This window comes from Mesoplodon densirostris, chromosome 17 (assembly GCF_025265405.1).
Source record: "Mesoplodon densirostris isolate mMesDen1 chromosome 17, mMesDen1 primary haplotype, whole genome shotgun sequence".
Classification (NCBI taxonomy): domain Eukaryota; kingdom Metazoa; phylum Chordata; class Mammalia; order Artiodactyla; family Ziphiidae; genus Mesoplodon; species Mesoplodon densirostris.
Genome location: NC_082677.1, coordinates 25,514,558 through 25,802,915, shown reverse-complemented (window position 1 = coordinate 25,802,915; position 288,358 = coordinate 25,514,558). Strand labels below are relative to the sequence as shown.

The 288,358-nt window shown below is 39.6% G+C and overlaps 4 protein-coding genes and 2 non-coding genes across 10 annotated transcripts; 3 read left to right on the top strand and 3 right to left on the bottom strand.

Annotated features, from left to right (window-relative positions):
* Nucleotides 1-43,343: 43,343 nt before the first annotated feature.
* Nucleotides 43,344-70,491, top strand: CNMD (chondromodulin). The gene is made up of 7 exons (XM_060080200.1): nucleotides 43,344-43,415; nucleotides 43,835-43,975; nucleotides 49,354-49,494; nucleotides 57,297-57,410; nucleotides 61,281-61,434; nucleotides 65,508-65,677; nucleotides 70,276-70,491. Exons 1-7 carry the CDS (start codon nucleotides 43,344-43,346, stop codon nucleotides 70,489-70,491), a joined length of 1,008 nt encoding a protein of 335 aa, XP_059936183.1.
* Nucleotides 70,492-85,833: 15,342 nt separating this feature from the next.
* SUGT1 (SGT1 homolog, MIS12 kinetochore complex assembly cochaperone) lies at nucleotides 85,834-129,851 on the bottom strand. Its single transcript, XM_060079588.1, has 13 exons — nucleotides 129,729-129,851; nucleotides 129,578-129,635; nucleotides 122,651-122,741; nucleotides 121,690-121,759; nucleotides 120,936-121,006; nucleotides 119,772-119,825; nucleotides 119,370-119,386; nucleotides 117,964-117,998; nucleotides 116,217-116,313; nucleotides 115,316-115,423; nucleotides 99,481-99,571; nucleotides 95,197-95,378; nucleotides 85,834-85,956 (listed from the first exon to the last, which is right to left on the bottom strand). Exons 1-13 carry the CDS (start codon nucleotides 129,764-129,766, stop codon nucleotides 85,855-85,857), a joined length of 1,014 nt encoding a protein of 337 aa, XP_059935571.1. The 5' UTR covers nucleotides 129,767-129,851; the 3' UTR covers nucleotides 85,834-85,854.
* Nucleotides 129,852-141,616: 11,765 nt separating this feature from the next.
* On the bottom strand, nucleotides 141,617-247,913 carry ELF1 (E74 like ETS transcription factor 1). 4 transcript variants are annotated; one of them, XM_060079747.1, is made up of 9 exons: nucleotides 247,108-247,913; nucleotides 195,588-195,886; nucleotides 173,456-173,636; nucleotides 161,027-161,134; nucleotides 159,307-159,474; nucleotides 153,533-153,616; nucleotides 152,607-152,799; nucleotides 150,962-151,405; nucleotides 141,617-143,511 (listed from the first exon to the last, which is right to left on the bottom strand). In XM_060079747.1, the coding sequence occupies exons 2-9, from the start codon at nucleotides 195,657-195,659 to the stop codon at nucleotides 142,917-142,919; spliced, it is 1,845 nt and encodes a 614-aa protein (XP_059935730.1). In that variant the 5' UTR covers nucleotides 195,660-195,886; nucleotides 247,108-247,913; the 3' UTR covers nucleotides 141,617-142,916. The 4 variants fall into 4 exon arrangements, with proteins under 4 accessions (XP_059935730.1, XP_059935729.1, XP_059935732.1 ...); XM_060079746.1 differs by lacking the exon at nucleotides 247,108-247,913 and adding an exon at nucleotides 218,820-218,916; XM_060079749.1 differs by lacking the exon at nucleotides 247,108-247,913 and adding an exon at nucleotides 218,820-218,916 and having other exon boundaries at nucleotides 159,307-159,402.
* On the top strand, nucleotides 229,042-229,115 carry TRNAK-CUU (transfer RNA lysine (anticodon CUU)). The gene has a single exon. It is a non-coding gene; the product is annotated as a tRNA-Lys (tRNA).
* TRNAE-UUC (transfer RNA glutamic acid (anticodon UUC)) lies at nucleotides 247,006-247,077 on the bottom strand. Its single transcript has one exon. It is a non-coding gene; the product is annotated as a tRNA-Glu (tRNA).
* WBP4 (WW domain binding protein 4) lies at nucleotides 247,463-288,123 on the top strand. Of its 2 annotated transcripts, none has more exons than XM_060079752.1 (10): nucleotides 247,463-247,916; nucleotides 248,904-248,976; nucleotides 251,390-251,452; nucleotides 251,542-251,665; nucleotides 255,622-255,789; nucleotides 256,860-256,906; nucleotides 257,378-257,453; nucleotides 259,435-259,640; nucleotides 263,264-263,427; nucleotides 285,600-288,121. In XM_060079752.1, coding segments are annotated over exons 1-10 (1,134 nt in total). In that variant the 5' UTR covers nucleotides 247,463-247,914; the 3' UTR covers nucleotides 285,811-288,121. The 2 variants fall into 2 exon arrangements, with proteins under 2 accessions (XP_059935735.1, XP_059935734.1); XM_060079751.1 differs by lacking the exon at nucleotides 247,463-247,916 and adding an exon at nucleotides 248,161-248,484 and having other exon boundaries at nucleotides 285,600-288,123.
* Nucleotides 288,124-288,358: the final 235 nt, after the last annotated feature.

Genomic DNA, 288,358 nt, shown 5'->3' with positions numbered 1-288,358 from the left:
AATCCAAGGCAGCCTTTTGGATAGGGAAGAATAGGATCTCTGTAAGCGCCGCCAAAACTTCATGGGAAATTTTATCAGACAAGAAGGAGCCAAGACCAGGGTACTAGGAGGGGTCTGCCTTGGTCTGGGGTGAACTCAGTGGCAGGGTAGGAAGGGGGCAGTTCCTGAGCAGTGTGGCTCTGTGCTGAGACAGCAGATGCACTGGCATGAGCGCCTGCATCACACCCCCTGGGAACGGGTTGTGTGACAAGAGAGAATCAGCAAGACTCATCTGGAGAGGTGCTGAGCTGACCACATCAGCCCAGAACAAGAACCTTATTTATAGGCATGTATGTCCAACAGCATGAGCAATAGAAACTCAGCTGTGGAGGCTTATCTTGCCAGCAGTGAATCTGAATCAGAAAAAAAAAAAAAAAAAAGAAGGATTCTGGAAAGAGCTGCAGTTACCAAAGTTAGGTCAAGCCAGGATGGAGGCATGTGGACTCCAAGAACATGAGAACTGAAATACTGCCTGCCATATCAGTAAACAAAGTGTGTTGCAGCCATCCAGCCACCACATTACAGCCTCCCGGATGGTGAGCCCTGAAGGAACTCAGGATGGAGACAAATGGGCTGCCCACTGCCAAGCCCATCTAGCAGTCAGCCACTACCATCACCCACAGCGGTGCACCCTGAGGAAACTCAGGATGAGAAAACACAGGATGCTGGGCCCAGAGAGCCGAGGTGCGTATCAAAGGAATGATTTCAGTGAGCCCACACTCTTGCATCTTCCCATACATAGAAAAGCGTTAATTCCTTAACTTGAGATATCTGGTTTTCCTTTATTAACAGTAATCTTTTGATGTTCCGACCACCTGGTTTTGTTGCAAAAACTCCCCTATATCCTGGCTCCCCCACCTCCCTCTTTGGAACAGTTTCTCAGCTTCACCTGAGATGCTGTGTCCCAGGTTTAAGTCCTCAGATTTGGCCACTGAATAAAAACATCAATCTCAACCTTTAGGTTGTGCTTTTTTTTTTTCAGTTGACAAACAGATGGAGAGCAACTGATGATCCAGCTACCAGAAACAGGTTAGAAACCAGGGTGAGTATGGATGAAGCTGGGTATGTATGCCAGCCCTAAGGCTAGATTGGGCTATGGCGTGTGGCTGCAGGTATCTGTCTTTGTGTTGTTTCAGCCTAAAATTCCCTTGCATAGCTTCTGACACATCATAATAACAGCAAACACCTTATTTGTGAGTTCCTACTACGTGCCAGCCACCGTGCCAAGAACTTTGCACACATAATCCTGATTTATCTTCACTGAAGTCCTGTGAGGAAAGTACAGTTATTATTCCCATTTTAGAGGTAAGAAAACTGAGGGACTCAGAACCTTATTTGAGGGGATAGACTTAGTAAATGTCAAAGCTGCAGTTCAAGCTCAAAACCTTGAATCTGGAGCCTTGAGCCTAATCACTAGGCCGTGATGTTTCAAAGTTTACTGACTTGACTTTAACTGGAAAAGGAAAGATGTAAAAGCAGGGAGGTAAACTGCCAGAGCCCCATTTTGCAAAATTCACACTTATTGTGTTCAGCTTGGACCTGGGCAGTGGACAGAGGGAAGCAACAGGAATGACACTGTCAATCAAGACCATGGTATACCCCACCCCCAGCATTCCAGAAATGACCGTCTGTAACCACAGCGACCTGGGCTGGGGGTGGGGATTGCAGGCGTTGCATGCCTCCTGAGAAAAAGGAATTCTTCTCAGGTAGGAGAAGGTGCCGTTGCCATGGCAACCACAGAAAATTGGTCCAATCCTAGAGCAGTAGCTGGAGTTTTCAGAAAAAATTAAATTAAATTAAAAAGAATGAGAGTGTCGCTCGGCCACAGAAGTCACCCACAAAGGGACAGTGTCTCTGTCAGGCTCGAAGTCTAAACAGATGAACCGCAGATGCCTGGAGTCCAAAGAGGGGCCCTGCAGGGGTGAAGCTCCCTTTCATACCCGAGGGTCCCGCGGCGGGGCCTCAGCGTGGATTTGCCAGGGAGCAGCCAGGATAAACACAGCACATTTCTCCGACGAGGACCACATTCCAGCCGTGGGCCTCCCGCAGCAGCCGGCAGTCGGCTTCTCACAAAGCTGGCTTTTTCCCTGCCGGTCAACCCTCATTTCCCCAACCCAGCGAAGCCCTGGCAGCCCTGGATGCTTCCCTCCTCAGCCTCCCTCAGTTCTTCCTTGCAGCTCAGAATCGTTCGTTCCTAAAAGTCTCCAGTTGAAACAGAAACCAGTTGTAATTCCTCTCAAATGATGGTTCCCTCCTTAAGGCCCAACATGGGAAATCCTGATGCCACTACCCAGTCCTCCAATGGTACCTGATCATCACCCCCACTCCCACCGCCAGGCACATACAGCACAGTATACACACGGGGAAGGGGGCTCTCAAGTCCTACAATCAGGACACCCACTGCAGGAACTTGACCCACTGCTGCTACCATGCTACTCCAGGACATAGCCACCACCCAGAAATTGTTAAACCAGGTGCTGCTTTAACATCCTTTACCCATGCAGTGCAAAAGTACTCAATGACTAGACTGCAAAAAAACAACAGCAACAAACGGAAACCAACCCAAATCCTAAAGCTTCCTGTACCTCAGAAGGGGTCCAAAAGAGTGATGCCATCTAGTTAGAACCTGTTGACAATAGGTTGCATCATCCTTTATTTTTATATTTCTATTTCAGCTCGTGCAGAAATTGTTGAAGCATTAAGCAGAATTTTAAATAGGTGAAAGAAAACTGTGTATTCCATTTTTGGATCCCAATGGGGTAAATTATTTTCATTTGTCTCCACTCAACTGCTGTTGCCTTTTTATCTTTCCAGAGAACTTTGACTATTGTATCTCGTCTGAAGTTTAAGCACATAAGAAGAGTAGAATCGGCATTATTACCCGCATTCCATAAAAGAAGCCCAGATGATATAATCAAGGTCAGGGGCTCAGCTGTTCTCTCAAGGTCAGGACCAGAGCACAATCTTAGTGAGTCTAGGGCTCTATCCAACTTTCCATAATATCCTTTGTATCAGCAAGGTTCACGTCCTGAGTTGAACCGAAGCCGGAGTGAATTAGGGAGATAGATAGGTTTCCTTTCATAACCAGTAACAATGATTGCCTCGTGGAAGGGGAACTGGGTGGCTGGAGCCTGGGGTGAAGGGGAGACTTTCTTTTCACTGCCTTTGAATTGTGTACCATATGCAGGAACCAACTCTTCAGAAAATAACTAATATTTAATTTTAAATGTTAGCTTAAATGTAATTTAAAGTTTAAATGTAATTTTAAAACTTCCTTTTATAAAGCAATTTTATCCTGCCCGTAAATTAATGGAGTTGAAACACACATTGTGAATATTGTGATGCTTAAGTCTGCTTAGAGCCTGCCTGGAAGGGCCCACAGCCAAGTTCAAAGGAAGTAGACTGGGACGGGAGAGCTGGGACCCAGAGTGACCCCTCTACATCCTAAAAGGTGCATAATTCAGTGGAAATAAAATAGCCAGCTCTCGATTATCTGTGTTAGTGCAGGAAAGTCCTGGGGTAGGTAGTTTGAATGCAAGTGCAGATTAAAAGTTATATTTAATTTATATTCAGCATTGGGATGTCTCTGTACACATTGGAATATGGATCTGTTTCATGCCATGAACTTACAACACTGCAAACTAAAAAAAGAAAACCATAACACTGAAATATTGGGACACTGTCCATATTTTCCCTTTGAATTCATCAGAATGCTTCTGGCTACAAGAAACAAAAATCCTGACAGAAGCTGACTTAAACAATGAGGACATTTACTGTCTCACAAAACAGAGAGACCACAGGTCAGGGTCTCAGGTTTTGTTGAAGTAGCAGCTCGGCGGTGTCATCAAGGTCCAACCTTTGCTCTGCTGTTCTCAGTGTCAGCTTCCTCCTCAAGCTCATAGCAACAAGATGTCAGGACTTCCAGGTGTCTTCTCCAGACATGTGACAAGGTCAAGGGGGAAAAGTGGAAGCATTTTTCTGGAGAACAAGGAAACCTCTTCCAGAATGTCCCCACCCCTACACCACCCCCAGACATCACTGCCAGCCTCATTTCATCATGTGTCATTCCAGAGCCAGTCACTAGCAGGGGAATAGGGTCATTGTGATGGGCTTAGACTAATCAAAGGGAGAAGAACGGATGCTGGTTTGTCAAATACAACATCCACTGCATATACCGTCATTCCCCCAAGAAGCCCCTTCCTTTGTGAGAGACATCACAGGGGCATAGGCTGAGGTTTTTGAGTAACACTGAGCATCAGTTCACATAGAGATGCCTCCCTCCTACTTCCGTCTGAGACAGGCTGGGACCTGGGACCTGGCACCTTTTGCTGCAATGTTTGCACTTGGACACACATCTCCTTGAGCAACAAAATACAAAGAAACTATAAGGGACTAAAAATGCACAGTTGGGGCAAATTATGGACAAAAAGATACAAAAAGACACAACTGCCACTTCTGAAGAGCAGGGAGCAAAAGCAGGGTGCTGTGCATGCCCCATGCACATACCACCCCCAAAGGGGTGGGCAAAACACTTAAGCCACCCCTCTCACGTGACCCTGGAGTTGCCCCTATCCTCACCCCATGTAAGGGGCCAGCTCGCCACCCCCCACCCCCGGAGTGAGCGAGGGAGCAGGGAACCTGTTACTTGTTCTCACTCCCTCCTGCTGCCGCAGGGGCCCCAATAAAGCCTTGCCTGAATTTCTTGTCTGGTCTCTGATCAATTTCTATTGATTAAGGAGGCCAAGAACTTCCTTAATTGGCAACACTTCCTTTTGGATTTACTCCTGGAGGAATGGTGAGAAGCTAACTGTATATTTTAGTTTCAGCTTCTACCTGTGTGCTATATGTGATAGAAATCAGTATAAGCAAAGATAATGCTCACATCACTAAAAGAAAATTTAGACTGAGTAAGTGGGAATTCAGTAAGCCACTAAAAGCAAGATTCACCATGAGGGAACACAGAAAGCAGCTGGCCAATGTTCAAGGTGAATGTGTCCATTAAGATGGGTATCATGTCCATTATTGTCATTTCCAGAAATCTACCTGAGCCAAAGGTATTTTTCAAGGCTAATGCAATATGTCAGATGAAGTGTGCAGCATACAGGTGTCAGGGAAGAGACTCGTTGACTCGAAAGTTTATTGTACAGAGGTCTCACCCTTGGCTACTGCACCCTCCCCAGCAGTTCAGAAGTGGACATTTGGGGAGTGCTCTAATTAAAGGCAAATGATCCCATGGGAGAAGGGCTGGATTGATGGCACTAGCTTGCTGAGATAATAACCACCTCTGCTGCACAAAGCCCCAGTTGGAGGTTGAAGAGAATTGCCTACAAGCAATTTACAAGGAGCAGCTAAGAAATAAAACACAGTGTCAGATGGGCCTTTGAAAACCAGTGTGGGAATCTGTTCCTTTTTTTTTTTTTCTGGAAAGAAACAGAAGGTACAGACACTGGCTACATTTATTTTTGGAGCAGGGAGAAGGGGAAAAAAGAGGAATATATAGAAGAAAGATGTAGCCATAAGGATTGATCTGATTCAACCCTGGAGAAAAATATCCATCTCAGCGTGTCAGGGTTAAGAAGGGCCACATGCTCATGACTTTGCCATCAGAACTACGTAGCTTGGTCTTGCTTTTTAACAGCAGAAAGAGCAAGAATGCTGCGATGGGACAATTCTGGAATCAAAAACTGAAAAATACAAATGCCGATTCATCTTACCTCTTACGCAGCCGCACTGTGTTCCGGAGCAGCACTTGTCAAGATTTAATGTTGCGTGAATCACCTGGGGACCTTGTTCACATGCAGATTCTGACTCAGAAGATGTGGGGTGAGACCCAGGATTCTGCATTTTTAACAGGTTCCCAGGTGATGCTGATGCTGCCAGTCCAGGACCACATTTTGGGTAGCCAGGTTCTAAAGTATCTATGATAGAGTGTAAGGTTTACTGAGTTAACAGTAGGTGTGGTTTTAATGTGGTTTTAAGATATATAAATGTTAAGACAGGAAGGAAGCTTTAAAGAAGGCAGATGAGATGGCTAAGTATCCAGAGTCTATAAATAACTCCTACAGCTCAACAACAACAAAAATAAACAATTTTTAAATGGGTGGAGGGGCTTCCCTGGTGGCGTAGTGGTTGAGAGTCCGCCTGCCGATTCAGGGAACGCGGGTTCATGCCCCGGTCCAGGAGGATCCCGCGTGCCGCGGAGCAGCTGGGCCCGTGAGCCATGGCCGCTGAGCCTGTGCATCCGGAGCCTGTGCTCCGGATGTGCACAGCAACGGGAGAGGCCACAACAGTGAGAGGCCGGCGTACCGCAAAAAAAAAAAAAAAAAAAAAAAGGCGAAATTTGAACACACATTTCTCCAAAAAAGATATATAGATGGCCAGTAAGCTCATGAAAACATGTTGAACATCACTAATCATTAGGAAAATGCAAATCAAAACCACAGTGAGACACCGCTTCACATGTGTTAGGATGGATGTTATCCAAAAAACAGAAAACAAATACTGACAAGGATGTGGAGAAATTGGAACTCTTGGCACTCTTGGCTGTCAGGAATGTAAAATGGTGCAGCCTCTATGGAAAACATATGGCAATTCCTCAAAAAATTAAACACAGAGAGAGGATTCTGGGAAGATGGAGAGTTAAGATGTAGATAGACAGATAGATAGATAGATGGCTATCTGAATCATTTTGCTGTACACTTGAAACTAACACAACATTATAAATTAACTATACTTCTATAAAGATAAATAAAATAATAAGCACCAGGAATTTCTCTTCAGCTAGAGAGCAATTGCACTGGCAGAAGCTATCTGATGTAACTCTTTTGTAACTCTGGTGTCTATTGAAGGCTTGCAACTTCCAGGGGCAGATTTGGATGGTAAATTGCAGTTAATTTCAGTCAATTTCAGCCTTTAGCAGTAGTAGCAGCTACCTATCCTCCAACCCCACCCATGCGGCAGGCAGCTGTGCATGTGTTCCTGAAGTAGCTTAAACACAGCTTTCTGGAGCCAGAGTGAGCTAAAAGGACCCTGTCCTCCAAATATCAGGGATCTGTGCTCTGATCAGGAATTGCTGCTTCTGATCACAGAGGTGCAGGTAAAGAGACAGGCAGCCATTGTTGTTGTACCTCCCCTGCACCATTGTTGCAAGCCTCGCCCCCCCATTAAAGTGAACAGGGAATTTAAAAGGCAAGGCTCTTTCCCCCACCTTCTTCGTTTTTCTCTTTTTCCCTGTTTGGGAGCCAGCCATTAAAGACTAGGATGTTCAAAAACAACTGCATACGTGGGGAAAATTAGAAAGTAACTACACATGCCCAGGGAAAGGCTCTGAAAAGACCTAAGAAGGCTTTTAGTTTACACCTCACGCTAATTCGCCCCACAGAGGCAACCTGCAATAATAAAAAGGAATTTAAAAAAAAAAACCTGGAAAAGGGGGAGAATTTGATTTCTAGAGTTACCACATTATTAGATTCAAACGTCCAGTTTTCAAAAACATCACAATGCATGCAAAGAAACACAAATATATGGCCCGTTCAGAGGGGAAAAAAAATCAACAGAAATTGTTTTTCAAACAGACCTGATGACAAATCTACTAAACAAAGATGTTAAAAGAATGTATTTAAAATGCTCAAAGGGGGCTTCCCTGGTGGCGCAGTGGTTGAGAGTCCTCCTGCCAATGCAGGGGACACAGGTTCGTGCCCTGGTCCGGGAGGATCCCACATGCGGCAGAGCGGCTGGGCCCGTGTGCCATGGCCACTGAGACTGCGCATCCAGAGCCTGTGCTCCGCAACGGGAAAGGCCACAACAGTGAGAGGCCCACATACCGCAAAAAAAAAAAAAAAAAATGCTCAGAGAACGAAAGGAGGATATTAAGAAAGTCAAGAAAATGATGTCCAAATAAAATGGAAATATCAAAAAAATAGAAAACCTAAAAAGAAACCAAAAAGAAATCCTGAAGTTGAATAATACAGTAACTAAAATGAAAAATTCACTAGAGGTATTCAAAGGCAGATTTAAGCAGGGAGAAGAAAGAATCAGCAAACTTAAGATAGGACATGAGGCTGAGAAGCATGAAGAAAAAAAAGACTAAAGAAAAGTGAACAGAGCCTAAGGGACCTGTGGAATGTCAGCAAGCAGATCAATATACACATTGTAGGAGTTCCAGAAGGAAGAAGAGAAAGAGGCAGAGAAAATACATCAAGAAATAATGACTGATAACTTCCCAAATTTGATGAAAGACAGATAAGCAAAATGTGGTACCTACTTACAGTGGAATATTGTTCAGCCTTAAAAAGAAGGAAAGTCTGCAATATGTTACAACATGGATGAAGCTTGAGGACATTATGCTAAGTGAAATAAGCCAATCACAAAAAGACAAATAGAGCATGATTCCAATTACATGAGGTGCATAGAGTAGTCAAATGCATAGAGAGAGAAAGTAACATGGTAGTTTCCAGGGGCTAGAGGGATGGGGAATGGGGAGTTCATGTTTAACGGGTACAGAGTTTCAGTTTGGGAAGATGGAGGAGTTCTGGAGATGGATGATAATAATAGTTGCAAAACAGTGTGAATATACTTAACGCCACTGCAACTGAAAGTCGTTAAAATGGTAAGTTTTAGGCTGTATATATTTTACCACAGGAAGAAAAAGTCAGCCACCTTAACTCCCTGGTTTCATATATGAAGAAGGTAAGACAAAAGATTATTGTAAATGACGAAGCAGAGAGGCACAGCTGGCTGGCGATGGAACCAGATGGAACCCTGAGACCTAACTCCCAACTCCACGGTCTGACCTTAGAACTCTGACACTGTGCTGACCTGATATGATGCACAGATGCAAAACTGTGTAGTGAGGAGAGAAAAGGAAACCTAGATTCTAACCATAATTCTCCCACTGTTGGCTGCGATGCTTTAGACAGATGAATCCTTGACTTTCCTGGGAAAGTCCTCTTCTCAGTAAAATGTAGAGACTGATGACATTCTCATCAGTAAAATGAAGAGAATGTCTCCCAAAATATTTTGCTTAGGGTACTGGTTTCAAGAGATATCTGTAAGGGGAAAAATATGGTTTTGTAGTCAAATATTTGGGAAATTCTGCAGACTGAATCTCTCTCGGATAGTCACAAAGTATATTAGCATGTTAAAGGCTCTGGAAAGTTCTGTAGTAAAGAAATCTGTTCATTTTTTCTTTACCCAGCAATTTTACTTGGGGCTCCCAAAGCAGATGCTGAGACAAGGATTTGAGTGCAAGTAGCTGATTTGGGAAGAGAAGGGAAAAAAGCTAAGGAAATTGAGAAGCAAGACAGGGAAGGGAAGACATCCTTGAAGGATGCATTATTAAGCCAGCTACCACTGAGGGCAACTGGACCTCGGTCCCACTGGGGAAACTGAAGGAGTCAGTGTAGAGCACATGCCTCAGTTATCCCACCCAAGGGGCGAAATTGCTGGGGTGTTTATACACCAACTCTCTCCAGTTATAGCTTAAGGATTGCTTGGGGTCAGTGTCAAGTTCTTGGTACCCCTGGCCGGTTATGTAAGAACAGACCAGCCCTCCATGTAAGGACAGACCAGCCCTCCGTGACTTCAGGAAGGGCCTTCGACAATGAGATACAAACAGAGGCTGCTGGAAGTCAGTCTCTTGTGCTGAAGGGGGGCACCAGCAGCTTCTACTACATCCAGCATTTCCCAAATGTACTTGACCATAGAACGCTTCCTCCCTTATATTTCTGAGCACCTAAAACAATCCTGCAGAACTTTGGGAAACTAGATAATCTCTACGGTCCCATCTGGTTCTAATGTTCTAACATACTCTGATTTTAAGTTACTTAAAAATAATTACGGGACTTCCCTGGCCGTCCAGTGGTTAGGACTCTGCTCTTGCACGGCAGGGGGCTGAGGTTCAATCCCTGGTCAGGAAACTAAGATCCCGCAAGCCGTGCTGTGTGGCCAAAACAAAAACAAAAACAAAAACAAAAACGCAATGCCTGTTCATCGCTGCAGTACCATCTAGTCCTAAGCCTTGACCCTCCTCTCATGTGCTAGGCAAGGCTGGCCCCCTGCAAGGGTGTGACGGACTCCATCCAGGCTTGGCAGGTGAGAAATCTCAGGACAGGCTCTGAGCGCCTATCCCTGTCATCCCTGGGATGCCTGGGTGTCTGTTTCTCAGGCTTTCCTCCCAGAGGTAACTCAAGAAAGCAGGCAATCTCATTTTTCATGGAGAGATTTCATCTAGGTTCCCAAGTCTGCATATTTGATTTTTTTTTTCCAGTAGCAAACCGACCACCTGAAGTATTTGCTTGTGTTCACAAAGAGAACTCTTATCTGAGCCTGTGGAAAATCTGACGTCAGAGATCAGTCATTGAAGACTAATATCATAACTGTTTGTGTCAAAGAAAAGAAAGAAGGACAAATACTTAATGAAGAAATGTGGTCAACCCCTCCAGACAAACAGACTGTCTCCAAAGAAGCACCCTGATGAACAATCAGCCCAACCAACACCACTGTCAGTGTTCAGCCTCACAGCCAGGCAGCTCGAAGCCTTGCTTTGGGTGGAAAAAAATTACACTGACCTTGGTTCAAGCCTCCTAACTCCCTTTAGCTGACAAGTCTTAAAAAGAAATCAAGAACAAGAAAGAATTAGAGGTTTGCCGATTTTTTCTTCACATTCAGAGGCTTTCCTGCTCCTAGGATTCATCTTGAAGTTCTGTTTTCTCCCTGCACAAACATATCAATAATTGTCCAATGATACACACACCTGAAATGTATTTACAGAATGTGAGTATAAATTATCCGCCAAATCATATTAACACTGTGGATACATTTAAGGATGTTCGCATGAGACAATTAACAGGCATATTTCTAAATACCAAATGCCAATGTGCAATCAATTCAGTCGGTTCAGCCAAGAGCCTGGTGCTATGCTGAGGGGCTGAGGAGAGAGTAGATCAGAGGCTTTGGAACTGCTGTTTCTGTAGCAAAATAGGGTCAGATATCGGCCATTTAATGTGCTTCAAATTCATACAAAAAATGAATGAGGAGTAACCAGGAAGATGTCCTAAGGAAGTAGAGTTTCTGCCTTTTGTAAAAAAAAAATAAATAAATAAAATCAAATATTACACAAATATTGAAGAAAGAAAAAGTCCTCCATAGTCTTATCCTCCAAAGATAATTCAGGTTGCCAGTAGCTTAGGATCAATACATTCTAGACTTTGCCTATGCTCTTATCTCTCGTTTGTTTTTTGGGTTTTTTTTGCGGTACGCGGGCCTCTCACTGTTGTGGCCTCTCCCGTTGCGGAGCACAGGCTCCGGACGCACAGGCTCAACATCCATGGCTCATGGGCCCAGCCGCTCTGCGGCATGTAGGATCTTCCCGGACCAGGGCACGAACCCGTGTCCCCTGCATTGGCAGGCGGACTCTCAACCACTGTGCCACCAGGGAAGCCCTTATCTCTCTTTCTATTCTCTACGAAAATTTGTTTTTATAACTCATCTTGTTTTGCAACGTGTTTTTCTTTTACTTAACCATACATCTTAAACATTTTTCTGTTCTATATCAATCTCATTTTTTTTCAAACTGTGCATAGTATTCGGTTGTGAGGAGGTGTCAATTTATTTCACTCTCCCCTACAAACGGCCATTTAGCTTGTTTCCCCTTCTTGACAGTTGCAGTGAACATCCTTGAACTTAGATCTTTGAATCCTAATGTCTTTTTCTAGTTTACAATCCTAAAAGTGGAATTGCTAGATCAAAAGATACATTTTATGTCTAACAAACATTGTCAGATTCGAGGAAATCAATTTTAAGTTGCCCTTGAGGATCAGGAGGAAAAGGGGAATGGGATTTTCACACTGAGGTCAGCGTAGAGAAAAGAGGTATAGCTGTAAGCGGGAACAGCAAGCTGACTCCTGTGGCCTGCAATTTAGGGCAGAGGCTGATAAGACCAAAAATGTAGTTTGGGGGCTGATTGTGTATGGAAGGCCTGGGCAGTGACAGCTCCTACTGCACTGCATTTCCATTCCTGCCTTGTTTCCTCAAACTCACACCCACCACCACAGCTCACACCCACTGAGCTGTGATCACACAGAGGACAGTGGACGTGGAGAGGTGTGATGGTTAATTTTATGTGTCAGCTTGCTGGCTAAGGGATGTCCAGACGGCTGGTAAAAACATTACTTCTGGGTGTGTCTGTGTGGGTGTCTCCAGAAGAGATTTGCATTTGAATTGGTAGATGGATCACCATCCCCAGTGCAGGTGGGCATCGCATTGTCCAATCTGCTGACCGCTTCAGTAGAACAACAACAAAAAAATAATGGAGGAAGGGAGAATTTGCTCTCCATGCTTGAGCTGAGATATCCATCTTCTTTTGCCTTTGGGTGTCAGACATTATTAGCTCTCCTGGTTCACTGGGTATTCAAACTCAGGCTGGAATTCTCAAGCTTGCAGACTCGAACTTAAACCATTGATTTTCTTGGTGCTCCAACTTGCAGAAAGCAGATTGTAGGAATTCTCAGCCTTTATAATCCCATGAGCCAATTCCTATAAGTCTCCTCTTACCTCTACCTGTATCTCTAGCTATACCTTTATCATATTGGTTCTGTTCCTCTGGAGAACCCTGACGAACACAGGAGGTGTAGGCAAGGGTGAAGGGTTAACAGAGATGGATAGAAGCTTACCTAGCCCCCTCCTTTTGCTTGGGGGCTGTGTGAAGGGTCTTCCCTTAAATGTGAAGGTAGAGAAGGTATTGAGAGGAAAGAAAATGCCCTCAGATGCAGAGAATTTGAGAGACAAAGAGTAAGTGATGATATGGATTCTTTGGGGACACATGGTCTCTGAGCAGAGGGACATTGAAGAGGGGGTGCGTGCAGAACACCACCTTTACTATGGAACCTGAGCCCTGAGTATACAAAGGCTTCCAAAGGGCATGTGGGCACAGGTGGTTCAGAGGGAATTAAGTTCCATGTCTTCCATTTCCATGCAAACTCTTGCCTAGAACTAGTCTGCCTGAGATTGTATCTGTGGCCAAATATCCTGGAGGTTTTCCTTCCCCACCTCTCCTTTCCTAAGTGCCCATCTCCCATTTTTAGCTATTATTTTGTTGCTGTTAACCACTCCCTAAGTGCATGTATTTTCTATGTTGGGGTGTGATTTTGCGCAGAGGAGAGTCTTGCAAGATTGCCATAGGGAGAACGAGAAAAGGATATGCTTTTAAATGTCAAGAAACCAGGAAGAGGTTTTCTGACATCCTGGGTGTGGTGAAAAATAGCCAGATCAAGATTTTACTACACTCCATCTGATCAGTGTATCAGAAGGGATTCCAGCACACAATGGGCTGTATTCTGTGATCCATGGGAAGTTGTCAAAAATGATTTTTTAAATGAATTGCTTAGGCTACCTTGTGCCTTGAGAAAAATGGCCCTGTATTCAGAAAAACCTCATTTTTTAAAGAGGCAATTTCAGTACCTAAATATCTGAACGTAGTTAAATATTTATAGATTCACAACGTTAAATAGTCATGTTCCCTCTGGTAAGCAGATGACTCCTATCCTCCGTCATAGCCTCACGGATTCATGTATCTCTCATTACCTGCTTCTTTAGCTATTCTTTTTAGCCCTTTCAAGTCATCTAATTGCTCCAGCAACCAGGACATTTTTCTCACTCCTGTTCATTAAAAGGCTTGGCTTCCAGTGCTCCACGCTTAGAGCCCAAATCAAAGCTACAATGAGGTATCACCTCACACCAGTCAGAATGGCCATCATCAAAAAGTCTACAAACAATAAATGCTGGAGAGGGTGTGGAGAAAAGGGAACCCTCCTGCACTGTTGGTGGGAATGTAAATTGGTGCAGCCACTATGGAAAACAGTACTGAGGTTTTTTAAGAAACTAAAAATAGAGTTACTATGTGATCCAGAAATCCCACTCCTGGGCATATACCCAGAGAAAACCATAATTCGAAAAGGTACATGCACCCCCATGTTCATTGCAGCACTATTTACAATAGCCAAGACATGGAAGCAACCTAAACATCCATCGACAGAGGAATGGATAAAGAATGTGGTACATATATACACTGGAATATTACTCAGCCATAAAAAAGAATGAAATAATGCCATTTGCAGCAACATGGATGGACCTAGAGATTATAATACTCAGTGAAGTAAGTCGGACAGAGAAAGACTAATATCATATGATACCACTCACATGTGGAATCTAATTTTAAACAATGATATAAATGAACTTATTTACAAAACAGAAACAGACTCACAGATTTTGAAAACAAGCTTATGTTTACCAAAGGGGAAAGGTGTGGAGGGGAGGGATAAATCAGGAGCTTGGTATTAACATACACACACTAATATATAGAAAATTGATAACTAACAAGGACCTACTGTATAGCACAGGGAACTCTACTCAATATTCTGTAATAACCTATATGGGAAAAGAATCCGAAAAACAATGAATATATGTGTATGTATAACTGAATCACTTTGCTGTACACCTGAAACTAATACAACACTGTAAATCAACTATACTCCAATAAATTTTTTAAAAAAACTTCCAATCCTCCATGCCTAGGGCCAGAATTAATCCAGAACTAGAGCCTTCTCTTTAGCTTGGTCCTTTGCCCACCCCACTCCCTGCTTTCACCGTTGCCATCACCACCAGGAACTCCAGCTTCATCTCCCACCTCAGCTCTCTGCTACCCATTCCTTCTGAAGCTCCTACACGCCTCTCCATCTGAAAAAGAAAGGGACAGGCTTCCCTGTGGGTTTGCTTCGGCCACAGAAACCAGAGGACACAATTAGGGACTCTGAGGATTGTCCTATAAGTCTTGCAGTTTGGGTCAAAAGTAATAGGATTGAGGGCCTCCCTGGTGGCGCAAGTGGTTGAGAGTCCGCCTGCCGATGCAGGGGATACGGGTTCGTGCCCCGGTCTGGGAGGATCCCATATGCCGCGGAGCGGCTGGGCCCGTGAGCCATGGCCGCTGAGCCTGCGCGTCCGGAGCCTGCGCGTCCGGAGCCTGTGCTCCGCAACGGGGGAGGCCACAACAGTGAGAGGCCCGCATACCGCAAAAAAAAAAAAAAAAAGTAATAGGATTGAGATTTGGCATCCACTTAATCACCTTAGATGATCATGTATGACCCCGATGAGTCCCCTCCGCACACCTTCATCCTTCTCATTACTCATTCTCCCATCCTTTTTTTAAAGTTATCTCCCAGGGAGAAACAAGATGAGAGGCAACGAGGGTCTGCCCAACACACAGAGGTGCTGAGTCCAAGCCCTGAAGTCCCTGAAACTACTCTAGTTCTTTCAACTTCTTCTTCCATTCTGCAAACCCATGTCCTTCCCATAGGTCCCCTTTTTGACTAAGCTGGGTTGAGCTGGATTTCTGTTCATACCGGGCATGCTATAATAATCAATGAACAGGTGTGCAGTGTACAAACTTCTATTCTTGGGAACTATATTCAATAAACCATAGTGGAAACCATAATGGAAAAGAATGTAAATATATGTATAACTGAATCACTTTGCTGTACAGCAAAAATTAACACAACATTGTAAATCAACTATACTTCAATAAAAAAGAAATTTCTATTCCTTTATAAGTGCACTGGTAGAAGAGCTAAGGGGTCTCAGTTTTGTTTCCCCACAAAACACTACGGTGCCTCTGAGATGCACTACACGCCAGGAATGCACAGATGGATAAGACACTCACACACCAGAATCTGCAGACATTTTTTGAGGGCCTGGTGGAAGTCACCGGCCTCAGGAGCTTGCTCTCCAAAGAGGGCACTCACCGCAAATTATGACATGTGTAATAAAAGAGGAACAAAAGACTTGCCATGCTGATTCAAAATGGGAAAATTGACATCCCACTGTGGGGACAGGAAAGGCTTGGAGAAGGAGAAGCTATTTTAGCCGGGCCCTCAAGGATAGCTAGGAGGTTCCAGCAGGTGAAGACCATGAGAAAAAGCATTCCAGCTGGAGGATTCGGAGAAGCAACTAAGTGTAGGGCAAGTTTCCAGAACAGCGAGTACCCAATCTGGCTGAAATGTTGGGAGTGTGAATGTGAGCTGTGAAATACCAATAAAACGCAGGAAAGGGAAGATATGGTATGGGGGCCTGCCTCTCATCAGGCCAAGAGTGTTCTCTTCATTTACTAGACAATTTAATAGATGTCACAAATTGCTTCTGAACCAAGAAATAACGTGATCTGAGCCACACTTTAAGAAGATTAATTGGGCAGCATTATGGGGGATGATTTTAAAGGCAGAGAGCATGGGGGCAGGGAAACTAGTAAGAAAGCAGATGCAATCATCTTAGGCAGGAGATAATGAGGAACTGAACTGGGGTGGTAGAGATGGGAAGGGAGGAATTGATGGATGGGAGAGGAACCGTAGAGGGAGAAAACTGACAGCATTTGACAACTCTGAGTAGGAAATCCTTCACAAATGTGTGCATCATTTTTATTTGGTGTTACTTAGGGTAGTCAAGATTTGCAGACCATCTGTCATTGATGCTAAGAAGAAAGTCGGATTTTTTTTTTTTTTTTTTTTTTTTTTTTTGCGGTACGCGGGCCTCTCACTGTTGTGGCCTCTCACTGTTATGGCCTCTCCCGTTGCGGAGCTCAGGCTCCAGACGCGCAGGCTCAGCGGCCATGGTGCACGGGCCCAGCCGCTCTGCGGCATGTAGGATCTTCCGGGACTGGGGCACGAACCCGCGTCCCCTGCATCGGCAGGCGGACTCTCAACCACTGCGCCACCAGGGAAGCCCGAAAGTCGGATTTTATCCCCACTTAAAGCTAGTGTCGGAAATCAGGAGACCGCAAGCTCAAAGGATTGTGCAGAAGGAGAATGTGGCAGAGGACCAGTCGCCTACTTAGTGCAATGCCTGGACAACATCGGGCTCCTCTACCCACAATGCCTCTCTAAATGGAATACCTCACTAGGTACCAGAGCCATCACAGCAGTCATGAGCTGTCCAGGAGTCCACTAGGGCTGCGTTGCACTCGGACACAAGCCAGCTTCAGAGCCCCACCTGGGAGCAGACCCAGGACTCTAGACAGGGACAACGTATAAGCCCTAGGGGACAGGAAGCAGGGCTGCCTGTTTGTCACCCGCTTCCCCATCACCCAGCACAGAGCCTGGCATGTAGCAGATGCGTAGTCAATGGATAAAGGAATGATCCAGTAACTGAATGAATGAAGGATTTCTAGAGTGTCCAAACATCCTATGGAGGCCTTAACAGCTGCCACCCCTCTCCCTCCACCAGCATGGTAGCAGCCCCCTGCTCCTCTCTGAAGCTCCCCAGAAAAGCTGAGCTCTCTGTGGCTTCAGCCACAGCCTGAGAGGTGGCAGAGTGTGACCCCCAGCTCCAGGGGACAGGAGAGGCAGGTGGCAGGTGAGCGGCCAGGAGACGAGGACCTGATAGAGACCCATCCAACACTCCACTAATTGGGAAGGTCATAACGCTGGTTCTCTCAGGAGTAGACAGAGGAAGGGAACACATTAAATAATCATTTTTTAATTTCAGTCCGTAAAGCATTGAGAAATAGCAACAGCTTGAATCACTCTCACAACCAAATAATATCCCAGGCGCCTACCACGCTGCCTGCCAGTGTCTCAACACTTGTTTCCTTCCTTGTCATCTCTCTGTTGCTTCAAGCCACGATCTGATGAATCCCTGTGCCAGGAAAAAACAAAATTTATTAAAATTATGCTGCCAAACTGTTGTAATTTTACTTGGTCTTGCTTTCAGCTGTTTAAAAGAAAAATGTTCCCTCCCCAACCCGAGAGCTTTAAGCTTAGAAACAACACCTGCCTCGGGTCCTTCTGCTTCTTTCTTGACAAACAGAAGTGCCTCCTATATATTGTCGTCTACAAAGGTCCAGAGAGAGAAATCTTTTGTCATTCCCCCATCCTCTGCCCACATGAGGGTTGTCATTACCATACGTATGAGGCATTTTGAGATTGAGAAATTCCAGTGATCATAATTTTGCCACATATATCCCAGGGGAGTGTGTGTGTGTGTGTGTGTATATAAATATAAATATATAAATTTTTATGTGTGCATATACACAAGCAAAAAGCCCAAAAGCCTTGACCTCTATTGGGTTGTGGCCATATCAATGACCTTTGTCCTGCAGATGAACTGAATGGAAGAAATTCTGGAACAACCAAGGTGATCCCACTCGATCCTGGACAGTGGAAGGTATGGGGCCTGCCAGTCCCCTTCAGGTGAGAGGGGGCCATTATCAAGGGGTGATGGGTGTCCTCCTTGGGGATTATGTGGCCACTGGTGAGCTTCCGACTTCATGACCAATGAAACTAAAACTACCCAAAGGTAGGATCAGCCTCAAGAATGAGCTGGGGGGGGGGGCTTCCTGGTGGCGCAGTGGTTAAGAATCCGCCTGCCAGTGCAGGGGACTTGGGTTCGAGCCCTGGTCCAGGAAGATCCCACATGCCGCAGAGCAACTAAGCCCGTGTGCCACAACTACTGAGCCTGCACTTTAGAGCCCGCAAGCCACAACTACTGAGCCCACGTGCCACAACTACTGAAGCCCACACACCTAGAGCCCGTGCTCCATAAAAAAGAAGCCGACGCAATGAGAAGCCCGTGCACCGCAACGAAGAGTAGCCCCCACCCCAGCCCGGCTCGTCTCAACAATAGAAAGCCCGCGTGCAGCAATGAAGAGCCAACGCAGCCATAAATAAATAAATAAATAAAATTTATAAGAAAAGAATGAGCTGGTGAAAGCACCTCTGGAAAATCACGGCAGCTGATGCTGGGGAAAGAAGCAAAAAGTTTGGGGACCTGGCAAAAGCAGTCCCAGCCAAACTAGTTGGTGGCAGAATTTCTGTGGAGTTAAGAAATCAGCCGTCTGTGATCACATTCATCTCCTCAACTCATGTGTTTCTGTGTTGTTTGGTTGGGATTTGTTTTTCCATGCATTTCCTAATAAGATTCCTTTGGGGAAAGTCCAGCCTCGCTTCAGTTGAATGAAGGGATGAAAGGAGGCAGACAGCTGGACCAAGTCACCAGTAGACATCAGGCTGCTCCCCAGCCACTCGGAGGAGTGGTGGCCCTGGCAGCAGCTCAGCTGGAAGCAGTGCGGTGGGTAGGAGAGAAAAGTGAACCACAGGAGCTGGAGGTTAGAGCCCTGTGCCCCTGGGTTACTCCCTCTCACCTCCTTAGCTCCTTGAGTCTCTAACCTTCGTTGTCTGCCCTGAAGAATGTGGGCTGGGGACTGAGGAGGGAGAATAGTGTTCTGAGCACAGCTGCGCATTCAGACAGATGGGGATCAAGGACTCAGCTCTGTCACACTAGGCTGAGTCACCTTGGAAATGATACTAAATATCTCCAAGCCTCAATTTTTTCATTTGCTAAAAAGGAATAACAGTAGTTATTCAATCATTGCTGGAATTAAATGAGATAAAAATATACATAAAAGTTTTCATTGCTCAGTCAGCCCATCACCTCCCACCTCCTGTGGGAAAAGCCCTCCTCCTCCTTCCGGAACTACCCTTCCCCCACACCTCCGCTTCGGCATCCACATGGGAGTCATTACCTTTTTACATGACCTTAACCACAGTGATTGACCAAAAGGTAATCCCTCTTCCAAGTTATGCCAGGAACAGTAGACACCCCATAACTACAGTCATCGGTCCAGGGATGGGCATGTATCTTAAGCAAGTCCCCGGGACTCTTCAAAAGGAAGAGAGGGGGCAGATGTTGAAGTCCCCGGCTCCAGTCACCCCACCCTTCAGTGGTCTGGCTACATGCTAATTTGAATTATGTTCGTGTCACATGCAACCTAAAGAATCCTGTATAGGCCAGGAGTGGAGTGTTCAAAGTGAAAAATCCTAAAATGTGAACAGGTTGAGTTGAAGGCAGTATGGTGGTTTTAACACGTTTGCAAATTCTTTTATTTATTTATTTATTTATTTAACATCTTTATTGGAGTATAATTGCTTTACAGTGGTGTGTTAGTTTCTACTTTATAACAAAGTGAATCAGTTATACATATACGTATATCCCCATATCTCTTCCCTCTTGCGTCTGCCTCACTCCCACCCTCCCTATCCCACCCCTCCAGGTGGTCATAAAGCACCGAGCTGATCTCCCTGTGCTATGTGGCTGCTTCCCACTAGCTATCTATTTTACATTTGGTAGTGTATATATGTCCATGCCACTCCCTCACTTTGTCACAGCTTACCCTTCCCCCTCTCCATATCCTCAAGTCCATTCTCTAGTAAGTCTGTGTCTTTATTCCCGTCTTGCCCCTAGGTTCTTCATGACATTTTTTTTCTTCGATTCCATATATATGTGTTAGCATGGAGAACAGTATGGAGGTTCGTTAAAAAACTAAAAATAGAACTACCATACAACCCAGCAATCCCACTACTGGGCATATACCCTGAGAAAACCATAATTCAAAAAGAGTCATGTACCACAATGTTCATTGCAGCTCTATTTAGCCAGGACATGGAAGCAACCTAAGTGTCCATCAACAGATGAATGGATAAAGAAGATGTGGCACATATATACAATGGAATATTACTCAGCCATAAAAAGAAACAAAATTGAGTTATTTATAGTGAGGTGGATGGACCTAGAGTCTGTCATACAGAGTGAAGTAAGTCAGAAAGAGAAAAACAAATACCGTTTGCAAATTCTTGACACGCCTTCCATCAAGAGGAGAAATCTGGGGCTTCCCTGGTGGTGCAGTGGTTGAGAATCTGCCTACTAATGCAGGGGACACGGGTTCGAGCCCTGGTCTGGGAGGATCCCACATGCCACGGAGCAACTAGGCCCGTGAGACACAACTACTGAGCCTGCACGTCTGGAGCCTGTGCTCCGCAACAAGAGAGGCCGCGATAGTGAGAGGTCCGCTCACCGCGATGAAGAGTGGCCCCTGCTTGCCACAACTGGAGAAAGCCCTCACACAGAAATGAAGACCCAACACAGCAAAAATAAATAAATAAGTTAATAAACTCCTACCCCCAACATCTTCTTTAAAAAATAAAAAAAAAAAAAAGAGGAGAAACCTGTCTCCTGGACAAGACTTAGTGACTGCCTCAATGAACAGAATGTGGTGGGAATGACAGTGTAGGATTTCTGAGCATAGGAGGAAAAGAGCCACAGGGCTTCTGCCAGTTTCTCTTGAGACACTCGCCCTGGGAGCCTTCAGTTGCCATATAAGAGATTTAGATCCCTGAGAGCGCCATACAGAGAGACCACAAGGAGAGAGAGTTGCGTGGGGAGCCCTTTAGGGGATAAAGATGACTTTGAGAGGAGCCCAGCCCCAGCCACTATCTGAGACCATGAGCCGGAAGTGCCTCACTGAGCCCAGTCAACCCCCAGAATCAGGAGGAAAAAAAAAGGGGGGGGGATTGTTATTGTTTTAACCACTGTTTGGGGGTGGTTTGTTGCCCAGCAACAGGCAACCGGAACAACAAAGGGAAGGTAGTCAGGATCCCTTCATTCTCTTTGGTAAGAATCAGTTAAGCTGTTTGTTCATCAATTACCTGCGGTGTCTGGGGACTCAGCCCACTGAGACTAGAGCCTTGGGAACTTGGGTAAGTTGAGAAAAAGTAAATGTTCATGTTGCCTGTAAATTACAGGACCATAAGAAGCTATATCAGGAGCTGATGAAAAGGAATGGACATCACAAAAGATGTGGAATTGTGGAATTTGGAAATGACTTTTGAACATTTCTAAAGGCTGAGGAGGTAAGTCTGTTTGTGGTTTTGCACAAGAAAATTGCATTTTTGGAAAGATCTCAGACGGAGAGAGAGAGAGAGAGAGTATGTGTGTGTATGCGTACTCACGCATGTGTACACACATACCCAGGTACTGAATAGCCAACGGTATGGACTGTAATGGATCTATTTTTCCCTTGACCCAGCACTCCTCCCTTCTTTTGAGAACAACCCTCTCTCCCTCTTCCATTAGAAGGACCATCCCTCCCCCTCCTCCTTCACTACAAGGTCTGAAGCCACCATTGCCGTCTTCTTACAACACCCACTATTACCATTGATCAGGAGGTAAAAACCTGACCCAAGCCAGCCATCCCGGGCCCTTCCCCAGCATTGTTCACACTTGAACTGGGATGGGAATAGTAGGGTTGGAGGGAGAGACCCCTCCTTTCTAAACTTGGATCTGTTGAGACGTAAGACCAAGTCTGACAGTCGAAATGGTTCTAGCCTCGTGAAGAATCACATCAACCCAGAAAAAATAATGAATGAGAGACCAGGGAAGCCTGTACAGTGCTTCAGTCCCTACCTTTTCCACCATTTATTGGTATCAGCCAAAAATTCTTGGCCAAACTGCTTGATTCTATCATCCTCAACCGACAGAATTTTTAACGCAATACTAGGTACATAGAAAGGGGTCAATTAGCTGTTTTCTACTGCTGTGCTTCTAGCAAGAAGGAGAGAAGTCAAGTGCGCATGAGAAAATCGCCAAAAGCCACACTCCACTGGGGCTCACTGAGCCACCAAGTCAGCTCACCTCATCACCCTGCTGGGAGCCCTTAAAATGTAGGAACGCCCAGATCCCACCCCAGGCCTCCACATGGGAACCTTGAGATGGGGCCTGGGTGCTGGGATATTGTTAAAATTCCCTCGGTGGACTTCTGATGACATAAACACAGGTGTTTATCTCCACTTCCTCCTAAAGCCTGATAAAATGACAGCAAAAGAGTTAAAGAGGGACTTCCTTGGTGGCGCAGTGGTTAAGAATCACCTGCCAATGCAGGGGACACAGGTTTGATCCCTGGTCTGGGAAGATCCCACATACCGCGGAGCAACTAAGCCCATGCGCCACAACTACTGTGTCTGCGCTCTAGAGCCCGCGAGCCACAACTACCGAGCCCGTGTGCCTAGAGCCTGTGCTCCACAAGAGAAGCCTCTGCAATGAGAAGCTGTGCACCTCAAAGAAGAGTAGCCCCGCTTGCCGCAACTAGAGAAAGCCCGCGCGCAGCAACAAAGACCCAATGCAGCCAAAAATAAATAAATAAAATTATACTACAAAAAAAAAAAGAAGTAAACAGCTAAAAACATACAAAAAAATTCAGGAGAAGAGCCAACAGCAGATGAGAAATGTCAATAACATTCTGTAACATGGAAACTACATGGAGAGTCAAAAAAGATAGCTGAGTCTAAGCGCCTGCTGGGAAGGCAATCAGAGGCAAGCCTATTGTACCCCAGGACCCCAGGAAGACTCAGGAGTTGGTAATATTATGTACCCCTGAAGGCAGAGGTACAAAATAAGGTTGCAGAGAAGAGGATGACTGATGGGAAGTCTATGTAAGAAGCAGTTCATGCCCCGGGTTCCTGCCCCATCCATGCAGCCAGGCAACAGCTCTTCCCCCACCAGGGAGGATAACCAAGACAGCGGTGGGAGTCTGCGGCTTAAGCACAGGTGAGGGCAAGATGAGATGCATCTAAAAGAGGAAAATTGAAGAAGATACTGCAAGCTGTGTGGACAGAACCTCCTGCCCCTTCCCTTCTTGCTCCCCAAATGCTGGAACTAAATTGAAATTCTCAAGACAAGAGTATACAGAGGATTCCTCTCCAAGAAAACTGATGGGCCCAAGGGAAAGACTCCCTCCCAGATAAAGACATCTGGGTGTCCCAGCATAAAGCCAAGTGTCCCCGTCCATCTTCCACACCAGCCCATAGTCCTGCTCATGCACACGGAGCTCCCATTCCGCTTCTCAAGACCTCACACTTAAGTGGCAATGACAGCCAAGGATCCCAGACAAGTGAGGAAAACCACTACAGGAAAAGAGAGTCTAAAACCAATACACAGGACAAAGAAACCAGGAAGAAATAAAGACGATGCAGGGAGTAGAAGAAAAATTCCTTAAAAACTGTAATTCAAAAATTCAAATAAATAAATAAATATTTTTTTAAACTGTAATTCATATCCTCTTAGATATAAAGGAAGGTATTACATCAATGAAACTAGACTAAAATACTATTTTTAAGCATCATTTGAGAAGAAGACATATGACAGCAGAATAAAAGAAGTGGAAGATAAAGATGTGAAAAATTCACAGAAATTAGAATTTCTTAATGGGAAATTTTTTTAAATGAATGATCATTCAAAAGATATTCAAAAATGTGAAGACGTAGGGAAAGAAATTAACTTCCAAAAAGGACAAGAAAAATTCTTAGAACTAAAGGATACACATTTCCCTTTTACGATGCTGTAGGTGGCAGAAAGTCCAATCTCAAAACCCAAAAAACACTGGGTGACTGTTCATCATATCTTTACACTGCTTACATTCACAGGGAATACAGGGAATAATAAAATAACAGTATTTACCAAGGGCTTGCTCTATGCCAGGTACTTGTTGTGTTTCCTATTCCCTATATCTCATTTAATCTTCATGGCAATCCTATGAAGTAGGCACTGTTATCTTTCCCACTCGCAGATGAAAAAATTAAGACTCAAAGAAGTAACTGTGGGACCTGTGACTCAACCCAAGATGGTCTGTCCTCCCAACCGTTACGTTCTTCTGCATCTTGTCTGTTAATGCCAACTGTGTATATGTACGCACACACACACACAGAGATCTTTTTTTCCCCAACTTTTAGTGGGTTTTATTATTGTGTTTAAGATTTCCATTCCCCCCAACTCCATGCCACTGTTCCCAGATTCTTTTTTTTTAATTGAAGTATAGTTAATTTGCAATGTTGTGTTAGTTTCAAGTGTACAGCAAAGTGATTCAGTTACACATATCTATCTATCTATCCTTCTATCTATTCTTTTTCAGATTCTTTTCCATTATAGGTTATTACAAGACATTGAGTATAGCTCCCCATCCCATATAGTAGGTCCTTGTTGCTTACCTATTTTATATACAGTAGTGCGTATCTGTTAATCCCAGCACACACACAGATCTTTACCTGTGCCATCCCTTGCTCCCACTACTTGGGTAGCTGCTAACAAGTCTTATTATTTGCTTTTATGGTGGTTATTTTACTTTTCAGAAAGATTTAGTCCTTTGTGCTACTTCACATTCTCAAGTTTTAACTAAATTGGTCATTTTCTGCTTTTCATTTGGGAGAAATGTGAAAAATAGATCAGTCCTTGGGTCTGTTACATCAGCTCATTTGGCCTTTTAACCTCCCAGTTGGTCCTTGGAAGTCAAAATCCCCTAGAAAAGAAAAATCTTTTTTGTCCTGTTTGATGAAGTGGGGACCTGCCAAGGAAGGACTTTGCAAGGACGGAGAAAAGTACGAATGCTTGTCCCTCGCATTCTCTGTGAAATGCAAAGACCAGCTTGGCAGCCAGTATTGATAGATCTTGGGAGAGGAGCAAGACCGCCTTTCACCAAGGAATGTTTTTTTAATAAATTTATTTATTTATTATTATTTATTTATTTTGTCTGCCTTGGGTCTTCATTGCTGAGCGCAGGCTCTCTCCAGCTGCGGCAAGAGGGGGCCATTCCTCGCCGCGGTGCACAGGCCTCCCATTGCAGTGGTCAGTCCCGCTGTGGAGCACGGGCTCTAGGCACACGGGCTTCAGTAGTTGTGGCACGGGGAACTTAGTTGCTCCGCGGCATGTGGGATCCTCCCGGACCGGGGCTCGAACCCGTGTCCCCTGCATTGGCAGATGGACTCTTAACCACTGTGCCACCAGGGAAGCCCCCAAGGAACGTTTTATTTGAAATTGCAAAGATAATGTCAACTGTGTCTGTCTTTGTACTTTATTCTAAAGGAAGAGTATATCTTCAGCTGGGCCAAGCCAACCCTCTCTGGATAAAGGCAATGCCAGAAAGTTTCAAGACATGTTGGCTACTATGGAACACTATTATACACCAGCACTGAAAAGCATGGAAAAAACTCATAAAATGCCTCAAAGGCTACATTGTTACTGCACAGCAAGAAGAGGACCTTCTTCAAAAATGCACGTTTATGCAATTGCTTAAGTTCTGCCTGTCCATCGAGGTGGTCTGAATGTGCCTGTTTCCATAGTGTCTCTAATACCCCCCTCCTGCTCCGCAAAGATTCTGCATAAGCAGTGCCCAACTGCTAGCAGAGATCATCTCTTCCAATTCTCAAAGGGTGAAAAGAGCAATGAGGAAATTAGGGTTGGCTGCAGGCCAATATGTGCCAGCTGTATATTGCTGAAGCAGACAATAGAGAGATTAGAAAACAGGGTTTATATCTACCAAAAGGAGAAAAGGCGGGTACAATGATGGGCCAGCTTTCAAGAGGAGGTTGTCCTGTGAAGTACTGGAAACAACTTTTTGGTAACATGAGAACATTATTTTCTTAAGCCACCAAGTTACAATTATGCTGTTGACTACTTAAGGGATTATTAGAGTCTTGGAAATCACCTGTATATCAAACTAAACAAATGGCAACATTCAACAAGGACCAGCAATCATTCAATCATCCCCAAATGGACAACACTCAAGGCATTTCACTTGAATATTTTAAATTAATTTTTCTAAATTGCTAAAAAAGTATTTTGCCATTTACCCAGGTTTTCACGTTATTTCATTTTGAACTTTAAGAAAACTTTATGGAGTGGACAGGCCTGCTATTACTCTCCCCATTTTACAAAGAAGGAAACCAAGGCTGAGGAAAGTTAAGAGATTGGCTCAAGGTCCCACAATTAGTAAGAATAGTGGCCAAATTAGTACAGTACTTTAGAAGACACAAAGCACTTTCAAGTACATCATATTCCATGGAACACTCCTAACAGTCCTGTGAGATTAATGTTACTGATAGGTTCATTTCTCAGAGATAAACTGAAGCTCTGAGGGGTGAGAAGGTTTTCACAGTTGCTAACATTGGTCCATATGAGACCCACATCTCAAATTCCAAATCTCACCCTCTTTCCACTTGAGTTCAAACCCAGCTCTATCAAGTACAAATCCACTGCACTTTCTTCTAAGCCATCTGCCCTTGAAGAAGATGGAGAAATCAATCTGCTTCCTCTTTAACTGGCGATTGTTGAGCCAGATGTTTTGAGAGGTTTAGCATCCTTGGGTTCTATGTTGACTCTTTCAGCTCAGCTCAGGGGATATTGGAGCAATAGTCTAACCAGCAGTCAAGTTAAACTGATTTACAAATGGAAGATGCCTGGGAAACTGTAGAAGTCTTAACATGCCCTTATGGAGCACAATATTTGGCATTTTAGATCCAGCTAAGAACATCCATGGCTTAAGAACAGCTAAGTGTGTCTTGGAATGCCACCACTAAGACCTGAACCAGACCAACATACTCGAAATGAAAAGGACTAAGTAAGGTAGTTTCAAACAACACGGTACTCAAGCGGCCATCTACAAAGCGCCCAGCTGTCCTGTGTACCCTAGACACTCCTTCTTTAGAGTAATCTAAACTGGGGTCCAGTGTGGGAGACAGTGTATCTACAAACAAAGCCCAGAAGTTATTAGTCTTAACTTGGCATTCTGTCACTTTCCTTATTTTCTCATTCAAAGTTAACCTTATTTTGACATTGATTTTGGTGTCTAATTTCATTTTTCAAGCAAAATTTAAAGACTGTCATTTCCACACACATGCACCCCATGAGAAACAACTCTGGTGACAACTTTTTTAATTAAAGTTCCTCATGACCAAACAATAGCACTTCATTCATCTGAATTGAAAGACCAGGTTGTCAGAAAATCTGTAAGCTGTTTCCACAAAAATCCCCAAGTGCTATGAATAGCGCCTCTGTCCAGCTCCCTTCATAGATCTGGCTGGCTTCAGCACAAAACTTGGCTCAGTGAGTTTCATAAAACCAGTCTTGAGGTGCCATACATAACCAGGGGGTTTTGTGTTGACTCTGAAAAGACCATGTATTTACCATGTATTTAATCTTTTCATGGAACATGCTCATTCGCTCAGTTTCCACATTCCTGAAATATTATGTTTCTTGGGTGCTCAAGGTCCGCTTTGAGACATCAAATTAGCTGATTGCTTTTTAAGTTTTGTACAAAATATTAATAACTACTCTCCTTTCAACATTCTTACTTTCCTAAACAACGTGAAGGCTGGGTGAGAAGAGAAAAACTTAATACTGGGATGAAAAAGTCCCAAGTCTTTCTGTTTTCGTTTATGGAATTCTTGTGTAACTATGTAAAGAATCTTTGAATTCAATGCCGAATCTCAATGTCAATGGAAATCTTGGTCCCAAGAGAATTGCTAGGGATTTAAAACAGGAAATAGCTCACATGACATGTGTAGCTGGCATAAGTCTGAGAAGCCAGCTTATTAGGGAAGCTACTCTTTGAATTGCAGCATGAAAGGCTGATCTTGTGGCTGCAGACAGTATCTCGACTCAGGGAAGGTAGAGCAGGTGCCTATGGTGATTCTCAGATTTTGCATTTGATTTTTTTTTTTTTTTTTTTTTTTTTGCAATTAAATGAGAAGTTAGGAGCCTCTTGATTGCTCACGTTTGTTTTCGGTGCAGCTGCTCCTAGGAGAAGCGGGATCTTCGCCATCTGTGAATCAGCAGTGACTCCCAACTTTACGTCGTAGCATATGTTAGCAGCAGTTTTCTGTTGCTCTTGCACTTGATATGTTCCTTGAAATCCCTACTTAAAACTCACTTCTCCTGTGCTTCCGTGTGTGTAAGCCCACCAGCTTGCTCCTGGGTCACTATCGTGTGTCTCCATTTAATTTATCACCTATTACACTCCTGTTCCTCTCCATGCTCTCAACAACCTTCAGGGATAGGTCGTTTTTTTTAATTTATGTTATTGAAGTATAGTTATTTACAACGTTGTGTTAATTTCTGCTGCACGGCAAAGTGATTCAGTTTTACATATATGTACCTTCTTTTTCATATTCTCTTCCATTATGGTTTATCACAGGATTTTTTTTCTTTCTTTTAAATTTATTTATTTATTTTTGGCTGCGTCGGGTCTTTGTTGCTGCATGCAGGCTTTCTCTAGTTGTGGCGAGTGGGGGTTACTCTTTGTTGCAGTGCGTGGTCTTCTCATTAAGGTGACTTCTCTTGTTGCGGAGCACGGGCTCTAGGCATGCGGGCTTCAGTAGTTGTGGCTCGCAGGCTCTAGAGCGCAGGCTCAGTAGTTGTGGCGCACGGGCTTGGTTGCTCCGCGGCAACCTGATCTTCCCAGACTAGGGCTCGAACCCGTGTTCCCTGCATTAGCAGGCGGATTCTTAACCACTGCGCCACCAGGGAAGCCCCCATCACAGGATATTGAATATAGTTCCCTGTGCTATCCAGTAGGACCTTGTTATTTATACATCTTATATAGACCAGTTTGCATCTGCTAACCCCAAACTCCCAATGCATCCTTCCCCCACCTCTCCTCACCCTTGGCAACCACAAGTCTTTTCTCTGTGAGTCTGTTTCTGTTTCATAGATAGGTTCATTTGTGTCATATTTTAGATTCCACATATAAGTGATATCATATGGCATTTGTCTTTCTCTGTCTGATTTACTTCACTTAGTATGATAATCTCTAGGTCCAACCATGTTGCTGTAAATGGCATTATTTCATTCCTTTTTATGGCTTAGTAGTATTCCATTGTATATATATATACCACATCTTCTTTATCTATTCATCTTTTGATGGATATTTAGGTTGTTTCTATGTTTTAGCTATTGTGAATAGTGCTGCTGTGAACATAGGGGTGCATGTATCTTTTTGAGTTAGAGTATTGTCAGGGTATATGCCCAGGAGTGGGATTGCTGGATCGTATGGCAACTCTACTTTTAGTTTTTTGAGGAACCTCCATACTGTTATCCATAGTGGCTGCACCAATTTACACTCCTTCAGGGATAAGTTTTGATGTCCCAGTTGTACAGATGAGCAAAGGGAGGTTCAGAGAGATCAAAGTAATTCAGCCACAGTCACAAAGCTTGTTGCTGGGAGAACTGGGATTTGCTCCCAGGGCTACCTGACCATAGAGCCTGGCCTAGCCATTCCCAGTGTCCTGCTCGTTAGTGATGCACCATGTCTGCCTGGAGCAGGAGAAGGTCTATGAACAGCGAAGAACCTTGGCCACATGTGTATAAACATAACACGGATGATAGGTGAGGCTCATAGATTCAGCGAGACTTTGAGATCATCTCGTTCAAACTTCTACCCCAATCAACAATCCCTCCACAGCAGTCCAGTTTCCCAGCCTGTACTTGAGTTGTTTTTAAATGAAAAAAAAAAAAAAAAAAAAAAAGATGGTAAATGGCCATGGCTATGATCACATTTACGTGTAAATATTCTTCCAGTGTTTGCGTTTCTGCAGCAACGTTCTATTTGGGAACAATTGTGCAAACAGCCACGATCAGTTTGGATCAGTGTATTCCCACCAGCAGAGCCAGGCCCACAGGAGAGACTCCGTAGTAAGGTATATTCAGGAATTGCAGTTCTTGTTGCTGTTTATATGCCTTCCTGGGACTGACAGTCTCAAAAGTGGTTCCCCAAAGGGCGGAACAGCATCCTTTTGAAACTGCACAAACAACATGAAAAACAGCACACAAATGCCAAAAGCAGAGGAATCTCTTACAATTCCACTGGCTGAATTAATCATCTGTTTTCATTCTCCTTGCTTCCTGCTAGTCCTTGCCACATGTAAACATGATTTTTAGGGTTGTAATGAGGTACACATGCAATTCGCTATTCCACTTTGTGTGCATAACATTATATCATAAGCATTTTCTGTTGCTACACAGTCTGCCTGATTCTAAGTTTTAGTGACTGCATGATAACCCATCAAATTGACACAACATAATTTACTTAACAACTCTTCAGTTGTTTCTAGTTGTTCATTATAAATTACTCCACAATGATCATCTTCATTTTTATTGACTTGTTATTGACTTTTATTGACTTTTCCTTCTTTTGGATTCGTTCCTTGGCGCCAAAAATTGGTATACTCTTTAAAGAATAAAGTTGATGCAAGTGGATTCTGTGTTGAATTTTATGACATACAACAGATCCAAGTCCTTAGTAAAATTCACATCAGGTGTGGTTGTTCATCCACATATTACTTAGTATTTAGGTGTCTAATCACTTCGTGTCATAAATTAATATAATTCTGCTCTCAATGAGCTTATTTTCCAAAAGAAAGTAAAAAGGCAGGTTTTTTAAAAAAGAGTTAAGCAATTTTCAACTCTTCCCCCCAAAGAAAGTTTTTTAATTTTTGTTATCTTTCCTTTTTTAAGTCAGCCACATCTACCTTTTATAGTCTTCAAGCACAGGTTTTTAAGAAGGAGGATGAGGTCACTGGATTTGTTATTCAGGCAGATCACTTTGTTCCCAACATGGGAGGTGGCCTGGACAGGGTAGAGGAGTAGCAGGGGTCCAGTTAGGAGACCCCAGCAATAGTCCTAGCAGGACAGGGTGAGGCTCTGAGGTATGTAGGACAGATGTGATGGGGATGGTCAGAAGGGACCAACACAGGTGACAGAATGGTCAGAGCTTGGGCTTCCCTGGTGGCGCAGTGGTTAATAATCCACCTGCCAGTGCAGGGGACATGGGTTCGAGCCCTGGTCCAGGAAGATCCCACATGCTGCAGAGTAACTAAACTCATGTGCCACAACTAGTGAGCCTGCTCTCTAGAGTCTGAGTCACAGCTACTGAGCCCACATGCTGCAACTACTAAAGCCCGTGTGCTTAGAGCCCGTGATCCACAACAAGAGATGCCACAACAATGAGAAGCCCACGCACCACAACAAAGAGTAGCCCCCGCTCACTACAACTATAGAAAGCCTGCTCACAACAATGAAGACCCAACGCAGCCAAAAATATAAATAAATAAATAAAATTTATTAAAAAAAAAAAGAATGGTCAGAGCTTGAAGGTCAATCAGGTATGCAGGTTAGGCAAGTGAACTTGTTTGCCAGGTTTTGGGAGATTTTCAGGAGAATGATCCTGCCTCAGGCTTAAGTGTAGGAAAGACAGACACCTGCTAATTCAGAGTCCTTTAAGGTACCCCAAATCTGAGCTCACCTGCCCAAAATGCTGCCATAGGAGGGTCATTCATTTAAGTTGACATCCTCTCCATCAGCCTCCAGTTATGAGGCGACCTGCTCTTGAATGAATGACACATTATGACATCATCCACAATGTGGTACTGGGGAAGGGACACTGGGCTAGGGAGTCAGAGAACTGAGTCCTAGTCTTTGCTGCATGGCCACAGGGAGTCACTTGATCCTGCTAAGCCTCAGTTTATTTGTCTTTAAAATGGGGATAATAATGACTGCGCTGCCTCTTTCACAAGTTGTGTTTGAGTATCATGTGAGCTCACGTATGTGAACTGTCTGTAAACTCTGACGTACGACACAGATGTTGGAGGGGTGAGAGGGCAGGAAGGGGAGGCAGGAAGCTGATCATGTCACCAGCTGTTGCTGAATGGTGGAGAACAGAGCCTTAAATGAGTGGGACACAGGACAGGTAAATGTTGATGAGTGTACCTGAAGGGTTGTCTTAATCTGTTCAAGCTGTCATAACAAAATACCATAGACTGGGTGGCTTAAACAACAGACACTTATTTCTCATATTTCTGGAGGCTGGGAAGTCCTAGATCAAGTTGTTGGCAGATTCTGTACCTGGTGAGGACCCTCTTACTGCCTTGCAGATGACTGTGTGCTCACAAGGTGGAGAGAGTGAGCTCTGATGTCTCCTCCTCTTCTTATAAAGGCACTAATCCCATCACGGGACCCGAGCACCCAGAATAAGGGGATGCTTGAGGATGGTGAGTAAGCTGTGAATCCTGGCTCTGTCCCTTTCTAGAACTGGACAACGTGGATGGGTTACTAACTTTGCCACACCTCAACGGCCTCCTCTAAAATGAAGACTTAATTGTTCATCCACCAAATATTTTACTGAGTTGCTACTGTATGCCAGGAACGGTTGTAGGTGCTGGGGATAAAAAGGTACACAAGACAGGCCAAGTCCCTGCCATTGTGAAGCATATATCCCCAAGGGATTGTAACAGTGTCCCATGGGGTTGCTCTGAAGAGTCCGTGGTATAAGCTGCATGGCACGGTGATCGTGCAGAATAAGTGCTCTAGAATTGTTAGCTGCTATTATCATCTGTTTCACCATTTCTCCTCAGGTTGGTCCTGTTAAGATGCTATATGAATAGAACAAATGAATAGAAATCAGGGGCATCAACCCAGAGGTCCATTCATACGTCGCATCTGTTTGCATTTGCTGCCATGGATAGAACTTCCAGGGTCACCTCCACACTGCTCATTTCACTGGGTAGCCAATATCTGTGCCATTTAACCATTCTCTGGGCTCCCTTCTCCAATGAATCCAGAAGGGCATTGCTTATTTAGGAAATGACATGTTCCGAGTTATTAATACATTCCAAATATTAAAATTTCAGTCGAAGCACTGGGAAAATCATGGCAGGCTCATAATTTAGGGAGGCCAGGTGGCTAATGAATGCTTGGTGCCCAGGAATATCTCAATTCCTCTACCCCTCTCTCCCAATTAACAAAAGCGCTGATGATCTCAGGGCTGTTTCTGGCCAGCTGGGATAAATTAGCCCACTGGCAGCTGCCCAAATGATGTATTTTAAGGGCACAGGCCATGTGGCTCTCTATTGAAAAGCAGTTGGGGTCACCATGTTTGCATATGGATTAACTTGCTGTGCAGGGATCCTACCCACTTACTGCGCCTGCTGTGGGTTGACACGCAGTAGCTATTCAACAAGGATGCAGAAGAGGCAGACCTAATGGTCCTTCAGGATGCCCCCATCTTCATTTCTCTCTATTCCCATTTTTATTACTTTCAGCAAAGAGAATTCAATTGGCTTTCCCTATCTATTTTCACAGTCCCTTTTCTTAGAAGGAATTTCCCACAATTGATGGAAAAACATATCTGGATGAGTATGGCTGGAGGACCATAAAGATCCACATGAATGGGACTTGAAAGTTACCAGCTTGGCCCATTTTCCTTAGTGATTCCAAGGCAAGGTGTGTTGAAGTTATAGTCATTTTAAATAAACTGTTGGGCTTTCCTGGTGGCGAAGTGGTTAGGAGTCATGGATTTGACCCCTGGTCTGGGAAGATCCCTCATGCCGCGGAGCAACTAAACCCATGCACCACAACTACTGAGCCTGCGTGCTACAACTACTGAAGCCCGTGCACCTAGAGCCTGTGCTCCACAACAAGAGAAGCCACCGCAATGAGAGGACCACGCACCTCAACAAAGAGTGACCCCCACTCGCTGCAACTGGAGAGGGCCCACCCGCAGCAACGAGGACCCAACGCAGCCAAAAGTCAATCAATCAATCAATCAATCAATCAATTTTTAAAGAAATAAATAAACTGTTAATTGGATGAGCTGTTCTCTGAGGGAAACCCAGGGCAAATCACAGTGAATGGGCTCAGGTGGTAATTGCTGTGTTGTGAAGAGTCTAGATGTTCCTGAGTATTCTGTCTCCGTTCCCCTGAGCAATTATGTGCAACACAGAGGAGATGACTGGCTTACTCCCTCTTCAACGTCAACAAACATCTACCAATGACCTACCATGTTCAACACACACCACTAAACATTGGAAGGGTCCAAAGTTATACAAGACAGTCCCCAGCAACACAAGGTCATACAGTTTAGATGCCAATTGCTCTGCTATCCTTATGACCCTTGATCATACGTCCTGGATTTACTAGGTTAGTTTTTTTTTTCTTGCCCCCCCCAAACAGGCTAGTTTTAATACTTCATTTTCTATGTCATTATCCCTATAACTCACTGAAGTACTCCAATAATCAGCATCCAAACTGCACTTCCCAGACCACCTCTCCTATCTGGAAGGAAAGAAAAAATCCTGTCAAACCATGAGTTCTGGTTTTTAGCTAAAAAGGATGGTCACTTAACACACGAGTAGCTCCTACCATAAGGTGAGTGACCATTCATAATTCTACAAAGGCAATTAACAAGGAGCGTAAGCCTTTCCAGCAAGGTTTCCTAAACTATGACTTGTCTTCCATGGCCCTTGTGCTGCTTCTCTTTTCATTGATTAATTAACTATGCATCTATCCAATGAATGACAGTAAATAAGACACAGTCCTGACCTCCCAGAAACTTACACCACAGTCTGGCGGGGAAAACAGACAAATAACTAGGCAAAGGGGCAACTGGAGAAATGGCTGGAGCCTCGTATGTTCTTTGAAGGAAGATGGACTTGACTCTGGGCACTGAGAGCCACTGTGGGGTCTTAAGCAGAGGTGGGAGGGGATGGGAGTTGCACTTTAGAAAAGTTGATCTCACTACAGTGCAAAGGGGTTGAAGGGGGCAAGCCTGAAGGGAGGCAGGCAGACACAGAGGACCTTCTCATAATATCCCAGGGATTACGGCCACATAAAGCTCCATCAAGGGGGATTTCAGTTCTTGAGAGTGGAAAGGTGAGATGGAGCCAACGAGCCAAGAAATAGCCACCTAGAGGGGTGCAGTGGCAGACTACAGCTCCAATTACGTATACAGACTCTGCATCACTACGTTCCGCACGCTTTCTATACACTCTGGTATTTAGAGGAGGAGAAGGAGGCAGCTCAGGGATGAGTAGTGAAAAATCATCTGGAAATTAACCTATCTATGTGGACTGACAAAAATTTTAAAGGCTCAAAATTGGCTAAGCTAAAGGGAAGAAGACCTGCTTTGATGACCCCAAAAGGCAGATAATAAACTAACCCTTGGTATGTAGCATTGGAATGCACCCTTTTTTTTTTTCTGGAGTGTATCTGCCATCAGTGCAATGGCTTTTTATTTTGTCAGTATAAAAATGTTCCCTGCACTAACTCCAAACTGGCTGCACAGCAGGAAGTGAGAAAGGAAATGCAAACAGAACCCATGAGCTAGCTCATAAGCATGGGGATATAGGGACTGGAACGATACACCAAGATTTAACTGCCTACGACGGCCATACATCAACACCCTCTCAGTCCCCCTAGTCGTGGACATCGATGTTGCCACGGGAAAGTTATAGAGAGGTGCCAGCTGCCTGAGTAGAGTAAGTGTGTGTTAGTGACACCATAGAATTCCTTTTTTCCCAGTTTTATTGGGAAATAATTTACTTATATCAATGTGTAAGTTTAAGGTGAACAGAATGGTGGTTCGATTTACATATATTGTGAAATGACTACCATAGTAGGTTCAGCCAACGTCCATCTTCTGATATGGCTGCAATAAAAAGAAAAGAAAAGTAGGAAAAGAGTTTTCTTCTTGTGATGAGAATTCTTAGGCTACACTCTCTTAACAACTTTCCTATATATATATACATATATATCACATAGCAGTGTTAACTATAGCCATCATATTGTAAATACATTACCTCCCTAGTATTTATTTGTCTTCTAACTGGACGTTTGTACTTTTTGACCACCTTCCTCCAATTGCCCCTCCTCCCACGCCCTGCCTCTAGTAACCACAGATCTGATTTCTTTTTCTGTGAGTTTTCTGATTTCATTTTGTTTTTCTTTTAGATTCCACATGTAAGTGAGATCATATTTGTCTTTCTCTCTTGACTTGCTTCACTTAGCATGATGCCTTCAAGGTTGATTCACATTGTCAAAAATAGAATTTCCCATTTTTTATGGCTGAATAATAGTCCATTGTATATACATATCTCATCTTCTTTATCAATTCACCCACTGATGGACACTTAGGATGTTTCCATATCTTGGTTGTAAATAGTGCTACAGTGAACATGGGAGTGAGGATATCTTTTTGAGTTAATGTTTTTGTTTTCTTTTGGAATCCTCTCTTTTTTTTTTTTTTTTTTTTTTTTTTTTTGCGGTATGCAGGCCTCTCACTGCTGTGGCCTCTCCCATTGCGGAGCATAGGCTCCGGACGCGCAGGCTCAGCAGCCATGGCTCACGGGCCCAGCCGCTCCGTGGCATGTGGGTTCCTCCCAGACCGGGGCACGAACCCACGTCCCCTGCATCGGCAGGCGGACTCTCAAGCACTGTTGCCACCAGGGAAACCCCCGAATCCCCTCTTTTACCCACTTGTCCACCGTTTCCTCACCTAAATGCCAGAGTATACAGGAAGCAGTAGTGATAGAGAACCTGTATAAAAGTAGCTACAACAATAATGCTAATATTGGAGCTCTACGCTGTTCCTCCATCCCTCTCCTGGAAAAGGGAGGTACTCCATGCATTCCCTGGAGACCAGAAGCTGTTTCTGGTTCTCCACAGTCCATTCCAGGACTGGGTCTCACCACCCTCTTGAAACAGAGTTCTTCTTCTGACGTTCATGCATCCATTCACTCCATCTTTTTCTTTTTCGCACCATATTATTCACTCCCTCACCTCTGGCCAAGGAGTTCCATGCAGAACATTCTCCCTCTTTCCTTAACAATTTCTGCAACTCTCTTATAGTTTTTCTTTCCATCACATCCTTATCTCCCCTCCTTCAACTTCAAAATCACCCTGACCTCAATATCCTCAACTCCTAGAGGCATCATCTCCAATCCCCTCTGTCCCTAAGTCCACACTTTAGACCACGTTTTTATGCAGAACCAAACCACCTCTAAGATCTCAAATTCTGTGTTCTCCCTCTCTGATTACAACCTACATAGCTTTTTCCTCTCCCACCCCATCAGGTCACCACCATCACACCAATCCTTCTCCAAGTTCATCAGCACCTCCCAACTTCAAGGACCTCCCTTTCCAGCCCAGACCCTAGAATCACTAGACCCTGACCTTCTGCCCTTCCCAAGACCATCTTCAATACCCAGTTGTGATGGTTAATTTTTTCAGCTTTATTGAGGTATAATTGACATATAAAATTGTAAGATATTTAAAGTGTTACATTGTGGTGATTTGATAACATATACATTGTGAAAGAATTTCTCCCCATCTACTTTATTAACATGTTGTGATGGTTATGTGTCAACTTCACTGGACTAAAGGATGCTCAGATGGCTGGTAAAACATATCTAGGTATCTGTGAGGCATTTCCAGAAAAGACTAGCATTTGAATCAGTAGACTCAGTAAACAAAATCTGCCCTTACCAATATGGGTGGGCATCTTCCAGTCAGTTGAGGGTCTGAATAGAACAAAAGGGTGAATTCACTCTCTCTGCTTGAGCTGGGGCACCCATCTCCTGCCCTCAGACATCTGTACTCATTCTCTGGTCTTCAGGACTCTAACTGGGAATTAACAGCACCTGCTTTCCAGGGCCTCCAGTTTTTAGATGGAAGATCATGGGACTTCCCAGACTCCATAATCATGTGAACCAATCCCCTGTAATAAATACCTTTCTATTTACCCATATACACCCTATTGGTTCTGTGTCTCTGGAGAACCCTGACCAATATACCCATCACTCCCAACATCAGCCAGTGCCCTCTACCCTGCTCCTAGTTTGTTCTGAGCTGATGGGGTCCTGGCACCTTTCTGTTCTCCAGCTCCAAATGGTCACAACTTCTGTAAACTCCATATTGTGTTTCTCATACAACTGCTATCAACTTCTCCCACACTTCAGAAGCCCTGCTCGGTCTCCCAGCCTCTCTGTCTCAGCAGATGGCCCTCTCTGTCTCTTACCTGACACTATCAAGTACAAGTTCTCTGCCTGAATTTTTATAGCTCTTACACTTAACGTGTCCAAAATTCAGCCAGTGCTCCCTCCACCTACCCAGTTATTTGTGCTCCAAATGTAGGGGTCATCTTGACATCTGCCTCTGCCCCATACCTCACACTCAATCAAGCTTCAGAGCTTGTTGATTCTTCTTCCAAAAGAAATCTCCAATCCATTCATTCCTTCCCATACCCATCGTTTGTGATTCTCCTGGTCCTAACCACCATCATCTCTCTCGCTTGGACTGCTAAGGAACCTCCTAAAATATCTACCCCTTTCCTCTTGCCCCCTTCCAATTTAGTCATTCTAGCCCATGGAGGTCAAAATGATGTTTCTATTATTTTATTTTATTTCATTTCATTTCATTTTTTGCAAGTAGTATTGTTTTATTTCTATGACTATCTGTAAGGAAAAACATAGACTTATAGAAGGTCACAAATTGAGACGCCTTTTAGACTTTTCTTTCATCTTAAAGATGAGAAAAAAGAGCACCAAAGAAGTGAAAAACCTTACCCAAGGTCACACAGCAAGTATATGACAAGTGTAGGAAAGAAAAGAGGGTTTTCAATTCCAAGTATAGCACTGTTCTACAGTCTGGTAAAGTATTTCCCTATATATAGCCAAAGATCTAGGCTACCGGGAAAAGGTGTCTGAAAAAATATAAAATCATTATAATAGAAAATATTCAGGTAAAAAAATTATCATGAGTTTGTGTGGGTTGTAATAAAAATGATGTCTTTAAAATGCAAACCTGAGTGTGCCATTCCACTGTTTCAAACCCCTTAGGACCTCCCAATCCCAAGAGAAAAAAATTCAAAACCCTTAACATGGCTTTGTCTGCTGAGATCACTGCCTCTCTCTGTAGCCTCATCTCCTGCCATTCTTTCACTCATTCTCTACAATCCAGCCTCTCTTTTTTCAAATGCCAAGTTCTTTACCACCTCAAGGCCTTTGAACCCACTGTCTCTCCACACTTCCCACATCCCTACATCCATCTCCACCTGGAAAATCCTTACTCTTCTTTCAGTCCTCAGCTTAAATGTCACTTCCTCAGGGGCTCCTTCCTCCCCTGACCAATGTAGAGTAGACGTTATCTCGGGGTACCTGTACTTTTCCCTCTTATTGTTTCTCACAAAGGCAGGGACACCTTTATTTTGCGATTACCTGGCTAATGACTCTCTTTCCCACTCCACTATAAACAACTCAAGAGCAGGGACCATGTCTCATTTGCTCATTGCTGTGTCCCCAGACCTGGCACAGTGCCTGGCACAAGGGCAGAGTCGGGTCCTGACCCCCAGGAAATGAGCCCGTGGATTAGGTACAGCAGGGGGATGAGCAGAGGGAAGCAACCCTGTGAAGTGAGGATCCCTTTATCCCCTTCACCCCGGACCTCCCGCCATGCTCTCACCTCTACTATCTTTTCATCACTCTTAACGGTCATTGTATAAACGTATAACCTTAAAATGGTTGAAACTATACCACTTTGGGAGAATGTGCTCAGAGGATGTAAGTGGTCTCCCTGCCCAGCCCTCACCGCCATCCCTCGAGCCCCAGTCAGCTACTTTCTGTGTTGTACCTGAAACAGGCATCCTTGGCTGTATGAATGAGGCAGCGTCCTGTGTCCCCAGCCCCACTCCTCGCCCTCTCCTCAGCATCCATATCCCCAAAGCATCCGTATCGTCACTTACTCCCCCAGACCCTCTCTCCTCCTCAGAGTTAATCTTCCCGCTTGCTTTGGCTCCCTCCCCTCCTTTCCCACCCCGCTTCAGCCGCCAAACATCTTTCCAGCCTGGGTGGGTTGTGGAGAACTTCCTTGATCCTCCAACTCCCTTGATCCTCCAACTCCCTTGATCTGTCCTCCTGATTTTCTTCTCCCCTGAAAGCCAAAGTTCTCGAAAGCATTGCCTCCATGTGCAGCATTCCCTTCCTCCCCACCCACTCACTGCTATTTATTGTTTTATTCACTCATTTTTTTGAATAGTTAATACATGTTCACAGTCAGAATTCAGAACGTTCCAAAAGGTACACAGTGAAGCACCTTCCTCCCCTTGGTGTCCCCAAGCCCCACGGTTCTCCTCAGAGGCAAACCCTGCTGTCAACATCCTGTGTGTCTTTCCAGAGAGCATATGCATATACGTATTCTTGTGTTTTTTTTTTGTTTGTTTGTTTTTTTTTTTTTTGGTCGCACCGCACAGCTTGTGGGATCTTAGTTCCCTGACCAGGGATCGCGAACCGGCCCTCGGCAGTGAAAATGCAGAGTCCTAACCACTGGACCGCCAGGGAATTCCCTTGTTTGTATCTTTTATACAAATGGAGGCATTTATGAACATTTTCTACCCTTTCCTTTTTTCACTTAAAGTATCTTAGGTGATGTTCTTAGATCAGTATATTCAAAGCTGCTTCATCCTTTTAAATGCCTGCCAAGATCCCTCTGTGAGGCTGTACCATAAATTCTCTGCTGTGGACACTGAAAACGTTTCTAGTCCTTTGTTCTAACGAACATGCTACAGGGAGAATCCTTGCATGTAGAGGACTTTTCCAGCCTTGTGAGCGCATCTGTGGGATAAATCCACAGAAATGAAATTATGCTTTGCATTTTGGAATTACATTTTCTCCATAAAAGTTGTACCAATTCACCCATCCAGAGCAACAAGACCTCGTTTCGCCTCATACTCTCTAACAGATTGTTTTAACAAGGGTTTTTATTTTTGCCAGTCTGATAGGTGAAAAAGAATACTTTTCATTTGCATGCCTTTTTATAATGCAGTCAAGCATTTTTCTTTTGTTGAAGAGCCATTTGAATTTCCCCTTCTGTGGAGCCTCTGTTCCTATTCTTTTATTTTTTGGTGGTCTTTTTATGATTCCGAGGAGTTCTCTATTTAAGAAAACGAGCTCCTTGTCTGTGGTATGAGTTGTAAATATTTTTAGTCACTCTATGATGCTTTGCAGCATGTCTTCTGTGACCAATAAATAAAACAACTGGAACTGCCGTCTCTTTGGTTCCTGTGCCCTTCTAACTGGGAAATCCAATGGCCTTTCTGTGTATTCCTTCCTGCTTCCGTGATTTCAGCATCTGACTCTGCGGACCCATCCTTCCCGAACTCTCCTTTCCTTCCTGCGTCACTACTTTATCCTGGATCTTCTCCCAATTTTCTAACTGTGACTACTCTTATTCCTTCTGGAATTCCCATTACAAGTGCCCTTGGGAGAGGAGGTCTTGAACTCTGCAGCAGTGCCCTGGGGCTGAGCCTCTGCAGACTGTAAGGGGGGTTTTCAGCCCCTTACATCTAGTGGGAGGTGCAGCCAGTTGTGCCTTGTCTGAATCCAAGGCAGGTTTGGGATGTTCCCGGGCTCTTCTTTTCCATTCCCCACAGCCAGCTCAACAAGTCTGAAATTAGTCTTACCATATCCACTCTCTCACAACTGCATCTCCCCACTTCCTCATTTCTCTTGGGTTCCCACCACCCTCCCAGTCTCCCTAGGCCTGAAGCCTCAGTCTCCCCAGCCCAGCACCAGCAGAGACCTACAGACTCTTCTGTGCAAGTCTTTTCCATTCCTCCGCTCCTTCCCAGCTCCGCTGTCATCATACTTATCCCCACGTGCCCCCTCTCATCAGCATCCCCTCAAGATCCAACACTTCCTCCTACCGCAGTACTGTCCACCCAACCTCCCGCTGCTCAGGAAACCGCAGGCCCTCCCCTGCACCGTCCCCTACCGCGCTCACTCCCCAGCAAAGGACTCTGCACCAAGCTAGAACCCAATTCATGAAGCCTGGATCCAAACGAGGTACCACGTAGTCCTAGTACTGGCAGATGGCATTTCCAAAAGTGAAAAAACTCTCTCCTGCTCTGCTTTAAAAATATATACTATATACTATATCTATCTGTCTATCTCTCTGTATATAGAGTATAAAATACATACTATATATGTACATATATACTTAGCTATTCCTTTGGACATATCAGTGTTTTTGGTGTATGTGTGTTGCCATTGTTTTTGTCTCTTTGTTTAACTTAGTCAATCAACCAGAATGTACTCTTATTCTGGTCTCACCAGCTCCTTCCCTCCAGCCCCTTTGCTTGGCTTTCAGTTTTGCTGCAGCTGTACCCTCCTGTTAAGACTCCTAGAGAAACCAGTGACAAGGGCCCATCTCTAAGACGCTGATCCACGCTCCTGTCCCAGGGTCATCCAGCAGCGCCAGGCCAGCATAAACCCTGGCAAACTTTGGCCCGTGTCCCCGATTCCACCTTCACGGCCCTGCTCTCCTCTGCGTCCTGTTCCACCAGCACCACCGTCCAACACACACATCCAAGGACACTGCAGGAAATGGGCCTCCAGCCAAGCATCCCGGCAGAGCCCTCTGACATCCTAAGAGATCCTTGCATGGTGGAAAAAGTGCCCGCGATTTAGCATTTCTTGGGGTCAGCATCGCTAGTCTATTCACTCAGCACCACCCACCATGACACACTCAGGTTTACCGGGATGTTTGGGGCGGGGGTGGGGGGTGGGGGGTGGAGTGGTGGGGGCAGTAGACGGGAGAGAGCGAGAAGAGGGGCATCTGGAAGGCAGGATGAGCTCACTGCTGCTCCAGGCGGGAGAAGGAAGGGAGGAGAAAGGTGAGGCGCTGGGAGGGGTGGGGAGCGCTGGGCTGGCCCAGGCGGGACGGGGCACGGTGCGCGCACGCGCGTGCGCCGCGTTGAAGTGCCCGGCACGTCGGGGCAGCAGGACAGAGCCCAGGGCGCGCGCGGAGCCTCCCAGTGTCCCGCTCCTGTGGCCGCAGCCATGACGGAGAACTCGGACAAAGTGCCCATCGCCCTGGTGGGACCCGACGAGGTTGAGTTTTGTAGCCCCCCGGTGAGTACCGCCTGGGAGCCCCAGACACGCGGGGCCCGTATCCCCTGTCCCGGGTCAGCGATTTGTGTCACCGAATTTGGGAGCTGGGAACAAATGTGGGCGCCCAAATGTGGACTTGGGGTGGCGCCCCACGCGTGTGCGTGTGCAAGGGGCCTGGCATCCCCAGTCTGGTGTGAAGGGGAGGGTGGATAGGGAGGAAAGAGGGGGCGTCGGGTGGCAGGCGGAGAGAGACCCGCGGGGCGATGGCCCTGCACCGCGAAGTTTGTTCAGCGCACATCCACTCCCGAGGGCCAGGGACCCGCGGACGCAAGCGCGGCGAAAGGGGGCGCCCGGAGGAGCCCGGGACGAGCTGTCCGACACCCACGATGCGCCGGGTCGCTGCGCGCGGACATGACAGCCCCTCTCCCGCCGGCCCGCAGGCGTACGCCACGGTGACCGTGAAGCCCACCAGCCCCGCGCGGTTGCTCCAGGTCGGAGCCGTGGTCCTCATTGCGGGGGCGGCGCTGCTGCTCTTCGGGGCCATCGGGGCCTTCTACTTCTGGAAGGGGAGCGACAGTCACGTAAGTCCGGAGGGCGGCTGCCGGCTTGCGGGCACGAGTCAGGGTGCGCGAGGCCGGGAGGGGCGCGGGGCCTGGGGGCGCGCGGGATGGCGGGGTCCTCTCTGTCACTCGCGTGTCCCCTCCTAGGTGGCGCCAGAGCGGCCCCCTCGCCCCAGCTGATGCTTTCCCCTCGGGGCGTCCCGGGTACCTTCCCCCTTCTTCCAACCAACTCCACGATGCGGCTTCCCACTCACGGGCAACTTTGCGGAAAAGCCAGTCAGGGCTTTACGGGAAGATGTTAAAGACAGAGTAGCGGGGAAATGCAGTGGACGGTCCCAAGAAAGCTCTTTTTGGCCCATCCCAGCCTGGCGTCTCCGCTAAGCAGTTGAGTGACCATGGGTAAGGCACATCCCCTCTGGCCTCGCTTTACTCATCCTTAGGAAAGAAATGGAACTAAGCCCTCTCCCAGCTGAGAAAGGCTGTGAATTTAAGAATCTGGGACAAAGACAGTGGAGGACATTCAGACCCAATAAGGGGACGAATTTGACCTCTCAGTAGCGCTGTCTCTCTCTCTCCCTCCCTCCCTCCCTTCCTCCCTCTCCCTTCTGTCTTCTCTCTCTCTCTCTCTCTCTCTCTCTCTCTCTCCCTCTCTCTCTCCCCATCTTTTAATGCCCCCTTCTCTCATGCAGTAAGGGAGAAAAAAAAAAATCTAACTTCCTTAAAGATGGCAAATGTCTTTAAAAATCATTTCTAGCCTGGTCACATGTGATTCAATGGTAAATGTTTTACTAACTGCTGTCCTACTTTCTTTGTATGCAACTATTTATTTTAAAGCTCAGTTGGCTCTCAAGGAATATAAAAAGTGTTTCTGACCCAACTAAGCAAAATACCCGTGTTTTTGTTAAATACTCTGAATTTTGTTCACCTATGTAAAGGGAGGCATTTTTATCTTGATGACCATTGCCAGGCTTGGTGTAAGTATTTCAACTAATGGAAAAGAATTCCATCTCCAGGGTGCACACAAAGGGCTGTTTCTTAGTCACTACCCTCAGAGGATCTGTGACTGCTGTTTCCCGTTTCTCTCCCACCATGAAATTCAAAGCATGAATGAATCCCAGTACATAGAGAAAATGGTGCTGAAAGCAATTCAGCCATTTTACACATCACATCTTCTGCAGTCACTGCATAATTTGTATTTTTAACTCAAATGCCTAACGTAGATAAGCATGCCATTTAGCACTGAGTCTGTTTTAGAGACTATATCAAATTTACAAGCATCGATTTGTAAGATCAGAATTGCACAGTATTTTGTGTATATTTGAAAAGTGTCTTAATCTATTTGTATATTTTAAATATAGAAGCTGGGCAAGATGCTCACATTTGAAAGCATATCTGAACATGAGAACAATGTCAGTATCTCCAACTCCATTAATAGCAGGGTTTAGATTGTCACCCCTTGGGAAATTGTACCATCTTCGAATGTAAATGCTATCTTTTAGATGACAAAACTTCAATGGTATAGGTCCTTTGGGTACAAAAATAGCTTTGCTTTTTTTGGGGGGGCGGGTAAAGATTTTGGTCCTGATATGTATTAAAATGAACACCACTTTGCATTTAATTATTCAAGGCAAACACAGCTAACTGACAAGCTTTTAGAAAGAGAGATTGAAGGATCACCCTGAATGAGCAGGGCCTCCTTTTATCATAACTTGTACTTTACTGCAAGATGGTTGGTTGCCTGGTTCAAGAGAGCAGTATTAAATTCTAAAAATACAGAGGAATAGTGAATCACATTTTATTGCCAACAATCAAAGTTATCCCTGTCTCTTATAGAGGCAGGAAAGTGAAGAAAATCGTGGTAGGTTTTTTTTTTTTTTAACTCCCAAAATATTCCATGCTGATCCATATTACTTAAGTCTGAAAAACAAATCACAAAATACTAAATAGAGTAAATTTGGCACCATCTATGCATAGCACAGGCACAGGTCTGCTTTCCCTGAATACAAATGTAAATGGCCCAAACAAAACATAATCAAGTCTCTGTCAAACAGAAAGACATCCCCAACCAAATGGACTACCCACTCTTTGGGGATTATCCATGCTTCTGTTCCTCTATATTGGTTTATAGAGGAGAACCAGCAGTAATTTACCTCCTATGCCTTTCATATGGGTAAATCCCCTTAGGACAGGTTTACTGGAAATCGGCTAGAGAACTCTGAAGCATTGGAGTGCTAATAATCAGGGGACAAGTGACTGGGCTCAAATATTGAGACCATGCTTCATCCACATTATTGTAAATGGAACAAGGCATTGAAATATGGGAAACTCCCACCAATATGAGATAACTGACAACCCTACCCCGTGAGATGAGGGGAAGAGATCTTTGCTTGGGGCCTTTATTCTCAGCCTGATTTTTCAAGACATTGTCCCAAACATGATATAATTATCTTATGAACCCAGGCTTTATTAGAAACTCATTAGCAAATCTCCTTGGCTGTAAAAGGCACCATATTGAGCAGACTATTGTCACATAATAAACTTCCTTTGTGCTTGGATATAAATAGCCTTAGGTGCTAACAGCTCCATCAGTTTAGAGCAGATAATGTGATTACTGCTCCACCAACCGAGCCACTTTCTGAGCTCAGGGCCCAGTACTTTGGAAATAACTTCCGACTTTTTACCACCCCCCAACCCAAGGCACTTCAGGAGGGCACAAACCTCCATGGCTGCCCCATGCAGACAGTGTACTGCTTATGAAAGCCGGGCTGCAGCTACATTACAAAGGATGCCTCGTTAGGGAGCTTTTCCTGGCGGGGAGGTGGCGAAGGGTGGTAGAGGAAAGTGAAATTAGGATAAAAGCCACAGTTCTAGTGTTGCGATCTTGCCTCCTTCAGACCCGCTAAGAATTTGCAAACAGTTACTTAAATTTAGGACTGCTTGAGTAGTAAAAAGCTTATGTGAAATGCTTTAAAAAAAAAAAAAAAAAAAAAAGAGCCTCTTATCTCCTGAGTGAAGGAAGGACACTCGTGCCAGCAGAAACTCACATGCGCGTTGTCTGCCATGTGCCCTTTGACAGCCAAAATTAGTTCACGTGAATAGTGGCTGCTCAGAGAGCGCAGGAGCAGAACAGAGCCTGCTTTCTGAGCTTTACCTTCAGAAAGCCCTGGCTCAGCCAAAGAAAACAGGTTTCCCCAAATTGGCTGATGGTGAGGACCGCCTGAGGTGCAAAGTGAAAACAGATTGGTGGGTTCTGCTCCCGCTTCCCCTAAAGCAGAACCCCTAGAAGTGGTTCCTTTTTTTTTTTTTTTTTTTTAATTTTTTTTTTTTTGCGGTACGCGGGCCTCTCACTGTTGTGGCCCCTCCCGTTGCTCAGCGGCCATGGCTCACGGGCCCAGCCGCTCTGCGGCATGTGGGATCTTCCCGGACCGGGGCATGAACCTGTGTCCCCTGCATCGGCAGGCGGACTCTCAACCACTGCACCACCAGGGAAGCCCCTAGAAGTGGTTCTTATGATCAGGTGAGCCGTGGAGACAGTGTCCTGCAGGAATCGAAGTTCATCCGAATGAGGGAAGGAGGGGCACTGAGAATGTGGCTGAACTGCATGCCGGCATTTTCTCTTCCACCGACCGAGGGCTGTTACCTAAAAGGGTACATGCTAGCAAAGCCGTTTCTACGTCTCTGCTGATAAACTAAAATAGCACTCTGTGGGTCTTGCAATAATGAGTTTTCTACAAGTAATGATCCAATAACAACAGATACTTTTCCCAGGGTTTGTCCATGCTGCAGTCAGCCATTCGTCATAATGAGGGAAAAAATCAGACTTGAATTGAATCTGAGCTCTTTGCAGTTCTGACTTACTGACCTGACACTAAGTAGCAGGTGTCTTTCATCAGTTCCCATTCCTTCCCCTTTAAAGATTTTATAGCTTATATATCATAGAAGAGATATATTATAGATCATATATAAGATATATATATATATATATCTTGAAGAAAAAGGAAGAAAAGAGAAGAAAAGGAACCCACCTACTACCCCATGACACAGAGAATGTTCTAGAACAGCAGCATACTGAACAGGAGCAGCGTGTGAATTACTTTTTAAACTATTGTCCTTACCAGATGTCTAAACTAAGAGAGCCCTTTGGATCATCTAATTTAATGGTACACTATAAAAAAAATTTCTAATGGCAGAATTTTAAACAAGATGTTACTCAGAAATCCAACACGTAGGGCTCCCCTGGTGGCACAGTGGTTGAGAGTCCGCCTGCCGATGCAAGGGACACGGGTTTGTGCCCCGGTCCGGGAAGATCCCACATGCCGCGGAGCGGCTGGGCCCGTGAGCCATGGCTGCTGAGCCTGCGCGTCCGGAGCCTGTGCTCCACAACGGGAGAGGCCACAACAGTGAGAAGCCCGCACACTGCGATGAAGAGTGGCCCCCACTTGCCACAACCAGAGAAAGCCCTCACACAGAAACGAAGACCCAACACAGCAAAAAGAAATAAATAAAGTAATAAACTCCTACCCCCAACATCAAAAAAGAAAAATCACCTCTGAGGTCCCACTTCGTTGTTTTACACTCAAGGCAACTCCCAAGACCCAGGGATAAGGGGTGTGGCCACCTGTTTTTCTGATTCCTGGGCCAGTGCTCTTGGACAGTGCCAAGCCTCCCTCCCTTCTCCCCACACGTCTCATAGCATAATGCCTTATGACGCCATGTCTGTCCCATAGAGTCATTAAAATGAGTACCTCTTATTTTGAGCTGAAACAGATGTGCACATTGACCTTGCTCTCTGTAAATGCTACTCCGTCTCAGGCATATCCTAGTCCTGTCTGCAGTTCTTACTGTATACCACACTCCACGCCAAATCTTGACTGAAGGACTTAAAAAAAATACCTTCAAAGTGAGGTGCCACTGCAGATTTGTTCAGGTAACAGCCCAGTTAACCCTCTGCTTCCTCAATTTCCATTTATCCATCAACGGGTCTTAACTCTGGCTGCATAGTAGAATTGACCTTCAGAAAAAGAAAGATCTGTGCTCACACCCCATCCCCACAGGCTCTGATTTGATCAGTCCAGTGGGGGGAACCTAAGCATGGTAGCTGGAGATTCTATTAAGATGCTTCTACATGCAGCCAGGATTGCAAATCACTGAGCTATTTGATTTAGTATCAGAGACTATCAAAAGCTTTACTTTTAAGATAGTTTTTAAGAAATCATGTATTAAGTGATTGGTCTATGAATAAAGTCCTCACAGATAACTAAGATAATCATCCTTACTATTAAGGATGATTCAGTGTATCTCTGAGAAATAGGAAAGCTACTTTATATACTGCAGATCTAAAGATAAGCCCTGAATTGCTCTAAAAGGGAGGCATCACTAACTCTGATGTTCTCTTCCAGATTTACAATGTCCATTATACCATGAGTATCAATGGGAAATTACAAGATGGGTCAATGGAAATAGATGCTGGGAACAACTTGGAGACCTTTAAAATGGGAAGTGGAGCTGAAGAAGCGATTGAAGTTAATGATTTCCAGAATGTAAGTATATTTCATACATTTATGGAGTTTAACCAGGCAAGCCTGGGAGACTTCTCATTCAGGGAGAAGGAGCGCCTCTCACACACATCCAAATGGGAACTGTTCTTTTTGGCAGCCATGGTACGGCTAACCCACCTGCACCGTGCAGCATATTCTCTCTGAGAGAGGACCACTCTGTGTCCTTTACATTTTCAAATTGAAAAAGCAACACCTTAGCATTGAAAAAAAAACAAGTTCTTAGAACTATACAAAGTCTTGGCAGAGGGACTTCCCTGGTGGCGCAGTGGTTAAGAATGCGCCTGCCGATGCAGGGGACATGAGTTCAAGCCCTGCTCTGGGAAGATCCCACATGCCATGGAGCAACTAAGCCTGTGTGCCACAACTACTGAGCCTGTGCTCTAGAGCCCATGAGCCACAGCTACTGAGCCTTCACACCTAGAGCCCATGCTCTGCAACAAGAGAAGCCACTGCAATGAGAAACCACCACAATGAGAAGCCCAAGCACCACAACAAAAAGTAACCCCTGCTCGCCGCAACTAGAGAAAGCCCATGCGCAGCAACAAAGACCCAACGCGGCCAAAAATTAATTAATTATTAATTTTAAAAAAAACTTTAAAAAAATGTTTTGGCAGAAAGACTTGGGAGAGGTATTTCTTTCCAAGCAGCTTTCTTAACACAGTGAATAAAATGCTCAGGTTCCTCTAGAACATTGCAAGTTCTGAAAGTGGCACTTGTCAAGAGGAGGGAAACTTTAATGACCTAATAATCTCATCAAAAACAGGTGGGATCTATTTATACATGTTTCTCAATTCTTCAGATTTCCCGTTTAATCCAGGAAATGAGCATGGAGAAATTCCCCTGGTGTATCATCTGCTTTCTGACTATGGCCTATTACAGATGAAACCTTCGAGTCTCCTTTGAAAAGGGCACACATGTTTGTTTTCAAAAATTCAATTTACAGGCAGTTGGAGATGTTAAGCCATGCATTGATGCTTCAGTGGACATCTGCGAACCAAAGTGTCATTGCAGGCCTCCTCTCTGGATGGGCACCATAAATATCTTACTCTCTTTCATGTTCTGAGATGAGAAAGAGGCATCACTGTTTGTGCTCTCCTGTTAAATCTGTAGATGGAGTCGGTGAGACTTCATGAAAAAAGGCTCTTGAAAATAATGTCTCTTCTGATAGTTTACTGGCCTGCAAACATCTCATCGACCTGACTTCCTCTGACTGATGAGAAAAACTAGAGATGCTTTTCATTCGAATGAAAGAACTCCCCTTGTTGATACCCAAACACTTCACAAGCCCTTTTGAATAAAAAACAGATGCTAACCTCAGAGCCCGGCTGATGTTACATATTATTTGATGATGACAAGGACTAGCTGTGTTCAGTGTGGGCTCTGCCCGGGGACCAAGCTCTGCAGCCCCATGTGTGTGTGGCTGCATTTCACTTAGTCATAGCTTTGCAGATGGTTCTGGTCAAGGCACAGGGATAATTTCTCTGGACCTATTAAAGGCTTTTACTGCAAGACCGAGGACAAGGTAAAAGGCATGTTTTTCTTGGCACTGCTCAATATAAAATTATAAAATGTGACTCCCACACATGCTTTATTCATCCAACCCAGAACAAAATTGAATACCTAGGATGTGCCATAATATCAAGATATGCAAAGGTAGCTATGCAGTTAAATAAGAAAAGATCCATCTCTCTCAAGATGTGCATGTATCAGGAATATCCTTTTGAAATAGTTAATCCTGGGCTTCCCTGGTGGCGCAGTGGTTAAGAATCCGCCTGCCAATGCAGGGGACACGGGTTCGAGCCCTGGTCTGAGAAGATCCCACATGCCACAGAGCAGCTAAGCCTGAGAGCCACAACTACTGAGCCCACGAGCCACAACTACTGAAGCCCGCACACCTGGAGCCCATGCTCCGCATCAAGTTGCCGCAATGAGAAGCCTGTGCACCGCAACAAAGTGTAGCCCCCACTCACCGCAACTAGAGAAAGCCCATGCACAACAAGGAAGATGCAATGCAGCCAAAAATAAATAAATTGATTTAAAAAAATTTTAATCCCAAACCTATATTTCTGTTTTATAATCCTTTGGTTCTAATGATGGTATTGATTGTGTTTTGTTCTCAGAGGCCAATGGGGCCACACATATTTTATAAACGGATCAATCCTCTTTGATAGCTTCCACATTTCTCTAAGTCAGAACTGGTGAGTAGAACATCTTTTTTTTTTTTTTTTTTTTTTTTTTCTTTTTGCGGTATGCGGGCCTCTCACTGTTGTGGCCTCTCCCGTTGCGGAGCACAGGCTCCGGATGCGCAGGCCCAGCGGCCATGGCTCACGGGCCCAGCCGCTCCGCGGCATATGGGATCCTCCCAGACCGGGGCACGAACCCGTATCCCCTGCATCGGCAGGCGGACTCTTAACCACTGTGCCACCAGGGAGGCCCTAGAACATCTTTTTGATGGATAGAACCTGTTATGGGTTTAAATAAGCCCGGACTTTTGAAAACCCATGAATCAGCCACTATGGTACCTGCAGTATTACTTTCTCCTGTATTACAAACTGTCCGTCAAATTCAGGAAACGTTATTGGAGCCCACTGTGTGCAAGGGATGGTGCAAAGCATGGAGGATGCAAAGATGACTGACACTTGTCCCCTCCCTCAAGGACCTTACAGTCCGGGTCCAGGAGGCAGACATCCACACAGAAGTGGCTTCAGGTCAGGCTGGGAAACACGCTGAACAGAAACGTGGAGCCATCGAGGAGGAGGAGGCCATCGCTATCAGTTAGGGGATGGAGCAGGTTTTACAGAGGTGGCAATGAAGCTGAATCCAGTCTCTGAAAATCCCAACACTGAATTAATTTTTGGAGACAGAGTTTTGGGTGAAGCAGAAAAGGATAGCTTTATTACTTTGCCAGGCAAAGGGGGACAGAGTGCACTCCTGCCTTGAAAAACTACGTGTCCCAACTTGGAGAGGGTAGGGAGACGTTTTACAGTAATGGTTCAAAGAGGGCGTGATCAGCTTGTGGACATTCTTCTGATGGGTTGGTGGTGAGCTAAGTGAGAGTCAGCATCACCAACCTTCCAGTTCCAACTGGTCTGGGGTCCACATGCTTGTGGGCAGCACACAGTTAACTTCTCCCACCTGGAGGGGTTTCAGTATCTGCAAAACAGCTCAAAGATATTGTTGTTTGTATCCCTTGATGGGGAACCAGGACCCTGCCCCAAGCCTGCACTATTGTTTCTTGACTGTTCCTCCCTGGTCTCTGCATCCCTTCCCTTCCTTAATTAGCAACTGTTTGAACCTGCCCATTGGAACTCAGGGAAGATCCTGGAGGCTGAATGATGCCTATTCCTGTAACCAAAGAAATAGGGGACACAGAAAGGCTTTTGTGCCCAGGAGCCCCACAGGGTCCTGCTCATTATCAGCAACAGTTGAATCAGGTCTGGAAGAATGGAAGAAGAATTTTGACCGGCAGAGAAGCTGGGGCAGGGCTTTCCAGGCCCAGGGAAGACTATGCAATACCCGTGCTCAGGTCTGCTCCCAAGTTCTAAGTAGCCCGGGAGGTGGCCAAGATGAGAAAATGGAGTTGCAGGTGGGGCCAGAGTAGGAAAGTTTCTGAATTGTAAGTGAACAGCCTTCCCCGCTAACCCCACCAAGACTGTAGTAGAGCCAATGGAAAAAAGAGCCCCCTGAGAGGGAATTAGCACTGAACAAAGGGCTCCAGGCTCTACACTGTTAGAGAAAAAGTTGTTCAGGACACTTGTTAAAGAAGGTGAGGCGGACTTCATTCAAGGCAGGCTACTAGAGTGGGGTTTTGTAGTAGGAGAGACAGAGTGGGCTCAGCCCCGAATACAATAAGGAAAAGTGGGGATTTATAGCCAAGGAGCAGGGTGGAGGTGTTGGTGGATGGAAAATTACTAAGAGGTTCTTTGCTAAACTGACCTAACAGGATTTTTGCTGCAGGCAGGTCAAGGAGATCAGATATCCAGGTTGATCAGACCAAGGCTGACTCAGCAGGATTCTTGCTAAAACTGGAATAAACGGGCCAAGACAGAGCCCAAGGTTGGGACCTAGTAAACAGAGGACCCAGAGGAGCCTGACTAGAGTTAGGTCAGGAGAGTCTTTGTCAATACGCTGTGGAACACAGAAGCTAAGTTTGTTGATAATGTATGAGTTACTTTCTAGAAAGTTACACCCTCAATAGCATGAGTGATATTGGTTTAAGCCAACCCTCTCAGACCTAATGACCCATTTATATAACAAAAATCCTGGTTAGAAATTAAGATAGAATATATTGATATATACAGATTTTCACTATACAATGCTTTTGACTGTGTATATGTGAAATTTTTAATTTAAAAAGCTGGGAAAAGGGAAAAAAGTGGGGGGGGGGGAAGGATAGCACAACCTACCTGGTAGGTAAGTAAGTTATTGATTTCAAGAATCAATATGGCCCCCAGCTATAACATAAAGAAAAAATAAATTGAAAGTAATTTATAATAAAATTTGGACTTGAGCTTGATGTACTAGAAAACATCATAAAAGTCATATACTTGGGTCACTGTCTGTGCCACAGCCTAAAATGCAGATTGACCTAAGTGTGTGTTGACAAATTAAATACCAGGTAATTTTCTCAAACAGTAAATGAAAGTAACATCTTCTCTCCATTTGCACAATAATTGCAGTCCTAGGAAATTTGTTGTGCATTAAGACTATACCAAACATCACTCTTTTATATGTAAAACGGTGTTATGTTCTAGGCACAGATGTTTACAATCAGGTTTTTCACCCAGGGCTCTGGGTGGTTCGTTCTTCAGGGCCCCCACGAGCTGCTTGGGATCCGACACCCCTGGGCCCCACCCAACAAAAGCCCAGAGAGCCCCCAGTTTTTGTGACAATAAAAAACTCCCTCAAAAGTTTCTAAATGGCCCCCTGGGGAAAGGACCCCTTGCCCTCCTTGGAAACTTCTGGTTTAAGCCACAGAAATAAACGAGATCCCCTAGAAAGAAAAAAATTGTGCAGCTAACATGAGATTAGCCGACTCGATAAAAGGATGTTAGATCATTGGGATCCTCACTCATTACCTTTTTAGCAAACTTCTTCATTATCACCAGCTTCTAAGGTCTTGTTTGTTTGCAAAAACAGGATATTTTCTTGACTTTCCCTTCCCTCTGTTTAATCTCTTAACATGTCTGGCTGCTTGATATGGATTTGTAGCTAGACAGGGTGGTTAATAAGTGTGAACTCCTTCCCACAGGGCCCATCCCTATGGGGTTTCGGTTTTCTGTGCAGCCTGTAGACTGTCAGAACTAACTCAATACATACTACACTCACATTCAGGGCTGTGAATCCTTCCAGAGCGTCAGTTCTCTCCCTGGGGATATGGTAATAGCTCTATGATGTTTCCTCCCTGGCATCTCAGATTCAGAGGCTATGAGAGTTTGAAGTTAAAAGAACATATCACATAGAGGGGCAGTAATCCCCCTCCCCTGCCTTCTGTTTTTCAAACCATATGCCCTAGGTTTATAAGTAGAATAAGAACAGCAGACCTTCCAGAAATAGCACGGTGGAGAGCAGTGGTTCACCAAGTGTGTTCGTTAGGCCACCAGCAGCAGCAGCACCTGAGCGCTTGTTAGAAATACACAGTTTAGCCCCCACTCCAGACCTCCTGAATCAGAAACTCTCAGGGAGGGGACCAACACAGTATTTTATTTAACAAGTCCTCCAGGTGATTGGAATACAAGGGACAGTTTGTGAACCACTAGTACAGAAGACACTTGGGTCCAGAGGCTGTGTCGTAGTCCCTTGAGGCTGCTATAACAAATTGCCATAGACTGAGTGACTCTTAAACAACAGAAATTTGTTTCTCATAGTTCTGGAGGCTGGAAAGTCCAAGCTTAAGGTGCCAGCAGGTTGCATGTCTAGTGAGGGTCTTTCTTTCTGGCTCACAGACAGCTGTCTTCTCACTGTGTCCTCACATGGCAGAAGGGGGAAGGAGCTCTCTGGGAAAAGGGCACTAATCCCATTCAGGAGGGCTCCACCCTCATGACCTCATCACTTCCCAAAGGCTCACTTCTGGGTACCATCACATGGGGGGTTAGGTTTCAACATAGGAATGTGGGGGGACACAGACATTCAGTGCATAGCAGGCTGTTTCAGTTATTTTAAAACTTTGTTACCCCGAACAAGTTTCTTTCTCCCTAAACTGGTGGTCCTCAGCTCCCGCTGTACATTATAAACACATGGGGAGCTTTTAAGCATGCCAGTGTCTGGGCACAGCCCCAGGCCAATTAAATGGGAATCTCTGAGGAGAGGCCCAGGCCTCTGTGTTTTTAAAATCTCTCCAGGTGATTTTGGTTCAGAGTCAAGACCCTCTGCAGTAAGCCTGGAGTCCATCCTCTGTAAAGGGAGGTCGGGGGTGGGGGGGTCATGCCGCCACCTCTCTCTGGGTGAGAGGTGACACTGGGAGGAATAAGTGAAATCTGTTACATGTGTATGTGGCCAATCAGGCCGCAAGGCAGAAAACGAGAAGCTTCAGGAAGAAGGAGCCTTTCCTTCTCTTCTCCAGTCTGTCACCCACCCCGTTTTGCAGGGCTCCTGGCTCTGAGATTCCATATGGTGTAACCGTCCGTGAATATCCTCAGGCATGAATGACGTTTGACTTCGTTCTTCATTTAAGAGGACTGACTCCTGAGCCAGGCCCCTAGGTTTATAAAGGCTTTTCTTCTTCCCGCTCCTTGGTGTTGACGTTAGAACAAGTTCTGTATCTTCCTGACATTTGTCTCAGTTCAACAGAAGATTGATCAGTTGAGATGTTCAGATTTGTGTTGGTATCTACATTATTATGGCATAAAATTTGTAGGTCTTTAATACCACTTTTGGCCACTCACTAGTCATGAAATTAACCAGCAGAGTGAAAGTAAACACTCTTGGGTCAGAACATACCGTTATGCCTGATGCGCTCCGCGGGCGGAGTCAGTGCCCAGCTGTCAGCCAAGACTGGAGCCTTGCGGCTGAGGTTTCCCTTGAGGCTGTTCCCTAGGCAGAGGAGGAGACACTGTTTATATCTCACAGGGGACAAAAACAAAACGTCCAAGTCCTTGGATAAGGTCTAGGAGCAAAATTCATTTCCCAGTGTTATAGAAAGCTACTATTTACTCTGGGCTCAGCAACTTAGGAAAAATCCGAACTGATGGAATTAATTAACTGGACCAACATCTTTTGAGAACCTTTGTGGGAGCACCAAACAAACAAAAACAAAGGAAACATTCAGATCTATCTCAAGCTTAGAGCTGAGTAGGGAGGTGACATACTCAAGGAACAAGGGCCCTGAGAACTAAGTGCCAAATGAGGGATGGAGATGGGGGGGCTTTCAGGGAGTCAGAGAGAGGGAAGCCCACTTAGCCTGGGACGGTCAGAGAAAGCTGCATAGGAAAGATGCATTTCATCTGAGCTTGGGGGTTGGCTGGAGCAATTAACAGCTCTATCTCAGCTTGATGGCAGCCCCTGGCAGGGGCCTCCCCATCACACGGTCTAAAGCACCATCCCCTGTCACTCCTATCTCTGCACTCTGCTTTGTTTTTCTCCATAGCACTTAACGCCACCTGACTTTAATCTGTTTATTTTTGGTAAATAACACTAAAAGGTAAGCTCCATGGGGGCAGAGACTCCATCTGTTTTGTTCATCCCTGTACCCAGGACCTGGAGTGGTGCCTAGCTCGCAGTAGACGCTCAATACACTGAATAAATGAACGGATGGATAGATGGATGGATAAACTTTTGTTTCCTAGGGCATCACAGGAATCCGTTTTGCTGGAGGGGAGAAGTGCTACATCAAAGCACAGGTGAAGGCTCGAGTTCCTGAGGTGGGCACCGTGACCAAGCAGAGCATCTCCTCTGAACTGGTGGGTACCAGCCTGCACCACACAGCAAGGGCTTTGGGCAGACATTGAAGGTACAACCCTTTCTGTCTCTAGTTCCTGGAGAGGTTCATGACCAGAACATAAGCTCTCTTTCTTCTCTGCCAAAGGAACTTAATTATTTTGGTCCTACTCATTGGTTCCAAGTGATCATTCTTACATGATGTAGTATAACTGGAGGTTTTGGAAAACCAGATTTTAAAGTACATAAAGGGGATTGGTCATGACATGGCCCTTATTTGCCTGATGTTAGGGAACTATCTGATCAGTGATTACGACAACCTAAAAGGGACTTCCCTGGTTGGTGCAGTGGTTTAGAATCTGCCTTCCAATGCAGGGGATGCAGGTTTGATCCCTGGTCAGGGAACTAGATCATGCATGCCACAACTAAGAGTTCACATGCCACAACTAAGCAGCCCACCTGCTGCGACTAAGACCCAGCGCAACCAAAAAAAAAATTTTTTTTAATGACAACTTAAAGGACTTCATGGACTTCCCTGGTGGCTCAGTGGCTGGGAATCCGACTGCCAATGCAGGGGACACGGGTTTGAACCCGGGTCAGGGAGGATCCCACATGCCACGGAGCAACTAAGTCTGTGAGCCACAGCAGCTGAGCCTGCGCTCTGGAGCCCGCGAGCCACAACTACTGAGCCCATGTGCCACAACTGCTGAGGCCCGCGCGCCAAGAGCCCGCGCTCCACAACAAGAGAAGCCATTGCAATGAGAAGCCCGCACACTGCAACAAAGAGTAGCCCCCGCTTGCCACAACTAGAGAAAGCCCATGCGCAGCAACAAAGACCCAACGCAGGCATAAATAAGTAAATAAATAATTTAAAAAAAATAATAAAGGACCTCACGTGTTAGGATCTTTTCATTAAAGGGGCCTCAGGAGCCTCAAGCCTCACTCCAGCCTCAGCACCACTCAGCAGGAAGATTTCCTCCTGAAAATTCACCACAGCTGATCCCTCAGCCTCTGCTGGAAAGCAGCAACAGGGCGCTCCTTCCCTGTGTGTCAGGCAACTTGGTGAGAGGTAGTTCTAACTATTTTGCCCTAGGTTGAGCTGAGTGACTCCCTCTGCAATTTCTTCTCACTGGTTCAAGTTCAGCCCAAGGAGGCTACTCAACATATACCGAATTCCTTTCCTATGTGTCAGGCTTGTGAGGTGCTTTAAACATAGTTCATCCATTTATTACTAATAGCTTGCCTTTGAGCTTGGTTTTATAAAAATTTATGTTAAGAATTGCACACAGAGTTCTAAAGATACATTTAATACCTTACACTTATTTGGTGCTTTAGGGCTTACGAAGTAGCCGCATTCGTTTTCATCTTCCATTTGAGTTGTGGCAGGGTAGGGTGGGGAAAAAATGGACTTTGGAAAAAGTGGGTTCAAATCCCAGCTCTGACACTTGCTATGGATGTGGCTTCAACTCTTTGAGCCTCAGATTTGTCACCTACAAACTACAGTGTGCACCCTGTCCCCATGGCCCTGAACTCGATAGATAATGAGTAGACGGCTGCTGCTTTAATTCTTAATTTTATTACGATCACCTTTGATCTTTCCAGTATCCCCGAGAGGGAGATATATCAGGCATCAGCTCCCTCAGGGCAGCTGAGGAAAAATAAGAATAAGCAAAAGTGCCTGGAAACTGCCCAATTGTTTGCTCTCCTAGGAGCAGCCCCAGGTGTCTCAAAACAAGAGCTAAAACCAACCCGTGAGTTTTTTTTTTTTTTTTTTTTTGCAGTACGCGGGCCTCTCACTGTTGTGGCCTCTCCCGGTGCGGAGCACAGGCTCCGGACGCACAGGCTCAGTGGCCGTGGCTCACGGGCCCAGCCGCTCCGCGGCACGTGGGATCTTCCCGGACCAGGGCACGAACCCCTGTCCCCTGCATCGGCAGGCGGACTCTCAACCACTGTGCCACCAGGGAAGCCCAACCCACGAGTTTTTCAAGTTGGCTCTCATGTCCTCAGTATCTCCTCTACTCCCAGTTTCCCCACCATTCATCCTGTGAGATGGGTTCCGGCCCTTCATCCCTCTCGTGATTCTTCTCTGATCATGATCTGGTTTGTTCCCCATGGGCTGCGCCCTTCAGAACACAAGTGTGGACCCACTAGCACAGAGTCTAAAAATGAGACGGAGGCGCCTGTGTTCTGACCTTGAACATCCCTTACTGCGTTACCTTTTTTTATATGGTCCTACCCCTCAGTTTCTGTTATGAAGCCTTTAGTGAACTAATAACTCTTGACATTTCCCCCATGAGTGGATATAAAGAACCAACTTCTCAACCATAGCCGACAAAGATCTATCATAAGTTTGCAGTACATTTTCTGATTTTTTTTAAAAACAAGGTGGTTTTTTATTCTGATTTTTTTTTTTTTTTTTTTTTTTTGGCTGCATTGTGTCTTCGTTGCTGCGCACAGGCTTTCTCTAGTTGCAGCGAGCAGGGGCTACTCTTTGTTATGGTGCATGGGCTTCTCACTGCAGTGGCTTCTCTTGTTGCGGAGCGTGGGTTCTAGGTACGCAGGCTTCAGTAGTTGTGGCTCATGTGCTCAGTAGTTGTGGTGCACGGGCTTAGCTGCTCCGCGGCCTGTGGGATCTTCACGGACCAGGGCTCGAACCCGTGTCACCTGCATTGGCAGGCGGATTCTTAACCACTGCACCACCAGGGAAGCCCAGTTTTGTATAACTTTTAAAAGCTCCTATACCCAAAGAACATTGATTTCCTGAACGGAGCCATTTAATTTAAGGTAAATGACTGGATTACCTGAGTGTTATCTACCTCCAATAACTTTAACTTGTTTTAAGGCAGCCAGAAGCCTGAGGGAGAAAGCATAAATGAAGTGCTGCTTTTAGCTAAAAAATAAGAAAACATTTTAATTTCCCCAACCTACAACCTATTGTAAACTAATAAATACATGAAAGGAGCAACCTGGCAAAATAAATTTGTCTCCTAGGTTATCAAACTATTCTCAGCATCTCGCTGTAGAAGAAAGCTCAGCATTTAGCTTTGAAATCTCAGTGGTGTGCTTGATGCCAAAACATCTGAAATATGTTTTGTTATAGCTGGGAAATGTAGAAATTGTTTATGTTAAATACTACTTTGAACTGAAGACATTAAAGAACCAATTGCTGGCTTTTTCCATTGTGGTTTGGAAGTGGCAGAACCAGCCCCCAAAGGACTTTCACTTCACACGAAGGGCTCCTCTATCCTTTATCAGATTCCAGAGTCCATTCAGTTGCTTTTCCTCTAAAACATCTTTGATCAAAACCATCAGATTAACCTAAATCTCAAAGTTGACATCAAGTAATTTTCACTTCCACTCAGGACGCTCATATTCACACATTCTAGTTATCCAAAGGCAGGATGGCATGAGGGGTGTGGAATATTGTGAAAAAAGCTACAGAGAGAAGAGATTAGAACTCCAGAGTGTGTGTGTGTGTGTGTGTGTGTGTGTGTGTGTGTGTATGTGTGTGCGCGCACGTGTGCGAACGTGAATGCGCACACATATACACAGAGAATTCTCATTAAGTTTTCTTTTAAATTTTATTGAAGTATAGTTGATTTACGTTTTGTTAACTTCTGCTTACAGCAAAGTGACTTTGTTGTACAGATATATATTCTTTTTCATATTCTTTTCCATTGTGGTTTATCACAGTATATTGAATATAGTTCCCTGTGCTATACGGTAGGACCCTGTTGTTTATCCATCCTATATATACTAGTTTGCATCTGCTAATCCCAAACTCATTAAGTTTTTATAGGGCGAAATAATCTTTTACCAACACATGAATCTTAATATGCAGCATGCTCCACTGCCCTCTTTGTTCAGTGCATTTCATTTTCACTTACTTACAGGAAGGCAAGATCATGCCTGTTAAATATGAAGAAAATTCTCTCATCTGGGTGGCTGTAGACCAGCCCGTGAAGGACAACAGCTTCTTGAGTTCTAAAATCTTAGAACTCTGTGGCGACCTTCCTATTTTCTGGCTTAAACCAACCTATCCAAAAGGTAACATTTTAAATTCTTTTGACACTGCTTGGAGTTCTCCCTGCCCTGGTGAGGTTCCTGTGAGCCCCTGCACAGGCCCAAGCATGTGACAAGGAAGATGAATCCAGGTGCGCATCACAGTGTCACAGTAATTGGCATGAGAGCTCAAAGGGAAGGGAAAGGACAGCCATGAATGTCACAGAGCAGGGCCGGAGCAGTGGGGTAACAGGAAGCAGGTGGGCCCAGAACACCTCTGCCTTACCTGCGGGTTTTATTTATGACACTCCCACTGCTTCCGCTCTGCCCCTAATCTCTGTTGTTTGCACTTCGCAATTTTACATGTTTTTATTCCTAGAGCAGAGAATCAGGGGTCTAAGAAGCTGTTATACCTCCGAATCCTTATTATGGTCAAACCTTGAATTATGGGGCAGCCAAAAGCAGCTGTGGGCATAGGCTGAGATTCCTTAAGTTCAAGGCTCGAGGGTCCACTTCCAAGTCTGGGGAAAATAAATGAAGGGCCCCTGGGGTTCAGAGCTAGGTTGGAGCACCCTCTGGCCTGTTTCCGGGTGGAGAAGGCCAGCTGATGAGCTCTGCAGGCCAGGCTCTTTTCCCGGATTTTGTGTCTCCAGGGCTGCTCTCTTGATTTCCATCCCAGTCACTCCACTGGCCTCCCAAAGTCCTGCTTTGTAGGTCTGGCTCAAGCTGGGGGAAAAGGCCCCTCTCCTAGCGCAGCCTAGATAGGCTACGTTCTCAGAAAGATTATGTTGAACTCAAAGAGAGAGCAGCGTGGAAATAAAGAAAACACAGGAACTAAAACCACCAGACTTAGGAGAAGGGATGAGCAGTTACTATTTAACGGGTGCAGGTTTCAGTTTTGCAAGAAGAAAAATGTTCGGGAGATAGATGGTGATGATGTTTGCAGAGCCATGTGCCTGTACTTAATGCCACTTAACTGGACACTTAAAAATGGTTAGGATGGTAAGTTTTATATATATTTCACCACAGTTGGAAAAAACAGACACTTCCCTGGCCATCCAGTGCTTAAGACTCTGAGCTTCCAATGCAGGGAGCGTGGGTTCGATCCCTGGTCGGGGAACTGAGATCCCACATGCCGCGCACGGTGCGGCCAAAAATTTAAAACACACACACACACACACTCCAGCCTTCTGATTCTGCCATGGCTAACTTATTCCTACAGTTCACAAGTCTTATTCAGTTCCAAAGCTTGGATAAGACGGTTACTTTTTAGCCCAGGCAAAGCAAATAGGATGCAATTTATAAGCTGCTGGCAGTGGCTGACTGGAAGAGTGGGTTGAGAATTCCAAGGCTACACGCAGGCTCAGTGAGAAGGAATCCTCTGAGCGGTGTCGGCCACAACCCGAGGGGCTGCCAAATGGACCATCGCTTTTGCCATCGTAGGTCTTGCCCCAGAGGGTGGTCGCAACTCAACTCTCTGGCCATTTACAAGTTCTGGCTCTCAGTTCCCCACTTGCCTCCGCGTGGAACGGGCCTTCTTGCCTTCCACCACCCAGGAACTCCTTCTCCGACACCTTGTCACCTTTTTCAGTCAAGGACAAAAGTCTCTGACTCTGCTACATGTAGACCTCTCTCTGATCACTTTCTGTTTGAGGACATGCTTCTTACCCAGAGAGTTCATTCATGTATTCATTCATTCATTCAACAAACATTTATTGACACGTTTACTTGTCAATAAATGCCATTTACTTGTTCTAGGCACCTGGAATGTGCTGATGAACAGAAGAGACAAGAATCCATGCCCCCCAGGAGTTTTACATTGTAGCTAAAGGGAGACCGTACATAAACACTAAACTAAAATAAGAAAATCGTATGGTGTGATCCAAGGTGCTATGGAAAAAGAGCAGGGCAAGAGGTCTGGGGGTGGGGTTGGGAAGACAGTGCTCTTGGCAGTGCTGGGATGACCAATAAAATGAGAACCGTCACCCTCTGGGAAGGAGCTTGTTTCCTACATCCAAGATGTGACTTGGTCCCTCACAGCTAACAGCATGACCAAACCTTTTTTTTTTTTTTTGCTGCACGGTGCAGCATGCAGGATCTTAGTTCCCCAACCAGGGATCAAACCTGTGCCCCCTGCATTGGGAGCACAGAGTCTTAACTACTTGGACTGCCAGGGAAATCCCATGAGCACATCTTAAGTATTCAATTATGTATCATTAAGTATTAATTACACATCTTAAGTATTCAGTCATCACACCATCCATCCAAGAATTACACACATTACATACAACACCAGAAAAGTAGAAGCCACCTAAATGCCCCCAGATTTGAAAAGGATTAACTAAGTGTTGGTGTAGTCATAGGACGGAATATCATAGACATTAAAAGTGAGGGGATTTTTTTTCCAGTCTCATCAATGCAGTCATATTTTACAATAAAGTCAACAAAATGAAACCCTCCCTGAGGATGCCTGGCTCCCCGCCACCTAATTCTAATAAAAGCCTCCCAGCTCCAGGGTCGAGCAACCCCTGCCCTTGGATCTTTACGCTGGCAGGTCGTCAGTGTCATGTAGCTGTATCATCAGAGACCCTGGGAAAGACGCTGTACAAGGTCAGAGGAAAACGGGGAGGGGGGTGGGAGCTGAGGTCTGCTGAGCTCAGGCTGTGTACCAGGCACCGTACTCTGCTAGAGCTTTACATCTTGTCCTCACTTAATCTTTGCCAACAACTGTCCAGCTAACTAGTAATATTCCCATTTTATAGATGGATAAACTAAGGTTCTGAGATTGAATTACTCTCCTGAGGTCATTGTTAGTTAAAACAAGTGGAGTTGCTAAAAAAAAAAAAAAAAAAGAGTGAAGTTGAGGTTAGAATCCAGGTTTCCCTGATACCTCTCCAGCCCTGCCACAGAAACCAAGAAGCTATCCGGGGAAGCTATCCACGGCTGGACGCACATGCATGCCCTCACAGATAACATAGCATCATATCATCACCATCACCTAACGTTTGAGGGCTTATTATATGCCAAACACTATGCTAAAACCCTTAGAAACAAATTCTCATGAACTCTATTACTATCCTCTGAATTAGATACTATTATTATCCCCATTTTCCTGAAGAAGAAACTGAGACTCAGATGCCAAAGCCACCCTGTGTGGTCCTCTCTCCATTCTTGTTACTCAGCAGCCATCAGTCCTGCTGCAGGACCCCTGAGGCATTGTGGAGAATGAGGGCAGTGGGCTAGAAGCCAGAGAAGTTCATGTTCGACCCTCTTCTCTGCCACCCCTTCTGTGGTCTCGGCCAAGTCACTTGGTCTTTCCAAGCCTTGTTGCCCTTTTGTATAAAAGTATCTGCTTATTCTATCCCAAATGATTTTTAAAAGAATCAACCAAGACAATAGTAAATCCCCTGAAAACTGTAAAGCTTTATACATATATAGTAAATTCATGAGGAATGTAAAGGGCTGCAAGTAACAGAATAGCAGACCAACAGTGGTTTCAACAAATACGGGTTGACTTCTTTCATACAGCCAGAAGTCTGGAGGTAGGTTTCTGGCACTAGCATCAACTCTCTTTCTAGCTTACCATCTGCTATCTGAGGCATGCTGGCTTGTCATCCTTGTGCCTATCACTTCTGGTCACATAACCCAGATGTCACATCTACATTCAAGGAAGACGGACGAGATGGAGGAAGCTGTATCTGTCCCCTTTTACCAAGAAAGCAAAAAGCTTTCCCAGAAACTGCACTAGCGTATTCTGCTTATGTGTCATCTGGCCATTCCTAATTGCAAGGGAGGCTAGGGAAATAAGTGCTATTTTACTTTCTCAGCCCCTAAGTAGAGGCAGGCAAAGAAAAAGGGAACTGAGAATGGATTTTGTCAGTTATCTTACAACACCAGCCTCAGTTAGTATTATAAACCAAATTCTGATTATCTGATGTTTAACTACTAACCCAAGACTGTGAAACATGCTTTATTCTTATGAAAATCATTACTACAAATTTAAATAGGATCTGGTCGCATGTGTTTTAATATCCTTTTCTTATGTTTTTCACCCTGATAAACACAGAATTTCAAATAAAGGAATTAACTTACAGCAAGTTTTTTTTTTTTTTTGGCAGAAATCCAGAGAGAAAGAAGAGAATTGGTAAGAAAAATTGTTACAACGATGACCACAAGAAGATTACACAGTGGTCCACGGGGCAACCCAGGGCCTGGAAGACCAAATAACGAAACCAGACCCAGTGTTCAAGAAGATTCAGAGCCCTTCAATCCAGACAACCCTTACCACGTGTGTACTGGTGTTTGTATGACAGGTTCAGATGACTGCACTAAACCCAGCACTGAAGCGGTGATATTTCTGCTTGAGATTTCAAATAAGCATCTAGTGTTCAACTGAGACTTTTACCCAATTATTTTAAAAAATACATCTTAATTTCTTTGTTGCAGGGTTTATAAATGAGGGTAACAACTCTTCAGCATTGCTTCTGTAGTGTAAAATCCTGATCGGTTGTACTCCTTGTTCAAAGTTGTTTTCTGTGCTCTCCTTTTATGAGTCATAGGCAAATTTATAAAGACAAATTCATATCAGGAATTTGATTATTTAAAAATATTTCCAAGAGTGTGCCCTGCAGGCAACACACAGGATGAAAGTATTCTCTTTCCCCCTTTATATCCACTTTATTCATCCATTCAACAGACATTCTTTGAGAACCTGCTCTTTTCCAGGCCCTGTGCACACAGACAGGAGTAACTTCTGCCCTTGAGGGCACTCAGTCCATTCGGGAGACAGACTCACATATGGGGATCAAACACTTTAGACAGAAACCTCGAGAACTGGTGTTTGTAAGGATGACACCAACATGCTAAAAACTTCTCAAATCTTCAATGAAATGTAGTTTTACCATTACTATACTTTGCAGGGAGTGAAAATAGAAAAATAAGTACTTATGTGTAGCTAGTGTTTTAATTGAAAAAATAATACATGCATGTATTTTTTTTTAAAACAGTATAAAAATGTATACAATGAAAAGTGAGTTTCCCTTCTACCACAGACACCCTCCCCTGAGCAACCTGTTAACAATGGCTATTTGCCCAGTCCCTTTGTATAAGTGTACACACACACACACATTTTTAACACAAAAAAGCATACACAACTTCCACTTTGCTGTCTTTTCAGTTACAATACAGTATTTTGGAAATTTTTTTGTATCTCCTAAATGGATCCACCTCATTCATTTTTTTTTTTTTTTTTTTTTTTTTTGTGGTACGCGGGCCTCTCACTGTTGTGGCCTCTCCCGTTGCGGAGCACAGGCTCCGGACGCGCAGGCTCAGCGGCCATGGCTCACGGGCCCAGCAACTCCGCAGCATTGGGATCTTCCCGGACCGGGGCATGAACCCGTGTCCCCTGCATCGGCAGGCGGACTCTCAACCACTGCGCCACCAGGGAAGCCCCACCTCATTCATTTTAATGGCACCATTATATTCCATTGTGTGGATAAATGTACAGAAATTGAACTAGTTCAGCTTTGGTGGACATGTAAATTATTTTCCTCGAATACCGTTTTTTTTTAACTTTTTATATTTTATTTATCTATTTATTTATTTCTCTGCATTGGGTCTTCATTGCTGCACGGGGGCTTTCTCTAGTTGTGGTGAGCGGCGGCTACTCTTTGTTCTGGTGCACGGCCTTCTCACTGCAGTGGCTTCTCTTGTTGTGGAGCATGGGCTCTAGGCGTGCAGGCTTCAGTAGCTGTGGCACTCAGGCTCAGTAGTTGTGGCACACCGGCTTAGTTGCTCCGTGGCATGTGGGATCTTCCCACACCAGGGCTCGAACCCATGTCCCCTGCATTGGCAGGCGGATTCTTAACCACTGTGCCACCAGAGAAGTCCCTCCTCAAATACTGTTAATAAGATACACGTTGTACATGCTTCATAGGGTATGGGAAGGAGTAAATGAGGTAATGCAGGTGAAGCTCTTAGCACAGTGCTGGCGCATAGTAAGCACTACCTTACTCCATGTTAGCTATTAGTCTATACTCTTGTACACTGTAGGAGTATATCTTTAACACAAACACTGACACATGGGTCTGCTGGGTCAAAGAATTTTACATTTTAATGGAGGACACTAAATTGTCTTCCGGGGAATTACAGCAGCTACATGTCTTCAAATGGTAATGAAAGGCCTAATTTATTATCAAACTTTTAAAAAGTCTTGGGTGTAAAACTGTATCTCCTGGTTATCTTTATCTTGCCAGTCTCTAATTATGTGTAGGATTTAGTATCTTTTCATACACAGAGAAGTCATTTGTACATTTTCTTTCCTCTTGTTTCATGTGTTGCAAATATATTTTCTAGTTTACCATTTTAGACTAATATATTTTAGAAAGATTTAGAGCAAAAAAGTATTTTTTTAAGTAACCCAAGGCTTACCAGAAAATTCAAGACACCACAGTACTTCATTCCCTAAAGCTCAAAGAATAATAAAGAAATAAAATCTGGGACTTCCCTGGTGGCACAGTGGTTAAGAATCCCGCTGCCAATGCAGGGGACATGGGTAATCCATCCCTGGTCCAGGAAGATCCCACATGCTGTGCAGCAGCAATTAAGCCCGTGCGCCACAACTACTGAGCCTGCACTCTAGAGCTCTCAAGCCACAACTACTGAGCCCGCGTGTTGCAACTACTGAGGCCCGTGTGCCTAGAGCCCGTGCTCCTCAACAAGAGAAGCCACTGCAATGAGCAGCCCGTGCACCGCAACGAAGAGGGGCCCCCGCCCACCCCAACTAAAGAAAGCCCGTGCGCAACAACGAAGACCCAACACAGACAAACAAACAAACAAACAAAAAACAAAAACTGAATAGGCAGACAGAAAACTTAATATAGTTTATTCTCTAGGTAGCTGGCCTAGCTGCACCTGGTTCTAGGGATGAGGGCATCAGCCCCTCCACAGAAGGGCAGGATGTGACTTTGCTCTGCTTTCAGGCTTGAGTGATCCATATTCTTGAAAAAATTCCACTGGTAACAGTTTTTTCCTTTATTACGTGTTGAGCTTTAAGCAGGAACACCTTCCCTGTGATCTCCGTCCTTCACATATCCCTTTGAGGCAATATCTCAGGGCAAGAACCTGAGATTTCTGCCAACTTTTTAATCCTAACAAACTTTTGTTGAACCCTCAGGTGAGGAAATGCCTCAACCAACAGGCCTTTTGACTACTCCTGCCCTGGAAGAGTCAGCAACAATTAATTAATGAGGCAGTTTTAAATTTTGCTGTCCCAGATGAACCTATTTCAAGAGATAAGAGGGGGAAAATGTCTAAAGGGGACATTCTAAAGGGGAGAGTCTAAAGAATTTTTTTTTAAATGGTGTTAAGAGAGTAAGACAAATACTTTGATGACAAAATCTGAACATAGGCTGTGTCAGATGGTGTTAATGAATTGTTAGTTTGTGAGGTGTGATAATGGCAGTCTGGTGCAGGAAAATACTATCTTATTTTGGAAAGACATTCTAATGTATTTATGGGTGAAATGTCACAATGCCCTCAAGTCTCTTTAAATTTACTGCAGAATTTAAAATACTTAAAAAAAATCAAATTTGACAAAAGGTTGGCAATTGTCAAATCTTGATGTTCGGTACACAATTTTCTCCACTTTCCAATACGTTGGAAATTTCTCATAATAGAAAGCACCCCGTCACACACACACAGCAAAAAAAGTTGAATAAAGACTTTTTTTTTAAGTATACCAGAGGGCTTCCCTGGTGGCACAGTGGTTGAGAGTCCGCCTGCCGATGCAGGGGACACGGGTTTGTGTCCCGGTCCGGGAAGATCCCACATGCCGTGGCGCGGCTGGGCCCGTGAGCCATGGCCACTGGGTCTGCGCGTCCAGAGCCTGCGCTCCACCACGGGAGAGGCCACAACGGTGAGAGGCCCGCATACCGCAAAAAAAAAAAAGAAAAAAAAAAAGTATACCAGAAAGGTAATAGGGTTGCTTAAGTTCACTTAGCTCAAGCCTAACCTTTGTTGGTGCTGCATCTCCCCAAGTTATTCTTCCAGGAAAGAGCCTTAAATTGAACGAAGAATTTACATGAATGATAAGGGCTTTTTGCCAGTGTAATTCAATGCCACATTAAAGAGGATATAGACTCTTTACCCCTAGAAATCCATGAAAAGGAAAACCAGATATTACATAACTTGGCAGGGGCAGGTTTCTTCCAGTTCTGTGATCTCTCCAGCAGTGAAAATAGGGTTTTGTAGGTGACTTTTACTTCGATATGAGTTTGTATTTATGTAACTATAATGATGGCACGTAGAAACTAGAAGATAAAGTTTAAGGTCTTGAATCTTTACACGGTATGGTGCCTTTTTCTGAGTGTTACAGACCCTTATGTTGACATGAAGGCAGAAGCTAAGTGACTTGGCAGTGTTCTCAGCCAGTGCAAGTGGAAGAGCAATCTGTTGTTAGCCTGGATCAGTGAGTTTCAAAATGTGCTCCCCAGAGCCCTGGAAGCCATTACTACAAGAAGGCACCAGGGTGCCGTAGCAGTGGCCGAAATGCTACTTTTGAATCACGCTCCGTTTTCCTATTTAAAACAAATTGAGTCACTAGTGAGTGGTAACCATGGCTCACTTAAGGCATGGAGAAACTTCACCAAAACGTTCAAAAAACAACAAAACTAAACCTTCCTGCCAGTGACAGATTAGGTAGGATGGAAGTTCCCTGATGTTTGAAGGATTTCTGAATTATAAGGTTTAAAGATTGAAAACTCCTTACAGAAAATAATGCTGATTTCTGGTAGCAGTGAGACATTCAGGACCTTATTTTAAAATAACGTGGATGCTATAAACTTCTCATTATGAAGGAAACACAAATAATTCTCTTTTATTTCACAGCAGCAGGAAGGAGAAGGCATGACATTCGACCCTAGATTGGATCATGAAGGAATCTGCTGTATAGAATGCAGGCGGAGCTACACCCACTGCCAGAAGATCTGTGAACCACTGGGGGGCTATTATCCATGGCCTTATAATTACCAGGGTTGCCGTTCAGCCTGTAGAGTTGTCATGCCATGTAGCTGGTGGGTGGCCCGCATCTTGGGCATTGTGTGAAATCACTTCATATACCAGGTGCTGTAAAGAATTAACTCCAGAAACAACCAAAGTTTGAGGCATCTTGATGCTGAAGGGACCACGAAGTATTTTATATTCCAACTGAGCAATGTTATTCCAGACACTTAACAGAATATTTTTGAACTGCTTTACAGAACTTTATCCAGAATTGCAAATGTACTGAAAGGGTAGTTTAAGTCTAAAATATCATCATAATCCTTTTATTACTTGCTATTTTTTGCTTTTCTTTGCCAGTAAGGCCTGCTTTTAAGACTTCCTTACCAAGCTATTTTGAAATAATCATGAAACATTATTTACAATTTGTCAAAGATCTCAACTGTACACTTGAGTTCCTTTTAAATCGTCACTAAAACAATTAAGTCGTCTTCTGTTGTTATTTGTACATAATTCCTCAGTTGTTCTTAACCTTTATTGTTCTTTCCCAGTCTTCCAAATGTGCCCCCAGAGTTCCTAGATAACAACATAGACAGAAAAGGGAAAACAAGACATATAATGGCATCTGAGAGTGAACATTATAAGGCAGCTCATAGGAAATTCTTTATCTATACTATGTGCTGGCATGTGATTAACAGGTGGCTGCCCTGTTAAGAGTCACCCCCAAGAAAAGAGAATTAGCAAGCATTAGGATAAAGAAGGAAAATGTAGGAGAAGGTAAATCAGACTTGTGGGGAAGGACTTCCATTGACATTCTGAAAACCAGGTCTTCACACCCTTTCAGTCTGCTTTCAGTAAGTGGTCATTGGGCACGAAGCAGCATATTCTACCTATGCAGTACAAATCAGGCTGCTGATTACCAATTACCAATAAGTTACTCTCCTAGTAACAGGGCTGGCAGTGCGGCTTGACAGACACGGCTGAGGAGGAATGGCTTATTTATCTATAATGACATAAAGAATCTCAGGAACAAGGACTGTCTTTAAAAATTGAAATATTAGATCAGGAAGATAAGCAGGTATTTCGTGTTTTTGACATTTTAGTTTTGACGCTCATAGTTTAAGAGATTAAGAACTTTCTTAAGGAAAATAAAAGTTTTCCAAAACAACACAAAGATTCAGAGATGAAAGGTCTTGATACCATGACAGTCCCATAGTCTATATACACCATGCTACTGCATATCTAGTGTTGCCAATTTACACGTGTAAAGTCATACAGAATTTTTTAAACTTGGTTATCAGATGAACACTCATATACCTGCACTTAATGGAGTGTACAGCAAGCTAGTCTTTGGAGAAAAAAGGGATGAAGGAAAGATACACACTGAATTATATGTAATGATCACACTGCTCAGGCAGCAGCAACTTCCTACAGTTACAAATTTTACACGTTGAGTTTTCAAAATGGTTGTCACTCTACTAACTAAGCAAACAAGTGCCAATGGTTCTGTACACCATCTCCCACCTCACCACCCAGCAAACTGTATCTACTTGGTTCTGGAAATAAAAGGAAAAAAAAGATTGAGTCAGTGATCCCACCCCACAAGAGCCTGCAGTCTAATGAGAGAACAGATAATTGGGATTCGGTACAGCAAAGGCCTTGATGAAGATGGGAGCACTGGGCTTCTTGGAGAAAGAATGCTTTCAATGGGCACTCAAGGATGAGCAGGAGTGAGCCGGCTGGTGAAAGCAAGGGCATTCCAGGCAGAGGGAATAGGTCAGGTAGAGGTGAGGTTGTACAGTACAAGCAGGGAAACAGAGCATTCAGGCTGGGGTAGGCAATATCAAGATGGAAACGCAGGACTTGCCTGGTGGTCCAGTGGCTAAGAATCCTCGCTTCCACTGCAGGGGGCATAGGTTCGATTCCTGGTTGGGAAGATCCCGCATGCCACAAGGTGTGGCCAAAAAAAAAAAAAAAAGATGGAAATGTAGGCAGGAGCTGTATCTTACTCATATTGCATGTTAATTCAATTTATTTGGGGATAAGGAATAGGAAACCAATGAAAGGTTTCCAGCAAGGAGGAGGCTGTTAAGTTTCCATTTTAGCTGGATCCCCTTGGTAGCTTTCCATGTGAGAACTGAAGAGGTGCCAGACTTAGCAAGGAGGAGAGCATGTCATAGGGAAGGAAGGCTGCCTCTTGAAAAGGTGTTTCCTTTTCAAAGCACCACAATTAAATGAAATGCAGGAGGTGTGTTTACTTAATTTACTTAACAGAGAATGGAATTATGCTGTGTTATGAAAAGTCACTCAATACCCAAGGAAGTCAACTTAACATGAAAGGAAATGGATGCTTTAAGGGCAGAGGGGAAACTCAAGGTTGGATTAAGCACAGGAATGACAGAAGAGACTCAAATTGTGTTCAATGAAGAAAACTAAAGGTCTACTTTGAAAGAGAAGAATCAAGTGTACAAAGGAAGAATGTACTACACGGAAGAGAGGACACTGCTGAACACAAAACTTTCTGCAAATTGGTACCAATCCTTCAATAACCTCTAACCAGGCCAGTCCAAAAGCTGCAAATGCTGCCCAGTTTGCTGTGCTGAATCTTGACTTGTCCTTTAATTAATTCTCAGTGGTGATATAAACCAATCCTCATGGACATCACAGGTTCATTTTCAAGGTCCTAAGGTCCTAGTTTGACTCAGTAGCCTTGAATGTGATAGATGGTGCTGTGTCAGCACAGAGAGAAAATGAAGAAATGGTATTGCTGGGCTTCAGTAAGTGTTCTGTGTTACATTAACATATCCCATGGAACAAACTTCCATTGCAATGTTAAAAACTTGTTTAACTTCATCCTCATACCTCCTTCCCACCATCACCTCAAATAACTGTTGACACTAAAAAAGTAAATATATTCAGAATAATCACTTAACCCACTCAACAGTTGCTCTTACACCAGATTTTATTACACTCCAAAATACAAGCTACATTTTTACAAAGTAGAAATTCCTTGTGTGAGTGGAATAATTTTTATTTCTGTACAAGCTGAATATGCTAATTTGCTTTATGAACATTTATTCTATAGAAGTGTCACATTTCTTTTTAAGTTAACGGATTTATTGAGGGGGAAGGAGGGAGCTGACAAAAATCTACATGCACAGAATAGTCCTAGTAGCGTATGCAGACAGAAAGGTGCAAATTTGAGAGTCAATGATGCAAACTTTAGCAAAAACAGTTTACAGGCAGAGTGAGTTTTGGTGTTTATAAAATAAAGCTGAATTCCTTTTAAGGGCTTTGGTACATATATGCATGCTCATATTTTATATGCATATAAAGGTTTCACTTTGAAAAGCCCAGTATGTCACAATCAAATTTACAAAACTAAGTTAGCGTTGACTGACCTTTAACAATAAAGGGACTCAACCACAGGTTTTATTTAAACTGCCTACACTCAAAAGTAATCAATTTACATACAATTTTTGGGTACTTACTGTGTAAAGGTAAGTACATCTATATATACATTTATGCGTGTATAACCTAACCTAGCAAATATCTGCTAAGGTGTTTGGTTTACTGAACCTTTACCATGTCTTAATATTTTTTAAATCAAATACACAGGCGTCAGTCTTTATTAGGGTCTATGTTATCACCACAGTGTGATAAAAATAAGTAATGGGACTGGAAACAGTACACCTACAAAGCTATAAATAAATCACTAGGTTAAAACACCAAATTATTAAAATCCATTTTAAGTTCCTTTAAACAAGTGAGCTTACTAGTAACTTTACAGATATGTCATATTCCTGTTCTCTTTGTGCCTGTTCCTTTACAAATATTCTCTTCATATCAAATTTCTGTAATTGAATCAATCTTTTTTTCATCTGTAACATGGCTACAAAAATTTTAATAGCAATGAGATAGTTTGGAAGAAATAATCTCTATACACTTTTTCTTAAAACTAGCATTGTTTTTGCAAATTTACTTGCAATACATTTTTTTTCAAAACATGATTTCTTTAGCTTCCTGTTCTTCAGCCTTTCAAAGGTGTGATTATTTAATTACTAAAAATTTTCAACTATCTATATTCCATTAACCTAGACTATTATCCATCTTTCTATAATGAATTTACTTTATACTGACATAGTCAAAGACCTGGAATAACCTTACCAAGCATAAATTTTCTCTTAGCAGGACATTAGCTGCAGGACACTAGCTGTCTATTTTACATTTGGTAGTGTTTATATGTCCACGCCACTCTCCCACTTCATCCCAGTTTACCCTTCCCCCTCCCCACGTCCCCAAAGCCATTCTCTATGTCTGCATCTTTATTCCTGTCGTGCCCCCTAGGTTTTTCAGAACCGTTTTTTTTTTTTAGATTCCATATATATGTGTTAACATATGGTATTTTTCTTTTTCTGACTTACTTCACTCTGTATGACAGACTCCAGGTCCATCCACCTCACTACAAATAACTCAATTTTGTTTCTTTTTATGGCTGAGTAATATTCCATTGTATATATGTGCCACATCTTCCTTTATCCATTCATCTAGGACATTATGCTTTTAAAGGCAAGTGGTTTCTTTTCAATTAAAACCCTATTCCTGCCTATTAGTTACTAAGGTAACTATACAACTACATAGTGAAAAAGATCTCCACTCCAGAAAGATCTCCCTAACATTCTACTCTACTTAATCCACCAGCACCACCATAATTTTTAAATCACTTAGCACCTAGGTGTAATCAGGCAACATCTGAGAATATTCCAGTCACTAAAGAAATAGTGCCTTATTATCCATCAATCAGTACTATCATATTCCATATATACTCCATGAATATTGACTATTCTAATATTCTCTGCTCAGTTTTAGTAATATCTCAGCAATGATAAATTAGCATCTTGTCCAAATAGTCTCAATTTGTTTCACTTTAACTGAAAAAGATTTCCCTTCATCATGTGGTGTACCATTGTGGTTATATGGATTCAATGACTTGTATCATAATGACCCTAAGGTTCTGATGACAGAGGAACAAAAATAATCCTTAAGCATCTCTCCTCTGCCTTTACATCTATGTAAGAGGGAAACAAATTCTTCCAAAGAACAAGATCTCAAGTAGCTTTTTACTTTTTTCTAAAATTTTTCAGAAATAAGACATCAGAGATGATTAGTACTAATAACCTTTTTAATTCTCTCACCTTTACTCCGCAAAATCATTTTTTTAAGGGCAAGGTCCCAGGTCACATACTTCAAAGTCACCAGGTCATGATAAACAGAGATTTACTGGGCCCTATCACAAACTTACTGATTCAAAATCTCAGGAAGGAAACAGAGAAAGCCTACATTTTAAAAAAACAAGCTTCCCAGGTGAGGGTCACTCACCCTCAAGCTTGAGAACCACTATCTTACACAGAATATCTTCCCAATGCTGGAATTTTTAGTTGCCTGATATTTGGGACAACTGTCAGAAGATCAGTACAAGACTGGGGTAAATAATTTAAGTTTTATCCAAGTTAAATTCTGATTCTATCAGCAACTAACTATCTGTGTGAGTTAAAGAACTCTTATGAAGAAAAAAGTGTATGAGAGTGCTCTGGGAAAAAATGCATTTGTAAAACCAGACAGTACTTAAGATTCATTCCAGCTCTAAAATTCTGATTTTATTTTTGTTTTGTCTCATGTTGACAAGGAATGGAATGCAAATACATGTTTAAGGGAGTACAGGTACCAAAGTGACTTCTAGCCTTGGCAGACGGCCCATAAAAACATGCCTGCTGATCTGACTTTGACAATTCTATTAAACATAAAATCCTATGCCACACTCATTAAGTCCCTGTTCACAACCAATCATTCTAATTAATCCAATTTTGTCTCAGCATCTAGTATGCTACAACCATACTTATATTCCAGAACAGGAAACAGCTTTGCTAAACACAGATTACACTAAAATGTGACATTATCTGTAATTTACTGTGTTAAAAGAACAGAAATAAATATTTCAATGAAGTACTGAAGCTGAGGCCTTCGCATATACCCACTGAGTCAAATACCATGACTCAAATTCATTCACGTCAATACCATCAGGTGTTCAGAGCAAAACTCCACTGCAATCCCTGCTAGATCTATAAACTAAATTTGATTCGACTGTATATACACTTGATAAAAATCAGAACATTTTTAAAACGGATAACCCGTAAAATTTTGACAGCACCGAGGACAACAGGATTCCACATTAAGCTGGGGCGAGCCCTGGCACTGGCTACCATCACGTCACCTCTACCACCTGCAAGGCCCCACGTGACCGAGGTCCCCACTGCCTCCACTCACTCAGTCCCGACCCTCACCAACTCGGCCCCAGCCCCACAGCCTCCTTAGCTCCCGCGCACACCGAGGCCTGGCCTGGCACGTCTGCTGCTCCTTCTGCTGGCGGTGCTCCTTCTCAGGAATCTCCACCATTCCCTCCGCTTCCTTCGCGTCTGTACTGAGTTCTAGTGGGCTCCCTGAGTTCTCAATTGGTCTCCTATCTCAAATTTCAACCACCTACGGGCCTCTTCGCACATTCTGCTTATCTCTCCCGTTAAGTTAGGCTTCATAAATGCAGGGCATCTGTTCACCGGTGTATCCCTAGTGTCCAGAACAGTGTCTAGCACATACCTTGCACTCAACGTTGATGAATGAATGAATGGGTATGATGACATGAACATATATTTGTCACTTATCTATATTATTCTATGTATTTTTCTATTACCAATATTAAAGTGAAAACCCAATCCAAGAAAAAAAGTATATGGCTTTTGAAAGACGGCAAAGGTATTAATATTGTTAAAAAAATAAAGTACGTAACCCTCACCGAAGAGGTTCATGTAGTATTCAGTAGCTCAAAATCTCTTTGGGGGTTTTCCAGAAAAAAAATGTACTAGTAAGCAGTCCAAATTTTTGCCTCCAGAAGTTGGTATGCTTATAAATGAAACTGCTCGACTCACTCTTAGTTTCCAGACCTGTGCATATGCCCAAAGCAATTCCGGGGTTTGTAAAACTCTGGCCTCCTTTACCCAAGTTCCTTGGGCTCAAAATTTCTTCTCAAAGGATGACTAACCTAATTGGAAAGTAAATTTCAGTCCTTTCTTTAAGGAAACACATATATTTTGGTTTTAAAACAATCAGGGGGGAATAAAAGGAATGTGAAAATTAAATGGCAACACAAAAAAATACGTATCACATGGCTTTTGATTAGTTATATAATTGCTATTCCCTCTAGTGATGTAGATAACTGAATAACAAATTAGATTTAGCTCTCATGACCAGGGGTTAAATATCTATTTTAAAATTACTATTCTATCTATATTGATGAATAAATAATTTCAAGGGCACATATTATAAACAAAGTACAGTTTTTAAAACTAATTCTTTAGTGTGCAACAAGAGTTTCAATACTTGAATATCTACTACGTGAAAGGCACTGTGCTCGGCATCAAAGATCCAAAAATAAGTAAATAACAACGTAATGAAGCAGGACACGCAGGGTAAAACAGACACCATGCAACTAACACAAAAATCGGTGAAATTCTGAGCTGTGCCTTAACAGATGCATCAACAAGGCACCTCCACCACAACACAGCTGGAGTGGCAGTGAATTCCTGTGGAAGGGATGGAAGGGGGGATTTAACAAGAGTATTCTGAGGACACTTAAAAGAATGAAGAGAAGAAAATAAGGGCATTCCTCTGTGCAGCGTTAAGACCACCTACCAAATTCTGAAAGCTTATTCTCTATGCGCCAGGTACTGCAGGTACAAAGTTCAAAGCCAGCCCCCTCGACCCTCCCCAAAGCAGCTCAGTCACGAGGGAAGAAATGAGTCAACTGTAGTGACTTGATAATGAACAGATCAAACTCTCAAACATGCTCACAGGACACTGTGGTTTTGGTTTGATTCTATCAAAGGATCTAACGGGTGCCTCAACCATAAGCAAATAACCCAATGCAACTGCTACAAAGCCAGTCATTGACAGAGTAACACAAGATTAAACAGCTTTCCTGGAGGTGGCATATGAACTTAGTTTTGACACATCAACAGGAAATTGAAGCTTTCCAGGTCGGATGGAAGAAGGAATAAAAATACACGGGATATTCAGACAGAGCAGAGGTCTGCAAACTAAAAAGAAGAACATGCAATAGAGACTTTATGTGCCACACAAAGCCTAAAATATTCACTATATGGCCCTTTACGTAAAAAGTATGCAAACCCCTAAACAGACTATTCCTGTGTGCCTGGAGCTTAGGTACACAGTGAAGCAGTGACAGATACAGCTAAAAAAATGGCTGAGGCTGCCCTTGAATAGCAGCTAAGTCAGATTTGTTACCTTCCTTTTAGGAATTCTACTACTCAACAGCACTGAGAAAAAAAATCAAGGACTTTATACTTAAGTGACAATTATTGGTCACATACTTTTGAGTCAGGACTTAGTTAAGTCCTCACAGTCCTGACAGGTAATTATCATCTAGTGTTAGAGATGAGAAAAATAGTCCAGAAAGGTTAAGTCACTTGTCCTCAAAACACACCATTATTAACATATCAAAACTGGGATTTTAAGATTCCAAATTCATGTGTTAGTGTCCTTTCTGCTATGAGACCATTACCTCTGTGGTAGTCGAAATAAATTGATCATTTTGCAACTAATAAATAGCAAAATAGTAAGTAATTCCAAGGAAATACATTCAATTTCTTAACATATTTCACAGGCACTAAGCTAGCTAACTTAGGAAAGTGTTCATTTGTAGTCAGTTAGGTCACAGAAAAGGTCAATGTTAGAGTACAAATGAGTGACAAAAAGTGGTAGTTGGGAGAGAAGACCCCCGAACTTGAGTCTATAGTACTAGCGTCTATATACAAAGGACTGCACATACTTTTTGCTCCCCACTGATTGTTTGAGGGGCAGGGAGCAGGGTAGAAAGGGAATAGACTGATGAACTCTTGTAAAAAAAACAACTATCAGTTTCTCTACACAGATGGAAGTAACAGGACAGAATCTGTGGTTTGCAAGTGGCATAATTTTGCGACTTGTTTTTATAAGCCCTAATAGTTTTACTGTCTTGAATTTAAATTAAAATGGAATTAAAATCAAAGAACTTCTGAAAGGAAGTCCCTTAACATTCTACATATAGTTTGTGTGTTCTGGCACCACTATACTTTATGATTCCTTTTATTTAAATTAATTAACTTATTTTATGCCTGCGTTAGGCCTTCATTGCTGCTCGCGGGCTTTCTCTAGCTGCAGCGAGTGGGGGCTACTCTTCGCTGCTGTGCACGGGCTTCAGTAGTTGTGGCACACGGGCTCTAGAGCACAGGCTCAGTAGTTGTGGCGCACGGGCTTAGTTGCTCCGTGGCATGTGGGATCTTCCCGGACCAGAGCTCGAACCCGTGTCCCCTGCATTGGCAGGTGGATTCTTAACCACTGTGCCACCAGGGAAGTTCCTACTTTATGATTCTTTTTAAAGTATTGCTGACAATACTTGCATATTTAAGCTCTGCTTAGGTAAGTTAAAATAACTACTCATTCAAAATAAAAGCTTTTCTGCAAACTTTCATGCTCTCACTATAATTTTTTTTAAATTATACTAATGATTTTTAAGCAGCTGATATACTTTCCTCAGACAGAATCCTGAATCTTGAAGGATTGAACTTAGAAAAAAAAAGGCTTACTACAGTATTTCAACCTCACAGCCTAAATGCATATACATTAAGCACTGCTCTCTGCACTTTACATGTACAGGTACATGTAACTCTATTCAAAAACTTTGGAGCCAGATGTGTTTCTGAATTCAGGATTTTGAATTTTAGAATGCAGTGCAGATATACTATGAATTTTTTAATAACCTCAGCAGGATCTGTGGTAGCACTGTTATTAAACAAATTAATATTTCTGCAGCAAAATATATGACTACTCAAATTGCAAGTTTAGGACAGGTTTTTGTTTTTTTTTTACCACTGAGTCACACACACACACACACACACACACATCTAGTTTTTAGAGCCCTCTGGATTAGGATAAATAATTGTAGAATTGTATTAACACATTCAACTCATATACGCCAATGAGGTGGGTATATTAGCCCAATTTAGATAGGAAAACTGAGGCACAGAGACATTAACTACCTGCCCACTGTCACACAGCTAGTAAGCAGTGTAGCCAGGACTAATCTCAAGCAGGCTGTCTTCAGAGTCCAGCATTTAACTACTATGGAATATTGCCTTTTAATGCACTTAACAGAGCATCAAGCACACAGTATGTGTAACAGTTTACTATTATTTAGAGCTTTTGTAGTTGCACTGTAGAGCATGGTTTTTAAAAGCCCATATACAAGCACTGAAGATTATCTTCCTTACTCCTTTTTGATAAGTAAAAATTGCTTTTGGGCCAACAGTACTGTTTCTGAAACATCTTTTGTATAACTGAATCCTATAAGAGAAAATAAAGTCAACGAGCTATGTATGAGAGTCTCAATGCAAAAATAAGAATTAAAAAATCAAATTTGAAGGCACAGCAAAGGTAATATTTAGAAGACTCCACACAAGGCAAAATTCAGTATATAAAATGTTAACATGATTGGAACAAAGGGACTAAACCTGAATCATTCCTACTTTATTGAAGAAATCAGTGATACACTGATCCTAACACACATATCTAGATAGGAAAAAAAAAAAACCCTTGAAACAATTTTAGTATTTGAACAAGGAAAACTAGTGTGAGAGCTCCCAAGTTTAAAGAACAAGAATTTGATCAGGATGATGTGCCAGTCTTCTTTCACCTGTAACAGTTCTAAGCGTATCTTGTTTCTCTGTAACTATCTGCATTTGAGAAAAACAAAATCTTCAACACAAGTCAAGACTACTTGCTTGTATTACCTTTACAAGAGACAAGAGATTTGGACTCCTAATAAGCTTTCCTACTTATGAAACTGATGATAATATTCTGATCTTTAAGAAATGTACTTCCCAGCTCATGTACAAGAATTTAAAAATTCAACTTGCACATCTTCTGCTTCATTGTGAGACAGCTGATTAATTAATAAAAATCACTCGTCCACCCAATTCATTCCGTTGTTAAAAGCATGGGAACTGAATTCTCACAGGCCTCGGTTCAAATCCCAGGTCCATCACTTATCAGTGGACTGAACTAGGCAAAGAACTGAACTTGGGCCTCATTTTTCTGATCTGGAATGACAGGATGCTATCATTACCTCACAAGGCTGTTACAAACGAGGCAGTACAGATAAAGCACACCTGGTCCATTAAAAGCACTAGTACAGAATAGTTATCACTGTTATTGCCTGCGTGGGCTAGCAATGTGTATGAGTTTAGCTGATTTGGGGTATAAGTTTACTGAGGTAGGAAGAGAGGCTAAGAGTTAAATTAATTTCAGAAGCAAATCACAAATGTGGCACCAAATAGTAACACTTTTGAGTAAAGCAGTATCTCCAACTTACCCACAAGTACCCAATGTTTCCAAAATAAAATCTCTTGATATGTGTAAAATGGTTTTACAATAGAATACGCATAGCTGGAGACAAAATAAACCAGATTAATGTTGACGATCCCCCTTATTTAAAACTACACATGACTCTTCCTGGCACAGAAACCATTATTTTGTCCTTTTAGCTTTTATTATTTCCTCTCCTTGGTTCCTCCAAGGCAGAGATAACAGATATCCGTATTCTGTTATGGATGCTAAAATATGGGGCTAAAATAGCAGGTAAGAGTGCAAAGGTAAACTTCTTTACAGCTAGCTGGTTACACAACAAAAAGTGGCTCTAGTAACAAACACCACGTAACACCCAGAAAAGTTCTACCTATTTTTGGAAAAATCAGTAATAGCTACAAGTCAGAGACATGCACACTAACCTAGACAAGGAAGATCCCAATAAAAGTAAAGTGCACTAAGCAGATCAGATGGTCAATTAATAGGCAATACTGCTCTGGGTCAGTGATGTATTTCTCAGATCAATGACCTGATCTGATATGTAGATAATTGGGGAAGGAGAAAAGGTAAAATGGGAAAGGATAGCCAAAACACATTTCAGTAGTGAACTAAATTAAAATATCTTCTAAACTATTCATAATAGCATAGTGACATAGCTTCATTTTATTTATTTTTAATTTATTTATTTATTTATTTATTTATTTATGGCTGTGCTGGGTCTTTGCTGCTGCGTGCAGGCTTTCTCTATTTGTGGTGAGCAGGGGCTACTCTTCATTGCGGTGCGCAGGCTTCGCATTGTGGTGGCTTCTCTTGTTGCAGAGCATGGGCTCTAGGTGTGCGGGCCTCAGCAGTTGTGGCTCGCGGGCTCTAAGCACAGGCTCAGTAGTTGTGGTGCAAGGGCTTAGTTGCTCTGCGGCATGTGGGATCCTCCCGGACCAGGGCTCAAACCCGTGTCCCCTGCATTGGCAGGCGGATTCTTAACCACTGCGCCACGAGGGAAGCCCATAGCTTCATTTTAAATGTTTATTTGAAATTTATCTAAAAAATTTATCTAGGACAGGTCAATTATTTTCTTCCTGTCCTATATAGTTAGCCTGCTAAGAAAATAAAAGTTTTCCCAGACTCAAAGAGACAATAACAATTCAATGTTCTACAGTTAGTGAATATCTCAAATCAAAGGAATGGAAATGCTAGGGGTGGGGATGGGGTGCAGGACAACTGTAGTTATTAGTGCAACCATCCTTTTCTTCCATTCCATATAAAGATAGAAAAAAATGTATTCCAAGACTGAACCTCAAAAAGGAAAATAAATACTAAGAGAAAAATGTACATTCTAAAGAAACAAAAAGGTAACTAGAGCACAAAGAGAACCAAGATTTGAGAACTGAAAATGGGAGTCTAGGGAGTTCCCTGGTGGCCTAGTGGTTAGGATTCTGGGCTTTCACTGCCATGACCCGGGTTCAATCCCTCGTGGGGGAACTGAGATCCTGAAAGCCATGTGGGAGAAGGGGGGAAGGGGGGAGGGAGGAAGGAAATGGGAGTCTAGATAGAAAGTGGGACCAATTAATAGCCAAGCTGAGATAGCAGAGAATAAAGATAAAGGCTCAAAATCAAGTTTTTTAACTTTCTGGAGTCTTTCAATTTTTCATTGTCTAGAATGGTGAAAGAGAAGCAGTACTTTAGAGTGGTACTTTAGGGCAAGCAGTCTAACCTACTTCTCAAAATTCCCTTCTTTACCCATAAACCTATTGTATTTAGACAAGTTAACATTGTAATATAACACAGTCAGGTATATTAGGAACTCCATTTGGCTCAGCAAAATCCTGAATCGGACATCCTTAAGCAAATCTAGCCAACAGATAAACACACTTTAGACAGTGTATCCTTGAAAATAAAAGCAAAACTAGTACTAGAACCTTTTTAAAAAAACCCAACTTCTATCATAATAGTGTCATTCCTAAGAAAGAAAAAAGTTGCTTTTAAGAGGCAAAAATGCTTCCTTATTTAGAATCATGGACTTTTAATTAAACTTTAAGACCCTATGGATTTGCAGATAAAGGAACTAATAAAACATAGGAAGGCTGTAAACCTGCTAAAGATTTTAAAGCTAGTGGGTGGCAGAGACTTGCTAGAGCCAGGAGTCTTGTCTCTGGGGTATGCCCCTGACTTACCATCTCTGTAGCAAGAGCCTTCCTACCCCTGGGAACTACTGGTACAGAGAAAACTTAACATAATCACTGTCTTGTTTCCTAAGGAGAAAATTTTAGACATTCATACATGCAAGAACTTAATTTTGCCTTTTCCTTCAGTGCTCAAGATCAAAAAAAGTAGCCTGTAACTCTAAGTGAGCAGAAGGACAAGTGAAGACCCCGACATGCATAAACAAGCAGTAACAGCAAGTCTGGGCATGGTCTGGTATCACCCCACCACTTCTTCCTTATGAACTCCCCTGCACGTGTCAAATGAGTAGAAGGAAGAGGCTGAACGCCCACTCTTTTTGGAGATGGCGGCTAATTTGCCCCCCTTTACCCTATCCTCAGCCATGAGGGTATAGAGTGCTTCCTTGCCACAAAATGTTAGTGAGACCTAACAGACACCACCCTCTATGGTTCCGAAATTACAATGAGAAAAGGAATCAGACCTACAGGTCATCCATGGCCTTTGCTTTGTAACAGCTTAGACTGTCAACAGTTTTAATCACAGAACATTTAATCACAGATAGATACTTTTTCTATCTCAAAGATGTATTTGTAATAAGTTCACCATTCAACCATTCATAATTCCTTCCTGAATGTTAATTTTCTCTCTCTGCTAGATTTGAAGTCAACGATCATGTCTTTTAGTTTTTGTATTCTCATGGTATCTATTTATTCTATAAACAGAATAGATACTAAATGTATACATATTACTCTCTCAGTAGCTGCCCTAAACCACCAAAAGCAAAGTAATCATGGGGCTATAAGAAGAGAGATTTTCTAATAAAGAAAAAAAGAAGAAAAAACAAACAAACCAAACCACCAGTCTTGTAATTTCAGGAATCCTGCTGTGGCAAAAGCAGCAAGAAGTGGAGCTGGGCTCTCCTAAATTACTGTTTGACCCCGCTTCACAGATTAGCCTTCAGTACAGTTAAATTTGCAGCATGATAAACTCAGGTGTCAATGTTTTGTACAGGAATTTGAAGGGTAAGGACCAAAATTCTCAGTGCAATTACAAATACTTCCCATAAAAAGAATCAAATGGGAATCCCGTGATAAATAATTTCTCAAAGTTTTCATTAAAAACTTAAGAAAAAGGTAAATAAATCAAACTTCTTCATAGAAAAATTGTATTTACAACTCCATTCAAAAGCAGTTTTTAAAAGCAAACAATTTAACACTGAAATTGAGAAATCTATGCTCACCCAAAGTTGCCACGTCTAATAAATTATTAGCAGAATACTGCATCAAAAATAAGGCAATAACCCAAGATATCCCATTAGCAATTTCTCCACTCCCACAACTAGGTAGAATTAATCTATCTAGTAGCAAATGATACTTCATTCCGTTTCAGCATATCTGAAGTCTGTAAGGACAAAAGTGATAAAACATGATCTTCAGGGCCTCCCTGGTGGCGCAGTGGTTGGGAGTCCGCCTGCCGATGCAGGGGATGCGGGTTCGTGCCCCGGTCTGGGAGGATCCCATATGCCGCGGAGCGGCTGGGCCCGTGAGCCATGGCCGCTGGGCCTGCGCGTCCGGGGCCTGTGCTCCGCAACGGGAGAGGCCACAACAGTGAGAGGCCCGCATACCGCAAAAAGAAAAAAAAAAAAAAAACCATGATCTTCATTCTTCATTAGACTCTTAGAACACTTGAAGGAAAATAATTTCTAAAGCACAAAGAGGTAAAGAGGTATAATCCTTTAAAAAGATGTACTCAGTGTTCAAAATTCATGAATGCAGTATAAATACACAATGGGTGTTAGCTGAATATATGCAATACAGTGATAGCAAATTAATTTATTTAGTACTTTTTCCATTCCATATCATCAGGAGGATTGATTTCAACTTTCCTTTTACCTACATCAGACCAGTTGGTACTCAAAACTGTACCACCAGACTCCATCTGCAATAAAAAATAAAAATAGATTAATTATTGGCCCATAAAATCAAAACAGAATATTTCTCTAAAAACATTCCAAGCATAGAGTCCCAAATATAAGCTATGTTTGGCTCAATATACACAAGACGATATTTAACCTTAGGCTTTCCAGATAAGTTACCATATCGTGTAAAAATCTGAAAAGGAAACTCTAGTTAGGTAGGAGGACCATGTCCACATACACTGCCATATAAAGCACCATGTCTCCCTGCTAATCAGCATAGTGGTTTATGTGGAAAAACTACCTTGAGATGAAAATATTGGGTTGGCCAAAAAGTTCCTTCAGTTTTAAAGTAAAAATAAAAGACACATTTTTCATTTTCACCAAGAACTTTATTGAACAACGTATTCACCATTTTGTTCCCCTACCTTCTGCCATTTTTCAGGCAACCTCATAATTCCATCTTCCCAAAACTTATCTTTTTGAGCAAATAACTGTCCCAGGTGCCTTTTGCAGTCTTCCAGGGAACTGAAATTTTTCCATTAAGAGAATTTTGTAAAGACCGAAATACATGGAAATCCAAAGGTACAAAATCTGGTGAATACAGTGGATGAATGAGAACTTCTCAGCCAAGTTGTAATTGTTCTTGCCTCGTCATCAAAGAAACATGTGGTCTGGTGTTATCCTGATGGAAGATTATGCGTTTTCTGTTGACTAATTCTGAACGCTTTTCATTAAGTGCTGCTTTCAGTTGGTCTAACTGGGAGCAGTACTTGTTGGAATTAATTGTTTGCTTTTCCAAAAGTAGCTCATAATAGAGGACTCCCTTCCAATCTCACCATATACACAACATCACCTTCTTTGGATGAAGACTGGCCTTTGGTGTGGTTGGTAGCGGTTCATTTCGCTTGCCCCATGATCCCTTCTGTTCCACAATATTGTACAGCATCCACTTTTCATTGCCCGTCACAATTTGTTTTAAAAATGGAATGTTTTCATTACGTTTAAGTAGAGAATCACATGAGGAAATACAGTCAAGAAGGTTTTTTCACTTAACTTATGTGGAACCCAAACATCAACGCGATTAACATAACCAAGCTGGTGCAAATGATTTTCAACACTTGATTTAGATATTTTGAGTATGTCAGCTATCTCCCGCATGGTATAACATTGATTGTTCTCAATTAATGTCTTGACTGCTATCAACTTCAGCTGGCCTACCCAACCATGAAGCATCGTCCAGTGAGAAATCTCCAGTACAAAACTTCACAAACCACTTTTGATCAGTCACAGCACCTTCTCCATACACTGCACAAATCTGTTTTTGCGTTTCAGTTGCGTTTTTACCTTTCTTGAAATAATAAAGCATAATATGCAGAAAATGTTGTTTTCCTTCCATCTTCAATATTGAAATGGCTACACAAAAATTCACTAATTTTGGTAAGTTTTTTAAAAATGCACCCTGATATGACAGCTGTCACAATACAATCTAACAAAATTGTTTCGAATGAAGTTAAAGACAACTAAGCACTGCTAGAGCCATCTTACTGGGAAAACCGAACGAACTTTTTGGCCAACCCAATGAAATGGGCTCCCAAAGAAAACGATAATGTAATCTCTTTTACTGAGCACAGTAAAGACTTTGCAAAGTAAACTCTTTCTAGTTGGACAGAACTTTAAGAACCCCTTCTTAATGTTCTCTCTATGTCAAATATACACAAGTGTATGCTGGAATTATTATTATTATTATTATTATTATTATTATTATTTTTGCGGTACGCGGGCCTCTCACTGCTGTGGCCTCTCCCGTTGCGGAGCACAGGCTCCGGACGCGCAGGCTCAGCAGCCATGGCTCACGGGCCCAGCCGCTCTGCGGCATGTGGGATCTTCCTGGACCGGGGCATGAACCCGTGTCCCCTGCACGGGCAGACAGACTCCCAACCACTGCGCCACCAGGGAAGCCCTGGAATTATTTTTAAATCAAGGTACATCCACACACAGACACATAAAGTTAGTGTCTCAGTAAAGCACTGGTCATCTATTTACTACCCACTGAACATAACACCTACCAACAAACCTAGCATATTCATAAATACATTTAAAAAATAAGGCTGTAACTGTTAATGCAATAAAAATTCACTGATTTGGATCACAGCAAAGAACAGAAAATTGTTAAAATCTAAACATTTAAAAATAATCAGCTATATTACTGGTGAATGTATACAGTTACGTATGCTACCATTACACTGGAGCCTCAAAATAATCCCAATGCCCCACACTCTCTACCAATCTCCTTTCCATGGGTTCCTTTGCACGGGATGCTCTTCTCTGTCCCGGTTCTTTTTATGTCTTTAGTTATCCTCCAAACATGACATGTCACCATCTCTCTGTGGCCTTCTTTGACCCTAGTCAGGACTCTAGCTACTCTTTTAGGACTTGTCTATGACACTGCACTGATAAAATTTTACGAATCTGCCTTCTCATACCTGCTTCCCACCCGTGGCTCCAAACTAAAGCTGAGAGTTTCTAAAAGGAAAGAAACATATTTTACCAATACTTATATCCTAGATCTAAGTGCAGTGGCCTGGCACACAGTAGGCTGCAAATAAAATACTTAATAAAATGGGACAAGTTTATATAATAACTACTCCTAAGAGAACTAAAGGAAGCAGATTTAATTTATAATCTGATCATATTTGCTGATGACATTTATTTTCCCCTTTCTTCTTATGGACTGCAGTGCAACTGAGCACTTCCCTGACTGTTCTGTATATGTTGGTCTTTTTGCCCAATCAGACAAAGAGATCAGAGATAAGATAGAGTCTGTTTCTTTGTACAGGCAGACCTCGTTTTATTGTGCTTCACTTTACTGCACTTTGCAGATCTTGCATTTTTTACAAATTGAAGATTTGTGGCAACCCTGCATCAAGTGAATCTACTGACGTCATTCTTCCAACAGCATGTGCTCACTTCATGTCTGTCACATTTTGATAACTCTCTTATATTTCAAACTTTTTCACTGTTATTATCTTTGTTATGGGGATGTGTGATCAGTGATCTTTGATGTTACTACTGCAAAAAACTATGACTTGCTGAAGACTCAGATGATAAAGTTAGCATATTTTAGCAATAAAGAATTTTTAAATTAAGGTACATGCATTATTTTTTAGACATAATGTTATTACACACTCAGTAGACTACAGCATAGTGTAAACATAACTTTCATATGTACTGAGAAACCAAAAAAGTGTGACTCACTTTATTGCAAAATTTGCTTTATGATGGTGGTCTAGAACTGAACCCACAGTTCTCCAAGGTATGCCTGTATTCCCCCACAAAGACAGAAGCAAGCCCTTGGTATGTTCCAGGTCAATGCTGCCAAACAGATGGCTTATTTTATGCATACGTATGGTTCAGTTACACTTAGCAAAGTTTCTGTATGAAAATGGACACAGATTCTATAATATAACTTTGAAATCTCACACACTATTTTGTCCAGTAAGTTCTTTAAAAGTCAACACTGAAACTGATTTCAGGGAATTCCCTGGCGGTCCAGTGGTTAGGACTCCACGTATCCACTGCAAGGGGCACACATTCAATCCCTGGTGGGGGAACTAAGAGCCTGCAAGCTGTACAGAGCGGCAAAACAAACTAACAAAACCCTGATTTCTCCTTTTGGAGGCATTAAGTGAGTGTACTTTTTCCTAGCCTTCCCACTAAGTACAACTAAAAACCTTGTATGTTATATAAATAACAAATATAAGACAACTCTAAAAGATGAAAAGAAGACAAATCAGCTAGGGACCTTGGGACCCAAGGAACAACACGGTGGTGAGTTCTTTGGGTTTTCTTTTTGCCTTATTTTTTTCCGAGAGCTGGAACTGAAGAAGCTGGAAATGCCAAAGGGTGCAAACAAAAAAAGCCCCAACAAAAGCCTGATTTCTCTAGCCAATGGACAAAGACAAACAGAAAGACAGAAAACTTTTAGACAATAATCACTCTAGCTAAACACCACAGTAATAAGCTGTGGTCCCGTCCCCACCCAGGCCAGTGAAGGCTGAATGAAGAGCCTAGACTTCCACCCATGCTATGCTATCACAAACCGGCCTCCTCTGTTGCCTGTGGTGTCAGTGGAAACCACGTGGGGAGCTAGAACTCCTACTTATTCCCAGCAGTAACAAGGAGATGCCCTGGGGTGTCAATGGAGGTAGAGTGGGGTACCTGGATTTCTACCTCCACCTGGCAATAGTGAGGTAGTGACTTCCCTTCCTTTGCCAGAGGGGTTGTCAGAGAAAGCCACCTAAGACAGATGGTTTAAATAAGATCCAGAGTCTCGTAACATGCAAATGTCCAGATTTCAACTGAATATCACGTGGCACTGGTGAAAAACACCAAGAACCAGGAAGATTTCAGATTACATGTTTAAAAAGAGAGGACAATCAATAGATGCTAACACAGAGATGAAAGAGATGTTAAAATTATCTGACACATTTTTAAAGCAGTCAGGGTAAAAATGCTTCAACAAGAATTATGAACTAGCTTGAAACAAATGAAAAAAATAGAAAACCTCAGTAAAGAAACAGAAGACATAAAGAAGAACCAAATGAAAGTTTTGTAATTGAAAAATACAATTGAAATAAAAAGGTCAGTGAACGGGCTCAAGAGCAGAATACAGAGAATAGAGCAAAGAATCAGTGAACTGGAAAACAGAACAATATAAATCACCCAATCTGAATGACAGAGACAAAACAGAGACAAAATGAACAGTCTCAGGAATGTGTAGTACTATAACAAAATATCCAGTACCTGTGTCATCGGGTTCCAGGAAGAAGAAAACAAAGAAGGTAGGTCTGAAAAAGTATTCAATGGTATAATGAATGAAAAGATCCCAAATTTGGCAAAAGACATAAACCTACAGACACAAGAAACTGAGCAAATCCCAGCCAGTATAAACCCAAAGAAATCCTTGTCAATAGAGAGAATCTGTTATGGACAGATCTACCCTGAAAGAATGCCCAAAGGAAGTTCTCCAAACAGAAGGAGGGACTTCCCTGGTGGTCCAGTGGTTAAGAATTCGCCTTCCAGTGCAGGGAACATGGGTTCAGTCCCTGGTCAGGGAACTAAGCCTGTGTGCCTCAACTACTGAGCATGTGGAGCACAACTAGAGAGCCAGCATGCCTCAACTACAGAGCCCACACGCCACAACTACTGAGCCTGAGCACCACAACTAGAGAGAAGCCCACGTGCTGCAATGAGGAGCTCACAAGCCACAGCGGAGGATCCTGCATGCTGCTGCAACTAAGACCTGATGCAGCCAAAAATAAAATGAATAAATATTTTTTTAAGAAATGAGAGGAGACAATGTGTTCAGGAGTTTAAAAAGAAAAAAGAAAAGAAACAAAAAATGGAAACCTGAAAGTCAGAAACGAAGAAAGAAAGGTCACAATATAGGTAAATGCAATAGAGTTTGCTTTTCCTCTTAAGTTTTCTAAATTATTATACTGCATGATATGGTTTCTAAACATATATAGAAGAAATATTTAAGAAAATTATAAATGAGAAAAAGTAAAAGGACATAAAGGGAGGTAAGGTTTCTATACGTCATTCAGTGTCAAAAAAAATAACACCAGTAGACTATGATAAACTAAGTATAATATAGCTAATATAAAATCTAGAGCAACCAAAGATACACTACAAAACACTATAGATAAATCAAGATGAAATTCTAAAAAATGTTCAAGTACCCATTAGGAAGGCAGGAAAAACAAAAACAAGATACAGAACAAACAGAAAACTTACATGGTAGACATAAGTAAGTCCAATAATTACATTAAATGTTAAGTGCTCCAAATGCATCAATTAAAAGAGATTGGCAGAATAAATTTAAAAAAAACATGACCCAACATGCTGTCTAAAAGAAATTCACTTTAAATATGACTTAGAAATCTGAAAAAGAATGAATATATATATGTATAACTGAATCACTTTGCTGTACACCTGAAACTAACACAACACTGTAAATCAACTATACTCCAATAAAATTTTTAAAATAAAATAAAAAATTTTTAAAAAATGACTTAGGCAGGTTGAAAGTAAAAGGATGCAACAAGATATATCATGCAAAAATTAACCAAAAGACATAAGAATCAGCTATATTAACATCAAAGCAAAGAAAATTACCAGAGTTAGAGAATGACATTATATAATGATAAAAAGGTCAATCCACCATGAAAATATAGCAATCCTAAATGCATATGAACCAAACAACAGAGCTGCAAAATATGTGAAGCAAAAATTGACAGAACTTAAAGGTGAAATCAATAAATCCACAATTATAGCTGAAGACCCTCTCTCAATCAGTAGAACAGTAAGACAGAACATCAACCAGGAATATAAAAAAACTCAACAAGAATATCAATCAACAGGATCTAAGTGACATTTATAGAACACTCCATTCAACAAGAGCAGAATATACATGCTTTTCAAATGGAATATATACTTAGGATAAGAAGTCTCAAGTGAAATCAAAATATACACTGAGCTTAATAAAAATGAAAAAGTAACATCAAAATTTGTGGGAGACAGCTAAATTCTTCTGAGAGGGAAATGTATAGCATAAACACATACAATAGAAAAAAGAAAGAGTCAAATCAATAATCTAAGCTCACATCCAAAGAACCTATTAAGAAAAGAATAACAAAATAAACCCAAAGCAAGCATAAGAAAATAATTAAAAGCAGAAATAAATGAACTTTAGAACCAAAAAAAGGAAAAATTTAAGATAAACAAAAAGCTGATTTTTTGAGGAAAAAAAAAGTAAATAAAATTGACAAACCCTAGCAAGACAAAGGAAAAAAAAAAGAGAAAAGACACAAATTACCATTATAGGAATGAAATGGGCATTTCCCTTCAAAGCTGAAGGGAACCCTACCAACACTAACAACTTAAATGGACCAATTCCTCAAAAACAAACTACCATAAGTCACTCAATATGAAATAGACAACCTGAAGAGTCCTATAAGCTATTAGGATAACGAAATTCATAATTTAAAATCTCCCAAAAAGAGAAGTATCAAGGCCTAGATGGCTTCATTGGTTTAAAGAATCTTTAAAGACAACACTAATTCTACAAATACCCTCCCCCCCAAAAAGAAGAGGATGGAGCATTCCCCAATCCATTCTATGATGTATTACCCTGATACCAAAACCAGAAAAAGCACCAAAAAAGAATACTGTAGACCAACATGCCTCATAAATACAGACACAAAAATGCTTAAAGTATTTAAAAATAGAATTGAGTAATATATAAAAAGAATTATACACTATGACCAAGTGGGGTTTATCCCAGGGATGCAAAGCTGGTTCAACAGTAGAACAGTAGAAATCAATCATATTAATCATATAAAATCACCACTTTGACAAACTAAAGAAAAAAATCACCTAATCATATTGACCACATGCAGAAACATTGCAGAAAAAGTATTTGACAAGTCAACAGCCATTCATGATAAAAATCTCAGAAAAAAAGAAATACAGCAAAACTTTCTTAACTTGATAAGCATCTACAAAAACCTACAGCTAACATTATACTTAATGGTGAAAGACTGAATGGTTTTTCTCTTAAGATGGAGAAGAAGGCATCGCTACTCTCACCAATCTTATTCAACATAGTGCTGGAAGTTCTAGCCAATAAAAGGAAATAAAGGGCACACATATTAGAAAGGAAGAAATTAAACTGTCCCTATTTGAAATACCTCCTTAGGTAGGTTTATTCTTAGGTATTTTATTCTTTTTCTTGCAATGGTGAATGGAATTGTTTCCATAATTTCTCTTTCTGACCTTTTGTTGTTAGTATATAGGAATTGCAAGAGATTAAATTGTCCCTATTTGAAGATATGATTGTCTACATAGAAAATCATAAGGAATCACAAGGAATCTACCAAAAAAAATCTCCTAGAACCAGTAAGTGAGTTCAACAAGGTAAATACAAGATAAACATTAAAAACAAAACAGAACCCCCCTGTATTTCTATATACTAACAACAAACACATGGATGCCAAAATTAAACATATAATACCATTTATAATCACTCAAAAAAAAAGAACCAAATACTTAGATATAAAACACACAACTACTGAAGCCCACACACCTAGAGCCCATGCTCCGCAACAAGAGAAGCCACTGCAATGAGAAGTCTGTGCACCTCAACGAAGAGTAGCCCCCGCTAGCCGCAACTAGAGAAAACCCACGCGCAGCAATGAAGACCCAATGCAGCCAAAATAAATAAATAAATAAACAAACAAATAAATAAAAATGTTCTCTATCTTAACTGTCAATATCATGGTTGTAATATTGTAATTCTGAAAGACGTTTCTGCTGGGGAAAACTGTAAAGGACATAAGGGATCTCTATTACTTCTTCCAACTGCATGTGAGTCTACAATTATCTCAAAATAAAAAGTTTAATTAAAAACAATTCTTTTAAGGCAATAGTGAAAAGCACAATCATGATCAGTTACCACTTGGTAACTTACATGGAATATCTGAGCCACAAACACACTTATTACCTATATATTAATTTTAATTATTAAATAATAACTTTAACTTTCTACTGTAAATATAAATGCCTTAAAAGAAGACAGTGACATTTCCAGAGCTACGGGTAAAAGTCAAATGATTACAGCTTCAAGCAAAATCTACATGGTTCTACAGTGATGACTAGTCATTAAAATCTCAGAACTTGAGACCTAATTCAGGTGGTATTCATGCCCTGGCAAAAAACCTGAATTTTCTTAATCAATACGGAAATTATTAACAAACCAATGAATAATTAATGTGCACCTTCTACTTGGCAAACACTGTTCTGGAAGTTTCCCTTCTATATTCTTCATCTGACACTGAGATTATACATGATACCAGAAGGTAAACACCGGAAGCTCACTCAGCTATTGTGATAAATCCAACTGGAATAACTCTATATCACCCACTAACTATAACCCTGGTATTTCTTAAGACTTCCCAGTTCTAACTCCCTGATGAAAAAATTTACTTGGAACATACCATTTGTTTCTCACCTCCTCCACAAGTTCCCAACTTCCTCAATAATTATTCTAAGTTTAGAACAAGAACAAATGTTCAGACAAAGTCCACTCAAAATGGCCTCCCAACTATAGTACATGCAATCTGATCTCAAATTACATACTTTTTTTTTTAATTTGTGAAATTTACTACTACAATAGATTTTCTTAAAGTTTATGTTCTTACAAATGATTTGTTCATGGCACGTTTCACTTCATCAGAACCATCTGAGTAGATCTGCTGAAATAATTTGTTTAAAGCTGCATCTCCCTCCAACTTCTCATTCTTTTCTTCTTCTTTGATCTCACCAACCAATTTATCCCAATTTCTTGTATAATGAGATGATGATGGATACAGGTTCTTTACATCTATGGAGTAAAAAAAGACAAAACTGATTAATCAACATGTGATTATGTCAAGCATATGTAACTTTCTGACCATGGTGTATACAACATCTTAGCAAATAGTTTTAAGTCACTGAATTTCATGTTTGTAATAAATGTCTTTCTGATATATGAATCTTATATATAAAAAACACTTCTAAAAACTGAATCAGTTAGCATAACGTAAAATCTGGGAATTTCTTTTGAGCAAAATATCTCAAAGTGTAAACTTTTGGTACATTATGCAAAATTAGATTAAAAAACAGATCCTTCGGGCTTCCCTGGTGGCGCAGTGGTTGAGAGTCTGCCTGCCGATGCAGGGGACACGGGTTCGTGCCCCGGTCCGGGAAGATCCCACATGCCGCGGAGTGGCTGGGCCCGTGAGCCATGGCCGCTGGGCCTGCGCGTCCGGAGCCTGTGCTCCACAATGGGAGAGGCCACAACAGTGAGAGGTCCGCGTACCACAAAAAAAAAAAAAAAAACAGATCCTTCATGTTAATAATAGGAGAAACTGGGTGAGAAGCATACAGGAACTTTTATGTTTACAAAAAAAGGTGCAAAGATAGTACAAACAATTCTAAAAACAGTAATTTTTTAAAAAGATGCTTCATTAACAAATTTCTCTAAACAGTTTTAATAAATGTTAAAAATGTGGCTTCTCCTGAGGTACTTATATCTTTCAGAGTAGAAATAAGCTGAAAGTAATGAATTGCCAGGCCATCTGCCCGTGAGTTAAGACTCCATCCTCTCCCCACATTAAAAATATTAGATTACTTCAGTAGGAGAAAACAATAAAGAATTCCTGAATGTTGAAAAATACTACATGTGATGATCTAGAGTTCAGTGCCCACATCATGCACACATAGAAAATAATAATATTTGTAGGGCACATTGGGATAAACAGAGGCTGCTTGCAGCCAGAGAGGCAACGAACCCAGGGACTCAGGCACTGCCAAGGCTGCCCCAAAGACCAAGGGAATCAAGGTCTTTGCACACAAATAATTAAAAAGTAACTAAACAGGTTACCTAAGAGCTGTAAGAGCAGTTCTGTCCACTATTCAATGGAAATATAATGTAAGCCACAAATGCGACTCACATACATAATTTAAAAACTTCTAGTAGCCACATTACTAAAAAGAATCAGGTGAAATGTATCCTAATAATATGTTTTATTTAGCCTAATACATGCAAAATAATATCAGGTCAACATGAAATCAATATAAAAATATTAAGATATTTTATATTCTTTTGTTCATACTAAGTCTTCAAAATCTGGTATGTATTTTACATTTGGAGCACATCTCAATCCAGACTAGTCATATTCCAAGTGGTCAACAGGTACAGGTGGCCCGCAGCTACTACCCTGGACAGTCCAGCTATAGAGCTTTTAAAAAAACCTGATTCAAAATTTCCCTATGAGTATATTAGGACACATGAATGCTAGTCTAAATGCCCCTCTTGCACTGCTGCCTAGAGCTCTATATATGCCCTTTCTCAAAATAGTTGAGAAACTATTAATTGTTCATTCTGCTCTTCCATCCCACAACAAAACAAAACCACAGCACACCACAGTTTTATTCAGGGCAAGCATACTGTTTTCCACATTTTATCTACCGTTCCTCTAAAAGTAATCTCCTCTGTCTTCTGTACATTTTCACTACTAGCCAGGAAAACAAAAACATGCGTGCCATGGTAAATTAAGAACCTACGAAACATGGGTTTAATTAATCCTAATGCTGATTCGCCAGATGGGAGCACAGTTCTAATCTCCATTTCACAGATAAGAAAGCTGACCCAGATAGGTTAATCAACTTGCCCTTATCTGCAGTCTCCAGCTTGTCAAAACTCTGACAAGCATATTAACTCCTTACAAAAATATAACAGGTCAGGAGGAATAGCATCTTGAATCTCCAAGGCACTGAGTTTAGAGAGTTTGTAACTGTAACACCAAAAAATCTTTAATCTCAGAAAAACGTTAACACCTGTAGAGATGGTAGATGAACTACGGAGAGACAGGTAACCTAACTTCCTTGCTTATTCACTATAATATTGATATCAAATAACTGCAAAGATACTCATGTCAGCAGAGACGTCCATTGTTAAAAATGCAGCAACAAGCAGTATCACACATGGGTTAGAAGAACCAGAGCCAGGCTCTAAAGAGCTGGATTTAGTCCCGGACAATGAAAACTGCTAGGTAATCTTAGGCAAGTTGCTTAACCTTTCTGAGCCTGTAAAATAGGAAGAACAATATTAGGCTACCTACTATCAGGGCTGCTGTTAGACTTAGGTGATATACTATACTTAAAGTGTTGATATTTCTTTTAAAAAATACTTTAAGCTATACATAAACCTCAATCCAAAAGTATCTGGGAGTCAGCCCCAAGAAAAGCGCATAACACCTTTACTATACCTTTCACATAAAGCGGGAAGCAGAAGCTTAATAAATAGCTTATATACCAATTTGAAGTATTTCGATTCTTAAAAATTATCTATTGGTGTCAATTCCCTGGCTTTGTTAATCACGCTATAGGTTAGTTACGGTATTATCATGCAGGGAAACTGGGTGAAGGGTACGTGGGAACTCTATTATTTCTGCAACTTCTCTTAGAATCTAAAATTATTTCAAAATAAAATTTAAAAATGATCTGTTGGCTAACTTAGTGTTTTCTACAAAGTGCCACAAGGAAATTGTATTTTCTGTTATAGAAGAAAGCAGTGAAAAATCTAAAAGTAGCTGAAACTTAGAGTTACCTCTTTTCAGTCATCAAATCAGAACATTATCTCTAATCAAAGGAAATTTCTCTCCATTCATTCATGAGGCCATTGCTATAAAATAGTCTTAGACTGTAGTTCTAAGTGTGTCCTACAGATTAATCATTCCATTAGAAAAATACCTATGTGCCTATTGCCTATGCTCAGAATTGACCACAACATAAAGTAATCTGTCCCTTAAAGGGTTAAGCAATCAACCTTAGTTTTCTACTCTACCCCTAAGCCTGCCTTAGGCCTTCATTAGCTGTTTGCCTCCACCTCTTAGAAATATACTGAGGGACTTCCCTGGTGGTGCAATGGTTAAGAATCTGCCTGCCAATGCAGGGGACACGGGTTCGATCTCCAGTCTGGGAAGATCCCACGTGCTGCGGAGCAACTAAGCCCGTGCGCCACAACTACTGAGCCTGCGCTCTAGAGCCCATGAGCCACAACTACTGAAGCCCGTGCTCCACAAGAGAAGCCCCCGCAACAAGAAGCCCGTGCACCACAACGAAGAGTGCCCCTGCTCGCCACAACTGGAGAAAGTCCACGCGTAGCAACAAAGACCCAACACAGCCAAAAATAAATAAATAAATTTATTTTTTAAAAAAGAGAAATATACTGAAATGGGGAACTTCTCTGGTGGTCCAGCAGTTAAGACTCGGTGCCCCCAATGCTGGGGGCCTGTTTGATCCCTGGTCAGGGAACCAAGATCCCACATGGCACAACTAAGTCTGTGTGCTAAAACTACTGAACCACATAACTAGAGAAGCCCGCACACCACAATGAAGACCCAGCACAGCCAAAACATGAGACACAGACAGAGAGAGAGAGACAGACAGAGAGACACAGACAGTGAGAGAGAGAGAAACGGGCTAGATACTTTTCACTGTGAAGCCCTGAAATTCCAGGAAATTAGAGTTGACATAATTAGAAGAAACAGAAAGGAATAAATAAGAGGGGAGAAGAGAAGAGGAGGAAATACATCAGCAGAGTAAACTACTAATTCACGTAAAACACAGAAAGAAAAAATAGGAAAGGCCAACACACAAAAGGCAACAACCCCCAACTGACGTCACAAACTGACATGATAAACAATAAATCCCAATTCCCTCTGGGCTTTTGCTGCCATTTATCTGTATTCTTATGGAGTTTAAGAAGTTAGAACCATCATAAGAAATACTCTGTTTTCATTACAGAGCAACCTCCTTATATTCAATGTATCTTACCTTGGGAACATAAATAATCAAAGCAGAAAGAATACTCATTACTATTTAATTTCAACTATATAACACAATATGAATTTAAAGCTCATCAAGGCCAGAAAACAAACCTGTTATGAACGGTCTGGGGTTAGGCACATCTCCTTGTCCCTCTAGCTTTTCCCATCTCACAGCCTCTGGCTTTTTCATTTTAATTTCAATCTGGAGGAAACACCAAATAAAATCTATTATTCAATGTAAAATACACAAAACAGTGAAAAAAATGCAATTTCTTTAACTTATCAATGTTTTATAGGAATTAATAGTGTCTTCGAACAGTTTCCTTAAACTATACAAAGTTAAATTCGAAAAACTTGAAACATTTATTTTGTTTCTACTTAAAAGCCACCCTTCAAAAACAATATACATACACACTATAAACTACAATTAAGAGTCTTGAAATCCATATGCTTTTCTTCTTCTAAAGCAGTGTTGTCAATCAGGGGTAATTCTGTCCCCCGGGGAAATCTGGCAATGTCTGGAGACACTGCTGGGTCATCACAACTGAGGTGGGAGTGAGGAGTGACATGGGGTACTGCTAAACATCCTACAACATACAGGGCAACTCCCAGGACAAAGAATTATCCAGCCCCAAATGTTAACAGTGCCCACCACTGAGAAACCATGTTCTAAAGGAATTACTATATTTGCATGTACATTAACCTGTTTTAGAGTAGAGAAATTCATTCCACTGTATAAAAATGATACAAGTGAAACTGAGGGCAGTCATCAGTTAGATCCCTTAAACTATAACTTGCTTGATAAATAACATCCTGTAACCTGCCTTCACTGATTAAGCTCACTTTAATTGTTCTTGCAAATTGCATACCCTCCAAGTTTCATGTAGCTTGAACAACGTATCACAAGACTCCTTTAACCATCCCCTATATAAAACACCTCTGATATATAGGGCATTATAGTAATGGTAACTGTTTTCCAGGAACATGGAGCTACTCTTGCTCAGTTCAAACCAGTCAAGACCACTGACCACTCAACTGGGCCGTCTCAAGAATCTCATGGATGACCTTTTGACATCAGAGGGCAAAAAATCTTCACCCCCAAATCATGCTAACGCCATATTCTGAACATGCATCCCATGAAGAAGCATGTAACTCAGATATGCCTACACAGAACACCGATGACCTCACTTCATCATCGTTTCCCACACCTCAGACCAACTTGCTTCTTTATGCCATAAATATCCCAAGCCCCTCACCTCTGGTGAGGCAGATACAAGATTTGTTCTCCCATCTCCTCATTCGGCTGCCTCACGAACAAACCCTTTCCCTTTTGCAAACCCCAGTGTCCCAGTGTTTGGCTTGCTGTGCACTGGGTAAATGGACCTGGTTTGATAACACAAGTTATGCTAACATTTTTACAATCATTCGTTCAATAATCATCAAACACCTACTGTGACCAAGAAATAGTCTTCAGGAATGTGAGGGATTTTTTAAATACTAAAGGCATTATCCTTGACCATTCAGTAGTATGTGAAATACTTGAAAAAAAAGTTACTCAAAAGGCAACTAAATGTTCTAAAAGCTCAGGACAGATCACACCTGGCTGTGAATAGGACAGGTTTCGGGGCACCTTGCAGGGCTGTGAGGGGTAGGAGCATGTGCAATGGTGGACAGGTTAGGTCTCCAGAGGCAAAGGGAACTGCATAAAACTGAAGCCCTGAGGCATGAAAGGACACACTGCATCAGGCAGCAGGATGTGTGTCAGAGCAGTGAAAAATACAGAAGGAAAAAAGGTGTAAGACAGACCATGAGGAGCTTTGGAAGGCTAAACTAAGGCCATTTACTACAATGAAATGTTAAAAGCATCCTAAAAGCATCTTTAACTCTCTAATCAAGGCTGCTCCCTTAGAATCTACCCTTAACCCTAACATACACTCGCATAGCATTTACCTTATGCTTTCCTTATTCAAATAATGCTCTCGCCCTCATTTTTAGCCTAGCAAAAATCAGCATTTATAGTGCTGGTAAACACAGTTATAATTATTATGCAAATAGTTTAAGAATCAAATTAGAATTTTATATTCTAACGCTTTTTCTAAGAAAAGAATTACTACTTTTGTAAGTAGAAAAAACACCCAGAAGACAGACTTTACAAAAAGAAAAGCCTACTGTGTCACACTTTGGTTCTTTGACCCCTTTGGGGAAGATGAATCATTTAAATTAACAATTACTGGTAATCTTTCTACCAACAGCATTTAGGGGGAGAATCCTTAAAATGTGCATTTTAAAATACTTTAACAAAACACTAAAAGAAATCTGCCAATATTTTCAGTCAGATATGAAGTGATGGAACGGAAGGGTATTTTCTTAAGACGCATAGAAATGTAACAAAAAACGTTTTCATGAGAAAAACAGGAAACAAATCTCACTAGAAAAGGGGCAAAACAATGAGCATTTTTAATGTAATTTACATGTTTAAATTCTACGTAAATAAAATCAAACATTTAAAAGGATCTCCAGAATTCCCTAAAATGAACTATGATTAACTTTTATAAAGTAAAATACTATCACTATTTTTTCATACACAGTATTAAGTGAAAGTACTCTGATTATTTTAAGCTGTCACTGCTGGGATATTTATCAAAAAGGGTCAGAAATCCAACAGCTGGCAATGACACAGAAATAGTTACTGAAAAGGACTATTAATATTATACGAAAATTTAAAACTGCATCTTGCTCCTTTAATTTTCAACTCATCCAGAAATGAAGACCTCACAGACAGAGTGTACATCCAAACTATCCTTAACTAACCTCAGCCACGGGGCACCCTATATCCACGCGTGTTCCGGAGCTAAGCACCATCTATAAAAAGTCCCTTGTTTCACATGAAGAGCAGTCACATCTCTGAAAGCCTCTATGACCTAAATAATTGTGCACTATGAACAAAGAGCCTTTATAAAGCCGAAGCCCTAAGTCACAACCTGTTTCAACTGAGACATGCTGACCTGAACTTGAAATTATACTTAATCCATTCATTAAAAGAGGTACACATAATAAACCATTTAAAACAGCTTTTTTAAAAGGTAAAAGGGGGGAGACTAATATTCTATGAATTCCTTTTTACACCTACTTCACTTTTAATGCTTATATATGCTTTTAGAAATGATTCTGACAGATACTTCTCAAATTACCACCAGTACAATTTCAGATATTTTTATTGGGACCATTAATCAGCCATTCTATTTTTACTTAAGTCAAAAATAATTTAAAAGTTAACTTTGGTAGTTTATAACTAATGAGAACCTACTGTATAGCACAGAGAACTCTACTCAGTGCTCTGTGGTGACCTAAATGGGAAGGAAATCCAAAAACGAAGGGATATATGAATATGTACAGCTGATTCACTTTGCTGTACAGTAGAAACGAACACAGCTTTGTAAAGCAACTGTACTCCAATTAAAAAAAAAAAAAAAACCTTTGGTAGTTTGCTTGAATGTTGCTCTCATATGCACAGGGAAGGCTTTCAATGTGCCATAATATCCCAAAGCAGTATTCACAAACTACTAATAAGAATCCCTCTTCTGTTGGGTTGTCAGTTTTCAATATTATGTGTACTACCACCCACTTCTAAGGTCTCCTTTGCACAGCAGAGAGTTTAATTTTTTCCAATGAATGGAACTTCAGGTTTAAAGAAAAGCCATACTGCTAAAGGATCATGGCTCTTCCAGACACTACCTTCTTAAAAAGAGGTAAGTGACCTCCCACTTACTACTACAAATTGATGGTGAAGGAATCTTTCCCAGAGACTAGAGGGCTGTGCAGTTTACCGGTAAACTTTTTTTTTCTGGCAAACTTTTGAGAACCATCTGTTTCAAGCCTGCAGTCAATAAATCAGTGTTTCCTGATCTCTAGAATGCAGCTTTTCCAGTATTCTCTCACTCAGCTCTTTGCACATTTAATTACTGTATCAAAACCCTCTGTCTAATATTAGAATAGCTCAGTCTTCCCTGAGGCCAGACTGCACATCTACTGTCTTTATTTTTACACTCAAGATCATTTTATAATTGTTTTTAATGCAAAAGATGGTAATGAATGAAGAGAAACTGAATAAACTTCTCCAAAGTTCTAGAAGCTCAGTTCAAGTATTTACTGAGTACCTACTGTGAGCCAGGCACTGTGCTGGTGCATAAGACCACCACCTCTATTCTTCTTGAAGAAATCAATCAGAAGACACATTCCCATAAACAAAAAATTCCAGCATCCATCATCTGTAGTGACAGACCTAAGTTTTGGGAAATATCTAATTATCTGGAAGGAAGTATGCCAAAATGTCATCAGTAATGTGACTGAGTGATTACATTCTCAGCTCACTTATATTTTTCCAAATTTTCTATGATATGCATTTATTGCTTTTACAACCTGAATAAAAATCTAAATCATCAGTATTAAATAATAGCAGTAATATTTACTGAGCACTTATTACATACCCCATGTACTAAGTGCTTCATATACATCATCTCACTTATTTTAGAAATGAGAGAGCCAATAAATAAGAGTAACCTGCTGGAAGTGTCTTTTTCTGCTAGTTTTACTTATTTTATTTCCTCAGAAGTAAGCAGAGGTTGAGGACAAGTCAAAAACAGTCAGTTGTGTAATTCCAAAAGAGTCACAAATAGGTGCCACTTGCTGGATGTATGACTAATCACACTGAGCCTCAGTTTCGCTTGTAAGATGGGATTAATAGGGTCTACCTCACTTAGGATTCTTTTGAGGATTAAATAAAACCACATATGAAAACAATATAGCATTGTGTCTGGCAAGAAACAACTGAATGCTATTATGAATATCTTCATCATTGTTACAATTAGCTGAAAATCTGGGCAAATTATTTTACATCTCTAAGTTCAGTTTCCATACCTGTAAAAAGGTAATAACAATACCTACACCATGCAGTAACTGTGAGGACTACATGGGATAATACACAGCAATCAAAACAGTTACCTACTATAATTCTCCAAAGGTCAAACAACATGGCATTGGCTAAATAAGCTACAGTAAATGCCTATCATGAAATACTTTGCTGTAAAACATCTAAGGGCATAAAAAAAATACCCATAATGAATAAGTTTAACAAGACAGCTACAGACAGTATGGACAGTAAAATCCTTTTCTTTTAAAAATAAATGTATATACATTAATAGAAAAGGCAGCTCTACAATTTGTGGATATCAGCAACTAAAGTTATTTAAAAACACAAACAACAACAACAAAAAAAACCCTATTACCACAACCATATCAAAAAAGCAGGGCTTCCCTGGTGGCGCAGTGGTTAAGAGTCCGCCTGCCGATGCAGGGGACACGGGTTCACGCCCCGGTCCGGGAGGATCCCACATGCCGCGGAGCGGCTGGGCCCGTGAGCCATGGCCGCTGAGCCTGCGCGTCCGGAGCCTGTGCTCCGCAACGGGAGAGGCCACAGCAGTGAGAGGCCCGCGTACCGCAAAAACAAAAACAAACAAACAAACAAAAAAGCATAACAAAATAATAATCCAAAACCCCACACACATCTGTGTGTTTAAAAAAGCAGTAGTATCCTGCCGGGACACCTCCAACCCCATTATATCATCATTAAGATTCTTCTATGAATATCAAGAAAAGGAATTTTAAAACTTCTCAAATTTTAGTGGGTTAAGAAGGCAGAAGGGGGCTCTTTGTCTCTAAGACACACATTTTTATTTCCCACAATTTCAGTTAAAAGCCTTCATATTTTATATTGATATAATACAAAAAATTACTTTGACTAAAAATAGGAACACAAGAACATTTCCACAAGGGCAAATTTACTCCAAAGGATTCTGAGAATTCTAATTTTTTCTTACAGGAAGTGAATATTAATCTTTAAAATGAATATTTCACAGCATAGATGTTACTGAAGTTATAATCCTGTGGTTGTGATAAGAGAATATTGTCATGATATTAACAAAATGAAATAAAAGAACCATTACAGTTTCTTAATTAAAAAAATGGATTAATAGGCAGATATGTAAGCTGGTATTCAGTAGAACGTAGAAATAACTATCAAAGGTACTAAAAAAATATGAATTCTGACTAAGAAAAACATATTACATATTACACTGTAAAACATTTAATTAAAGGAATTCCCCAGCAGTCCAGTGGTTAGGACTCAGCACTTTCACTGCCAGGGCCCAGGTTCAATCCCTGGTCAGGGAATTAAGATCCTGCAAGCTGATCAGTGTGGCACCACCACCCCCACCCCGAAAAAAAAAATTTAGTTAAGAAATGCTATTTCTGTATCTTAAGGATACTTACTACCTCTTCCTCTTTTCATTGCAAATTATATTTCGTTTGAATTAATAACACTTAACCAATGGTTATACATAAATATGCAACATGCATATTTGAAGGTGAGAAAGAAAACAGGATTCTCAAAAGGCAAAGAAACAGCCCTTTTAAACCACAGATTTTACAGAATCTCTCATTTCAGGAATATTTTCCCAAGCAAAATGCACCCTTTTATCCAACCACATAAATGATTCAAGACACCTGCAAACGTATGAAAAGCAAATTACTATTTTTCCCTTTTAGTGTCATCACTAAACAAGACTCAGTAACCCAGAGAAACATTTCCAGTATTTTAACATTGTCTCCCTCTGTTGTATAAAAAGATTCAAAAATTTCATCATTTCCATTAAGATATAATTAAGTACAATTCTTTCCATTTGTTTCCCATAAAACACAGCTTAAAAACTGGTAGTTTAACAAATTAATATATATTACTTTGGGCTAGGACAATAAAAATAATCATCCTCCCGAATATATCCTACAAATATAAATTCTTTAGTCCAGACAGAAAAACCTATGAAAAGAAGCAACTGCTTTACAGAAGGATAAGTATTTTTCCTGGGCCACACTGAACAATTTAGTAACTTGTGAACTTGGGGAAGGCATTTTAAGTCCATGAACCTCAATTTCTTTTCACCTGTAAAACTAAGAAGGAAAATACTTACTACACCCTGCCAACTTCATAAGGCCAACATCAGAATCCAATATAAATTCATTCTCTGAACAATTACTGACCACCCACTCACTACAAACAGTGCCTAGGGCTAAGGCTGCCAAATTTAGCAAATGAAACATACTTATATTTAAAAATTATTCACTGATTGCCAGCCCACCAAGCTGAGGTGTCAGATCAGCCATTTCTCACTAGTCACTGCTGTGAAGTGCCGGGTGTGAGGCCTCTGCATGAAGCACCCTGTGAACAAGTGAAACTAGAGGAAGCACAAAGGAAAAGAAAAAAGAAAAGAACTGTGTCTTGAGAATTCCTCTTGCAAGAGCACTGTAATCACAACTAACTGCTGAACAATCATCGACAGGAAGACACTGGAACTCACCAAAAAAAGATACCCCACATCCAAAGACAAAGGAGAAGATGCAATGAGATGGTAGGAGGGGCGCAATCACAATAAAATCGAATCCCATAACCACTGGGTGGGTGACTCACAAACTGGAGAACACTTATACCACGGAAGTCCACCCACTGGAGTGAAGGTTCTGAGCCCCATGTCAGGCTTCCCAACCTGGGGGTCCGGTAACGGGAGGAGGAATTCCTAGAGAATCAGACTTTGAAGGTGAGCGGGATTTGATTGCAGGACTTTGGCAGGGCTGGGGGAAACACAGACTCCACTCTTGGAGGGCACACACAAAGTAGTGTGCACACCAGGACCCAGGGGAAAGGAGCAGTGACCCACAGGAGACTGAACCAGACCTACCTGCTAGTATTGCAGGGTCTCCAGCGGAGGCAGGGGGCAGACGTGGCTCACCACGGGGACAAGGACACTGGCAGCAGAAGTTCTGGGAAGTACTCCTCGGTGAACCCTCCTGGAGTCTGCCATTAGTCCCACCAAAGAGCCAGGTAGGCTCCAGTGCTGGGTCACCTCAGGTCAAACAACCAACAGGGAGGAACGCAGCTCCACCCATCAGGAGACAAGTGGATTAAAGTTTTACTGAGCTCTGCCCACCAAAGTAACACCCAGCTCTACCCACCACCAGTCCCTCCTATCAGGAAGCTTGCACAAGCCTCTTAGATAGCCTCATCCACCACATGGCAGACAGCAGAAGCAAAAAGAACTATAATCCTGCAGCCTGTGGAATGAAAACCATAATCACAGAAAGACAGACAAAATAAAAAGGCAGAGGACTATGTACCAGATGAAGGAAAAAAATAAAACCCCAGAAAAACAACTAAATGAAGTGGAGATAGGCAACCTTCCAGAAAAAGAATTCAGAATAATGAGAGTGAAGATGATACAGGACCTTGGAAAAACAATGGAGGCAAAGATCAAGAAGATGCAAGAAATGTTTAACAAAGACCCTGAAGAGTTAAAGAACAAACACCTAGAAGAATTAAAGAACACACAAACAGAGAGGAACAACACAATAACTGAAATGAAAAATACACTAGAAGGAACCAATAGCAGAATAACTGAGGCAGAAGAATGGATAAGTGACCTGGAAGACAGAAAGGTGGAATTCACTGCTGCTGAACAGAATAAAGAAAAAAGAATGAAAAGAAATGAAGACAGCCTAAGAGAACTCTGGGACAACATTAAATGCACCAACATTGACATTACAGGGGTCTCAGGAGGAGGAGAGAGAGAAAGGACCCAAGAAAATATTTGAAGAGATTATAGTTGAAAACTTCCCTAACATAGGAAAGGAAATAGCCACCCAAGTCCAGGAAGCTCAGAGAGTCCCAGGCAGGATAAACCCAAGGAGAAACAGGCTGAGACATATAGTAGTCGAAATGACAAAAATTAAAGGCAAAGAAAAATTATTAAAAGCAACAAGGGAAAAACGACAAATAACATACAAGGGAGCTCCCATAATGTTAACACTGATTTCTCAGCAGAAAATCTACAAGCCAGAAGGAAGTGGAACGATATATTTAAAGTGATGAAAGGGAAGAACCTACAATCAAGATTACTCTACCCAGAAAGGATCTCATTCAGATTTGACAGAGAAATCAAAAGCTTTACAGACAAGGAGAAGCTAGGTAAGAGAATCCAGCACCACCAAACCAGCTCTACAACAAATGCTAAAGGAACTTCTGTAAGTGGGAAACACAAGAGAAGAAAAGAACCTACAAAAACAAACTCAAAACAATTAAAAACATGGTAACAGGGGCACGTATTGATAATTACCTTAAACGTGAATGGATTAAATGCTCCAACCAAAAGACACAGGCTTGCTGAAAGGATACAAACACAAGACCCACATATATGCTGTCTACAAGAGATCCACTTCAGACCTAGGGACACATACGCACTGAAAGTGAGAGGATGGAAAAAGATATTCCATGCAAATGGAAATCAAAAGAAAGCTGGAGCAGCAATACTCAGATAAAATAGACTTTAAAATAAAGAATGTTACAAGAGACCAGAAAGGACACTACCTAATGATTAAGGGATTAATGCAAAATGAAGATATAACAATTATAAGTATATATGTACCCAACAAAGGTGCACCTCAATACATAAGGCAAATGCTAACAGCTATAAAACAGAAAATTGACAGTAAGACAATAATAGTGGGGGACCTTAACACCTCACTTACACCAATGGACAGATAATCCAGACAGAAAATTAATAAGGAAACACAAGCTTTAAGTGACACATGAGACCAGACAGATTTAATTGATGTTTATAGGACATTCTATCCGAGAACAGATTACACTTTCTTCTCAAGTGTGCATGGAACATTCTTCAGGATAGACCACATCCTGGGTCACAAATCAAGCCTCGGTAAATTTAAGAAAACTGAAATCATATCAAGCATCTTTTCTGACCACAACGCTATGAGATTAGAAGTCAATTACAGAGAAAAAAAGGTAAAAAACACAAACACGTGGGATGTGGCAAAAGCAATTCTAAGAGGGAAGTTTACAGCAGTACAATCCTACCTCCAGAAACAGGAAAAATCTCGAATAAAAAATCTAAACTTACACCTAAAGGAACTAGAGAAAGAAGAACAAACAAAACCCAAAGTTAGTAGAAGCAAAAAAAATCATAAAGATCAGAGCAGAAATAAATGAAATAGAAACAAAGAAAACAACAGCAAAGATCAATAAAACTAAAAGCTGTTTCTTTGAGGACATAAACGAAATTGAGAAACCTTTAGCCAGACTCATCAAGAAAAAGAGGGAGAGGACTCAAATCAATAAAAATCAGAAATATAAAAGAAGTTACAATGGACACCACAGAAATACAAAGCATCATAAGAGACTACTACAAGCAACTCTAGGCCAATAAAATGGACAACTTGGAAGAAATGGACAAATTCTTAGAAAGGTATAACCTTCCAAGGCTGAACCAGGAAGAAATAGAAAATATGAACAGACCAATCACAAGTAATGAAATTGAAACTGTGATTAAAAATCTTCCCATAAACAGAAGTCCAGGACCAGATGGCTTCACAGGTGAATTCTATCAAACATTTAGAGAAGAGCTAACACCCATCCTTCTCACACTCTTCCAAAAAATTGCAGAGGAAGGAACACTCCCAAACTCATTCTTTGAGGCCACCATCACCCTGATACCAAAACCAGACAGATACTACAAAAAAAGAAAATTTCAGACCAGTATTAAAAGGATCATACACCATGATCAAGTGGGACTTATCCCATGGATGCAAGGATTCTTCAGTAGAGGCAAATTAATACACCATATTAACAAACTGAAGAATGAAAGCCACAAGATCATCTCAATAGATGCAGAAAAAGCTTCTGACAAAATTCAACACCCATTTATGATAAAAACTCTCCAGAAAGTGGGCATAGAAGGAACCTACATCAACATAATAAAGGCCATATATGACAAACACACAGCAAACATCATTCTCAATGGTGAAAAACTGAAAGCATTTCCTCTAAGATCAGGATCTAAGATCAGGAACAAGACAAGGATGTTCCCTCTTGTCACTATTATTCAACACAGTTTTGGAAGTCCTAGCCATGGCAATCAGAGAAGAAAAAGAAATAAAAGGAATACAAATTGGAAAAGAAAAAGTAAAACTGTCATTCTTTGCAAATTACACAATACTATACATAGAGAATCCTAAAGATGCCACCAGAAAACCACTAGAGCTAATCAATGAATTTGGCAAAGTTGCAGGATACAAAATTAATGCACAGAAATCTCTTGCATTCCTATACACTAACAACAAAAGATCAGAAAGAAATTAAGGAAACAATCCCATTCACCACTGCAACAAAATAGAATAAAATACCTAGGAATAAACCTACCTAAGGAGGTAAAAGACCATACTCAGAAAACTATAAGACACTGATGAAAGAAATCAAAGATGACAAAAACAGATGGAGAGATATACCATGCTCTTGGATTGGAAGAATCAATATTGTGAAAATGACTATACTACCCAAAGCAATCGAAAGATTCAATGCAATCTCTATCAAATTACCAATGGCATTTTTTACAGAACTAGAGCAAAAAATCTTAAAATTTGTATGGAGACACAAAAGACCCCGAATAGCCAAAGCAATCTTGATGGAAAAAAACAGAGCTGGAGTAATCAGGCTTCCTGACTTCAGACTATACTACAAAGCTACAGTAATCAAGACAATATGGTACTGGCACAGAAACAGAAATATAGATCAATGGAAGAGGACAGAAAGCCCAGAGGTAAACCCACACACCTATGGTCAAGTAATCTACGACAAAGGAGGCAAGGATATACAATGGAGAAAAGACAGTCTCTTCAATAAGTGGTGCTGGGAAAACTGGACAGCTACATGTAAAAAAATGAAATTAGAACATTACCTAACACCATACACAAAAATAAACTCAAAATGGATTAAAGACCTAAATATAAGACCAGACACTATAAAACTCTTAGAGGAAAACACAGGAAAAACACTCTTTCACATAAATCACAGCAAGATCTTTTTTGACCCACATCTTAGAGTAATGGAAATAAAACCAAAAATAAACAAATGGGACCTAACGAAACTTCAAAGCTTTTGCACAGCAAAGGAAACCATAAATAAGACGAAAAGACAACCCTCAGAATGGGAGAAATATTTGCAAACAAATCAATGGACAAAGGATTAATCTCTACAATATATAAACAGCTCATGCAGCTCAATATTAAAAAAACAAACCCACTCAAAAAATGGGCAGAAGGTCTTCCCTGCTGGTGCAGTGATTAAGAATCCGCCTGCCAATGCAGGGGACATGGGTTCGAGCCCTGGTCCGGGAAGATCCCACATGCCACGGAGCAACTAAGCCTACGTGCCGCACAACTACCGAAGCCTGCGCGCCTAGAGCCCATGCTCCACAACAAGAGAAGCCACCACAACGAGAAGTGCACGCACTGCAACGAAGAGTAGCCCTCGCTCACCACAACCAGAAAAAGCCTGCACACAGCAACAAAGACCCAATGCAGCCAAAAATAAATAAATAAAATAAAATTTATATATTAAGAAAAAAGGGCAGAAGACCTACATAGACATTTCTCCAAAGAAGACATACAGACATACAGATGGCCAAGAGACACATGAAAAGATGCTCAACATCACTAATTAATAGAGAAATGCAAATCAAAACTACAATGAAGTATCACCTCACACTGGTCAGAATGAATGGGCATCATCAGAAAATCTACAAACAACAAATGCTGGAGAGGGTGTGGAGAAAAGGGAACCCTCTTGCACTGCTGGTGGGAATGTAAATTGATACAGCCACTATGGAGGTTCCTTAAAAAACTAAAAACAGAACTACCATATGACCCAGCAATCCCACTACTGGGCATATACCCTGAGAAAACCATAATTCAAAAGGAGACATGTACCACAATGTTCACTGCAGCACTATTTACAATAGCCAGAACATGGAAGCAACCTAAGTGTCCATCAACAAATGAATGGATAAAAAAGATGTGGCACATATATACAATGGAATATTACTCAGCCATAAAAAGAAACGAAACTGAGTTATTTGTAGTGAGGTGGATGGACCTAGAGTCTGTCATATGCAGTGAAGTCAGAAAGAGAAAAACCAATACCGTATGCTAACACATACATATGAAATCTAAAAAAAAAAAAAAATGTTTCTGAAGAACCTAGTGGCAGGACAGAAATAAAGACACAGACATAGAGAATGAACTTGAGGACACGGGGAGGGGTAAGGGTAAGCTGGGATGAAGTGAGAGAGTGGCAGTGACATATACCAAATGTAAAATAGTTAATGGGAAGCAGCCGCATAGCAGAGGGAGATCAGCTCGGTGCTTTGTGACCACCTATAGGGGTGGGATAGGGAGGGTGGGAGGGAGACGCAAGAGGGAAGGGATATGGGGATATATGCATACTTATAGCTGATTCACTTTGTTATACGGCAGAAACTAACACAACATTGTAAAGCAATTATACTCCAATAAAGATGTTAAAAAATAAATTCAAAAATAAATAAATAAATAAACTGTGGTGCGTCGAAAATGACAAGACAAATGCACCCCAATGTTCACTGCAGCACTATTTACAACAGCCAGGTCATGGAAGCAACCTAAATGCCCACTGACAGATGAATGGATAAAGAAGATGTGGTACATATATCCGATGGAATACTAGCCATAAAAAGGAAAGAAATTGGGTCATTTGTAAAGACATGGATGGACCTAGAGACTGTCATACAGAGTGAAGTAAGTCAGAAAGAGAAAAACAAATATTGTATATTAACGCACATGTGTGGAATCTAGAAAAATGGTACAGATGAACACCAGTTTGCAAGGCAGAAATTAAGACACAGATGTAGAGAACAAACGTATGGACACCAAGGGGGGAAAGCGGGGGCGGGGTGGTGGTGGTGGTGGGATGAATTGGGAGATTGGGATTGACATATACACAGTGATGTGTATAAAACAGATAATAAGAACCTGCTGTATAAATAATAAATAAAATAAAATTCAGAAAAATAAAAATAGAAAGTTAACTGGGCATCCTATACTGTATCTGGTAACCCTACCTGAAGCACATACAGAGACACAAATATGACACCTTCTTATCTTCAGAAGACTTACTAAGAGTAAGGGAAATAAATGTGTACATATAAACAAACTACTACACAGGAAAGGAAAGTAGTTATGTAGCATTTAAAGAAAGGAGCAAGGAGCAAAAAAGGCAAACTGGGAACACAGTAAGAGGAATGGTTAGAATCAATAAGCACTCACAAGATTCAAAGGAGAATAAAGAGTAAGACAGGACGCTGCTTAGTTAAATCCTCGATTGTAGCCACACATACTTGTGTATTCACCAACCACACTATTCCATTATACAAGGTGGCTCAGTAACACAGGTTTTTAAATTATTTGCCATCACACAAATCAATTTAAATTACTTCAAAAAAACATGCATTAACAACCTCTCAATAGAAAGATGTATAAAAATGCCAAACTCCTAATTTTCTGACCTATCTCCCTCTCAAATCTAGTTATAGTTTTGTGCTTATTGTACCCAATATTATCTTATTAAATTCTACCCAATGTGGATGGGGCCTGTAAGACGAAAATCTTCACAGTACGTCACCCTTTTTCTCACTTTCTATTGTCCAAGCAACTGTTTCCTATCTCTGCCTCTTAAGTAAACAGCTCTGTACTTTGTACATTTCAAATAGATAAGTGAGCAGATCATTTTTAACTAGATGCAAAAACTACTGCTTCTTTACTTCTTTACTTCCTGCTCCAACCCTCTTCAGGTGTCCCCTTCTTCACGCAGGCCCAGTTACCATTCTTCATGACACAGGCCAACCCTGACTCTATTCTATGATAGGAAAATCCACACAACTAAACTCAAAAGTTAAATAACACACTGTGTTGCAGGACATATGCATAAAAAAGGTGTAGTCATGGAATTTATATCATTCTTTCTCATTAACTCATCATATACCTTCATACAATCTTACAGATGAAAGGATTTCAGAGTTCACAGTCCATATCCCTCTCATTTTTATAGATGCTGAAAATCTTGTCCTATGTGTGACTACTCTAAATTAACAGGGCAAGCAAAGAACCAGTCAGATTTTTTGATTTTCAGTTTAGTATTTTTCCTGCTAAATTGTACTTCTACCTACTCGTACTACATCTTTTGACTGGTAGCTGATATATTCCATGAATTTTAATTCTATTGCATATTTTTACTTCATTTTGAAAATATAAAGGAATCTAAAAATTATGTTTACTCAAACTGCAATTTAAATTATTCATTAATCCTTCATAACAAAGTAACCTAAAAGTCAGCTTAACTAAAAAACAAGAAAGCAGATTCATCTTTATAGTAGTCTGTATTTTTAACTGCATAAGAAAGTGTGAGGGAAGTATTTGTATATCACAACAGACCAAACTGACAAGTTCAAGACATGAGACACTGTCAATATCAAATCTTAAAAAAATGCTGATCACTGTATCTTTTATGAAAACCTCTTTATTGAGAAGTATTATACCTATCTTAATAAGCATACAAACATTTTTTTTTTTTTTTTTTTTTTTTTTTTCCTTTTTGCGGTATGTGGGCCTCTCACTGTTGTGGCCTCTCCCGTTGCGGAGCACAGGCTCCGGATGCGCAGGCCCAGCGGCCATGGCTCACGGGCCCAGCCGCTCCGCGGCATATGGGATCCTCCCAGACCGGGGCACGAACCCGTATCCCCTGCATCGGCAGGCGGACTCTTAACCACTTGCGCCACCAGGGAGGCCCCAAACATTTTTGAGGTTAGATTTTTACAATCCATTTTCCTAGAATTTGGGAAGGTGGAAAAACGATTCAAAAATTATTGTTCCTATTTAATTTAAAGATATGTGGCTGGAAGGATCTATAAGCTCACAATCACAGACTACGACTAATAACCCTTTCCAATTATCTTACCTTTGTTGAAAGTACTTTAAATGTGCTCTGTTCTGGTATTATAGGATGAAGAAGTCTCAGCTTCAAATTATAATCCTCTCCAGAGGGAAGTTTCACCAATGCGGACAACTAATGATCACAAAATTAGTAGCACATTTTATAAATGTATTTAAAGAAGGGTAAAGTACTTAAACTGAGTACAATTACAGAACTTCAGTACTGCTGCAGATTATTTTCAAAACTTTCTATGGAATATCAGACTTAAGAATCCCAAAATAATCTTTTAAAAATCTGGTATCCTTCGCATGAATTCTCATATACGTAATTAAGTAGCAGAACAGAGTATGTTTCATAACACATACTGAACATTTAAATCTCAAGGAAACTCAATCTACAAGAACAAAATAATACAATACATAACAAAGAAATAGTCATGTGCAAAACATCTAGTTCTACCATGAACTCTCAAATATCTATCACAAGGTTTTCTACTAAATGCTAAGAAACCAAGTTATTGAAAGTCATAGTCACTTAATATGATTAGTAAATTCTAAGATATATAAGTCCCAACAATTAAGTGGATCTTTTTCATGAAGTACACCACACAAATGTGTAACCAAAGCACGTATCTTACTAATGTCTTTTATATTTGTCAACCAAATTCTGCTTTGAATTCCAAATCTAAAGAAAGAGAAAACAATGCACACCTAGCTATAACCTACAGTATACATACTCTTGTCTCAAAACTTAAAGTGACTCAAATGGAAAAGCAATGCTTCAGATTTTCATCAGCATTTTCCAAATTATCTCAGGAAGAAATGATATATATCTAATAGACTGCTATAGATTATTCTGCAATATATATTTATATTTACAAATAAAAGTATTTAACCTCAACCAAAAATAATTCAAAAACTATAACCTCTTTTTCTGAAAATTCCACATTTACATCATTCTTCTGAACATTCTTGATCATAAGTGTAATGATCACTTGAGATTCTGTTTGATACCAGTCATACCTATAAAAAAGATAAAGGAAACTTAGAACTTAAATTTTCTGAAAGTTGTTTCTTGTTTTGTCAAGATAAAAACTGTATATAATCTGATGAACAAGAGCTCCACCTTGAGGAACAAAATAGCAAAGCAGCTGTTGATTCACAGAAACAATTTTATGTAACTAATTTCATATGACCTGTACTAACAGAAGAGAAAAGTAAGGTCGATGATGTCCAAAACCCCTCCAGTGGATTTAATAAATACTTACATAATTTTCTAGGTTCTAACATATCTCTAATACTGTGTGCTTAAACTAATCGTTGTTTTTTTTTTGGCCACACCACACAGCATGAGGCCACACGCACAGCTAGTTTTAAAGATAAAATTTATTCTAACAGGTAACAATTCTAATACACCATCAACAGTTTTATCCTCTCATTTCAACCTAATACTAAGAAGTAAAACACTTCCATCCCTATTTTACAAATGAAAAAAATAAAAAGGTAAGCTCAGAAGGGTGAGGCAATTGGCACACCAGTAGCAGGCATTACACTGGACCCAGGTCAACCTGACCCCGCATTCCAGGATCTCTTTACTGAAGCTGAGGGCAAACAGCCCTGAGCACAGGGAACAGAAGCAAATTAGCTAAAATTAAAATAATTTAACTCATTCTGCCAGGAACAATATTAAATACAGTACCTTCCTTCAATCTCAAAGTATGTGGAAAGATTAGTGTGCCTAGAGATTTCTAATTATGTGTATCTTTCCCACTGAAAGCTCTAAAAATATATCATCACTTTCAAATTAGACTGGATTATAAACTCCATGAGAGCAGAGCTATTTATCTATCCTGCCACTATCACATTCCCAGGACTAAGCACAGTACCCTGATACATGGTATATTTATCACATCAATGTGGGATTATTTTATACTCCAAACGTTCCAATTATTAAGTTTACGTACCCTACCCCTGCTCCTGTCACTAAAGTTCCTTGTTTACTAGGTACTTGGAGAGTCATCCTGTATCTCCCCAGAAAGAACATAAATAAATTGTTTTGCTTTAACATTTTCAAGCCATTTTACGTCAGAAGCACTGGATCTTTAAAAGTCTCACAGTTTTCCTTTGAAATTCAGTCAGGATGCAAAGTTCGAGATTAATGCCTTGTGTTTCTTTCTGTTACACTAAGAATACAAGTTGTACACACAGCTAATGAACAACTAAAAATAACTCAAATCCTTGCTGAATACTTATTCATGATTGTAACTGCTGCCCTCAGCAAGTGACTTTCAACTCATGCAGAATTACTCCATGAAAAATTTACTCCAAATATAAAAGGAAGGTAGAGTTACAATTCTATCAAGTCTACTAACTTATTTACCTAGGTAACAGCAATAACTTAAATGGAAGAGGCTCTCTTTAATATATGGAAAGGTGACATGTGGAATCAGGTGAAGTAAGTTTTAATTGGCATTTCATTTGATTTTAACCTTAATATAAACAGTAATTCAAATCAGTTAACAGTCTTACAATTCGTTTTTCAAGGTTTTAATATGATTTCTTTTATAAACTAAGAAATACTTAAATCACAGGTAAGGACTTGCTTACTATCAAACAACAGGGTTTTTTCCCTTTAGGCTTATTTATCACGCATTATGAAAAACAAACACTTACTTGATTTTTGACTGATAAGTCCTCTGGGATGCAGACTGATTTTGACAAGTTAAAAGAGAAAGATTTTTACAAGTTAGTTTAGTAACTGCATATTAAAAATGCATGTATTATTAATTTACCCAGTGTTATAGTTACTTTGATATGGAATAACTACATGAAAACTTCCTACAGAGCATGGTATCCATAATTGTTAAATAAGATTCATCTTCACAGGAATTAGAATACTCAGTTGTTGTTTTATTTTATTTTTTTTAACATCTTTATTGGAGTATAATTGCTTTACAATGGTATGTTAGTTTCTGCTTTATAACAAAGTGAATCAGTTATACATATACATGTCCCCATATCTCTCCCCTCTTGCATCTCCCTCCCTCCAATCCTCCCTATCCCACCACTCTAGGTGGTCACAAAGCACCGAGCTGATCTCCCTGTTACTCAGCATTTTTAAAATTTTATGAGTTTCAATTTCAAAAAACCGTTTTTCTTCTAAAATAAAAGAAGGATAAAAAAAAAGAAAAATTTCTGAAGATATGTTTGGAAAACGTCTCATATAAAATGTCCAGTTCCAAGATTCAGTAACTCTCTAAGCTGAAAATAACAATAACATTTAAAAAAACATTTTTAAGACTATAGTATAAACTTCAGGCTTAACAATGGCATCAAACTGCTCTTGAAAAACATATGAAGCACTATTTCCATGGTGCCTTCCTGATATTATCTTACACCATTTATGGCTGGCCTCTCTGCAACAAACATTCTACACTGACCACTGAGAAACAGTGGTGACTCTTAACCAGTTCAAACTTTCCTAAACTACGTGTGCCAGTTCAGACTGTAAATCTAAAGAACTTGCCCTGGGTCAACGGTGGCCTCTAAGTTGTCCCTAAATAAGAAGGGAAGAGACAGCGTTTGGAGGAAGAAAATAAGTAAAACTGCCCTAGAGAGATATGTAACTGACAGAAAGCTCATTCCGAGTCCAGCCTCAAATATATTTAGTAATAATATAATTAAGTAAAAACACAAAGGATAGGGGCTTCCCTGGTGGCGCAGCAGTTAAGAATCCACCTGAAAATGCAGGGGACACGGGTCCGTGCCCCAGTCCGGGAAGATCCCACATGATGCAGAGCGGCTAGGCCCGTGAGCCACAACTACTGAGCCTGCGCATCTGGAGCCTGTGCTCCGCAACAGGAGAGGCCGCGACAGTGAGAGGCCTGCACACCGCGATGAAGTGGCCCCCGTTTGCCACAACTGGAGAAAGCCCTTGCACAGAAACGAAGACCCAACACAGCAATCAATCAATCAATCAATAGATAGATAGATAGATAAATAGATAAATAAATAGATAAATAGATAGATCGATAAATAAATAAATAAACAAACAGGAAGGATAAAACCTTTGGACTTACCACCTCGGGCTGTGATCCTATTAAAAACATAAAAAGGAAACATTTTCAGGTAACAGTACATGTATAGGCAAAATTATATATATGATTTCTATGGCACAAACATACTGATTAAGCAAACCAATTCTCCATGCATACCTAATAAGGGAAAGTGGTTTAACTTTGCATCCTGGAGTCACTTGAGACTCCCCAGTAATTTCTTACCAGTAATATCACTGCAAAACAAATCCATCCAAATTTCCCTTTCAACATAACGAATGAGGTAAAAAATCAAAATACCTTGGGAAAGCCCAACCTAAGAGAACATCCACTACTTAAGTTATAAGTTATAAAGTTCAAAACAAAAAAATGTCAAACATTTACTTCTTTTTAAACGGAAAGACCATGGGAAACCTGAATACTTACCATTCTGAGCTTCTTGACACCTTTTAATCCAGACAATGAAATCAGCACCTGCACCTGGAAAGAACAAACTGACTGTAACATCACTCATCTGCACAACGTAACATATTCATTCAACAAATAATTACTGAATACCTATGTTCCAAACACTATTCTAGGCACTGTGGATGCAACAGTGAATTAGACAAAAATATCTGTCCTAACAGAGTTTATAGCTATCCTAATATTAAACCTATCAGTTAGATTTAATATTTACTTGTTCATCCTGAAGAATTCTGATTTTAAAAAAATCAATTTTATCTGCCTGCCAATGCAGGGGACACGGGTTCGATCCCTGGTCCGGGAAGATGCCACATGCCATGGAGCAACTAAGCCCGTGTGCCACGACTACTGAGCCTGAGCCTAGAGCCCATGAGCCACAACCACGGAAGCCTGCTCCACGTCCCCCATAGGGCAAAACCATTCCCAGTTAGGAGCTACTGCTTTAGAGAATTGTGATAACACTCTATCATAAGATGAAGATAAAATGATAGTACACAATTAGGATTAGGTAGTCTGTAACTATCTATGAGATTACTTACAACCTTTTTGTACTCTGCAGAGTTTTTGATACTTGGCTCTTACAATTTCTAAATATTACACACAGATATCTATACTGCTGTGATAATTTTCATCTATTTCTCTCAAAAAGGTGATATTAGAAACTCACAATACTCTCAAACCTCCATATTTCTTCAATACCCTATCATACTTTACCCCAAACTTAATACTTCATGCCTCAATAAAAATTTTCATTGTAAGATTTCCTTATCTCAGCAATCTGGATAATAACTTAAATAGACTTCTGAATGTGAGAGCAAATTAAACTTTCACTTATCCATTAGAAAAAAAATAAAGCCAGACTAAGTACTTGGAAGCACACTAAGTGTTTATATAGTTTTCTGCTTCTGATGATAGTTTATCTGTGATTTAAGGGCTAAAGAAAGGCCAATTTAATCAATTTTTAAGTAAATTCAAATTCTGCAATCAACACGAAATGTCATTAAGAAGAGAAAAAAGCTGGGTTTCTATAATTAACTTGAGATTACACTAACAAAATTCAGCTATGGTATGTAAGACACATAGATATAATGGATTAGTGTACTTACATATAATTCTAATACTTACTATCTAATTTCTGTCCTTCTGTAAACGCTTCTAGAGCAGCAGCATAGTTTTTTTCATGGTATTCACATATCCTGCATGAACATATTAAAAATAAATACACACACATGAGATCATGAAAAACAGCCTTCTTTCTAAATAATAAAAAAAAAAACTATTTGCCCTACTATTAAAAGAAAAAATTTAAGTTTAGTTAATAAGCCAGCCAAGAGATTTCCTAAAATACTCTACTATAATATCTAGTATAATTCCCATTAAAATCCAATTTTGGAACTCACTTCAGAAGGAATTTCTTGATTTTAATTGCGTATACTTGCTTATTCCAAAATATAGTTATATAAAGGAATTAAAGACGTTTCTGATTCTTAAAGAATAAAGTCACACTTATCAACAGAAACAAACTGGGATATAAAGTACATAGATAACAGAGTCCTCATTAAATGTAGCCTGTCCAGCTTGGTTAAGGAATAGATGTTCTCTAGTCAGTTAAATACAGTAAATTCCAAATGATGAAGCAAAAAAGGGATGTGAAATCCAAGAGTTTCATCTAGACTTTGCAGTTACTTCAACCATCGCTATTTTAAACTATATATATATACTAACTATACTACAATAAAAGTATAAAATATACCTAAAATTGAATCCTATTCAGCTATAAAATGTATAAATACAGAATTTACTATTTATATAAAGCTTACAATTAATTCATTCAAGAAACTATAGTCCAGACCCAGCAAGAAGAGTAGTTACTGCATACCCCTTTCTCAGCAGAGCAATGGAACTATTTGGATTAAGTTCAAGAGATTTCTTTGCATCAGCAACAGCATCTGCGTATGAAAAAAATGGGTTTTTTCGTCAGTTACTTATGGATCCTAACAAATACTAAACACAAAATTTGAATTAACCTCTGACTTTTAAGTTTTCAAGCTGGTGGAATGGACAAATGATTTTAAATTAGGAAAAGTTAATCCAAAATAAAATTACCCTCATACCTTCCTAATGACCTAAAATTTAGCTTCCTTCTTAAAGCGCTTCAGGCAATGAATAAAGCTCTGTATCACAAAGTTCATCTAATTTTCTCATTAACATCATTTATGTAATCTGACTCAAGGTATTTAATTTCTCCCTACTCAGATTATCTATCCAGATAATTAAAATTACAGAATATAGAAATACATTCTTTTTATAAAAAATAAAACAAGGGAGGGCTTCCCTGGTGGCGCAGTGGTTGAAAGTCCGCCTGCCGATGCAGGGGACACGGGCTCATGCCCCGGTCCGGGAAGATCCCACATGCCGCGGAGCGGCTGGGCCCGTGAGCCATGGCCGCTGGGTCTGCGAGTCCAGAGCCTGTGCTCCGCAGAGGGAGAGGCCACAACAGTGAGAGGCCCGCGTACCGCAAAAAAAACAAAACAAAAAAAAAAGGAATTCATTTAAATACTTTGTAAAATAGTAAATTTGATGTTATTCTTTGTTAGCATATCCAGTAACCATGAATGATATCTGTACAAATTCTACACCCACTAAAGAAGAATGGACAACCATAAAATTTAAATGGGTGATGCTCAACATAATGTTTGTCACATTGCGGCTACTTCACCTTGTATGAAAGACCAAGTTAAAAATCCTGGAAGATAACCTTTATTTTATTTGATTCATTGCATCTTAGGCAAAATTTGTAAGTAACTTATAGAGACAATATACTTTGTAAGAAAAGTTACCACGGTAATTCCCAAGAAGAATGTGACAATAAGCTCTTTGACAGTAATACTGTGCATCATCTGGTTTCTGCTCCAGAGCCTCAGTCAGCTCCTACAAATACAAACATGTTGAGTGTCAGTAAATGTTTTTTAAAAGCCATCGAATTCTAATTAAACATGATTTTTAATCAAATAACCTATTATCATAAAGTATTTGGAGGAAAGATAACAGGGAAACAAGCTTGAAGCTTTTCTTTCCAAGAGGATCAATATCCCCCTTTCTCCTCCCTTCTCCCCTCAAAAGACAACAACTGAATGTAATATCTACCTAAAGCACTTAGCAGTTCCTGGCCTACAGCAGAACTCAATAGATGGTAATTATTATCACCTCATTTATTCTGGAGAGTTTAGTTCATATACATTGACCATCACTGATTTTCTCCTTCTAATTTGGAGAAGATTCAAAGATCATGTAGAATTTGAGATGCCTAGAAAATGTGAAGCTGTCCAATAAAAACAAAAATTTAAAAAAACAAAACAAAAAAATGGAAGTTAAACCTAGAGCTCAGGGAGGTTAATGAAACCAATAAATACATAATCAAGTTTACCTGGCCCTCTCCTATCCTCTTATCAATGGCCTACGAAATTACAGCATTCTGTCAAAAGCCCAGATACAATATCTCATAGATAGCTACTATCAGTTGATCAAGAATTAACAGAGCGGATTAAAACTTTTGCCCATCTGGGCGGTCACAGTTCGTAAGTGGTAGCTGGAACAATACTGATGCAAGAAGAGAGAGCACAATTAGTGAAGCCAAGGACAAATGCAGGCAAACAGGAAGGCTTTGATTCTCTACCCATTGCCCACACACCCTAGGGACTTGGTAGTTTTCTTAACAGGCAAAATTACTTCAATAGCCACACATGTGGCTTTGCTTGAACCTCGCAGTGTGAATCTCACAAAGCAATGTATACTATACTTGGTAATCGTAAACCTAAAACCCAAAACCCAACATACCTAAGATCTAAACCACTTTTTACCATCTTAACCCCTATCACCCTGATCCAAGCAGTAATGAAAATCAGATCTTGTTACTATGTCTCCGCTCAAAACTTTCCAACATCTTTCCAGCTGACTCACAGCAAAAGCCCAAGTCTTTCCAATGATCTGCAAGGCCCTCCTTGATATAACCTTCTGCTCTCCCTCTCATCTCACCTCTTAAAACTCTTCTCCTTGCGCCACCATTCTAGCCACAATGGCCTCCTTGCTGTTCTTCGAACATCTCAGGACCCTGCACCTGCTGCTCCCTCTCACTAGAATGCTCTTCCCCCATATGTGCGCAGAAAATCCATTCCCTCACTTCCTAGTCAGTGACTGCGCCAGAGATAGAATTCAAATCCGGGTCTGTCTGACTCCAAATCAAATTTTAACCACTAAACATTGCCTCATGGTAAAATTTTACTCCAAGTTTCTTTCACACACCATCTAACATTTGTATTAATACAAGATTTTCTAATACTTTGAAATTCTTAAGCTAAAAACACCATCTTCCACTAAGCTTTCAAACAATTTTGAAAACAGCTGATGGCTTCTTACATATCTACTCAAATGTATCATAAAACCACATTTCCAGCCTCTCCTGACCAAGAAAATGTATATTATAGGTCAAAAAGGCTGTTATAGATTATAATAATATCTGGATCATCAATTCAAAAAGTATTATTTTTTTCAGTAGTCAGGTTTTTCTGTTTGTTTTTCAAAAAGTATTTTAAAACACATATTATGGAACAAACATAGGCCGGACACTGGAGTTTCAAAGATGAATAAAATATTCCTTTTCTGGGCTTCCCTGGTAGCGCAGTGGTTGAGAATCTGCCTGCTAATGCAGGGGACACGGGTTCGGGCCCTGGTCTGGGAGGATCCCACATGCCGCGGAGCAACTAGGCCCATGAGCCACAACTACTGAGCCTGCGTGTCTGGAGCCTGTGCTCTGCAACAAGGGAGGCCGCGACAGTGAGAGGCCCGCGCACCGCGATGAAGAGTAGCCCCCGCTTGCCACAACTAGAGAAAGCCCTTGTACAGAAACGAAGACGCAACACAGCAAAAATAAATAAATTAATTAAGAGTTTGGACTTCAACATATTCATAAAAAAAAGACTAGGTGCTCAATATACATAATTGATTGGTTATATTAATAACAAGAACTACCAAAAAATATTCCTTTTCTTTAGGAGTCAGGTATAAACTTCTGAATTTTGAACCAACTTGCAAATGACCTTTAAAAACACAAACCAATTGTTGGTTAAGGAGAACCAGTTATGGTCATTCAGTTAAATAAACTAAGCAACTGACTTATTAGGCTATCAATAAAAAAAGTTACCAAAAAACCACTCAACACAAACTGAACATTATAACACACCAACTTGTAAGTCATGAATAAAACACAACAATAAATTTATTTTGAATAAGGAATATACAATATAATAAAACCAGAAAAAGTGACGTTAAAATAATTATTTGTGGTTGTCTTAACTACATCTGACTTGTGGCATGTTTTCAGTGTTCTACTGTTTCTGTGACAACAGCTGCTGGCTGCTAGAGTACAAAGGGACTAAAGAGAGGTATCTCAAAAGGCAAGGACTTCAGTGCCAACATTTGAATCACAGCAGCAAAGGGCTATTTAAACAGACTTATACGAAACGTATCCAAAGATATAGTACTTCTCACAGAAAATGGGTTGGGTTATAGTTCGCAAAAGTAAAGAAACCTATGAAGTGTAAAATATAATTACACTGAAATCTTTAACAAGATAATAGTAAAGGAAGTACCCTGATAACACAGAACGATAGGGGGAAAATTCCTTTTTAAGGCATTAAAATTGTTTAAGACGTGGATCTTAGAAAATTAATTTCCAAATCTTAATAGAGCTTTAGGCTCTCTTAAAATACTATCCAAAAAGGTTACTTGTTAAGATTAAAAGCAAAAGCAGACTGCTCAGACTGACCTAACGTTTAAAGGCCTTTAGCTCTGGATAGCTCAGCCTGACCCCACTTGCCATTTTCTTCTAGTCACAGCTAAATCCCAGTCATGGATAAACAAGAGTATCAAGCCTTCTCCCTTCCTAAACTAGCAAGCACTCCTGGAGAAAAATCACATAACCATGTAGAACAGGTATACTTTATGCTAACCAGCTATGCCCTCAACAAAGCTATCTGTGGTCAACTACTTCAAAGTCAGCTCCCAAACAATTATATCATACACCCCAATCCTACCCACTCCTCCAGAGGATGACCTTGATGCCTTGAACCTGAGACCTGTCACTTCTAAACTCGATAACCTTGAGCACGTTAATCTCTTTAGCCTCAGCGTCCTTGTACATGCACTTCACAGCTGTTCCAAGAATTGTGGTAGGAGTCATTTAACACACCTGAGTGCCTACTACATCCCAGGCACTACGCTGAGAACACAGTGGTAAACTGATACACAAAACCCCTGCACTCTTGAAGCTTACATTGGGGCCCAATTCAGATAAGGTAGTCAGAGAAAACAGCTTCCTTGAGAAGGTGACATTTCAGATGAAATCTAGAGTGATGAGCATTTCCAAGCAAAACAAGAGATAGTCAATACAGACTACATTCTAGGCAAAAGAACTGCAGAGTCCAAAGGCCCTGCACCAGGACTGAGCTCGACACATCTGAGTAGCAGAAAGCAAGCCAGCGTGGCTTGAACCTAGAGAGCAAAGAATCTATAAGATGTCTACCTCGAGGGCCTCACCCTTGTACTTTACATTACTTATCCTCATAATCACCCTTTGAAGTGGTCCTAGTTAATCCCATTTTACAGACAGGAAATCTGATCCAGAAAAGTGATAGCAGGAACTTTCTTGAAACCAGGATACTGACCCAAGCAGCCTGATTCCAGAGCCCATGCTCTTAAGCACTACTCACACTGGGCCTCGAAAGATTCTCATAATCCACGTATTCTCTCTCTACTGAATTGAGACTTCCTCTGCAAAGTTTTTTTTACTTCCCCAGTTAGCCTCTACTCTGCTACGTTCTTTACTGTACCTGATACAACACTCCACTGGAGTACTTATATTTTAATGATCTGTTGACATGCCTGTCTCTCTCCACTAGACTACAAACTCCCTCACTACAGTAGTTTCATCTTTAGCTCGCTGGCTCCCAGTACAGCATTTGCCACTAACATTGTTTGTTTAATGAATAAAAAATGTAATCAGCTTGATACACTTTCTCTTTGGATGGTCTTATATAAAAATGTGACATTTTAACTGATGTGATATCAAGCGACCTTAATTTTAAAATAGCTACTGTTAAACCAACCCTTGGGAAAATCTAGAGGGAAACAGACTCTCACTTCTCATCAAGGTTCCGGCCCTACTCATTATTACCAATTACTTAGTAATTAACATTTGCCTGTTTATCTCTGTGAGAAGATCATCTTAAGTTTTAAGAAGAACATTTCCTCTTAACACAAGCTGGTTCTTATCATGATCATTCTCCCCACTCCCAGTTTTTGATTCAGGTCTGTGGCAGGTCCTGAGAATTTGCATTTCTGACAAATTCCCAGGTGATGCTCCTGCAGAAGGTCTGGGGATCATGCTTTTGAAGACCGCTATTCTACAGCACTAGACTAAGAATCAGGAAACGTGTCCTGAGGTCCCTATTCTGCCTCTAATTGGCCGCATACATCTCTATGACAGACCACTTGGACTTCTTTGGGTCTGTTTTCTTCTGTAAAATGGGAGGGTAAGGAGTACTGGCCTACAGGAGTCATAAGTACTTTCAGAAAATCTGGAGTGGAGAATTCCCTGGCAGTCCGTGCTTTCACTGCAGGGGGCACAGGTTTGATCCTTGTTTGGGGAACTAAGATCCCACATGCCTAGAACGCAGCCAAAAAAAATGAAAAAGAAAATCTGGAGTGGGGTCCAAGAATGTGCATTTCTCTGAGTTCCTAAGTGATGCTGATGCTACTGGTCCAAGAGCCACACTTTATGGACAAATGTACTAAAGCTAATCACACACCTACACTATCCAATTTCACTCCTAGAAAGAAAAAAACAAATGCACTCCCAAAAGAAAGGACTGCATGTGTTCACCAAAATGCATGTACAAGAAAATTCACAGTGGTTTTATTCATACTAGCTAACAACTGGAAATATCCCAAATGTTCACTGTTAGAATAAATTGTGCTATATTAATACAGTGGAATACTACACAGCAGTGAAAAGCAAACAACTTATGGATGTATCTCCCATAATGTTTAAAGCAAGACAGAGAGTATCTACACTCAACTGAATACCTAGTGTATGATACTTTTTATATGAAGTCCAAGAAAAACTAACTGATGGTGACAGAGTACGGAACAGGTGGGTAAGAGGAATTATTGGCTGGGAAAAAACATGAGAAAGCCTTGAGAATAGAAGTATTCTATATCTTGATCTGGGTAGTATACATACATGTAAAACTTCATTAGCACAGACTTAAGATTTGTATTAGATATCCCACTTCAATAAATAATTTTAAAAGTAAAATAACTGAGACGTAACGTGACAGAGAATTCATTACATTAATATCCTTTAATAGCAGCTATTATATAAACTAGATTTCCAAAGGAGGCGTGGGCCCTAAGAGGACCATAACAAAGGTAGATTCTGAAAATTAATAGCTATCTAACTGACATAAGGAATTGTGGAGAAAAACTCTCAGTGCCTCTGGTAACATTACTCTAATAGTGATCCCAAAAGCATCACTAGGAAACATCACAGCACTCCTGAGTAATCAACCAGTTCGTTTGAAGGTGTTGGTATCCCGGCCCCAAAAGCATAATCCAACCTAAAAGGCCCCAAAGGCCCCACGCCCTGGTTTCCTCCCCACCTCATTTCTTACTCCACTTTCATCCCACTCTAACCAAATGGGCCTTCTTGCTGCTCCTTGCACAGCTGACTTCATTCCTACCTCAGCATCCTGACACGGACTCCTCTTCCTGCCTGAAATAATCTTTCCCCGGAGCTTCCCAGCTCACTCCCTCATGCCTCTTCTCAAATGTCAACTAACAACCATGGAACAAATTCCTTTTAGAAGTCATAGCTAGGTAAAAGGTTCTCTTGCCTCAAATTCCTAACCTTACATATGTTAAATCGTAACAGCAAAACAAAGTTTCCTCTTTTTTATGCTTCAAAGCAAGAAACCCCTGGCTACATTTTGTGACCCACTACATCATGTATTCTTAGTTTGGGCTCTCTTTATTACTTCAAATTACTATTTAACTCTTGCTCTTTTGCTTTCCTTCACAGCTTTATAGTTTTTCACTTAACACAAACACAAAGTGCCTTCCAAGTCAGTTAAATACATAAATAAGACTTTAATCCAGAGCAAACAGTGCCTTCCACACAGCTGCCCCCAAGAAACTGTTTTGAGGAATAAACAAATGAGTGGATAATGAACAATGACTGGACATCTGGAAATTTTCGGGCACACACGGGAAAAGGTTTCTGTTCCAATAGTGTGAGTTCATACAGGCACTCAGCACAAACCTGGTACACAGAAATGGCAAGGATGATTGTCAAACGAAAGACAGGATGAATAAACATCAAGCCTTAGATTTCACTTTTTGCTCTCAGTCACAAATGCCATTTAAAAAACAAACAAACCCTTTCAGACCAACTACGAATGTCACCTCTACCCCCAAAAAGGAAAGCAGGTTTTACTAAGCAGCTCCAAGGAGGCAGGAACGGACTAGGGATGGGAAGCGTAACCGGGCCGCTGCGGGACACAGAAGGGAGAGGCGGAGTCTGTCAACATCGGAGCTGAGACACAGGAAAAGCAGCAGCCCCGACCCCGGGAAGACAGTGCTGGGAAGAGGCGGGGTGGGCCGGAACCCGACGCGGCTGCGTTCCCCAGAGCACAGTGAACCAGCTCTCTCACCTCCAACGCCGCCTGGGGGTTCTCGTCGATCAGAGCATCTGAGAAGCTCCGGAAAAACCTGCCAGGAAAACAACGACTTCAGCAGGGCTCTCTAACTAAAGAAAGACGGAGGGGGATACAAATAATAGCAAAGAGAAGGAAAAGCACGCACCTCTGGGATACTGCAGGTCCCGCAGCCGCCGCCGCCATCTCTAATAGTCACCGTTACCGCTGCTGGAGCTGCTGCTACCGACGGTACCAGCTCCGCCGCCGCCCAAGGGGGAAACTTCTGGAGAAACACCAACCGAGCTTCCGTCCTACGTAGCCAATGAGCAGCCATGCAGCGTGCCGCGAGGGGAGGGGAGGTGAAGCGCGGGCGCGGGTTGGGCTGGGACCGTGGAGGACCGACTCTCCTGGCCCGCCCCGCCCCCACCCCCGGCCGGCGAGCAGCCTGTCAGGCCCCGCCCCCTGCAGCCATGGTTACGCAGGCCTTGGCGTAACCCAGTCCCAGCCGGCACCCACACAGCCGCTCAGCCTCCGTGCGTGGTAGGTCGAACGGACGTTTGTGTCGTACTGTTATCGCTCAGGAACGTGTGGCGTTTGGGGTCGTTTGTATTTCTGTTAATAATAACACAAGGCACATCGAGCTCCCTTTTCTCTGCAGCTCTCATCATGGCTCCCGGAGGCAGCCAAGCTTTTCGTGGCCCGTGACGTTCTCGGCTACGTGTTCTTTTCCGGGAGCGAGTTCCGGATGGCGCGGCGATGCCGGGATCTTGGCGCTGGGAACCCTAAAGGACTCGGACTCGCCGGAAGTCGCTCCGCCTTTGCAGAGGCTGGACTGCAGGAAGCCTTTTGGTTCCGGTGCGGGTGGACTGTTCCTTTCCCCAGAACGACACAGGCCCAGGCTTTCTTCCTACTTGGCTTCCCAGACAGAAGAAAAACGTGTTCCATCCGAAGGCACTGAAGGGAGAATGGTGGCCTGAATTTGTCTCAGTGCTGCTTTACTTTCCATCTCGTTGGTCAGGCCCTCCCTCACCGCCCTTTGACCCGTGCAATTCAGATAGAAGAAACTTCCAGCAAGTTCCACGGGAGGGGAATGGGGGCGGGGTGGGGAGCAGGAAGGAGTGGGAGTGAGCGGCTCTCAGTAGAGGTAAACAAGTAACTGAACTCGAATGTCTGCCACTTTCAGAATCTAAACTAAGTCCTGGGATTCAGTGATGTTAACGCCTTCCAGAAACTTAAGCCAATTTTGTTCTAAGTGCTAAAACCAAAGAAGGGCAATAGTCTGTGATGTGATAGCAACAAGGGACGCAGCCGAATATAAGGTATACGGATGGAATCCTCAAATATGTTGTACCGGAACCTCAGTCTGGAAAGATGAATTCGAATTGGTGAAGGAAATGGAAAAGGCAATTCAAACAGAATAGGCCGAATGTCAGAAAGTGACCATGTGAACTCTGAAACTGGTAGAGCTAAAATTCAAGCTAGAAGCAGACTGCCTGGGTGGAGAGGCAGGTAAATGCCAGGTCATAAAGGGCTAGTTGTAATCTGCTGAGAAGTTTGGATGTAATTCTCTTAAAGATGCTAACCCGTTATAGGATTTTTACTCAAAAAAGGCAGTAACAGTTAAATTTACATTTTTATGTTTGTTATTCTGTCTGTACTATGGAAGAATGATTAAAGGGAAAAGAACAGTTGTTGGGAGACAACTGTTGTATTACAGGCCAAGTGACTTAAATAGGGCAGTGATTGTAGGGGATCGTAAGAATTACAGAAACAATTGAGGTAAAACTGTCTGGGTTTGCTTATCTCGCCTTTTGTGATCAGTGCTTTTTGTATCATATGTAAGGGCTTGCCTGCTCCAAAGCCATGAGGATAGTCACCTGTGTTTTCTTCTAGTTGCTTGACTATTTTACCTTTCACAGACAGGTTTATTCATTTTTATGAAAGGTAGGAAGTTGGGATCAAGTTTCCTTTTCCCCCCTTATGGATAGCCGATTGACCCAGCCCTACTTGCTGAAAACGCTGTCATTTGCCATTTCCCCCACTAAATAATTATGGCACCTTTGTTGTAAAGTAGATGACCACATGTATGAGGGTCTGTTTCCAGGTTCTCATTACGTTGGTCTGTCTAACCTTGTCCCACACTATCTTAATGTAGCTTTATAAGTCTTGAAGCCCTATAACTTTTTCTTAAAGATTGCCTTGGCTAGTCAAAGGCCTTTGTATTTACATTTTATACACTTTATAGAACTTATTTCCATTTATTTATAAGTTTTAGAAAGAACCTGTTAATTTCAAAAAAAAAAAAAGAACCCCCCAAGACAAAAAATCCTGCTAGGATTTTAACTGGGCTTGCATTGAATCTATAGATCAATCTATTTGGGGAAAACTCATCCTAATTTTTTTTTTTTTTTTTTTTTTTTTTGTGGTACGCGGGCCTCTCACTGTTGTGGCCTCTCCCATTGTGGAGCACAGGCTCCGGATGCGCAGGCTCAGCGGCCATGGCTCATGGGCCCAGCCGCTCCGCGGCATGTGGGACCTTCCCGGACCAGGGCACGAACCCGTGTCCCCTGCATCGACAGGCGGACTCTCAACCACTGCGCCACCAGGGAAGCCCCTAATTTTTTTTAATTGAAGTATAGTTAATTTACAACGTTGTGTTACTTTTTGGTGTACACAGACTGATTCAGATACAGATAGATGGATATTCTTTTTCATTTCCATTGTAGTTTATTACAATATATTGAATATAGTTCCCTATGCTATGCAGTAGTTTATCTGTTTTATATATAGTAGCTTGTATCTGCTAACCCCAACTCCTAATTTTTCCCTCCCCACATCTTCCCCCTTTGGTAACCATAAGTTTGTTTTCTATGTCTGTGAATCAGTTTCTGTTTTGTAAATAAGTTCATTTGTATCATATTTTAGATTCCACATATTAAGTGATATCATATGATATTTGCCTTTGTCTGACTTACCTCACTTAGTATGGTAGTCTCTATACCCATCCATGTTGCTGCAAATGGCATTATTTCATTCTTTTTTATGGCTGAGTAGTATTCCATTGTATGTCTGTATACCACGTCTTTATCCATTCATCTGTTGATGGACATTTAGGTTGCCTCCATTTCTTTTTTTTCTGACATCTTTATGTTGATTCCTCCAATCCATGAATATAATACACCCCTCCATTTATTTAAGTGGTCTTTAATTTTTCTCAGCAGTGTTTTGTAGGTTACAGTGTAGAAGTCTTACGCATCTTTCATTAGATTTATTCTTGGGTATCTGAGGGGTTTTGTGCTTTTTAAATGGCATTCTAAATTTTTAATATTTGTTGCTAGTGTATAGAAACGCTGCTGGTTTTTACATATTGACCTCATATTCAACCATCTTGCTAAGTTCCCTTACTATTTCTAATACTTTGTAGACTCTCTTAGAATTTCAGTCATCACAGTGTCTTGTGATCTGTGACAGATGGTTTAACATCTTCCTGTGCAATCATTATACCTTTTACTTTTCTTGCTGGTTGTCACTGGCTAGGATGTCTCCTATAGTGTTGAGTAAAAGTAGTGATGATGGACTTCCTATCTTGATTGTAACATTAGGGAGAAAGCATTCAATATGAAATGCTTTTTCTGCCTTTATTGAAATGTCCATGTATTTTTTCTTTAATAAGTTAATGTTAATTACTTTGGTTGATTTTCAGATGTTCTCTAAATGGCCAATATGCATATGAAAAGAAGTTGTACATCAATAGCTATATCAGGGACAGTAAAATCATAATTTGGTACTAAACACTCCCACCAAAATAGCTAAAATTAAAAGGAATTCCAGTGCCAAGCATTGGCAAGGATATGGAGCACCTGAAACTTTCACGTATTGCTAGGGAGAGTATGGTATAGCTACTTTAGAAAACTTTGACACTATCTACTAAAAACTAGTCATACATGTACCCTGTTGCCCAGTAATTCTACCACTAGGCATATGCCCAAGAGAAAAGAATACTTATGTTTGTGTACAAGAATATTGATTGCAGCATTATTCACAGTAGCAAAAACTGGAAATAACCTAAATGTCCTTTCACAGAAGAAAAATACTAGAGAGCAAAGATTAAGAATGAACTACCAGTACACACAACAATATGGGTGAACCTCACATACATAATGTTGAGCTAAAGAAGCCAGACAGAGTACATCCTGGTTGATTCCATTTATATGAAAATAAAAAACATTGTGAGGGACGTCAGAGAGTGATCTCCTGGCTGGGAAGGGCCATGAGGAAGACTTCCTGATGTGGGAAATGTTATATATCTTGACTAGGGTGACAATTACAGTAATGTAGTCACATGTCAAATTTTTTCAATTTATACACTAAGATTTGTGCACTCAAAAACAGAAAGATGGATCAATGGAACAGGATAGAAAGCCCAGAGATAAACCCATGTACATATGGTCACCTTATCTTTGATAAAGGAGGCAGGAATGTACAGTGGAGAAAGGACAGCCTCTTCAATAAGTGGTGCTGGGAAAACTGGACAGGGACATGTAAAAGTATGAGATTAGATCACTCCCTAACACCATACACAAAAATAAACTCAAAATGGATTAAAGACCTAAATGTAAGGCCAGGTACTATCAAACTCTTAAGAGGAAAACATAGGTAGAACACTCTATGACATAAATCACAGCAAGATCCTTTTTGACCCACCTCCTAGAGAAATGGAAATAAACACAAAAATGAACACATGGGACCTAATGAAACTTCAAAGCTTTTGCACAGCAAAGGAAACCATAAACAAGACCAAAAGACAACCCTCAGAATGGGAGAAAATATTTGCAAATGAAGCAACTGACAAAGGATTAATCTCTAAAATTTATAAGCAGCTCATGCAGCTCAATAACAAAAAAACAAACAACCCAATCCAAAAATGGGCAGAAGACCTAAACAGACATTTCTCCACAGAAGATATACAGACTGCCAACAAACGCATGAAAGAATGCTCAACATCATTAATCATTAGAGAAATGCAAATCAAAACTACAATGAGATATCATCTCATTGTCAGAATGGCCATCTTCAAAAAATCTAGAAACAATAAATGCTGGAGAGGGTGTGGAGAAAAGGGAACACTCTTGCACTGCTGGTGGGAATGTGAATTGGTACAGCCACTATGGAGAACAGTATGGAGGTTCCTTAAAAAACTACAAATAGAACTACCATATGACCCAGCAATCCCACTACTGGGCATATACCCTGAGAAAGCCATAATTCAAAGTCATGTACCAAAATGTTCATTGCAGCCCTATTTACAATAGCCCAGAGATGGAAACAACCTAAGTGTCCATCATCGGATGAATGGATAAAGAAGATGTGGCACATATATACAATGGAATATTACTCAGCCATAAAAAGAAACAAAATTGAGCTATTTGTAATGAGGTGGATAGACCTAGAGTCTGTCATACAGAGTGAAGTAAGTCAGAAAGAAAGACAAATACCGTATGCTAACACATATATATGGAATTTAAGAAGAAAAAAAATGTCATGAAGAACCTAGGGGTAAGACAGGAATAAAGACACAGACCTACTAGAGAATGGACTTGAGGATACGGGGAGGGGGAAGGGTAAGCTGTGACAAAGAGAAAGAGAGGCATGGACATATATACACTACCAAACGTAAGGTAGATAGCTAGTGGGAAGCAGCCGCATAGCACAGGGAGATCAGCTCGGTGCTTTGTGACCACCTGGAGGGGTGGGATAGGGAGGGTGTGAGGGAGACGCAAGAGGGAGGGGATATGGGAACATATGTATATGTATAACTGATTCACTCTGTTATAAAGCAGAAACGAACACACCATTGTTAAGCAATTATACTCCAATAAAGATGTAAAAATAAATAAATTTATGAAAAAATGTAGGCATGCATTAAATACTAATATGGAATGATCACCATGATGTATTTTTTAAAAAAGTTGTACATAAGACATATTTTGTTTTTACTGTATGTTTTTACTGAATGATCTATTCCCTATCCCAAGGCAAGCATGAATAAAATTAGGTTAAATGTAAAAAAAAAAAAAATTGTGCACTTTATGCTTCAATAAAATAGGGGAAAGATTAAAACAAAGTCAGCAATGAAAAATCAGAATCTGAAATTTTAAAAATGATATTTACAATAGCATTAAATATTAAATACTGAAAATTAAATCTGACAAAAGATGTGCAAAACATATACATTGAGAATTACAAAATATTACTGAGAGAAATTAAAGACACTTAAACAAATGGAGAGATATTCTATGCTCATGATTCAGACTTAAGATGTCAGTTCTTCCCAAACTGATCTATTGATTCAACCCAATGCCAATCAAAATCCCAAAGGCTTTTTCCATTTTATAAGTTGACAAACTGATTCTGAAATTTAAATAGAAATGCAAAAGACTCAGAATAGCCAAATCAACTTTGAAAAATAACAGTTGGAGAACTAACACTACCTGATTTCAACACATCAATCTTGTGTATTGGTACAAAGATAGACAAATCAATAGCACAGAAAAGAGAGTCCATAGATTCATATGTGTATGAACAACTGATTTTAAGCAAAGGTCCAAAGGTAATTCAGGGCAGAAAGGACAGTTGAAAAAGATAGTCTTTTCAGACTTTTCAATTGAAAAGGATAGTCTTTTCAACAAATTGGATATACAAAAGCAAAAAAGTGAACTTCAATATATACCTTGCACCATCTACAAAAACTAACTCAAAATGGATCATGGACCTAAATGGTAAAACTGTAAAACTTAGAGAAAAAAGATCGTTGTGTCCTTGGGTTAGACAAAGCTTTCTTAGATATGACACCAAAAGCATCATCCATAAAAGAAGTTGATAAACTTTATGAAAATTTAGAAGTTTCTGCACTTTGAAGGTATTTGTGAATCATATCTGATGAAGAGCTAGCATTCAGAATATATAGTTCTCAAAACTCAGTAATAAGAAAACAAGGGAATTTTTAAATGGGCAAAAAAAAAAAAAAACTGAACAATCACTTCATCAAAGAAGATACATGGATGTCAAGTAAGCTCATGAAAATTGCTCAAAATCATTAGTTATTAGGGAAATGTAAATTAAAACCACAATGTGATACTACTACACACCCATTAAAGTGGCAAAAATGTTGAATATAAAAGACCATGTTGAAGAGGATGTAGAGCAACTGAAAGCCTCATACACTGCTGGTGGGAATGTAAGATGGTACAACCATCGTATGACCTAGCCAGACCACTCTTAGGTACTTGTTCAACAGATATGAAAATAGATGTCCAATATAAAGATTTGTACAGGAATATTCCTAACAGCTTTAATGATAACAGCTGAAGACTAGAAACAACCCAAATGTCCATTAACAGGTGAATGGATAAACTGTAGTATATCCATGTAATAGAATACTATAAGAAAACAAGGGAGTTTTTTCAGCAATAACAGGAAAAATATGCTGATACAGACTACAACATGGATGAATCTCAAAAAAGTTAACACTATGTGCAAGCAGCCAGACCCCCCCCCAAAATAGCGCATGTTATATGACTCCATTTATTTAAAATACTAGAAAATGCAAACTAATATAATCTATGTAGACAGCAGATCAGCAGGAAGGGAGTGGTTACAAAGGGGCACAAGGAAACTTTTAGGCTAATGTTCACCAAACATGAGTACGTTCACTACTTGATTATGGCGATGATTTCATGAGTTTATACTCTATTTAAATATGTGCCATTTATTGTATGTCAATTATAGCTCTATAAAGCTATTTGTAAAACAAGCTCGGAGCTGTAGGTAAGAATTGATAGTCATTGGCACACAGATGGTAGTTACCAACATGAGAACATGAACATAAAAACAGGTAAGGAGAACATGTAGGTAGCTTAGTCACATATTTAGTAACTATGGAGTACTGTACCTACTATGTGGAGATATTACAGTAGGGACTGAGGGTACTAAAATGACTACAGTCTTGGCTCTTTATAATGTAGTGTTGGAATCACACATACCAGCAGTCAACTATTATAGTGTCTTCTGTGCCCAAATGAGAAACTAAAAGGCTCCATGACAGTAGAGGGAAAGTTTTAAGAACTCAGAGAAAGCTCTCAGAGGAAGTAATGTCTAAGCTGAGGCCTTAAGAACAGATAGAATTTAGCCAATAGAATGAGAGCAACTGTGCCAAGCAGAGTGACAGCAAGTGCAGAGGTCTGGAAAGTAAAGGGAGCTCAAAGAGTTGGCAAGTACAGCGTTTAGGGCTGTTCATTTGCATAAGCCCCTTCAAACCCTCTAAGTTGGTATTCTACTTTTCTGTTTTTCCTAAGTAAGTTCCCCTCACCCATCCAACCGCCAAACTGTGTACCCCATAAAAATCTAGATTTGCCCTGATAGAGGACATCGGTCATTCTTTTGGGCAGCCAGTCACGTAAATTGGTAGCTAGTTAACGCAAGGAGTCAAGGAAGGACCTTGGTTATTCTCTCTAGATGCAAATTCTATTCTCTCAAATTTCTGAAGCAGTAGAGACAGTGGTACAAAGCTCGGTGTTTAGGTGCTTGGCAACAGTGGCTACAAGTGGACCAGTTGTGCAATATGGTTTTGCGATTTGTTTAACTGTGTGACTCAGACTGACCCCGATTCTCTAGTCTTTTTGTCTATTCTGTAAACGGCATGATATTCTTCTAATAAAATTTCTTTTGTGCTGAAAACCAGAATCCATCTCTGTTGCTAACGACCAAGAACCCAAACTGATAAGACAGTTTGGTATTTGGAAGTGGAATGCTACAAAACAGACTCTAGTATGTATCACCCGCCAGATGGAAAAGAAAGGATGCAAGGCACTGAAGACAACTACTCCAGACTGGGAAAATGGTGACCCTGAGACAGGACATCAAACTCACACCATCAAGAAATGTATTCTAAAGCTGAGAAGCCTTGGAAAGAGATTTATTCCCAGTGCTCATGCTGGTGTGGCAGTGGAGGACAAGAAAGCAGGGGCCACAGCTGATCTGAAACAGAGGACTGCAAATCACCTTGAAGACCCTAGTCGTGAAACTGGATCAAGTAGCTGGATGACACTTCGGCTGATCTCTCTTTAGGAGAGAAATCATGCTTCCTGTAGGTGTGAGCATTTTTGGAAGTATATGTATGGGAAGAAGGCTGTGTATAGATGACAGTAGACTATATCATTCCTCCCTTATTCCTTGCTATGGAGTCCAATTTTGTTTGACTGTCCATCTCCCCAACACATGACTAAGTCATCTATGATAATCCTGCTTCCTTGGCCAGCACTTGGTTTAGGAAGGGGTATATATGACCAGCCTAGCCAATGAGCTCTGAAGAGATGGCTGCTCAGGGTGCTCTGGGAAAGGTCTCCTTACTGATAAACAGAAACATAGAAGAACTACTGCAGCTATCTTGCCACCACAGCTGAAGCCATCCCGCAAACTAAACCAAAATACTGAGAAAAGCAGAAAGATGGAAGAAATCTGGTTGCTCAGTATCACTACTGTGCTCCTGAATTAACAAACCTGGAAACCTCCGAACTTTAGACTTCTAATTTTGTACTATTAATAATTTTGAATAGGGTTTTTTGGTTCCTTGCAATTGAAAGCATCCAAATCCTATCTGACAGTATGATTTGGAGTAAAATTTGAAGATAAGGCTGGTGGGATCAAGGAGAGGTGAAACCATGCAGGGCCTCAAATCCAGCTGAGGATAGTAAGAAACCACTGAATGGCTTGGTACAATTAAATGCACCCCTGTTGCACTGGGGAAGAACACACTGAAGGGGGACAAGGTGCAGAAAACAGAGAAGGAGAACAGTGATCTTTAGATAAAACCTGGGGGAACTCCAACCTTTGAAAAAGTCTCTGGAGCAACCCAAAAGGAACACTAAGAAATTATTATAAAGGCAGGAAGAGGACAGGAAAGAGTTGGGCACAAAAGTAAAGGCAATAGAGAGTTAAAGGAACAGTGAGTTAAAAAAGGTTATCAAATATTGGAGAGGCCAAGAAAGAGAAGGGGAGGAATTTGGCAATATGGAAATTGATTCCTTTTTAGTGACTTTTGCAACAGTAATTTCAGGGTAATAGGGCAAATGTACTACTACAGTGGGTTAAAGAATGAATGGATTAATGTCCACTGATAGACGAATGGATAAAGAAGATGTGGTACATATATACAATGGAATATTACTCAGCCATCAAAAAGAATGAGATAATGTCATTTGCAGCAACATGGATGGACCTATAGATTATCATACTAAGCGAAGTAAATCAGAAAGAAATACCATATGATATCACTTATATGTGGCATCTAAAATATGGTATAAATCAACATCTACGAAATAAAAACAGACTCACAGATACAGAGAACAGACTTGTGGTTGCCAAGGAGCGGTGGGGGTGGGTAGGGGAGGGAAGGAATGGGAGTTTGGGATTAGCAGAGGCAAACTATTACATATGGCATGTTTAAACAACAAGGTCATACTGGATAGCACAGGGAACTATTTTCAATACTCTGTGACACACCACAGTGGAAAAGAATATGAAAAAGATATAGGGATTTCCTTGGCGGTCCAGTGGTTAAGACTCCACACTTCCACTGCAGGGGGCGCGGGTCCGGCTCCTGGTCAGGGAACCATGATCCCACATGCCGAGTGGCCAAAAAAAGAAGGAATATATAAATTTATAACTGAGTCACTTTGCGGTATAGAAGAAATTAACACTGTAAATCAACTATACTTCAATGAAATTTTTAAGAAAAAGAATGAATGGAAAGTGAGGAAAGCAGCAAGTTTATAAGTTAAGGACAGTGACAGTAACACTGCAGGTACTTCCTTAATACATGTTGAATCAATGATTTGATGTAGAAAGGCCACATACTGAGTAAGAGTTATGTCCCTGTTCAGGAGTTCAGTATTGGGAGATTATATTAGGGGATGCATGGCTAGAGTTCTAATGGAGGAAAACTTTTCCTTGATCCTCTTAGGGTCCCTGGCTGGGCCTAAAACTCAAACTGACAAAGACATTAAAGAAGAAAAGCATACAAATTTATTTAAGTTTTCCATGACATGGGAGCCTCCATAAGGAAATGAAGACTCAAAGAAATGGTTAAGCCTGAACATTTTTATACTAGGTTTGATGAAGAATGGAAAGTCATAGAAAAACAATGGAACAGAAGGGTATGAGCTAAGGGTAGTAAACTGAAGAAAACTCGCAAGGTCTGTTCCTTCAGATTCTTCTCTGTTTCCCTCCATCTTCAGAGATAAGAATGCTCCTTTAAAAATCATATTTGGGGGGCTTCCCTGGTGGCGCAGTGATTGAGGGTCCGCCTGCCGATGCAGGGGACACGGGTTCGTGCCCCGGTCCGGGAAGATCCCACATGCCGCGGAGCGGCTGGGCCCATGAGCCATGGCCACTGAGCCTGCGCGTCCGGAGCCTGTGCTCCGCAACGGAAGAGGCCACAACAGTGAGAGGCCCGCGGATAGCAAAAAAAAAAAAAAAAAAAATCATATTTGGGAAGAATATTAACTGACATGAGGAAATGAATAAGTGGAAGTTACTACTGGGTATAGGCATATTGGATTGAGATTTTAATTTTGTTACATTCTTCTGTTTCTGTGTTTTCCAAGTTTAACAATTAACTGATCTAATTTCTAATTAGATAACTAGTTTTTTAGAGTGTGTTTAATATTATTGCTGGGAACATTTTATTTTCTAATCTTTGGAGCTTTGTAATCCATTGTGTTGTATCCAGAAACTGCCATTTGGCATGGTAGAAAGGAAAAATGAGAGGATAACATTCTGCAATTCTAATCTGACTAATGGAGGCTGTTATATAAACGTTTAATAACACTGTAATACTAGCAACATTGTCTGTATACTTGTTCTTAAGGAACATTTTCTTGAAAACAAAAACACAGAATTTTTACATGATTTATTTAATAATAAACCAATTAAAGATACAAAAACGTTTAGAGGATTCCAAAATTTAAATTTTTGTTTAAATACAAATTCACTCTGTAACATGAAAACATATAACATTAGACCTCTAAACATAATGATTCTTTCATCTACAAAAATTTCTTTTTGCTATACTAGAAAACTTGCAGAAAACAATTTTTCTTGTGAAATTAAATGTACATTATTTACAGTTGAAAAAGTAATCTAAAAACTATTTCATTTCAGAAACTGGGATATATAATGTATATCTTTGTATGCAATTCCCCCTCCCCCCACTCTCAATTAAAAAAATATCCACAATATAAAGCAATTATGCTTTTATAGCAACTGACTACTCAGCCAGCTTAGCCCAAGCCTTGATTGCTTTCTGGGGCCTTAAAGAACGCTGACTCTTTCAGAATAGCAGTATATCATTTAGCACTCAGCAACATGTTTTTTACTAGTGGACCACAGTGCACAGTGGCCTAAAGAGTTAATGAACAAAGTATTTAGGAGGAATTCAGGTTCAGAGCAAATCTTAACAGGTAACAGAAAAATGAATTTTGTAGGGTCATTAATTTTTCTGCAATATTTTAGCTATATTTACAGTAGGAGATAAGCTTAAAACATAGGGCTTAGAATCATAAAATTTAGAACTAGATAGGAAATTGGAGATCATCTAATCTAATCCAATACATCCCTCCTCTTATGATGCCCAGAAAGATCAAGTGGCTTGCCCAAGGTTACACAACTAGTTAGTAGGAGAGCCACTCTTAGGCTGATGCTTTTATACTGTCCTGCTTCTGAAACAGGTTCAGCCATATCATGGACACATTTCGATTTTTAATGTTATATTTTACATAATCATAGTTCAATATACAGTGCAACAAACTAAAGTCGATCTAAGTGAAATCATAATTTTAACAAGGCATAAAATAGGTGTCTTGCATTTGAAAGAGTCAAGACTTAACCTATACAAGTGGAATGAAAATAGCTCCTATATAAATTTCCTGATGTCATATTTAAGTACTGTATTTACAGAAGAATCAGAAAAGCTAATATGATGTAAAATTTAAAAAGAAACTTTAAAAATGCATATGATATAGCCACTGAAAAAAAACCTCAAAAGAATGTCTTCATAGTATAAAACGCCTGTTCCTTCACAATTGAATTCTGAAACATTTGAAGAACAAAAAGAAACACTTGGGTTTTCCTCCCCTCATCTAACAAAGTCAAAATTAACTCTAAGTTATTATTTTTAACAAGTAACTATAAAATTAGGAACATTTGGAGAATTTACCTTAGAATCAATCAATAGTTTGCATACAACTGAAAATGTTCAATTAAAAAACCACCATCTGTAATTCCTTTGGTATATTACTTAGAAAGAGTTGGGTTCCAGCAGTTCATTTTTTATAGCTACCTGAGAGGTAAATCCATTGGATACCACCATCACATAAGGCTGTGACTGCTGCTCAGTTTCCCCAGTGCCTTCTTTCAAATTATCTTCAACCTCCTTTTTCTCTACTTCCTGTATATGAGTTTTTGTTTCTTGAGCTTTGATAACTGAAGTGATTACAGTGCCAGGTGGGTGAGTAACCAGTTGTGAATTGCGAGGAGAAAAGGTCACCACAGGTGTGGTAGCACTGAAGGACGGAGATGAAGCCACGCTGACGGTTCCATTGCAAATGGACTGAACATTGCTAGTAAGAACCTGCTGTACGTGGGCAGGACTCAGGACAATGGAAGGAGGAGAGCCCGGCTTCTGCGACTGGAGCACAACGTTTTCTTTCAGTACTGTCATGGGCTGTGACGATGGAATGGCTTGTAAGATAAATTTCTGAGATCCAGCACCTGATGATGGATCTGTGCTGGCTATAACTGTTGTGATTGGCACTGTCTGAAGTGTTACTGTGTGCAAATGCTGATTCCCAGGAGATACGACCACAGGAACTTGGGCTGGAGCTTGTATAGTCCTATTGAGATTATGAAATAAAAGTGAGGAAATTAGCATATTCTACATTGTTTAAAACTTAACATTTGACAACTCACTTTGACAAAACATGAGTTATTCATTTCAAATGCTCCTTCCCATATTTTCAAAACAACATAAACATTGTGCCAGACCCTGCATGAAACACTCTACATTCAGAAATGCCCAACACAAAACTCTCAGTCCATTAACTATGATACCATCTGGTGGGGAAAAAAAATAAGTCTATACAAAGTGCTATATTAACACAAATGGGGAAGCAATTTTGTTGGGGGAGGAGGATATCAAAATGTTTCCCAAGGAAGTTATGTATAAGCTGCCTGAAAGAAAATTAGGGACTTTTAAATAAACATATTGGACTCACTATCATTTTAATATTTGAGGGGTAATGTCATCAATATACCCAACCAAATTACCAAACTTCACATGATTATAATTGTTTTCAACCTGTTTTTCTATATATAGAGAGAAAACCCTCAATTAACTGAAACAAAAAACAATCTTAAATGTATATGAGACAGAATTATTAGAAGAATTTTAAGAGTTCATGGTTCATATTACATAAAACAAGTCATGAATATAATTAACTCATGAGGGTTCTTTAAGCTGGCAGATAGAACAAAAAATAAGGCCAACCCTTGGCAAAAATAGAGGCGTGTTTTAGCAGTTTTCTCAGCTCAAGTAATTTTCACAAATTTTAGTCATAAAGATACAATTTTAACATAAAATCCTTTAACGTGGGCTTCCCTGGTGGCACAGTGGTTGAGAGTCCGCCTGCTGATGCAGGGGACATGGGTTCGTGCCCCGGTCCAGGAAGATCCCACATGCCGCGGAGCGGCTGGGCCCATGAGCCATGGCTGCTGAGCCTGCCGTCCGGAGCCTGTGCTCCGCAGCGGGAGAGGCCACAACAGTGAGAGGCCCGCGTACCGCAAAAAAAATTTTTTAAATCCTTTAACGTAAAATCCAGTTTATGTAAGGTTGTTAATTCCACTTATTGAAGAAAAGAAGTACATAAATGATATTATAAGTCAATCTAATTTTAAAAGTTCACAGCTGTGAAGTTTACAGTTATGGCCATTGTTAATATAAAACAAATGCTGTTGAAAAAACTTAGCATCTGGATCTCAACTGTGTTTCCTCTGGATTCTATAAAGCTATCTTACAAAAGAGAGATGATTGCTACTCCAAATGGCTAGGAGCTGGATTAGTCCCCGTAAACCAAATGTTAATTATTGCCAGGAGACTATCACAGGTAAATTTTAGCAAGTTACAATTATGTGGCCTGTCACATGTGAGAAATGAAATTCTGGAGGAGAAGACAAATGGGCTAGATGGAAAGATGACTCAGCACAACTCAGAAGTTCAAAGGAAGCAGAAAGACGCACGATAACTGGAGCCCACCCATACATGTAGGATACTGATTCCCAAGTTCAGTTTGCCACCATAGTCACCACTGTGAGGAGTAGTCTACAGCAGGAGATCGGCAGCTCTCTTGAAGGACACTGCTAGAAAAGAATATGAGTCAGGTAATGAAGATTTAATAGGCTGGCAGGGTATGGCCAGATGTACTAATACTATTGGGCAGGAAGGGATGAGTGGGAAGGATACAGAATAACTTCGGGAACTAGGGCACTTTTCCAAAATACACTGTGCTCCCTTCTTCCCTGCCCGCCTGAATCAGGATATCCTGGGTGGAATCTAAGCCTGCAAATGGTAGCTGACAGATACCATTTTTTAAATACAAAAGACCCAAGGGCTTCCCATGCCAAGAGTTCATGTACATGTATGCATAGATAAAATAGAACTTGGCATATAGGAAGCACACAGATTGTATCTATAAATATGTATATCCTTGCCACCCTATAAGTATTATCCCTATTTTTCATATGAAAAAATTAATGCACAAAGTAGTTGAACAGCTTGCATAAGGTGAGCAGTTAGATAAGAAAAGGGGTCATTCAACTGCAGAGCCTATGTGCTTAACCATTACAACATACTGTCACTTCTTAAGTCCTGAATAACTTCAGCCAAAGATGAACACTTTCTATTAGATCTTTAAACTGTGGGGAGTTAAAAACCTTTAATACACACCCCTCCCCTTCCTCTTTCCTTCTCTCAGATGTGGCATGAGCAATAATGTACTTGGAAATTTTCCATATTGCTCATCAGGGCTACCACTAGACTTTCAATGCTTTTACTCAAGTCAGAAAAAGATGTCCCTTTCCTGAACACCTGACTGCCATCTGCCAGAAAGTAACACCTGACTGCCATCTGCCAGAAAATATACATACTGAGACATATATATATAGATAGATAGATATCTGCAATGTAAATATATTAGCTTATTTGAACAAATTCTAAAACAATAAATTTTCACTAATAAAAAATTCAGAGATTAAAGGATTAAATATTACACAGCCTTTTCCTAAACACAGGAATTTTACATTATTTCTTTTCTTAGTTAATGATTAAACTGTCAGGTGTATCTCATATTATATAACAAAGGTTATATTACAGTTAACCACCTTTAAAAAGCTTAAGCTGCTTGTAACCAACTGGTACAATATTGGTCATTTAAAATTCCTCAAACTTTCTGAAGCTAAGAAACATATACAATATAATATTTGGCTTTTGTTGAATATCAGATGTCAGAAAGTGTCATTTAATTGTTACAACCACCTGTAAGCTTAAATAATATCATCTTCATTTTACGGATGAGGAAACAGACTCAGAATAGTTAGTTAATGTGATCCAGCGTCACATCTAATAATTGACAAGGCTGGAGGGCGAGAAGGTTATGCCCGCATTCTTCCTACTCCATTACACTGCTTTAAAATGTATAATGTGTACATTATACATTTTTAGAGGCTAATTTATTTAAAAGACCCTAAGACAAACTATTAGTACTTGGATAAACATTATAGAGAAATAAGTTATACTGGGTTGGTATATGGACTTGCAGGTTTACCAAGTAACAACTTTAGGAAAATATTTTACCAGAGGTTTATTTTTGGGAAGCCAAAGTTAAAATTTGTAAAACTGAGCATACATACCCTTAATCAATTAAGGAAAGTTTAATCAATTTCAATATAGATACAGCTGGCCTTCCATATCCACGGTCTCCACATCCACAGATTCCACCAACCTCTCTGTTGGAAAATATCCACGCCCCCCCAAAAAAATTTCCAGAAAGTTCCAAACCACAAAACTTGAATTTGCCACATGCTGGCAACTATTTACATAGCACTTACACTGTTTTAGGTATTATAAGTAATCTAGAGATGATTTAAAGTATGTGGGAGGGTGTATGGAGCTTATTTGCATATACTATGCCATTTTACATAAGGGGCTTGAGCATCCTCAGGTTTTGGACTCCAAAGAGGGTTCTGGAACCAATCTCCTGAGGATACTGAGGGATAACTCTACGTGCAGTCATGTGAGATAAAAAGGAAAGAGCAAAGGAAAAAATTGAGAAAAAATATGTTGCTACTTCATTGTAAGTAAGTGATAATTCATATGATTATGTGAATTAACTGACAGTATGGCAACTCATTAAGTTCACTGCTTTAGACTAAACTGCTTGCATTAAAACACTATCTCCACCACTTACTAGAAGTGACCAGGCTCCGTGGCCTCTCTTGCCTCTGTTTCCTCAACTGTAAAACAGGAATATTACCTACACGTCACTGAGCAATAAGGATTTTCTATGCATTAATATATGTAAAGTATATGAATATAGAGAGTTCTTTGAAAGTATCAGCTCTTGCTGTATATTAATTTAATAATTAATCTAAATTTAAGTCATAATCATTTGACCTTCCCTCAACTATAGAAAAAATATTTCAAAGGTCTTTGATTTTATTAAAAAGTAGTCAAGAAAGATATAGCCGAATTTCTGTTACTTTTCTTAGGAGTGATAATATGATTATTTAGGATATCTCTATTCTTTTTTTTTTTCTGCGGTACACGGGCCTCTCACTGTTGTGGCCTCTCCCGTTGCAGAGCACAGGCTCCGGACGCGCAGGCTCAGCAGCCATGGCTAATGGGCCCAGCCACTCTGCAGCATGTGGGATCTTCCCGGACCAGGGCACGAACCCGCGTCCCCTGCATCGGCAGGTGGACTCCCAACCACTGTGCCACCAGGGAAGCCCAGATGTCTCTATTTTTAAAGAGTGTACACTGAAGTATTTAGGGGTGAAATGTCATGGTGATGTCAACTGACTTGACAAATAGCCAAACAGGAAAAAAAGGGTATAAATAAATATAGAGAGGAAACAAATAAGGCAAAATGCTATCAACTGTGAATCCAGGTGGATGGTATAGGTGTTCAGTGTACTATTTCAACCTTCCCATATTGTGAATTTCTCATAGTTAAAAGTTGGGATAATTACAATGAAAATAAGTAGGATTTGGGGGAGGAAAATAAAATATAACCAAATGAGAGAAGAATTTTTTCTTAAAGTCAAATGAATGATTAAGAATGTACGTGGGGCTTCCACAGTGGCATAGTGGCCAGGAATCCAATGCAGGGGACACGGGTTCGAGCCCTGGTCCGGGAGGATCCCACATGCTGTGGAGCAACTGGGCCTGTGCGCCACAGCTGCTGAGCCTGCATTCACTCTAGAGCCTGCGAGCTGCAACTACTGAGGCCTGCGCACCTGGAGCCTGTGCTCTGCAATGGGGGGTGCCGCTGCGATGAGAGGCCCATGCACCACAAGGAAGAGTAGCCCCCACTCGTTGCAACTGGAGAAGGCCCGTGTGCAACAGCGAAGACCCAACGCAGCCAAAAATAAATAAATAAAATAAATTTATAAGAAAAAAAAGAACGTATGTGGATACATATGTACATTCATATAAATACATAATAATTTCTACGAGAAGAAATTGTGTTTCGGGAATTCCCCGCCGGTCCAGTGGTTAGTTCTTGGCGCTTTCACTGCCATGGGCCCGGGCTCAATCCCTGGTCAGGGAACTAAGATACCTCCCACAAGCCACACACCATGGTCAAAAAAAAAAAAAAAAAGAAAAGAAAAAAACTGTCTTAAAGTTTGAAAATTAAATTTTGTATTTCTTCATTTTATAAGTAGTCCACTTAGAGAACTCATTATTCTAAAAGGAGATAAAGAATGATCATATACACTACTTCAAAATAAATTCTATAAATATGAAGGGGTGTTATATGTCAGACTATGTTAGGTGCTAGGAAAAGGACAAGGAATAGAATCTAGCTCCTACAGATTTAAATGTATAGCAGGAGACAGGCATTAAAGTCACCTGAAACACCTGGTTTATGTACCAGAATGTGGTACAGGCAAGAAGTAAGCTTTAGCTGGAGAGCAAGGAAGGAATTCTGAGTAGAGTGAGAGCTGGCAGTGGAGGCTACAGAAATTGGACTGCATTCTGTGTGCAAAATAGATCTAACAAAAGCTGCAAGAAGGCATTATCACGAATGCTGACTCTTGAGCCATTAAACAAAGAATGGCTCTGGTCAGAAACATCACATAATGATATGCATCGGTAACATGTAGGTTGCAAGAGAAAAAAATAGGAGAAACAGGAAGCAGACAGAGAGTCTACAGAACTCTGAGACTGTGGAAATGAAGATTCTGAAAGGTACACGAAAGACAGTTTGAAAATCAGAGGTAGGGAGTGTAATTACAATGTTTTAATATCTGGCAGTGAGTCTTACTCAGAAATTGACATTCAGAGTAATAAACTATCCAATATAATACACAATTTACTATCTTTCAGAGCTAAAGGTATGTGTTTTTGTTGCTCTTGTTGTTTTTCTTCTGGTTTGTTTTTATTCTCTAGGTCTAAAAAGGAAACTTTGATTAGAGATGCTAAAAAACAACTGAATCAGTCCAAGAAGGGAGTCCCAGTGATCAGCTGTGGCCACTGTATGTTTCATATCAACACAAATACATACAATGATAAGATGACAAAGAGCATAGAAACCAATGCGAGGAACCACATAATTTCCATTAGATATTCCGTCATCATAAGTAACCAATAGAACTAAGAGGAAAATAAAACATTAAAGGGAAAATATAGAGTTAAATAAGTACTTCTTTAACTAAGATGGAAAAAATGTGATCTTTATATTCCTTACAAGTCAACGATTTAAGAGAATTCAATTCTCTTAAATCAAACTTGTCAAAAGTTTAAATGGACCATACAAGGAAGACTGAATCGTCTATAAGTCTGTTTTGATTCTAGGTAATGTATACTTCAAGATCAACTGAACAAAAACCCAGCATTTATATTCTAGAATATACAACTGTAAGATTGAAGTCAGCTAATGAAAATAATCAAAGAATCATTTTTACTGGATTTGGAGGGGCTCCTATATTTTATTATGATTCATGTTCCGGAAATTCATGGCAGTAGAAATGGAAAAACAGAACCTGAAAATGTCCATCTAATTTTCTGCCTTTCTCCCTTTTCCCCATTCTAAATCAGTCAAGACCAGTCCCAAGTGTCTGCAATAGAGCAGTCTAATTTGTTGTTTCATGTCTTTTCTGGGGTTATGAGGCAGATTTGATCTGATTAAACCACAAAACTATTCTTCCAACTCTGCCACTCTAAAAGCCTGAAAAAGAGGACCTTCGATTCTTGGCCTCCAACCTGTTTGAACTTTAGAACTATTCTGGATACTATCTGAGAAGATAGTATCTTCCCAAAGACTAATGTGTATTTCTTAGAACTCAATGCATTTCAAAGGGTCATGATATGTAAATTTATGTTAAATTTTTACAGCTTCTACCTTTGTTTGAAAAAAGATCTGAAACTATTCTCTGGATTTTCTTATATGTGGATACCTTCTTATATGGATCAATTCAGTTACACAAAGCTATAGAGAACTGTTTCAAATTGATTGAATAACATCAAGTAATGTCAAAGTTTAAAAGTAAGGTATAGGGTCTTCCCTGGTGATGCACTGGTTAAGAATCCGCCTGCCAATGCAGGGGACATGGGTTCGAACCCTGGTCTGGGAAGATCCCACATGCCGTGGAGCAACTAAGCCCATGCGCCACAACTACTGAAGCCACGCACCCAGAGCCCGTGCTCGGCAACAAGAGAAGCCACCGCAGTGAGAAGCCCGCGCACCACAACGAAGAGTAGCCCCCGCTCACCGCAACTAGAGAAAGCCCACATGCAGCAACAAAGACCCAGTGCAGCCAAAGAGAAATAAAGTAAATTTATATATAAAAAAAGAGTGCTTTAAAAAAAAAAATAAATAAATAAAAATAAGGAATCATTGATACAATCACAGGACTGATGCAACGCTGCTGAAACCATCTGTTGACCAAGAGTTCTAGCTTGACATGTATATAATTTTTATTTTCACTTCTGAATCCTGACACGTTTAACGACGACTCTGGTCAGAAACATCGCACAATGATCTGCACCAGTAAGTTTAGTTTTCTCACCTAATACTCTGAACGGAAGAATTTAATGTTTCGTCCTGCATGCTACTGGTTGCTTCTCCTTCTGGAACAGCTTGTACTGGCTGTACTACATGAATAGTCCGGAAGAGCTGGGTAGGATATGGAGTCTGTGTGGACTGCATTGTCCTAAGAACCTCTGATGGCTGTGCAGGTTCCACAGGATCTTTGGGTTTTGCAGCTTTAGAATTCCCTGGTTTTAGAACTGTAGTGGCTCCTCCTTTTATCCCTGGACCTGAAGATACTCTCGATCGACTTGCCTGGTTCCTACTCGAAGTGGTTGTTGAAGACAGTGATGGATCTGAAGACTCTATGCTGGAACTTGGATCCTCATCATCTATATAAATAAGGTCTTTCGGCATATCCTTAAACTGATACACCAAGCGCTGACCTTCTACTTTTGCCAGAATACCCCTTTGGTAATAGTACCTATTCAAAGCAGAAATTTCATCAATATTGTATTCAGTTATACATAAACTAAAATAATATTCAACACAATAAAAATTTCCTAATCGTAAACAAAAGTTTAAAGCTAAAAACAAACAGGTGAGAAAAGACTTTCTAAATGAAGGGTAGTTATTTCTCTTCTATAGCTTACTGTAATTATAATGTCCCTAACCTGTTTAAATTTGCTTCAGTAAATCTGAAACAATTTTCTGTATAAAAGTTAATGATGTACAAATAGAAGTGATTCAAATTCTGTCATTTATTTTAATTAAATCAAGAACTTAAAAAGTGTGAGTTAAAAAATAAAATGCTGGGCTTCCCTGGTGGCGCAGTGGTTGAGAGTCCGCCTGCCGATGCAGGGGACACGGGTTCGTGCCCCGATCCCGGAAGATCCCACATGCCGCGGAGCGGCTGGGCCCGCGAGCCATGGCCGCGGAGCCTGTGTGTCCGGAGCCTGTGCTCCGCAACGGGAGAGGCCACAGCAGTGACAGGCCCGCGTACAGCAAAAAAAAAAAAAAATAAAATAAAATAAAATAAAATAAAATAAAATAAAATGCCAACTGTAACTAAATAGTTCTGGTTTAAAAAGGTTACCAAGTTCTCAGGTCACTGATATTTCTAATAAATCTTTCTCAAATATACCCAGATCCTGAAGACTAAATGACATGATCACAAGAAAAACAAACTAAAAGTGGGTTTAAGTGATACCTTTGTTCAACATTTTCACAATGGCTATTATGATGCTCGAAGCATTAATTTATTCCAACACAATATATTACACATCATACCTGAGATTCATGTTTAAAAATGCACCCTCTTATTCAGTACCTGCATTACTACGAGTTGTTACTTTGTGCTGAACTTAAGTTTAATGACTCAAAACATGTGAGCCTTGTGGTCAATTTACAATTTCTGATGACAGCTTAACTAACATTTTCTGATCCCTTCATAAATAAAATATCTCGTTTGCATGAAGATTTGGTGGGAGGAAGGAGAACATTCTCCCAGATTGGAATAAGATTTCAACGTAAATACATACTCATTTCTATAAGTAGTGTGGTTTTAGCCCTTTAACAATAAAATTCACCATTTCTTTAACCCGCACACTTTTTAGAAGTCACCTACTTTTCAGTATTTAGGAACTGCTACTGGTCACACAGTGAACTACGGAAGCCTCACGTACCTGAGGGCTCTTCCCATGGTCTCATAATTCATGTCAGGCTTGTTTTTGTGCTTCCCCCACAATCGGGACACTGCTTTAGAATCTACCAATTTAAAAATGCCTTTTTCTCGCTGGGTCCACTTGATATATTTAGGACAAGTAGCTTTGTCCTGGAGCAGTGCCAGTAAAAACTCCCAGAGATAAATTGTGTTTCCTGAAACAAAAGCAATTTCTTTTTAACTGCCCAAAATTTCATTTGAAAGAACACAATAAAACACAACTAAAGGTCTTCTTAAGTTCCATCTATAATTATACAAACATACTACACAGTTCAGTTAGTACTGGTGATATAATGGTCATAATTTTTAGGGTCTAACATAGATCTTTTTATTAGTCCCGTATAAGATGTCTGAACAGAGCAATCCTGCCAATTGGATGTGTAATGACTTAGGGAGAAAGCACTTTGAGACAGTTTTTTTTTTCAGCCTCTTTAAGAACCATTATTACGCCTAAGAAACTGAGAAAGAGTTGTACAAAACCTTTCAATAGTTGTTCTTTTTATATAAAGAGCCAGCAGATTAGCCTTAATAATTTTCTTCAAATTTGGGCAGCAGTTATGAAAATACTAAAACTCCAAGACAATATAATAAAGTGTCTCTGAACTGAAAACCTAATGTGGCTGAATTCTTCCAAGAGGCTCTTTATTAAATGAAAGGATGGATTATTTTGACAGGTAAGTGAAAATCTCCTAGATGGACTTCTTGGACTACATTATTACCAGTCTTCCTACAGAAGGTGGCAACCGTACCTTATAAGCATGTGGCAGCAATAAGATCCATTTCAATAAAAGCTGGTGGTTTCTACTTAAAATATGCAGACATTTTAAAGCAATCTGAATGTTACTTGACCCATAAGTATTATAGGGAAGTTACAGTGGTAGTACTTACCCTTCCCATCTTTGTTTTTCTTCCTCACAGATATGTTTGGTGTAGTGGCTGGGGAATCTGGTCGTGGTGGTTTAGTTTTTCTCCCTGAAATCACAATGGCTCTACATAAATATTTGCCCTCAAAAGAGAGAGGGAATGGACAATTTAGCTGTTTATAAATGCTGTTTTGTCATTTATCCTAAATTTCAAGTGCCAAATATTTTATACATGGAACACATATATTGGTCTCCTAAGTGCTATTTATTAAAAGGAAAATAACTTCAGTAAAAATTTGACATTAACTTAGGTTAGATCACAAACACTTTTATGTGGAAAACAATACTTTGGCTCATTTGTAAAAATGAGGTTAAGTTTAAACTTTACATTTTGTCTTTGAGGGGACAATAGTGATAGTGCTTTCTTAAAACCTGGGGGATATTCTTGATGCTGATAAAACGGGCTCGAAAAATAAGCCACACAGGTTTGTCTGCCTCTTGGTTAGTTCTCAAATACTGGAAACTACCCAGAACCTCTAGATATAAAAAATAAGTGAGGCTAAATTTCTGTGAACCACATAGTCAATTTTTATTTTCTTGTGTATTTTTAAACATCTCGTTCTTCTATATTTCTTTCAATTTACAGCAAACAAATTTACTTTATGATTATCCATCATCCAGTCCTAAACAAGTCCAATGCAACAGAGTTAAACTGTATTTTGTGCAGCCTTAGTCTGGGTCAACCAACTATTCTAAAACTGTGTTTGTGATCTTTTCTTGCCACTTATCTAGAACCACAACTTGGCAGCAACGTTGCCTATGATTTAGGTTAAGCTGATGCTGCTGTCTGAACAGACTACCACCCTGTATATGAGAGACAATGAAGATTAAGCATAAATAAATACTTTAGTTAGTACCATTTACCCCTACATTCTTGAAGCTGACTCTCTGATCTTAGATCATAAGGGTGAATGCGGCGGTAATATAATATAGGCAGTAATTTAGAAAAGCAGAATCCCAGAGCTAAAGTCGCAAGGTTACTGACAACACATCCCAAGACAAACTGAATAGAAAAACGTTTCTTTCTGTTGTTTCTTTGTTTGTTTTTTGCCCATGCCGCGTGGCTTGTGGGATTGTAGTTCCCCAACCAGGGGTTGAACCCAGGCCCTGGGCAGTGAAAGCATGGAGTCCTAACCACTGGACTGCTGGGGAATTCCCAGGAAAACATTTCTGAAGTTAAGGTAAGAGTTAAGGAGAAGAGGGTCAAAAAAGTCACTCTTAAGGCCAGGTCCCTCTTGAAACTACCAGATGTATAAGCGTAGACCGTAGGAGCCTGGTGTCTCAGCTCCATCACTGCAGACATCTGCAGAGAACCTCTGCATGACACAGAGACTTCTAGCTAACTGTGTTGATGACAGTGAGGACTGGGAGAAGCCAGACTTCAGTTGGCTCCTATCCTTCCTCCCATCTTACTTTATGCTATTTATTGACTTGCTCTGATAGATAATATTTTCTTTAATCCACGGTTTTCCTCCACTCGTTTTAGTCATGGCAGATACTGTCAGTAGCCTACCCAATATCCATCCTCTCCATCATCTTCCTTACTGTTCACGGCGGTGATGTACACAGCTCCACATGAATTACAGATTAGTTGGGTATAGAAATTCTGGTAACAGTTATTTCTTCTCAGTGCTTTGAACATATCCAGCCCTTCCAGCCTTTACTGGGAGCTTGTAAGCTGCCAATCCAATAATCAATCCTCTTCAGGTAATGCAGATCCTCCCTGGTTGGTTTGCTTCTTCTTCCTTTTTTTTTTTTCTTTTCTTTTTTTGAAGGGGGTGGAGGGGAGTCTTTGATGTTCCACATTTTTACCATAATACATTTAGGCTTGGATCTATTTTAGTTATGCTACTCAGGATTCACCATGCTGGGATTAACATCATTCTGGAAAATTCCTCAGTCATTATCTTTGAATACTGCCTCTTCCTCACTCTACACATTCTCTCCTCCTAGAGCTCTGATTAAACATGTAGACCTTTTCATGCAATCCTCACATCTCTCTTTCATATTTTTTATTCTACATCAGATCTATATTGGAGCTCACTAATTCTCTCTTAAGCAGTGACTCATTTGCTGTTTAACCCATATATTATGTGTTCTATTTGGTTCCTTATCATATCAGCCTTTCACCATTAAATAGGATGTTAGTCTTTCACTTTCTAAAAACAGCTTTATTGAGGTATAACTGATATACAATAAACTGCTTATGTTTAAATTTACAGTTTGATGTTTTGACATATGTATACACCTGTGAAACCATCACTACACTCAAAGATAATAAACATATTCTTCGCCCCCAAAAGTGCTTTATGCCCTTTTGTAATCCTTACATCTTACCTTTCCCCACCCTGCCCAATCCACTCATATATTTTCTGTCATTATAGATTAATTTACAGTTTGTACAATTTTATATAAACAGAAACATACTCTTTTTTTCTGGCAGAGGGGGAGGGAGTCTGGCTTCTTTCCCTTAGCATAATTATGGTGAAATTCATCCATTTTTGTTTTATGTATCAATGGTACATTTCATTTCATTGCTGAGTGGTCTTTCATTGTATGGATACACCACAAATTTGTTTACCCAATCAGCAGGTGATGGACGCTTGGGTCGTTTCCAGTTTGGGGTTACTGCAAATACAGCTGCTAAGAACCTTCATTCATGCATAAGTTTTTCTATTAAATGTATGGCTTCATTTCTTTTGGGTAAATACTGAGTAGTAGAATGGCTGGGTCACATGTTAAGTATACATTAAGTTCTTTAAGGAATTTTCAAACTGTTTTCCAAAAATATTTCCTCCATGTAGGAAGGTGGGGTAATCATAGGGCTCACCTCATTGGTTTCCTGTTTCCCAGGGATCACTCACTTTTGTTGACAGATGTCCACCACTTTCTTTATTACCATTGCTTCATATATTTTATCTGTGGTTTTAGCTGTTTCAAACAGGAGGGTAAATCCAGGTTCTGTTTTTGTTGGTTTTTTTTCCAGCTTTATTGATATATAATTGACATATTGTGTAAGTTTAAAGGGTACAACATGATGATTTGATATACTTATATACTGCAAAATGATTACCACAGTAGGGTTTGTTAACATATCCATCACTTCACAAAGTAATCACTTCTTTTCTGAGAACACTTAAGATCTGTTCTCTTAGAAATTTCCATAGTCACCATGCTTGTACATTAGTCCCCAGAACTTACTCATCATATAAATGGAAGTTTGTACCCTTTGACTGACATCTCCCCATTTCCTCCACCCCGTAACAAACACCATTCTTCTCTCTGTTTCTATGAGTGTGGCTCTTTCAGACTCCACATAAAATGATAGCATAGGGCTTCCCTGGGGGCGCAGTGGTTGAGAGTCCGCCTGCCGATGCAGAGGACATAGGTTCGTGCCCCGGTCCGGGAGGATCCCACATGCCGCGGAGCGGCTGGGCCCATGAGCCACGGCGCTGGGCCTGCGCGTCCGGAGCCTGTGCTCCGCAACGGGAGAGGCCACGGCAGTGAGAGGCCCGCGTACCGCAAAAAAAAAAAAAAAAAAAGATAGCACACAGTATTTGTCTTTCTGACTTATTTCACTTAGCAGAAGTCCTCAAGGTCTGTCCATGCTGTCACAAGTGGTAGGATTTCCCTCTTTCTCACAGCTGAATTATATTCCATTCTGTGTATTTATATCTCACATCTTCTTTATCCGTTCATCTGTGGATGAAGACTTGGTTGTTTCCAAATCTTGGCTACTGTGAATAATGCCGCAGAGAATATGGGAGTGCAAGTATCTCTTTAACATCCTGTTTTCACTTCCTCTGGATATATACCTACGAAGTGGGATTGCTGAGTCATACGGTATTTCTAGTTTTAACTTTTTGCGGAACCTCCATACTGTTTTCTACAGTGGCTGTACCAATTTAAATTTCCACCAACAGTGCAGAAAGATTCCCTTTTCTCCGTATCTTTACCCACACTCTATCTCTTGTCTTTTCTATCACTTTTTCTAGCCATTCTATAGGTGTGAGGTGGTATCTTACTGTGGTTTTGATTACACTGCCCTGACGATTAGTGATACTGAGCATCTTTTCATGCACCTGCTGGCTGTTTGTGTGTCTCCTTTAGAAAAACGTCTATTCAGGTCCTCTGCACATCCTTTAATTGGATTTTTTTTCACTATTGACTTATACGAGTTGCTTATATATTTTGGATATTAACCCCTCATCCGATATATGATTTACAAATATTTTCTCCCATTCTGTAAGTTGCATTTTCATGTTGTTGATTGTTTCGTTTGCTGTGCAGAGTCTTATAGTTTATTGCAGTCCCACTTATTAATTTTTGCTTCTGTTGCTTGCGCTTTTGGTGACATATCCAAAAAATTGTTGCCAAGTCAGGTTCTGTTACTCCATCTTGACTAGAAGAGGAAGTTTCACCTGGTATTTTTTAATAGTCTCATTCTTTGACAATGTTTTTTATTCCCTTGCATTAATAATTACAATCATATTCATTGAAAGTTTCTATTTGATAATTCTATTATCTGAGGTTCTTAGCGAACTAACCTTAGGGTTTTCTGTGTCTGCTGCTTCTCATTCAGGAAGTATCTTTCTTATGCATTCTGTGATACTGAAATGTGAGTTCACCTTCAACAGGGTTTTATTTGAAGAAATACTGTGCAGCCTGGATTAAACGTATGACGTGCCAAAGCAATTTTACAAGAGCTTCGCCTGGTGCCCAAAGTTACTGCCAGCCAGGGGCCATTGTTATGTTAATTACTTGGCTGGAAATTCCTAAAGTCAGTAACAGTTTAAAATCTAATCATAAACCTAAGTTAAGACAAACCTAGGATTATGAATTCTCAAAGGAAAAATTTTTCCACCCAGCTGAGAAATACCAGCTTCTTAACATCTGTCTGTGCCAAAGGGTGGACTGTTTTTCCCCTTAGGGTATAGCTAAGGGATCCCAGTTATATGCTGAGGTCTCTGTCTAATACCCCATCTTGCACTGAACCAAGACTTAAGCATCTGCCTCTACATGGGCAATAAAACCAAGCCCCTTGGACACCCAGACTGACATGTCCTTCTCAGCCCTCAGAGCTGTTGCAGTGCCAGCTCACTCTTATTTTCCTCTGTATTTTTGGCTCTTGGAATTTCCCTTACTTTCATGTGAAGTTAGGTTATGTGGTGGCAGGTGATGCCATCAACCAAGATATTAAACTCAAAATATCAAACAAGCTGGAGTAGAATCAAAAGGCAATGAAATGGGAAGAATGTCAGTGTTAGAATGTAAGTATGGTCCTAATTTGTGAAAACTTTAAAATTCCCTCTAACACATTCTAACATTTCCCTCTTCAATTACTTACCTGCTGATTTCCAACTTGTATTCTTCCCACTGGACTCTTATATTGGAATCTATGCTGGTGGTTTTCAAACTATGTTCTGCGGGAGGAAACTGATCTCAGCCCTTACCCCTGATCTCTTTCTGAGCTTGGATAAAAGAGTTTAGATAAAAGATTGAGGCTTTAGAAAGTTGGAAAATCCCTTTTCTGTGAGATAGACCAAGTATTTTAAATGTATAGAAAAGTATAAAATAATTCTTTAAAAATGAATCTAATACGAAGAAATAACTCTGTTTCGTACCTTCAATTTTTTCTCACATAAGTTTTAATTGGGGTAGAAATATCCTTGAATAGAAGTTATATTTAGATTCCACATCAAGAGTTGACTGTTTTCCCTTAACAAATTAACCACCCACCTTTCTTTCTCTTAGGTTGTTCTGGTGATGAGCGTCCTGGTGAGTGTGCATATGTCTCTTGAACGTGCTGAGTTTCCATCACTTCAGGAATCCCATCTAATGTGACGGATACATGGGTGATTGGGGCAACAACAATGTCATCTTCAGATGAATTAAATACATTATTATCTAATGGAAATAAAATCAACTAATTGTAATCAACTTTGTATTATAAATCAAAATAATTTCATAAAATATTTCCTGTTTCTTTGAAGATTAAAATAGAAATAAGATTTTGAAATCTAGTTCCTGCTTTTTATTTCCTCTGCCCTAAGTCAAGTACCCTGAGGCAGTCCAGGCTTGACGGGACTATTCAACTCCTCCCTTACCTGACTTCCTATCCCCAGTCTATCCTGTCTCTCTTCTCCATTCTTCACATTGCCGCTAAAGTTTTTCTTTAAAACCTAAGTCTGGCCTGACCATATTATTCTTCTCTATAAAAACTTTACACCCTGAAAATCAGAAAGAAAAATAAAATTGACATATCTTCCCATAGTTTACAGGGGAAAAAAGATAGGAACAACCCAAACTCCATAGCATGCCATTCTGAGCTTCCACAATCTACAAACCATTATGAAGCTTATACTTCAGCTATACCAAAGCATTTTAAATCTCAAACATTTCATTGTTTTTTTTTTACAGGTCTGTGTCTTTCATTCAATCCCCTCCACCTACGTTGAACGCCCCTTCCTGTCTCCTCCACCCATGAAAAGCTTATTTTGTTACTAATCGCCCAGGTCAAAACACTGCCTCCATAAAGCCTGTCTCTGGTGTTTTCAGCTAGAGAAATCTCTCCTTCCAGAACACCCCGCTATCCCTCTCATGGCCTTTATTTTTGGCTTTTACAGTTATTTACGTAAACAACTATCTTCGAAAGAAAACTGTCAGCTTGAGGAAAGAAACAAGACCTGTTCATTTTTATAACATGTATTGCCTGATACATTGCTGTGCATATAGAAAATATTCAATAAACATCTTAAATTGATTTAATAATAATTAATTTTATGAGTTTGACTATGTCCAAAGGAGAACATGGATTTAAAAGCAGATCAATAAATGTGGCAGTGAATTTTATGCCATCAAGTCTCAGAAAATATTTCAATGGATTTTTGCCTATTCACTGATGAATACTGACTAAAGATCAATAAAGATCAATTTTTATTGATCAATAAAGATCAATATTGACTAAAGATCACTAAATTATCATAGTTTGGGCCCTAAATACTTCACCAATGAGGTTAAGAAGAAATTCTGCATAATCTGCTATTTGACAACTAAATTACTTTTTTATCCTTAATGTCCTCACTCCCCAAATTAAAAAAAAAAATCTTGTTTAACTGAACACTTTAGCAAAGGTGGCTCAACTAGTACTGTACCTTAAGATGCACTTGGGACCAAAAAAATATAAAACATGGTCTCTGGTCTCTTGATATTTACCATCTGAGAGAGAGATGGAAGAAGAGCTTTTCAAAGCATATAAACATGGTCCTACTATAGCACAGGGAGCTATATTCAATATCTTATGATAAACCATAATGGAAAAGAATACAAAAAAGAATGTATACATATGTATTACGGAATCACTTTGCTGTACAGCAAAAATTAACACAATATTGTAAATCAACTATACGTCAAAAAAAAAAAAGCATATAAACATGAACAGTCCTAACACAACACTCACTGATGCGCTTTTCGTCCAGCATAGGGCCAGGAGAATCCATATTGAGGAGTGCTTCAGCAGCCTCGATAGTTTCAATTGTTTCATCCCCATTATGACAGGAAGCTTCAACTACAATACATTTAAAGAGAAAACAGAATTAGCTACAAGACATTTGTTCTTCTAAAAAGCACAGATTCAGGAATTCCCTGGTGGTCCAGTGGCTGGGACTCAGCACTTTCACTGCCAGGGGCCCAGGTTCAATCCCTGGTCGGGGACCTAAGATCCCATAAGCCGTGTGGTGTGGCCTAAGTAAATAAATAAATACATAAATAAATTAATGAATTTAAAAGCATAGATTCTCATCTCTTGAACCAGGATACATCACTTAATACTCTGGTTGATAACAACAGTTTGTCTCAACATATAAAATCTATACTGAAAATGACTATATTTCTCATTTAAAACTTTGCAAGATGCGGGGGTTTTATTAAAAATAACAACAACAAAAACCTCTGCAAGACACTGGGAGGTAAAAAAGTAAGCAAAATAGAACTCATACTCTAGGAGGAAAACACCAGGCATTTCTGATAATTCTTATATTTACATGAATAGTAAACTAAGATGTCACTGGGCAGGTCGTGCTGTTTCTGTTGACTCCATACTTTAAAATGACTGGGTTGATAGTTTTAGGTCTCTTTCAGCTCTAACATTGATTCCAATACTCTTAGTTCACTCATAGGAACGAATATGAGTCTCTGTTAATTTCTGAATCTTCTTCCATTCTTCTATAATTAGTGAATTGCCACCATCACCAAAAGTTTTAGTCGTAGTCACATTATTAGAATCTAAACACTCTGATAATTATAGTATTCTGGTACCTTTCTTCTCTAATGTGTAACATAGAACACTAATTTCCCTACTGTGAACTGTGCCTAGTCCAAGGGTTTTTTTTATGATCTTTAAAAATATTAAAATACAAATGAAAATTAATCCAAGTACATGCTAGACACTAGACACTTCTCTGCATCCCAGAGAGGTGTCCGAAATAGCTGCACAGCAAATTCCTTGAATGGCTTTTAGCCCCTCAGTTCTAGGATCAGCACCAAGAAACTAAATAAAGAGCTACCAATGTTCTCTTTTCATGGATAAATTCAAGTTTCCTGAATGTGGTATTTATCATCTATAATCCCTTGTATTTACCTGCTATATTTTCCTTTCAATATTGACAAAATTAAACAAGTTATTTTTAAAAGTCTGAAAAAAAAATATATATATATATATAAAATAATGATTTTCAGATTCAGGGTTGGACTGACAGTTTATAACTCAATGAATATAAGCCTTTTAATTTTACAAAACATTAGAAAGTAAATATAAACGTAGTACTTAAAGCAAAAGTTCTTTTTCTCAATCAAATGAATGAAATGATCATTTATACACCTCTCCCTATTCCTATTCAATCCAGAGAAGCAACAAAATCATTTTCCTCTTCATTATTAAGATTATAACCAGATTTCCAAGAAATCTGTAGTTCTTTGAAATTTACCTTAACTTTCCATTAGAATATTATAACATTTATTATCCTAAATATTTCCTAAACAGTTCACACTCTCTTTTAGACTGAAGATTTCCAAGAATCTACAAAATTCTTCATTGATTCCAAATCCTCAGCTGGCAAAAATATTGAATGACTATCACTCTTAAGTAACTGTACAAGGAAATGTGGAAGATACAATAGTATAGGACATGACCTTTTTCCTTATCTATTGGTAACAGATACTTAGATACTGTCTAAGAAAATAACAAAGTGATCAGTTTTATGGTATAGAGCAGACTGACTACAGGCACTGTACATCATTATAAGTTAGGAAGCCTTCCTGAAGAGATGGGTTTAGGCTGAGTCATTTAAGATAGCTAGGATTTAAATACTTCGAGAGGAAGAGAGAGAAATTAAAGCAAGAATAATAGTAGAAGCAAGGGCATGAGAAGAAGTATTATGCATTTAAAGAAAATGAGATAATTAGTCTATACCATTAGAAAGCAAAATGTGTAATAGCTAAATATTATTATAATAACATCATATTAAGTAATTTGCTTTACAAATTGACTAATGTGGCTGACTGCGTCCCCAAGGGAGGAATCCCACAATAGGAATGGAAGGCATGGACTGCTGAAGGAGCAGAGACTAGAGACAATTCCTGAATGATGCTTTCAAAGAAGTTCTGGATCTTGGATTATATACTAGTCAGCTCCTCTCAATTAGGAAAAACTCCCAACAAAGCACATTTTCTCCCATAAAATACTGGCTAACACTGGAAGTCCCTACAACCTGCCAAGCCAGAAGAGAACCTCCTTCTTCCAGATATGAAAGATGTATCTGCAGAATTCCAACCTTCTGGGCTCCATTCCCTCAGCTAATATCTTTGAACCCAAATATCTATAGGTCACAGGGAGGACAAGGAACAAGAAGACAGCCAACATAAAAAGAGGCAAGGATTCTAATCTAGGCTGAATTTCTCTAACAGCAATTTAACCCTTATGGAGTCTTCCTCTTTTAAAGGCTTTAAGCTTTTCCTCTTAAGGCCAGTGCTCACATTTCTGAGTTACCACAAAAAAGCACTCTAGAGCACCTGAATAGGTTTTTGACTAGTTTTTAAATTCTAAAAGTAGGTGTCCTTTTCATTTTCATATCAAGATACACAAAACTTCATTAGGAGATTCACAGTCTTTGTTAGGAAACTACTTCCCCTAATTATAATGAAAAGTAAATCAATTAAATTTTAATTATACATTCTATCAAAAACAAGTGCTTAACTGACAAAGGATTAATCTCCAAAATTTACAAGCAACTCATGCAGCTCAATATCAAAAAAACAAACAGAGCTTCCCTGGTGGCGCAGTGGTTGAGAGCTGATGCAGGGGACGCGGGTTCGTGCCCCGGTCCGGGAAGATCCCACATGCCGTGGAGCGGCTGGGCCTGTGAGCCATGGCCGTTGAGCCTGCGCGTCCAGAGCCTGTGCTCCACAACGGGAGAGGCCACAACAGTGAGAGGCCTGTGTACCACCCCCCCAAAAAACTCTACAAACAATAAATGCTGGAGAGGTTGTGGAGAAAAGTGAACCCTCCTGCAATGTTGGTGGGAATGTAAATTGATACCGCCACTATGGAGAACAGTATGGAGGCTCCTTAAAAAACTAAAAATAGTACTACCATACGACCCAGCAATCCCACTACTGGGCATATACCCTGAGAAAACCATAATTCAAAAAGAGTCATGGCAAATGGATAAAGAAGATGTGGTCAATATATACAATGGAATACTACTCAGCCATAAAAAGGAACAAAAATTGGGTCATTTGTAGAGACGTGGATGGATCTGGAGACTGTCATACAGAGTGAAGTAAGTCAGAAAGAGAAAAACAAATATCGTATATTAACGCATATATGTGGAACCTAGAAAAATGGTACAGATGAACTGGTTTGCAGGGCAGATATTGAGACACAGATGTAGAGAACAAACGTATGGACACCAAGAGGGGAAAGCGGCAGGGGGGTGGTGGTGGTGGTGTGATGAATTGGGGGATTGGGATTGACAAGTAAACACTGATGTGTATAAAATGTATGACTAATAAGAACCTGCTGTATAAAAAATAAATAAAATTAAATTAAAAAAAAAAGAGTCATGTACCACAATGTTCATTGCAGCTCTATTTACAATACCCAGGACATGGAAGCAACCTAAGTGTCCATCAACAGATGAATGGATAAAGAAGATGTGGCACATATATACAATGGAGTATTACTCAGCCATAAAAAGAAATGAAATTGAGTTATTTGTAGTGAGGTGGATGGACCTAGAGTCTGTCATACAGAGTGAAGTAAGTCAGAAAGAGAAAAACAAATACCTTATGCTAACACATATATATGGAATCTAAAAAAAAAAAAAAGGTCATGAAGAACCTAGGGCAAGACGGGAATAAAGATGCAGACCTACTAGAGAAGGGACTTGAGGACACGGGGAAGGGGAAGGGTAAGCTGTGACAAAGTGAGAGAGTGGCATAGACATATATACACTACCAAATGTAAAATAGATAGCTAGTGGGAAGCAGTCGCATAGCACAAGGAGATCAGCTCAGTGCTTTAGGACCAGCTAGAAGGGTGGGAGGGAGGGAGACGCAAGATGGGAGAGATACGGGGATACATGTATATGTACAACTGATTCACTTTTTTATAAAGCAGAAACTAACACACCATTGTAAAGCAATTATACTCCAATAAAAACGTTAAAAGAATTTTAAAAAAACAAGTGCTTAAAAGTCCAATTCCTCCATAATAGTTAAAACCAGAAAAGATAAATACTTCAAAAAGTCTAGCAAAATGATTAAAATAAGGCATTGTAACACTTGCTCTTAAAAACTTAAGCCTCCTATTTAAAATCTTGTAGATTTAAGGCATAGTAGAAAAGCATACTGCAGGACTTCCCTGGTGGCGCAGTGGTTGAGAATCTGCCTGCCAATGGAGGAGACACAGGTTTGAGCCCTGGTCCAGGAAGAGCTCACATGCCCCAGAGCAACTAAACCTGTGCGCCACAACTACTGAGCCTGTGCTCTAGAGCCCGTGAGCCACAACTACTGAGCCCGCATACCACAACTACTGAAGCCTGCACGCCTAGAGCCCACGCTCTGCAACAAGAGAAGCCAACGCAATGAGAAGTCCGCGCATGGCAACGAAGAGTAGCCCCCACTCACTGCAACTAGAGAAAGCCCGTGCACAGCAACGAAGACCCAACAACGAAGACCCAATGCAGCCAAAAATAAATAAATAAATAAATAAATTTTTTTTGAAAAAAGAAGAAAAGCATATTGCTCCTCTGTCAAGGCTTTGAAATTCTATGAATTGAAGAAAATATCCTCCTAAAACTAAATTTTTGAAAAAATCAGGCAAGTAAGGCACAGATAACTCCATAATTAATTACCATCTTCTAAACATTTATATAACTCTAATGTTCATTTATATAAATAAGTTTTATAAATATTTTAAAGTCTACTGGGTTGATGAAAATGATAAAATTAGTATGTATAACTATTCAGTTGCCTATCAATTAAGAAAATACAATGAGAATTTCAAATCACTTCTTTGTCAAGCTTTGTATAATGAAAAATTTCAAACATATACAAACATATAGGAAATCATATTTATAATGAACTGAATGTATCAAGGGCCCAGCTTCAATACTTAACAGTCAATCTTCCTTAATCTATACTCCCTGGCCCAACAGATACGGGATTATTTCAAAGTGAACCCCAGAGAGCCTATCATTCAATTGTAAATATTACAGTATATAGACAATACCATGATCACATCTTTTAAAATTCACTCTTTAAATCAGATATCCAATTAATATTGAAATTTCTGTCTCAGATTTTTTTAATCTGAAAAAGTTGGTTTGTTAACCAGATTTCAAACAAAGTTCATGCATTACATTTGGTGGCACGTCCCTTCCTTAGTATTTGGGTTTTTTCCATTTTTGTTGTTTATCTTAGGAGAAACAGGGTCATCTGTTTGTAGTTTCCCACATTCTAAATTTTGCTGGTTATATATCTGTGGTGTCACTTACCAAATCCCTCCCCCTGTGTATTTCCTGTAAACTGGTAGTTACATCTAGAAGATTGATTCGATTTGCATTCAATTCTTTGGCAAGAATACTTCAAAGGTGATGCTGTGTGATTCACTGGGCCTTTTGAAGGTAGGTAGATCTTCCTTCAGTACTGCAAGGATTGAGAAGCAGGTTCAGGTGTTGCCAGCCTGATCTATCCAGCATAAAATTCTCCATCAGCCTTTTACCTAATGGCTTTAGAAGTTACTGATGATAGTTACCTAGATGCACTATTTCATTAGGGATTTCAAAATGGTGATAATTCTAACCTTATCATTCCTCTAGCATTTATTAGCTAGAATTCTCTATAAGGAAGAACTTTGTCATAAACTATCTGGTTACCCTGAGCCATGGTTCACACAATAAGGGCAAATTAAACACTTGGTTCTTTTTCCGTTATTTACTGATTTTCGGAATAATAAATGGGATCTTTCCAAAGTGACCACAGGGACTTCCCTGGTAGTCCAGTGGTTACAACTCTATGCTCCCAGTGCAGGGGGCCGAGGTTCAACCCCTGGTCGGGGAACTAGATCCCGCATGCCCCAACTAAGAGCCCGCATGCCACAAATAAAGATCCCGCATGCTACAACTAAAAGATCCTTCGTACCACAACTAAGACCCGGCGCAGCCAAATAAATAAATAAGTAAATAAGTATTTAAGAAAAAAAAAGTGACCACTAAGTTTGAAAGATTTTTATTAGCTTTTGGTTTTATCTATTATAAAATCTATTTATTTTATTTATTTTTGGCTGTGTTGGGTCTTCATTGCTGGGCGCGGGCTTTCTCTAGTTGTGGAGAGCAGGGGCTACTTGTTGCTGTGGTGCGCGGGCTTCTCATTGCTGTGGCTTCTCTTGCTGCGGAGCACGGGCTCTAGGCACGTGGGTTTCAGTAGTTGCAGCATGCGGGCTCAGTAGTTGTGGCTCACGGGCTCTAGAGCACAGGCTCAGTAGTTGTGGCACACAGGCTTAGTTGCTCCGCGGCATGTGGGATCTTCCCAGACCAGCGCTCGAACCCGTGTCTCCTGCATTGGCAGGCGGATTCTTAACCACCGTGCCACCAGGGAAACCCATATCTTTCTATTTTTAAATGTAAGCAAACACATACATATCATTTATATTCTTTCCCCTATCTTAAATAATAGGTAACCATTCATGCTGTACTGACCCTTGCTTTTTAAACTTCATATACACTAGAAATCATTCCACAACTACATATAGAAATCATGCTACCTTCTGAATTTCAAAAACATAAGGCAAGTTAAATGTAGTTAATATCAGTAATCTAATTTGTAAAACTTTGTTTATTCCACTTAGCTTCAGTGCTTAGGTCAGGAAATACAAAATAAATTGGTGGCTCCTACGTGAAACAGGAATGAAAACCAAAAAAAAGTACAACTAAGCTTTTAAAAATATAAAGAAAATGTTTGCCCTTCATTAAATGGATTACAAAAATTTCTTGTAAGCAACAATAAAACCCATAAGCCTTTTTTCCTTCCAACTTTATTGAGATTATAATTGACATACAGCATTGTGTAAGTTTAAGGTGTACAGCATGATCTGACTTATGTACATCATGAAATGATTATCACAATAAGTTTAGTGAACACCCATCATCTCATAGATACAAAATTAAAGAAACACAAAAAAATTTTTCTTGTGATAAGAACTGAGGAATTACTCTTTTAACAACTTTTACATATAACATATAGCAGTGTTAATTATATTTATCACATTGTACATTATATCCCTAGTACTTTTTTATCTTCTAACTGGATGTTTGTACATTTTGACCACCTTGGTCCAATTCCCATTCCCCCCACCCCTGCCTCTGGTAACCACAAATCTGATCTCATTTTCTATGAGTTTGTTTATTTGTTTTCGAAGTACACCTGACCTACAACACTGTTAGTTCCTCAACATAGTGATGTGGTATTGCTATACATATCAAAATGATCACCACAATATGTCTAGTTAAGACACATCATCATACAAAGATATTACCTAGTTATTTACTGTATTCTCCACACTGCATATAGCAATATACATATTAAGTTGCTGATCACTTAATTTCAAACGCATTTTAACCCTGCATTTTTACTCCCCAACTCCACATTTACTATTTCTGACATCATGTTTTACGTCTTTCTGTTTTGTGTATCCCTTAACTACTCATTGTGAATACAGATGGTTTTATGATGTTTGTCTTTTAGCCTTCCTACTAGCTTTATACATGGCTGATTTACTCCCTTTACTGTATATTTGCCTTTACCAATGAGATTTTTCCTTTCATAATTTTTCCTTTCATAATTTTCATATTTCTTGTTGTGACCTTTTTTGGTTAGAGAAATCCCTTTATCATTTCTTGTAAAGCTGGTTTCTTGGTGCTGAACTCTTTTAACTTTTGCTTGTCTGTAAAACTTGATCTCTCCATCAAACCTGAATGAAAGCCTTGCTGGGTAGAGTATTCTTGGTTGTAGGTTCTCCCCTTTCACCACTTTAACTATATTGAGCCACTCCCTTCTGGCCTGCAGGGTTTCTGCTAAAAAGTCAGCTCATAGCCTTATGGGAGTTCCTTTGTATGTAACTTGTTGCTTTTCCCTTGCTGCTTTTAAATTTTTCTCTTTAATTTCTGCCACTTTAATTACAATGTGTCTTGTTGTGGTCCTCTTTGGGTTGATCCTGTTTGGGACTCTCTGTGCTTCCTGGACATGGATGTCTGTGTCCTTTCCCAGGTCAGAAAAGTTTTCAGCTATTATGTATTCAAACATGTTCTCTGCCCCTTTCTCTGTCTCCTCTCCTCTGGAACCCCTATAATGCAAATACTAGTACGCTTGATGTTGTCTGAGAGGTCTCTTAAACTGTCTCATTTCTTTCTATAATTTTTTCCTTTTTCTGTTCAACTTCAGTGATTTCCACTACTCTTGACTCCCAGCTCACTGATCTATCTGTTCCTCTGTGTCATTTAGTCTACTGTTAATTCCTTCCAGTGTATTTTTCATTTCAGTTACTGTACTCTTCATCTGTTTGGTTGTTCTTTACATTTTCTAACTCTTTATTAAAAACTTCTAACTTCTTGCTCTGTGCACCCATTCTTCTCCACAGTTCCTTGAACATGTTTACGATCATCATCTTGAACTCTTTATAGGGCAGGCTGCCTATCTCCACTTAGTTCTTCTGGGGTTTTATCTTTTTCCTTCATTTGGAAGATATTCCTCTGTCATTTCATTTTATTTAACTTGCTCTTTTTATTTCTATGTATTTGGTAGGTTGGTTACATTTCCCGACCTTGGAGAAGTGGTCTTCTGTAGGTGCCGTCCTATGCACCCCAGCAGTGGTCTCCCCTCTGGTCACCAGAGCTATGTGTTCTGGGGTGCTCCCTAGTGGACTGCGTGGGTCCTTCTGTTGTGATAGGCTAACTATTGTGGATGGTCTGGTAGGTGTGGCTGGCCTGTGGTCCAGTTGTTTGCCAGGTCCTGCCTTGCGCAGAGGCTGCCAGGGACCCCAGGTGGTCCCAGGGCTAGTGTTGGCTGACAAGTGCACAGAGCCAGGTTCTAGAGTGGGTAGTTGTGGGGCTCAGGATCCCAAGATCTAGTGTCAGCCTGCTGGTGGGCAGGGCCAGTTCCTGACACGGCTAGCCGTGGGGTCCAGGGTGTCCAAAAGCTGCTGTTGGCCCACCTGTGAGTGGGGCTGGATCCCGGATAGCTGGCTGAGGGGTCCAAAGGGGTCCATCTCCTTTAATAATTTCAATTTTAGACTCAAGACTGGTAATGGAAGGATCTCCACATAGATAAAGCTCATAGTCAAATGCTTTTCATAAATTTTTAATAGCACAGCCTTGTTTCAAAGGAAATGTTATATAAAACCCCAACATATAAACAGATAAAAATAGTATTTTATCATTATACATTTTAAAGGTTAAAATTTATATCAAGCTTGATATGAGATAAATAAATGATAAAAATGAAAGTGTTTGGGCTTCCCTGGTGGTGCAGTGGTTGGGAGTCCGCCTGCCGATGCAGGGGACACGGGTTCGTGCCCCGGTCCGGGAGGATCCCACGTGCCGCGGAGCGGCTGGGCCCGTGAGCCATGGCTGCGGGGGCTGCGCATCCGGAGCCTGTGCTCCGCAACAGGAGAGCAGTGAGAGGCCCGCGTACCACAAAAAAAAAAAAAAAAAAAAAAAAGTGTTCTGATGAACATGAAAATTTGAAATCAGGGGTTATCGATGACAGCTGCCATCTAATATAACTCTCAAGTCCATAAAAATAGTTTGATCTTTTTATTTAAAATTTTAAACAGAATCAAAATTATGGGACACAGTATAATGAATTCTCACATATCCATTCTCAGCATCAATCATTATCAAAACATAATCAATCTTTTTTCATCCATACTCCACTTACTGCTCAAGGTCCCCTCACACACACCCTGACCCCCAGGCTTACTCTGAAGGAATCCATGACACTGTATTTTATCTCTAAGTATTTGAGCATATGTATCTAAAAGATAAAGAATCTAATACAATGCTGTTATCATGTCTAAAAATATTAAAAATATTCCTTATAATCTGAAGTGCTACCTAGGTCTCATAATTAGTTTATAAACTGTCCTATCCCCATCACCATCTTCCCTGTAGTTTCTCAAAAGCGCAGTACTCTCCCCTCCCCCACTCTGGACTAAGGAGGGCTATAAGATCCTTTCATTTCTCATGACATGACTCGAACAAGTACAGAAGAGTTAAACAAAGGTTTGGGTTGGAAGTTAAGAAAGGCAAGAAAGAAGAAACACACAAATAGCAAATCTGATTTTCAAGATGTGGCTTATTTTCTGGATCCATTCCATACCAGTTCTGTTTTCCAGGAAGGAAGGAGCTTGTCTGCATCATGTCATCAGCTATCTTCAAGTCTAAGCCCAAGAGAGTGAAGCACTGGAAGGAAGAAATAATTCCTTCTCCTAAAGATCCAAGATCTGCTTTCCTAGTCTCCATTTCTTCTTTGAGGACCAATATCTTCCTTGGTGACTAAAACCAGAAATAAACACTCCTTCAGGGGAGACCCTGGTTCCCAACCCACAAAGCGTGTTGCCTTACCCTAAGGCATCAAGAAAGTAGGTCAGAACACACTGTGGCGAAAACCCCATTAGCTACACAACACACACATGCATAGTGGTGGTCTTTCTGTTATACAAAACATGAAGTACACAGTCAGTGATGAGTTGAAACCTCTAATATGATTAATCCAACTGTCTTATTGATAAGCGAGAAACAAATATAGATTTATCAAAAACTTTCATTGGGTTGCTCTGAACAAAAATGTGAATATATGAGAACATGCTTTGTGAAAAATAAGAGGACAGTACAAAAACTAAGTGTTGTTCATCAACGTTATCAATGACTCAGTCACAGGGTGCATGACATAAGCAAGTCATTTAACTTCTCTAATTTAAGTTTTCTTTTTCTGCTGTGAGAATTAAATCCGTACTTTTAAAAAAAATCTACTATGTTAATATGATACAATGATAAGAAGACAATGCCATTTTGGAGGTATTTTTGCCCAAAATGGATTATCTCATTCCAATCATGAGAAAATATCACAGAAACCAAATTGAGGGGCATTGTACAGTGTCTGACCAGTACTCCTCAAAAGCATCAAGGTCATGAGAGACAAGGAAAGATAGAGGAACTGTCATAGACTGGAAGCGACTAGGAAAAATTACCAACTAATTGCAATGTGAGATTCAAGATAGGATCCTGGAATAGAAAAAGGATGTTAGTGTGAAATGCATGGAATAAAGTCCAGGTTTAGTTGATAATACTGTGACTAATGTTAATCTCTGGTTTTTAATTTAAGAATAAACATTCAGAGCTTCCCTGGTGGCGCAGTGGTTAAAAATCTGCCTGCCAATGCAGGGGATACGGGTTCGAGCCCTGGTCTGGGAAGATCCCACATGCGGTGTAGCAACTGAGCCCATACGCCACAACTACTGAGGCTGCGTGCCACAACTACTGAAGCCTGCGCACCTAGAGCCTGTGCTCCGCAACAAGAGAAGCCCGCGCACCACAACGAAGAGTAGCCCCTACTCGTGAGAAAGCCAGCACGCAGCAACGAAGACCCAACGCGGCCATAAATAAATAAATAAATAAAACTTAAAAAAAAAAAAAAGAGTAAATATTCAAATAATCTTTGCTTCTAAGTAATTAACTTTCTCAAACACCTCCAACATCTCTGGCCAAGATATATGAATGTAAATGTATAAAATTACAAATGCATGCACCAGTTTCTAAAACTGATGGAAAAAAGCACCACCTCAACACTTACATTCAGTGTGAAATATCCTACTAGTTCTGACTGAACAAATCTTTAAACCTCGGCACCTTATCCTACATTTGGGTCATGGCCTCCTATTTTGCTTCCTGCGGCAGCAGTTACAAAAGAATATTCCTATCTTTTGCCCTGCAAACAACCTCTCATCGTTTTCAGGAGTACAGAGCTGGGCACACAAACAGTGCTCAGTGAAAACTTGGTGAACCGAGTTGGTTTGGTTCCTCTTACACACCTTCTATTTCATCACGTTCATCTCTGTCTATTTAGGAAAGAAGCAGGAGGAGATAAGTGAGCACTACGAAGCACAGGCAGATGAGAAAGAAAACGTCATTTCCTTCTTCCCACGGGCTCTAGCTTCCGCCGGTAACAGAGTTACTCAAAACCGAGTCAAGAACTTTTGATATCCCCCAAATCACAGGGCTAACCCACTGACTAAAACTATGCTGAAGGAAGGTGCTGTCAGAGGCTCACACACCTGTAAGGGTGATGTCGTCGTCATCCTCGTCGATGATTTCCTCTTCGGCGACATCCAAGGAGCTCTCAGTGATCATGTCATTGGGCTCCTCCACACAGGCTAGACCCGCATAGCTATTGAGAATATCAGCACCAGGAACGTGTTCCACAATGACGGCAGGAAAAATAGCTGGATCACCAAGCTGGGAGGGGTGAAGGAAAAAAAATATTTAACAAAGTTTTGCTTTTGTTAAATACAACCCAAATTATTTTACACAATTTCGTTTTCACATCATCAGCTACTTGTATATTGACAAGCTTTCTAGGATACAGAGAATATATATCTACTAAGACCAAATAAAACTTTCATTACCAATTTTGGGTCTTAACAGCCAAGTTTTCATTGGGAAATTCCATAAAAGTATGTTTTTAAAGCTCACTAAATTAAAAAATCTAGTATCATTAATGCATAAGAAGTGGATAAAAATGAAATGTACAATTAAATAAAATCTCAGCAAAAGTTTCTTTGACAGAAAAAAATCTGTGAGCTTAATAAATATTACACTGTCACTTGGCACACAGGCCGTGTTTAACAACTAACTGCTTTTGATTCAGTTGGGAAAATTAACTTTCACTTTCTATCTGGTTATAAGATCAGGGAAGTCGAGAACTGGAAGAACTCTAGTCTAGCCATCTCATTTTACAGATCAGGAAACTGAGGAAGAGAGGATTTTTAACAGCCTACTCAAAAATCAGTTAATTAGTCACGAAAAAATTCAATGTTAAAAGTGAAAGCCAAATAAAAAAATGTTTTGAATGTACCTAAGTATACATGAATCATAATACTATATAATAAGGGCTAGCTATAAAAGAATTACTTTTTAAATATAGTAAAAATGCTGACATTTATTAACTTGTTTTATATTGCTCTACTTGTCATATGGTAAGGGTTCTGTTCATTTGTTACACTTTCATAGTAACATTTCTCTGCAAATCATCATCTCCTAAACCACTAATATACACTAAACAGTCTATTGATGAAAAAAAATCGATTAAGACGTCATTACATTTCTCTTTTACTTTAAAAATTTAAAAACTTCAGACTTTAAAAAGTTGTAAAAGTAGTACAAAGAATTCTCCTACAACCTTCATCCACATTCCCCAAATTTTAACCCTTAATCATGTCTATCATCCTCTTTCTATATTATCATTTCTATATCTATAGTTTTTCTGACTTATTTGAAAGTGGCAGACATACTGCTCCTTTAACCCTAAATATTTAAGTATATATTTTCTAAATATATGACCATTATCTTATACAAAGATAGCACAATTATCAAAACCAGGAAAGTAACATTGATACAGTCCTATTATTTAATCTATAGACCTTATTCAAATTTCTCCATCTCATTAATGTCTTTTTTTTTAATTTTTTAAAAAAAATTGAGATCAGGATCCTAAGTTTCATTTAGTAAATATCATGTTTCTTCATGACAACTCCTTTAATCTAGAACAATTTCTTCTCCTTTAATCTGGAGCAGTTTCTCAGTTTTTCTTTGTCTTTCATGATCTTGACACTTTGGAAGAATACAGGCCATTTGTTCCATAAAATGTCCCCCAATTTGGGTTTTTGTGATATTAACTCATCATTAGATTCAGTCTGCATTTTTGGCTAGAATAAAAAAAAGTAATCTTGTGTCCTTTCAAATACATCTTATCAGGAGGTCAAAAAAACCTTTTTGTACCATTACTAGTGATATTAACTTTGATCATTCAGTTAGGGTGGGGTCTACCAGGCTTCTCTACCATAAAGTTACTATTTTTCCTTTCGTAATTAATAAGTATCTTATGGGAAGATAGCTCATGTAAATATCCTGTTTCTTAAAATATATATATATTGAAAATATTATTTATGATTTCATTATAACTAAGCAGCCTCAATCTTTTAAAAGTAATGTTTGTAGCAGTGCACAGAAGTTAAATATTACTTCTTACATAAGAATTTAATTACCTAAATTAAATATATGGTATCATAGGTACTAAACAGATACTGTCTGTGCCTTCAAGAATGTTATGTTCTGAAATTTATAGATAACATTAATACTAAAACATATTTGGATTGCTTTATTTTAAAATGTTTCTTCCTATTTCAGAAAAGAGGAAATTAGTCAGAAGGAACTGGCTCTCCAAATCATAAGTTTTAAAACAGAAAGAGGCTCAAACATTACAATGTAAAACACACACAGGGAGGCACTAGAGAGTGTCATACAGAGTAGCCACAGTATAGTCATTGCCTTGCCCTTCTCTTCTTTGAGAGTGAATGCTGCACATGCAACCCAACTTAGCATGAGCACATGCTTGTTAACAGCACTTCTCCTCTTCTTTCCTAAGAGCTAAACTTAAGCTCCTCGTCTTCTGACAAGGCTGAGCCCAGAGTTAATTCTCATGATTTCATTTTAAGCCACAACAACTCCATGTACCAGGTAAGGACAGGGCTTATCGTTTCTATCCACTGGCAGATAAAGAATTAGGTTAAGAAATTTACCCAAGATCACCACTAAGTCAGAGACAGAGGCAGGTCGACGCAATTCACAGGAGAAGCCCTCAAATGAAAGCCAAGTATTTCTCCCTACCCACATCTATTTGGCTCCTTAAGTTTGGGTAGTGAGTGTTTAGAGTGTGGCTATTACAAGGGATATCTCCAAAATTTTTTCAGAATCTATAAAGTTCCCAAGTTTCAAAGAACTACAGATACGTGTTACTACTTTCTGCCTTGTCCTATTCTCTTACTCTGTAACTGGATTGGAGCTGATGACGCTATAGTCTCCAGATGTACAGGTGTTAGAACACCCTGTCATATACCCTATAATCAATGCTACATCTACCTCAGTGCCCCTCTCCAGAAGCAACCACTGTTGCCAATTTCTTTGTTCCCTAACAGAGGCAGTCTGTGTATAATCAAGCATATTCTAATTTGCGTTAAACAATCATTTTTAATTCCAGTTCAAATTTTAAAATAATTTAAAAACTGTTTTAAGACAAATTTCAAACACACAAAAAGTAGAGAGAAAAATTAAGTTTCCACAGAAGCAAAAGGTTACTTAAGAATGAAAAGGGACATGTGGTTGTGTGATTTAGAGAGTGGCAACCCGTAGGTAAAGAAGAAAGACTGTGAACCAGGAGACCCAAGGCCTTCTACAATCCTACTATCATGATCTTATCTTCCTCACTTTAAATGAAAGAAAGCACCAGTTGATCCCAAGGGCACTTCCAGGTTTGAAGATGTATTTTAAAGGTATGGATTTGAAAACTGCCTGTTGATAACATTACAGTAGAAGAGATTACTCATTCTTATGGACTGAACCAGGGGGAGGGAGTCACATGCACAAGTGGTCACATACCTTCTGGCTTTGCTACTGCTGTTAGCTAATATTATCAGCACCAGGCATTTTGCTCATTGCTTCACATGGATTACCACTTTATTTCATCGTCACAAAATCCAATTAAGGAGACACATAAGATTATCTGTTTTATACATGGGAAAATGAAGTCTCAAGGAGAAAGGAAATAATTTACTGTAAGTGGAAGACTTTTTAAAAAAAATTTATTTATTATTTATTTGGTTGCATTGGGTCTTAGTTGCAGCAGGCAGGCTCCTTAGTTGTAGCTTGCCGGCTCCTTAGTTGTGGTATGTGGGCTCCTCAGTTGCAGCTTGCCGGCTCCTTAGTTGTTGCATGTGAACTCTTAGTTGCAGCATGTGTGTGGGATCTAGTTCCCGGACCAGGGATCGAACCCAGGCCCCCTGCATTGGGAGCTCGGAGTCCTAACCACTGCACCACCAGGGAAGTCCCCGGAAGACTCTTAAATTGACTCCAGAGTCCATGTTCTTTACCTATTCCCTATTATAACCAGCCTTAAACATGGTCCCATTTTGTTTTGGGATTGGTTTTTGTTTTTGTTTTTTTTGGCATATTTACTTAGCTCTGTTTAGAAAACCAGAATAGGCAAGGAGCTGTGTTTGCGGTATGACTTTCAATATTATCTTTTTTCAGGGCTTCTCCGATCCAAATCTGTTATAAACTATCTTGAAGGCACAGCCAGTCCCTCTTGGTCCCCAGGGACTTCCCAGGATCACTCCCAATTTAGCCATACTGTCTTCTCCTTCTAGATATTTGCTCCTCTCATGAAAAACATAAGCCACTCTTCTCTAGTCCACTGAGATATATATTCAAAGTTGTTCATCTCTAATTTCTCCAGGGTGCTATTAATTCACATACAATGAACAGACCAACCCTGAATCTTAGGTAACAAGCCTGAATCTGTATATACAAAATAGATCTAGGAAACCCCTCTCAGGTGACTGGAAAGAATCTCTCTCTCTATTACCATAAACAGAAGGAAAACACACGCTCCAGAAACTCCAGCTGCTGATCTGGGCTCATGGTAAACTCCTGCCTTATAAACTGACTGACTAGTGACTGAATCATCAGGAACCTAAAAACTTCATAACCACACATTCTGACATTCCATATAAAGAAATGGACCCTAGTCTCTTAAATGAAAAAACTGGCAAATTTCAAATGCTGAATTTTCGTAGATTTAAATTTTTTTTAATAAATAAAATATTGGGACTTGTATTCGTTTGCTAGAGCTGCTGTAACAAAGCACCACAGGTTAGGTGGCTAAAACAACAGGCACGTATTGTCTGTCAATTCTAGAGGCTACATGTCTGGAATCAAGGTGTCAGCAGGGTTGGTTCCTTCTGAGGGCTTTGAGGGAAGGATCTGCTCCAGGCCTCTCTCCTTGGCTTGTAAATGGCCCTCATCATGTTCACATGGTGTTCTCCCTGTATATGTGTGTGTCCAAGTTTTCTCTTCTTATAAAGACATTAACCATACTGGATTAGTGGCCTACCCTATTCCAGTATAACCTCATGTTAACTAATTACATCCACAATGACCCTATTTCCAAATAAGGTCACATTCTGAGATATCAGGGGTTAGGATTGCAACATATGTATTTGGGGGGTGGAGGGCAATTCAGCCCATAACAGGACTCCATTTTGTTTAGCTTTAAAGCTCTCATTTGACAACCAGCTCCCTTTACCCTAAATAACCTCAATAGCTTAAGGCAGTAAAGATATATATATATATATATTCTTGTTACTATTCATAAATTAAGGTTAGACATTATTCTTCAAGTTTCTTTGTTGAAGACCATCAAACTTTATCCACCTAGTTTTTCTATATCATTTTGACCAGACTCCTTCCCAAGATTTATTTAAAAATAGAGTTTCAGGAAGGTCAGAGCTAGTCATAAAATGGCCACATTTCTAACAGTTAGCAATAAGATCTGTTACCTCCTTTTAAGAAATGAGGGAGTCAACACTTCATTGATGCCCGAACAAAAATATTACATTTCATTTGGCTGGCTACTTAAAAAAATTTTTTTTTCTCCAAATCTTCTAAATCAGCTCTAAACCCACTCTTCATTTAAATAATTAGATTAAATAAGCATCGCCTCTTCAGTAAATCAGGGAATCTCAGTAAACTACCAGTGGTCATCAACCCTGACTATATACTGGGAAACATCTAAAAATATCAGTACCTGACTCTATATGGGATCAAACAAATCAGAATATCTAAGGATGTAACCAGAGCATGTTATTAAAGCTCCTCAGGTGATTCCAATGAGTATGAAGGGGTCAGAACCACTGCTCTAAAGAATTACAAGATTCTAAACTGCATTCCCTAAATTGAGTCAACTCTGATTATTTATGCCAATGTCTGAGATACTAGTAATCCAAAGAGACAAACAGTTATATTATTATGTTATGAGATCTTCTGCTATTTGGCACTTGCAGATTATTTTCCCATTTGTTTTTGGAATAGAACTAAACTAAATCACAAATGATAGGTGAGAAGAGAGAGGGAATGCTTCTTAGAATTAAAATCTGTTAAAGATCAGAGTTATTAAAGCCGCTACTTCCATAGCAAATTAAACTGTAGTGAAAAACTGATTTTTGACTGTTTTGTAACTTTAGTGAAGGTGTTAACAGCTCTGGACAGAAAAATATGTATACCGGTTTCCCTTTCTATTAATTTCAGGTAAATTTATGACATGTGATGAAAGGAAAATTAACAATTTTTTTTTAGCAGCAGTAATAAAAATCAAACCAAGTGTTAGCAGGAAAGAGAAACAATTCCCCAAATTTCAACATTGTCCACTATGTAGTTGCCATTTGTGGCTGATGATATATGTGGAAACACCATCAAGTTAAAAGAGAAGGAAAGTGACCAATCTGTAAGCAGTACAATATGTTACTACCCTGAGTAGGCTTGCTTGTTTCCTCAGAATACCACAATCCAAAGCCCTAGGCAGATACTTAAGAAACTATGGATCATTATTCCAACTCTATTAAGTAAGTTTATTCAACAAGTTTTTGGATATAAAAAAGCAAAAGAACTTTCAAATAACTTGTTTGCCAAGCTTTTCCAATAGCAGAGCTCAATCTGGTCCACGCTGTTGTGAAACATCCTGCCGATCCCCTACGAAACAGCTTAAAATGAAGTATCTATCAAATGTTTTCCTAAACAAAAAGCTGGTTAAAAACAGTCTTTAAAAATTTCCCCAATGGAGGGACTTCCCTGGTGGTCCAGTGGTTAAGACTCCGTGCTTCCACTGCAGGGGGCCGGGTTCGATTCCTGGTCTCCTGGTTGGGGAACTAAAATCCCGCATGCCCTACAGCAGGCGCGGCTAAAAGAAAAAAGAAAAGAAAAAATTCCCCAATGGAGATAATCCTCTTTAAAGATAAGATGCTAAATGAGCACCTTTCCAGTAGTTTATACCATCTCTCTGCCTCCGGTCAAGGCGGTCAAGGCGATACCAGGAGTTGGGTACAGGAGATACCTTCAGTATCTTGCAAACATGCAAACTAAAACATGCAAACTAAGCACAGCGCACTTGTAAAAATTTATCTTGTGCCCTCTCTTCCGATCAGAATGCTGTCCCGAAGCCTCATCCTATGAAGACACTGCTTTGAAATGACTTCCTCCACCTTTGATTTAAAAAACAAAAACCCGACCCCTTACCCTATCAGGAAGCAATCTGACAATATTTACCATGCAGCAAATGCACCAGAAATACACATGGCGAAAACAGGATATAACAGTAACTACTCAGGCCCTTGAGTCAGAATGACCCTATTTAAGGCCAGACTGTACACCATGCCCTGGGTGCTTGAACTCAGGCAAATTATTCAGTCTCTCTAGGATTTAGTTTTTGTGCCCATCTAAAATACGAATAATAATATCTTCTAGAGCTGTTGTAAAAATTCAATAACATGTAAATACATCATTTATACTGCATGACATAGAGCAAGCATTCAATGAATTTTTTTGATGATCAAAATCCTTCAATATTTGACTTAGATAAAAATAAACACTCTTAAAACTTGACTTACTATATATACATATATACAAACGCACAAATCACATCATCACATTGTACACACCTTAAACAATGTTATATGTAATAAAGCTGGGGGGGCAGGACATGGCTTACTACAATCTTACATTGACAGGCATGGTTTTTTGTTTTGTGTTGTTTTTTTTTTTTTTTTGGCGGTACGTGGGCCTCTCACTGATGTGGCTTCTCCCATTGCGGAGCACAGGCTCCGGACACGCAGGCCTAGCGGCCATGGCTCATGGGCCTATCCGCTCCGCGGCATGTGGGATCTTCCCAGACCAGGGCACGAACCTGTGTCCCCTGCATCGGTAGGTGGACTCTCAACCACTGTGCCACCAGGGAGGCCCTTGTGTTGTTTTTTAATTTGGCTTCACCACTTGGCATGTGGGATCTTACTTCCCTGACCAGGGATCGAACCCAGGCCCTCCGCATTGGAAGCACGGAGTCTTAACCACTGGACCGCATGGGAAGTCCCTTTTATTTTGTTTTTAGTAAGAAGAGTCCTTTCAGAAAACTGGTGCATGAAACATAACCATTTACTCCCAGCAACAACCATTTAGCTCCAACTAAAAGCAAAAGCTGGATACATATGTGTGTTCACTTTGTGAAAATTCATCAAACTGTACACTTATGATTTGTGCATCTTTGTGTTTATGCTATACTTCAAGCTTAAAAAGCAGAGGTCCATATGATGGCAGAAAAAGAAACTGAAAATACCTTCAACTCACTATACTCTAGTTCTCTCAGCTCTGAGCACTATTCTCAGGCAGAAGTGAAAGCAGAGCAGTTGGGGGAGGAGACTGGGACCAGATCAAACACTAGGATGGTCTTCCTTCACCCCCTCCTACGAGCCATAATAATATTAAAGAAAATCTCTAGACACAGCACATCTAGGTGGATATACACACACAAAATTAGGGTGACTGGTGAACGAAATTAGTCAAAATTAAAATCCTTCATACAAGTTCCCGTGGTACATTTTTAAAAAATTATTTTGGGGAATAGATTTATATATGAACATATTTATATTCCAAGAGTATAAAACATTACTGTCCCCCTTTCTATATAGTTCCCCATCCCCAATAGCTACCACTGTCACCAATTTCCAAAGTGCATTTTAAATGATTTCAGGAATTAATGTATTATATAAAACAAGCCAGGATTGTATAGCTGGTCTCTGGGACTCAGCACTAAGTTCTTGTGAAGGATTCTTCACAGCCAGATTCCTGGCATACTTTGAAAATCTGTCATTAAAACAGCTTCATTATCTGCAAATGAGAATACTTCTGTTGATTGACTCAAGCTCTCTTTATAGGAGCTTATCCCTTCTAGTCTTATTTTAAAAGAAAATGAAAAGCAGTTTTAGCAATCAGGCAGAAAAGTCTTAAGGAGCTGCAGTGCACATTACCCAACACACTGGTCTAACTTATAAACAGTTTTCCTGACTGAAAGTGTAGTACAGGAATCTAATTTAAAAAAATTTTAATATGTAAATGTATTGGGGAGAAAATAAAAATCCTATTGTATTTATCACAATTGTAATCCCTATAAAAGGCTATTTACTTAATATTCTTCCAGATTCTCTCTTTCATTCACAGTTCCTTTTAGCTCTTATATCTCTCCTAGCATAACGGTTAAGATTTTGGACTTTCTCAAGTCAGACTCAACTCCAAGGCAGGTGCTGCCACTTTACAGTTGTGTTTCTGGGCAATACTCATATTCCTTCATTCAAACCTCTCGAGATTCCTCCTTACAAAGACTTCCCTTATTCATAAAGTGGGGAAACCAGCTGCCATACTGTACCAGGGTTTATTGTGAGGATTGAGAGAATGCACATCACCTACAGGACTTGGTAAAGCTAAGAGACAATAAATATTACCTCATATAGTTAAACAAAATATCCATCTTGAAATTAGCCTATTGTTCATGTGTGTATGCATATACTGTGCCAGTTTTTGGCATCAGTGTTATATTGGCTCTGTAAAAATGAATTAGGGAACTTCTCTCTCTGAACTGAAACTGTTTAAATGATTCACTAAAGTTTAAGATAACTCACCCACGAAAGTCTTTGGGCCTACCAGTTTTATGCTTATGGAGATTGTTCCCTGACAATTTCCTCAGGTTTTGTTGTTGTTGTTACTAGTACATTTTCATTTTAAACAAAACACCAAACATTGGTTACTAACATTCCAAAAACTTGAAAATACTTCAGTGCACTAGCTAAAGCAGTATATAAAATCCCTACACAGTTCTGCATCATCTCTTAATAGAAATGTAAACAAATCAAGTTCCGTCAAAAAAATTAATGAGGAAATAAACAGATAATAAGACAAACCATCTACTAACTGATATTCTAAAAGAATGTTATTAGAATAGGACGGGACTTCCCTGGTGGTGCAGTGGTTAAGAACCTGCCTGCCAATGCAAGGGACACGGGTTTGAGCCCTGGTTCGGGAAGATCCCACATGCCGCGGAGCAACTAAGCCCGTGCGCCACAACTACTGAAGCCCGCACCCCTAGAGCTCGTGCTCCACAAGAGAAGCCACCACAGTGAGAAGCCCGCGCACCGCAACAAAGAGTAGCCCCCTCTCGCCGCAAACTAGAGAAAGCCCCCGCGCAGAAACAAAGACCCAACGCAGGCAAAAATAAATAAATAAACAAACAAATAAATAAATAAATTTTTTAAAAGAATAGGAATCTAGATACCTTTAGTAAATAAGCCAGGTTATTTTGAACAATACTCTGGGTACCTTTGTAACCCTGTCCTAGGAATCTATTACAGGATTCTAATATAGTGCTTCTAGTTATCCAGTAATAAATTCAAGATAATAGTCTACTACAGAAAATAGAAAGAACACTGTATTGCAGGTTGATTTGTGAGAATCAAAGCGTACGTGGAGAAGACTTTGTAAACTATAAACGGCTCTACAAAATGCTAGGCAGTGTTATTTTTACACCTTACTCAACAATACAGCAGGTAATGCTTTCTTGGCACAGAGGTTAACATCCAAAGCAGCATCAAGGCACAAAATTTTAATACATGCTTCTATCAGTCCCCTCAGTTCTCCAATATCCTAGGTTTTCATGGATTACGTACCTTTTATACCATGATGTAGTTAAATATTATGTTACAGCCAGGGGCTTGGTATAAGGGAAATATGATTCAAATTCCTGGTCATTAACACAGTCAAAGTCCGTCCTTAATCTGATTAAAAAGGAACTCATTACAATGTTGTATCCTCCAGTCTCTATTTTCGAGAGCTCCTCACTAAACAGTAAAATAGAATAAAGTAAAAATAAAACGATATTCTTAATGTGGCGGTGATGGTGGTGGTGGTGATGATGAAAGCAGCCACTATGTTAAGCACTTCACGTGGCTTATGCCCGTTACCCCACAACACTGTGCTGTTGTTTGGTTGCCACTGGTCAGCCAGAGGCAGAGCTGAAATCTGAACCCAGGCAATCTGACTCCAGAGTCCACAAGTACAGGATCCTACAGATAAATTATAGTCATAATAAAAGTTTCACCTCAGCTAAAGTGTGGGCTTAAAAATATATATATATATATATATTTTTTTTTCTTAATGTACACTGTGTTAGAGCTACAGCTGAAAAATTTTGTTTTATTTCTGTTGACTCCAGTAGAGATGAGTGTTTCTGAAGAAGCCTTTTCTCTTGCACAGCACCATGAAAAACAGAAAGGTCTAAGTAAAATGGTCTTTTCTCCAGACTTCCCCAAGATAATCTCTGAAATTCCACTGTAAACCCCTGTGGAGTTGATTTAGCTAAGTCTAATCTCATTTTAGGTCTTTCTTGACAATTGGCCTTCTTTAGTCTTTGCCCAGAGTTTTCTTTTTTCAGTCAGGATAAATTACAACTTGGCCATGTATCTCAAAAAAGTAAAATAATCACTGAAAACAATCTTAGTTTTTTTTTTACTAGAGTGCCCACTTTAAAAGCTTAATATATTGGTGTGTGTATCTGTGTGTGTGTGTGTGTATCTGTGTGTGTGTGTGTGTGGCTAGCTAAGTATGAACAGAATCAATTACAAGGTTAAAAAAAGGTAAATTTTAGGAGGTGTAGTCAATTTTAACCAGGTTTAAATGTTTACTTGCAAACTAACTAGGCAACATCACAACAGTCAGTACCAGACTGATAAATGTTTTAAGCATGCAGATTCTGTATAACTCAAAGAATTTAAGTAAAATCATAATTAAAGAGGTAATTCCTACTTCTAAAAGATGCACTTTGACAAGAATCTTACATATGCACAACTCGTAGAATAAAATGAGCCAGGGCATTCGTGAATATAGGCAGTTTAGCTACAACAAAGCCTTTTCCAGAATCAAAAGTCACACTAGATGATCATAGACAAAGACAGAAATTAGAGTCACTGCAAAAAACTGAACAACTCCAGATCAAACTACATCAAAATAAACTTAACATGCTACAATGTTAAAGGAGAGGGCTCCCCTACAGAATGAATCTCTCAGATTTTTTAAATCCTGAATGAAAAGTTTATTGGCTTATTCTAGAAACAAGTCAGTCATTCTCAAGTATCAACGAAAAAATAGGAAAACTTCAAAAAAAAAAAAAAGGGTGAATGTATTTGTCTAACTGGTATCCAAGTCATAAAAATTGCCTTCATTACCTCACTTATCCAAAACAACTGAGTGATGCAGAGTGCACAGTGCAACACTACAAACCTTAATTCCTTTTCTTGATTTACCTCAGGTCATTAACACAGCAACTGCCACATTTATTGACTACTTCCTTTGTGCTATGCTCTTGCTAAATGTTTTACATAAACACTGACTGCTCATAACCTTGGGAAGTAACTTTCACTTTTGGTGGAGGAAATCAAAGCTCAGTGAAATTTAAAATCTTGTCTGAAATCATACAGCTAGTAAGCGGTGGAGCCTCCTCTCCAAGCTGATACTCTTGATGCTACATCACAGACTCTTAATTGACAAGAGGTGGGAACAGATGAAACAGATAAGCTCACAAACGTATCACCAAGTCATTACAATTCTTCTTTCCAAGAAAAGAATTGCCTAATACTGAGACTTTTGGCTATAACCGTGTTAAAAAAAAAAATCCTGCCTGTATTCTAACTTATTTAATATTAGGCATATTAGATTTATGAACATTATTAAGGGTATCACTTTGTTAAATTCACACTTTAACAAACCATTAACAATCAGTTTTTTTCTTTTAATTTATCAGTTTTCTTTTTATTTCACTAAATCAAAGGACATTATCTTCATCAGTATTCTCTAAATAGTACTGAAGGTGACCATGGCTTTAGAAACAGGAAAGGCCAGTAACACAGTAACACCACCTGTATATATAGTGGCTTATCCTTTACGTGTTATGTGTTAAGTGAAATAGAAAGGGGGCAAAAAATGTCAAGATTACATAGCTAAACTGAAATACATCAAAGAGGTACTAATTTCCTTACTTACTCAGCAAGGGTGCTCTAGGTGACGGAGTACTATCTGGGAGAACAGAGACTGCTAAGTCTATCCTCAAAAAAAAACTGACCAACACAAACCTCACTGAAAAAATAGCTTCTCCTGAAAGGTATACAGAGTGGATAAATACAATGTGGTATTATCCATACAATGGAACATTATTCAATAACAAAAAGGAGGTACTTGTTCATGCTACAACCCTGAAAACCCTCTACTAAGTGAAAGAAGTCAGTCATAGGAGATCACATATTGTATGCCACTTATAAGAAACGTACAGAATAGTCAAATCCAAAGAGACAAAAAGTAGATTAGTGGTTGCTAATGGCTAGGAGTGGGGGAAAGAATAGGGCACGACCGCTAATGAGTAGAGGTTTCTTTTTGGGATAAGTAAGATGTTTGAAAGCTGATTACGGTGATGGATGACATTTATATACTAGATGTGTAATGAATTACACATTTTAAATAGGTGAATTATATGGCATATAAATTATATCTCAATTAAACTGTTATTTAGGAAATTCCCTGGCGGTCCAGTGGTTAGCACTTGGCGTTTTCACTGCTGAGAGCCCAGGTTCAATCCCCGGTCGGGGAACTAAGATTCCGAGTGCGGTGGGGCCAAAACAAATAAAAAATAAAAAGCAAAAACAAAACAAAACAAACTGTTGTTTTAAAAAAAGAAATACAACACAGGTTTATCAGGCACGAAGACTGTCAACCTGTAACTACACTAACAAATTAACTCGAATGAATAACATTTTCTTTTTGCTAACATAACAAATGCAAAGTATAATAATTCTTCCACATTTAAAACTACTTTTTTAACCACTTACACGTATTAGTGGCTGGAATTATCCAAATATAGTTGTTTAAGGCACAAGCTGGTTGCAATTCCCAGCTTTAGCATTTACAGGCAAGTCGCTCCCCTTCTCGGAACCTCACTTTACTCTTCTGTAAAGTGAGAATTAGAATACCTATTTCATCAGGTTGTGGTAAGAATTAACTAGGACAATCCTTGTAAAGCACAAGGTATGCAGAACAAAATGCTAAGTAAACATCAGTTACTAAAATTCAGCACTGAATGTTTCTGGAGCCAGACCAGTCCATGTCCTACCCTATGCAATGATCTCATCCATATTCATTTCTAAGACGTTGTCATGGAGCCTCTGTGTGATGGCTGGGGGACACTTAGAGGAAGACTCTGCAAAAGAGAGTGATAAGAAGTTCCTGCTCCCCTCACCAACTCTTCTTTCTTAACAACCATCAGCTTCCTTGCTGCCGGTAGTTGGCAGGGAGATAAACCAGGCCAAACTCTAGGCCACAGGCAGGGTTGGCCCTTCACATAACCTGAAGAGGGCCTTAGACCTTATGCAAAGTCAGACTTTTCCCAAAGATGATAAGGCTTGTAATGGGGGCTCTATAGCATAACTCCTTTGATGAAGGCTTTTCCAAATGTACAGAAAAGAAACAAGCAATCTCTGTATGTTAGTTTCACAGATGGTCAAACTTTTAATGGGTCTGATAAATCTGACCTGGCAAGATTAAGAATGATGACAACAGGAACAGATAGACTGGTCAATATAATCTGGAACTGTATGTAAATAACAGAGGCTCTACCATGTCCACGCACAGATTAGTAGCATCATTCCAACTTCCTGTCTCCACAACACTGGTGCTGTTACACACAGAATACTGTCAACACATTCCTTCTACTCTAAGGTACACTAACTCCCTGGCCTAACAGAATTTTACCATTTCAGCTAAAAAATGGCAGGTTGATGTGATCTATATTTTTCTCAGTCTACAAAATACAACCTCGTTCTCAAGATACAACCATGTCAAAAACTCCCTCTCTACAACTTGAACAAGTCTCCCAAGAAACATGAAAACTCTAAATGGATATTTACTTATTGATAATTTCAATAACAAATTTTAAGTTATTTGAGGTAGTTTTTCATTAAACACATTTAACACAATAGTTCTAAATACATTTTCAAGAAAAAAACTCCATGAATATTTGTTTCTGGTCTTGGAATTGTGGTGACATGCCATACTGCCCATGCACTAAGTGAGAATGTGGACACACAGGTCCCAGAAAAAAAAAGTACTGTAGTCAAGAGAGTTGTGGGGCAGGATATCACCTCTCATTCAACGGCCTTCTGATGGAATGGGAGAAAATATCGGCAAATGAAGCAACTGACAAAGGATTAATCTCCAAAAGTTACAAGCAGTTCATGCAGCTCAATATCAAAAAAAACAAACAACCCAATCCAAAAATGGGCAGAAGACCTAAATAGACATTTCTCCAAAGAAGATATACAGATTGCCAACAAACACATGAAAGAATGCTCAACGTCATTAATCATTAGAGAAATGCAAATCAAAACTACAATGTGGTATCACCTCACACCAGTCAGAATGGGCATCATCAAAAAATCTACAAACAATAAATGCTAGAGAGGGTGTGGAGAAAAGGGAACCCTCTTACACTGTTAGTGGGAATGTCAATTGATACAGCCACTATGGAGAACAGTATGGAGGTTCCTTAAAAAACTAGAAATAGAACTACCATATGACCTAGCAATCCCACTACTGGGCATATACCCTGAGAAAACCATAATTCAAAAAGAGTCATGTACCACAATGTTCATTGCAGCTCTATTTACAATAGCCAGGACATGGAAGCAACCTAAGTGTCCGTCAACAGATGAATGGATAAAGAAGATGTGGCACATATATACAATGGAATATTACTCAGCCATAAAAAGGAAAGAAACTGAGTTATTTGTAGTGAGGTGGATGGACCTATATGGGGGAAAAAAAAAGTCATCATGAAGAACCTAGGGACAAGAAGGGAATAAAGACACAGACTTACTAGAGAATGGACTTGAGGACACGGGGAGGGGGAAGGGTAAGCTGGGACAAAATGAGCGAGTGGCATGGACACATACACACTACCAAATGTAAAATAGATAGCTAGTGGGAAGCAGCCACATAGCACAGGGAGATCAGCTCGGTGCTTTATGACCACCTGGAGGGGTGGGATAGGGAAGGGTGGGAGGGAGGGAGACACAAGAGGGAAGAGATATGGGGATATATGTATAGCTGTTTCACTTTGTTATAAAGCAGAAACTAACACAGCTCTGTAAAGCAATTATACTCCAATAAAGATGTTAAAAAAACAAAAGCAAAACAAACAAACCAAAAGAAAGGCCTTCTGATGTAATAAGGGCCATAACTGATATAGATCCCACACCATTTTACCAACAAGATTAAGAGAAGGAAGAAAAAACTTTCAGAGGATTCAACCAATAAATGTATTATAAATTATGTTAAAGGCATGGGGAATATTAAGGGGGGCAGGCAACCCTTTCTTCAAGTAGTTTAGCACTTATCTGGGAAATTAATAATGTATATATAAAAATTTAACATGGCAAATGTATGATAATGACATTAAGTCATGTAGGAATAACAGGATAAAGTTGTTAATTCCTGAAGGGATGATTTTAGGATAAGTTCCTGGAATAAGTAGGTTTTGTCCTAAAATCTTGAAAGATGATTAGAACTTAAACAGGTAACAGGTATGAATGTGGAAGATCAAACAGTGGGGAACCAGAAAAGTATTTGGGAAAATCATACAGTAGGCTGGCAAAACTAATGTAGTACAAGAAAGAAAAGAGCATGAAACAATCACACTATGAAAAGCTTCTAATCGTAAGTTAAGGTGTTTAGTTTGATTATACAGTCAAGAGAAATATATCAAAAGTTCTGGTACAGTCCACTGTTCTGAAACACTTCCTCTTCTTCATCTGTCAGATAAACTGGATCTTCCTTCAAGGTCCAGTTCAAATGTAATTTCCATGGTGAAGCTTTCCCAAAGTTGCAGGGCCGTCAAAGGCTCCTTTCTCTGTATCCACAGCACTCTGTGCTGACCTCTGTTACACTGGGTAGTGATTGCCAAACACTGAATGAGAATTAACGGGCAGCTTGGTGAAAAGACAGCAGTTTACACTTTAGCTTCTAGGAATCAGCAGAGTGAGCCAATTTACACCCTAAGAATGAAAGTCATAAGACCACCTTCTTACATTGGGGTGGGATTCTATAAAAATATTTGTTTTACTTTCCCTAGCACGTCACCAAGGTTCTCCCTAGTGAGCTAAGTCTGTTAAGCACAAATAACTATGATTTGCTAAGTTCTACTTTTAGAACCAACAACTGAAAAAACATATAGTGTAATGATATATCAAAATTATAAAAAGCATTAAACTAACAGCTGTTTTTCACTCAATTAACTTCTGGAATATTTGAGCATAGAGTCAAGTTTCCTTCTCTTTAGATACTTAGGTCCACAACCTTCAGCTTTCTTTTTCTCTCATATATTCACCAGGCAAACATACCTGTTCAATAAGGTCAAACCAAGGCACTTTCAAATAAAAGTATACTGTAATTCAATACTGAGCGTTGCTCTCCCACAGAAGTACCTCAGTCTCACCTACAAATAGGCCCAGTTTAGAATGGATAGCAAGAACAGACTTCTAAATGGCTTGTCAGCACCAGCAATATTGATATTTCTTTTCCAACACCCCTTTCCTCATCCCTGCCCAAAGTTCTTCCAAGCAAATCTGAAAAGAGTACGAATTGATATAAGGGAAAATGATCAAGGTGGTGGCAACCACACATTAATGGTGTCAGTTTCTTTAGACGACTACATTAATAACCACAGACCATAACTAAAAACAGGAAATACATTCTAATCTGGTACCTTCAAACAGTGACTTTATAAAGACCAACCAATTAAACCAATATAGGATCATAAAACAGAACAAATTATTTTAAAGATACAAATACTTCTTAACTTTGAAAAGTCAAAATCCCAACAGAGTTATGTAACTTAACAAGTCAGTTCTAAAATTCATTCAAAACTCTATCCCAGTTTTGGCGGGTGGGGGAGAATATCTTTATCAGATATCAAATCTATGAAGTGAGACTAATGAAAGCAATGTGAGATTGGCACACTACAAAACAGGTAAATGGAATAAAATACACTGGGGCAAGTTCAAAACTGAAGTCTATACTTCTGGTAATTTAGTATACAACAGAGGCAGCAGTCGACATGTGGAAATCATGAAACGCTCAATAAATGGCGAAGGGCCAATATCCCCATCTGTGGGAGAGGAGAGTCGTCAGATTCCTGTACCTCACATCCTACAAAAGTAGATTTCAGGGCTTCCCTGGTGGTGCAGTGGTTAAGAATCCGCCTGCCAATGCAGGGGACACAGGATCGAGCCCTGGCGCAGGAAGATCCTACATGCCGCGGAGCAACTAAGCCCATACTCTACAACTACTGAGTCTGTGCTCTAGAGCCCACACTCTAGAGCCCGCGAGCCACAACTACTGAAGCCCACTCACCTAGAGCCCGTGCTCTGCAACAAGAAAAGCCACCGCAGTGAGAAGTCCACACACCGCAACGAAGAGGAGCCCCCGCTCACCGCAACTAGAGAAAGCCCACACAGAGCAATGAAGACCCAACAAAACCAAAAATAAATAAAATAATTTTTTTTTAAAAAAAGTAGATTTCAGGGGCTTCCCTGGTGGCGCAGTGGTTGAGAGTCCACCTGCTGATGCAGGGGACATGGGTTCGTGCCCCAGTCCGGGAAGATCCCACATGCCGCGGAGCGGCGGGGCCCGTGAGCCATGGCCACTGGGCCTGCGCATCTGGAGCCTGTGCTCCGCAACGGGAGAGGCCACAGCAGTGAGAGGCCCATATACCGCAAAAAATAAAAACAAAAAAACAAATAAACAACAACAACAACAAAAGTAGACTGCATATGGACTAAGGAGTTAAACCTATAAAATATACTAGAAGAAAATATAAGAGAATATTTAATAGTTTTAGGGGTAAGAAAAGCTTTCCTAAACGAAACTCACCAAAAAAATTGGTAAATTTTATGACATAAATATTTTAAATTTCTATAGGGCACAAGATATCATATTGTTAAAAGACAGTACCAGATTGGGACAAAATATCTGCATCACATGTCATAAAAAGAGTTAACCATTAACTGTACAATGAATTAGAAGACAATGACACTGATGTAAATTCATAATATATAAAGAACTCCTACCAGGCAAAAGGATATTATTAATTCAAAGAAAAGTCAAATCAACAATAAAAAAAAAGCTAATGGAACAATCCCACAACCTCAATACTAGTAGTCAAGAAAATGCAAATTAAATGGTAAAATGTAATTTTTTAATGTAATTTTTTTTCACCCAAAAGACTGAACAAAAAGAAAAAAAGGATTTCTGTTAGTGATGGTTTGAGAAATATACTGTTAGTGGTAGTAGAAACTGATACAGTTTTTTGAATATACTTTTAGTAAACTCAGTAATTCTACTTTTAAAAATTTACTACAGAAATAGTCATACAAGTATACGAAGATACACTACACACTTCATGCACGTGCGCGTGAAGTAATAAAATGACAGTGCTCAGTAAATAGTACGATGTGCCAGGCACAGTTCTAAGAACTTTATATACATCAACACATTTAATTTTCACAACCCTAACTACAATATCAAGTCTGTTATTATGATCCCTGTTTCGCAGATAAGGAAACTAAGACACAGGGAGGTTAAGTAACTTGCCCAAGGTCACAGAGATAATAAGTAGTGGAGCAAAGATTCAAATCCAGGTGCTCTGACTCCAATATCTGAGCTCTTAACCATTGTAGGTCTATTGCCTCCCAAACAAGGATATTCATTTATAATATATTAACAAACTAGTGGGAATAGCCAATTGCCCATGAACAAATACTGGTAAAATAAATTATAATCCATCCACCATGTGGGAAAATAAATGATGCAGAGCCGGCATACAAACACACAAATATTTATAATATATTAAGTGAAAATAAGTCACAAAAAAGATATTACATTCTTTCATTTGTATCTTAAAAACAACCTGTGTATATAGGTTGGTATGTATGTATATTGTTCTTCTGTTTAGGCCTTTGTCCAAAAAATTACACATCAAATAGTCAATACTGGTATCTTCTGGGGAAAACAGGATTAGGGACTGTAAGTGAAAAGAGACTCTCACTATTTACTTTCTTTTTCTCTTAGATGACTTGTTTTATAATTGGCATGCTATGACTTTTATACCAAAAACAAATTTAAGGAAACAAAAAACAACAAAGTAGAGCTACAGCTACTTAATAGGTAAGATGCTAATAAATCTGACACTACTGGATCTACACCTGCAAGCATCAAGTTAAGTTTTCTGTGCTCATGGTCACAGATGAAAAAACCCTAAACCTGGCCAACTGATTATAATATAGTACAATCAGCATACATCATGGCAAGAGCATTCAACATCATTAGTGAGAGTCAAACTGCTTGGGTTCAAGCTGTAGCTCCACTCTTTACCAACTGTATGTATGACTTCGGGTAAGTCACTCAACCTATCTATTCTCTCAATTTCCTCATTGTAAAATAGGGATGATAGTATTTGCCCCATGTTTCACATTTGTTAAGTCCTTATAATAATATCTCAAAAAACTAATACATATTCATTTTGTTAGATAAAAGATAAATAACTTTTTATAAATAAATAAATAGATAAATAAATAAATAAGAAAAATATATATGTGCATTCTGATGTTAAGGTATGAGTACATCTCCTTATCCAAAGTCATTAGTAACCTCTTTAAGTTAAACTAAGTACATCACAGATGGTAAGGGTAGGTACTGCCTTGGAAAACTTTTTCTAAGGCTATATAGATACACGTATGAATGCTGCACCATGATGTAAAACGTATTTCTTATGGTTAGAGTGTCAAAGCCAGTGCACTGGAAGCATATACCAGTGAGCAGCTTAGAGCTCTGTCCCCTGCGGCCACATCCCAAGAACAAACCTCACCACATCTTTCATCTTCGAGGGCTGCACAGTAAACGCATAGTTTTCAAACCTTAACGTATACAGAAACATACTGTTTTACAACAAATTCAAAACACTTTTTCCTTCTAAAATGTCTTTTCTATTGTCCCTAGATTAAATCCATAAACTATTTTTAATTGGGATGCAATCTTCTCCCTCACACTTTTTTCCTCCCTAGCCAAAGCTCACCTTGATTTTACAGCACCTTAATCGAAATTCTCACCGTTTGTAGGTTTATTTATAAATGTTTTATTGTCTCTTCACTCAACAGTACAATACAAAGAACTAAGAAATTACAATACCCTGCCAAAAGTAAGAATCACCTAGAATAAAAGCATGATACATTATAATTGGCCTATTAAAGTTAGATATTTAGGATTAGGCTTATTTCAATATTTAAATCAACTTTATTAGACATTATTTTAAGTCTACTAGCCCTCAAAATATTTTTCCCAGTACAAGGAATTCCTACTCCATGAGTACAATGAATCTTTCTAACACATGATTTCTCTCACATCACGTCTTACATTCCCAAATAACCTGTTCAAAATGAAGTAAATTATAAAGTCCCAAGAACCTCTAGTGGGGAGGGGGGAGACCAGAATTAACTCAGTCCTTTTCTCATTATCTCTTGGATCTTTCTTACACTCTAGAAATAGTAATTTACACATCTTGTATAAATTCAATAAAAGAAAGCCAATTTAGAAATTCTTCAGTTCAATCCCTTCATTCAGCAGATGATGAAATCAGAATCTAGAGAAGTTAAGTAACTTCCTCAGAGTCACATGCTTTGGACTGAAATGATGTCTGATAATGAGACTGCTAACATCTTTCCATCCCCTTGAAGGAAGAGTCCAGGATTATAAATCTTAATTAACCACATATATTAAAACTGTGTAATTGCAAGCAACTATTACAATCACCAGTCCTAAGAAAAATTTACATGTCTTGTCAGTATGTCATCTAGAACTTTTCAAAGTACTCTGAAATAATTACTTAAGGTATTTCCTGTTAAGTCTCATTTTACAGAAAAACAAACTAACCCCGAAAGTATTATATCCTTGTTACCACATCAAAGCTAAGGATAAGATTTTTTCTTAATGAATTAACTAGTACTTAACACATAAAATCACATTACCTCCACATTTTTAACATCTAAATGTTTACATTAATAAAGTTTCTCCTACTGTCTTTTAAAGGAAATAATTTTGAGACAAATAGAAAAAGCAAAATAATAAATTTATTAAAATCCAATTTTCTCTGAGTCTCATTCATACCTGTTGTTCATCCTCCATGACGTTACTAGCAAATTCAAATACTAGGTCGTTCTGTTGGACAACAGCAGCCATAATAAAGCATTCCCCTTAGATCCACATGAGAAAAATTCCAAACAGGTTCAAGCACCAGGCAGCAGAGTCCAGTGTCCAATTTGTGTAAATAACCCAAGCTAAGTCTGCGCAGTTACTGTATACCAGGTTTTCTTCAAGGAAGGTGCTTCAAATCTTCTTGATTCACTGGGATTTTCCTTAAATTGAGGCAATTTTTCTGAAATTTTTCTTCTCTAGAACTTCTTGACCTGAAAAACATAAGTTAGTTATGAGAAAGCAATCATACTATTTTGAATATAACAGTTAATACAGACAGTAATGTCTCCAAAGCATTTTTCTGTTAATGTTTTTAAACAAAACCAACATGACTAGTGAATACACGGTTGTTGTTGTTTTTTAAAAAAACCAGACATATATTTTAAGATTTCATTCCTGCTAAGATAAGATCACCTCTCATTACTGAAAATGAAGCCATTCTCCCCCACGAACCCCCGTTAAACTAGGAAGTACTATTTATTAAAAAAAAAAAAATCCACCCAGCCATAACTAGGTTTTTGTAATTGCAATAAAGGATATATAAACAATTTCCTTCTTTCTACTAACCTAGCAAACCACACACATAGGAATTCCTACTCCATGAGTAATTTCATAACATATATTTTTGCCTTAATAGAAACATTCAGACAGTATCCTTGTTAGGCCTAATATATATAAGGATTTAAAATCTGTCTAATACATTTAAAGTTTAATAGTACTATTTTAAGAGCTTTTAAAAATAAGCAGAAATAAAGCTCACTCTTTCTGTTCTTTAAAAAGGTTTCTGATAAGTAGAATGCTTCACCATGCTTAAGCCTGTCTTCGGTGGCTTCTTTTTTAATGCACTGAAATGTATCCTTATCTCTAGCACAGGCTTGCAAGCAACAGGAAGGAAACAGCACTTGACCACGTCATGGCAAATTAGAACATGCAAAGAAGTGCACTTTACAATAGAAAAACAGAAACGCAACTTAAGAGTGAAAACAATTTCACAGCAGAGGGAGAAGAGCTCTAAAGAGTGCCTGCCAAAGATGTTTGCATATTTAACAATATATTTTTTTAAAGTTACCACTACTAACAAAAGTAAAAGGAAATTAAAAGTTTATCACAATTTTATTAAATATTGCTTCATATGGTTATGGCCACAAATATGACATGAAAAGACAAAGACATAAAAATAAGCACATTAAATAACATCTAGTTTTTTGAAACAGCATTTATAATTTTAATTTTAAAGAGACAAGTTCAGGAATGAAGCTGATCTCGTGAATCAGTTTCCCTGAAAACTTAAATCCAGCCAGTATGTGCTAGCTAAATCACATACTCATTTTCCTAATTTCAGTAAAGCCAATTTCCTATATATTGCAGACTCCAGGGGTCATCATGGATGACTGTGGTTTCCCTAACAGGAAATAAAAAAAAAAAGAGTTAAGAATTCAATTCAGTTCAATATTTCTACTCACTAACTTCTAACCCAGCAGTTTCCCACACCCACTCCATCTCTTTTAATAAAGACTTCAACTCCAACACTGGGAAAGTATTTTTAGCACTACTATTTAGGTAGTTTTTGAGTACTGCACCATGTCTGGTGCAGGGGAAAGTACTTTGACCAAAATTCATCAGACAGACATAGAAACATAAAACATACAATATTTTCCTTTAAACTCTCACCCAATTCTTCTGTACTAGGCTTTCCTTCTTAGGTCCTCCACACAAACTACATTCATTCTTACCTCCGTTTTCAACTTCTACTAGTCCCCATTCCTGGAATTCCCCTCCCACTTCTCAGTACCCATTCCCATCTTCTCTATCCTTCAATGCTCAAGTCCCATTTCTTTCACAGAGCCTCCCGACCTCTATGCCTTGACCTACATGGGCCTTCAAAAATACAGCACTTATTACCCCTACCACCAAGTTAGCACTAACTGTACACTGTCTCACACTTGAAAATTATGTCCCCCTAATTCAACTGAGTACGTGTTTCAGTGTCTATTATTTGCAAAGCTATGTACCAGGCACCCAATAATTAGAGCAAAACTTCTCTGGGTAAATAACCATTGTCTAAAGTTTCTTCTGTACCTACCAAACCTGTGCGGTTTGGTAATAATAATAAAAAGGATTATATTAATGATAATAATATAATACTAATAATAAAAAGGATAATATTAATGACAGATATTGTTTTGAAAATCTATCATAGATATTTATGCTCTATGTATGTTCTTTGAAAGAATTACTGTAATACTTTTGACAAGATGGAAATCATTATTCTAAACTTAAAAGAACCACAGTAAGAAAGTATAACCAGAAGTAAGGGATGTTTCCTGACAGAAAAGTTTCTCTGTAAAAGGTTAGATTCCAAAATCCATTTATTCATAAATACAAAGGTGACACTGTTCCAATGATCAATGTGAACACATCTGTGTAAAGTTTCACTTTCTTTTCCATTGCAGTCACAAACCTTTTCTTACTAGCACTTCCACAGTGTTACTGTTCTTTAATAAATGTTTTTTTTAGTCTCAAAAATAAGGACAAGCAATCAACATACCTATATCTTACGGTACACACTAGGAACCAACAGTAATCAACCGAAACTGAAATGACAGCCCATGATCACTAAGCCTTTGTTAGGATAGGAAGAGATAACCTTATTCTGTTCATTTCTATGTAGAAGTTCATAAACTGAAAATGTGTAAGTAAAGGAAAGCTCCTGCATTATTTTATTGGCTTCATTAGGCCTCTGACCCTCTGTCTTCTTTCACTCTATGCCACTGCTCTTCCTCTTCTCTGAGTAGTTATACAGCCTATGGCACCAAGGTGGTTCCTGGGAAGAATTTTTCTAATTCCTGATCCAGAGGTACCACCCATACATATTAGAGGTACTTAAATAACACAGCCTCAGTGTATTAAAATTTTTTCAGCAACAGATGAGACTGGACACCTAGATCAATGATTCAATTTTTCATAAGTAAACTGAGTCCTGTGTCCAAGGTCTCACAATCTGAAAGCATTAACAGAATTACTAGAATCTTCATCTCCTAAATCAGGACTCTGTCCATGACTACAATACACAGCCTCTAAATCTACCCAAATCCTTTATGCTGTAATAGTTCAGAACACAGGTTTCTTTTTCTTTTTAATGTTTTTTTCTTCTTATTTATTTATTTAGGCCGCACCGCGCAGCTTGCGGGATCTTAGTTCCCCGGCCAGGGATGGAAATTGTGTCCCCTGCAGTGGAAGCACGGAGTCTTAACCACCGAACTGCCATGCTAGGGAATTCCCTAGAACACAGGTTTCTAAGTAAATACATATATCAAATTAGAAAAAACAAACTTCCTTCTCTAGTTCAGCTCCCGATGTCCAAATCCACTCACTAAACTGCCTACTGGATAAGTCCGTGTCAGTGCCCCTCACAGTCAACGTGTCTACAACATGTCCAAAACTAAACTTATCATTTTACTCCTCAAATCTGCTCTAGTGTGGAAAAAACGTGGGTACTCAGGGTAAAGCAGAGGCCTTTTTTCTACTCTAACAAAATTATAAGGTCTTCAGGAAATGTAAAAATTGGTTGAATTTACTAACCATTAGCTATATGTATTATATTCAGGAACATTTTGCTGTATTAATAGTTCCCAAACATATTTCATTTTCAAAGTGTCATTTAGTCTTTATAAAATAACAAGTAAAAAGTGAAAACTATTAATTCAACACAAAGACACAGACAGTTAACTTACTTGCACAGTTTTGTGCAGTCATCCAGTTGGGAATCCACCAAATAATAAAAACTCCCCAAGCTGGCTGTCATATCTTTCAACTCGGTAAGGACCATATTCTTATTCTTCAAGGAGACATGCCAAAGGAATGTCTCATCAATGAGGTCCTCACCGCTTATTGCCAAACTAAGCTTCAAATTTAAGGTAAAGTAGTAGCTCAAGCAAAACGGTTAGGAGCACAGGCTCTGGAATCAAACCACTTGGGTTTGAATCTTCTGCACTGTGACTTTGGACAAGTTACTTACTTAGTGTCAGTCTCTTCTTCCTGCAAAATAGGTATAAGCCACAGTTTCCTCATTCTGTAAAATGGGCATAACAACACCAAAATCTAGAGTTTCTGTGAAGATGAGATGCGAATGTATGTGCAGAATCCTTGGCATATAAATTTTACTCAATAAACATTAGCTTCATTATAATCTATGTACAGTGCAAGAGATACGTAACACATGCTTGCCAGATAACAAATTATTCCTTAAGTCTCATTTCCATACTCCCTAGGAGTCTCCTTTACCACAGCTATTTGCTAGACTCCAACAAAGAACACTATAGCCCCGTTATCAACAAAAGTATAATTCTACTCCAGTGCCTAAAAATTTGGCACCTGTTTGATAAATCCAGTTGCTTCAAGGTTAGGACCACACCCTGTCTGGCAAGGCTCCCTTAACACAGAGTTCTATTATGTCCCTAATCCAAACAAAATGAATTTACTGATTGTAAATACAAAACCCTCAGCCACATTACTGGCTACTACAACCAACTCAAATGGTTAACTGTTATATATAACTTATTATAAAAGATTTCATGTATTATAAACATATGATCGTCAAAATCAGTTTTTAATACTTTTCACACTTGCCTTCTAATCCCTAATTGAATGCAAATTTAAGTTCCCTTCAAAAGGGCTTTAAACACAAGGGTCTATAAACCCATTAATTCATAATGATATTTTTAAAAAATCACTGCCAACCTTTGGAAGTTATTAGGCTACCAATTCATTAAGCTCAATATGAAAACTGACAAAGGGAACCAATCAAACAAAAGAGGAATAAGTTTTTAGATTAGACAGTTCTGGCCCAAAGAAGGTAAAATACACCAGCTTAGAGCAATGGGTGGTTGAATGACTACCTTTAATTTGAATGACTATCTCTAATAAAGTATTCAGAGTGTGTGTGTGTGTGTGTGTGTGTGTGTGTGTGTGTGTGTGTGTATTTATAAGGCGGGGAGTATCTAAAGAACTGGAACTATGTAGTAACCCCAGATGCCAAGTACCTGAACGGAAAGTACTTTTATATGAAGTGGTAACCTGATAAACCACCCTTTTCAGCATACAGATACACCCATCGTAAGAACAGGAAGTATATTGGAAAAACCATGAAACCAGAAGAAATACAATAAAAATTAAAGAAAACAGAGTAAGAAACGCGAGAGAAGAGAAGCTATTCAAGTTAGAAATGAGAAGCAAGCAATAAATCCATAAACTGTAATGACTGGAATTCTTCCATAACAGACCATAGTTAGGCCTTTCCAGTTGTTTTCTAGTATGGTAGAATGCTTTGTATTAGCTCCCAACAGAAATGAAAATAATAAATCAGTGGTATCAAGATAAATTCTATACAATCTTCCAAGGGTCTGCCCATTCTCAATCTGAAAAGTGTGGAATCACATACTTTTAGAACTAAAAAAGATGTAAAGATCACCTAGGACAATGCATTTGTTGAACAGTTAGAGAATTTGGGCCTAGCGCAGTCTGACTTGTCCAAGGTCACAAAGACAGTTAATGACAAAGAAAGCAACAATTCTCTACTTTTCCCCAATTCCCAGCCCAATTCTCTACATTAATAGAACTTCATTAGTATTTTTCATTAGTAGAATATCTGGACAAATAAGAAATCCCTTACACACATTTGCTACCTGGTAAATCATTTTCAGTCACATTTTTATGTGGAATAACTGAAAAAGAGGAGTTTCTACATTTTTCTATTATTGCTTTAAATCTTAAAATTTTACTATTGTTGTTCACTTCCAAGTTCTATCATATATCATACTATCTTGCTTTACCTTCACTCAGCCTAAAAAAGTGAAAAGAAAACATCAATAAGCCTTTTTATAAAGCTACCACAATAACTCATTAAAATACTTTAAAATTAATTTTATTGACATTTTTCTTGCTAGTTCTTTGAATACAATACTGCTATCACACCAAAAACTTGTAGATAAGAAAAAAATAAAAAACACATCAAAATGTAGTTACAGTTAAGTAACCAGACTTTAATCTCCCCCAACAAGGGTAGTCTCTCAGTTTCTACTGAATAAGGAAACAGACAAACAAAGACATTAATTGTAAAATAAATCTCACTGCATAGCACTCTCTAAATCATGTACTCTATACACAAAGTAGAAGAGGAAAAAATACAAGTAAATGTCACAGAGGAGCAAATCATTCCCTACTGCATTCAGGGTTCTCTTAATTCAAAAAGAAAATGTTTCTATACTACCACCTTTAACTCATTTCAAATATTCAAGGAATTCAAGAAAATGTAGAAAAAGTTTAAAAATATTGTTATTGGAATCATATAAGTACCATATATATAACCATCTATCTTTTAAGTAGCTCCGCTGCTTTAGGCATCTTTCATTGACACTGAGGTGGAGGCGGGGGAAGTGAAGTACTTAGATCTTTTTCAAAAGTATATTTTTATTTCCACGTGAATGAAACACAAATTGATGTTTTTTGTATTCTGGTGATTTATGCAAAGCCAAAGCAGGCCTTGGAAACCTGAATAAGCTCACCTTAGCTTCAACCATGTTAAAGTGAAACAACAACAACAACAACAACAACAACCCCACAAAGTCAATATGATCAAGGGAACAGGCTGACTTCTCTATGCTTGGCCTTTCTGCTGACACCCCAGAACAGTTCCAGTACTCAGAGGACAGGCTGCAATTACTCACTCCCCAGACCTGAAAGGCCGGTTCTTTCACATTGTTCTCCACTTCCCATCATTGGCCACTTAGGCCTACCTGGTGTCACATTACACTCAGGCAGCATTTGTAGCACCTTGCAAAACCATATCACATACCTAGACCTGTTCATACCTGTGGTCTCAAGATTAACCCTTTTTCTGAGCATGTTCTGAAAACAAGAGAATTTAAAACCAAAGAGAAATACCCAACAGTAATCAGATAGTCTTTTAACCTTGGTCATGAAAAAAAAAAATTTACTTTCTCCAAATGGCTGAAAGTGATCATTGTCAAAAATGTCATTTATTGGTGTTTTTATTATGCAAATAAACTGACTGAAGGAACTTTCTTCCCTCCAGCACGCAAAATCTAAACTCCGACAAAAACACACCTAGCTCGGGAACACAAATATGCTGAAATGTGCTTATCAGCAAGACCTGATCGGGCAGTTAAAATTTTTCTTTCTGTAACAAACAAGAATCAGCTCACAAGAAAACTGTTTCATTTCTGTGGTTGTTTATTCCCCCGTTTAATATTATCATCAGAGAAAAGATACGCTCTAGTCCAGTGGTTCCCTCACCTGAGAATACGGCAGATTCCCATCAATAACAATGTTTCATTCTGGCCCAAAGTGAAAGGGAAAAGCCAGGGATGTTGCTGTGAAGTCCCACAGGAGATTTTGCCACAGGACACGGCTCCTGCCATCTCTAACTCCCGCACTGCACAATACTCTTCTAGAAGAGACTGTTACTCTGTCATGAGAAGTTTCACTCTTAGGAAGAGACACACCATCAGGTGAAAACAAAATCAAAGGTTACATAAAAAGCTTAATGGCCACAGATTGTATTATTAGGTGATAGCAGCTCTATGTGTTCAATTGATGGGTCATTACTACCTTTACTCTAGCTCCCCTTGTGGTTCTTCACCCTGCAATAGGAGTAATTAACCAAAAATGAAAATATGATCAACTTACTTCTCTACTTAAAACTAATCAACGGGGCTTCCCTGGTGGCGCAGTGGTTGAGGGTCTGCCTGCCGATGCAGGAGACACGGGTTCGTGCCCCAGTTCGGCAAGATCCCACATGCCGCAGAGCGGCTGGGCCCATGAGCCATGGCCGCTGAGCCTGCGCGTCCGGAGCCTGTGCTCTGCAGCGGGAGAGGCCACAACAGAGAGAGGTCCGCGTACCGCAAAAAAAAAAAAAACAACAACGAATCAATGCAACACTGTAAATCAACTATACTAAAATTAAAAAAAAAAAAAAGGGACTTCCCTGGTGACGCAGTGGTTAAGAATCCGCCTGCTAATGCAGGGGACACGGGCTCAAGCCCTGGTCCGGGAAGATCCCACATGCTGCAGAGCAACTAAGCCCGTGTGCCACAACTACTGAGCCTGTGCTCTAGAGCCCGCAAGCCACAACTACTGAGCCCGCGTGCCACAACTACTGAAGCCCGCGCACCTAGAGCCCATGCTCCGCAACAAGAGAAGCCACCACAATAAGAAGCCCACACACTGCAACAAAGAGTGGCCCCCATGTACCACAACTAGAGAAAGCCCGCGTGCAGCAACGAAGACGCAACGCAGCCAAAAACAATTAATTAATTAATTAATTTTTTAAAAAAAACTAATCAGTGGCTTCCACTGCCTATAAGAAAAACTTCAAATTCATTAACAGGGTTGAAGTGGCTCTTCATGATGTCCCAAAAGGTATGAGGAAAAATGCAGCCAGTCAGATTTGTAAAAACAGGGTATCTGATCACCTGCACCAGAAGACTGACTGGGAATGTTCACAGACCAAGTTTAAAAAGGACACCTCTGTCACAATTTTTTTACTCCTCTTCACTCCCAACTCAAAAATAGGTACACCAGCATTTCTGCATTTTATAGTCTCTCATGGCCCCCTTACCTCGCCCCTGAATTAAAGAAGCCAAAGTCGGCCCTGCCCCAATTCCCCTAGCACCCTGTATGTACTACCCTTTCCCAGGCTTCATCTGTGCTGAATGATAGGCTCAATCCAGATCTCTCCAAATCTTCTTGAGTGATCATAACCTTTTATACCTGTGGCATTTTAGCAGCCTCTTCCAAGTCACAGTGGGACCAGACTTAAGGATATAAACTCTAGAGATGCAAAGCATTTTCACCTTTTCCCAAGTCACCAACAAGTTTGATGGACTCAAAGATCCTTGTGCACAAAACTTCCTGCTCACTATGTGTGAGAATATCCCCAATTTCATAGCATACCCCTTTTCTTCTTTAAATAATAGAAATCTAGTTTAAATAAGTTTGGATATAATCAAACGATTCTGGCGCTCCATGTCAAGATCCTTAAAATGGGATTCTTCCTACAATCATCCTCGTAACTACCTGGCTCTCACCTAAGATGCTAAACTCAATGACACCAAAAAAACTAGAAGCAGTAAAACCACAAGATGAGAGATGAGAAAGTGGAAGGGCATGGGCTTAGTATAAATTACACATGTAACTTTATATTTTCCTATTGTACATATCTTAAGTTGAAGCAAACTTTAAATATCATTCACAAGTAATATAAAAATTTATAATACAGGGAATTCCCTGGAAGTCCAGTGGTTAGGACTCTGTGCTTTTACTGCCGAGGACACGGGTTTGATCCCTGGTCGGGGAACTAAGATCCCACAAGCCGCATGGTGTGGCAAAACAAAACAAACAAAAAAAGATTTATAATACAGAACAGTTCAATTTTTAGGCCTTCCACAACATCCATTTTCAGAAGAAACCATGGTCTACTGACTGACTTGGTGGTAAAAAAAAAATTGGTGAATACTTAGTGAACTTCCCCTTAGCTCAGCACTGTGGGAAAGACAAAAAGATACTGCATGGGCTTGTTCCTGTGAAGCTCACAATCTAGTTCAGGAAACAAGACCAAGAGAGAAAACAATTGAACACCAAAAGTTAGCATTTAATTAAATGTTAATAAAGCTGATCTATACTGCAGCATTTCAGAAGAGGGGATGGTCAAATGGATCAAGGGAACACTTTAGACAGTAAAGGACTTAAACTCAACCTTAAAGTGACATAGGATGTGGAGAGACCACAGGGAAAGGGAAAGACAGTATAGTGTGTGTATGTGCATGTTTGCTTATGTGTGCATACATGTGTACATATGTGCGTGTGCGTGTGTGTGTGTGAGAGAGAGAGAGAAGGCTGAGTCACAGAAGAATAAAGAGAATCAAAACCTACCAAGTAAGTTTTGGGCCTCCCTGGTGGCGCAGTGGTTGAGAGTCCGCCTGCCGATGCAGGGGACACGGGTTCGTGCCCCGATCCCGGAGGATCCCACATGCCGCGGAGCGGCTGGGCCCGCGAGCCATGGCCGCGGAGCCTGTGTGTCCGGAGCCTGTGCTCCGCAACGGGAGAGGCCACAGCAGTGAGAGGCCCGCGTACAGCAAAAAAAAAAAAAAAAAAGAAAAAAAAACCTACCAAGTAAGTTTCGAGATAGTTAACAGCCTGACCAGAGCTAAGAGTTGACAATGGGAAATAGTAGAAAATGTGGTTAAATAAGCAAAGCAAAACCAATTATGGAGGGTCTTGAAAGTCAGGCAGTGGAATTTAGGCTTGATTTGGAAAGAAGAAGTGGAAAGTTCCTGGAGGTTTTCATATCCGGTTGCAACAACGGAGTGTGGTCCCAAGATTACAAAGCCCAGTGCAAGCGGGATCTGGTAACTACCATCTAAAAATGATGAGGACAGTTTAAACAAACATTCCATAGCTTGACTGCTACACTGATAACTTCTAGCCACTGATGTGTATACTGTCCTCCTTAAATTCTTCATTAATTACTTGTAATAGAGATTCTCAACAATGGTTTTTAAACTACCCAGGGTGTGGGGAAATTATTTAAAACAAACAAAACTCACTAGTTTACTTCAACTTTTTGTTCTCTGCCTAAGGATTGGAAGAAGGGAGAAATAGGAAAATAAAATTTTCAAAAAGATATGACTTATTACAATATAACCTTTCTTACAAGTTATTCAATTGAACATCAAAATTGTCCTACATCCATTTGGATACCAGTGAAACTTTGAAATATATAAACTCACTGCATCTATGGATGACTGTGTATTGCCATTTAGTATTAAGTATTTTGAAAAGATGATGCTGATTCAGTTAGTGAAGAAGGATATGATATCCATGACAGATTAAAAGTTTCTTAGTCACTTAATAGAGACTTCTATCACCAACTTTCAAGGAATCTACTTCCTTCCAGGGTGATGTTTAAAAGAGAGATACTCCTGTAAAAATGTCTAGCTGCATTAAACTTGCTCTGTTAGAAGTATTTTCTGCTTTATGGCTTTGCCTTACTCTTTGGAAGTTCAAGAATTCAAAGTTGCTTTAGTGGATGTAACAGGCACTTATTAGATTTTTAAAAATACTTTAGCATGAAGACACATCCAGAAATTGTACAATAGCACAATAAGGTCCATTTACATTATCATTTGTTGGTAATAATATCTTAGTGTCTAATAAGTGCTTTTACAATTTATAAAGCAAGACATATATACTACTTTACGTAATTCTTAAACATCTCTACAACCACTGATGTTTTTGCACAGATACGAAAAAACCATGATACTTACCCTCAAGGAATTTAAAAAAGAGATGATAACAAATTATAAATAAATAATAAGAAGAAAATAATAGCTACTATTTACATGTGCCAGGCCTTATGCTACAGTATGTTGCTATATCTGTCATTTAATCTTCATATCAGTAATAACCGTGCATTGACAGAGCCAACCAAATAAGGGCAAAAGGACTTTGTCATGGTCACCACCATACTCCCACAGCTTACACAGACGGCCCAGGATAAATATTTGTCAAAGGAATACTCAACATGCTCAGAGAGAGTTTGAGCACGTCTGACTTCAGCTCACGTTCATTCATCTATTCATACACTCCACTGAGTACCTACAACATGTCAGACTCTATTCTAGGTGGCAGGAATACAGCACTGAACAAAACAGACCAAAACTTCTGCCTTCGAAGGGCTTCTAATCTAGTGATCTTGATGTTCCCCCTCAAAATATTCTGCTTTAAAAATGTGAGATTGTCAGGCAATACAGTTACCTTACAACCCATGAACAGAAACTCTGCCCCTCTCCTCCCACGTCTAACTCCCAGCTACCTCTCAATCTCTGGCAACTAGACACAGAAAATGTGACCTCTCCCACTCAAAGTGGACAGTAAGAGTTGTGGGAGAATTTCTTACCTTTCAGACAATCTGTAGGCACATAAGGAGAGGGGAAGGGAAAATTTGAGGTGAAAATAGATACAGCTAAATCCAATGGCTGACTTCTTCCAGGCAAACCTCAGGGCCTCTATTTCACTTTAATTTTTAATTTGCCTTTGAGTTAACTGAAATTTAACAACAACCAAAAAGTTTATTGGAATTTTTTTTAAAGCATTCCCTTTACAAATATAAACACTTCAAGGAAGAAGAGAAAATTTCCCCTGTATTATCTTTTCCTATATACTAGGTGGCCTTCAGAAATCATATCAGTACTATCTACATTCTTTTATTTATTTCACAAGTGCTCACTAGGGACCTATCTGCCAGACACCAGTGGGTAAGGGAGAAGGACAGGAAAGAAACACTATGGGCAATCAGTCTATCAGCTAAGACAAAAGATGTAGCAGAAGTGGCTACAAAGCTTATTCTCCCATATTATTCAGTAATTATTTGCTGGGGGGACATTCCAGATAGAAGAAGCTAAGGAAAACCTAAAAGGTTAAATCACTGAATAATGGGTAAAATAGTAATTTAATGAAAACAAACCTTTTCCTAAAAGGACACAAGATTTAGCATCAGAAGACCTGCATCCAAATCCTAGTCCTGCCATTTACTAACTTAATTTTCTTGGATAAGTCAACCTCTGTGACCTTCCTTTCATCATCTTTAAGTTGTACCTAGTAAGATTTTACTTTGTAAACCATAAAGTGCTCTAAAAGTTTTAAAGAATACTGATAAACCAAAATACAAAAATAAATTAATGCTTGTCAAAATTTTGAGACCAACATATTAGCTTATCATTTCATATTGCATGTATACCATAGATACAAATTTGAATGTCAGCCTTTTATGACCTATAAAAATTTCACAAAAGTAAACACATTTTATATTTTCTATATCAAACATCTAATTGTGATCCATACAACCCATATAATACAAAACAAGACTACAACATGCCTAGAATCAACAAGTGACAAAAGTTTAATGAAACAAGCTTTATACCTAACTGGTCTCCCTAATGGGAAATTAGAGCAGCAACTGTACATCTGTGTCTCTGTTCCTCTCATCGTGGTTTAACTGACAGGAAGCAGAGAACAAGATATGGCATACAAACGTCAAGTATTTCCTGCCTTCTCTGCTACATCTTTATGTCTTGTTTTATAAATAGTCCAATAGTTTATGTGAAAAGGTATCACAGCCTGGTGTCAGAAGCATAAGATAGAATTGGTAAAGAGTGTTTATGAAAACAGAACACTTAAAAAGGTATTCTGAGGTTGGGATCTAAGTTCACTACACACATGAAGACTCGTTATTAATAGATTTCTTAAGAAGTACTCTTAGGAATAAGTACCTTACAAATTAAGACTTGAAAACCACAATGAGTGAGTAAAAAAATCAAGTCTCTGAACAACAGAACAGCCCCCAAACTATTTTACCCAACTGGTTAGATAAATAACATGTGACCACCTAGATAGAAGACGCTCTCCCCACCCTGCCTTTACCTCTCAAAAAAGATAACTACCACCAAAAACAAAACAAAAAACAAAAAAAAAAACTTTGAACAACTGACTGAAAACAGCAGGACAGACACCTTGCCTCTTTGATCTCTGGTCATTTTTACCATGGCTTCTTGTGAGCACTTCTCCCAGATTACAATTTGTGTTCCCCCCCAATCAAACTATCTCCACTCCCTTGCTCTCTTCTCAGTATATCCAAAACATGGCTCACATTATCTACTCACATATGTTCTCCAACCATACACAAAGCAAATAGAACTCCATTCCCAATAGGTGAATACTTATTACTGTTTTAAGTCATTTAAAGCAAGCCTGCAATTAATTACAACTAAAACAGAGATGCTCACTTTTCATCATGCCTAGCTGCCTCCCCAACTAATAATTCCTAAGAATCACCTCAATTCATCACTCATATGCATCATATTCCATAAAAACTTGGGCACAATACAGCCATCTTCTCCATTGGTCAATTCTTACCTAAGCTATAAGTTACCACAACTACAATTTCACCAGGCCATACTGCTATTTGTCTCTAGGTCAATGTCCACAATAACTCAATATTTTACTGCAAGTAAGCTCATCTTATGGTCTTTCTTTCCTAAAGAGAATTTAATATACATGTAATAATCAGCTTTAAACATGGCACCATGTTCCTAAAGCAAGTAACATTTCTTAAATGAGTATCTTGGAAACCAATTTCATTTTTATTCAGTATTTTTCAATGAAAATATCTAGTTCATTCTTTTCAACAGTGTAAGAGTTACTAGTGCCTTCCTAGCATATCTTTAGTATATTTCTGCTCTTACTTGTAAATGTATTACCCTCAACTGTCCCCAGTATCTAGGGAATAAATGCTCCCTGAACCCTAAGGGAATTGTCCATTTCCTTACACATTAGCTCCCTTCCCACAGCCCCTGGCTCTGATGTTTGGGTCGAACCACCTGAAAATGGTCAGAAAAGTCTCAGGACATCTGCAGAGAACCTGGCGTCTACCACTTCTCAACAATCAAATATGCTAACAATGGTGAGCAGCTGTTCTGTTCTTCCAAGTGCAGATGAACAGTACACCTTCCTTTCAGTTTATTCAGAAGACTAACAGGTTATAAATGATCCTGTAACAGCCCACATATTTGTCTCTGATCCAAAGACGAAAGGATCAAATATAACACCCAGCTTAACAGTTCATGCCATAAAACGTTCTGAATAAACAAATAACTTACACAAATCTTCTGTTTCTAAATATGAACTGTCTCTCAAACTAAAACACGTATAACATTAATTCTGATTATTCTAATTTAAATCTAAAATCTTCACATTCTTTTTCTTTATGCTTTAATATATGTGTGTTTTGTGTGGTATATATTTAACCTTATATAAATAGTATAATACTGTATATATTCTTCCAGCATACTTTAACAAGGCTTCTTTAAGACATAAAATTCTAAATAAACACAAAGGTTACTTGGAAAGGAATTTTAAACATCTGCTAGGACTCAGTGCTTAGAAAAATATTATTACCAAAGAAAGATAAATCATGATTATTAGGCTTCCATTATAACAAACAGAAATATCTAAGATGCAAAAAGCAGCCCATCTTCAGTGATGCCTCTCACAAAGTGTTCTGACCTTCTGCAGAACAAAGGCTATAGCCCACCTTAGGAACGCCATGTGTAGAGATCTTAACAAGAAGCTTGGGGGTCTAACCTTTTCTATCTTGCCTAAAAGGTGCAGGCTACACACCGCCACCAACACAGCATTGGGGACTTCCCTGGCAGTCCAGTGGTTAAGACTCTGCACTTCCAACGCAGGGGGCACGGGTTCAATCCCTGATCCAGAAACTAAGATTCCACATGCCACACAGTGCGGCCAAAAACACAAAATACGGCATTGGTTCCATCAGCATGGATATGTTCTAAATTGCCATAAGAAAATCTCTGGCTGCTGTACTCCCCAGCATCAAGAATTCTCCCTAACAGACAATAAATAATTGTTGAATGAAATCAATAAATTATATAGGATGAAAAGGAACATAATAATAAAAAAAACAAATCCAGGAGACCCCTGAATTGCATGACTTTTAAGAACCCTTCCAACTATAAAATCTTATGACTTCTACTTTCATTTGTTCCTCTTTGTCCCTGCCACTACTTATACGGACACTGTGAAAAAGAGCTCAGAAAAGAGGGCCAAGAGATGACTGCCAAAGCAAAACACTGGATTAAGATCTATGTTTCCCTTTTTATAGCAACTCCCACATTTACATTATTACATTTTGGAAATCTTATATAAAGATTCCATATCAAGTTTATAACAAAAAAAAGTCACTAAAGATGCAGGAATTACTATCATTATAGTAAGAATTTTAAGGAAACAAGATGACACCCATATCAGGAAGCAAGATGAAACACTAATTATGGCAATAAATCTGGTTAGATGTAAAAGTCTGATTTGGGGTATTAGCTACTTAAAAGTTTATCAGTGTCAATTAATATTATATCAATTATGTTTTATGAATCTTTGTTCTAAAATGTGTTTTTGAAAAATATTTGAATGTGTGATGATTGTAAAGACTAAATTATTTCTAGCAAACTATAGCTCCCATGGATCTCAACTGGAAATTATCATTTACTCATCAGAAGTATGCGTAGAGGACTTCCCTGGTGGCACAGTGTGGTTAAGAATCGATGTGGGTTCGTGCCCCGGTCTGGGAAGATCCCACATGCCGCAGAGCGGCTGGGCCCGTGAGCCATGGCCACTGAGCCTGCGCATCCGGAGCCTGTGCTCCGCAACGGGAGAGGCCACAACAGTGAGAGGCCCGCGTACCACAAAAAAAAAAAAAAAAAAGAAGTATGCCTAGAGCCATCTTGTTAGTTATGTGGGACAGATACACGGTCCTATTATAACTTAATTCTGAATCTACCTAATCTCCTTCACTGAAATGGTGATTTTTTTTAACTGATGTAGAGTTTATTCACCACATTTTAAAAAAATCAACTTCTACTCCTCATCAAATTAAACATTATTTCTCAGTTATATATAAATGTGGAGCAAAAATAAACTACCCCTTATATAGCACAGTTTACTATGAAATAGTTCAACCAAAGAAAGAATACACTGACATACCCATCACCCGGCTTCACATTACATTAACACTTTTCCATAATTTGTTTCAGATTCTTAAGAATAAAACAGTCAAATATAGTTAAAGCCTTCTATATATCCCTCACCAATCTCCTCCGACTATTCTAAAATTGATGTTGCCCCAACTGTCTATATTTTTATACCTTTACTTCATACATATCAATAATAATATTGTTTTTATGTACATAATAGGGATTACAATGTTCTATCAAAATTTGTTTTTTATTCAAAATTATGTTTGAACTAATTAAACTCTAGTTAATAAATGACAGGCATGCTAAACTGCTAAGTGTTTAGTGGTCAAATATACTAATGTTTGCAACTTACTCTAAAGGCATCAACTGCCCATTTGTTTAGGGTCCTGGAAGATTTTAGTCCCCAGGGCAAAACACCATAGTAAGATGCTGAATGGGTAGGAAGGCATCAATAGCAGGCAATAGCAATAGTTCCTAGGAAAGAAAATGAAAAACTCTAAAGTATCTTAAATATTCATTCTCTCCATACTCTTTGTAAACTCTTCACATATGCTCTTGCACGTATGCTCCAAGAAATATGTGCAAGAGTGTTCCCAAACTGGAAATAATCTACTGCCATCAACAAGAAAGAATAAGTACATTCCGATACAGACAATGCAATACTACACTGCAATTAAAATTAAGTAAGATGAAGCTCATAGAGTTAAATGAAAGAAGCAAGTCACTATAGAATATACATGGTGTGATCCATTTAAATAAAGTTCAAAGGGGTAAAACTATAAAGAAAAGCTTATCGCAAAAATCAGGATAATAGTTATTTTTAAGGAGAAAAAAACATGGGCAGAGTGGGGGATTTCTTTTTTTCTTTTTAAATATTTATTTATTTATTATTTGGCTGTGCCAGGTCTTGGTTGTGGCACTCGGGATCTTCATTGCCGCATGCAGGATCTTTAGTTGAGGCCTGAGGGATCTAGTTCCCCGACCAGGGATCGAACCTGGGCCAGCTGTGTTGGGAGCAGGGAGTCCTAACCACTGGACCACCAGGAAAGTCCTGCTGGGGGATTTCTATCTTAATAAACGTGCTCTATTTCTGTTGTGACATGGGTAAACACTATGTAATTACATTTAAACTGTATATGTTTTATACATTCCCCTACATGCACATTTCAGTTTTAAAGAAAAAAGGATAATGAATTGCTCCATTACAATATTCAGCTTCCATTTAGTATTTTGGTATAAAAAATAAGATGCACATAAACTAACAGTTATTAAATCAACACCTCATTTTTATAGTTTTATTGTAAAATTTTCTAGTTTCACTGTTTACAGGACTGTTTTCTAAAATACAGAAAATAACCAATTTTCTTTAATTTAGATTTGTAAAACTGTACCATACAACTCTGCACAAATACAATGACCACTGTATTACTGAGCATCTATCACACAGAAAATGAACTTAACATGACTTTACATCATGTAAAGTCACACTGGTTCCTGCTACCTTGAAGAACTTCTATTCCATGGGGTAGAAGACTGGAAAAGGATAGATCCAAGAAAATACAAATTTGAAAAATCAAAAAACCAAAAACTTGTATAAGTGGTTGCCTTTAGGCAGCAGGACTGAGAGTGGGAAGGGGTAGAGAGGCTGCTTTTCACTAAAGGTTTTTTATTAGATTTTTAACAATGTGCATCATTTTGATAGCTTTTTAATATAAAAATTATTAAATCAATCTTCATAAAAACTCCAGAAGGTATTCATAGTTTACGGTTGTGCTTTTTTTTTTGGTTTGTTTTGATGCTGGCAACCAATCTCCAGCTACAAAATATGGAGATGAAAAAGAGCTGATACCCACTACTCAGCATTAAAAGGCAAATGAAAGAAGAGCTCTGAATTCTTACAGGGGTAAGAGAATGAAAGTGAAAAGAGAAGTTTAGGAACAGTTTTCTGATGATGAGGACAATGTTAATTCAGATACTTATTTACTGGAAGAGGAGCAAATGAAAACGTTTCTGCACAGAAATTTGTTCAGCCAAAGCTCAGCTGCATAATTTATCCCCTCTACCAACAAAGCATACAGCCCAGGAGTTATTTTTTTCAAAAAGGGTGGGGTGCCTACACATTTGTAGTATAGCTCAATAGACACTTTTACTCTAGTATACAGATCGTCTGACAAGACACAAAGATAGAGGTGACAAATAACTTGCTCTTTAGGAGTTCCTCTTCTACTAATGGGAGAAAGATTGCTCAGACAGTTGAAAACTGCCCTAATCATTTAGGTTGACTCAATGATATTACTAATTTAATTCCTACCATTTATATGAGGCAGCTCCTAAGCAAAGGGGCAAAATATTCTGGCCAAGTGATGGTAGCAAAATTATATTCAGACCACTCAACTGATGGGACTCTTCTTCCCATTTCTATGAGAGTCTGTGAACACCTATGTCCCATCAGACGAGACGTAATGTAATGCAAAGCCTACAAATATGCAATCAACTATGCAGTTAAATGTCCAAAGAAACTCATACCGTAAAAAAAAGTTACTCCCTCCCAGACTCAAACAATTACAAACACTAATAGTGTACTTCCCAGGAGAGAAGGGTTTTCAAAGACTATAATGCTACCCTAAATCAGGATGGGGCTGTTTTTGCTCTAACCCAAGGAAAACAGAATGGAGAGATACCATGAAGCACCAAAGGGAACTAAGAAAAAAACTAACATTGGAGAGAGTGTGATGGTTCGCTGAGAGATAAAGAAGGGGCTAATTATACCTGAAAAACAAAAATAATTAGTTTAATTATATATTGTGGTCAAGCCGGTAGTGAATGGGGAGCCAGAGGAGAAAAAGTAGAATTAGAGAAAAGGAAACAGGGAGAGCCACAAAGTTGAAAAATATACCACAGCAAAAAACTGGAACAGAGAAAGGGATAACCAGGGTAGGGAGACGAGGCTAAATAAGTTCTAGTGACTTTTCTTACTTACTAGAGGCCGTGGGCTTCAAAATACCATTGTTCCTTAAAAATTCAGATATTAAAATGTTAAGTAACTGATTAATCACTCTTCACAGCTCTTAAGCCTGCAAACTCTCCAAGAAAGTGTGGCAGCCCGTGCATCACAGTCATCTAGAGTACTTATTAAAATTGCAGATGGATAAGTCAAACCCCAGGGCCTAAGGAACCAAAATCTCTAAGTTGAAGCCAGGTGATTCTCTGTTACACCAAAGGTCAAAAATTACTACTTTAAAGGTAGTATACTACCAGGCAGGTGTTAATTACTTCTTTGGTTACAATGTGCAGGCATCAGAGATTAAGTTGAAGGCCACAAGCCCTTTAAAGATTTGCTACCACTAACTTTAACAGGACCTGCCCAACTGAGCAGCCAAGGGTTTAATACAGCAAATTTAACACCAGCCTATACACTTGTGCTTGATACTCTGTCAAAGGTTGAAAAAGACGAAGAAACAGAATAAAACATCTCTGCTCTCTAAGAGCTTATATTCTTATTCTTATTGAAGAAACTCTCCTTAACCTACACAAATGCTATTCATTCTTCAATACTCATAATTCCTAAAGACTCATAGACTTTTCTGCCTATTTTAAATCTCAGTCACCTTTCACCTCTAGGCAAACAGTCTGAACCAAAATTTAACAACTCAGTGGTTTGGTTCCATTCTTTACTTATTTCACCTACGTTTTCCCAGTAAGAATCTAAGTTTGTGAGACGAGAGCCCAGGTTTCCTAGCCTTCTGTGCTCTGTTCGTTGCTTAGAACAATGATGGCCACACTGTGGAGCATCTGATGCTGAATTAGGTTAGGGGACTTGGAAAGTTAGAAGATTCAACAGTCATATGCAAAGCATTTTAAAAATCCAAATTTCAGACCTAAAGAAAGGCAGATCTAAAGTACATTTCAACCACTATAATAAAACACATCAAAAAGTGAATAGACAAAGATTTTGTATTCCCCAGAAGATTCTAAGAATCAAGTGCCTGGTATGTAAAGTAAACTTTCAAAGAAGAAGAGCAGGGTACAACAAATGGAATGAGATTATTAATTAGGGGAAGGTTAAAGTCAAGATTGTACTTACGTTAGTGTTTAGAGACCTCTAGATTTTTGTAAACATATGCCAAGTTTAACACACACACTTTAACAGAACAAGGTATCATACTAAACAGTATATGCCCTCCCAAAAGAATATGAGGTAAAATTAAAGTGGAAATAAACCTGTCTTTGTATCTGGAAGTTCAACGTAAATTCCCAAGTCCTTGTATTTCCATCTCCCAGAGGCCCATCTTAAACATGCAATGTCACAATGATTCAACTATGAAAAAATTCGAATAGTAGTGAAAAAAAGCTGTTGTAGAAATTAAACAAATGCCTCATCCTCTCTCTGATGAAAAAGGAAACTAGTTTGAACACATTTTCAAAATCATTAGTTAATTCATTTGGTCATACCTTATCACCAAAATGATCACCAAGCAACTTAATTAAGGCTTTATTTACTCTTGAGGAAATACAGACCATTTCAAACAATGCAACACTTGTTGGTGATGAGCAGCTCATGAGCAGCTCCAGGCTAGAAGGCCTGCCATCAAGCACTACATAACCCTGAGCAAGTCACAAGACCTCTTTGAGCAACTGTTTCTTCAACTATAAAAGTGAGGCAGTTGGATGATCTTCAGTCTTTTTTAACGCTAAGTTCTTCAAATTGGTAATTCTAAGTTTAATTCTGATGACTCACTTTAAACTCATATTCAACCTTATAAAAAGGAAAGGGGTGGGATGGGAAGGGGACTGCCTAATAAGTCGTACTGGTCTTCCTTTGCTTCTATGCTTTTTTTTTCCCTCCCTTCTCCCTGAAGCCTCACCTCAGTCTTCTCCACATAATAAGAAACTGAAATATATGACTGGTATTTATTTTTATTTGAATTGCACCAATGTCTTCATTTTAAGAAACTAGATTCTTCTACTTCTCTTTAATGAATAAAATCTTAATTATTTGCCCCTTGATTTTTCTCTGTGGATCACTGGCCTCTAAAAACTCAAAACAAAAAAAAAAAGAAAGAAAAGGAAGGGAGGGAGGGAGGAAGGAAGGCAGGAAAAAAAGAGAGAAAGAAAGGCAAAAAAGTTTCATTAGATTTTTCACACAGAGCAGACTAGAAGTAAATACAACCTCTGCTTACTCAAAAGCTGACTAAACCAGCAATATGCAAACAAAGATGACAGCAAATGGCTCAGAGCTGAACTGGTAAAATGTCTGCTTGTGCCTGTCTTATAAGAACACAAATTGAGATCTGATAATATGAACAATCCTTTCAAAGAGTAAGAAATAATAATTGACTGCCTAGAAATCTTCACTTTCAGCTGACAGGCCTTCAAGCAGTTAGACATTTATTAGCAGCGAATTCCCAAAGAACTAGCTAAATATCATTACATTCAATAATAAATGACTTGGCAAATTTTATTTCTAAAAACTGTACTTGGAATCACTGCATATTCAAATTTTACTTTCATTCAAATTTTAGTTTCACAAATAACTTTCGTAAGCAATATACTGCTGCATCCAGCTTCTCAGAGCACCTAGAACTTCAAGGCACACCAGAATCTCCTAATTTCAATAATGAGAAGTATTTCAGAAGAAAACTAAGCAACCTTTTCTAGGTATTTTTTTTATTCAAAACAAGCAAATTTTAAGAATAGTTGTATAGACAGAAGGTTAATACTCTTTACTTTTTCATTTTACACAAGTCAAAATACTACGTTTCCTCAGAAACTAGCTATGCTTCTAAGGCTGTTACTCAGAATAAGTTTCCAGTGTGAATTATAAAACTTTATTATTTTTTTCTAATAGTAAATGAATCATTCTAGCCTTTCTTCCTCTTTATTTAATAATCACTTTAACTTGTTATCTAAATGACCGTTCATTTTACTCAAACTTATATAGTTTTCAAAATTAAATGTTTAGTATAATTTCATTAACTTTAAAGAAAGAAAAAAGGATATTACAAAGGGCATTACAGTCAATGAGCAACACCTATGACTGAGGTGTCCCAAAGTTCCCTTTAACTAAAACGCCAAAACAAAATCTTCGCTCTTGAAACTTCTTTCTTAACACCCAAATCACAGGTGAATAATATAGTTTACTTAATTGTAAATCACAGGGTACCCTCACAAATACAATTACATTTTTAAAAATTGGAATTTGACCTAGTTTGCTTTGTAGTATGAAAAAGAAAGTAAGAAGAATCTCCTTTATTCTCAAGTCATATGGGGGGAAAAACAATCATACAAAATACAAAAAATGCTTTACCAAGAAGATCTAAAACTTTCCAGAACTTGAACGCTTTGTTTCCCCCTAGTAGTGAAGTTCAATCAGGCATGTGACTGACTACACACATTTTTTCCAGAGAGTTAAAGAACACATTCAGCCCTGTCCTTCGACAGGTAAGAACCACCCTCCGTTTATCAGGCTCAGGAAACAGCCAGAAGCAAACACGCAAAAATCTTAACAAGTTACCTTCAAATATTCTCGTTCTCTTTAGATACTGTCCCTTGGGCTTGAAAGTAAAAAGCAATCCGGCAAGTTTTGTGCTGTTAAAATGGCTCCTGTAGATTGGGGAAGTGGTGTCTGTGCTTCAGCTTATGAGTCATATGTGAGACTGAGTGTTTCTAAGGGAGGCACGCCCATGTTGCCGTGGACCCAATTACTCTGCTAGGTCAGACGTGCGAATCCACAGGTGAAAACGGGGAGAGGGGTAGAAAAAGGAGAGAGGCACAGCCAAGGAGCAAGGTCTACCTTGATTAAACCATTACTCAGCTCAGGTTAATTACCATAATTTAAAATTAACAATGAGATAGAATCAGAATCTGTAAGGAAGCAAAATGAAAAACCTGTATGTTGTTTTAAAAAATAAAAATCTCAATTTTTAAAAGTTATTTTAATATAGCAACTAAATAAAACTATGAAAGAAAAAAAAAGTAGGGAAGGGAATGGAAGAGAGACAGTAAACTTTCTGGCTTTTAATGTAACAATGGCCTGCTGAGTCTAACCTGGCAACTCATTAACTCTTATATAAAAGGGGTATATTGCTATGTAATCTGGAAAAGCTAGCACACTGTAATACCAGATGCAGATTTATACATTCGCTAAACAGATAAAATCCACTAGAAAATTCAAAGTTCAGTGGAAAAATAAGTGTGAATTACTAATCTGGTTTTCAGAATAAAAAAGCAAATTTAGGATTAGAAAGGAACTAAAGTTCAATATAGCAAAATGATTTTAAATAGAATTGCAAGCTTGACAAAACTCTACTTGAAACGAATTATCAATGCAATCACCGTTCATAACTCTACTACTGCCAAGTGATAGCCACAGTTTTCTTTACCTTCCAAACAAAACTGTCCACACATAAAAGCCAACCGTGTGCAAAGCACCCTGCTACAGCTCTGGTGAGCCCCAGGGTGTCAACAAAACATATGGCCAGTGCAGTTTTGCTCTCCAAGTCATCGTACATCTGACAATGTGCCCAAGCAGTGGAAACGGTAATTACTACAGCTACTTAACCTGTCCTCTGGGTGAGTATTTATTAATTTATTCTAAGAGCTTAAATTGATCAGAATGGCTTGAAAGCATTAAGCACTTCCAAAAGTACTTGAAATGAAGAAGCGCAACTCACTAGCTAGGCTTCATCCTATCTTTTACAAAAAGTAAATAAGATTTAGCAAGGTTTTCTTCCTTTAGTTAAATTACTTGGAAGTAATTATTCTGCCTTACTAGAGGCACAGCTGAGGGGACAAGCTGTCACTGACAGGAACTTTATAAACTGCTACAAAACATAATGATTGTCAACTAACTTTCTGCCCATTAAGTGCCTGTTTATCCATGCCACTGAACACTGCTTGACTAATATTTTTACTAAAATAATCTCCACGATTTAACAAATTATTAATAAAAATTATGCTAAAAAGAAAAATACATCACATTTTCTACTGACAAATGTTATATTTAACTTGCTTTAGAGCTCATTTATCCAGAATGACTACTTGCAACCCAAACACCAAGCAAAAAGGTCCTCTGAGCAGTCACGGGAAATTTTCACTGGAAAATCCCCCAAGTCGTTTCCCAGAGCTAAAATTTATCTTAGATAATATCCACAAATAAGCCTAACAATCTGATTATCTTTTACCTAATCAGAATTAGAAGTTATATGTGGTGAAAGAGGGACTAGTGAAAGGATGATGTCGAACCAACAAGTGACACAGTGGATAATGAAAGAAGATTTTTAAAAAACATCTAACACTATGACTATAACTTTAAAAGTACTGGGGTCCGAAGCCACTCTGAAAGGTCAGTAAGTTCTACATACTCCCTGAGGATATCACCAAATAGTAAGTGCCTAGAAGTCAGCATTATTATGATAAAGGTTTTTAAAAAACAAATGACTCACATCAAATGTGTGAAATTTTTTATGAAGTATAGATATATAAAAGGGTTCGCTTCTGCTATTGAGAAAATCCTTTTGTATCAAGTACCTTATTACTTGATAATGGCAGATATTCGGACTGTAATTTTAAAGTACTTCTGGCCACCGGTATGTAGAAGTGAAGTAAGAGATGTAAAGTAAAAATAATTACCCCTCTTCAACAGAAACAAACATCTGAGTTGTTCCCAAAGAGGCAATCCAGAGCTGCTACTGTAATATATTGCCCCTTTGCTCAGGGGTGTCTCTATAAGCATTATCTTACTACCTACAGGAACTGGATCTTGGTTCTATTCACAGCTCCCAAAAATCAATCTCCACCAAAAAAACAAACAAAAAAAAAAAAACTGGCAAACATTTCAGCACAGGTTGAGTTCAAATCCTAGCTCTGCTACCTATTAGCTGTGTAATCCTGGGAAATTACTTCTAACAGCACCCACCTCCAATTCAAAGAATTATTGTGAGAATTAAAGTCAGTTCATATACTACTATTTGGAATATATAAAGAACTTTCACAACTCAAAAATAAGAAAACAAGCCAATTTTTTAAATGGTCAAACTATTTGAACAGATACTTCACCAAAGAAGAGATACAGATGGTAAATAAGCAGAGAAAAGATCTCAGCATCATTACTCAATAGAGAAAAGCAAATTAAAGTCAGAATACCACTACACACCATTACAGTAGATTAAAAACAACAACAACAACAACACTAACAATACCAAGGGTGAGGATATGGAACAACTACAACTCTCACACACTGTTGGTGAGAATGCCTATTCGGAAAGCAGTTTAGCAATTCTTTATAAAGTTAAACATATACTTATCCTACAATCCAGCTGTCCTACTCCTAGATATTTACCCAAGAGAAATGAAAATATGTGTCTATTAAAAAAAAACTACATAAATATTTATAGCAGTTTCATTCATCATCACCAAATACTGGAAACGCAAATGTCCACCAACTGGTGAACAAATGAACGCGTTGTGGTATATCCATACGATGGAATGCTATCAGCAATAAAAAGGTATTAACTTCTACACTTCTGACAGATGATACAATATGGATGAATCTAAAAGCATTAGGCTAAATGAAATAAGCCAAACTCAAAATACATACTGTATGATTCCATTTATATGACATTCTAGAAAAGGCAAAACAAAAAAGACAGAAATTATATCAGTGGTTGCCAGGGGATGGGAATGAGGGGAACGGGTTGACTACAAAGGAGAACAAGGGAACTGTTTGGGGTGATGGAAATATCCTGTATGGTGACTGTGGTATTGGTTATAATATCTGTACATGTCAAAAATCACAAAACTGTATAACTAAATAGGGCCAATTGTACTGTATATAAACTATACCTCAACAAATGTGACTTGAAAAAGAAATCCAGTTCATGTTCAATATAGTACTAGGCGCTTAGTAAACACTTCATAAACATTAGCTGTTATTATTATGCTTCATAGTAGAAGCAACCAGTATCAAATACTTCAGGATGACAAACTTTAGGTCTCTAAATTTGTAAATAAAATGTGGCATCTTAGACTTGTGATGGAAATATAATGCACCTGTACATACTGTGGGTATGTTTATTTCTAAAATTAGATATATATCAAAGTCAGTATATATCTTAATATAGAGCTGTCACACCTGGGGGAATTGCCAACATTTATATTTGAACTATTAGCTGAGAAAGATGTCAACTGAATGAATTTATTAAATGCCAACTGAAGTTAAGACACTGTTCATTTCTTTGTTTAAAAATAGAACTTATGAAAAGAATTTACTGTGTAAGCAAGCACTCTCTTCTTCCCTTTTATTTTTACCTCTTCTCCTTGAACTCAAATTTGAGAACTTCTAGTACATGAAAATACAGAACAGTCTAAGTTTCATATCTAGGAACCCCGGGCTAAGAAAAAGGCATGGTTTGAATCTTTCTGGATCTGCAGCTAACATATTTCCATCCAGAGATGGAAGAAGAAAAGATCAAACCATTAAAATGATAAATGACCAAAATCACTCTTCCCTACTATTTAAATATAAAAATAAAATTTTAAAGACCAAGATTCAGTGTTATAAATCTCAGTGGGACAGCATTAATTTTGTTGATGTTAACACCTCCAAAGCGTAATCCCAGGTTCTGAGCAACGTGCAGCATTTCCAAATGTGAGCTTAAATGTAATTCTCTATTATCTATCACTAGATTTGTTAAACCAAGGCCCCCTTCCTCTTCCCCCTTCAGATTATAAGACTCATCCATAAGAACGTCCTCCTGGTCAAGTGTCTGTGTGTTTTCAGAGGCAAACCAAAGGCAATGGCTTTGTTCATTACTGTATTCCTACCACTAAAACAGGGTCCAACACATAGCAGAAACTCAGACATGAACGAATAACTTTTCTCAAACAGTTCATTGAAGGGAAATTTTAGCGTATCAGGATTTTACCTGTACACGGAAAATATTTTTAACAGACATGATTTCACCCATGATTTTTTTTTCAAACTGAGGTTATAATTGACATAAAACTTTATATTAGTTTCAGGTGTACAATGTAATGATTCAATATTGTACACACTGCAAAATGATCACAGTAAGTCTAGTTACCATCTGTCACCACAGAATTTTTTCCTTATGATGAGAACTTTTAAGACTCTCTGAGCAACTTTCAAAAAGGCAATACAGTGTTAGTGATTATAGTTATCATGCTGTACATCACATCATCATGACTTAATTATTTTATAACTGGACCTCCTTCACTCATTTAATTTATCCTCTAACCCCCTTCCCCTCTGGCAACCACCAGTTTGTTCTCTGTATCTATGAGTTTGGTTTGGTGTTGTTTGTTCATTTGTTTTGTTTTTTAGATTCCACATATAAGTGAAATCATACGGTATTTGTCTGTCTAATTTCACTCAGCGTAATACCCTCAAGGTCCATCCATGTTGTCATGAACGGCAAGATTCCATTCTTTTTTATGGCTGAGTAGGTATCCCATTGTATGTATGTGTGTGTATACATATATACACATCTACTTTATCCCTTCATACATCAATGGACACTTAGGTTGTTTGATATGACCCATGATTTGATATAGCTGAATTCATGTAACTATGTTACAAGATTCTATTGTAGGTGTTATTTTGGGTGTCAGACTTTCCTTTCTTGTCAAAAATAACCAAGACTTGACCGTACAATTGTATTCTTTATAATGCTCCCAGGTAATATGCTAAGTGCAATCTCAAGTTTTATATCACCATGAAATTATCTCTTGCAATTTAAAATTCAATACTGAAGACAATATATTTTTTACTTCAGTGGATTGTAACCAGGGATGCACCTCCGAATTACCAAAAGAAACTTCTGAAGATACATGCCTACTCCTAGAAACCGATTCAGTGGTGTGGATAGAGCCCAGGCTTATGAGAACCACTGCTCTGCTGCTACAGAGCCCTAGAACCTCATGTAGTTAGTGCTCTTCACACAGCAGCCACTCAGAAAGACTCTTGTCACCTTACTATTCAGCAACCTCCAAACGTTGTGGAGAGGAAATCTTCTGTTTTTTATATTGAGATGAGAGTGAAACTTCAGCTCCTCCTTTGCTATTCTTCAGGTAAAAGCAACATATCATAGAAGAATAATATCTCAACAACATCTTACCTGTCCCTTTCTCTACCACCAACTGCGTACTTTCAATTCATGTTTCACCACTCTCAGAGAAATCTTCCTAAAGAACAACTCTGTGAGTGATGTGATGATCACTCATGGCTGAAAAACAAACTTTGATTCCCTAGAGGCAAAAAGCTGGACTACTTATCATGGTGTTCAAAGTTTTCACAATCTGACCTCACTTTACCTGTTTCCAGTCCTATCTTCCCCACTCTCCACATCTTCCCCACTGTCTATCTCGGGTCTGTTTTTCTCTCTCTCCCTCCCTCCCCACCCCCATACACACACACACACACACACACACTCTCTCTCTCTCTCTCTCACTCTTTCTCTCTCTCTCTCTCTCCAGCCTTACTGAAACCTGGATTGCTCCATTCCAATTTGTTTGCCTTCCCTGGGCTTGGAAAGCACTTACCTTATTTCCTACCCTTTCCCTTATCTCTGCCTACCCATCCATCCTTCATAATCTCAGTTCAAATGCCTTCTCTACATGAAGGCTTCCCTCTGTTGCCCCACTTATAACTATTATTACAAGAACTGACCACAAGGCTGAAAGGAAACTTAGAGATCCTCTATTCAGTCCAGTGGTTTTTAAACTTTTCTTTTAAGTAACTGAATTCTTATAAAAATTTTCAAGGAAACTTGATACTACATTCATTTAAGTCTTCAGTGTTTTAAGAAAACCTAAAACACGGATACAATCTAGTCTCATTTAAAAATAGGAAAAGGAGGTCTACAGAGAGAAGTGACGACCAATGTCAAGTTAGTAACAGATCTGATGTACTCTTAGGCACTCATTCATTTAGCAAATATTCACTAAGCACCTACTATGTGCCAGGCACTTCTCTAGGCCCTTGTTATACAGCAGTGAAGAAGACGACACATTGTTGATAAACGACCCCTACTCACATGATGCTTACATTCTAGCCAGGAAGAGAGAAATGTTATGAACTAAATATATAGTATGTTGATTATAAATAAAAGACACAATAAAATATGTAGTATGTTAGTGATAAGGACGACTAAGAAAAAATAAAACAGCAATGAGAAGAATATGACAATTTATACAAACTAGCTAGGGAAGATTTCCTTTTGTCAGGTCACTTTTGAGTAAAGACCTCTAGCCATGAAGACACATCTAAGGAAGAACATTTCAGGCAGAAAAAAAGCCCATGAAAAGACTCTAACAGGGAGCTTGCCTGATATGTTCAAGGAAAGCAAGGAGGCCAGTGTGGTTCATGTAGAGAAAATAAGGAAGAGAGTAACAGAAGGAGGAAGAGTACTAGAAACTAAGGGAGAGCCTCACTGTTTAGAGACTTTAGCAGGAGAGTTTGCAGTAGCTGAGTCATAAGATTTGACTGCTGTGTTGAAAAAAACCTGCAGTGGGCCAGGGATGGAAGAAAGGAGAAGCTTATGCAATAACTCAGAAAAGATGATAATGGCTTAGACAAAGGAGGCAGAGGAAGAAGATATGAGTAAATTATGGGTATGTTTTTAAGGAATATCCGAGATTTCTGAATGGAAGCAAGTGGGCTGTGGGGGAAATAAGGCTTCAAAGCTCACTTTCTGGCCACTGGAAGACTGCAGATGCCAAAACTGTGATAGATTCGGGGTAAGGGGATATGGGGAGTTACTGAACACATTAAGGTGAACACAGATGGAGATGGTTTGGGGTAGGGGGAGATCAGGAGTTACTGAACACATTAAGTTTGAGATGCTCATTAGCTATCCAAGTAAAGATGTCAAAATGGTATTATTGTCCTGGAGCTGAATATACAGTCCTGAAGCCCAGGGTAGAGGTCTGGGCTAGGTATATATATTTGGGAGTCATTAACATATATTTGACATTAAAGCTACAGATATAAAAGGTAACAATGACAGAAGCTTGGGGACACTACTATTTAGAGGTAGGGGAGATGAGGTAGAACTAGCAAAGAAGGCTGAAAAGGAGTACCCAGAAATGCAGCCGGAAGATAAAGCAAATGTGGCATTAACCTGAAATTTAAGTAGAAGTACTTCCAGGAGGAAGGAATGAGCAACTGTGCCAAATGCTGACAACAGACCAAATGAGATGAGGTCTGAGAGGAAAGCAACAGTTGATTTAGCAGCATGGACATCACTGCTGATTTTGAAAGAAGAATTTTCATGGTGTGGTAAAGGTGAAAAAGAAACAAGCAAAACATCTGATCAGATAGAGTTTAGGGGAGAATGAGGGGTGAGAAACTAAAGACAGAAAATAATTTTGTTGTGAAGGGGTCAAGAAAAGATTTTTGGGGTGATGGAGAGACTGTTGTTTAAGAAAAGCAGCGCCTTTCTTATTGCCCAGAACATTCCATTTTGTATTGCAGTTAATTTTGTACAACTCTGTGTCTACATTCATAAACCAGTTACCCACTTGGGGGAGGAACTGTATCACGCAGCTTCTACAACCAACTGTGACTGTGAACAAGTTACTTCACACTACTATGGGATTTCAGTTTCCTTTTCCTGTAAAATATTGAGAGAGTCTAGAGATCTGGTAATTCTGAAAATCCATTTTAGTTCTGACATTTTATTACTCCACAGCCTCTCTGAGGCCTCTGAATAGTGTTTGAGGAACTGAAAACAAAAATCACATTAAGGCTACATTTAAAAGAGATGTCTCCTCCTCAAAGTTTTATATAATTTATTGAAAGTAGTATGTAAAATTACCAGATATTCAGAACAACCTGGAAACTTTATTAAGTCCTCCAAAAATTCAATTACACTTATTACACTTTACTAATAAAAGGTTTTAAAAAAAGAAAACCTATACTAATATTCTAGAAACATTTTTTTATCTTATGGCAGTAGGATATTTAAGCAAATAGACTTTTAACACAAGTCCCCAAAAGTTCATCTTAAAATACACCAAAACTGCATGCTCTTAAAAACAAAAGACAACTACCTTCTGCCATTTGTAAAATTTAAGACAATATGATAGAGGTCAAGCCTCTTATTTTAAACTACCCTGATTTAGACTATGTCTATTTTTATTTGCTATTTCTTATTTATCTATAAAACAAATTAAAGGCCCTACCTAAAAGGAGACTAATAAAAAAGCTAAGTATTATGGCTTTCTTATAAATAAATGCACTCAATATAAATTCATCATTGCTTGTGGACCGATGACTTACTTGGCTTGAGTTTTTGCTATAGGCCTGAATCACAGAAGGCTCAGTCCCGAAGATTAAAACCCAGCAACATGAAAAAAATTCACCTTGCTATTACTTTTGCTCTTTAATAAAAAGAACCAAATATAAACAGAAAAGTAGGGGAATTTTACGATATGTTAAAGAAACAAGAACTTCAATTTCTCTTAATTACATTGCTGGTCAAAATAGAGAAACGAAGAAACTAACGTTAGCAACTAGCCCTGAAAATCCACAAAAAATTGACTTAAATTGCTTATTATAGTGCCAGGACACATAATGTGTTCTCAAATACCTATCCAAAAAGGGGGAATAAACAAACATACTAATACTACATCCATACTCAGTAATAAAATGAAATTAACTATTGATAAATACAACTTGGATGACTCTTAAAAGCATTATGTTGAGTGAAAGAAGAAGCCAGTGTCAAAAGGTTACATACTACATGATTCCATTTACATGACATTCTCGAAGAGACAAAACCGTAATGATGAACAGATCAGTGGTTGTAGGGGACGGATTGGGGGGAGGGTGGGACTGACTATAGGGACAGAGCATGAAGGTGATGGAATTGTTCTATATCCTGATTTTGGTGGTGGCTACACAAATTTAAACTTGTATTAAAGTTCACAGAATTGTACAGCAAATAAAGGAATCAATTTTACTTATGATTAAGTTAAAAAATAAAACAAAAATTGTTTTTAACTCCAGTAGCCCCAAAACTCATTACTCCAGTCCATAATCATTAGAAAATATCAGACAAAATCAAATTGAGGCACATTCTACACAATACCTGACCAGTACTCTTCCAAGTGTCAAGGTCAAAAAGGACAAGGAACCACCAGATTTGAAAGGAGATATGACAACTAAGTGCAATGTGTGTATCCTTGGTGGATCTTGGAACAGAAAAAGGGCATTAGTGGGAAAACTATAAAAATCCTACTACAGTTTAACTAATGGTATTATACCAATGTTAATTTCTTAGTTTTGATCATTGTACTGTGACTATATAAGATGTTAACATGAGTGGAAGATGGATGAAAAATATACAGGAACTCTCTGTACTATTAGTGCAATTCTTCCGTGAGCCTAAAATCATTTCAAAGTAAGTTAAATGTCAGAATCTTTAAGAAAAAGGTTTGCAATAATTTCATAAAGCAAAAATACATTTCTTTCTCTTTCAAAAACAAACCAATGCCATCCTGCATATTTTGATCACCCTGGCGTTAAGTTTGATTACCTAGTGTAGGTCTTGCCTGCACTAAGATCATATATATTATCTGAAAGGGATAAAACAGATTCTACCATAAATTATATGACTTACTAGCTGTGCTCACTTTCAGTGTATATGTTTATAACTTTAAAAACTCTATCAACATTTGATTTTCCAATTCAAGAGTGAAGTCCTTCCGGGAATTCCCTGGTGGTCCAGTGGTTAGGACTCAGCACTCTTACTGCTGGGGCCCCAGGTTCAATCCCTGGTCAGGGTAACTAAGATTCCATAAGCCATGTGGTACGGCCAAAAAAAAAAAATGAACTCCTCCTAAAGGAATTTCTCATAAATTCTACCTCCTAATATTCTTATTAAAAAAAAAAAAAAAAACTTCAATGGCCTACCAGCACCCACAGAGTAAATTCCAATACAAGATATTTTTGCATCTTGACTTTGGTCTACCATATTATAGCCTCACCTGTGACCATGCCACCTCCCAACATTCACCCTACAATCCAGCTTTGCTGAACTTATTAATTGAGAGCATGTCACGCTTTCTCACTCCACATTTGCTGGCCTTCCCCACCTGGGGAATCTCTCTTTCACCATTAGAAGGAAGAACTGGTCACTTCCTCCTTTGTGCTCCCACACTATTTTGTAAGTGATCTAATAGATAAACGAATCGCATCGTTTATCCATTCATACATACATTTATACACTGCTAAAATATGCAAAGCACTCGAGGTTTCGGGGACCTAAAGGTGAACTGATTTCCTTTATAATTCCTCTTGCTTACTCTGCTGGAATATCTGGTGAAGACACTCTTTTTTGTTTTTTCGTCATTTATTTACATGTCTCATTGGTCATTTATTTCAGCCGGATAGCATTCCTGACCCACAACAGTGTTTAATAAATATTTGCTGAATGAAAACATTTGGAGGTTCAACTAAATACTGTCTCAGTCATAAATCTGCTTTTTTTCTCTTCCACACAGTCCATGCCATTCCCAGGTCATTTCTGCAAGTCTAAATTACACAAAAAGCGAGGCCCCTTTCTCACTTTCCTGAACAGTCCAATTCCGATGAATAGGTTGGTTAGGCTGGGTCTGGCAGCCCTGTTTAATGGTCAAGCCCACAGCAGCAAAGCTCTGCATTTGTTAAGAGAGAACAGCTTCTGGATTAGTCCCAGTGCTTACACCTGAACATCGCATTATGTTAAGTCTACAAATAAAATTAGAGACAGAGAGAACAAAGGAGGAGACTCCCCAATAGATCAGGACTGAGTATCCTAATCAGTGGTCCTTTCTTTCAACTTTTGTCTTCTGACCTTTTCAGGCTTTCACTTATACAGCATCCTGTCAATAAGCTTCTCAAATTAGAAACAAGTTGGTAAACGTTTCAGTAAAGAGGAATATTCAAATAAAATATTTAGACTACAGGCTTTATTTATTCATGTTTCACAACACCATTCAGACAATTAATGACTTTTTTTTTTTTTTTTTTTTTTTTGCGGTACGCGGGCCTCTCACTGTTGTGGCCTCTCCCATTGCGGAGCACAGGCTCCAGACGCGCAGGCTCAGGGGCCATGGCTCACGGGCCCAGCCACTCTGCGGCATGTGGGATCTTCCTGGACCGGGGCACAAACCCGTGTCCCCTGCATCGGCAGGCGGACTCTCAACCACTGCGCCACCAGGGAAGCCGAATTAATGTCTTTTTGAATCACAATCTACTCTCATCACAGAGGACATATTTTAGCTGCAGCCAAACTGCTCTGCTGCTCTTCTCCCATACTTGAAACCACACCACTGGTACGGATGAAACTTGAAATCTTTAAAGTATTTTAGATTTATTTATTTTATGAAATACTTCTTGGACATATATGATGCTCTAAGTATTTTAGTGTTCTCAAATTTCTATCTCCAGGTCTCGCTCCTGTACCACAGACTCCTCTATCAAACTTGACAACTCCATTCCAGTATCTGACTGGCAAACTTAACATATCCAAACCTGAATTCCTGATGTTCCCTTCAAAAAGTACCCTACCCACAGTTTTCTCCAGTCATCTTGGTATCTATTCAACACTTCTAGCTGCCCAGACCAGAAACCTTGGCTTTCTTGACTGTCATATACCTGTCAGGAAATCCTGTTGGTTCAACGTTCAAAATATACATAGAACCCTAACAACACTCAACTTCATTGTTACTGATATCTCTTACCTGCATCAATCACTGAGGTAGTCCAAGCAGCCTGACCTATCTTTTTAAATGGATTACTTCTGATTGCTGCTTCTCTCTCTACAGTCTACTCTCAAAGCAGCAATCAGAAGTAATCCATTTAAAAAGATATGTCAGATCATATCACTCTCCAGCTTCAAAACCCTCCCATAGTGCCTCTTTTCACACACACAAAAAAGTCTTCGTAACTGTTCAGGACTGCAAGATCGTACCCTGCCCCAGCCTCTGTGATTGTATCTCTTCCCACTTCCCGCTTGCTCCCCCTCTTCTAGTCACACTGATATCTCCCTGCTATCCCATGAACGCATCAAGCATTCCTCCCCCCAGGTCTTGCACAGCCTGTTCTCACTGCCTTTTCTGTTAGAAATCCCAGTAGCTAACGCCTTTACCTCCTGTGCTAAATTGCTGCAGTAATAGCTACTAATTTGTTTAAAGTTCTCTGTGTGAAACATGACTGACTTTGCCTCTTCTCCCATGAAGAAGCGGAGTCTACTTCTCCATCCCTTAAATGAAGAATTGGGCAAGTGATTTCCTTTGGCCAATGGATTAATGATAAATAAAACACAAGCAGAGGCTTGAAAAGCTGAGGCACACAGAGGCTTACCCTCTCTTGCTGCTAGGATCCCTTCTGCCACCACAGAGTATGAGAGCCACACAGAGAGGTCCCAGCCATGTAAGTGAAACCACCCTACATTATGCATCCAGCCCTAGCTGAGTCAGCTCTGAAGAAGCAGCCAGTCCACCCACAGAATCATGAAAAATAACAGCATAGGTGATGCACATAGTTGCTCAAAAATTATGACCTGCTCATTTAAAGCAGGGAATTAAAACCATTCTCACCCTAGAATCCTATGCCCTTTCTATAACATCCCAAACTTTTAAAACCTCATAAACATTTTGAACTTTAGAATTTAGTTTGAACCACCCTAGAGACATCTCCCAAATTTAAAGATACTAAAATAAGCATGTGTCATCTGCTACACAGATTAAGAATTCAGACAGTCACAAATTAGAGAAACAAGTCCCCAGGATTTACTGATCTCTCTGCCTTGGCTCTTGCTGTTGTTTCCCCACCATCCTTTCACCCCATCCTTCAAGACTCTGCTAAAGTTCATCTGAAAGAAAATAAGAAAAGTGAGGAATTCTTTAAAAAAAAAAAAAAAAGAAAGAAAGAAAGAAGAAAGGGATGTACTTTACCAGACAATAAATTATCTCAAGTAGCTAAATGTAGGAATAAATAGATTAAACAGAATAGGATATTATTTAAAAAGAGATCTGATGCAAACTATTATTATAGAATGGGTAAGTAACAAGGTCCTACTGGATAGCACAGGGAACTAGATTCAATATCCTGGGATAAACCATAATGGAAAATACTATAAAAAAGAATGTATGTGTATCACTGAGTCACTTCACTGTAGAGCAGAAGTTAACACAACACTGTAAATCAACTATACGTTAATAAATTTTTTTAAAAAGAGATCTGATACTACCAAAAAAAGAAATCTGATACTATACAAACTTAGGTTATAATAAAAACGGCATCAACAAAAACATTAAATCCTATTTTGTCTGGGGAAAAAAAAAACCCACAGAAGGGAAGAGGGTTCATTAGACAGTATTAGCTAACAATTTCAAACCCCTGCTAATCACTAAAAAAAAAAAAAAAAAACCTATATCACATTATTCCAATTAGATTTAAATGTAAAAAAAAAAAGGACCAGAAGAAAATATAAGCATTTATATACTATTCGGTAAGGAATGTCTTTCCATGTATGACACAAACAGCAGAAAAAAAGATATGGAAAAGAATGACATTTGACTACATAAAAATCTAAAAGCACCATAACCAAAGGTAAGGCAAAGAATAAACTAGGGGGAACATATGACAAATTTTTTTTAAAAAAAAGAAAAAAGAAACAAAACCTAGTCTTAGGTTTGGCTTACCCAGGCAAAAACATTTGTTGAAACTCAACAAATGCTTTACAAAAAATAAAGTTCTTGCTCCATTTAAAAAACCAACTAGAAATCTTAGGCAATAAGAAAGGCAATACAATATGGAAATGCAACAGCAGGCTCATTCTCAAAGAAAACAGCCTTGTCCTCTTCAAAGGTTGACCAATGAACATCCAACTGTTTTAAATTGAAATAAAATGTTTAAACTAAAAAGATTCATAGATTTCATTTTACAAAAATTGTACCTCGGGCTTCCCTGGTGGCGCAGTGGTTGAGAATCTGCCTGCTAATGCAGGGGACACAGGTTCGAGCCCTGGTCTGGGAGGATCCCACATGCCGCGGAGCAACTAGGCCCGTGAGCCACAACTACTGAGCCTGCGCGTCTGGAGCCTGTGCTCTGCAACAAGATAGGCCGCGATAGTGAGAGGCCCACGCACCGTGACGAAGAGTGGCCCCCACTTGCCACAACTAGAGAAAGCCCTCCCACAGAAACGAAGACCCAACACAGCAAAAATAAATAAAATAAATGAATAAACTCCTACCCCCAACATCTAAAAAAAAAAAAAAAAAGCATACAAGAGAACAAACTATACCTAATAAAATACAGGTGTTAAAAAAAATTGTACCTCAAAAGGAAAAAAGTAAACAAATATTGAAACTATAGTCAGTGATAAGCATGCTAAAGTATTTAGATGGAAATGTGCTAATGCCTGCAATTTACTTTTTTTTAAATTAATTAATTAATTTTGGCTGCACCTGGTCTTAGTTGCAGCCTGTAGACTCTTAGTTGCAGCATGCATACAGGATCTAGTTCCCCGACCAGGTATCGAACCCAGGGCCCCTGCACTGGGAGCATGCAGTCTTACCCACTGGACCACCAGGGACATCCTTGCAATTTACTTTAGATAGAAGGATACAAGTATGGTAAAGCAAATATTATAAAATGTTAATGATAAAATCTAGATAGTGGGTATATGAGTGTTCATTATAAAACTTCAGCTTTGCTGCATGTTTAAAAACTTTCGTAATAAAATGCGGAGGAAAGAAAACACTATTATTAATTGAATCAAACACTCTTATTAGAAAAATGGGCATTGGGCATGAAGAGGCACTTCACAACATGTGGCCAAATACAAGAGATGTTCATTCTCACAACCTCAGAGCAGAGAAACAATACCATTTTTCACCTATTAGCAAAGAGTAAAATGATTAGAGAGGGTATGGGGAAATAAATGGTCTCATACTCTATTTTTGAGAGTATAAGAATAGCATTCCAGAGGGAATTTCACAACCAAAAGGTCTTTTTTTTAATCCATTTAATTTATATTTTTTAAAGATTTATTTATTTATTTATTGGCCGTGTCCAGTCTTAGTTGCGGCACGTGGAATCTTTTGTTACGGTGCGTGGGCTCTTCATTGCAGCACTCGGGCTTCTCTCTAGTTGTGGCACACAGGCTCCAGAGAGCACGGGCTTTGTAGTTGCAGCACTCAGGCTCACTAGCTATGGCGTGCGGGCTTAGTTGCCCTGTGGCATGTGGGATCTTAGTTCCATGACCAAGGCTCAAACCCGCATTCCATGTACTGGAAGGCGGATTCGTAACTACTAGACCACCAGGGAAGTCCCTAAAAGGTCTTTATGTACCTTTTCAGTCTCAGTAATTTATTCTAACAAAACAAATAACATATACAAGGATACAGAGAGAAATTCAGTACCATTGTTCAAAACAGTAAAAAATTGAAAACAAACTGTTAAATAAATTAGGTGTTCCAGAAACCATTTCTCATTATACGGAGCATACCATATTATTCAGCTGTTAAGAATGATTATCTACATAAAATAGTGTACCAAAAAAAAATCTCCCCAATATATTTACATGAAATATGCAAGTTAGAAAACAGTATGTATCACTGCACAATTGACATTTATACATATATGGTCCACATTTCAATATCTGAAGTAATGATCAACGGAAAGCTAACAGTACTTGTGCCGGTTAGTAAAATTTTTATGATTTGTATTATTCGTCTGTGATATTTGGTATTTAAGTAGCTTCTATGTGCCTGGCACTCTTCTGTAGACTCAGGATATAGTCAGTTTACCTGTGGACTCAAGTAAACAATTTGAACACAGTCCCTGCCCACATATGAAGGAAATCAACAAAGGGACAAAGGGTGACCAAGAAAACTTACTTTAGATAAGGGAGGGCCTCTCAGAAAACATGACAGCTGCTTTGAGACCTGAATGATAAGGTGGCAGTCATGTAAAAGGCTGGGGCAGAATACTCTCAGCAGAGGAAGTTGTAGGAGTGAACAAAGGCAAGGCAGTAGGAGGAAGCACCATGGCCCTTAGAGGGCAGGGAGGAGGGAAGAAGTATGAAAAGTGGCTAAAGAAGGACTTACGGGGGAGGGAGGGGGACACGTGTATTACCCTTACAGTCAGGAAAAAAGATCAAGCTAGGTTCATGCTAAAAAACAAAAACACTTTACCACCACTCCAGTCATACAGGCAGACAAAATTATGAAAATCTTTCCTTGCTAAGTGCTTGACATACATACCTCATTTAATCCTCATGATAGAGCTATTAAAAAGCATTCAGGGACTCCCCTGGTGGTCCAGTGGGTAAGACTTCGCCCTCCCAATGCAGGGGGCCCGGTTCGATCCCTGCTTGGGGAGCTAGATCCCGCAGGCATGCCGCAACTAAGAGTTTGCATGCCGCAACTAAGATCCTGCATGCCTCAACTAAGACCCAGTACAGCCAAACTAAACAAACAAATAAATAAATGTTTTTAAAAAAAAAAAAAAAAGATTCAGAAGACTTCAAAGTAAAACATTCTTGGGATGATTCTCCAAAGACAGTCCACAGAACAGATGCATAAGAATCATCTAAAGACACACACATACATACATACATACACATACACACACACACACACACACACACACTTCTGAGTCCTACACCAAAGACTCAAATTAGTTGGTCTTAAGTGAACCCAGGATTCTGCAATATTTACTGCCCAGATGACCAGAAATTAGTATAGTGACAAACAGACCTTTGTACCTCACCAGGCAGGTCTGATTGCACCTGTGTGTACACAGTCCCACAATACCATATCTAGATTAAGTCAATGGGTTCACATCTGTATTCAGTAGATCCTATTTAGGGAATCAGCAAGGTGTGTAATACATTTTTCAAATATTTCACAGATCTAAAGAAGATTTTTATTTTAAGTCAAGCTTTTCTTTAAAAAAAAAGAAAAACTTCCGTTATTTGACACCCCAACTGTCACATACACCTCAATCCCTTCTACCATCCTTTCTCACTCCCTTCACAGCCAACCTTTCTCAAAGATTTGTCTATACTCCATTTCTTCATTTCCCACCCATTCTTTGACTCATTCTCTTCTATCTAATCTAATCCTGCCTGTACTATGCCACTAAATCTGTTCTAACTAAGGTCAATGACCACACTGGGCTAAATCCAATTAACACTTTCAGAGCTTGTTTTGTTAGACTCGTAAGTCTCATTCCCGGTTTTCCCCCAGTGCTGCACTACTCTTCCTCAGCTTTCTCTGCCCCACTTCCTCTATCTCATGACTGAACACTGGATGTCCTAAAGGTTCCGTTGAAAAGCCTCTTTTCACTCCAGACTCTCCCTTTGGCAAACTCATCCATTTCTACGGTTTCAACTAACAAGTCAGAATATAAAGGTAAAAATCGCCTCTACTCAATTACCCTTGACGATTCCCTTAAATTCACCCTTTAAGTACACCTTACCACATTAACAGGCCACACTGGCAACCAATATATCATCTGAAGAAACATAACTGAACCACTTTTCCTTCTGACATTCAAGCACCAGATTAAGCAGGTAATTTATATTTAAAGGGTACATTGTATAAAAAGACACATTTTTTTTTCTTACTTCCACTTCATTTCACCTCCATACTCCCTGGCTTGAAACACAGCAATGTCTAACCACTCTGTTTAAGGTAGAACTCAAAATCCTTAACATGACCTACAATGCCTTATATGGTCCGATACTCGCCATCCTCATCTCCCATCACATTTCACATTAAGCCCTCAGCACCTCCTTCCATTTCCCAAAGCATAATACCCTTTCTTTCCTGCTTTGGAGCATTTGCATAATGCTACTCCCTCAGCCTCCCATCACTTTCCATCCCTCTCTTTCTCCTAGCCAGTGCTTACCCATCCTTCAAATCCCACTTCAATGTCACTTCCTTAGGGAAGCCTTTTCACTACAGCTGCGTTTCCACCTACTCTGTTAGTTGTCTCCCTGTTCTGCATGTAACACTCAAACACACTTTTTACTTGTTCAATCAATGTCTGTCTTTCCCACTAAGAGGTAGGCTTCATGAGGATCTTGTCTGATTTTTTCGTTGTTACATCCCAAGCATCTAAATATTGACCAAATCAAGTAACTTCAATCTCCTTACAGATGCTTTTTACTCTCTTACAATTTGCATATCCAAATACAAATTCAAATTTGCCTTTTTAAAAAATTATGGTAAAATTAACCATTGAAGTGTACAGTTTAGTAGTAACAAGTACGTTCATATTGTTTTGCAACCAATCTCCAGAATTCATTTTACCTTGCGAAACTGAAACTCTGTATCCATTAAACGGCTCCCTATTCCTCCTCTCCCCAGCCCCTGGCAATCAACGTTCCACTGCTGTCTCTATGATTCTGACTACTCTAGTTACCACATGTAAGTGGAATCATGGCAGTATTTGTCTTTTTGTGACTGGTTTATTTCACTTAGCATAATGTTCTCCAAGTTCATTCATGTTGTAGCATGCGTCAGAATTTCCCTCCTCTTTAAGGCTGAAAAATATTCCCATGTAAGTGTATGCCACATTTTGTTTATCCATTTATCCATTTATGGACACTTAGGTTACTTTCACCTTTTCACTACTGTAAATAATGCTACTAAGAACATGGATGTACAGCATCTCTTTGAGACTGCTTTTAATTCTTTGGGGTATACAGCTAGAAATAGAATTGCTGGATCATTTGGTAATTCTATTTCTAATTTTCCAAAGAACCACCAAACTGTTTTCCATAGTGGTTGTACCATTTTACATTCCTATGAACAGAACACAAGGGCTCTAATTTCCTCAAATTCTCACCAACTCTTGGTATTTGGTTTTTTGTTTTTTGGGTTTTTTTGAGAGTAGCTATCCTAATGAGTGTGAGGTGGCAGATTTACTTTTATATAAACTTTATGTGCTTTCTTTTTCCTACAAACTTGTAAAAAGCCCTCTTAAAATATGCTCCATGAACTAGCAAAAGACAATTCTAGAAGGTATTGAAAATAGAAAAGAAGAAACAGTCTTTCAAAGCAAGATTTAAGGGACAATAAAATTGTGGTTCAGGGGACTTCCCTGGTGGCGCAGCGGTTAAGAATCCACCTGTCAATGCAGGGAACATGGGTTCGATCCCTCGTCCAGGAAGATCCCACACGCCGTGGAGCAACTAAGCCTGTGCGCCACAACTACTGAGCCTGCGCTCTAGAGCCCGCGAGCCACAACTGCTGAGCTCGCGTGCTGCAACTACTGAAGCCCGCATGCCTAGAGCCCATGCTCCGCAACAAGAGAAGCCACTGCAATGAGAAGCCCGTGCACCGCAACAAAGAGTAGCCCCCACTCGCCGCAACCAGAGAAAGCCCATGCGCAGCAACGAAGACCTAACGCAGCCAAAAAAGTAAATCAGTTAATTTTAAAAAAATTGTGGTTCATGTGAAAGGGCAAAAAAAACAGGGAGAATAAATAACGAAAAGGCATTCCCACTCATATCTGAAATTTCCTGATGCCAACTGCCTGCATGAAGTTTTGAATTCCTTAAGCCTATGTTCTGCCTTCCATCAGGATGCTTCCCCTCCCACTACCTGCCACCTGTTTTCTGGGACACACCCTTCCCGTCATGCTCTTCCTTTCCACTTCAGCTCTGTGATTGGGTCAGTGCCTGCCCTACTCAGGGGATGACTCAGTGGCAGGGCCCCATCCTTCCCAGGTAATAGGGTCAGTGGGTCCCTTGGCATAGGAAGGTATCAGTGATAAGCACAGATGGGGCAAAACAAATCCCATTACAACCTTGAAAACTTGAATTAAGTGTTTAATTAAACCTGGAAACAGATAAAAAGCTTCACACAAAGCAGTATATCAACACATCCTAAATCAGAAATGTATCCTGATCTTGGGATTCTGAACCCAAAAGAAACTTTAAATTAAAAGATTAAATTACAAGTAAAGATTTAAGACTATCTAGAAGACCCTCTGGATCTAGAAGTCACTAGGCTAAGTACCTCCCTAGACATCTAAAATAAAGCAAAAAAAAAAAACAAGGTTCAAATCAAAGGTATTTATTTAATAGTGAATAGTTTGCATTCTAAAATAAAAGACCTATTAAGATTTGTAAACACACACCCAACAGACACACAAAACTCATGACACAGTTGTTATTGTTATTATCAAAATTCAAGTCATCTATGCTGGAATTATTTTTCAAAGAACAAAATGTTTTATACTTACAGTTATGAAAATGAACCCATGCTTAGAAAGTAAAAGGGAATACTAACTACCATTAATCCTAAAAGAATCACCATTCTAGCATTAAAAAGGCAGATACCACGTGATAACAAAGTTTAAGTGTAGGCTAAATATTAAGCTAAAAATTTCTTTATATAAGTTCAATTCCATAGTTTCAAAAATGATATGATAATTAAACCATTAAAGAAGGTTAGAAAACAGAAATATACCTCTAATTTTATTGGCTCTTTGTCCCAATACTTAGGAAAGGAGCAAATAGACCATGAAGTATTTTGAAAGTTACTTTCCTTAAACAGTACCTAAATAATACTGTTTTTTATATGGCAATGTACCTTGCAGACCTAGATAAGCATTTGCATTTTCACCATTAATAGTCTACTTCAAATCACACAGTATACATCAACTGTGGAATATAAGATATAAATGTAGGAAAAAATAGTTCAGAAAAGTCACAATCTCATCTATTTACTTTGAAAAGGTTAAACAAAACCTAATATTGAAAGTCTATTATCATGTTTGTCATGCTACACTTCTGACAAAAATAACTCAGAGAAATATTTGAATATTTTAAACCATTAACATTATATTTGAAAACCTCTCCATGACCAAAACATAAGGTCCCTAAAGTGAAGGGGGTAGGGGTTCAGTAGATGCATCATTCGTTCTTTTCCTCATCCTGGATATCACATTCAGAAAGGATGCATGACTGTGATCTCAGAATGGGGCTTCAGCCCACTTCTGCTTTACCGCTAACACAAACTTCCAGCGCTAAATGGCGACCCCACCCCTCCAGACTCCTCAGGGAAAACAAGCGTGTAAGCCATTTACAACATTAGGCTGTAAGCAGCTCATCTGCTGGGAAAGTTTTACTCTGCAGAGTTCTAGACAGAACCATTTCCTGAGTTGCAGAGAGCAAACAATTTTTTCACACCCACCATTTCATTTTGATTCAAGCTAGTTTACCAGTTTAATTTGTGAGCAGACTGCCCTTCTAAATAAATAACCTATAATAAAAGCCAAGTTATTTACAAACATACAATGAAGGCAATTCTTCAAAGCATGGCGAATTTCTAAAAATAAAATCCTACTCTATAAAAGTGGGAAGGGAAAGCCACTTTCACTTAGGAGGAAAAAAATGATAGGGTACACTTTCACATATTTTTCTCTTTTAAAATATTCATTTTCTTCAAAACAAGTGTTTTTATTTTATTATTATTATTATTATTTTGGCTGCGTTCCATCTTCGTTGCTGTGCGTGGGCTTTCTCTAGCTGCGGTGAGTGGGAGCTACTCTTTGTTGCGGTGCGTGGGCTTCTCATTGCAGTGGCTTCTCTTGTTGCAGAGCACAGGCTCTAGGGCCGTGGGCTTCAGTAGTTGTGGCTCGCGGGCTCTAGAGCACAGGCTCAGTAGTTGTGGTGCACGGGCTTAGTTACTCCACAGCACGTGGGATCTTCCAGGACCAGGGCTCGAACCCATGTCTCCTGCATTGGTTGGCGATTCTTAACCACTGCGCCACCAGGGAAGTCCTCACATATTTTTCAAGAAATACAACTCTCAAGGACATATGTATAAAATAGGATAAAAAATACAAGAAAAAAGTACCACCTTACAACAGGCATACATGCCACCATGTTTTAAAAAACACACTCTTTGATATGAAATTTCTAGAGAAAGAAGTATGCCATCTAAAAGGCATTCCTGAATTTCTTTGCAACATTTTAAAGCTACTGATTTCATTTAAATTCCGTTTATTTAAAAGCCCCAGAAAAAGTTTAGAAAACAAACTAATTTCAACTTTCTATTTAATGAGCATAACCACATATACCAATATGGAAGAACCACAATGAGTTCTATAATAGTTAATTTCAAGTGGATCAAGTTTTATTATAATTTTTGAGTATTTCAGTTCTAAGTTATATTGTCCACAGGGTGGCAGTCTCACAGTCTTAATTCTGTCTCTGAATTCAAGGTACAATTTCAGTGATCAAAAAGACAGACACACAGACACACAGACACAGGCACACACACACACACACACACACTGGTGGGCAATAATAATTTACTGTCTGACCAACAATCGCAAAAATTGTCTGTCCTTTCCAAAAAAAATCTATGCTTCGTTAACTTCCCTATTTCTTTGAGGAGTATTTACTCCTGACATCTTAAATTTTTCCTTCAATGCACCTCTTCTATCTAATCCTTTATATTCTTTTGCCACCACCCTATTTAGGGAGATACTAGAGGCAAAGAGAGTTGTTAGATTATTACTGTACTGCAGAAGACCCCCCAACCTCGGTCAGTGTGGACACCACAGACACAACCCTTCCATCCCCCAGTTCATCCTGCACACTATTGCCAAATTAATTTCATTAAAACACTTATCATATTACCAGAAATTCCCTCTTTTAGCTAAGTAAACTCCTTACTCCAAAATTCAAGGACCTTCACAATCAGAACCTTCCAAAATCTCCTATCTAGGCGCTCTGCAAGAGTCAAGGGGATTTAGGAAATAAACTTCACTTTGAATATACTTTGCAACTTCCTGGTTTTCATTCATTCATTCACTCAAATATTTTCTGAATGCTCACCAAGTGCCAAGCACTGCTCCAAGTGCTGATGATACAGAACGGGGGAAAAGTCAAAGTCCCTGCTCCAAAGATATTCTCCTGACAGGACAGTCTCAGGTTGAGAGCTATTAGGGGAAGGGGGATAAACCCCCAGGTACTTCCAGCTCTCTGGCGGTAAGGGATGCAACTCTTCCCAAGTATGAGCCATCAGAAGCACACGAGGGGTTGGGGGGGGATGATAAAAAGACATCAGAGGAGATCTGCCAGCACTGACATTGTCTGCTACAGACCGTAGCCTATTCTTGCACTCTTACACTATACTACTACTACTAGTGGTCCATTCCTATACTATTTGTACTCTCAGCTCAGCCAAAATGTGCCAGCAACTGTTTAGGGACCTCTGTTCCTGCTTGCTTCCTTCTTATAGCCTTGTCTCCCGCTCAATCATCTCCACCAGCAAAGCATAAGCAGCCTTCCAAGCCAATCTCAAATGCTGCCTTCTAGAGGCCTTTCCCCATTCTCTTCACACAAACCCAGACGTGACATTTTAGAGACCTTCAAACCCTTGTAACCCTTGGCTTAGTCTCCTCTAAGCGTTTATCACACTATGCACTGTATCTTAAGTATCTGTATACTTCAACCTCCTTCGTCTGTTATTTACTGAGCTCTTGCTACATTCCTGGACTATCTAGGAGCTAGAGTTCCACTGTTAAATCATTCCATTATTATTTTTAAATATTTAATATCCAAATGATAAACGTAAAATGGAGACAAAATATTCTGTATCTTTTGATTGCCTCGATCTTTTCTTAACAGTTTTGCTGAGATATAATTTACAGACCATGAAGTTCACCTACACAGAGTAGAACTCAATGTTTTTTAGTATATTTATAGAGTTGTGCAACAATCATCATAATGTAATTTTAGGACATTTTAATCACCCTAAAAAGAAACTGTGTACCTACATTAGCAATCACTTCCCATCCCCCGTGTCATCCTCCCCCACCCTGGCCAATCCTCGGCAATCATAATCCATCCTCTTTCTCTACAGATTTGTCTATTCTGGGCATTTCATATAAATGGAATCATAAAAAATGTGGTCTTTTGAACCTGGTTTCTTTTGTTTAGCATAATGTTCTTGAGATTGATCCATGCTGTGGTATATATCAGTACTTCATCCCTTTTTATTGCCAAAAAATATTTGATTGTATGGATACACTGCATTCTGTTCATTCATTCCTCAGCTGACAGACATTAGGGTTGTTTCCACCTTCTGCTTATGAATGCTGCTATAAACAATTGTGTACAAGTTCTTGCGTGGACATGTTTTAATTTGTCTTGGGTATATACCTAGGAGTGGAACTGCTGGGTCACATGGCAACTCTATGTTTAACATTTTGAGGGAACTGCCAAACAGTTTCCCAAAGTGGCTGCACCATTTTACATTTCCCCCAGCAACCTATGACGGTACCAACTTCTTCATTACTGTTTGACTCTTACAGAACAAGAGTGATCTCACTACACAGTATTCTTACTCTCATGGAACTTATATTCTAGTAGAATAAGACAAGAAATAAACAGGAACAAACATGTTTATTTCAGATAAGAAAAAGAAGAAAATAAAGCAGCATAAAGTAACCAGACAGTAACCAGAAAAGGGAGTCTCTAGTGAGGGTAGACAGAAAGGCCTCTCTGATAAGGTAACGCTGACAGGAGTGAGATGTGAAGAGCTGGAGGGGGAATACTGCAGGCAGTGGAAACAGCAAGACATAAGACTGAGAAAAGAACAAGTATGGCACATTCAAGGAACAAAAAGCAAGAAGCCAGTGCAGCTGAAGTACAATGAAAAGGGAGAGGAGGGAGGAGGTGGCGTTGGGGACCCAAGGAGAGGCTAGACAATGTTAGGCTCAGAGACCACGGTAAAGTCTTTGGATTTTAAAATGCCATCGTCATTTTCCCATCCCTTATATTTCTTTACGTACAGGTGTTCATCTATGCAAACGTTTACTGAACTGTCAGTACATCTTCTAGCTGCACCTAATAGTAACAAATAGTAAAGAGACTATTTGGGTAATCCACACCACTCATTTAGTATCACTTTATTTTGTGGCTCAAGAGAGAACATGTAAAACATGACTACCAATGGGGTTTTGGAAGCAAGGCACAAGAATATGAATGAATCCTTACAAATTTATCACCTAGTCCCGACCAATTTAAGGTGTATGCTTCACCGACAGTAACTAGCAGCTCTGTCTTAGACTATTTCCAGTAAGAATATAGTTGCAGATCATTCTCATAATCTAAACCTAGATTTCATTTTTTTAAATGTTAATTGATTTTCTCCACTCCATTGGTTAAAAATTAATATCTAATTGCTAAACATAAAACCCATGGACACAAAATACTCTACATGTTTCTATATTGTTTGACTCATAAAAAAAAGAATTTTTCACATATTATGCTATAGTTTCTTCAAAGAGACACAAAATGTTTTAAAAAGTCTAGTGACATAAATGCCATAAAACAACTTGTTACCTAGTCAAAATTTATCCAGTTAAAATTCCCTTTTCACCATCCCAACTTGACCCCCATGGCTCTCCCTCCAGGCACTGTGTGCTCCCACCCAGCCAGGCTACTAGCCAGCCTCACACTTGTTGCCCCAATCTCAGCTTTCTGATACACATTCCCCACCAGGAGAAATCCAACCCGTTCTTCAAGGTCCAGGGCAAACACTCTCCCTTCCTTGTCTGGTCTCTAGTCCTCTTCCCTGCGTAGAAGTGACTTCTCACCTATGTGCTCTTGAAGGAATTGTGCAACTCAGATGTTGCCCTAGCCAATTGTGCCTGGTACACAACAATATATAAGTCTATGTCTCGGACAGATATATCATCACCAAACTACTCCTCTTAGCATACCCTCAAATATATATAAAGCTATTTGCAATTATACCGGGTGCTCAGTTGAAAATCACATCCATTTTAGCACAATTTGATACCAAGTCGTCACAAAATGCGAGGTCAAGATTGAAGCTCTTCTGGAGGCAATCAAGGCAGAAGGATCTTTCCTTCCTCCCAAACTCAGGCCTAATTTTTTAGTAAATGGTTTCTGAACAACGACACAATCCTCTATCTAATTGAAACTTTTCCACTCTCATTACCGACACAAGAATTGCTCAACAATTCTTTTAACTCTCAAGTTTGTGAGTGGTATGTATTATCAAGAATTTATGGCTCTAAACCCAGAGCACAGAGAAGGTGAAAGATCTATCACAAGGTCATACAGCTAATCAAAAGGGCCAAAATACGACTCCATTCAGGATTCTCTCCAAAACCTCCTAACATGAAGAACCTGAACATCAGTTAACTTCCAAGAGTATCTGATGATGCTCGGTGTAGAGAAAACGTTCAAATATTTGAACTAATGAAGATGATCTAAAACATTTTTAGTTGTGGAAGTTTATTTACAATGTGAAAGTAATTCATCCTTCATCATACTGTCCACATTAACAGATTCTTTCAAAATTCACTGTGCAGTTAAAACTATCAAACACAGTTTGGGAAGGCACATACTAACAACTAACCCTTCTGCTCTTCTCAATGGCACTGACCAAAGACCCGTCCACAAGAGCCACTTTTTCCTTCTTCATTTGTTCCCGGAGGCCCAATAGACTAAACATTAGAGCTCACCCCATTTTCCAATTTCAGCTTGCATTTAAGATAACGCTTTTGTTTCATTTACAGCTCACATGCTGCTGACACAGCTGCCCCTTCTTTGTAATAAACACAGGGCTTCTATATTTAAAAATACAGTGAAACTTTGTTATAACATCCCCTCCCCAGGCTCCGGCCAATTTTCTCTCTCCCAAGCCCCACCTCCACCCCAGGATTTTCTATCCGCGGCGCTCAAAACGTCAGACCCCTTTGGAAAGTCACATTTCTTCTTTAAAGACATCTCATCCTGGTGGTATTTTTCTTCTCCACAGCGTGTGTGTGTTTTGGGGGGGTGGGGGGACGGGCGTGGGCGGAGAACGGGACGGACGCCCTTCCCCAGAGGCCTTCCCGAGCAGAAACACTCAAGTCTGTGGCTCCGGAGTCTGGGGTACTTTCTGAGAACTACGGCCGGCGCCCCCGATGTCAAGTTGGGATGACCTCGCAGGCCGGCCTCGGGGCGGGGCTCGGGCGCCGCGGGAGCCCGGGGTGGACACGCGGCCAATCCGGCTGCCGCGGGCAGCTGCGCGGTCAGGAGAGCGCACCCGCGGGCACTGAGGATCTCCGGACCGCCCTCGGCGCCTCCCCGCGCCCCCCCTCCCCTGCCAGGGGGCTGCTTTGTGTCGGGGGTGTTTCTAGTCAACACCCGGCCGAGACAACGGGGCTTCAAGCCGGGCGCGGGCTCCCGGGCGCCGAGGGCAGGGGCCAACACGCCCCGCTTCGCTTGGGACCGTCAGAAGGGGCCGGCCGAGGAGGAGGGTGTGGGCCCGAGGGGGGCACTGGGGGCAGATAAGGCGAGGCCAGAGTTAATCATCACCTCCCGAGCGCTTGGAAGGGACGGCCGGGGGCCGGAGGGGCGGGAGGGCGGCCCCGGGGAAAGTGAAACTTCTTCCCCGCCGCTCAGCCCCGCCAGCCTCCGGCAGGAGCAGAGGAACCCTGCGTGCACTCGCTCCTCCAGCCCGCCCGGCGCGGCACTCGTGTCTCCCAAAGCCGCAGCCCAGTTCACGGCGTCACTAACAACTACTCTAACGCGCGTTTTCCACGAAATCACCTGGGGTAGGGGGCAGGAAAAAAGAGCTAGAGCCACTGGAAATAAAAATGAGTTAGTCCCCAGTCCATTTCTAAAAAGGACACAGCGTTCCCATACCGGGAGTCGAACCCGGGCCGCCTGGGTGAAAACCAGGAATCCTAACCGCTAGACCATATGGGAAGTGCTGCAAAGAGAGCTGCGGTGACTCACCTGACAAGCGCAAACGCCGCCGCTTCCTCAGCTCCACCGCCCACCGCCACTCCAGCCGCCGCCGCCTCTGCGCCACCCGAGTCGCTACCGCCGCTGCCCACGCGCTCGCGAGCCAGGGAACGCGCCCGACCCGAGCGCGCGGGCGTCCGGGGGGCGGGGCTGGGTCGCTCCGCCGCCTCAGGAAAGTTCTGAGGCCAACCCAAGCGACTCTCGGCTCCGAAACCAGCTGTTTCACCTCTTTTTTTTTTAACTCCGCCAACGGCCCCCAGCCTACAGGTCCGGGCTGCTCTGCTGGTCAAAGTGCGTGCGGACTAGTTGGCAAAGTTGAGGGCGGCGACGTCTCTGGGAACAGCTGTTTGCGTTCGGGGCGGAGGCGGCGCGCGAGCTCCTCGGCCACGAGCCAGCGAGCCTAGAAGAAGGGTGGAGGTTCTGGATCTCAGGGAAAAAGAGAGAAGGCGGGATGATGCGGGGACGTGAGGCTTGAGCTTCCCGTCCCTCAGCTCAGGTCCCGTCGCGCCTTCGCCCCTTCTCGGTGACCTCAACCCGTTTATAGCAACCCCACCTCTCCGGAGCCGGGAGTACCGCCCCTGGAGGGGGAGGGGAAGGAGAGGAAATTTCGAACGCGGATTGAGTCGTCTGGGCACCCGTAGTTGGGAACCGTGGAACACTGGTCCCGGGGAAGAAGGGAGGTGTCCGGGCTTGGAGGCTGCGGTGGGCCTCGCGGTGAGCTGGGCTCCGACTCGCCCCGCGTGGGGAGCGCGAGCCTCAGCCGGGCCCGGAGCGACCCGCGGAGCGGCTGGTCCTGTCATGTGAGTCGGGTCTCAGGCTCTAAACAACGAGGTCTTGTTTCTCCGGGCGGCCCTTTCCCCCTCCGGGTCTCTCGCTCCGCCACCACCCCTCTCCCCCCGCCCTCGGCCGGGGGGCGTGACGGACGCTCCTTTAACTCGCTCGGGGCTGGCAGCGGACAGGCGGGGCCGGTTTTCTGGGCGGGGTGGGAATGCTACCCCGCAGAGCGCCCCGGGGGCCTGGAGCACGGGCTCTGGGAGGGAGGCTGGCGGCCCCTGGAGATTGGTCGGCCGCCGCAAAGCGACGGAGCGCTCCCGCCACCTACACGGTTGGGGGCCGAGAGCATCCTTCTGGTTTCTGTAGCGTTTGAACCGTGGGGTATTGTGAAATTGTAGGGTTGGGCTGCGGCCACCTCTGCCTCCTCCGCCTACTAGAAGCGGCCAGCCTTGGTTAGCCTATGAATTTATTTTTTATTTTTTGGTCTTGCCGGCCGAGAGATCCTTTGGGTTTTCCAACTCTCTTTTGCCATGAGGCTCAAGAACAAACTGTATTAACTGATAGTCTCAGAGGAACCACGGCCTCCCACCAGAGGTGTCTTATGTTTTGTTCTTCGGGTAGAAATAACTTGATTTAAAGTGAACTTTATGAGTTTCTTCATGTTTCAATTAACAGTAATCTCCAAAAATGCCAGAAAGGAATGGAAAGAATAGATAATCTTCTCCAATATGTTCCTTATTTCTTAACACTGATGACAGTAACAAATGAGGCATTTTTTAAAAAGCTATTTTGTTTAAGGGCGTTTTAAATCCGTTGCAGACTTTTTCCACTCCCAATTTCAGTTGACTGATTTCAGTCAGCTAAATAATAAAGCAGGGTGCTGTGTGTAACAAGTCAAGATTCAGTAGCAGAGGCTTATATTTCGGACTCTTTAAGAAGTTGTAAATCATGCAAAAATTTACCTTTTTAAATTTAAATTGTAAATAAACTTAAACTTGTTTTTCCTTTTCCAGGGCAGACTACTGGAAGTCCCAACCAAAGAAATTCTGTGATTACTGCAAGTGCTGGATAGCGGACAATAGGCCTGTATGATAATTGCTCTATTAAAGATTCTCATAATATTGTATTCATGTGAAATGTTCCTTTTTGATCTAAACTCAGAGCTTACAAAACAGTTTCATATACATTGCTCTTGATTTTCCAAAACATCGAACAATTTTTGTTGTCTTTTCATTCCTTGTAGGAAAGCTGTGAGCCGCCTCTTTTTCATCAGCCCAAATTTGATTATGTACTAAACCAAATTATTTCTCTGTGGCCCTTCAGTCACATTAAGGAACTGGACATAGCGTGGGTAACTGCATTAATGTTTATGAAACACCTACGTTATGATGGTGCTGTTTGTAATGTTGTCATATACAAAAGTAAAAGCAGAAAGCCCTTAATATGTAGAAAGAAACGACATTATTGTACTTTTTCTTGTATGTTTTCTGTTCTAGAGATAGTTAAATATGTTTGATGCAGAGCTTTATATCTCTAAATGCTTAAATTTGAAAGAACATTGTTACCTTTGTCATGGAATATGAAAATAGGAACCTTTAAGCACATTATTACTGTATGCCTTAGTCCAAATTCAGCTTTTAAGACATGAAACAAAAAGCACCATTGATTTTTGGTTTTTTCCCCATCTCATGCATGTCATAGTCTATGTACATAGTACATAAACGGTAGGGTATCTTTTAAATGTATATTCATATCCTTATTATTTGGTAGAGTGGGATGCACAGAAGAACAGTAGCCCCATCTTTAACAGTGTTATGTTTCTTTGATAGACATTTATTACTATTATCTGCAAAGAGTTTAAGGATTTTTTCTTTTCAGTTTTGTCTTGCTTTACTTTTGTCTTTTTGAATAGTTGCTAAAGTTCTTGACTATTTTGTTTGACTTAGCCATCCTTACAAAAAAAAAATGCCACGAATTTTAAAAGCTACACAAATCACTGATAGTCTCTTCCCTGGAAGTATCCAAGCAATTCAGTGTTTTTGAGTTGTCTAGAGCAGGGGTCCCCCACCCCCAGGCCTCTAGTGGTACTGGTCCAGGGCCTGTTAGGAACCGGGCTGCACAGCAGGAGGTGAGTGGCGGGGCGAGCCAGTGAAGCTTCATCTGTATTTACAGCCACTCCCCATCGCTCACATTACTGCCTGAACCACCACCACCCACCACCCACCCCAGGCAAAAACTGTCTTCCACGGTCCCTGGTGCCAAAAAGTTTGGGGACCAATGATCTAGAGTAAATAATTCCTTCTGGGATAGTCTTTCTTCATCTTCTTGAATTGCTAATATACATTGATTTAACCTTTAGAAACAAAATTAATTTGTTTTTGAACAGGCCTTAAATATTCTTTGTGTAGTATAACCAACTTTAGGAAACGAACATATGAAAAATAGAGGATGAATGTTTGCTTTATGAAGTCACACTTTAAAGAGGAATTCACAGCAGTACTTTCGAATAATCAGCAAATGTGTTAGATAAGAATTGACTGACAAAACTTATTTTGAAAAGTTACCAAAAATTTCTTACTGCATACAACAACACATTTGTAATTTAGGGGGCATTCTGGCTGTTAAATAGGTAATAGCGTTCACTCACCAACTCTGTCCCCATCCATCCATTTACCATCATTCCTCATAGGTTACCACTTTTTAAATTTTCTTGTCTTTCCGTTCATTGTTTCTATAGGCATATAGATACAAGTTCTGATTCCAGCATGCATAGAAGGTAGCATGCTGTTTACACTGCCATGCATCACAGTTTTTTTTTTTTAATTGGACACCATATGCTGGAGCTCTTTCATCATCAGTATATGAGGAGCTTCTTTGTTCTCTATTACAGCAGCCTAATTTTGACAGATAGTGCCAAATTGCCCTGCATAGAAGTTTTACATTTTGTACCATTACCACATAGTAATAGTATTTGTTTACAGTTTAGGAGGAGTTTTTTAACATCTACTTTTCTCGCAATTTGGAGGAATAAGGTTCTAAGAATCATTGTTTATTCTCTGTGTCTTTTACCTAATGTGGCAAGTAGAGCAGTACAAATTCTAGAGGTTCGCGGGTTTTGACATTTTATGTTGAGAGGTGTTTCTTGAAGTTAAGATTTTTTTTTTCCACTCCTCCTTTGGCTTCATGTCTTGTTTGAGTCCTCTTTACAGTATTCACTAGATTAGTCATCAAGGGTACCTTGTATATTTCTCTATTAATATGGTCATCATAGTTTATTTTAAGCACCAAAGGAAACCTAGTCAGAGGGCATAATAATAAAAAATGTGGTTTAGTTCCTTAGCATGATTTGATAAAAAGGACCAATTTGCATTAGAATTATTTTTATCTTTTCTGCCAATTGTAATTCAATTTTAATTATGTTCCATATCTTTATTTACTGTTACTTTGCTGTGAACATTATGTGTTCCTTTGTATTTTCTTTTTTTATATAATCTTCAAGAGCATTGAATTTCATGAAAGAGGAAAGAACCATAAGGAAAATGTGGCAAGGAGGATCAGTGAGGTAATCTAGTTTGTTTCCTTCTTTGCCAATTTCTCTATGTAAATATCAGCCCTTTATCTAGCTTTCACTTTTATATGTGTCTTACGCAGATTAAACAGAAAAGCCTGGATAAGGCAAAGGAAGAAGAAAAGGCATCAAAGGAGTTTGCTGCAATGGAGGCAGCTGCCCTGAAAGCATACCAAGAGGATTTGAAAAGGCTTGGCTTAGAGTCAGGTAAAAAAGGAGCCAGCACGTTCTAAAAGTAACATCAGAGGTCATGCTAAGTGAGCTCTTAGTGTTTCCATAGAGAGGTTATACACTCGGTGTACTCTTAGTGCTTTGCCTGTACATCACAGCCCTATTTAGACTGTGGGACTTTTGCTCGTGCACTTTCGTTTTGCTTTTAAATCGTCATCTTTCAATACCTCCATTCACAACAACTGTGTTACTCTTGGGGTTTCCTAGTCCTCGCTCTATCGTAGGTCAGCGGTTCATTTCCGAGACACTTGAGTTTTTATGTATTCTCATTATTTGGCTAAATGGATCTATTCATTTAAAAAATTGGCCTTGCATTATAACCCCCGTTCACTTTATCTATATGGTCAAAACTATGAATCATGTTTATTTATATATTTGAATTATAGTGAATTAACCTTGTGTGGACAAATTAAGTGACTTTACTACTAGAAGGTAGATTTTTTTTTTTACTTTTTAATTTTTTTATTGAATATATTGGACATGTATGTAACATTGTGTGTTACTTTGATACATTTATTGTAATGGGATTGCCATTGTAGCAATATTTATCATATTACATAATTATAGTATGATATCATTGTCTATATTCATTATATTGTTCATTAGACTTCTGGCTTATTTACTATTCATTGCAAGTTTGTACCCTTAAACAACATCAGTCTTATCCCTCCACTCCCCCATCCCCTATTTTGCTCTTTTACAAGTTTGACTTTTTTAGGTTCCACATATAGGTGATACCATACAGTATTTGTCTTTCCGTATCTGGCCTATTTCGCTTAGCATAATGTGCTCAGGGTTCATCCATGTTGTCGCAAATGGCATGGTATCCTCCCTTCTTATGGCTGAATTTGTGTGTGTGTGTGTGTGTGTGTGTGTGCGCGCGTGCGTGTGTGTGCCACATCTTTTTTTATCCACTTATCTGTTGATGGGCATTTTAGGCTGTTTCCTATCTTAGCTATGAATAACTTAGCTGTGATAATGCTGCAATAAGTATCTATCTCTTCACAATCCAGTCTCATTTCCTTTGGGTATATACCCAGACGTGAATTGGTGGATGGTATAGTAGACCTATTTTTTAATTTTCTGAAGAACCTCCATATTTTTTTCCTCTGGTTGAACCAGTTTACATTCTCACCAGCAGTGTATGAAGGCTCCCATTTTACCACATGCTCGCCAGCAAGAAGGTAGATAATTTGAGGGTGTGAGGATAACTCATTTCCAGATAAAAGGCATTGTTTAAGTGGTGTATATCTATCTTGTCACTGAATTTAGACTTTAAGTTGGTAACTTTCTATAAAGCATTTCTTCCATGACAAATCCATCATCCTGAAACCAGATCTCAGTTGTTGAGCTTGCATAACGGTTGCAGTAGTCAACATGGAATGGTATTCTTCACTTTTAACAAAATCTGCTTTTGATTAACTTTTTAAGCAGAGTAACAGTTAAGTTAATTGGTGTTGCCCTCATCACATAAGAACAGTTGTGCCCAGACTTTTTTTTTTGGATGCGTTGGGTCTTCGTTGCTGCATACAGGCTTTCTCTGGTTGCGGCGAGTGGGGGCTACTCTTGGTTACAATGCAAGGACTTCTCATTGTGGTGGCTTCTCTTGTTGCGGAGCACGGGCTCTAGGAGCGTGGGCTTCAGTAGTTGCAGCACGCGGGCTCAGTAGTTGTGACACGTGGGCCCTAGAGCTCATGGGCTTCAGTAGTTGTGGCATGTGGGCTCAGTAGTTGTAGCTCATGGGCTGGAGAGCATAGGCTCAGTAGTTGTGGCACACAGGCTTAGTTGCTCCGTGACATGTGGGATCTTAACAGACCAGGGATCAAACCCCTGTCCCCTGCATTGGCAGGCAGATTCTTAACCACTGCACCACTGGGGAAGTCCGTGACCAGACTTTTAAAATATCCTGGACATTATTAGTTAAAAGGTGGGGGTAGTAGTATTTCTGCAAGGTTAAAGCTTTATGTTCATTTTAAGGGGGAAAAGGATTGTAGGCATTCCTGCAGAATTAAAGACGTAGTTGAAAATTCATCTCATCAATTAGGTAGATCGGGAGATTCTATTATGCTGTCCTATGAGCAAATAAATCTTAGTGTTTTATATTTAATTGGATTTTTCCTATCAAATGTTTTTCATAGCCTTGTTTTCTAAATAGAATATGTATTCCTTTAAAAGTGAAACAGTATAGGCAAAGAAGAGAGTTTTTAAAACTAGCTGCTTTTAAGATTTCTCCAGACATCTTTAGAATGTTTTAAATAAAGTTATACTGTACATTTTATGCTGTGGTCTGTTTGGGGGTGGTTTTATTTCTTCCCTAAATGATATGTCAAATACGTCTTTTCTTTTAAATAATTAAAGATACACATTATTTTTAGTGGCTACAGAGTGTTTAGAAACACAAGCTTTGGGGTCAACCAAAATCGCCTCTTGCTGGTGATACGACTTTCAATTTTTACTAAAATTAAGTAACATAATAGTATGAATTGCTCATTACTATGACCACTTGTAACAAGTGTTCAATAAAGGGTATAAAATGCCATAATAGGATGCCATTAAAATGCCATAATTTATGTAACTAGTCTCTTCCTGATTAACATTTAGGTTCCTTGGAGTTTTTTACTGTTAGGAAGAATGTTTCAGTGAGCACCCTTATGTAGGCATGTTTTCACATTTATCTCTGTAGGCTCGATTTCTAGAAGTGAGATTGCAGATTTAAGTGTAAATATATTTTGTATATTGATTGATTAAATCAAGCTGTCTTCACAAATGTTGGGCTGATTTATACTTTTTCTAGAAATAAAATTATTTTATTAACTGATGTTGGGAATAATTATTCCTTTGGAAAAAAGCAAAGCCATAAAAACTACCCATTTTTTATACCCATGTAGATATCCGATAGATCATACTGACTAACTGTGGATTTGGTCATTCTTTTCAGTATTATTGATCTAATGCAAAAAAAAATTGTATGTATTTGCATTTCTTTGGATATTAGTGAAGTTAAGTGTTAAAGTACCTTTGTACTTTTTGCCCACTTTTGTGTTAAAATGTTAGATTTGTAAGGGATCTTTGTTAGGAACATTAGTCCTCTGTCATATTTGTTGTAAAGATTTATCATTTGTCTGTCTTATGTGTTTTTTTGTTGTTTTTATTTTTGCCATACCAAATATTTGAATTTCTATGCAGTCAAATTTAACATTATTTTACTTTTTGTTTTTTCTTGTAAATATCTTTGATCTGAAATTTATATTGATGTAAAAACATGGGAGGAGCAGGGAGTGGAGAATAAATTTACTTTTTCCCAAATAATTAACCAGTCAGTCCAACATCATTTGTTAAATTATTTTTTTTTCTCTAATAAGAAATACCAGAAATATGCAGTTGGAACTGTTTCTGTACTATTGTGTTTCAGTCATATGTTTGTCTACTGCTGGATCAGTTTTACACTATTGGTTTTTTAATCAGAGTTTCAGAATGTTTTAATATCTAGTAGGACTAGATTCCCCTTATCACTTCTTTTTTATAATTCTCCAGGATATTCTTATATTCTTACATGTTTAACTTTCTAAATAGGCTTTGTAATAACGAGTCAAGTTCCGAAAACAATCTTGTCAGGCTTTTAATTGGAATAAAATTATTAGTGGTTTTTTTTTTTTTTTTTTTTTTTTTTTTGTGGTACGTGGGCCTCTCACTGTTGTGGCCTCTCCCGTTGCGGAGCACAGGCTCCGGACGCGCAGGCTCAGCGGCCATGGCTCACGGGCCCAGCCGCTCTGCGGCATGTGGGATCTTCCCGGACCGGGGCACGAACCCGCGTTCCCTGCATCGGCAGGCGGATTCTCAACCACTGCGCCACCAGGGAAGCCCTATTAGTGTTTTATAACAGGAAAAAAAATTTACATCAGCTACTTCACCCTTCTCTCATCTTTCTTCAGAAATTTCAGATCCAAGCGTGTCACCAGTAACCAGCACTATCCCACCCACCTCTGCATCAAATCAGCAGAAAGAAAAAAAGAAGAAGAAAAAAGACCCTTCAAAGGGCAGATGGGTAGAAGGCATAACCTCTGAGGGTTACCATTACTATTATGATCTTATCACAGGAGGTAAGTCATTTAGGCATAAAAATAGTAGAGAATGAGAACTGACAGTTTGTTTTGTGTTAGGACTTTTAGTTAATATTGGAACGTTTAAACAATGAAAGACTAACTTTACGTTTTTGCCACTGGTAAAAAAAAATGATGTGCCCTTTAAAAAGGTACCCTTCTCATAGTGACTCCAGGTCATAATTAAAGACTTAATAGTGGGTTCCTTACAAATAAATTATAGCTTTATATTTTCTCAATAAAACTTTGTAAATATTTTAACTTTTAGGAGTGTATGAGGTCACAAGGAGAAAGAAGAGAACAAGAAGTGGAAAGGGTGGGTGGTACATATATTAAAGGAATGGTAGAAGAAACGGTAAGAATGGTCAGGAAGGTAGGAAATGAGATGAGAGAGTTAATCACGAAGAAAACCTTGGGCTACCAGTATTATGGAAATTATTAAGATCTCTAGAATCACAGTTTTTGACGACATAGGAATAGTAATCTCTGAGAGTTTGCACTGAGCCGTAAGTGAAGTGCGTGTTGTTGTTCAGCAGTGAACCATAAATAATTGTATGCTAGGGATTATAAGTCTTTCTCAAATTTACATAGAAATTATTTATTAATTACATTTTTTCTCTCTTCTGGTGCCTATTCCTTGCTGCCTTTGTTCACCATCCTACTTTATATACTCTTGCTCTCAGCAATATTTGTTTTTAATTCCTGCATTCTTCATCTTATTCCTCTTTGGAGTCATTCATTCCATCTGTCACTCTCCCCTGCCCCAAGATGTCAAAATTGATCAAGCCTGAATTCCAAGAAATCTTTAAGAGGAGCCCTACCTAGCTCTAATACTTCTTGTGAAGGACCAGTAACTTCTTATCCTTCATTCTGTCCTTCCGTCTTGGTTACGTAGCATCCACATGTATTCTTCACAGTACTACTGGGATGTATGTTGTTTCTTTTTATTTTTCAGTTATGTTTTAACCTGTAGACATGTAGCATTTCGTTCACGTTGAATATCTTGTAATTTTTTGCCAAATTAAATTTTTGGGGGAAGATTTTACAAATGCAATATATTTTGTTTTAAGCATCTCAGTGGGAGAAACCTGAAGGATTTCAAGGAAACTTAAAAAAGGTAACTGAAGCACATTAATAGTCTTGTTTTAATTCTTTTAAGTGATTGGCTTCTGGGATTTTTGTAGGGTTGATTAAGCAAATTTACTTCCAGATAAGCCTCCCTGTCTCCCCAACCCCCTTTGTTCCTTTCTTTCTATAGTCCTTTTTTTAAAAGGGTGGATGGTGGTGGAAAAGTGATGTCTACCCTAAACGTCCACGCAGGGCAAATATTATTAGTTGGTTTGCAGTCAGTTGCCATTTACATGTCCCTGTCAGTCTGCAAAGAACTGTTCCTGGCTTTCAGAGGCAAGGCATTCCCTCCCTGAAAGGTGGCTCATGATGAACACAAATCAAGCTTCCTGGCCATGATCAGTATCACCACCCCTAATTGCCAGGTGTCAAGAGGAAAGGAAAGGTTGGCTGACGCTGCCTTAGTTATCTAATATATGACCACATCTTCAGTTTATGCTGTTTTTTTTCCTCCCATTAGACGGCAGTGAAGACCGTTTGGGTAGAAGGTTTAAGTGAAAATGGCTATACCTATTATTATAATACAGAAACGGGGGGTAAGTATTACCTTTGTTTATCTCTTAAGCTGTCTAAAATTGTACCTCACACTGCTTATTAGCCTGCTGATGAATTGTCTGAACCTGAGAATTTTAGTATAGTAATAAACATATTTCTGTAGCAAGTACGTATTTTTTATAATTTAAAAACATTAATACAATGGAAAAGCAAAAAGATTTCTATAATACACTGAGCCATGTGTTGTTCTTCTCAAGTGATACTGCATTCACAAATTTTTTTTTTTTTTTTTTTTTTTTTTTTTTTTTTGCGGTACGCGGGCCTCTCACTGTTGTGGTCTCCCCCGTTGCGGAGCACAGGCTCCGGACGCGCAGGCTCCGGACGCGCAGGCTCAGCGGCCATGGCTCACGGGCCCAGCCGCTCCGCGGCATGTGGGATCCTCCCAGACCGGGGCACGAACCCGTATCCCCTGCATCGGCAGGCGGACTCTCAACCACTTGCGCCACCAGGGAGGCCCCACAAATTTTTTTACTTTGAAAATCATTTTTACTTTCTCTACCATCATTGGTTTTTATCGTGATTATTTTAGAAATATAATCATTACCTTGGAAGATCACCTCATTCAACTTGCCTTCTCCTATTTTAAAAAGCAGAACTGAAGCTATTTTGGCAGTGGCTAAGACTGTCTAATTTTCACTTCTACTAATTTAATAATTTTCAGTTATATAAATATTTAGAAAACATGCATAATTATTGTTACCTAATTATTATCTAAGTTTTTCAAACTAAGATTTTATCTAATTTCATAAAACTAGTCTTTCCAGTAATTATAGTTGGTTTCTTCTGCAATTAAATTTACCAAAATAGCTATAGTATTGGTGTAACTTTGAGCTTTGTTTGTTTGTTTGTTTTTTAATTCCTGCTATCCAAAGACTGCTACATAGCATTAAGTCTTTTAGGAGGAAAAGGCCCTTTTGGCCTCCAAGTAGATACCCAGCCTGCCCAATGATGACAATGCTTCTACCTCAGTAAACTTGATGTACTGAATCCTTATAAAGATAAAATAACATATAACTATAGAGTTAGATCTGAGTGAGCTCAACGCACAGCTTCCCTTACCAGCTCTATGATTGTGGGTAAGTCACTGAGCCTATATTTGCTCTTAAGTAGAACTGATCCTGTACTATGTGCGTTCATGATGGTCATGCGTCTCTAAAGTTCCCCAAACAGTGCCTGGTACATATTAGATGCTTAACCAATTATTTCTTGTAAGTTCTTTTATTACTTGTGTGAAATAAAGACAAGGAAAAAGTAATATTTTTTATTAGTGCTGGAAAGAACCCTGTAATTAATAAGGGACTATACATACTGATTTTCCCTCAACAATTTCAGTGTATGTCTGGATCAATGTGATTATTAATAGAGCCCCCTTTACTCTTAAAACTTTCCCAGTTGAACAATATTTTAGAATCCCTGTCCCTTTTATTAAACTAAAAATAGAGAATAACTGCGGATAATTAGAACTATCATTTTACTAAAAGCCCAAGAAACCACTGGGTGGCAGTAGAGTTCAACTGAGATTTTTTTTTCCCTTATTATAAAATGACAAATTATATTCATTCAGATCTTCGCCATATATTATTCCACTTTATGAAGATCCCAGGGAAATTTTGTGATAAATAAACTTCAGTAAATCTCATGTGTGCCCATTACGATGTTTCCTGAAACTGGTGTTGGTTCAATTTTGAGTCCTCAGAAAGTATTACCAGTTGTTAGGTCTCTTTCCATTGGGGCTGTAGTTTATACATCTAGTGAATCCAGATTGCTTGAATTTAATTTCTGAAAGATAATAGCAAGACCTTTGGGATCTCTTATTTATTATCTTCTTGATCAAGTGATGGTGTGAAACAGATGCAGTGTTGTCACTTAATATACTGTAAGTAACAGGAAACATTATATTGGGAATTACTTCTAAATAGAATTGGTAACTAAATAACATGACTATTAAAATGTGTTGAATAGAATCCAGATGGGAAAAACCTGATGATTTCATTCCACACTCTGGCGATCTGCTTTCTAGTAAAGTCAATGAAAAGTCACTTGGCACCCTAGAAGAGTCCAAATTATCAGATTCACATAGTGATTCTGATGGGGAACAAGAAGCAGAAAAGGGAGGAAAAAAAGGAGAGGTCTCTACAGAAACACAAAAGCTAAAAATAAAGTTTAAGGTAAGTTCTTGATTTACTCTTTACAACAGTTTGTTAATTTATGAAAAGATCTACAGACTTTCTTCAGCTTTCTGGTAGAAGATAGAAATAAAACCAAGAGATGCATTTTGGCACCCAGATAAATGGTTGTATCATTTATTGATATCTATTTGATAACAATATAGTAAATTCATTTTTAGACCTCCTAAGTTTGAAATGCCTCTGTAACATTCAGAGAGCTGTCTGAACACGCAAGTATGAATGTCTAGGCTAGAAATGTTAATTTGAGTATCATCAACATACTGGTAGTAATTTAAGTCTCAGAGTGGATGAAGTAACCTAGGAAAATGACCTTGGGGAACATTAAACATTTAAGTACAGGAGAGAAAGGAGCCCACAAGGCAGAATGAGGAAAGAATGATTAGGAAGGTATGCTGAGAAGCAGAAGAATTCAGTATCCCAGAAGCCAAAGGAGCAGAGAACATCAGGCATTAACTAGGTCTAGAAAAGGAAAAATGTCCATTGAATTTTGCAGTAAGGAAGTCCTTGATATCCTTCTAGCAGCTATACCAGAGTTTTAGGTGGGAAAACTCAGATTACAGGAGGATGAAAAGTGGTTCACAGTGTATATGTGGTTTGGATGTGAAGTGAAAAGTAGAAATTAGATGATAAGATGGTGGCTACATACTGACTTTTAATTGTGAGAGATTTGTGGTGGTGATGTTTTCCTTAAGAGGGACTCCAAAGGAGGTAGAAAGGGGATACCAGCAAGGGTGAGTGGATAGGTTGGTCTTGAACAAGGAATAAACTCGTTTTCTGTAAGAAGGTAAGGTTTTCATTTTCTATAAGGTATGGCTATGGATGATTTGCTGTCAGGAAAGAAGAGTTCTGCCTTTTAGCCTCAACTTACTCATGTATAAAGAAATCAAGATTGCTTGCTGAGAGTGAGAAGCTTTGGGGAGCTTGACAACATTAACAGACTAAAATAATCACTGAGCCAGGGTGGGAGAAGAAATGAACTAAGTAAGAGGATTGACAGGTGGTGGTGCTAAGTGCCCAACCATGGTGGGAAAGTAGAACAGACATTTTAATAGTGTTAATAGTATCGCTAGTCCTCCTGCTTTTGTGACCTTTCCAGGGACACTCAGGAGCCTGGGTGCCAAAGCAGACAAGATACATAGCATTGATCCATGGTTGAGTACTGGCCTGAGAGGTGAAGGAATATCCAGGATGCTGGAGAGAGGGCACTTCCAGCCTTACCTAGGGTTTTGTCATTGCCTGCAACTTCTCAACCTACCCCTCACCCTAAGTCCCACCAAGGGGTGAGGAATGTACCCAGTGTATAGAAGAGCAGCAGCAAAGCTCTTGTGTAGTAGGTACCTTACAATGTTTATAGTGAAATTGAGGTAACCCAGCATCCACCGTGGGACAGATATTATTAACTTCAAGCAAACAAAATATTACAAAATACAGATAAACAAAGAAGGACAAACTATAATCCTGCCGCTTCCCAGAGAAATCAGTATAATACCTTGATGTTACTCGCCTATAATTTTCTATTCAGACTTGTACATTGCTTTAAACAAGGTATGGAGTCATACTGTAATAAGGTTTTATTATCACTTTCCAATTTAATCTGTCACAAAGACATCGTTAAGTCTTCATGTACTAAAATAATGGATGGACAGTATTCCATGATATGAATATAAAATTATTAATTCAACCCTGTGGAGCTGAATATGTATTTTGAATAATCACTAAGGGGACCAGGAGAAGAAATAACTGGAGACACATTACTAAGCAGTGTTAAAGTCTCTGCTGAAATTGGATGTCATAAATTCTGAAATCTCATCAGTTTGTATGGTTGTGTGATTTTTTTTGTAACACTTGACAAACTAATGGTTGGATAGACTTGTGTTGGAGATTTTTAGGTCCTACGCAATAGACAGGCATAGGGACAAAGATATTTTAAGGGTGCTAGCAAAAGAATATTTATAACGTGATTCTCTGTGGGCTGGGGCCTGATAACGAAGAATGTAAAGTCTAGATGAGACTAACAAACTCAGAACACAGGAAATTAAAGTAGTAGAGATGGTAACGATGTTGGGTAGGAGGTATTGTAGAAGTAAGCGAGCCAGAAAGCCAAAAGAATAACATTGTGGTCAGAGGGTGGGCTTTTGGAGTTTAAGATTTCGTAAGTGGGGCATTTTTGAGTGATGACCTCATTCAAATTAAAAGGAACATATGTGTGAGGATCTAATATTTGAATACTACCTATGCACCACGTGCTACATATGAGGAGAATATCTTATTAGGCGGCTGAAATACAGTGAAGGCCAAAGTCATTGGTTTTGTGGGTCACAAAACTGAGGGTAGGGAATTTTTAAGCTCTGGGATGACAAGAGTTTTGGTTTTTTGTTTTGTTTCATTTTTATTAGAGTATAGTTGCTTTACAGTGTGGACAACAAGAATTTGAACAGAGAGAACATACAGAGTTGCCAGAGTCATCACTTGATATGGAGAAATGGGGACTTCCCTGGAGGTCCAGTGGTTAAGACTCTGCGCTTCCAATGCAGGGGCGTGGGTTCAGTCCCTGGTTAGGGAACTAAGATCCCACATGACACATGGCTGAAAAGTAAATAAATAAATAAATGGAAAAACATACATACAATTAAGTGTGAACATTACAAATATATATATATGGAGTAGTGGCCAGAGGTCATTAGATCATGAGCGGAAGAATGGAAGAGAACTGTATAGAAGGTGGTATGAGCCTCAGAGGCGGAGGCATTTATTGCATGACCTCAGTAAAAATGTCTTAACTTTACAAATGTCATGGCCTGGAAGCAGTCAGGTTGGCTAAGAGGAAGCTGCTGCTGTCTCCGACTTCTGTGTTATCAGCAGCATAAGGGGATGAGTTAACATCCATTCAAAGAATTGCAAACGGAACAGTGTTCCAGGACTGCCACCCATGGTTGTGCAGTTTACGGAGAGGCTGAAATCTAATGCGTGGTCCACACGCTAACCCGGGCCGCGGGGCTTTGTTATCCCAGATGATAAAAGCGCCGTAAAAGCACCAGCCCTCGCCAGGGGCTCCTTGGGAGCTACTTCTACCTCGGGTGTGTCTTTTTCTAATTTCACATCATTACCAGTTGTACAGGCCAGTGAGGTTTTGGCAGTGTCCTCAACATGAAGATGGATTTCAGTTAACACTAATTTGTTGAGAGAGTTCTTTAAATAGATAATGGGTATAGAAGGGTCCAGTGACATGGCATTAAATTCAAAAGGGGCACAGTATGAAGGGAGGTCACTGTTGGACATGTAAGTAAGGAGAGAAGCAGTAAAGTGGAGAAGAGAGGATAAAAGGCCAGTGTATGTCTCTGAGGGGGGTAGAACATTAATAGGATGATGTTATATTATTTTAAAAAACAGCCTTGGCCATGATGTGTTAGCATTTTAGACTTAATGAAAAACCTAATCAAGCATTAAAGAAGTTCTTTTATGTACGTTTGTTGTGTTACGTGCAAATTTGAACTATTGAGTTAATGTATTATTTATAAATCAATACCAAGACTACGTTAAAGAAATTTTTGGTCCTGGCAGTTTTGCTTGAAGTTCATTATTTCTTAACTTTGACATTTCAGGAAAAAAATAAAAACAGTGATAAAGGAACTGAACCAGAAACACAGAAAGAAAAAGATACCCAAGGGAAGAACTCATCAGGTCCAAATGAAGAAAAACCCAAAGCTCATAAAAAATCAAACCCATATGGAGAATGGCAAGAAATTAAACAAGAGGTTGAGTCCCAGTAAGTACCTGAAACTTAATGCCACTGTTATTACAGGTATTTTACGTCCCATTACTTCCATAAATTGCAGTACCTAGTTTCAGGAATAAGGTGCTCATTAAAAGTGTAGCTCATTTCCTTTATTTCTAGAATGGTTTTGTTTTTTCTAATTAAATATTTTAAAATGTAAGCTAAGGTTTATTTTTTTAAAGTAAACTAATGATTGTTTTAATTCTTACTAAGACATGACATTTCTATTGGCCACAAATTCCCACACTAACATACCATACACACATGTGCATTCTCACACTCAACCATCGTTATTCTATCAGAGAAACAAATACCTGCATATTCAGTACATGCTTCATGGGATCTATCTAAAGGCAAGAAAAAAGCTCTTGTTCTGTTACTGTATTGAAAATGGCTTGTGACACTTAGCTAAGTTTTTAAGTTTTTATTCAAAAAATGGCAGTTTTATCAACTAAACAAGATGATGGTAGAGATGATACCTGGTTTACATTATTAGCTTACGTGTTCATATCAGCTATTGTCTTAGGATCATTTACACAATGAAAAATGTCACCCCCAGCTTCACACATTGCTGTTTCTTAAATGCTTAAAAAATATCTTCAGGTGGGAAAAAAGTACTTATATGAATTAAGCAGTTTTTCTGCAAACATTAATGCTTTGAAATGGTAATGTAATATAACTGTTCCATGCATACTTTTATAGTGAAATTATTCATTGTTAAAACTGTACTTTAGGGGACTTCCTTGGCGGTTCAGTGGTTAGGACTCTGCGCTTCCACTGCTGGGGGCCTGGGTTTGATCCCTGGTCGAGGAACTAAGATCCCACATACCATGCAGGCAGCCAAAAAAAACAAACCAAAAAACTGTACTTTAATGAAAAGGTCATGTTTTTTCAGAAGACGGAGTAATACAAGTTTTGGACAGCTTTATATACTGTTCTAATAAGAACTGATTCCTTAGTGATATTGTACCATAATATAGCTTTGAACTATTAAAATGTTTTTATTAAATATTCAGCTTTTATTTTACTTAATGAAATATTAAGAAATGTGTATTTAATGCTACATAGTGCCAGGGACTGTAAGGATATTGACTGTATATGTTGAAGTTGCAGAAATAATAGACTACATTGATTACTTCAGCCCCTAAGTGATTTCCTAAGTGACTTAAAATAGGAGGATGGTCTTCCTATACCAATATCTCCTGTACTTCAAAGTTGAGATTTCTTAAAATTTGAGTATTTTGTTTTCCATGTGATAAGTTTACTGTAAAGCCATTATTCTTAACATCAGCCAGTTTAATATGTGATGGATTGTGTCTGACTTCCTAAGTAGATTTACTGGTGAGGTTGAAACATTTTTTTCATATACCTGTATTTATCAGTGTTTTGTATTTACTCTGCTGTGAATTGTCTGTTCATAGTCTTTGCAAATTTTTCTATTGAAGTGTTAGTCTTTCCTTACTTGCATAAGATCCTTATGTAGCACAGAAGCTAACCATTTATTAGTAGTAGTTATGGTGGATTTTCCACATTTGTAGTTTGACTTTTAATTGTGCTTATAATGGTTTTAGATGTGTAGAACTTTGTAATGTTTAGTCTGGTATCTTTTCTTTTCCTTTGTGATCTGTTTTATTGATACTACCCTTTTTCATCCAAAAGTCAAGTTTATACTTGTATCTCCTCCTGGTTTGTGTGGTCTTACTTCTTTTTTATGTAATTATTATTATTTTTTAAATTAATTAATTTATTTTTGGCTGTGTCGGGTCTTCGTTGCTGCACACAGGCTTCTCATTGCTGTGGCTTCTCTTGCTGCAGAGCACAGGCTCTAGGCACGCAGGCTTCAGTAGTTGTGGTGCACAGGCTCAGTAGTTGTGGCGCACAGGCTTAGTTGCTCCACAGCATGTGGGATCATCCCTGACCAGGGATCGAACCCTGCATTGGCAGGCGGATTCTTAACCACTGTGTCACCAGGGAAGCCCCCATTTTTATGTAATTATTTAATCCATCTTTTATGTAGTTATTTAATCCATCTTTAATAATTTTGATACACTGTATGAGATGAGTTTTTTTAATATTTATTTATTCTTTGGCTGCATCGGGTCTCAGTTGTGGTGCGCGGGCTCTTCATTGTGGTGCGCGGGCTTTTCTCTAGTTGTGGCGTGTGGGCTTTTCCCTAGTTGTGGCACGTGGGCTCGAGAGCATGCGGGCTCAGTAGTCGTGGCACACAGGCTCAGCAGTTGCGGCACGTGGGCTTAGTTGCCCCTCGAAACGTGGGATCTTAGTTCCCTGACCAGGGGTCGAACCGGTGTCCCCTGCATTGTAAGACGGATTCTCAACCACTGGACCACCAGGGAAGTCCTGAGATGAGATTGTAAAATAATTTTTTATCTTACCTGGCAAACCGATTTTGCCAGTACCATTCTTCCCCATTTTTAAGTTGCATTTTTTTTTATCTTGTGTTTAATTCTTAAATTTACCAGTTTGTTTCTGGCTACCTATTCTGTTCCATTGGTCCATCTATCTTTGTGACAATACCATAAAGCCTTAATTACTATGATTTAACTATATCCTTTTATATGGTATGTTCTGATATCTGGTGGTGGATCCCTGTATTTTTTTCCCCATATTTTCTTAAGTAGTTTCTTCCCATTTTTTCCATGTGAAATCATTTGCAAGTGTTCAACAATATTTATATAAATATTACAAATAATTATACTTGTTGAATTCGGCAAAAATTGATGTGTTTTCAATATTTCATAGTTTCATCAAAAAATGTTGTACATGACTCTTTTTTACTCAAGTCATTTTTTTTCTGGTTTTTTAATTTTTTTATTTTTTGCTTTATAACAAATTTAATCAGTTATACATATACATATGTTCCCATATCCCCTCCCTTTTGCGTCTCCCTCCCACCCTCCCTATCCCACCCCTCCAGGCGGTCACAAAGCACCGAGCTGATCTCCCTGTGCTATGTGGCTGCTTCCCACTAGCTATCTACCTTACGTTTGGTAGTGTATATATGTCCATGCCGCTCTTTCACTTTGTCACAGCTTACCCTTCCCCCTCCCCATATCCTCAAGTCCATTCTCTAGTAGGTCTGTGTCTTTATTCCTGTCTTACCCCTATGTTCTTCATGACATTTTTTTTCTTAAATTCCATATATATGTGTCAGCATACAGTATTTGTCTTTCTCTTTCTGACTTACTTCACTCTGTATGACAGACTCTAGGTCCATCCACCTCATTACAAATAGTTCAATTTCATTTCTTCTTATGGCTGAGTAATATTCCATTGTATATATGTGCCACATCCTCTTTACCCATTCATCTGATGATGGACACTTAGGTTGTTTCCATCTCCAGGCTATTGTAAATAGGGCTGCTATGAACATTTTGGTACATGTCTCTTTTTGAATTATGGTTTTCTCAGGGTATATGCCCAGTAGTGGGATTGCTGGGTCATATGGTAGTTCTATTTGTAGTTTTTTAAGGAACCTCCATACCGTTCTCCATAGTGGCTGTACCAATTCACATTCCCACCAGCAGTGTAAGAGTGTTCCTTTTTTTCCACACCCTCTCCAGCATTTATTGTTTCTAGATTTTTTGATGATGGCCATTCTGACTGGTGTGAGATGATATCTCATTGTAGTTTTGATTTGCATTTCTCTAATGAGCAAAGATGTTGAGCATCCTTTCATGTGTTTGTTGGCAGTCTGTATATCTTCTGTGGAGAAATGTCTATTTAGGTCTTCTGCCCATTTTTGGATTGGGTTGTTTGTTTTTTTGTTATCGAGCTGCATGAGCTGCTTATAAATTTTGGAGATTAATCCTTTGTCAGTTGCTTCATTTGCAAATATTTTCTCCCATTCTGAGGGTTGTCTTCTGGTCTTGTTTATGGTTTCCTTTGCTGTGCAAAAGCTTTTAAGTTTCATTAGGTCCCATGTGTTTATTTTTGTCTTTATTTCCATTTCTCTAGGAGGTGGGTCCAAAAGGATCTTGCTGTGATTTATGTCATAGAGTGTTCTGCCTATGTTTTCCTCTAAGAGTTTGATAGTGTCTGGCCTTACATTTAGGTCTTTAATCCATTTTGAGCTTATTTTTGTGTATGGTGTTAGGGAGTGATCTAATCTCATACTTTTACATGTCCCTGTCCAGTTTTCCCAGCAACACTTATTGAAGAGACTGTCCTTTCTCCACTGTACATTCCTGCCTCCTTTATCAAAGATAAGGTGACCATATGTCCGTGGGTTTATCTCTGGGCTTTCTATCCTGTTCCATTGATCTATCTTTCTGTTTTTGTGCCAGTACCATACTGTCTTGATTACTGTAGCTTTGTAGTATAGTCTGAAGTCAGGGAGCCTGATTCCTCCAGCTCCATTTTTCGTTCTCAAGATTGCTTTGGCTATTCGGGGTCTTTTGTGTTTCCATACAAATTGTGAAATTTTTTGCTCTAGTTCTGTGAAAAATGCCAGTGGTAGTTTGATAGGGATTGCATTGAATCTGTAGATTGCTTTGGGTAGTAGAGTCATTTTCACAGTGTTGATTCTTCCAATCCAAGAACATGGTACATCTCTCCATCTATTTGTATCATCTTTAATTTCTTTCATCAGTGTCTTATAATTTTCTGCATACAGGTCTTTTGTCTCCTTAGGTAGGTTTATTCCTAGATATTTTATTCTTTTTGTTGCAATGGTAAATGGGAGTGTTTTCTTGATTTCACTTTCAGATTTTTCATCATTAGTATATAGGAATGCCAGAGATTTCTGTGCATTAATTTTGTATCCTGCAACTTTACCAGATTCATTGATTAGCTCTATTAGTTTTCTGGTAGCATCTTTAGGATTCTCTATGTATAGTATCATGTCATCTGCAAACAGTGACAGCTTTACTTCTTCTTTTCCAATTTGGATTCCTTTTATTTCCTTTTCTTCTCTGATTGCTGTGGCTAAAACTTCCAAAACTATGTTGAATAAGAGTGGTGAGAGTGGGCAACCTTGTCTTGTTCCTGATCTTAGTGGAAATGGTTTCAGTTTTTCACCATTGAGGACGATGCTGGCTGTGGGTTTGTCATATATGGCCTTTATTATGTTGAGGAAAGTTCCCTCTATGCCTACTTTCTGCAGGGTTTTTATCATAAATGGGTGTTGAATTTTGTCGAGAGCTTTCTCTGCATCTATTGAGATGATCATATGGTTTTTCTCCTTCAATTTGTTAATATGGTCTATCACGTTGATTGATTTGCGTATATTGAAGAATCCTTGCATTCCTGGAATAAACCCCACTTGGTCATGGTGTATGATCCTTTTAATGTGCTGTTGGATTCTGTTTGCTAATATTTTGTTGAGGATTTTTGCATCTATGTTCATCAGTGATATTGGCCTGTAGTTTTCTTTCTTTGTGACTTCCTTGTCTGGTTTTGGTATCAGGGTGATGGTGGCCTCGTAGAATGAGTTTGGGAGTGTTCCTCCCTCTGCTATATTTTGGAAGAGTTTGAGAAGGATAGGTGTTAGCTCTTCTCTAAATGCTTGATAGAATTCACCTGTGAAGCCATCTGGTCCTGGGCTTTTGTTTGTTGGAAGATTTTTTATCACAGTTTCAATTTCAGTGCTTGTGATTGGTCTGTTCATATTTTCTATTTCTTCCTGATTCAGTCTTGGCAGGTTGTGCATTTCTAAGAATTTGTCCATTTCTTCCAGGTTGTCCATTTTATTGGCATAGAGTTGCTTGTAGTAATCTCTCATGATCTTTTGTATTTCTGCAGTGACAGTTGTTACTTCTCCTTTTTCATTTCTAATTCTATTGATTTGAGTCTTCTCCCTTTTTTTCTTGATGAGTCTGGCTAATGGTTTATCAATTTTGTTTATCTTCTCAAAGAACCAGCTTTTAGTTTTATTGATCTTTACTAGCGTTTCCTTCATTTCTTTTTCATTTATTTCTGATCTGATTTTTATGATTTCTTTCCTTCTGCTAACTTTGGGATGTTTTTGTTCTTCTTTCTCTAATTGCTTTAGGTGCAAGGTTAGGTTGCTTATTCGAGATGTTTCCTGTTTCTTAAGGTGGGATTGTATTGCTATAAACTTCCCTCTTAGAACTGCTTTTGCTGCATCCCATAGGTTTTGGGTCGTCGTGTCTCCATTGTCATTTGTTTCTAGGTATTTTTTAATTTCCCCTTTGATTTCTTCAGTGATCACTTTGTTATTAAGTAGTGTATTGTTTAGCCTCCATGTGTTTGTATTTTTTACAGCTCTTTTCCTGTAATTGATATCTAGTCTCATAGCATTGTGGTCGGAAAAGATACTTGATACAATTTCAGTTTTCTTAAATTTACCAAGGCTTGATTTGTGACCCAAGATATGATCTATCCTGGAGAATGTTCCATGAGCACTTGAGAAAAATGTGTATTCTGTTGTTTTTGGATGGAATGTCCTATAAATATCAATTAAGTCCATCTTGTTTAATGTATCATTTAAAGCTTGTGTTTCCTTATTTATTTTCATTTTGGATGATCTGTCCATTGGTGAAAGTGGGGTGTTAAAGTCCCCTACTATGATTGTGTTACTGTCGATTTCTCCTTTTATGGCTGTTAGTATTTGCCTTATGTATTGAGGTGCTCCTATGTTTGGTGCATAAATATTTTAAATTGTTATATCTTCTTGGATCGATCCCTTGATCATTATGTAGTGTCCTTCTTTGTCTCTTCTAGTAGTCTTTATTTTAAAGTCTATTTTGTCTGATATGAGAATTGCTACTCCAGCTTTCTTTTGGTTTCCATTTGCATGGAATATCTTTTTCCATCCCCTTACTTTCGGTCTGTATGTGTCTCTAGGTCTGAAGTGGGTCTCTTGTAGACAGCATATATATGGGTCTTGTTTTTGTATCCATTCAGCCAATCTGTGTCTTTTGGTGGGAGCATTTAGTCCATTTACATTTAAGGTAATTATCGATATGTATGTTCCTATTCCCATTTCCTTAATTGTTTTGGGTTCATTATTGTAGTTCTTTTCCTTCTGTTGTGTTTCTTGCCTAGAGAAGTTCCTTTAGCATTTGTTGTAAAGCTGGTTTGGTGGTGCTGAACTCTCTCAGCTTTTGCTTGTCTGTAAACGTTTTAATTTCTCCATCAAATCTGAATGAGATCCTTGCTGGGTAGAGTAATCTTGGTTGCAGGTTTTTCTCCTTCATCACTTTAATTATGTCCTGCCACTCCCTTCTGGCTTGTAGAGTTTCTGCTGAGAGATCAGCTGTTATCCTGATGGGGATTCCCTTGTGTGTTATTTGTTGTTTTTGCCTTGCTGCTTTTAATATGATTTGTGTTTAATTTTTGACAGTTTGATTAATATGTGTCTTGGCGTATTTCTCCTTGGATTTATTCTGTATGGGACTCTCTGTGCCTCCTGGACTTGATTAACTATTTCCTTTCCCGTATTAGGGAAGTTTTCAACTATAATCTCTTCAAATATTTTCTCAGTCCCTTTCTTTTTCTCTTCTTCTTCTGGAACCCCTATAATTCGAATGTTGGTGCGTTTAATGTTGTCCCAGAGGTCTATGAGACTGTCCTCTGTTCTTTTCATTCTTTTTTCTTTATTTTGCTCTGCAGCAGTTATTTCCACTATTTTATCTTCCACCTCACTTATCCGTTCTTCTGCCTCAGTTATTCTGCTATTGATCCCATCTAGAGTATTTTTTATTTCATTTATTGTGTTTTTAATCGATGCTTGATTCATCTTTAGTTCTTCTAGGTCCTTGTTAACTGTTTCTTGCATTTTGTCTATTCTATTTCCAAGATTTTGGATCTGGGAAACAGAATCTTGGATCATCTTTACCATCATTATTCTGAATTCTTTTTCAGGTAGACTGCCTATTACCTCTTCATTTGTTAGGTCTGGTGGGTTTTTATCTTGCTCCTCCTGCTGTGTGTTTTTCTGTCTTCTCATTTTGCTTATGTTACTGTGTTTGGGGTCTCCTTTTTGCAGGCTGCAGATTCGTAGTTCCCGTTGTTTTTGGTGTCTGTCCCCAGTGGCTAAGGTTGGTTTAGTGGGTTGTGTAGGCTTCCTGGTGGAGGGGGCTAGTGCCTGTGTTCTGGTGGGTGAGGCTGGATCTTGTCTTTCTGGTGGGCAGGTCCACATCTGGTGGTGTGTTTTGGGGTGTCTGCAGACTTTTTATGATTTTAGGCAGCCTCTCTGCTAATGGGTGGCGTTGTGTTCCTGTCTTGCTAGTTGTTTGGCATAGGGTGTCCAGCACTGTAGCTTGCTGGTCGTTGAGTGAAGCTGGGTGCTGGTGTTGAGATGGAGATCTCTGGAAGATTTTCGCCGTTTGATATTATGTGGAGCTGGGAGGTCTCTTGTGGACCAGTGTCCTGAAGTTGGCTCTCCCACCTCAGAGGCACAGCACTGACTCCTGGCTCCTCAATTTGGGATGATTTGTTGTCCATTCATGTATTCCACAGATGCAGGGTACATCAAGTTGATTGTGGAGCCTTAATCCGCTGCTTCTGAGGCTGCTGGGAGAGGTTTCCCTTTCTCTTCTTTGTTCTCACAGCTCCTGGGTCTCAGCTTTGGATTTGGCCCCGCCTCTGCGTGTAGGTCGCCGGAGGGCGTCTGTTCTTCGCTCAGACAGGACAGGGTTAAAGGAACAGCCTCTTCGGGGACTCTGGCTCACTCAGGCCGGGCGGGAGGGAGGGGCACGGAGTGCGGGGCGAGCCTGCAGTGGCAGAGGTCGGCGTGACGTTGCACCAGCCCGAAGCGCGCCGTGCGTTCTCCCAGGAAAGCCGCCCCTGGATCCCGGGACCCCGGCAGTGGCGGGCTGCACAGGCTCCCGGAAGGGCGGTGTGGACAGTGACCTGCGCTCGCACACAGGCTTCTTGGCGGCGGCGGCAGCAGCAGCCCCAGCGTCCCACGCCCGTCACTGGGCTCCGTGCTTTCAGTCGCGACTCGCGCCCGTCTGTGGAGCCCCTTTAAGCAGCGCTCTTAATCCCCTCTCTTCGCGCACCAGGAAACCAAGAGGGAAGAAAAAGTCTCTTGCCTCTTCGGCAGCTCCAGAGTTTTCCCGGACTCCCTGCCGGCTAGCTGTGGCTCTTTAGCCCCCTTCAGGCTGAGTTCTCGCCGCCAGCCCCAGTCCTCTCCCTGCGCTCTGACCGAAGCCCGAGCCTCAGCTTCCAGTGCCGCCTGCCCCGGCGGGCGAGCAGACAAGCCTCTCGGGCTGGTGAGTGCCGCTTGGCACCGATCCTCTGTGCGGGAATCTCTCCGCTTTGCCCTACCCAGGTATGTGGGGAGTTTCTTGCCTTTTGGGAGGTCTGGGGTCTTCTGCCAGCGTTCAGTAGGTGTTCTGTAGGAGTTGTTCCACGTGTAGCTGTATTTCTGGTGTATCCGTGGGGAGGACGGTGATCTCCGCGTCTTACTCTTCCGCCATCTTACCCGGAAGTCCCAGATTAGTGGTTTTGAGGTAGGGAGATTATCCTGGTTATTCAGGTGGATCCAACATAATCACAGGGGCCGGTTCTGCAGATCACAAGTCCAGTGGGCTTCTTGGGTCCAGGTCTCATGAAGCTGAAATCAAGGTGTTAGCTGGCTGGGCTCTTAGCAGGAGATTCTAGAATTTGCTTCCAAATTCATTAAATTTACTTGCAGGATTCAGTTCCATGTGGTTGGAAGACTGAAGCCCCCATTTCCTTTTCAGTTGTCAGCCTTGAGTCTTTCTCAGCTGCTAAAGGCCGCCTGCATTCTTGACTCAAGACGCTTTCCTTCCCTTCGAAAGGCACCAGCTGACAGTCTACTCAAGTCATTTTGTAGGATTCTCTCTCTGGCTTTTGTAGCTACCTCTGTGTAAGTCTCATGCTTGCATTTCTTGAATGTAAGCTAAGTAGCCACTTAGTCTACTTGATTCATTTCTGTAACCCCAGGACTAAAAACAGTGACTGGCACATAATAGGTGCTTAGTACATGTTTATTAAGTACCTGAATAATTTTTTATATATTTTGCTTTTTTTTTTTTTTTTTGCGGTATGTGGGCCTCTCACTGTTGTGGCCTCTCCCGCTGCGGAGCACAGGCTCCGGACGCGCAGGCCCAGCGGCCATGGCTCACGGGCCCAGCCGCTCCGCGGCACATGGGATCCTCCCAGACCGGGGCACGAACCCACATCCCCTGCATCGGCAGGAGGACTCCCAACCACTGCGCCACCAGGGAGGCCCTATTTTGCTATTTTTAATTGCAGATTTAGTCCATTTTTTCCATTATTTTGTAAACCAGTAATTATGGTGTGAAAAAGCCTATGTGTCCAATTATGTTGCTGATTATTTTATTATTTTTAAGACTTACTCTTGAGTCTTGGGTTTTCCATGTAGAAACTTGTCTGCAAATATTTTTTGATTTTTTTCTGTTGATACTACTTCCTATTTATTTCATGTCCTATTTATTTTAGTTACATTTTTAAGCCCAATGTTATATAATAATAAGGGGAGTGGGCATTTCTACACATCTGTTTTGTTGCTGATATCAATAGAAATGTCTCTAAAATTTATATTGAGGATTGTATTGGCTTAAGATAGATAATCTTTATTATGTTAAGGAAGTGTGCTTTATTTCTGGATTGTTCAAGGATTATCATCAGAAATAGATTTTGGTGAATTTCAGTAGCCATAGCTCTGATGTGGAAAACTGATTGGGAAATGGTGGTCTATGGTTTAGTTTTGTTCTTTTTTTGTTAAATGTATGATAATTTTATGAGATTTTTGTATCTGACTTATGCTAAATAAAATGGATTAGGTAGCTTTCCATTTCTTTAATGTTCTAAAACAGTTAATAGTTTCCCTGGGATTAAAAAGTTTTTTAAAAAATCACTAGTAAAATCTTCTGGTCCTGGAGTTCTAGGGGGAGGTAAGTTTTGATAGCTTTTTCAGTCTCTTGGATACTATCTATGTGACATTAGGCAAGTTGCCTAATCTACATGAGCCTCAATTTCTTCATCTGTAAAATGGGATAATAATAGTTCCTGCCTAATTTCTAATTTATTGTGAGGAATAAACTAGAAAAAAAACAAGTTAACACATTTATCACTGTGTTCATACTTGGTACCTAGAACACCTAAGCACTCAGTCACTGTTAACATGCTGCAGCTGGTGTTAGGGGGCAGGGGTAGGAAGTAGCTTCATCTAGTCAGTTTCAGTAATTCATATTTTCCCCTAAAATCTTGTGTTTCATCAAGGGCTTAAAAGTTAAAACATATGGTAATACATTAAACTTCCTGTATGTTTAAATTTTTCAATTATTTTTAAATCCTTTCACATTGTAAACTTTTTTATTCTTTTGGGATATTTGTTAAAGAATTTTTTTCCAGCTGTGTTAAGATACTATGATTTACATATAACATGTGTAAGTTTAAAGTATGCATAGGAATTCCCTGGTGGTCCAGTGGTTAGGACTCCACACTCTCATTGCCGAGGGCCTGGGTTCAATCCCTGGTCGGGGAACTAAAATCCCACAAGCCACACGGTGCGGCCAAAATAAATAAATAAGTCAAGTGTGCAGTGTGTTGATTTGATTGATATGTTGCAAAATGACTACCACAATAGTGTTAGCTAACACCTCCATGTCACATTTAATTACCATGTTTCTGGTTGGTTGGTTGGTTGGTTGGTTTTTTTGTGGTGAGGACATTTAAGATCTAGTCTCTTAGCAGCTTTAAGGTATGTAACACAGTATGATTACTATAATCACCATCCTATAAATTAGATTCCCCCAAATAGTCTTACAACTGGAAATTTGTACCTTTTGCTCCATCTCCCCATTTCCCCCATTCCTCAAACCTGGTAACCACCTCCGTTCTCGTTTCTGTAAGTTTGGATTTCTTAGGTTTCACATATAAATGATATCATATAGTATTTGTCTTTCTCTGTCTTATTTCACTTAGCACAGTGCTGTCAAGGTCCCTCCATGTTGTCACAGATGGTAGATTTCCTTCTTTCTCATAGCTAAATAATATTCCACTGTATGTATATACCACATCTTCTTTATCCATATCTTGGCTACTGTGAATAATGCTGTAGTGAACATGGGGGTGCAGGTATCTCTTCAAGATCCTGTTTTTATATCCTTTGGATGTATATGCAGAGGTGGGAATCTTGGATCATATGGTAGTCCTGTTTTTAATATCAGGAACCTCCATACTGTTTTCCATAGTGTCTGTACCAATTTACATTTCTACCAACAGTGCTGAAAGTATCTCTTTTCTCCACATCCTTACCAACACTTGTTATCTCTTGTCTTTTTAATACTAGCCATTGTAACAGGTATGAGGTGATACTGCAGTTTTGATTCACATTTCTCTGTCAATTAGTGATGTCAAGCATCTTTTCATGTACCTTTTGGCCATTTGTATGTCTTCTTCAGAAAATGTCTATTCATTTTCTCTGCCCATTTTTTAATTGGATTCTTTGGGGTTATTTTGTAATTGGGTTATGAGTTTTCCATATATTTTGAATATTAACCCTTTAGCAAATATATGATTTGCAAATATTTTCTTCCATTCTGTACGTTTCCTTTTCATTTTGTTGATTATTTCTTCTGCTGCCCAGAGCTTTTAGTTTGATGTAGTCCCACTTGTTGATTTTTGTTTTTGTTGACCATGCTTTTGGTGTCATATCCAAAAAATCATTGCCAAGACGAGTGTCAGGTAGAGCTTTTTTTAAATGTTTTCTTCTGGCAGTTTTACAGTTTCATTTCTTTTGTTTAAGTCTTTAATAAACTTGGGTTAATTTCTGTGAGTGATGTAAGATAGGGGTCCAATGTCATTCTTCTGCATGTGGTTACCCAATTTTTCCAACACCAGTTATTGAAGAGAATATATATTCCCTATTGAATAGTCTTGGCTCCTTTGTCAAATGTTAGTTGACCCTACATGTGAGGGTTTATTTCTGGGCTCTCAATTCTTTTCCATTGGTCTATGTTTCTGTTTTTATGAGAGTATCATACTGTTTTGATTACTAAAGATTTGTAGTACAGTTTGAAATCAGGAAGTGTGATGCCTCCAGCTTTGGTCTTCTTTCTCAGGATTGCTTTGACTGTTTGGGGTCTTTTGTGGTTCCTGTAAAAATTATAGGATTGTTTTTCTATTTCCGTGAAAAATACCATTGAAATTTTGATCAGGATTGCATTGAATCTACAGATGGCTTTGAGTAGTATGGACATTACAACAATATTAATTGATCTGATCCGTAAACACAGGGTATCTTTATTTGTCTGTGTCTTCAATTTCCTTCAGTGTCTTGTAGTTATCAGTATATAGACCTTTCACCACCTCAGTTAAACTTATCACTGTTTTATCATTTATGATGCATTGTGAATTGGATTGTTTTCTTTTTCAAATGTTTTGTTGTTAGTGTATGCAAATGCAACTGATTTCTGTATTTTGATTTTGGTTTTGGTTTTGGCCACTCTGTGCAGCTTGCAGGATCTTAATTCCCTGACCTGGGATCGAACCCATGCCACCTGCAGTGGAAGCGCAAAGTCTTAACCACTGGACTTCCAGGGAATTTCCTATGTTTTGATTTTGTATCCTGCAAATTTACTGAATTTATTGAGTAGTTCCAACAGTTTGCTGGAGGGGGAGGGGGGCAGGGGGAGTCTTTAGGGTTTTCTACATAAAAGATCATCTTATCTACAAAGAGAGATAATTTTACTTCCTTTCCAATTTGGATGCCTTTTTTTTTCTTGCCTGATTGATCTGGCTAGGACTTCAATACTATGTTGAATAGGAGTGGCAAGAATGGGCACCCTTGTCCTGTTTGCGATCACAGAGAGAAAGCTTTCAGTCTTTCACCATTGAGTATGATATTGGCTGTAGATTTGTCATATATGGCCTTTGTGATGTTATGTTCCTTCTATTCCCAATTGGTTGAGTATTTTTATCATGAAATGATGTTGTATTTTGTCAAATGCGTTTTCTGCATCTGTTGAGATGATGATAAGATTTTTATCTTTCAGTTTCAGTCAATATCAGTTGATTTGCAAATGTTGAACCATCTGTCCTTACATCTCAGGGATAAATCTCACTTGATCATGGTGTATGATCCTTTTAATGTGCTGTTCAATTCGGTTTGCTAATATTTTGAGAATTTTTGCATCTATATTTATCGAGGATATTGGTCTATAGTTTTCTTTCCTTGTCGTGTCCTTATCTGGCTTGGGTATCAGGGTAATGCCAGCCTCCTGTAATGAGTTTGGGAATATTCTCTTCTTTTCTGTTTTTTGGAAGAGTTTGAGGAGGATTGACATTAATTATTCTTTAAATGTTTTATAGAATTCTCCAGTGAAACCATCTGGTCCTGGCCTTTTTTGTGTTGGGAGGTTTTTAATTATTGGTTCAGTATCCTTCCTTGTTACTGATCTGTTCAGATTTTCTATTTATCACAGTTCATCTGGTAGGTTGTATGTTTCTAGGAATGTATCCGTTTCTTTTAGGTTATCCAATTTGTTGGTGTATGATTGTTCATAGTAGTCTCTTTCAATCCTTTTTATTTCTGTGGTATCAGTTTAATGTCTCCTCTTTCATTTCTGATTTTGAGTCTTTTTTTTTTCTTAGTCTAGGTAAAAGTTTGTCAAATTTGTTTTTCTTTTCAATAAACCAGCTTTTAGGTTTCTTATCTTCCCTATTATTCTGGTCTCTATTTCATTTATTTCTGCTCTGATCTTTGTTATTTCCCTCCTTCTGCTACTTTGGGCTTAGTTCTTTTTCTAGTTCCTTGAGGTGTAAAGTTAGGTTGTTTTTTTTAGATCTATCTCTTTCTTAATGTAGGCATTTATCAGTATAAACTTTCCTCTTCAAATTGCTTTTGCAGCATCCTGTAGGATTTGGTATATTGTGTTTCCATTTTCATTTGTTTGAAGATATTTTTTGAGTTCCTTTGATTTCCTTTTTGTCCCATTAACTGTTCAGGAGTGTGTTAACTTCCATATATTTGTGAATTTTCCATCTTTCCTCCTGTTACTGATTTCTGGTTTTTTACCATTTTGGTCAGAAAAAATACCTGGTATGATTTCAGTCTTCTTAAATTTGCCAAGATTTATTTTGTGACCTATTATGTGATCTGTCCTGGAGAATGTTCTGTGTGTGCTTGAAAAGAATGTGTATTCTGCTGCTGTTGGACGGAATGTTCTCTATATGTCTGTAAGGTCCATTTGGTTTAAAGTATTGTTCAAGTCCGATGTTTCCTTGTTGATTTTCTCTCTGGATGATCTATCCATTGTTGAAAGTGGTTTATTTAAGCCTTCTGCTGTTACTGTGTTGTTGTCTATTTCTCCCTTCATACCTGTTAGTTTTTGCTTAATATATTCCAGTGTTGGGCACATATATATTTAAGGTTGTTACATCTTCTTGATGAATTGACCCCCTTATCATTATATAATGACTTTCTTTGTCTCTTGTTACCATTTTAGGCTTAAAGTTTATTTTGTCTGATATAAATATAGTTACCCCTGCCCTCTTTTGGTTTCTGTTTTCATGGAATATCCTTTTCCATTCCTTAACTCTAAGCTTATGTGTGTCTTTAAATCTGAAGTGAGTCTCTAGTAGGCAGCATATAGTTGGTTCTTGTGTTTTTATCCATCCACCACTCTGTACCTTTTGATCAGAGAATTAAATCTGTTTACATTTAGATTAATATACGTAAGGACTTACCAATGCCATCTTATTGGTTTGGGGCAGTTTTGTAGTTCCCTTTTTCCTTGTTTTCTCTCTTGCTGCCTTTCTTTTTGAATTGATGAGTTTCCATAGTGGTGTGCTTTTATTTCCTTCTCTTTATCTTTTGTGAATCTATTTTAGGTTTTTGCTTTTAATTACCATGCTGCTTATATGAAAGATCATATATATATGACAGTCTGTTTTATGCTAATAACAACTTTGGTTGAATACACAAAGTACCTTTTCACTTGCCCCCCCATTAATGTTTTATTGAAGTGTAGTTGATTTACAGTATTATTTTGATGTCACAATTTACATCTTTATATATTGTGTATACATTAACAAATTGTTTTAGCTATAGCTATTTTTAATACTTTTGTCCTCTAACCTTTATACTAGAGTTAAGTATTAACAGAACACCATATTATATTATTAAACTGTTTTGTATCTGACTCTTGCTTACCTTTACCATTGTTTTGTGTGTTCTCATGTTGGTAATTAGCAGCCTTTCAGCATTTCTTATAAGACACTTTTAGTGATGATGAATACCCTCAGCGTTTATTTTTTGTTTTGTTTGTTTTTTGTGGTACGCGGGCCTCTCACTGTTGTGGCCTCTCCCCGTTGCGGAGCACAGGCTCTGGATGCAGAGGCCCAGTGGCCATGGCTCACGGGCCCAGCCGCTCCGCGGCATGTGGGATCCTCCCAGACCGGGGCACGAACCCGTGTCCCCTCATTGGCAGGCGGACTCTCAACCACTGCGCCACCAGGGAAGCCCGTTATTTTTTTGTTTTTTGGGGGAAAGTCTTTATCTCACCTTCATTTCTGAAGGACAGTTTAGTTTGGTAAAGTATTTTTGGTTAGCTTTTTTTTTTTTTCTTTCAGCACTTCGAATATATCATCCTGGTCTCCACTGAAATATCTGCTGATAGCCTTATGAAATTCCCTTGTATGAGAGAAATTCTTTTTTCTTGCTGTTTTTAAAATTCTTTGATTTTAGACAGGTTTAGTAAAATGTGTCTTGGAAAAGATCTTTTTGGATTGAAATTTTGAGGTGACCTACTAACTTCAACTTGGACCCATAAATCTCTCCCCACATTTTGCAAGTTTTCAACCATTGTTTCTTTTTTCTTTTTTCTTTTTTGGCCACACCATGTGGCTTGCAGGATCTTAGTTCCCCAATCAGGTATTGAACCTGTGCCCTCGGTAGTGAAAGCACGGAGTCCTAACCACTGATGCACCAGGGAATTCCCTCAGCCATTATTTCTTTAAATAATCTTTCTGCCCCTTTTTCCCTCTCTTCGTCTTCTGAGACTCCAAGGATGCATACATTATTTCTCTTGATTGTGTCCCAAAAGTCCCATAGGGTTTCTTCATCCTTTTCACTCTTTTCTTCTCCTCTGACTACAGAATTTCAAATGATCTGTCTTCAAACTCACTGATTCTTCTGCTTGGTCTAGTCTGCTGTTGAAGCTCTCTATTGAATGCTACAGTTCAGTCATTGTACTATTCAGCTCCAAAATTTGTTTGGTTCTTTTTTATGTTTTTTCTTTCTCTGTTGAATTTCTCGTTTTGTTCTTCTGTTGTTTTCCTGGTATCATTAAATTGTTTGCCTGTATTCTCTTATAGTTCTCAGTGCATCTGTGGAACAGTTTTTTTGAATTCTTTTTTGGATAGTTCCTGGTCTCAATTTCTTTGGGCTAGTTACTGGGAGTTTACTGTATTCCTTTGGTAGAGACAGTTTTACCCGATTCTTGGTGAACCTAGCAGCCTTGTGTAGGTGTCTACACATTTGAAAAAGGAATAACCTCTTGTAGACTTTATAGACTAATGTCAGTATGGGAAAACTTCCAACTGCAGGTGGGGCACACTGGAGCAGGTCTGGTGGTACCGGGCGCCAAGGGTGCATGTGGCAGCAGTGGGTCTGGGGGGGGGGGTGTTATCACTTTAGCTCAGGTCACTAGAATCCAACAACTGCGTGGTTCTTGGCAAACACTGCAGGGGTTCCACAGTGGCTGCAAGGGCTGTTGGGGTCCTCAGCAGCACTTCCAGGTCCAGCAGCTAGAGACCAGGACAGGCAGTGGTGGTGGCCAGCTCTGGTGGTGAACATGCACTCGGCTGCGGGGCCAGCTACAGATGCCTGTGTATGTAGTGGTCAGGGCCAGTTGCAGACACACAGTAGTAGGGGCCAGGCAGGCAGCAAGGGCCAGAGTCAACTACACATTCACTGACAGCTTCAGGGACCCTGGCTGTCGGGGTGCTTTCCCATGGCTGCACAATCTCCCCCTGAGGCTAAGCCCTGCAGTAGAGGCTGGTGATGGGTGTCAGCGCAGCACCATGCAAGTGCAGAGCTGGTGGGGCTAGCCCCAAGCATGCAAACGGCAGTGGGGTCAGCCATGGGAGTCTAGGCTGCCATCTTGCGCGGAGGCCTGAGCTGACTGCAGTGTGGTTCCCGTGCTCTGGCAGTGGCAAGGGCAAAGGGACTGAGGCAGCTGACATAAGTGAAAGCTAATAGCTGTGCAGCACAATACCTGGTGAAATCTGCAGGGCATCTGCAGCAGCTGTGATGTCTGTTGGTTCTTTCTTCAGTGGCAAAAGCTGCTTTGTTTGCCTGTAGAGCAGGTCACTGTGAACTGCAATCACTCCCACTGCATGGCTGTTCTTGGTAGTCCCTGATTTTTTTCCTTGTTCCTAGCAGTCTCTATACGTCTCACCTTCACCATTGTGGGTGGAGTGAAACCTAAGCAGGACCTTCGTGCAGTGGCCCAGAAGGCTGCATCAGCTGGTCACCCACCCACTCTTCTTTTCATGTTGTCGGGAACTGTTTCCAACTGGGAGGTTTCCTCTTGTCTCTGAGCAGTGTCAGCTCGGGGGATGGGATGATGCAGGCAAAGTGAAGTTGTCTTTCTTATCTTTTTTTTGCAATTATTCTCATGGTATTTTGTTCCACTGTGTTGCTTAAATTTCTTAAATGGACTCCAGAGCTCTCCTAGAGCTGTTTTTCTTCATGGATAGCTATCTAATTGTTGATCATTTTGTGGGAATGAAGACTGGGGTCTCCACTAAAGGCTTTTTAAATTTGTTTTTCCTTAATGAATCAGCTCTTATTTTTAACTGTGTATTTTATTACATATCCATTTATTAATGGATTTTCTGTTTCTTCATTTCTACTTTTGTAATTTTCTTCCCCTGACTTTTCTTAAGTTTCTTTGTGTTTGTTCTTTCTTCAGAGGAACACTTAAGACTATTGACAGGAGGTGAGGAAGGGGTCTGTTCTTATTCTTAATGAAAATAGTCAAAGCTGTATTGTCTCTGAATATAATTCTGTCCATATATCACATAAATTTTGGGTGATGATTCCTTGATTTCATTGTTTTTGGAACCATTTAATATTGTGTTTTTGCTTACTCTTTTGACTTGGTGGTTTTCCAAAAGGACTTATTTTTCAATCTCTACATAGGTGGAAGTTTTTGGGGTTTTTTTCCACCTTTATTACATTGTGTTCAGGTATTATAACCTTTACAATTTTTACATTTTGAATTTGGAAATGACCATGGTTTTGAGGAAGTGTTTATGTAATTATTTTTTGCAACTGTTCTAAAGTTATTTGAAAAGAAGGTGTATTCTCTGTAAGATATTTTACTTGCAGACTCTTTTCTTTCAAATACAAACTTCTTTTCCTCTGATTATATCACATGGGTGTATATCCTACTTCACTGCCACTTCTGTTAGCTTCCACTTAGGAATTCCCTAGGACCATGATTTCAAAAATGGACTCTTTTTCTATTTTATCTCTCCCATAATCCCACTTAAGAAGTAATACTATGACTTGATCACTTTATCAAAATACAACACAAAACACCAAGATTGTGAAATTAAATGAGTCTCTCATAGATTTTCTTGGACAGAGATTCATTTGTCCAGCAACCAAACCCTACTGTTCTTCATTACTCAAAATCTTTCTCTGCTTAGCTAATGGAATTTCTTAGTTTCACCCAGAAGCAGAGTGGTCTAGGGGGAAGAATATAGGTTTTAGATCAACACAGGCCTGGGTTTTAATCCAAGTAATATTACTACCATAACAGTTTAGTTGACCAAGTTATTTAACTTCTCTCTAAGCCTCAGTCTCCACTCCTGTAAAAACATAAAAATACAAAGCCAAGCATGAATACCCCATCAACTTCAGGGGCTACTAGCCTTCTTGGAAAGCACCATTGTTGGCAATCTAAGGGAAAATAGGGAAGTAGGAAAAGCAAACAAAAATGGCATTTAACATATATTTTTAATACAATAAAGTTTGGAAGGCATCTCTATTCAAAACAAATCAGATTTAAGACCTGTTCCAGTGAGAATTCCTATTTCTTGCATCCCCTCATCAGATTTTGAGGAAATGTTATTTAACATCATGATCTACCAAGATAGCTTCTTCCTCAAGTTTTATATTATATAGAATAGTTTTTGGTTTTGGTTTTTATAGTTTTGAACTATCCATCACTGATTTAAAATTTTCTTTGTTCTTATATTCTTTGTACTTATATTCTCATTTATTTTGTTTTTTGCAATCCTAGCAAATTTCCTAACTATTGTTACATTTTTTAAAAATTATTACAATGCTTAGAGACCTCTTTTAAACCTGTTTTTTTACCCATGTATATATAGGATGAAACATAAAAAGATCTCTCAATTCTACCACCATAGACATTTCTACATGGTCTGTGTGAGAGGGAAGCAAATTTGTTATCATGTACTTTTAAGATAATTGAACTGAATAGCATATATTAAATTTAAATTCTAAGCAAACACCTAAAAATCATGTTATCTCTAAACTGCAGTTGTCAAGAGCCATAGTTGATGAGAAATCACTGTGAATGTCTCTGACTTTTGTCTCTGCTTTCCTCTGACTTGACTGCCTTTCTCACAGGCTCTCCCCACTTGACAGCAAAGCTTTAGGCTTATATCATACTTACAGTTAGAGATCCCAGCAAAAAAGAGGTGCTCTTTGCGAGTTCCAAAAGTGGTCCTGCTTAGCTTTCATCACATACCCAGTTCCTATTCCTGAGCTAACCACTGTGAATTCTGACTGGACCTGAACTGAATTAAGCTCAAAACTCAGAAGGGAGAAGAGGTGGTTCCCAAAAGGGGAAAAAAAGTTAAAAGGAGTTCTAGTGCTAAAAAAGACACTAACTAGAAGACCCCAAATAAAAAGAGAATATTTCTATTCCAAGTGCCTAGTGCATTGTCTGGTTTATAGTAGACATTCACTATAGCTGCTGTTATTAGAGTTAACTACTACTGTAGATCTACCATAACCTTTCAAACTTCTCCTGGCCTCCAGGAAAGGATTTTCTCCCTTTATTTCCAGGAATCAAGATGAATGACTACATTACCTGGGTTCTTCTGAGATTGAGGAGTGTAGATCTGTACTAATCTTCACTCTTCTTAGATGGGGTTTCTCAACTGGGAAATATAATATCCGGGACTTCTAACATTTAAATCATACCTTTACTTTTTATTCCCTTTTCTCTATTGTCATCACTCTTCCTTTCATGCTGACCAGGTAATCTTTTGGTTTCAAGTGATAGAAACTTGAGTTACCTTAAATTAAAAAAAGAGGTTATTAGTTCAAAGATTCCCAGAAAGGTTCTACCTGCAAGTTGTAGGAGGGGTAGGAATCGGGCCTCACGAATTATTGGAACCAGGCCTGAAACACTGGCAGGATTCTCCATCTCCCATCCTACTTTTCTTTGCATGCCAGCCTTATTCTCTATCTCTACAGAACTTCTTTCTCTAAATAGGAGAATATATGGTTCCCAACAGGTTTTATATTCTTAGCCACTAGAGCATTAAACATAATGGTCTTTCTGGTCCATGTTCAAAAAGCTCATGGGCGGGACTGATGGGTATGGTGTGACTTACTTGATCTTTCACAAACCAGTTGACTATGTAGACAGTAGGGTACTATGATAGGTTCATATTAATTAGGTACTGAGCTCTGGACTAGTCGTCTGATTATTCATACTAACCAAGTGGACAGTTAAAGGGCTAGTGCTAGAAAAGGGGTGCTAGGCAAACAGTCTCACGGAGTCTGCTACACCAGAACATTGAGATTCCATGGTTTTCGTCTTGTGCTGTGTAAGCCTCCAGAGTCCTTGTCAGTCCACGGCAAAATCCATTTCCAAAGATACTTCTCATTTATCCACCTGTGTAACTTATACTGCTAATCGTAAGTACAAGCATTTCCTTCAATGATACACCCAACAGGAACAAAAGAATAGATGGGACTTTTCCTCATGTGTCCACATCAACAGGTGCTCAGTACTTTAAATAATATTATAAAATCAGTATTTTAAAATAGTTTCCTACTCCAAAATGACCAGCTTCTAACTTCTATTATTATCATTAGAAAGATGATCTTGAGGCTTTGGTGGGCTCACACATTAGGTGAAAGTTTATCTTACTCTGTCAAATAATGGTTCTATTTTTACTTTCTGTTCCAGTGAGAAGGTAGATTTGGAACTTCCAAGCACTGAAAATGAATATGTACCAACTTCAGAGGCTGATGTTGGTGGGGAACCCAAAGTGGTTTTTAAAGAAAAAACAGTCACTTCTCTTGGAGTCGTGGCAGATGGAGTGGCCCCAGTCTTCAAAAAGAGAAGAATTGAAAATGGAAAATCTAGAAATTTAAGGCAACGAGGTGATGATCAATAACTGTAAAAAAAAAGCTTTTTGTACGGGCTTTTTGGACAGAATGGAGATAATACATCTTAAAAGCTCCTCTCTGTTTATTTTACAGTACTTAAATGCTAAAAATTTAGACTTATTCTAAATGTAAAATAAATCTTTTTTCATGTGAAATTGATTTTTGTTCCTAAAATGGAAGCCTACCACATCGCATTGTAATACAGTGTATTATGTTCAGTGTCTAAAAATTGCTAATTATGTCATAAGATGCTATGTATCTGTTATTTAAAACATGGAAAAGAAAGGCCTTTATTCCATTCTTACTCATATGAACATACTTGTACTGCACTGAAAATGCATTACTTTTGCATGCTGATATTATCCAAGAAATAAGAATTAGACCACATAAGAGAAGATTCACAGCCCGTGATGAGTCAGTGCTGAGGATCCTGTCAGAAGAACTGATGTAGAAAGTGTATGCATAGTGGCTTACTTTATTCAGCTTAACATCAAGGGCCAAGAACCAGGACTGCAGCTCAGGTCGTGCTTAATATGGAATGAAAATCGAACCAAAGGTAGAAGGGTGTATCTGCCTGGTTCAATGCAAAGCAACAACCATTGCTTAAACATTTTCACCTTGAGCCAGGCACTGTGCTAGGAACTGGAGATGTAAAGGTGAGCAAGACATATCTCTGTTCCTCACGACTTCTCATTCTGACGGAGTCCTTTTTTCCTGTCATGTACTGTGTGTAGCGGCCTTGTATGTACTGGAAAATATTTTTTAGGGCTTATTTGAAACTGTGTAGATGAAGTCTTGAATAAAAATAGCAAGGTCTCTGACGTCAGTAAAAGGTTTTGGTGTTCCTTTAGACAAATTGGAAATCTCCCATTTCCTGGTGAAATTTCTTAAAAAGTGGCATTTTCTTATTTAATCCATTTGAAGTAGGTACCTTCCCTTTATTATTCCAAATTCTTAAAATTATATTTTTTATAAATTGTACAGTAGTTAACATTTGGTAGTATTTGTCTTTTTAAGGTTACTAGTGTACATGTAAGAAAATTATAGCTTATTAAAAACTTTATGAAAGAGTAAATTAAATTTTTTTTCTTCTAATACTGATCAGCGTCACCTTAGCATTGGTGAGATAGATAGTATTTGGAGACTTGTCTTTATATTTGTTCAGTATACTTACTTGGCTATTTCACGAATGTATAGTGTTATAGAGAAGTATTTTACATTCCCCAAGCCCATTTGTCATCTAGCTAATAAGCAGTGCATTTTGGTGCTTGACTCTCCTCAATTGGATATAAATTGGATATAAATAAGATATAAATGGAGTACTGCTATACTTTACCTACATATTTAGCTCATACAAAATAAACAATTTGAGGACATTTTTAAAACCACACCTCATTATGTAAAGTGTTTCTCTTTGATGCATTCTTTAAATTATCTCCTTTTCGTTTGTAACAAGACAATATTCTCAGAAGTTTAAAGGCAACTCACCTTAAACTGAAACTGGTTTTAAGGATTGCTCAGAAAAGACTCCTGACAAACACAAAAATTTTAGTAAATCAAATCATGAAAAATAATACTTTTCTATTTGCTTTGAAAGAATAAGTAGAGAATATACCAGCTTCAATTACTGGATTTTTTCAGAAGTTAAATATTTGATATCATGTCTACCATTACACCTTTCTGTTATACTGTTTTGCCTATATTTTTGTATGGTTAGGAGATTATAAAGTCAATGTATTTTTATTATATATAAAAATTCTGAACAAACAATAGAGAAATAAGTGTTTAAAAAAAAGTCCCAGTAATCTCTGACCCCTCCCCCATGGCCACTGGGTGGGGGGGTGTTTTGTTTTGTTTTTGTTTTTTTTCGCTAAGCATGTTAATATTGTGGGTATATGTGGATAACCCTTATGACACCTGGATCTATGAGGTCTGCTTTCTGGATGAAATCGTATTCAAAGAAGCATAATCCAAACAGACAAAAGCAGTTTTTGTTTTTTAATGCAATTTTTATAAATTCTGAAAACTGTACTGGGGGAAACAACCAGATTTTTAAGTATTGAAAAGCTGTAATAATTAAAATAGTATGGTACTTGCTCACACATCATATATAAACTAGAGTTTGTTTCTGGTTGTCTGTTATTGTACCAGCACCACACTGGTTTCATTATTGTGTTTCCATAGCATGTTTTAACATCTGGCAAAGCAGATACCCTCATAGTACCTTTCGGTTTAAAAATGTACATATCTATTCATTATTTCAAGTTGCCACCTCTGCCTTCCCCCCAAAACTCTGTGATCCCATACCACACCTACTGAGTTGGTAATAACTGCCATAATTGTTTCTGACATTGATTCTTCTCATCTATCAACATTGTCCTTTCAGTTAGTCAGTTTTTTTATGTCTCTCTAAAGTGTAGTTTTCTCTCTAATGGGTCCTATTCGTTTCTTAAAATGTAAGCTTTCTGAGGGTGCCTACATCGTAAGTACATGGCATATTGTAAGCAGTTAATATTTTTTAGTGAATGAATGAGAAAATAGAAGAAAAAGAGCAAA

What these genes read in the sequence shown, in the direction of transcription:
- CNMD (XM_060080200.1), top strand. Translation starts at nt 43,344, where the DNA reads ATGACGGAGAACTCGGACAAAGTGCCCATCGCCCTGGTGGGACCCGAC. An exon ending in GGAAGGGGAGCGACAGTCAC is followed by an intron (nt 43,976 to 49,353) that starts GTAAGTCCGGAG and finishes GTTCTCTTCCAG; the next exon opens with ATTTACAATGTCCATTATAC. An exon ending in TAAACCAACCTATCCAAAAG is followed by an intron (nt 61,435 to 65,507) that starts GTAACATTTTAA and finishes TTTTTTTGGCAG; the next exon opens with AAATCCAGAGAGAAAGAAGA.
- SUGT1 (XM_060079588.1), bottom strand. Translation starts at nt 129,766, where the DNA reads ATGGCGGCGGCGGCTGCGGGACCTGCAGTATCCCAGAG. An exon ending in ACCCCCAGGCGGCGTTGGAG is followed by an intron (nt 122,742 to 129,577) that starts GTGAGAGAGCTG and finishes TTGTATTTGTAG; the next exon opens with GAGCTGACTGAGGCTCTGGA. An exon ending in ATTGCTCTGCTGAGAAAGGG is followed by an intron (nt 121,007 to 121,689) that starts GTATGCAGTAAC and finishes ATGTTCATGCAG; the next exon opens with GATATGTGAATACCATGAAA.
- ELF1 (XM_060079747.1), bottom strand. Translation starts at nt 195,659, where the DNA reads ATGGCTGCTGTTGTCCAACAGAACGACCTAGTATTTGAATTTGCTAGT. An exon ending in CGACGACATCACCCTTACAG is followed by an intron (nt 161,135 to 173,455) that starts GTGTGTGAGCCT and finishes AATGTATTGTAG; the next exon opens with TTGAAGCTTCCTGTCATAAT. An exon ending in ACCATGGGAAGAGCCCTCAG is followed by an intron (nt 151,406 to 152,606) that starts GTACGTGAGGCT and finishes TGCTTTGAATAG; the next exon opens with GTACTATTACCAAAGGGGTA.
- WBP4 (XM_060079751.1), top strand. Translation starts at nt 248,351, where the DNA reads ATGAATTTATTTTTTATTTTTTGGTCTTGCCGGCCGAGAGATCCTTTG. An exon ending in GGATAGCGGACAATAGGCCT is followed by an intron (nt 248,977 to 251,389) that starts GTATGATAATTG and finishes ATAATCTTCAAG; the next exon opens with AGCATTGAATTTCATGAAAG. An exon ending in TGGCAAGGAGGATCAGTGAG is followed by an intron (nt 251,453 to 251,541) that starts GTAATCTAGTTT and finishes TGTCTTACGCAG; the next exon opens with ATTAAACAGAAAAGCCTGGA.